Below are 288,358 nucleotides of genomic sequence, written 5' to 3' on the forward strand. Positions count from 1 at the left end.
TATTCTAATTGTGAAGGTTAATTAGTACTATGATAATTATCAATTTTCTTAACAAACATAGTCTAACCATGATTTTTAAATTAAAATTACAGCAACATACAATAAATTTAGAGTGATGTGCAGCTTTTGAATTTAAGAAAAAACAAAATGCGCTTTATCAAATAGATCCAACATTAATAACAATATTTCAAAAAAGAAGACATATTGAAAGCTCTAACTCAGGAAAATTAATTAAATTATTAAAAAAATAAAATAAAAGTTATGTTTTTAATAGCTAACATAAATATATAAATAAACACCATAATGAGTTGTAATCACCAATGATTATTAAAAAAGTTTTGTGTTTATTATTGAAAAGTATTGGTTCCAAACGTTATAGATGAAATTTGAAGAAAAAAAACTCTGCAAACAAGAGAAAACCATCAAGAGATGTACACAAAAGTACAAACTCTACTGGATCCCACACTCAGAGAAAATGCACTTGATTTCACTTTTATCTTTTTTGTACCAATATAGTTCATTTAGCATCCTCAAAATCAGTAGGTCCAACTTCCATAAAATATCCCGAGCCACCAGTCCAAAACTAATGTACTTCCATTGACGGCTCAATAACAAAACAATTTGCTATAATGTTGATGGAATCGATTCAGTTCGTGAATATTTTTATAGACTGCTCTCGTATTTCACACTGAATTGGCTTTCCGACCTGTGCTACTGAGTGAGTGATCCAGCATTGAGCAGTACATACCTGAGGTGCTGCAGAGAAAGGTCTGGCAGCTACATTGTGGCCGGTGCCTATGGCAGGGCTCGCTGGGCCTTTGTAGGCTAGGGAAGTCTTGGTAACAGGGGCAGGAGCTCCTCCCACAGGGGAGGGTGCAGGGACGTTCCCGACTGGCATGACGGAGGGCTTCCATGTTCCTCCAGGCCCTCTGGATTACAGTTTAAGGATAATAATTTATTACATATATTAGAAAAGTGTTCATAATAAAGATTATCTTCACCCTACCAAAAACATTCAATTGCCCTTGACTCTGCTGATGCCACTGAGTGAGTATTGCCAAAAATAGCTTCTCACTGTTATGAGTTCAGGCTTAATTAAATAAAGTGCCTCGGTAAAGTTTAAATGTTTGCAAGACATTTAACGAACCATTTGCTGAGCTTGCCAGGTATGAGACTATCCAAATATTTGACAAAACCAAAGACATACAAAGGAAATGGCAGAGTGCCAGTGGTGGAACTGAATTAGCAGATGATTACGACAATGTACCTCCTGGCAGCCTCATCGGTTGAGTCATCTCTTGATCAGCTGACAGGTTTAATGGAGACTTCTCACAAGGTCACTCGTCTCTCATTTCTAACTAGTGATACATAAAATTGATAATGCATGGACGCATATGTGATTGTGTAAAACAGTAACTGTAAAGTCTTTGAGATAAAAAATGAAAATGAAGTGCTGGTAAACATAATTACATAACGTAGTAAATTATAAAACAAAACTGTAAATACATTTTAAATGGCTGTATATTCTATTACTATTTTAGGATTCTCAAAATTAATATATGACAAAGGACTTTTGTTTTGAATTTTTCATAAATTAAAAAAGGGTGTACATCAAAACTAACCTGGAGACAACGACTTCAAAGGAGTTTCCAGCTTTGACTATTGCGTCCTGAGCATCCTTGTGCCTTAAGTTGTACACATCTTGTCCATTGACCTTGATGACAGCATCAGCCACCTGTAGCCCTGCCTTCTCTGCCAAACTGCCCCCATTCACCTGCAACAGAATGCCACTGTCAGTAAAGACATGTAATTGTTTTTTACCTAAAGTAAATACGGGTAAAAAATAAGTTGATATAAAACTAATTAAGGGCCTATTAGAATGCCATTGTGTTTAATACTGAATAAAGTATTATGGTAGCATACAAATCCTAATAGGATTTCATTATCGAATCTTCCTATTTTATACTTTGTATTAAATACAAAGAATAATATTATATACAAATTTTGTCCCTTCTACAAAGAATTAGATCAAATTTACTATTTATATTATGTAGATGTTAAAAACAGGATAATTTACCGTATAACAATTTTTCTTTCTGTGTAATATTTCAAATTGGCACTGAAAATTACGAAATAAGGCCACTTTTCAAAGCTTATGGAATATTAAAACAATTATATTTCCAAAAAAGGTTTTATTTAAATGTCACAAAACATTCAGATAAATCATAAATCATGATAAGTCAGTAGAGAAATTTGTCTACTGACTTTTACATGTTTAGTCCTTGACACTTCCATGTTCAAATGGAAACTGTTTGGATAGAATATTATGAGTAACATTTTTCTTTTAGTTTTTTCTTTTATCAGTTTTGGAGGTTCAATATTGAATAAATTTTGAAAGAACTAAATACCACCATGTACGTGAAAATGAAAATAACTCTAGATGTTCTAGAATATAAACAAACAACAGGGTAAATGAGCAAACTTAGGACACATTGTAGTAAATCAGTGTTGCAGGAGTTAAATAAAATGGCCTTGATGTGAAGCTAGATGCTCATCAATTGGAACCATATGGTTGAAATGGTAATATTACTACCATAATACTTTTACAGCTGCACTTGTGACAAAGAGGAGTGGTTTATGGCTAACATCAATTCTGCACAATAAGGATATCTTCACAAACATTGTTCTATAATTGGTAAAGTTTACATTTTGTAACTTTATTGAATGGGTGTATGATAGCATTTGTTATTCACTTAGCAAAGAACTGAAGTTTATAACAGTGTTAGGAATTTTTTAAGGGGAAATCCAGATTAAATATACACATACACATACATTTACACATTAAAAACACATTTAGTGATAATCATATAATTCTCTGTTCACTAACCAATGATACACCGAAATAATAGTAACAATAGTTAGTACAATAATAACAGAATAATTTTATAATTGTATTTAATGATATATGTTATCTTGTATAGCAATGCAGACTGAAGAATACTATAAAGTAAAATCAATCTTATTGTAGTCTCTGAAATATGAATTCGGTGGTTGAATTTCATCTGTACTATTTTTAGTATGTCATCTTTGTGATTTTAAATATCTTCTTATAACGTTTTGTTACAATATTCAGGTAGTGACTTTAATAAATAATTAATGAACATTGCAAAAAGAGATATGAAGAAAAACTTGGATGTTCAAAATTTAACAATCTGGACTATAAAATGGAAGCAACAGAATGTCATAGTGTCTTACATTATATGTGGGGTTTTTGAGCTAATCTAATACAAAGAATTCTAAGAGAGCAAAATACTACATAACAAAAAACAATATTACTATTATGTCATAGGCAAGAACATAGTCAAGAAAATATTGGGTGGGAGGTGTCAATACAACTGATATTTCCTCTTAAGTGAACAGAAAGTAAGGAAATTGCAGTCAACCGCTCATTCCCCAATTTGTTCCTTAAAAGAGTCATGGACCTTTTTTGATGTTGAAAACTATCTTTCAGCAGTAGGCCTACATGTGTACATTGAAAATTGGGGGGCCAGAACCCTTGAATCTCTTCACTGGCTACTTCCTTGGTTATAGGGTGCAGATACAAATCCTCAGATAATGTTTTACTAACCAGATTATTATAAATATAATGATCTGATAAGTAGACTTTAACTGTTCTTATCTCACAGAAAAGAGCAAAGAAAATATTATATACGTACAATATTATTATTAAACTGATTACTCTGCTATTTTCTCAATAAAACCTTGCTCTTCCAGTAGCATGCATTGACTTATTTATTTATTAGACACACGATATTGGTGTTAACAAAAAGACTTTTATTAATTTACAACACTGGAGTAAATAAAGGACTAGTAATAGTCACCATAGGGAGATAAAACTATCGAAGGATTAAGTGATAAACCTTTAGTTAGGGTAGTACTAGGGTAGTACTAAAGTACTCCTCTGCCAGACCAGATGATGTTAATGGTCCTGTTAGAAGTCAATGCATCGTAGTGTGCCAATAGCTTGCTTCAGTTCATCACAACAGGTCACAATCAATTGCATGTATTTCGTCCTGTCTGCACCGATGCCAACTTGGCCCCTACGAGACCCATTTAACTGCCTTTTCCCATCTCACATAACTAACTCTCACACAATAAATAGACATTAGTTTCTAGCTGTCTTACAAAACAAAAATTAAGATGAAGCACAAAAACTAATCATGAGGACCAGAAGTGTGTGTTGTATTCTGTCTCTTTAGAGAAGGGATTATGAGGATAGTTGGAGGCTAAGACTGACTAACATATTTTTTTCCTTACTTGTTAATTGGCTGAGCTTTAGCGAAGCCTATCACTCATGGGGCTGCAAAAATTTCATTTCTGTAGACCCATAAGACCAATGTAAAAAATTTGCTAATGCTCAGCCAAATATCATGACGTGACAAGCACCATTATCAAACTCAGCATTGCTCATATAGAAATAAAGCTTCATAGAAACTTTGAAGCCTGCAGGTCGGTTTGTTTTCAAAATATCACAAAGATAGACAAGCAGAAATGAAATTTTTTAGCCCCAAGAGTGCTGAGTACTAATCTTCGTTAAGGCTCAGCTAATAGCATGCAATACAGAATTGAAAAAAAGTAGTAAGAGGTAGCAACAACCACATAAGATTAGATAAGGCAACAAAATTTCACATTACTTTTTGTATTGTAAGAATACATCAGAAATCATAATGTTATATACTAGCCATATATACATGTAATATATTGAATTTCTAAATGCAGAAAAGGTTTTTTTTTTTGCTCAACATCTGCTTTATAGTTTGCTCTTAATTCGGAAAATCATCACTTACTTTTTTGTTAAAAACTTAAAGTACCGTAGTTTTACTTAATATGTGTTAAAATAATGAACATGTTTTCTAACTCAACAAAATTTGCCCTATTTGCAATTTAATAAACATTAGAGGTTTCAAACATTAATATTGTCACACTCACCTGCACTTCACTTAAGTGACCGCCACAACAGTCTAAATACTTGTTGGAGAAAAACCAATTTTTTAGCAAAATTTGTACACAAACACGTTTTTGTAAAATAAAATGCACACAAAGTTGATAATCCAGGAGCTAAGAGCTAACTGGAATTGCATAAAGCATAAAATCTAGTTCTTGATTAAATCAAAAGAGGAATTTATTTTTAAAAGAAAGTTAATATCAGCCATGCTAATTTTGGTGGCAATCTAAATGGAAGAGTTTAAAAAGGCTTCAAAATACCAAATGATAATTATTTCCTCCAGGATATATATGTTTTTTTAGCCTGACATACTTCATAACAATTGTCATTCATGTAAATAAAGGTTAAATCAGGTAAATCATATGAAGATCCTCGGTTTCGCTAATAATTTACCAAACAAAGCACAGATGTGATCAATCTTTTCCTGGAATTTCCTCTATATGAAAACGATATCATTTTTAATGGTTTTGTGCATATACAAAAACAATCGGTCTTATCTTCAAAAGATTATGATGATCAATGCATACTTTAACAAAATGTTGAAACTTAATATCACTGTTTTCCTAAGTTAAAGAATCCAAGAATATTAAGGTTTACGATTATGAAGTTGATGAATAGCTTATAAGTCAATTTTAAAATCACAATATAAAACCATGTGAAATATTTTATATGAAACTGCAACTTCAAATTTATCCATATGTGGAAACATTTTAACCCTGTGAAGAATGTGCAGGAGATGTAAAGATTCTAGACATTGCAACAACATTCACACATTTACAGCCCAGTGTAAGCATTATTGCAGCAATAGCTGTGGCTAGTAGTGTTGTTTGTCTGATGGCAGTGCACATTGGCAAAGGCAACACTTCAGATATAAGAGTCTACAGTAAAGCTGTCCAGAAAGTCGAGCCAATGTCATTGTGTCAAACCTGCGCTACACAGAACCACACTGCTATTGTTTCATAGTGTCATTTGTCACACTACATTGTTACAATAATTAATCATATATACAACACTAGTTGTGTCATAATTGAGTAAAAAAAATAGAATTAAAACTGTACATTGAGTAGCTAGTGAAGCTTAGTTAATTTAAAAAATGAAAGTGGGTTTGGATGGATTTTAAAGCCAGTTTATGTGAGTTTCATTGAACTTTAATTTGTTTGACTAGTGAGAAACCCTATTGGAATGACAATAATGTTTGTGAATGAATGTATTTGCCAAAGAGGAACCAATATTGTTGTTGGCAATCATCATTAGATTAGATAAAGCTAATGTTAACAGCTCTGCAAATGTGCTACACACATTAATATAAATACATTCTGGAGTTTGATCTGTGGTGTTATATTTAAATCAGTATCTGCATTCAGTAATGTGGGTTCCTTTAAAAAAATATTGTATAAAAAAATAAATACAAAAATGTGTGATATACTGTAGTTTAAAGACACGTTCATAAAATAACTATTGATAACATTTGAAATCCCTATTTTAATTATTGTTTATTACCATTTTAAACATTACATTTTACAATTACAACTTAACTCATTACAATTTTGAGAATTCCAGTAGTTGACTTTGTGTGGATGCTTACTTTGGGAAAAGCACCTTCAATAAACCTATTCCTCTTTAACTGCAACACGTAACAGTGATTTTCTAGCAGTCACAAAAGTTGAAGGATCTATTTGCAATCTATTCTAGACTGATGGAATACAGTTTAGTATGCTTTGGAAATAAGGTAAAGAACGGAAATAGGTTGACGAAGACCCACGAGTTTCGCTAGAAAATTAAACATTACACATGTTTAAAGTATTTGATTGGATATGTTCGATAAAATATTTCAGTAAAAATAAAGAGAAAATTACTATTATTTTTCTAACCTTTGATTCCAATGTCAGTGGCGTATCCAGGTTTTTATTTTGGGAGATCCAAATCCATCATTTCATATTTTATAGGAGAGAGTGTATAAACAGATCTCTCTTTTATAATGTAATGTATTAAGTATAAGTTTATTCAGAATGGTTGTGGAAGTACATAGGTTTACAGCTGCTTTACTATTATTTTTCTAACCTTTGATTCCAATGTCAGTGGCGTATCCAGGTTTTTATTTTGGGAGATCCAAATCCATCATTTCATATTTTATAGGAGAGAGTGTATAAACAGATCTCTCTTTTATAATGTAATGTATTAAGTATAAGTTTATTCAGAATGGTTGTGGAAGTACATAGGTTTACAGCTGCTTTACTATTATTTTTCTAACCTTTGATTCCAATGTCAGTGGCGTATCCAGGTTTTTATTTTGGGAGATCCAAATCCATCATTTCATATTTATATTTTATAAACAGATCTCTCTTTTTTATATAATGTATTAAGGATAAGTTTATTCAGAATGGTTGTGGAAGTTCATAGGTTTACAGTATGATAAATGAGTAAATATGTCTTCCTCATTGTCTGCTTAATAGTGTGGATGGCCATGTTTATGTCTACTAAGTTGAATGCATAACAAGTAAAAAGAATATTTATCTGAATTCCATAGATTGGCAGAGATAATCATTTTTGGAAATATTGTTATATTGAGTTATACCTAACCTTTATTGTATGCCTATTAAACAATCAGCCAATAATAACATTAGATTTAAACCAACGTTTAATTTTATGTTCACAGAATTATATGATTTCGTATCAACATGCATATTACAACATGTATAACAGAAATGGGAGTTCTCAGCAAATAAGTAAAGTATTATTCTAAATTGCATTTCAACTAATCTAATAATTATAGTTACCAAGTCCCGATCAAGAATTTTTCAGGGAATTTTTATCCGGTCTTAGAATAGTGGAATGAATAACTAACGTAAATAATAATGATGTACAAGTCTGCTGCCATACGTAATAATTACGGTCTGTACTATTCCAGAGTCCACTAGTAGAGAATTTTAGAGCATGCATATTGTGCATGATATCACGTATGCACGTGCTGCATTTGATGCAACATTTTACCTTGGAAAGTGATGGCTTTGGTTGAGGTTAAGTACGAAGACAGGATGTCATAATACGGTCACGGTAGTGTTCAACAATACATACACGCTTACCTCAACATAACCGCAAACGACAGAATGTGGTCTGTAACAATTCCATTGTTGTAGCTGGAAGAAAACTTGTACAGAGAAATAATCGGCTGAAGCCCGGTAGTTAGTTGGAAAATAAAGGGAGGCTACTTAAGAGTTTTAAGGCATAATAAGGCGGGCATTCTATGGCGATACAAACAGAATTATACTGATAATTGGTGTTACATTATTCGAGTAATTCATGCTTTTCATTGCTATTTTTAACCTCATATACCGATAACATTGTATATAGTGCAAGATATTACAGAGTGCAGAACTCTTCGCTATACTTCATGTTAGTATTATACTATAAGGTACGCAGATAATCATCACGATATGCTTAAAATAGCTTTAAACACGAAATATTTCAGGATGAATATGTGAGTAATGGATATGAAAAAAACTATCTGAGGTTAAAAATCGTACTCTTTGTAGGCCTACGTTCCAATTTTAAGAGACCTTACATATAACGCCTGATTACTCTCCCCAGTATATTTTTAACCTCTATTAATGACTTTATAAATCCGTCTATAACGTAAAATTACTAAGATTTCTTGTCAAACGTGGTTTTTTTAGTTAAGCGTTTTAACTTAAAACACGTTTAGATATTTTGTAGAATAACCAGCAATAGTATGAAAAAACAATAGGAAAGGATACGTATAAGTCGAGCGTACCTTAGTACCTTTGCTTTTTATTGTTTGAATGTAGGAGGTTCCTCAGATGCGGAGACGACGCCATCATTGCCAGTGATCAGTGTAATAGTCATAAAAACACTGAATCAATGGCAATACTGTCTCAGAGAGTATAGTGTGTATCCACAAACACGTATGGTTGTTTTTTTTAACAAAGCTAATAATGGTGCCAGTGGCAAAGTTGCTGAAATTTTTCTGCTTTTAGCCGTCTGTTAAACCCTTGCTGAGCCTTTCTTACCAACCCCCCTCGCAAGTGTCTTTGAGAATATGGCTATCCCTAATGTACCCCACATGAGATTTTAATACATCAAGTTTGTTAATTGGTCGATAATTTGAAGACCTCTCATGCCCATGAGAATATCAATAATGTACTCTACACAGAAGTTTAATACATCAAGTTTGTCAATTGGTCGATAATTTGATGCTTTCTCATGTCTCTTAGAATATACCCATCTATAATGTAGCCTGCATAGGATATGAATGCATCAAGTTTGTTAATTGGTCGACAGTTTGAAGTCTTCTCATGTCTATGAGAATATCAATAATGTACCATACATAGAATTTTAATACATCAAGTTTGTTAATTGCTCGATAATTTGAAGCCCTCTCATGACTCTGAGAATATGGCTATCTATATATAATGTATCCTACACAGGATTCGAATGCATCAAGTTTGTTAATTAGTCGACAGTTTGAAACCCTCTCGTGTCTCTGAGAATATGACTATCCATAATGTACAATACCCAGGATTCGAATGCATCAAACTTGATAACTGATTGATAGTTTGAAGTACTCTCTTATCTTAAGATTATAGCTATCTATAATGCACCACATTAAAGATTCGAATGCATCAAATTTGTTAATTGGTCGATAATTTGAAGCCCTCTCGTGTCTCTGAGAATATGACTATCCATAATGTACACTACCCAGGATTCGAATGCATCAAACTTGATAACTGATTGATAGTTTGAAGTACTCTCTTATCTTAAGATTATAGCTATCTATAATGCACCACATTAAAGATTCGAATGCATCAAATTTGTTAATTGGTCGATAATTTGAAGCCCTCTCGTGTCTCTGAGAATATGAATGTATCATCGAATGCATACCGTACTCTCTTATCTTAAGATAGCTATCTATAATGCACCACGATTCGAATGCATCAAACTTGATAATAACGAATATGATGTACACTATATGCATTTGATAACTGATTGATAGTTTGAAGTACTCTCTTATCTTAAGATTATAGCTATCTATAATGCACCACATTAAAGATTCGAATGCATCAAATTTGTTAATTGGTCGATAATTTGAAGCCCCCTCATGTCTCTGAGAATATGCCTATCCATAATATACCCGATATAGGATTTGAATGCATCAGATTTGTTAATTGGTTGATAATTTGTAGTCGTCCCATGTATCTGAGAATGTGGCTACCATAATAGACCCTACATAGGATTTGAATGCATCAAGTTTGTCAATTGGTTGATAATTTGCAGCCTTCTCAGGCCTATGAGAATATCAATAATGTACTCTACATAGAATTTAAATGCATCAAATTTGTTAATTGTTCGAAAGTTTGAAGCCCCCTTATGTCTCTGAGAATATGGCTATCCATAATGTACCCCACATAGAATTCGAATGCATCAAGTTTGTTAATTGGTCGACAGTTTGAAGTTGTGGTCTCGATGTCGGTGTCGGTTGCTCGCAATGTTTCCGCAATGTCAGTGGCCGTACAGTATTTCAGCATGACGTCACTCGCCATGTAAGGCGCCGGGCAGGCCGCCAGCGTCGTGGCGCGGCGTCGCGGCGGATAAAATGTCTGTGCGCGCATGCGCCACCCGCCACAGCGCCCTCTCCCGTGTCAACATGCGGGTAATTAATTTTACGGTCGTTACGTACGTGAAATCTCCTCACACTCCAGATACTTGGGTATTCATTGTAGAGAAAATGTCCTACAGCATTTTGGAGCTTTTGGCTTGAATTTCATTCAATGGGAAAGCCTAAGTATACATTTGCTGTGCCTAAGTACTCGCACGGAAGCAGTGTGATATTTATTACTTGATTAACCTCTAAGATTTGCAGTTGACACAACGTCAAAAATGAAATTGGTAAGGTTACTGAAGAGAGCTGTTTTACGTCAAGTTGTAAATGGCTGAGCCAGTAATGGACGTCTTTAACAAAAGCATCGTCTTTTGATTAAGATTTTAATAAGCAACTGCTAAGTAGTAAACATTGTTCTAAATTGTTAAAAGAATATCTAATGACTTTCGTAAGCTTTTTGTAGGATATATCGAAATCATTACGCTAAAAGTGACAAAATATTAGTTAGACAAGGGTTCCATAAATATTTGAGGATTAAAATTTGTGAAGGATTTCATTGTATTATGTCAATAGTTATGGATAGACTTTCACATGCACACTAGAAATGTTCAAATTACAAACTAATTGCAGTAGTTCTGAAACTGGATGGACTTAAAGGATTTATAATACACGTATAAACTGTATTAATAGATTGAGCTGGGGACAATAGAGTATTAATTTGCTTTATTGTGTGTGGTTGACAAACTAAGAATTAATAGGTCAGCTGGCGGCTGTTTGTGTGGCGTGAGACACTCGAGAGCGGAACAGACTGTCGCGGCTCAAACATTCTTGTTCTAATCCAATGTATTATTTAGCGATTTAACACTTCCACGGTATGCCGCTGCCAGGAAATCGGCAATATTATAGAACTAATATAAGCTCATATGAATGGAGGTTATAAAACCGCTTATCTACGACCGTAGCATTATAATCAGTGAAACATAACCATAATGTTATGAATGAAGTTCTAAAGTGAACCAAGTCAGAAATGTCATTCCGGCTGACTAGCATCATACATTTTAGGTCAAAGCCTTCATTGTCGCTGATTGTCCGATAAATAATGCAATACACAGTGGAAAAGCGTCAAACTAGAATGGAATGGCTGAGCAATCTTGGAAAAAAGATTCCTAAAGTAAAGGTCGTTAAATTTCATTAGCAAACAGCTAAAGTCGAATTGGAGTCACGTTTAATTAGCGAGGTTCCACGCTAAAATCAGCCTTAATAGACAGATTCATCAAATTCTTTGTGCAATAAAAGAAACGTCCTTTGTTTGAAGTTTGTTTTTGACGATGGTTTTGGGATGGATTATGGGTGTCACAACGCTCCGGTACGATTTATTTATTTTAACCTAGATTGTGGTTATGTGTTAGGTTAGCTATTCACCTGAGGAAGGGGTTAGATTGCAGGTCTCGAAACGTAGTGTTACTGATTTTTTGTACCACTGAAAGAAAAATCCTGTTTTCTCACAAAAGTAATGTATTTACCCTATTACCATCGACAAGTCAGTTGTCTGTGGAAATATATTATCCCAAGTTGTGTTGATCGGATTGCAGTGTAAAAGAATTACCGAATAATTCCTCAGTAGCCATAGTGTAAGTTGTTCAACAGACATAGTGGTGTAAAAAGTCACAGTTGTCAGACGTTGACACCGAAGGACAGTCGAGCTGTTACCGCCACTAATAGCTTGGCAAGGCAGACAACACAACACTAGGCGCAGCTGTCAGCGGGGCGGGCGCGGCAGTAAGGCGGTATATCGAGTGTGGAGTGAGTGCGCTGCAACATTATCAGCTCAGCTCAGTATCGGTGCATGTAGAAGTGCACTTCCTGCACACTTAACGGTGTCGATAATACACTCACTCTGATAGGGGATTCTTGTCAAGAGCGAAGGGAACGAGTCTTATTTGTCCAGCATAACTCCATATGCATTGATAAAACGTGTAGGAAGCCTAGTGGAGGTTTTAGAAATTTCTGAATTAAGGAAGACAACCTTACAGTGCAATTTCCTCCGAATCTTATTTTGTACCCTGATCAGTTGCCGGAACACAAAGTCATTAGTATACAGTCAAATGAAAAAATCTTAAATTATACTCGTAATTAGATAGGAAATTTCAAACTACTTAAAAATAACTAAGAGCACACAACGATGTAAAAGAAGAAGATCAGATAGATTAAATTTTAGGAGTGGTCAGTAACAGGAAGAATAATGATGTGGGGTAAGTTTTTCATGTTTTCATGTTGTACAATAAAACACAAAATAATATTCCTCTCTCCTTTATCAACTACGAGCACAGTACGTTAGAGAATTCAACAATCCATCATGAAACACATCGTCATTATTTGGGTGATACGAGGATTTCATCTGGCTGAAATCAATAGCACACCATATGCAGTACTAAGAAAGATGGTAATACGATTTTGAAATGAGTTAACAAATAAGTGAACAATACAAAAAAATTGTCTACACGCACAATAGCATGAGCATATATTACAGATGTTACCTTCATTCTTTCTGTTTTTAACGACAAGTATGTGCAATAGTATTATCATTCAATTTCTCGTTATAAAATAATTATAAATAGCTAAGAAATTCATCCTCATCATCTTTAAACAAAACAACAACATATTGACCTGCATTCAAGGGCACTAAATAAGCAATTATATAGCTATAAGAATCTTTTCAAATGGGAAAATCCAATTTGGGCATTGTGAAGAGTTCGTGAAGTAAAATTGTCATGGCAATTTTGTGTGAGTTTTTAACATTGTTCATCACATACAGTAGTCATGGCTAAGTGGATATAATCCCGTCTACCACAGGCAGGCAGTAATACTCGGCAGTCAGTACCTCCTATCTGTCATTTCTAAGTGGATGAAATCTCGTCTATCGCAATCAGGCAGTGGCACTCGGCAGTCAGTACCTACTATCTGTCATTTCTAAGTGGATGAAATCTCGTCTATCGCAGGCAGGCAGTGGCACTCAGCAGTCAGTACATACTATCTGTCATTTCTAAGTGGATGCAATCTCGTCTATCGCAATCAGGCAGTGGCACTCGGCAGTCAGTACCTCCTATCTGTCATTTCTAAGTGGATATAATGCGTCTCTGTCGCAGTCAGGCAGTGGCACTCGGCACTCAGTACCTCCCATCTGTCATGTCTAAGTGGATATAGTCGCGTCTGTCGCAGGCAGGCAGCGGCACTCAGCACTCAGTACCTCCCATCTGTCATGTCTAAGTGGATATAATCGCGTCTGTCGCAGGCAGGCAGCGGCACTCGGCACTCAGTACCTCCCATCTGTCATTTCTAAGTGGATATAATCGCGTCTGTCGCAGGCAGGCAGCGGCACTCGGCACTCAGTACCTCCCATCTGTCATTTCTAAGTGGATATAATCGCGTCTGTCGCAGGCAGGCAGCGGCACTCGGCACTCAGTACCTCCCATCTGCCATGTCTAAGTGGATATAATCGCGTCTGTCGCAGGCAGGCAGCGGCACTCGGCACTCAGTACCTCCCATCTGTCATTTCTAAGTGGATATAATCGCGTCTGTCGCAGGCAGGCAGCGGCACTCGGCACTCAGTACCTCCCATCTGTCATTTCTAAGTGGATATAATCGCGTCTGTCGCAGGCAGGCAGCGGCACTCGGCACTCAGTACCACCCATCTGTCACGAGAGTTGCGACACGCTCAGAGAATCGTGTACATTATGGTGAGATTTACTGTCTCCTTTCAATTATCGTGCCAGTTGCGGCCGGGGGAAGGGCATTCACTAATTGTGGCGTTTAAGATATATTAAGCCTGCTTGACCCAGATTTACCACCAGCCTATGGAGTTGCGTGAACGTTCCTCTATTAGTCTTCTCGACTTCTGAGATCAAGCATATTATACAGGATTTCAGTTCGGTTTCTTTTATACTGAACAATATTATTTATATACTGTATACATTTAATATTGACAGCTATATAAGTGCAATATTTATTAATGTTACCTAAAGGCGATTTCCCGCCAGTATAATGTCAGTGATGATTGCTCTGTAGTTTCTGACTAGAAACGCTTACTCAGAGAAGGTTGAAGGGAATTGAACCCCTCCCCCACCCCACTGTACTGCTATTGTTAGACCATTGCATAAGAAGTCACAACATAATGTGTATTACAGCGTTGTTTCTATTCTTTTAAGGGGACTTTTACTCAATTTTCCTTCAAATGATGTTAATTATAGTATCAAACTTGTGAAACTATTATAAAAATGAACTATTTACTCCCTCTGATAAGGTGTGAAGTAAAACAAAACTTCCGTTACAAATAAAAGAACATTTTTAACACAACAAGCATACTTTGGTTACTGAGACTATATGGTGGAAGTCTGCTTATTTACAACAGAAAATATTTCAAGATGTTAGACTCAGTCCGGAGTTTATATATATTAACTAGCGGTTACCCGCGGCTTCGCACGCAATTTTTTAAGTTTGCACCTGTATGCGAACTTATGGTTCAAGTGAATTATATTTCTTGACGTCAATGATGAGTTTGCCTTCTTGTCATGATGAAGGAAATACGTAAAATCTGTGTATCTATGGCCACTGTAATTTACTACGTTCTTAGTATTTTTTTGTTCCATTGTTGATTTTGCCTTGTTTCCTGACCAAGAAAAAATATATATGAAGATCAATCAAGTCTAGTTAAGTCAAAAGACAGCTAAGATAGGGTTTATAACAGTTTTTAAATTGATAGTTAAATTAAGATAGTAACGTTGTCTTTTATATCTAAGAGTCAAATCTTATGCTATAGGACATTTTATAAGGTAGATGCGTACTTACCTGATCGCTGAAACCTAAAAACTGGTGAAAACTAATGGTTATTTCCTAGAGAATTTACACACTATAAATGTAAAAAAAAATTGGAAATGGTGGTTCAATTAATTGAACTCATGGTTGTGCTGTCATAAAATAACTTTTACTCAGAACAGTTGATAACATTTGACAGGCTCTTTCAGTTAATATTACACAACATTAGAGACCAAGATGGAATTTTTCGCTACTTTAAAAACCATACCAGGGACCGTAAGAATGTCCATGTAAAATTTCTGTACACTCGGTTGAATAGTATACGCGTGATAGCAAAATAAACTATCAATGGCATTCCGCATTTATAATATTACTAGCGGGCCCGGCGCGCTTTGCAGCGCATTTCAATAATTTTTTGCAAAAGTTGCCCGCGGCTTCGCACGCAATTTCCCGTTGAAAACAGTACACTATATTCACTTATTCTTTTTCTATCACATTCTAAACATTGCTGAGATAATTGATAGTCGTTCCATCGTGAGCCTCTTGGGCGTATTATGAAGGTATGTACCATATTCCTGCCTCTATCTAGCTGTTACCCACGGCTTCGCACGCAAATCTTAAGAACCGAAGTCCTTATATTACTTAGTAAATTTTTTTTTTTACTATAATAAATTTTAGATTAAATTAGTTATATCTCCGATGCCACGATTGAGCTTGCTTTGTTGTCTCGATCGAGAGAATATGTACACACGGAGTTTTGAGAACCATACTTCTGTCAAAAAAAAAACAACTAAGGTTGATTTTATAACATTCTTTATATTTGTAGCCAACGTAAGATAGTAATTATGATATCTGCATTACTCTTCTGATCAAGCATGAGCATGGTTTATATTAAATAAATATTGCAGTTAAAGGTGAATTTTTACGTCAAATTTGAATTGTATTATCTGGATAGTAAAGTCTATGTTTAACAGTGATTGCAAAAACAGTTTAAACAAAATTTGTCGTTTCTCTTAAGCTTACTCTATGCTTTAAAACTATAAGTGTAATATATGTTTACAAAGAACAGCTGATTAAAAATTTGAAAAGACGTTAACATATGTTTGCTGCAATGCATTTCTTATGGGTATTTCTGTAACCAGTGGGGCGGAATCCTGAATCGGGAAAGGGATGGGCATAGCTTATAAACCTTCTCCGTGGAAAAATACATATACGTACAAATTTTCATCATGATCGGTCCAATAGTTCACGATTCCATAAAGGACAAACATACAAACATTCATTTTTTATATATATAGAAGAAGATAGATGAGGATATCTGCAACTGGAGGGAGCTTCTGCGTTTAAATACTAACCGTAGAGATTCGACCAATCTACCAAACAACCACAAACCGCGATTTATTGAGTGTTTATTGATTCTGCGGGCCTTAAATGCTCATAAATTAAATGGGTCGTGACCATTTAAGAACGCACGTGACCAAATCACACACAAGAGTAATGTTAAACCTCTTCAATGGTGTGCCAGTAGGAATTTGTTTTGTCGTCCACGTCTACTTGTTTACGCTTGGGACCACTTTGGCCATTCACCATTTTTCCTATCAAATTTTTGAGTTACGGAAGTAACTGTTCTAAATAACATTCTACATATCACCATGAAACGTTTTGAACGGTTACGGTTTTTACTTCATGAGCTCAATTATCTAGTATTTAATGCGGCATTTTAAATGCCTCAGCAGTGCGCACGCTCAAACAATCAAACTTGTGACGGCAAATGCCTTCTTTTATTACAATGCCCACTTTATTTATCCGGCACCTTTTGAGGTTAAGTCTGAGCCCGACCGTTCCACTTTGTGCTCCACTGACCGTCCTACATCGTGAGTGACTTTGGCAGCGATCACGAATTTGTTATACGGTAACTCCAGTTAACAACGTCCATGCAAAATACACAACATTGCAAAAATAATGGGATACGTGTTATTCTTACAATAATTCATTGATTAAGTTATAGTTTGTTTAGGTTACAATAGGTATTTCTTGATTAATTCTGGTTCACTTGTATTTTCTTACTCTTCAATAGATTTTGTTCCTTGGAATTACGTACAGCCTTTATTTTTACAAAACTTAGGTTTCTCCGGTTTTTGTAACAAACTATATCCCACTCCTTTCTGATTTTTTTTAAACCTGCGCATTGAGAGTTGTCTAGTTGTGTTCTACAAAACTAAACCAGTGGAGCCAAAGATTTAGTTGCCTAAAGACATTAACACATTATTTCTTTTGTTATTTCGTTGCTGCACTATTAATTTTGACGTGACAACGTCTTAAATTAGGTTGCGGCTCGGAGTCACTCATGAAAAAGTGTAACGCCCGGTAACGTTACGATGCCCGTCCAGTGGGTCCGCCGCACGGGATCCGCACGGGATAAAGCAGATAACTGTGGGTCCGCCGCACGGGATAAAGCAGATAACTATGTTTATTCGTGAAAATGTGGAGTGCTTAGATTCGTCATTTACAACAACTACAACAATAAAGGTAAATAATTGTACACTGATATTTCATTATCGTAAACTATGATTGATTGATTAATTGTTAGATTGACACAAAAGTTGAGAAACTGAGTTTATAGGTTATGTCATACTATTGACAAATGTTGATAGTGTTAAGTAAATTATTAGTTTAAATCACTCTGCAATCAATCGTAATTCAGTCGATTGAGAAGAAACAGCGCGTATTGCTAGTCAAACATTTAAAATAACAAATTATAACCTCTAACCTGTCATAACAGTGCGACCAAACAAACGAACTAAACCGACCAATCACCACGCGCGGAGTTAGAATTAAAACTGTGTTTAGCAAGAATTTCAAATTCCAATTTTAGTAAATGTTTTATTCAGCTTTACCATTTACAATAACAAATTTTAATTAATTTCAAATTATGTACAATGTTTTAGTAAACAAAATATATTTCTATAGTTAAAATTTGTGCAATTCTTATTTTCATTCAATTCTTTGTTCCTATTGTGCAATTTAATAATATTCATATCAATAAATATTCTACCGAGAAAAAGACGTTGTCACGTAAAATCTTCGCCCGTAAAACCGACTTTACAGGCAACCATAATTTTTTGTAACGTCTACCATAATTTCTGGATTTTATACGAAATTTCTGGTTAAAGACTTTACCGATGATACATTATTAGCGATCCAGTAGTAGTAAAGATTTAGTTGCCTATGGATATATAAAACCCACTATTATTTAGTATGGGTTCAAAGTGAGAACTACTAGAAGAAAATTACCTCTAATCCTGAAGAGAATTGCCGCATTGGCTTCTTTCACACTTGAAACAAGGTCATTGGTTTATCTATAAAAGAAAATGTCACTTTGTCTCTCTGAGAGAAGTTTCATTAGTAGAGCGGAAGGTGTCAATGTCCTTGCGAGCAATAGGAAAGTCTGGCACGTTTTAAACACACAACTTACTCCCTAATTTATCAAAAATAATTTAATAAATAAATTACACATTTGTTACAATAAAGTATAGAGGATAATCATTTTATAGGTTCTAAGTTTCATTCCGATATCGGCTGAGAAGATTTAAATTTTCAACACTATACCGATTCAGCATTTAAAAACGGTTCCTTACAATATATTCGCCTACAGTCGAACACGACTGTGAACATGCGTGTTGAACAGCAACAGGTGTGTGAGTTCAAGTCACTTCATACATATTCACGGGATGGGAAGTGTTACAGGTTCAATGTTACTTTCACTGTTACTAGACACTGCGGGCCGCGCCAGACTTCCCAGACTCCGACAGAGAAATCCGATTGTCCTCTCATTTTAAAACGATTAAACTGTCCGGCTGTCTCCACCTCTGTATCTTGTGTTGTAATCAAACTAATCCAAGCGACCTTGAGTTTCACTCGTGTTGGAGTTTTTATTTCGATCTCCTCTAGCGCGAGTCTATCTGAAGTGTTCAAGGCGTTTGTACTTGTGGATTGTTCACAATACTTATTGAATGATCCATATTGACGATTTAGTGTGTAATATTTCATACATTAGTAAGGAAATGAAATGTTTATTGACGAACTGTTAATTAAACACACGTAGATTCTATGACTCCACCATATTGACATTTTGGAATACTCCAGGTATACTCCAATATATTTAATCGAAAAGTTAGCAAATCGACTTAAGTTGTCTTGTATGCCTCATGTCGGGGATAAAACTGTAACTTTAATCCAGAAACTGTTTTGATACGTCTCTTTTGTTACGACTTTACAACATGCACGTAGGTTAAGTAGCACTAACAAATGTGTGTCTCATCATTTTGATTCACAACTTCAAAATTTAAATCGTTCTTTAAAGAGATTTTTTCCTTCATTCCCTTTCATTTTGATTCGTATTCGACATATGTTTGTTTTCAATATAAAAATTTATTTCCACATTTAAATCTTTATAACACACGGCACAAAAATGACCTAATTTCAGACCGTTTCAGACTCAACCTTTCCAAAAAACTCAATCTTTGTATTTTGGTCCTAAACTCTACAATTTACTTCCAAATGTAGTCAAAGCGCACAGCTTTTTAAAGACTTACTTGATCGGGAAGGCTTTCTACAGTCTCTACGAGACTTCGTGTCCCATGCTCTATGATAAACAGTTGACCTGTTTGCTTTTTTATTCATTTTGTAATGATGTGATTGATTAACAAATAAAACTTTTTGATTCTATTATGTGCAATAAATTATTCTTATCGTGCTTTTATAAACGAGGATCACTTGGAACTTTTACTAGAAAAGCACAAAGTGTCCAAGCACGCGGGAGTAGGCCAACGCCACACCGAGCATTTCTCCCAGTCAACACCGAGTTTCATAACAGTTCGGGTAAAAATAGTCCCACCCACGACTTCAGCATCTTCTCTCCCACACAGCGATGGACTCGGACACCCGTCGTGCCTGATCGCTGAAGTCGGATCCCAAGAAAATGCTGTTCACAGTGAGGCAGTTCCGCGAACTGGCATCAGCGACCTCTGGAATTCGCTGATCTGACCTCTACGTCTGACACTGCTGATGGCAGCCTAGGGTATTCTACATATACAGGATATAGAATCCATTTCCTCTTTATTCTACAACTGCTAGTATTTTTATAGGTCACACTGCAGTTTACTTAAGACTAATTTAAATATTGTTTAAAGTTTGTTATTGATGATGGAACGTTTGAAAAGATACAGGATTTCGGTTCGATTTAGATTTGCCATCGTTATAGGTTATAAAAGGTATAACACGGTTTCGAGAATTGGAATCTACCTTCTTCGTCAGGTTTTAGAGGTATTAATTACATTATTTTTTGATTTTTTCATATAACCTATAACGATGGCAAATGTTCCGAAATCCTGTTATCTTTTGCATTATTGTAGTTTACTACTTGTAAATGTATGTTTTTAACGGTCCAAATAAAACATAATGGCGAGAGTGAGCACGTCTTGAAACCAGTGTTACCCTGCATCAGGTTGAACTTATGTTTACAGAACTTATTAATTTTGACTACGTATATTTCTCGTTGATAAGAACAATTAAATCGCATGCTCTGCTTTAGTCCGAAAATAATGTGTACACTATAACAGTTTGTTAATTTTTTATGAGCCTTATTCTTATATTCTCACAGTCTGTTTTACCAATTCCATAACAGTATCCTTTTTTGTTAAAACATTGATAAGTTGACGCTTATATGTTTTTATGCCGTAGCATTATTATTTAGAAAATATGTTTACTATAAATAACTTGCATCTTTATTTTACTTCTTTATAGACCATCAATGATGATGAATGATTTAGAAGGATAACATGATTTAGGACCGCTCCCATGTTGTAGGTAACAAAACTAGGGTTTTACAGATTGTCTTTGCCGAGTTCATTGTCATGTGCTGTTGATTTAGAGTATTCGTACAATTTAACTTTGTCTCAGCTTCTTACACCTAAAGAATATGATATATTCCAGTACTTAGTTTGAAGTTTGTTTTTTACAATGGTAGGATTGTGAAAGAAACAGGATTTTCCGGAAATTTGCCATAGTTCAGTGATAAAAAAAATCAGTAAACGCTACGTTTCGAGTTCTGTAATCTTATCTCTTCCTCAGGTGAATAACTAACCTAACGCATTACTACAATCTAGGTTAAAATATTCAAATCATACCAGGGTTAGAGGAGTTGGCACACAACATGGTGGTTGTAATTCTTGACATAAGCGTGTCGCAACGTTCTGGTATGATTTGTTTTATTTAACCTAGAGTATAATTTGTTTATTTTAACATATATTGAGTTAGGTAAAATTCACTCGAGAAAAAGATCCGATTGCAGATCTTGAAACGTAGTATTACTGATTTTTTTTCTCTGAACGATGCCAAATGTCAGGAAATTCCCTGTTTCCTTCAGATACCAGTAATTCTCACAATGTTGCGTTGAAATTTTCTAACGTACAATGTAGCTCCATACTCTTTTATGGTAGTTTATTGTGGATTGCACTTTTCAATTACTAAAATTGTGTTGTACTAATTTTTTTTTCTTTTTTCATGCTTGTATTTCTGTTAAAGTTTTCAAGCTTCTTGTCCGTATTTCTTGCACTTTTACACCTTGTACAATTGCAATATTGCTATCACTTTTACGTCTTGACATTTTGTATTTTAATTTTTTTTTTGTTAAAGGTTAACGATAGAAGGTTTAAAAACTAACAGGATTCCGGAAATTTGCCAACGTTATAAGTTATAATTTTCTCCGTTATAAATAATCATTTATAAATTCCAGATGTCGCGTCGGGTGTCGTGCGGATTTAATGGGCTATTAGAAGGTGGTGTGACAGTAGCTGTAGTGGCAGTAGCATCGCGACACGTGTCACTGCATGCAGACAGATGTGTGCTATTCGTCACCACGCCACCAACTGAATGAAGGTGATGTGACAGTAGCTGTAGTGGCAGTAGCATCGACACACGTGTAACTGCATGCAGACAGATGTGTGCTATTCGTCACCACGCCACCAACTGAATGAAGGTGATGCGACAGTAGCTGTAGTGGCAGTAGCATCGACACACGTGTAACTGCAAGCAGACAGATGTGTGCTATTCGTCACCACGCCAAGAATTGAATGAAGGTGATGCGACAGTAGATGTATTGGCAATAGCATCGCGACACGTGTCACTGCATGCAGACAGATGTGTGCTATTCGTCACCACGCCAAGAATTGAATGAAGGTGATGCGACAGTAGATGTATTGGCAGTAGCATCGCGACACACGTGTCACTGCATGCAGACAGATGTGTGCTATTCGTCACTACGCCACCAACTGAATGAAGGTGATGCGACAGTAGCTGTAGTGGCAGTAGCATCGCGACACGTGTCACTGCATGCAGACAGATGTGTGCTATTCGTCACCACGCCAAGAATTGAATGAAGGTGATGCGACAGTAGATGTATTGGCAGTAGCATCGCGACACGTGTCACTGCATGCAGACAGATGTGTGCTATTCGTCACCACGCCAAGAATTGAATGAAGGTGATGCGACAGTAGATGTATTGGCAGTAGCATCGCGACACGTGTCACTGCATGCAGACAGATGTGTGCTATTCGTCACCACGCCAAGAATTGAATGAAGGTGATGCGACAGTAGATGTATTGGCAGTAGCATCGCGACACGTGTCACTGCATGCAGACAGATGTGTGCTATTTGTCACTACGCCACCAACTGAATGAAGGTGATGCGACAGTAGCTGTAGTGGCAGTAGCATCGCGACACGTGTCACTGCATGCAGACAGATGTGTGCTATTCGTCACCACGCCAAGAATTGAATGAAGGTGATGCGACAGTAGATGTATTGGCAGTAGCATCGCGACACGTGTCACTGCATGCAGACAGATGTGTGCTATTCGTCACCACGCCAAGAATTGAATGAAGGTGATGCGACAGTAGCTGTATTGGCAGTAGCATCGCGACACGTGTCACTGCATGCAGACAGATGTGTGCTATTCGTCACCACGCCAAGAACTGAATGAAGGTGATGCGACAGTAGCTGTATTGGCAGTAGCATCGCGACACGTGTCACTGCATGCAGACAGATGTGTGCTATTCGTCACCACGCCACGAACTGAATGAAGGTGATGCGACAGTAGCTGTAGTGGCTAGTAGCATCGCGACACGTGTCACTGCATGCAGACAGATGTGTGCTATTCGTCACCACGCCAAGAACTGAATGAAGGTGATGCGACAGTAGCTGTAGTGGCAGTAGCATCGCGACACGTGTCACTGCATGCAGACAGATGTGTGCTATTCGTCACCACGCCACGAACTGAATGAAGGTGATGCGACAGTAGCTGTAGTGGCAGTAGCATCGCGACACGTGTCACTGCATGCAGACAGATGTGTGCTATTCGTCACCACGCCACGAACTGAATGAAGGTGATGCGACAGTAGCTGTAGTGGCAGTAGCATCGCGACACGTGTCACTGCATGCAGACAGATGTGTGCTATTCGTCACCACGCCACGAACTGAATGAAGGTGATGCGACAGTAGCTGTAGTGGCAGTAGCATCGCGACACGTGTCACTGCATGCAGACAGATGTGTGCTATTCGTCACCACGCCACGAACTGAATGAAGGTGATGCGACAGTAGCTGTAGTGGCAGTAGCATCGCGACACGTGTCACTGCATGCAGACAGATGTGTGCTATTCGTCACCACGCCACGAATTGAATGAAGGTGATGGTATTTTATATCTTGAGCCGCTCGTAAAATACACTGATGGATCAAGAGGAGTTAATGTGGGGACGCTTCAATGTGTAGTAGTTTTTATTGCGAAGTTTATCGTTCAGTTTTATTACTATCAAGAATTGTTAGGGTTTCTTTCTATAGTCAAACGCTGAAATTTATGTATGTTGTCGTTTTATTTAATAACAAGAGAAGAAATCGAAGAAAATTTACTTGACTTGCATTCATTAACTGTAAATCTGCGGAATATTGTGTGTCTCTAAAATAGTATATATAGGATCCGGTCACAATATATCCCATTATATATTATCGTACTATACTACTAACTAGCTACCAACTGATCGTCATATTATTCCCACGACTTAACTTATCCAGAAATCTGAAAATTGGTATACAAGTAGTAATTTACCAAATTATGAAGATTCGAAAATTTTAATAGCACGCTTTATTTCGTGGATCAGAGTCATCGATTGGTAAAATATAAAAGGTTATTTATCATACACATTAAAACTAGGTCTGAAATTGAAACAACTTAATGTTAGAATCATATCGGAAATCTATCTTAAAATCTGTGTCATCATTCAATGTAAAATGTGCTGACGTACGTATGTATGATTTTTAACTGTGTATGTGTGATCGGTAAATTACTAGGAACAACATCTCGCACTTGCCTGGGAAGGTGGTACAACTAGATTGATTATTCATTAATAACTACAAAATTATTCTGGTTCATGAGCAAGTGGATATATTTATAGTTATCCAAACTTCATAAGGGGAAAAAAAAATACATCCATGAAGGCAAATTAAATTAGAACAAATATTACGTGGGTAGTTGACTAATTATTGACTTACTTGATAAACCTTACGTGATGACTCACTAATGTAAAACATCAGTACTTCGATACTAACTTCCATAGATGTGCAGTTATTGGTATTCCACAGCTGTAACTACCTGAGGCCCCCATATTTGTTTAACTTTACAGTCAATTTATTGGTCAAAGTAACCGAAATTACTTACTAGAAATGCGTTAGAACATTTCCAAACAGATTTAAATCGATCATAACTCCGATTGAAATAGAGGAACAACATAACATTTGGCATGTTTGTCTATTGAAGCGTGTGCACTCTAGAATATAAAGTCGTATAGAGTTGTTTTCGATTTATTTAAGGTAGAGAGGATGAACACATAAAATGTATGATTTCGGTGGAAAAAAGTATTGTTTGAAAATAATTAATACACGGCAAGGGAGTCGACCGTAGTACAAGGTGGAAAGTTAACACCACATGTGAAATCTAAGTGTAGACTTACCGGTATTATCTTATATTTGAATAGTTATCAAAACGTACTGAAAGTTCCAAACTAAAATTAGATCAAGAGTCTGCTTGCAACGGAGTAACACCTTTTTTGACAATACACTGATTACATTTGCAAAGTTAATAAAGTATTCACGCGATATTACTCGTACATTGTCTAGGAGAGACGAAATACTAACGAGGTAAAATGATCATAAACTAATCGGTTTGGTTAACAGTTTAGAACCAAACAGAAAAATGCTATAAAAGTAAACAATTCTATTAATCATGGAGTTTTTACAGGGGAAAAGTAACTGAAGTATTTAAAATATTGAAATTGAAATGCATTGTGTATGCAACTCAAAAGAATGTTTAGGAGGAAGGTAGTCTTGAAAATGTATTGCATATTTTAATATGATGTGTTGTGTATTGAACACATACGGGGTTTTGTCATGATGATTTAAAAGCAAAACCTGTTAGACATATAGGACTCGCTGAAGTGCGGATTTAGAACTTATTCCTTGTAGAACTTACACCCAAAATAGTGACAATTTTTGTCTTAAATTACTAGTAATAGCTTTATTGAGTTCGTTCCTGAGAAAAAATGAACATTTTTATCGTGTTATACGCCTTGTAGAATTGATGGCACTTTTCTGTTTAAAGTTTCTTTCTGTTCTTTATTTTTGTATCCCCACCTGACGAAGAGGCTGGATTCCAATCATCGAAACGTTGTGTTATACCTTGTGTAACCTATAACGGTGGCAAATGTCCAGAATCTGTTATCCTTTATGGCACTTGATTGAATGCGTGAAGTTTGTGTGGTAAGACACCATTGCTGTATGATACCATAACTTTTCGAATGACCTTGAAACTCACAACATTTTATATGAAGTACTGTATGTGCCAATTACATAAATGTGTTTGACGTGAAAATCGCGTTTTTAATCATTATAATAGCACTTCTAAATAGCATTTAAATTTTATCTCTACGAATGGTAAATATAAAGAAATGTATATTTCGAGTCGCTCAACCTACTACAGTAAAACTTTAAGTGTTTTACAAGGAAAGACTGTAACGACGGCAATATTATTCGATGAGTGATACCAGTTACTAACACGCAACTCAGTAGTACAGAGTCTGACATCACTGCTGTAACCTCTGCTGCAGCCTGCAAGGTATCGTCCCTGTACTCCCTGTATGGATGACTCATCAGTGAGTCACTCTTGGCCACGATCGGGGGTCACTTCTGGCTCTCCTCTCTAATTAACGTACCTATCTCGCCAGTGCGTCAAAATTATGTGGCATCTTTCATTGTTCCTGAGCCAACTTCTTTTGTGTGAGACTCGCCCTCTGGACGGCCTTTCTCTGTCAGACACAAAGTTGCATCTGTGCAAAAACTTGACCTGAATCACTAAGAGCGAATTGAATCCAAAATTTAATGAAAAGTATTTCTTATAGCTCTTTGATTCCAGAAAGAACAGTGCAGATCCAATGATGGCTAAAATGCAGTTTTCCATTTAACAAGAGACCTTCACGTATTTCCTCAATTCTTTTGATTGGGTAGAGAAAGTGATCTACAGTGCTTATGTTTAGTTTGTCTTCCAACGACGCACGAAACATATTTTTGTATAATTTTAATAAAGGAAGATAAAAAAAGGCAATACTGCAGAATATATTATGTTCTACCAGTAGAGCCATCACTGGATGATGGCTTACTTGAGTAAACTTCTAGGAAAATTAACAGCGACATATAACTCCAGATATAACCTCTCTGGGTAGCAGTAACATTCTGCAGCCACTACAGACACGATTGGATGGAGTCTGCGCCCTCTTGAACCACCGATATTAATAGTAACAGAGGCAGGCCCCTGTCCGAGCTGGCGGTATGGTAGACGTGCTGACTGGCTTCTGTTGTTGCACATGTCCAGTCAGTCAACGACCCCGTGTTATCGGAGACATGTGGTCATCGAAACCGACACTGAACAGAACACTTGTCTCGGTGAAATAAATTCACCATTGACACGTTTCAGGCAGGAACAGAGAAGGCTTTAATATCTGAACACCGCCTTCAAACTGGCCCACCCGTATCGCTCAGACCACTCTGGAATCATTGGCCTAAATTGCACGAATCATAATCACAAGATCATAAAAGAACACTTTGAAACATTACAATACTAAATTTAAAATCAAGGATCAATGATTGCCTAAAATAAAAGTTTCAGCGCTGTTTCGGTGTTGCAGACATCCCCTCCCCGCTCCCACCGCCCGTACAGAACCACGCATGGAGTGAAATTGATGAGGAATTAAAAATTAACAGGGCAGAGGTATAAAAACAAATTGCGGAACGTAACCAACAAATTTTACAGGGAAATTAGTGGTTCAGGAGTATCTAAAAAACCAAAACCAGTTCACCTGCCAACAGGTCCTAATCATCTGTCTTTAAATTTTTTAATAAATCACTTCCACTGAACACAGATCTTGCTTTTAGAGAGGGCCTTACCCAGTACCTACGGGGTGGACGTTGTTTAGCTAAAATCACACAGCATGCTGCTGCAAGCACAGCATCCTCCACTTCCGCCATTTTGACTGAGTGTTTCGTGTTCGTGTTGCAAACAAAAGTTTTAAGACATAGAAGGAACCTTGTTTTTTGTCCGCAACATAAAGTAGTCTACAAAATGTCATAAACGAAAAATTGCACACAAATTGTCTGCAACATCTGGTGTAAACGTAGCTTAAAACATACATAAACTCATCCATCGTTCGAACGATGCACAATTGTTTTATACATCCAAGTTGAAATTCTCTCTTCATCACAGAGACGTCTAGATCATTTTCGGTATGAAATATTTGACGGATCACTCTGCTGCTGTACCACAATCTCACAACCCTTATGTAGGTCGAGTGGTCGGGTGGGATCCACGTAAGCTGCTACTGCAGTAGGCGTAACGCTGACTCAGTCCCTAGAATAGATCAGCGCTGCTGTCGCTGCTATCCTATTTGGCAAATGTTGCACTTTGTTTATGTATCGGGTGTCTGTTTAGGCTGGACTATGATCCGGTCGTTCTGACATCCGACCTTACACACCATCGGCTTCAACGCCTTTTCAGCTCTAAACTCTTCTCGGCCTATGGGAATGCTGCAAAACCACATCGAAGCTCTGACCAAGATCACGTTATAAAAACTAATTTTCCTCGTATCCCGTGACCTCTAAGTAGTGAATGGAGAAGATATGATCTTCAGCTACGTATCGTAAAGTGTCCAATGAGTAGAATGGATGAAAACTTGAAACTTTTGTACTTTGGTACATTATATCTAATCTCAAACACTGTCAGACCATGAAAGTATATAGAAAAGTGTATAATGGTTTTTTCAAGGAACGAATCGTTGCTTCATGGAGGATCTGAAAATACCTAGAGAATATGAACTTTGGTACATTATATCTGATCTAAAATACTGTCAGACCATGAAAGTATATAGAAAAGTATATGATTGTTTGTTCAAGGAACGAATCACTTCTTTATGGAGGACATAAAATAGTTCAAAATTTTCAATTTACATACATTTCTAAAATTATTGCATATCTAAATGCACTAATTTTGTCAATCTTGAAATTAATTACATAAATAGCTAATATTACAATTACGTTTTACTTAATTTATAGTTGACAATGCACACATGACCGTACATGTACACATATCTATTTAAACAACTGACGAATTCTGTAACTGTGCTTGTGAAATATACAATTGTCATGGAGATCATCAATTAAGTTTATATATATATATATATATATATATATATATATATATAAAATATATATAAATGAATTTGATTCCTCGTTGACAACATTGACGTGATGTGTTTTTATAAAGTATTGTTTACTATCGAAATATAAAACCAAGACCTTCAATGTTTTATGACCATTGCATTTTAAGACTGTATTGAGGTTGAAGGTTAAAGATAACACTGTTATCAACTCCCAGTATTTAAATTGATTGAATATCGAACCATACGGCATTTAAAAATGAGAAGATTACATGTAAATGGATTTTTGATGTATGGCCTATCAAATCGACCAGTTTAACCACTATAATGAACGAACCGGTCCTGAGACCGTGATATAATGTCCATCAACTATGACTTCAGCTTGCCACTGACCTTGATTTTGCAGATGTAGATTCACTCGCCGAGGGGAATCTCAAGTAAGAGTATACTGCCTAAACGTTGATCCGAAGATGTAGATAACATTAATGTGATGTACATACGCAATTTTGGTAGAAACATGGCCTGAGTTTCGTCATGTATTGTGACCTAAACATAACGCACCCGTGCTAATTTCCAACCGGTTTTCACCACTTTTACAAGCAAATATTTCACCTTCAGCCAACCATTAGGCTTGAAAGACATTCATATGTTCATACCAGGGTATTTGAAACATACATTTTCGTATACAAAATTATAAAATCAATTTATAACCACAATTGTTCAATTTAAATTATCTTGAAAATAAAAATGATCCTATTAGATGATTGAAGTACACAAGTATGAAATTTACACACAAAGTCAGGTCCATTTAGGATATTTATAAACATCCTATCCAAATTCGGAAGAAATGCTGATGTCACGCGGCTATCATCTTGAAGTATCACACTGAAGGTACAGTAAGTATATGAATAGTCTTAAAGTATCACACTGTAGATACGTTAATTATATGAATAGTCTCGTAGGTTTAATTCGTTATTGATATTATTATTGAAATAGATGGAATGTTAATCTGTTAATACATAGTATAAATTATTATCAATGGAAATCTATCATATGGAATCTCTCAACCATGGATACTTACAAATATATATACTTATGTTTAAAAAAATTCTAGGGCTCCAACATATTACATCATAAATGCTTTCACTAAGAAAGCTATGGCCTTAGACTTTGAAAGTTGCGTGTGAAGCCGCGGGTAACCGCTAGTTTTATATATTTTAGATTTTACTATTTATAAACCTCAAACTATTCAACTAATTATAAAAACAGGAATTTTTAATTCTTTCAACACTATATGTTCTTAATACATAACTAATGGGTCACAGCTTGTGGTGTAATGAAAGTGTTGTGTAACTTTTAATGTCTGCCATTATCACAGTCACATAACATAGTATTAAATAGTATATTATGTTTAAATCGAATAGATGCGGGTCAAAACTGTTGAAGAAATTCAAACATCTGACATAATAAACATCACAGAACAACTAATATTTCATGAAATCGAATGGAAACCTTGCCCCAAGAATTAAATATATAATTTTGGCAAGGGCCAAATATGAATGTTGGTAAGAGTAAAAATATAAAATAATTCTTATTTCAATGGTAAAATTCTCTTTACTTGGAACACTTGAACCCTATTGTCAGATAGGTAAATAATAGTATATCAGTGTCAGTCAACAGGAAAACACACCCTACCTCATTGATGATCACTTCAAGTCAAGAGTAAAACTGACTTAAAACCCAAGTTTTGTACGAATCAATTTACGAATTTCAGTAGTTATTATGTATCGGTTCACTCGTATCGACTAAAGATAGAAAAAATCCGTTTATATAAGTAATTATAGTATTTTTATTACTTTTTGTTCACTCAATATTTTTATTTGTTTTGTCTACTTTCTCAACAATATTGCTAATTATCAGAATTCTTAAGTCATATCCATTAGTTATTCTGCTTCAGATAACTTCTTTCAATATTAAAAAATTTATAAAATTAATCTACACATTGCTCAAGATAAAATTCTAATCCTAAAAATTTCAACTCGAGTCTTCGAACAGGCCATTAAGGCCCATGTAGGCTCTTTTCCCACATTATTTTAAATTAGACAGAAATTATGTAGCAAATTAAATGCTTTTTTCAATAGGTATGTGTGTAAATATATTTATATAGATTATGTTACTAACTCCACTTATATGGTTATATATATATATATATATATATATATATATATATATATATATATTTCGGTTTTATATAAGAATATATATATATATATTATATATATATTTTGTATATATATATATAAAACCGAAACATGTGTATGTCAGGAAATACAAAAGATTATATAAATAGGTTTTTAAGTTGCTTTTCATTACATTAATTTATACAGATATATATTTTGTTATTTTAATTTATCTCTTTATTTCAATATATAGATTTATTTCTTTGTGATATAAGAATTTTTTGATATTATTTAGCGTTAAAATGATTTAATGTTAATTGCTTTTAACTGTATTACTTGAATATTTTGGTATATTTTATTACGATTAAATATCCAAATGCTACATTTGTTTTCTTTTGCAATACAAAATATCGTAAAGGTTACTGAAAAGACTGCTCTATAACCCAACAATTCCGAGGGTGCAGAACCCTTTCAGGCAAATAATTAATGGCGAACATACCGGGGGACGACATTTCATTTGTGACGGACAAAAGAAGTTGGGTGCGGGCGAGGCAAGTAAGCAGTTGCATCAGTTCGAGCCAATAGGAATTGTCACAAGAGGACAAAGTCACAAAGGATTCAGTTACATGCCCTGGGGTCAGAACGGTGACCTGGCGCTGCATGGCAACACCTCGCCCAACAATGGCAGAGTGAGGTAGCTGTCTCACTCGTGGCGCTCACTCACTCACTCAGTCTTAATTACGAAACTCATCAACGAAACTATTCCGTCTATCGCTGTAAATTTACGATCTGTAGCTATTCCTAATTAAACAATGCATACACCAGTTTTTAATGAGTACAACACATGCTCTACATAATTGGCATGTTTGGCTACTATTCTTTCGACTCACAAGCACATGTAGACAAAGTCACGTTGGCAAGCCTGTACGACGTGATCTCGTAATATCAAGTCTCCAGATTGGCACGTACCAACAGTTTAAAGAACTCAGATAAGCCGATGGGCGCGATACGACACACGCTGTGTTGCTCAGTATATACAAACCGCGTCTGGTTGAGTTGAGAATGTAAACGACAATATAATTAAAAGGAAACATCACGTACCACAAAATTGACACCGCCCCGTGTTTTCGCGTCTTCGGCGAGGGGCTGCAGTCACTCTTAAGAAGACAAATATTGTTTTCCGATGAGTACGGTACCCGCAAACTTAAGAGTCTGTTTTATTAAAAACGAACAGTGTTAAGCTTTAAAACTCCAATAACATTTCTTGTAAAGTGTATACTTTTCTTAATATTCAAAACTATTAATCACCCCCCCCCCCCCCCACCCCCCCCCCCCCCCACCCCCCCCCCCCCCCACCCCCCCCCCCCCCCACCCCCCCCCCCCCCCACCCCCCCCCCCCCCCACACTTGAAAATTAAATATTATCATTTTGAAGATTAATGTAGAATTTCATACAATTATGGGGCTTTTTAACAAAAGATTCAGAAAGCACACCACCCTTGACAGTCATGTAAGGTCCCGTCATATCTCGCAATCATCCTCCGACAAAGTCCTTCAAATAGACGTGTGGGGCGTCTTATGGCGCGGTAAAATTGTCCGAAAACCAGTCTGAGTACGGGCCTGGCTTCTGCAGAGAAAGATCACAAATTATAAGTTAGGTTAAAGTACGATATTGGACACAAGCTTCTCACGACATTCTCTCTGCGGGTAAAAAGACTTCGAAAGTAAAGTTTGGATAGAGTAAGTCCGTTACTTCATGAAAGCGATATGATTCTCCCCTGGCTGAAACCCAATCAGCCAAACAATGTGCCGGGTACACTCCTGCAAGCTTGCCAATGTTCTGTGAGACTGGAGAGCGTCCGTCCATACCGTTCATCAGCTCTGGTCTAGCCCTGACACTGAAACCTGATCCTTCTTCTACTCCTCTCCCGTGAACGTGCTGCTGTCTATCCTGTCACTAATCCCACCCTTCAACTTCGGACCAGTCATGCTTACTGACTGAGCAGACAATTACTCCAGGTTCACAAAGAAATGGTCATTGCGAATTCAAGATTGGACTATTCGAGTTTAAAAGATTCATTCTAGAGATTCCACCAGTTTAACTCAGGTATCATGGAATTTACATAAATTCCTGTGCTCCAACCCAACCAAGGTCTTTATCTAAAACCTTGATATTTGTCCGTGAACCGACATCTCATAATGCTGACCCTCGAAATTTTTAGATCTGAAAGAATGTTTTCAAGAGTGCTTTAAAACGTATTGTAGCACTTTCGATGGTTGTGCTAAACTCATGGGCTGCTCTAATTTAGTCCTCCGTAAAACAATTATTATACATGGCAGAAAAGAAATTAGACTTACAGACAATTTCAAAGATTGTTTTCGATGTTTGTTGTATGAATAGCCACAGTGTTATTTAATGGTCACATAAACATTGAAAACCAGCTTGAATATATTTTTAACACAAACATGCATCACAAAAGTCACAATATTGTCATCTTAGAACATTTTGAAAATTCTTAACAAAAGTGCCAAAAATTAATCCTAGTGGTATAGTATTATAAGGATGACGTAAGATTTTCCTAACAAACCAAAATCTTTATTCGTATTAGAAGGCCCTTTTGAACGATATAAATTGATCACATAATAAAAATTAAAATCTGCACAATTTTATAGTCACCAAGGTAGTATAAAAATAACGTATAAACAGTTTGGTTTTCAGTATTATTTATTTTACTTCATTTACTGACCTACAAATACCTGATGATGAAATTCGTTTGAGTTTAAAAATATACATTTGTAGCAAATAAATTTCTATTAAACATTTTTTTCTTGTGTATTGTATATTCTATATATCAAGACGACTTTTCGTAGGCTACATGTTCTAATAGGGTTGCTTAAATACTATCTCCACAGTAGGAAACAAAGGTAATAAGGGTGTTATATTCAATACTGAATATTTTGAGTAACTCGAACATTTTGAGATAGATTCCGGGTAAATAATCGAAGTTGTGTTCTCCTTTCCACTGTTCCATGTATAAATCAAACTTCTACATCATAACATGAGACACATAATGTTGATGTCGTGTCCACGGAAGAACACTTTCTAGCGCTTCACAAAATACTCGAGTATCACCATTAACGCACCACGTTCCCGTACTACTGTGGTGGTGCGACATCGATTGGCCATACTCCTGGATAATCCCATTGAGTAAAGCCTTACAAGGGCGCATGCATTCCCTCTCTATGTCTAGCCTTTCATCACTTACCTTTATGCATATTTTTCATAATTAAAAACTCCTGCAGGACGTGATCCTAACATGTTTGGTTAGGTTTAGGGTCTTGGTTTTACTAACAAATTTAAAATTGTCCAGAATAGGTTGTTGATATAAGCAATTAGAATTTATAGGGCACAGTAAATATTAAATTGTTCAACATACAAGGCCAGAAGGCATTACAATTACTAGACTACGATAAAGGGGGTTTTGCATTGAATCTAAGCACAATGAATAAAACTTGTTTTATGATATTTGTTTTTAATTCACCGTTGTTTTCTATTATACAGGGTGTCCCGTAACTCTCTGTACAAAGGTATACCACTTTATTGCTCAGGTCAAGGCAGACATATGAAAACACCATATGAGCATGGGTCTCCGATGCTTAGTTTCCTAACTCTCTGTTTGTATGTGTTCGATTTATTAAAAAATTAATATCTTAAAAACTAATTAATTTATATTAAACCAAATTTGGCTCAAATGTGAATAATAACAACGCCAGTTAATGAAAAAATATATAATAAAGTTATGTTTACTATTTTGAAAATGGCGAACATAAAAAACTTTTAAACTCCAAAGAACTATACGTTGCCCAGAGAGTTACGGTATACTGTATTTCTTCTGTTATTAATTTTTTGTATTAATATATAATATATATATGTATATATAATATATAACCACATATATATATATATATTATATATGATATTATATATAATATATATATATATATATAGTATATATATTATATATCTATATATATATACCTCTGTTTTGTTAAAACGAATCAACAATAAGAGGGTTTGGATGGATTCGTAAACTCACCACACTGTACATATATCGCCTTCAAGTGGAAAAAACCGGAAAGGTTCTAAGTTTTCAAATTATTGAAAAGTTTACAAATCATTGCGTTCACCATTACAAATAAAGATTAATGTAATATTCGACGATTCTGTAAGTTTACTTTGTAGCATTTAAATATCTAAAGTCGTGCATGATGACATTTAATATTTGGCTTCAACAATTAATTCATTCTCTGTGTTGGAACATCTATATACTCTTTCCGATTCTGTCTACACACGTGGTTGGCCTATTTTTTAACCATATTGCTTTGTTGTTGTCTTCAAAATTTGCTTTAGGAGGTTCAAACGCACACAGAGAGTTAGATATAAAATTACACATTCTCAATGAAACTCGTTTACAGCAATGCAATTTACTACAATATTTTTATGCTTATAAAAAAACTTAAATTAATCAATGAGTATCCACCGTAGTCCACGTTCCGACGCTAGACGTAAATACAACACTATGCCGTATTTGGTTTAGGAAGATAATGAACACTTTCTACTCCACCGAAGTGTCCTGTACGACTTTCAGAAAACAACTTTTCGTTGTGAGTAGCACGGGACAGGTTGGCTTTCTACTTGTGTACCACGAGGAGAGGCTCTCAGTCGGCGCTCGCGCTGGAGGAGAATCACAGAAGAATAAATAATGACTTCACCCGGCAAACAGTCGATAACTAAACAAGCCGAGCATATAGACACATGGCTGGACTGTCCGCTTATCAGGTGGGCTGCATTCTTCCCACTCAGTTGTGACATCAGAGTGTCGTCAAGGCCACTTTCTTCGAACCGCGGACCCCTTTCTCCGGAATCGATTCTAGTCTGTGAGTGACGCATTCTTACGCACTTCCTCACCCAGCGATTCCCTGTCAGCGATTAATCCCTCAGTGAATTGTTGATTCTACGCCCGAAAGTAAAGTTCCGTGCCAAGGTCATCTGAAAGGATACTTACCAACTGGAATAGTTCTGTCGGATGACGGGTCCGTGGATGAATAATTAATCCTAACTGGGTCGCGCCAGTTGTAAGCCTCTCAGTAGGCATGCCAATAGGCATAATTCTCAGTCGGCCGTGGGCGTCAGTTTCTGTGAAACGTGACACTTTATTACGGGTTAGGCAATCGCTTCACGAGTGAGCTTAGTGTAGTGTTATAATTCACGGTTATTAATGCATACGTGTTTGTTAGTTATTCAGAGCGATGTTTTAGGGCTGGATTGAATCATTGACTTGTTTTTATGGTTTTAGTGCAGAATTAAATGTAATTAGTATTGTTTTACAACTGTTTTAATAGGAGTGTGTTTAGATAATAGATCGCTAACCAGTTCGCTAAGATTACATAGAGTTTTACTGGCAAAACACAGCCAAAAGAAAGCAATTGGAATGCCGAATGGAATGCTCGTTGTAGGCCTTTGTTTATTAAAGAGAACATTCTCACTGTCATAAATATGTATATACACTTGCTACTGAAATTAAAAGCTAAACTTGTATCTGCTAACCTTGTTATAAGGAGAGATCAATAATGATTATGTGGGAATTACCTAGTAAAACTAAATATAACTTTTTCACTTATCTGTTACTACTCTATATAACACTTGGTAAATATGCTCATACTGTTAATTTTCAATAGATTTAAGATTGTGATCTTTAACTGGCCAGTGAAAAAACCTGTTTTATTTGCTTGATGAGTACATGACTAGTCCTAGTATAAATTGTGAGTTTTAATCGTTTATCCCAGAGTCTTCCGTTATTGAACGTCCTATATTTTGTTATTGTTTTTCGAAGTCTATTCTTAATTTTGTTGATTTGATTAATTGTTGTTACATTGTGTTATTTATTTGCTTATTATTTTATCTAACATATTCTTCTGTGGAATTAAAAATGTTATGATTATCACTCAATTGAATCTTAAATTGTAATTCAAACTTAGTTGACTTCATTTTGGGCAGTGCCTAAGGACATATACTTGTCACTTGCATTATACCTGTATTTCTGACGATGTCAATTGTCAACCGACCTAATGAAAGTACTGATTATACTGATGTAAAAAAATTTGCGATGCCAACTGCCGAGTGATGCAACGGTCGAACTCAAATCACGTTCAAATGCCAAATCGAAAGACACGAAAACATTCCCATAATTCAAATACATTATTGGTACGTTATTTACTACAACGCTATAACTGAGACTGAGCAAAAGGCAGGAATAAGTCAGCCACAAATGTGTCTCCACTCCAATATTTTCAGATAAACCAAAAGAGGAATGTCCTCTGTTAAAATGGATGCAAAGCCTGACGTTCCTTGGGGACCCGTCCATTAAAAGCGCCTGTTATACAATCTACTCTAAAAACATTGGACTTCCATTTATGAAAAAAAGTTGAACAATTTGATTGGGTTCGACGAGGAAATTTTCCATTTTTACAAGCCGGATGAATTAAAAAGGAGGTCGGGCAACGCTCGCGGACGGCGATGGCCGCCTAGGGAACATTATGGGTTTCGCGGCTACACGTATCAAGACCTCGGGATCCGGGTGATGAAGAACAAAAACCTTGCACGCGGTATCGTCTAGAGAAATAAAGCCGTCAGGAATGTGGACCAGCATATCCGCAGCCCAACCAACATTCCAACAGGCCACCGGTTCAACCGCGCCGTGGGGGGGAGTGTCGGCCGTCGGTGCGTTTATATCGGCACAAAGTCCTGTCCGGGCTGGGAGGAAAGTGATTGTCTGATAGTTAGTCCCCACCCCCCCCCCCCCCCACCCCCCCCCCCCCCCACCCCCCCCCCCCCCCACCCCCCCCCCCCCCCACCCCCCCCCCCCCCCACCCCCCCCCCCCCCATTTTAAATTAATTTGATGAAAAATTTTTTATATTTTTTTAGTTTAACTTTTGGGTTTAGTTTAACCCTGTTCTATCTAAGCCGTTGTAAAAATTTTGGTTTATACCGCAGCATTCAAATATGGAAGTAAATTGTATTTACATAGAGGCTGCAACCACCTTATCATCAAATTAAAACAAATGCTGGCCTCTGAGAAAATATGGACACTATCTTGGATTGGCAAATGACTCACTTCACCAGGCTATGTGCCTTCCTGATTCATACTTCATTTTCTATGGTCTCTGGCAAGTTTCATCCTCTCCGGCAATTAGTGATGATTGGGTGTTAACTTTAAGCCGCTGGTTCCTAGAAATTTGTATACATCCCTAGTAATTAACCCATAACTTAAGACTTTTTAATCAATCTTTGCATAGTTTCATGAAGATGGCAGAACAGACAAAACATATGTAAAGAAACTATTACAGTATTAAGACCACAACAGATATTATATTTATAACTTTATAACAGTAATGTTTTAACTGAATGTTAAATATATAAATGTAGTTAAATTATTATAGGTATCTGGCTGTAATAGACATAAATTTGTATTTACATTGGGTAGTCAGAGAGTTCTCAACATCTTATACAAATCATAAGTCACTTTAATTTTAATTGGAAAAGAACTCAAAATAGCTATTTAAATTTATGTACAGAAATATCAAGAAGTTGTAGTGTTCACCTGGGAAGAGATAGTTTTGGATTAGAATTGTCTATAAATGTATACTTGTTGATACTTTTAGTACCATGTACCTGAACATATTGCTTCACCATGGTCAGTTTCATGTGTATTACTTTCATGTCATGTTGATCTCCTGACAATCTTCTGAGGCATTTCTGCAGAGACTCATCATCAGTTTTCCACGTGGACATTTTTTTGTCTAATTCGAAGGAGTCCTCAGTTCTTTGAATCGAAGACAGATCATCATAATTTTCCTGTAAAAAGAATATGTAATATTATAGCAAAAGTTTTTATTCAGATTTATTTAAAGTTAGTCGAAGATGTTTTGGGCCCTTACAAGGAAAATTCTCACAGCAAAGATTATTATAATCCACATATCACATCAGTGACTCAGCCGTGAGTTCTTTGTTGTGGAACACTATAGGATCACACATATTTTGGAATCTATTCATACTCGGTATTCATAATCTATCGGTTCCAAAAGTTCCATAGTTAGATTGGGATATAATTTAGGACTATGTTGTCGTGCAGGTTTTATTAAATTGCATTTTATTTTTTAACATTATTAATTATTTAATGCTTTGATTTTAAGTGAATCTTCTGAAAATTACTTTTTGTTGCAATAATCACTAATATGCTGTGTTTCACTGAAATGAAAACCATATATATCTTTGAGATAACCAGATAAAGTAATGTGCTCGCTAGTTGATTCGTCTAACTTATAAATTACTATATAAAGTTAAAAAAAACTTTAACCTGTCTGTTTTTTTTTTAGTATAGTAGTTGAGTTTACTTTATTTAGCTGATCCATTCATAACAAATAGGTTTCCAACAGTCCATCCAAAAACACTGGAAGCTAAGGTCAACGAGTTGTTTAATAAGTAGGTTAAGACTGTTTTGTTATAAATTTCAGTCCATGATCGTGTTGCTGTAATTATATAGAACAGTTAATTTGGAATATTTTTACAGTTTGAATAAACTCATTAAGTAAAGGCATTTTTATTTATGGTTGCATTGTATCTAAAGATCTTAAGCTTATGCAGCCAGTGTTATAACTAACATTAGAGTCTTGCGGTTCACACCACACTGAAACATTATAATGAAGACAAGAATTGTAATTATGTACTCAATTATCTCCTTTAAATATTTTGGCATCGCATTGGAGAGTCATCTTCCTGAAACTTCAAGGAAGTAATGTTTGACGCAATATGAAACAGAAGACTTTGATGTTGGTTGTATCTACACCATTCTAAAATATTTTAGCTTCATTCGTATCAGAAACATAAACCATGTGGTTTGTAACTGATATTAATCTTTTGAGATAGGCATTAAATTCATTGGGCTCTTGTATCGCCTGGCCATAACGGTAGCCCAATGGTAGTTCTCTCTGCCTCAGGTCGGTCAGGTTGTTGATTTAGGACCATGTCCTATCCCTCAGCTCGGGGGGCCGTACGTAGTGACCCTCACTGTTTTGTCGGTCAGCTCACAGGCCACTACGTATGGCCCACTGTATTGCGCAGTTATAAAATCCCTACCCAGTTGTAGCTGGAGTGTGCTGCAATCAATTGGCCAAATAATTACCAAAATTAATATTACTTTATTTGCAGCACCAGAGTAAACATTGTTATCCTAGTGTTAATGTCACTGTAGCTGCTTTAGGATATCCCATCAATGTATTAAAATACTAGTCCATTTGGTTGACACAAAGCTCACGATATGGAAACGAGTTTCATATTCTGTTCATACTAGACACCTACTTGATACTGATTGTTTTTTTTTTCTGTAAATAAAAATACTTTTAAAACAGGTCAGCCTATAACCTAAATTAGGGTACATTTATCAGCAAATAACAAATAACCAATCTATAAAGTTTCAACCTTGAAGGTAAATGAACTTTGTAAATTATTTGAGAATTTCATTTAAATCTGTCATTTAAAGAGCCGAACATCAAATTCTGCCATTTAAATCTGAGTTAAAGCGATGACATCCATTTTTTTTTCTCTTAGGACAAGAAGCTTATAAATTGCACTTAGTCCTGTAAGAACCTTTGCGCTACTTCCAGAGTGATAGGATATTCAGGATGGGTAAGGTTAGGGAGTAGGGGCCCGCCTCCTATCGAGATCCATGAGGAAGAATTAGGGCACTACATCTCAAAGTTATCCCAGAAGAATGGGAGGCCAGCTCTGAACCAGCCTCTCCAGTCAAAGTAGGCAGGGGTTGGCACACCCTTGTTGAGGTTAACAAGAACCTCTGAGGTAAGGGAACAAACCCCACCAACTCCAACAGTCATCTTCCACAGTAGACCTATCGAATTGCCCATGAACCCCAGAATCTCAACATTTGCAGTTAGTGATGTTGCCGTTACTGGACATCCATAAGGTTGCCCAGATTGAAGTGGCACATCGGTTTTTGCTGTGCCCAGTGGTGGGTACAAAACGGCCGGGTACTATGCGTGGGGGCCCGGCAAAACTGAGAAAGACAACCACCTGAGACTCCATCCGAACTGAGCAAGAGATATGTTTTGGCCACATTAGAAACCTCCCAGTCAAAGAGTGTCAACCCGACAACTATCGATATGGGACAAAATAAAACATTAAATTGTTCTAATGATTTTCATACAAGATTTAAAACACTAAACAAATAAGAATTATTATTGGAACTAATAAAACCTTATATAATTTGTCATATACTCGTAGTAAACAACTTACATATCAGATTTAGTTGAGCATGATGTATATCAAGAATATTTGAGCCAGGAATTGATATAAAAAATAACAATTGTTTTACTAAAGTTCAGTGATATGTGGTTGACTTTAGCCCTCCGTACAGCAGAATGCAAATTGTTTAACTACTGTGCTCAAATGTGTTTAATATTTTTGGTTTGCTCATAACAACAGATTGAGAGACAGAGATAAAGTATTTTTCAAACTTCAAGAACAGAGAATAACAGCTTTTATCCACAGATTTGGTGGATTGTTTGTGATTCAGGTACCCTCCCATTAGCATTATAAGTGCTGTTAAGTTAGTATTTTCTATTCTATTGAAAAAGATTACACTTTAAATTGGATACAGAAACATATGCAAATGTTTGTTATGGCTTACCAAATCCAGTGAGTATAGTTCCTCGGAAGCAGTGGTATGTACATCACAAGAAAATGAATCTAAATTTCGTGCTCCAGTCATTAAGCTCTCTCTATACCTTTTCTCCAAAATTAATGTTGCTGAACTTGGTGAATGATGAAGATCTTTTCTCAACTGTTCATTTTCATACAGTAGAGCAGTTGTGGTTTCTCTGAGGAATGCAATTCTTTTTTGTAATGAATCCATTCTGTCTTCCATCTCTTTATTTTCTACCTCCAGGTGCGTAATCAATTCTTTATAATCCTCCTTATTGTTATCAATGTTATGAAGGACAAAATGTAGTACTTTTTCATCCAGTTCATCTTTTTCGTTTTCCAGTTGTTTAATCTTCTCATCTAACTCTTGAGCTTTCTCCTCGCTATAACCCATCCTTTTGGTTTTTAACATTTCTATTTGGTCCTTTCTTTTTCTTATCTCTCCATGCCAAGTATGAAGATGAAACATTAGATCACGTACAGATTTGGTCTTGTTCAGGATCTGTGGATAAGAATCTTGTCTACTTAGCTCTCGCTGCAATTCTTTTTTCCTAACAAAGTCTTGTTCACCAGAAAATCTCACCCGTTTTTCTACTACGGTTGTTGACTTTGTTGTTTTTGCGCCAGTAAAATTCATCAGATTTTCAATTAACTTTCTACGAGTTTCTCGAATTTTTTGTGATTGCTCACCAAAATCATACAACGCTTTAAGTTTTTCTTCAAGTTGTGCTATTTTGTTCAGAGTTTCTTCAGAATTTGATGATTCAGGTCTTGTGTTTACCTGAATCAAAAATTTGGATTTGTACTGAATGTCTACTTTATATGTAAGAAAGTGTACACACTATATGAAATTTGCATGTTAATTAATAACTGTTGAAAATTAAAATCTACCAAGTGTAAATGATTTAGAGGAACCATAAAATGTTCGCAATACGTTAATGGACTCAGTATACTTCAAAAGTGACATTTCTGTAAAATGTTATTCTTTGTCTTTAATAAAGAAAGGTTAAAATTAAGACCATAGGAATTAAAATTACATTTTGGCCTTAACATTAATGCGAGGATATATTGTTTTACTTGAAACAGGTACGGGATTATAGTTTAGTTAGAGATAAAGGGAGTTAAATACACTGAGTTGTAATTTGCATTCGTTGAAGGTTGATTGAGTGTAACAATAACGTTGAACCAAAATCCAGAAGTATTTGCAATTTGTATTTTTTTAAGAAAGTAGTTCTAATATGAAACTATACTGCACATTCTCCTATTTATATCTCTCTTAAACGATATGTTTTAAGAAACTTATTTTGATAAAGAAGTTTTACTTAGGTATTAAAAATTATTAATTTGAAAAATACTACTCAAATAGTTTACTAATATTTTCAAAAGTTTATACATATTTTCAAACAATTTTTTCCTTTTTTTAACGTACTGCGCCCAATCCTGTAAGATTATAGATGTGAATGGGAAATCTAACTGACATAGATATATAAAACGGATAAAAAGTGTTAATTTTAGGACAGAGTTTTCAACCTATGCTATCTTTAATGCCATTCAAGGTGTGAAGCCTTAGTAGCTAATGGTTCTCCAGCCAAACTTTGTGGAGTCATGGAAATTGTCTGGTACTTAAAAAATTAATTTTTTAATTCATCCAACTTCTCACATTGTTAGCAGCCTACCAGACATTATAGAGCTATGGTGGTTATCTTATTCCATTTGGTGGTTATGTTTTTCTCAGGATAATTGTAATTATGATTCTCTTCAATAGCCACAAGTAGTAAACACACCAAATCCCATGCTATAAGATCTTGAATGACACAGATCATCATAACTTCTTGGGTAACCATTCTGTATCTACTGAGGTCCCTCATCAGTATCAAACAACTGTTGTTCTGTTACAATCCAGTCAGCATCAGATAAAGCTGGTAGAATAATGTTGCGTATACATCGTATTGAATATGACCACAATTACATTGTATTGCATACTACGTTGCACTGTGATCACAATCACGTTGTGTTAGTTATGCTTGAAATGAAGGCGTAGAACTTTTTCAAACACCAACATTGTCAACTTTTTGTAATGGAAATTATCAGAACGACAAATTTCAGTGAAGAGGAAGTCAAAGCCCTCATTTTGACCGGTACAACAGGCGGATCTAACCTTGCTCACCTCACTTACCCCTCATTCATTCATTGCACTATGCATTGTTACATTCGGTTGTACCTGGGTGATAATTAGTTTATCCAACTGATACAGCTTTTCCTATGCTTAAAGAGGTTGTTTTCATTAACAGAAAGTTCACCCACTAAACCTATTAACATTAATTTGTCCTTTTCTTTTAGATTTTTGCTATTTATTAATCATTCTAAATTTTCATTCAATCTGTTTCTAAATTTTAAATCTATTTCAATTGATTTTTTTTTCTAAAATCCGTTCCAATTATTGGCACCATAATGGTTTGGGTTTACGCACAGGCTTACTTGCCCATGTAGACCCTATTTTCCCTAATGAAACTGTATCCAGTAACATATTTATATTTATTTTTATTTTCATACATAACTTCTGCCTTCATTTATGTTTTTTAAATAAAAGTGTAATGTAAGATACAGATGTATTTTAATTTGCATTATTGGGAAATAAATATCCATTCATTCATATACATCATGATGAATATGACTACAATAACATCACATACTACGTAACTCTGTGACCACAATCATGTCGCATACACACCATAATGAATATGACCATCAATTATACCACATACTACGTCATAATTAATACAACCACCATTCTTGTTGTATCAGTTACATAAAATTGTAACACCCATCATAAAAAGCCTGAAGTAGTACATTTTTCCAACAGAGAAATTCATTATATAAGGCAAGGTGGAGAATATGGTTAGTTACATAATTTTATTGACAATGGTTTTGGTCTATTTATATTTAACAATTCAAATAGTTTATAGCAATAATTTAAATGCAGTTTATTCATTGAAAAATATATTTTAATTCAAAATTCATTTATCAGTCAATCTTACTTATACATTTAAAGCGTTTAATTGCTGTTATTTACAATGACATATATTAGATGAATATGCACACTTACTTGTTTTGATGGATCTTTTCCTTCATCCATGCTGCCATGAGTATGTCATGTTGTTAAACAGCTTTTGTTTTTATAGACTTGTTATCTGTATGCAGAAAGGTTATCTTTACTTGATTACAACTGTATAAGTTCACATTATTAAAGACATTAGAGAACACAATTACTGTATTATTGTTTAAAATTATTTTGAGCCAAAGCTGCTATAAATTCTAACTATGCAACTTTAAAAATCAAATTAACTTAATCTAAAGAGAATAAGATTTCATGGACCGTAAAGCTAATAGTTCCTTAATTTCTAAACAACATTCTTTATTAACTCGTTAATGAGCGGAATCATCCACACATTCCAACAATAAAAATAAATGTTGCTGATACACTTGTATTCTAATTCTATCATGTGAATTATACAATGAATATTTTATCAACACTTCACAGATTTTTGTCTCACTTATATCCTTACAAATTCATTTTATTAATGCAATGAAAGGGGCTAAATTTCATATCCAATAAATTACTAACAAAAATCTTGAACATAAATTTTTAGCTGACTATGAGAAACCCATTGCAGTTATAAAAAAACTAAGAAATTAATTGGAATAGGCTTCATTTTGTATAAAACCAAATTACTTGTACTAAGAAAAAACTTGTTAAAATCACCTTATCTTTTGAAAATAAATTTTATTTGGATATGGGAAGTACTCATCTCAATTATGAAAAAGCTGAGCAATTTCTAGTTCGACCATTTTGTTTATTACCATAAAATTCCTCATTTTTTTCTACGAATAGTATTTCCTACTAAATTGAAAACTTTTATAGAATAAAGTTAATGAGCATGGTATGATTCCTGATGTCACCATTTATCAGTCATTGCAAATTTTACCTGCCATTTAAAAATTTGTTGAAGATTTATCTATGGTATCCACAGTAAAAATGTTACTTATGAATTGTCTGTGGTATCCACGGTAAAATATTTGACACTGGGGTACCTGTTAGCAGTGAAAGGGTAGATGAAAGACTGAAATGCCACAAAGGATTAATTGTTGCTTATTGGTGTGTTTTTCCTTTGTCCTGATTATTGGATGTTGACACTTCACACAGATCATGGAACATACTGAAAATCCCTGTTGGCTCGTTAGAGGTAATATATTCAACATACTGAGAAAAAGGACTCTGGCACTAAAAGGTTAAATATAAAAAACCATTACATTGAAAACAGGGAAACCGATATCCTAATTTTTTCTTCAGCTGTAACATATTTTTGTTTTTAGAACTATTTGTTCACATCTTATGTCAATATTATAGATACATACAGGAAATGTCAAATTTAGTTACATGAGATATTTTAGAAAAACTTACAGTTTATAAACACTGTAAAAAACAAAATTTTGTATTAATCAAAATAAAAACATTCAGTACAATCAGCTGATAAAATTGATATTATCAATATTATACTTTTAATGTATTTTAATGATTGTAAGAATGTCTCTGGGATGCTTTTTACATTGTGAAATAAACTGAAATTATACAGATAACTAGATAATTTCCATAACACTGTCATGGCACGGTTAAAACTATTGTTATAACACCGTTAAAAGTAGTATTTAATTTTGATTTTAGAAACATGTATAGAAATTTTTATTTTAAAGGCATTCTTACTATTTCAAGTAGTATCTTAGTTCTTTGTTTCTTTTACATTATTAATACTGTTGAATTTCCATTAGATTAGAGAGTGCAAGATTCAGCTTGATATTATTTACATAGCATATGAAACTCATATTTCAAAACATACAGTAGTTCATAATCATAGTTTATTTGTTGATATAAAATAAAATAATGATGTAATTTTATTGTAATATATCGCCTTGAACTTTGGAAGATTTTCTCACTTTTCAACTTATTAAGAGTTTTTAAAATATGTCAAAACTCCTTACATCTTGTACGTTTTTAGTTAAAGTTTGTACTCTCCACCTAAATTAAGCTCATAATAATAGTTTTGGTGTTGTTATGATAAAGGAAAATAAAGAAAATAATTAATTCCTTTTGTAAAGTTGTTTTCTAAACATTTTTAAACGTTTCCATGTATTGTAAATGCGTTTTAAAAACCCGCCTGATGAAATGTGTTTGGGTTTCCAATAAAGAAGTGCCTTTCGAATAAAACATAGACAATGATTAACTTTTTTTAGATCAGCCAAAGAGCTCTTTCATTGGTTAGTTGTCTTCTGCAGGTATTAGTATTAGTAGTTTAATTTTGGTTTATTATCTAAACATCCTACTATGTTTAGACAAATGACTTTCAACAATCAGTATTAATGTTGGCTCATTGCTTTCAGTATGTGAATGCTATAAATCTGTGTCTGTAATGCACATTAATGATGGATCAGTGGAGAAAGTCACATTACAAGTTTTATATTTCAGAAGCATGATCAAAATTGTTCTTCATAATACTTTCTTCGATGTCATTAGGCTATTCAGAAATGTGGAGAATAATATTGTCTTCATGTTGTAAATGATAATTTAGCATATGATCTTAAAGTGCAGAATTTTTTTTATGAGATTGGACTTTTAGGAGATTTCTGAATTAACCATAAGATTGAATAAGATGACCACTGCAGGCATTGTGATGCAGGTATAGTATCCATCTGTACAATAGAAGGTGGTGGATGAATGAAAAGGAGTCCCCACTGTGGGTATCAGTGCGCATTATATCATTTGTTTCCATTTATGTTTTTGACAATATAAAAAATAGACATGTTTTGAAATTACTATACTGACTAAATGAGTTATTCAGTTAGTTATTACTATTAAGGTGAAGTAATAAATTTTAGGATGTTAGTCAATTATGAGTGACTGTACAAAACTGTAGGGAATACGAGTATATGTTGAAATTTAGACTTCATCCTTAGCTTTCCATGGACTGCATTACTTCTAAGAGCCTGTCGGTCAAAGTTGATAAAGGGTCGGGCAGTCTATATTTGCTATAGTATGAAGTTTATAAATAAATTTCATTTAAGAAAATAATAATATTTACATTTATTTATTTATTTACAAATAATAATTCTAACACTGTTCGAACAATTATAATTATTTTTTTCTATATTTAAAACAATTAGCTTATGACAAAGATAATGCAGGCAAATGCTAGAAGGATGCCACAGGAGATGACGATGATTCCAGAGAGACCAAGATAGACAAACAGGTTGTGGGCTTCCTCTGACAGTTTCTCTACAAAATATAAAATAATTTCACAATGTGCCACGTGCAAAAATTTCTGTTAATTGGCACTCTTTAATAAACTAAAAACAAATAATAAATTATATTTCCACACTATAATTAAAAAATATTAAACAGAAAGGAATTAAACAACTTGCTCCAAACACACTCAATTTTATACCTTCAACACCCTTAGTTTCATGGTTTTCCGATAAAAAAGAGCGGAGACGCTGCGGATTAGGAACACATTCTGATGTATATGCGTTAAGCTCTGTCCAGTCATGAAATCTGAAAAAAATAAAATGATGAGAATGACGATAGTAGTTTGTTTGAATCATAAATTAGACATTCAAGTAATATGACACATATTAATATTATTTTCATTTTTAATAAAAGAAATCTTCGAAAGATATGACTAATGTTACTTATAACAATTTTTAGATCTTATGAGTTGCTTAATTTGTTCTAACAGCAATTTACATGCAGAAAGAACTCAATAGTAATATCTGGTTGGTTAAATAAAGATTTCATTCATTCATCAAAGCAGTAGTTCAATTACGATTATTATATATTTTATTGGTTTATTAATTTCTAGATCCATGACCCTAAGAAATGTATCTACTAATTTTTGTAATTTTAACTATTGAAAATATCCAAAAATCCAATGTAAGATAATTATATATCATCATCAAGAACGTAGCCAGGACAATATTTTAGGAGGATCTAGACGACATATTTTTCCGTAGTGAACAGAAAGTAAGGCAAGTGTAGCCAATCGCTCATTCCTCATTTTGTTCCTGAAAAAGTTCTTGACCCATTTCAATGTTGAGAACGATCTTTCAGCAGTACACATCAGTAATACTGAATTATTCAAATAATAGTAATAATAATTTTCTAAAAAAGTAATTGACAAATATTACAAATTTGGCGGGGGTCCGTACCTCTTGGATATATATATATATAAAATTTGCCCTGATCATCCTAGATTATACATTGTCACTCAAAATGATTATATTGTATCATTTCATTAGCTATAAGACTGCTTGTCTCAAACCATCCTCAAGAGAAAAATTAAAAATACTTCATTCTTTCTACAAAAGCATACTAAATGTGGATTTTTAGTCTTTTGGTTCCATATGATACCAACACTTTTACTATGACAGTGGCGCATAACTGAAGGATATGATTTAGTCTACTCACAAATAATCCATTAAAAATAGAAACTTACATAAATCTTATGACATGTATTTTTTAAGACAGTAAGAATACTCTCTCTAAAATTCTCCATATTTGGTGCTGTTGCTTTTACAGCTAGTTATGAGGATTAAGATAATATACTTACTGATCACATTGACAAACAAACTCTGTTTCAGAGCAAATCATTCGAAAGTCTATGCATTGGTCATGATTAACGCATGGTTCACCATGTTTCCTTGAGTCTGAAAAATTAAAAAATTTAACTGATAAAATGAATATGTTAATTAAAATACTTCAAAACATTAAATTTTCATTGTTGTAATAATTGGCTGAGCATTAGCAAAGGGAATGGACAAATTTTATTTCTGTCTGTCTGTCTGCACAATATCTCAAACATGAACTGACCTGTAGACTTGAAATTGTGCATGAAGCTTCATTTCTACATGAGGAACACTGAGTTTGATAATTGTGGATGTCGCTCCAATGGATTTTTCTGAGTGTTAACGAATATTTTTTACGTTGGTCTCATGGATAACCACAATGGCAACGAGAAAATAGCAGAATAAATTAATTTCTCGACAAACTTGATACACGATTTAAACATAAGTCAAACGTTTCTTTATTCATTTACATCAAGTACAGAGATAGTGTCAAAAGGTAATTGGAATTAATTATAAAATTTATAAAATAGTGTAGAGTCCATGACATTAAAGTGTATGAAGCGTCTGTTGGTTGAGACGTTTTGGTTGAACTTCTCAAGTGTGAAAGTGTGAGCAATCTTTCTAAAAAAATTTAGAAAGTGCAGTTCAGTTGAGTCTCCCTCTTGGCAGGGTTGAAAGGGCCTCTCTGCAGCTTTCCAAAGAATGGAAGTTTGCAAGGATTCTAATTGTCTTTTATTGATGTATTAAAATTCTGTTTGTGTTGGCTTTTGAAGTTCTTCCTCATACAGCCAGACCATATCTTAAATGAATTTCAAATAGTGCAAAGTAGGCAGCCAGTCTTCCAATTCCTTGTTCCGTTTGAGTGCATATAGGCTTGTATTAAGTCTATTAAATCGCTGATCAGTATGAGCAGTTCAAGATAAACTAGAGTCAATTATGACCCCAATAACTTCCCAAATATAATAATTTTCTCTGTTCTTCCAAATCTTAATTGGCTACTTTTAGAGGGGTTTACCACTAAGTTGTTTCTATTGCAAAACTGATATGCCATGTTAACAACAATGAAAGTATTCAGGCATAGATTTTCAGGTGAACAGTCAGCGTGCATCAAAGTGCAGTGTCCAGGGCAATTATTGTTACTTTTAGTTATGAAGCTGTTATAAGCTTCTGAACTTAAAGATGTATACACTTTTTTCCTCCATTCATTTAGTAGCAACCATTTCAGCTCATGTAAGTTTCTACCTCCAGCTACTCTGTGCACTGATTTAGGTGGGTTTATTTCCTCTAAGGCAGTGCCCTAGCTCGACTGCAAGAGCAACAAGACAAACGGACACTGCTGTCAGCGACAAAAAAATGTGTCAATACTGCGGAGCGCTGACGAAGGCTCTGACAGGTGTGGTGAATGTTGCGTTGCTGGTATAGCGCTACCAAATACAAACTTGTTTATATTATGAAGTGCGAATGACACTTGCGATGGTTGATCGTGTCATTGCCTGCTGTCTAGCTAGGACGTTGCCTAGTGTGTCAACATTTGTCTCATGATTAAAAAAATGTTTATTTTCCATTTAGTGTGATCTATTATCCAAGTTAGAGTAGCCATTGAATTGTCTAAGTTACTATCTAGTAATCTGTATGTACCCACAATATAGAGGTAATGTCTTTGTTAAAATTTATCATGGTGCAACCTTGGTGTATGAAAATTCTCAGCAGTATGTCACACGTCAATCTGCTTGGTGTGAGATCATAGTGTATCTTCTACAAAGATAGCTAAATCTCCAAGTCTGTAATTGACATGGCTGTAGTGGGCTAATAAATCAAAGCCAGGAAACCCTTTTATGGACTCGTATCTGGTTTTGTCTGAGTCTGTGCTTTGTTAAAATGATGACAATGGGTCTCTCTCCAACTGAGCTAAGTGTAAAAAGAAATTCAATTTGTGTCACAGTTCTATTATATTTTTATGCAGGATGATGTAAGTCTTCCTTTTGTTGAAATTTGTGTTTGCCTATCTTCGAAGTAAATACTCAATTCTGAAAAAAAGTGATTATCCTTGGTCCCTTTGTTGTATACCTATTTCCATATCAGAGATCGTTGCTTTGATTAGCAGTTCACCTTCTCCTTAGGACAGTGTTTGGAATCTGTGGGAATGCAGTCTAAGAATTGAAAGAAAAACTTCTTGGCCAAAGCCATACAACTCTGCATAGTGGTAGCAGCCATAGTGAACCCTCCCCAAGTGCATGCCCAGATGACTGACTAGAACACTCCCTATTATAAGAAAAAAGAAAAACCGACCAGCTACAAGGGGGAAAAGTCACTTTACCGTGCCACTCCAAATGGCAAAAATTCCAGATGCTGCACTAAAAGGAAGGTGAGCTGGAGCTAAATTCAACTTTTACATTGAATCAACCCTTCCAACCATAGCTGCGTTATATGTAAATTGAATTGTTTTTTGTGTCCATTGGAGCTACTGTTTCTGCCAGTTTTTGCTGAAGATTTTCAATTTTTCTCATATATTTGTCTTCCTCAAGACTGAATTGTTCAATCTATGCTTCAGCACTAGTAAGTGTGGATTGCAAATTTTCCATCTAGTAATTTGTTTTTCTTCTTCTAGTAATGCAGATCCTTTATTGCAGCCATTTCCAATCTATCTTTCTTGTCATCGTTTCCCCCTAAAAGTTCCTTCTCCAGCGAACTGTTTTCCAAGATTTTTTATTGAGCCATTTAAATTATCATATTAATTTTGTGTTGTGTGCGTACACAGAGGGTTATTCTTCCTTGTATGATAGTTACATTCTTTGTGAGGAGGTGTTTCTTTGTGTAGCTATAAAAGGTCCTAATCATACTGTTGTTCTGTGTCTGTTGTGGCTTTATTGTATTTGCAGTTATTCCACTGCCAAGATTCAATGTCGATCTTGCATAGCCATTGAATTTCTTATCAGACCAGTCTAGCTATTTAGAATGGAACCACTAATTGCAAGTTCCTTTACATAAAATCTCTTTGTGCTTAACTCCAAATGTGCATGTGACACAGCGATGTAGAGATATTATTTTAGCTGAAGTAAATTGGATTAATTGTTAAAGTTAAGTATAAAAAATTCCTGTTGTCAAAAGGAATTAGAATTCTTGTTTGTCCCCATAATTGAAAATAGGCAATCACAAAGAGTATGCAATGTTTAGAATTTGATCTAATTATTTGTTCACAATTTAATTAACCATACATATAAATAATAATAATATCAACAAATAATAATGAGTTAATTGGGACTGATAATATTAAAATTATTGTTTATTTATATTTTCTGGGATTAAAAGAATAAGTCAGTGCATAGTTTAATCTTAGTACCCTTTGATTAGAAGTCCATCATTCAACCAAACTGAGCCATGCATAACGCTAATAAGGAAACTAAATTTGTATGAACACTAAGTTTCTTTTGATTGAATGGCAATAAGTGATTATCTGATGAATGATAGTGGATGCAGTATTGAATCACTATCCAAGGGTGGTTACATTTTATAAGAAAGGTAGTCATATCTTATCTTTGTTACCACTAGAATTGTAATGTACTTGATCTTAACAAAGTTTTACAACTGATCTTTTGATGTTTAACACTCTTAAAAAGTTGTGTCAAAACTACTACCTTTAAATAGAAGCACATTAAACAATTACACAATGTCATACATTCTTGTATGTCTTTTAAGTAACAGTTATATATTGTATATTGAGAAGTGTTGTAATCAATAGTATCAGAGCAGTACAAATGAATAGTTTACAACCATAATTTCTAACTGATTGTAGTCAAACCTAGGATTACTGAGGATTAATACTCTGACAGCCATCCATTTAATCAAAAGTTTCAGTATGGTATGGCAATAATAGTAGCATCAGAGCAGTACAAATGAATAGTTTAAAACTATAATTTTTAATTGATTTGTGAACCATTAAATATACCCATTAAGGAGTCATTACACCATCAATGTACAAATTATCTTTCAAAACTAATAATGAATCATCAGATATATTTGATGTGAGCAAATACCTATGGCTTTGCCTGCAATTGCAACCTTCCAAGTACTTGATCGAATATCTGGTGTAATACAATATTAAAAAAATGGAATTAGTCATATATCATGTATCACATAGGTACCCATTTTTCAGTGTTCGTTATTAATAGCACCTAAGTGTTCGTTAGAAGTTAAGTAAAATCACAAGTAATTCTTATTTTAGGTTTTTAATTTCTAGTTCAAATTAGTTTGATTTGAACACATCCAGCCACATCCAGGTGGCTCTGCTCCTGGATGTGACGATTTTCTTTCTAATACCTTAAAAAATAATATTGCACATTTTCTTCCTCCTCTCAAACATTTAATTAATCTTAGTCTAACTTCTGGCATTTTCCCCGAAAGATTTAAACTGGCTAAAGTTATTCCGTTACACAAGGGAAACAGCAAATCGGACACGAACAACTATAGACCTATCTCCTTGCTTAGTGTAATCGGTAAAGTGCTTGAGAAATGTGTAAAAAAAACAATTTCAAAATTATTTAGAATCCAACAACTTAATATCGGAATTACAATTTGGTTTTAGACAGAGAACAAATACTTCAGACGCCTTTTTCAAGATTAATAAACAAATAATGCATTTACGAAATGAACATTTTAAAATTCTCTTAGTTTTCGTGGACTTAGCTAAAGCCTTCGATTCAATTGACAGAAATTTGTTGATTAATAAATTAAAATATGTTGGTGTAAGAGGAATTGCATTACAATGGTTCGAAAGTTATTTAACTGATCGGAAGCAATTTGTAACAATAAATAATCAAAATAGTAGTCCATTGGAAGTAAATTATGGCGTTGTTCAAGGAAGTACACTTGGCCCATTACTCTTTCTCGTTTATATAAACAACATAGTAAAGCTAAATATTACTGGAATGTTACAACTGTTCGCTGATGACACAGTAATTGTTTTCAAAGGAAGAACCTGGCAAGAAGTTTACCAGGTTGCTTCGAACGAGCTAACGCAAATACAACATTGGTTTCTTTCTAACATTCTAACCGTGAACGTCAGTAAAAACAAAATTTTTACCAATCGCATTAAGGAATGTGAGTGAGCCACCCGCGGAGCTGCAATTAGTACTGCACTCATGCGGCGATTCAGTTAACACCGCCTGTCACTGCCAGCCTATCGAGAGGGTGGACCAGTACAAGTACCTAGGTATAATTATTGATAAAAAACTTAGATGGGAACCTCACATTAATTATTTAAAACCTAAACTTAGAAAAATGATATACGTATTTTACCAATTAGGGCAAATTTTAAATTATAATGAATTAAAAACTGTCTATTTTGCATATGTTCAGTCTATTTTACAGTATGGAATAATAGCGTGGGGAGGGGCGTTCAAAACTATCATTGATCCATTAAATGTTATTCAGAAATCTATACTCAAGGCAGCTCTAAATAAACCTAAACGTTTTTCATCAAATCAGTTGTTCATAGAATCAGATATTCTCACGATCCGTCAGTTGTATATTAGGAATGTGATGGTCTACACCTATAGGCACAGGGAGGAGGTACTCGGTCGACCTACTCACAGCTACTCTACCAGGGCCGCTGTGGGGGGTGGTGTGCGGGCTCCTGTCATCGAGATGACTGTGAATCTGACGAACGCATACTACGTGGCGAGTACATTGTACAGGCGCCTGCCTCCAGTGATAAGGGACCTGCGGGCCGAACCAACTGGTCTGTTCAAACGACTGATTACTACCTGGCTGCGGATGATCGGCTCTGATAACGCTGAGTCTCTCCTCACTCCCACTTACCGTTATTAACTACATTTACTATAACTACTTTCAGTTGCTGTGCCGTCGTGTCAGCATGTACAACATGTTCAACCGCTTGCTTAGATATTTTTGTTTTCGTAACTTTTATTTATTTTATTTTGTGGGACTGATTGTGTGAGCTGAATTTTATTTATTGTATGGATTTTAAAAAAGTCTGTTCTACTAAAATTGTTGTAAATAAGAGCTCGCCGTCACGCACAGGCCTCGGCCCATGTGACGGTATTTTCATAATAATAATCATGTGATTGTAATCATTGCATATTTGAAAATAAAGAGTAATTTGATTTGATTTGATTTCCTACGCAAAATTGGAGGTTGCTATTTTGCCCCCGAGAAACAAAATGTAGACCTTTAAATAATTTTGCAATGTGGTTGAATTCGAAACATTACAGTTTTGTAAATTGTATTGATGGATGTATAAACATATATTTTGTTATTAAAAATTAAAAACTGAAATCAACATCAATAATAATTCAATACTTACATTAAGACAGTTGCCAGGGGTAAGAGAAAAGGTCTTAGATATAACTCTGACTAGCAACTATATTGCAACTAAAGTTTTAAACTGGAGTGTGCTAGATGAAGCATCTGCTTCAGATCATAAGTATATCTCCTTTGACATGAGGTCGTATAAAATACAGGAGACCTATAGAAACCCAAAGAAAACAGATTGGGTAGCTTTCAATGCAGAGCTAAAAAACAATCTAGTAAGGGAAAATGGGTATCAGGGGCAAGGGGTCGAGGACATGGCGAACTCTTTGAAAAACGCCATGATAGAATCGTACCACAAAGCCTGCCCCGTGATTGAGAAAAACTCAAGGAAAAAAAGCATGTTGGTGGAACCAGGGGCTGGAAACCTTGAGGAAAAACCTTCGCAGAGCATATAATACATGCAAACGTGCAGGGAACTGGGATAGGTACTCTGCTGCCCTAACAGAGTACAATAAAGAGGTGAGAAGAGCTAAGAGAAACTCGTGGAGAGAATTCTGTCAGAGTATTGATAAGGCTCCTGACTGCGCAAAACTCCAAAAAGTCCTAGCTCGAAGCCCCACAAATGCGGTGGGTACTATACTTAGGGAAGATGGGACTCACACCAAGGATCCTGAGGAGACTCTTCAGTGTTTACTGAATACACACTTCCCAGGATCGTTTCAAACCAGTGAAACAGTTGTTAGTGAATGGCGGCGAGAACCTAGAGATAGCTCGTCTAAGGTGGACTGGAACTGTACAAAGACTGTCATCAACTACTTAGGGATAAAACGGGCCTTGGAGTCTTTTAAGCCGTTCAAATCACCAGGTACCGATGGCATTTTTCCTGCTTTACTGCAGGAGAGTGGGGACTTGGTGATACCCCTGCTCCTACGACTGTTTAGAACTAGTCTAGCGACAGGAGTCATACCCTCATCTTGGAGGACCTCTAGGGTTATATTTATCCCGAAGCCAGGCAAACCCTCCTATGAGGTTGCAAAGGCTTATAGACCAATAAGCCTAACATCCTTCTTTGTCAAGACCATGGAGAAGGTTCTGGATAGGCATTTAAGGGACACAGTCCTCATCAATCGTCCCTTACATCCAAATCAACATGCCTATCAGAAAGGTAAATCTTGTGAAACAGCCCTACACTGTCTGGTTGGCAAGATTGAGCAAGCTATTGAACAAAAGGAAATAGCTTTAGCAGTGTTCCTGGACATAGAAGGAGCTTTTGATAATACGAGTACTCACTCTATAGTGTCTAAGCTTACATCCAGGGGTACGGAGAAAACTGTTGTTAGGTGGATAAGTAACATGCTTAAGAGCAGAAGAGCACAGGCATCTCTGTGCGGAATCACAAGAGAGGTCAAAACGCAGCGAGGATGTCCACAAGGAGGTGTATTATCACCAAGCCTGTGGAACATAGTTGTGGATGACTTACTCTGGACTCTGAATGAACAGGGTATGTATGCTCAAGGCTATGCAGATGATGTTGTTATACTCATAAGAGGTAAGCATATGGTAACGTGTCTGGAAATGATGCAGAGAGCACTGGCCATTGTGGAGCGATGGTGTGACGAAGAAGGACTTGTAGTAAATCCTTCGAAGACCGTCATGATACCATTTACAAGAAGAAGGAAACTGGAAATCACACAGCCAGTCCTATGTGGGGGCCAGATACAGTTAAGCAGGGAGTTCAAATATCTAGGTGTCAAACTGGATGATAAACTCACCTGGAATTGTCATCTGGAATACATAATCAGACGATCTCAGACTACATTGATGATGGTGAGACGTGCAGTAGGATGCACATGGGGGCTTAGACCCGACATGTCACACTGGCTGTACACCAGAGTCATTAGGCCAATGATGGTGTATGGCTCAGTGGTATGGTGGCCAAAAGTCCAACAGGTGACTGCCGCAAAAAACCTGTCAAAGGTACAGCGGTTGGCATGCTTGGGGACAACGGGTGCCATGAGAGGAACACCAACCGCTGCTATGGAAGTAGTGCTAAATCTCCCACCCCTAGACATATTCGTCATAGGAGAGGCTAGGATGGCTGCCTACAGACTGAAGTGCAATGGGAACTGGCATTATCACCATGCTAGTAAGCACTCCAAGATCGTTGACATTCTCAAACTGGATATTCTAGAAATGATGTCTGACAGAATGGCAAAGGTTACGGACTGGGAAAAACCATTTCAAGTCAACATTGTTGAGAGGAAGGAATGGTCAAAAGGTGAGCCTGACTACATGAAGAAGGCTCTAACCTGGTACACACGGACGGGTCAAAGACTCTGAAGGGTACTGGGGCAGGGGTCTGGGGAGCCAGACCGAGGGTTAACTTAAGCTTTAGCCTAGGTAAACTGGCAACTGTCTTTCAGGCTGAAGTTACAGCCCTTGCAGAATGTGCAAGAGTTAATGTGGAAAGGGGCTACAAAGGCAAAAACATCTACATTAACTCGGACAGCAGGGCTGCTCTGCAGGCCTTGGCCAACCATGGCTGTAATTCGAAGGCAGTCTGGGAATGCCATAAGGTCTTGAAATTGCTGGCGAAAACCAATAAAGTTATTCTAACTTGGGTGCCTGGACATAGAGGAATCACAGGAAATGAAGGGGCAGACGGTTGCGCTAACTTGGGAGCCAACCGTCTTCTTACCGGTCCTGAACCAACGTGTGGGGTCTCATATAACTTAGCACGTAGATCAGTTACCAAGTGGATGGCTAACAAACACCTACAACATTGGAGAAACACTGAGGGGAATGTACAGGCAAAGCGGATGCTCAAGGGACCATCAAGGAACATTGCAGCAGATGCCCTTAGAATGAGTAGAACGGAGATCAGAAAGGTGACTGGTTTTATTACAGGTCATTGGATATTCCGAAGTCACCTGAACAGAATAGGTATTCCAGTTCAGGAAACACTGTGCAGGAAATGTGGCGAGGCTGACGAAACAGCCAAGCACGTCATATTTGAATGTCCGGCATTACAGAGCAAACGCTCAAGATCCCTAGGTGTTCTTATGCATACGGAAGAGGGGTTGGAACAGGAAAGCATTGTTCAGAAGATCTCATGGTTTTGTAAAGGCCTGGGATTTGATACAGCTTAAACCTGGGAGAGGGTGCACAATAAGCCGGATGGCTGAGAGGCAACTACCAGGCCTAGGAAACCTGGCCCTCTGTTAAAAAAAAAAAAAAAAAAAAAAAAAAAGACAGTTGCCATCCATATGTAAATGAGATACAAGATGCAGTAAAGTACATGTTTTTGCTTCCCAATCTATGTTCGCAATATCATACTATTTCCACGGTCCAGTCTAGGAATTATATAAATATTTCTATTCCTAATCAGTATTGTATACCTCATCAGTGAGAAATTGACGCAATGTCCCCTCAATGAGTTTCTGTGATTCAAATTGCTTTTAGTATTGCTTTGTGATTCCACTTGTACCCACAAGGTCTAAGGAAACAAAATGCAATACTTTACAAACACACATTTCTAATTTAGTAGGCCGACATCCAGAATAGGTAAAGTCCAATATATATTAATTGGTTTGACTTATTTCCAAGAAGTGTTGTTACTTGTGTTATGCTTTCACTCTATAAAAATGAAAACAAATTGAAAATACTGGTTAAATTACTCAAACATATGGTCGTGCTGTCATAATACAATGCTTACACAGAACGATTACATTTAACGGGCTCTTTTATGTTACACAACTTTAAAGACCAAGATGGGAATTTTTGCTAGAAACCAGTGGGATGTAGCCCAGAGGGATTTTCCAAATAAGAATAGCCTTATATTCATCCCAGGTACCCTAAGAATGTCAATATAAAATTTCACTACAATCGGTTGAATAGATTACACGTCAAAACAAAACAAACAAACAAACAAAGGTACTTTCGCATTTATGATGTTATTAGGATTTTATTTTCTTGTTATAAATATCAGATTCATTATTTGATATTTTGAGATGACAGCAACACATGAAATCTACCTTTCTTCTGATTACGCCAAAAGGGATATTTTCCTTCTGATTAGCAACATTTTAAATCATACAGGTTCAAGCTTTGCTAACACTAAGCCAATAAAAATGTGTTAGTTACACTCCATCACAATAAATATTGAATCACAAAACGTACTTGCTCAAATATATATTTGCAATGATCTTGTTTTGAAAGATATAACTAGTTTTGCTATAATAAATCCCTTTCTAATCTAAACGTAAACTCATTAAAATGGTTTTTAAATGGCCTAACAAAAATAAACATGTGTAGAACTATCCCTTCTAGTAATATAACTACTAATTTCAATTAGTAAAACTGGTTCAAACACTTACGTTCTGTCCATTCAAGATGTGTGTTTTCACTTAAATGAAGACAGTAAATAATTAATAGCGCAATTCCGATTTTTAAATATTTCACTGCCATCTTTATTGCATGAGCAACATTAAAGTTGAAGGGAATGATGTATGAACATGTCACTGCATAGGAGTTTCTGAAGCTCATCCAAAAATAGCACTGTCTTCTTGACTCAGTGCCAAGGTATGTCAACACATTTGTCCAATTATCACTGGAAGATGAAGATTTTTATTGTTGAGTACGTACATTATTACTATTCATTTAAAATAATTTTCACACTTTCTAAGAAAAAAATGCTTAAATTCTAACTTTTATTTATAAGAAAAAGTTCTTTCAAAACAGTAAACCAAACAAATATACAAAAAATTGGTCTTATATAACTTAAGCTGTATTTGTAACCAAAATTAGCAGTTTAATAAGTCAAGATACAAATCCATTAGGTGTACTCCTGGAAATTGCAGTTGAGAGTCCACAGCAATTGGTGATAATTGTGATTCTCTTTTTGTATATTATGAACTTTTTATTCATCCAAACCATACAATTGCATTGTTTTTTTATAATATTAGTATAGTAAAACTTGCAATTACAGGCCCATTGAACAGATTGATAAAACAGGTCAAGGACATGCTACTTACTCTCCCATGATCCACAAGACCAACACAAAACCGTCTTTGTCCAATAGTGCAGTTCCACACTCAAAAAAATACTACAATAAAAAATATTGGGATATAATATGACATGTATTTTTATATATAATATATTTACTATGTATACAACTACACAAATTTTGAAACATGAAATTATTAATTGTGTTTTTTTTTACCACGGATGACTGGTTGACGTCCACTATATGCATTACACATAAACGCTCGACGATGAACATGTACATATACACACAGAATATGAACTTCAAGTTAAATATAATTTACAAAGCACGATATTGTGTTACTGTATAATGTTGGGTTTTCATGTACAAAGTGTGTCAGAAACACATTATAGCGATCGGTTAGTAACTATCATTATAATTAATGAATGTATGTAAATATAAATCAACAAAAGATACATCTATTTTACTTTTTTGGTGATTTTAATGTCATCATAATAGTGATATTAAGGACTCTATTGCTTTATTAGACACTCTTTTGGGTTATAGTTTAAGACAAACTATTACAGGCATCAACCTGAGATCTGAGAGGATAGGCAGGGTAACATACAACATTTTGTTAATTTTTAACATAGCAAATTTGGTTTTTATTTAACAGTTTCTTAGAAGCAAGTAGTTGAACCTAAAAGAATAAAACTGATAATTTTTTGTATGAAAAATATTGAAAAACATTGCCACAAAAATTGGAATAAAGTATTAAATGAGAGAGATGTTGAAAGGCAAATCATTAAACTGGTAAGCAGGCATTCATGGCCATTGCTCGGTGTCTATCTCGCCCGAAGTGTGGGAAGTGAGGTCTGTATTATATTTGTCAAGCCCACGAGTCGCAGACGGACTTGTCATTCTGAAAACTTACCAAGCATGAGTCTTGTGGTTTATTATATGTCAACTGTTAATATATATATATATATAGACTAGCAGTTGCCCGCGGCTTTGCACGCAATTTCCTGTTGGAAAACAGTACACTATATTCACATATTCTTTTTCTATCACATTCTAAACATTCCTGAGATAATTGATAGTCGTTCTTTTGTGAGCCTCTTGGGCGCATTATGACGGTATGTACCATATTTCCTGCCTCTATCTTTTGTGGTTTTGGTAGGTGTTGAAAAGTTATTCAGTACAATTAATTTATAAGGATCAATCTCTATAAACTAATTAGGTTATTGTGACAGGTCAAATTACGACATTTAAATATTCGCGGGGAATTGGCAGACTGTGACGTCAGTGAATCACATGTTGTCGGAATTGAGATTTATTTAATTAATAACGGAGAAATATATTAAACTTTATACGGGAACAAATTTAATTAATTAAAATGAAATATACATAACCAAAATTCGTGTTTTACAAAAGTATTAAATAAAACTACGCAGAAAAGCCAATTGTGGGATAAAATGACTTGCGTATTGATGACGTCAGAAAGCACATGTTGCTAAAAACTTAAATAAAAAAAGCTTTAGAAAAATAATAAAAGAAAATAGAAAGACTTAAATTGATCAATTATAGTGAACGTGATAAATTTCGACAATTATAAGAAAGAATCAAATTATATTTAATCGTGAAGACGCTGATTTGAACGGGAGAGGGGATGAACATTGTGTGAACCGATATGCGTAGTTTTATATACGGAGAATCCTTCTTCTCTGTCTGGACTTGAAGCAGTAAGGACGTCTACTCGTATAGATGAAATTTGAAACTGTACAATAGTGCATTGAAGTTGTAATTAGGGATGGGATGTTGTGTTAGTGAACAAAAATCAAAGCAAAGTGAGTAGAATTAGACAGCATAATATAAAATAAATTGACGTCAAAGTCATTTGCTTTGTCTTTCATTGAGTATCCCATCTACAAAGAAATGTGGTAAGTAAGATAATAAGCTTTAAATTAAAGAATATTACTTTCAAAACTTATTTGATTCAAAGTGATTGATAAGAACAGTGAATATTTTGTGAACTTTATTATGATATAAACAATCATATTGATCAGAACTTTCAATAGAGTAATATTAAGGTTGAACCATTATTCAACCTACTTAAAAAACCTGAGATAATATAGACCCAGTGCTAGTGATATATATAACGTGTAGCCTACTTTCATTACAGTAGAACCCCTCATATCCGGCCACCACGGGACCGAGCCCCTGGCCGGATAACGATTCGGCCGGATAAACCAACCTACAGTACACAGCACTTGACGAAACAAAACAATTGTACTGTACTGTACTAACCGCACTGGAAATAATCAACGAACTGTTTACAGGTTAAACCTATTAGCTCAACTGAGGACAAAACAGGAAAATGTAAACAAATAGATTCACAAAAATAACGCAAGAGTCGTGTGAGACTAGTGCGTGCAACTGCGCGTCTGCAAGCCGTGGTAAATAAATTTCGATATTGGCTTCCGGGAAGTGGCCGGATAAACCGAGGTGCGGTAAAACCGAGGCCGGATATGCGGGGTTCTACTGTAATACAAACTACACTTTCAACAACACCACAGACATTGAAGTTTGATCGTTATTTAAATATCAACTTGGAATAATATGAGTTAGCCAACACGAAGCAAGTCGCATAAAACTAACTAATGAGGGGCAGCACACTTTGAATACCGATTGTGAGAAAATTGGGACAGCAACTTGGGACCTGGAACGTAGCAGGATGGCACACAAACGTGGCGACCAAAGTGGATCGTAGCATTATAAAGAATCAAATTCGGTCTGTTAAAATTAATTTTCTGTCTAAGATATTTCCAGTATTATTGTGGAGTTTGCCTTGTGCTCCGATTAAGAAAATGTATCAACGAAAACCAATTTTGATTATAAAGCATCTTCTTTTAGCTCTTTTCATTGACCTTCGATCTAACCAATTTCGATTACCTTATGTGCAAACATTCACGGTTTTGTACAATGAGGTGGCTTTTATATCAGCGTTTAATAGTATTTTCATAGTATTAGATGGTTTATTGATTATTGTTGGTGCAATCTAAATTTAAAATTAGGTAATAACTTCTTCTATGCATTACATTACTGATCAAGCACTTTACAATAATAATTTTCTAAATTTTAAATGTAAACAAATGTTTCTGCCTCTTTGATGAACTTCAGCTGAAAGTATTAACAGCTGTCAAGTATCAGTTCACTTTGTATTGTGTGTCGTAGCGCAGTCTGCTGGATCAAAGGTAAAACATTCCAAAATCAACAACAGTTTATAAATAAAATATTGATTAAATAAACAATTTAAATTGGACCGAATTGTAAATCTAAACCATTCTCGAATTCCATTGAAAACTTACAAAAAATGTCATCAAAATCGGTCCAGTCGTTTAGGAGGAGTTCAATCACATACACATGAACACAGAAAATATATATATATTATATATATATATATATATATATATATATATATATAAAGATATAAATGAATGTTTTCTGCATGTCCTTTACAGAATCATAAACTATTTGACAGATCATTATGAAAATTTGTATGTATATGTATTTTTCCACGGAGAAGGTTTAATGCTATGCTATGCCCATTGATGTAACTCGCCACCAAGCGGCACTGCAAAAGATTTTCAAAAGTTTTCAAAGCACCTGCACACTATAAACTGCAATTACGAGACAGTTATGTGTATTAAATAGCCAATCACTATTTGCAGGCGGTAAGTTATGATGTATATTTGTCTTTAAGATAAATTTCTAATTGAACGAGTACGAAGCGGCGGGAAACAGCTAGTATCAAATAAATTAAATCAAACCCGAACTATGTTACACTGTTCAAGTATACTTTCAGTTTAACGCAAGTTAAAATATACCATTGAATGATACACGCCTATGATAGAGACAGTACAATAGGTTCGCCTTGACCATATATTGAAAACCGTTTACGTACAGTGATGAGATTCAACACCATTGTAGGTTTATTGAAGGTAATGCACAGCCAGAAGTTAAGATTTTTCATTCCACCCTAACTAAAGTGCCGAAGAGACGCTCTTTGATCTTTTAGGCTTCTTAGTCCAACATAGGTATGTATATGTGTATGTAAATTTTATTCCAACGATTATATTGGCAAAACAATAATTCTTTTAAAAGAAATAATAACCAAACCAAATACATTAGTTTCAAATTGTTCACCAAAATTCTGAGACTATAATTTGCACATGCGATTCAACATAACCAGAACATTATGAAAATTGCTTCAATCTAAAAAAAATACTTTAGAATCAAATTCTGGACCTAATTTAAATATAATAGATTTATGGAATTTTGAAATCATACATTAGTTCATTTTAAACTCTAGTTAATCAAACAATTTTATACAAAAACAATCTCTATGCCCCCTTTTGTATTTCTTAGTTATACTTAACAATATTCTACATAACAGCCGATGGAAAATTTGTTTTGTATCTCAAAATATAAACATGTTCACTGTTTTTTTGTGTGTTATGTATTGAACTTAACCTGACTGAAAAATTATACATGGCCTATTTATAAATATATACGCGTATTATTTATCAGGACAAAAGAGCAAACTCAAATTTGGCATCGGAAATGTAATTAATATAAACCAGAAGTGCTCCTACAAATGCAAAATCTTACTTAAGAGCCATTCACAATTTCCCTAAACCTCTGATCTGTTAAAATTTACTTAACCATAAAACTGAAAATAGTAATACATTAGAAACTCACGATTATTTTGTTACTTTCTGTTATTTTATATTTTGTTGTAGTTTGAAATTAGCAAAAACAATTTATTATTTGTTAAATTATTGAATAGTAAACTATTCTATTAGTTAACTCAGTTCACGAAAGTCTCTCTTGTAAGGATGTGAAACTTGAAACTATTGTTCCGTAACTAACAAAAAAAGTAGTAAGTTTTATGTTTAAGCGTATATATTAGGTTTATTCATGTATCTATACTTCTATAAATAGTATTCCTTGTATTTTAACAATTATTATATTCCTGATGATCAAATATTTTTGTATTATTCAATAATTAATATTTTTACGAAATTGAGAATTGTGGTTTTTACACAACTTCTTTACATCTTTTTATCTTTTCTAGTGAAAAGACTATAGAGAGGGAATATTTTTATGGAGATAACAACATTGCAATATGAAACAATTTGGAGAAAACTTTGGCAGATAAACATTAACACAGCAATAATTGATTTTTGGTAAAGTTATGAAATATTGATAAATTTGAATTTTGTGGTTGATGCTGGAAATTATGACCTTCTGTTTCATGGGACCTAGGATTCTTCAGGTTCAATAATGTGAGGATGAGGAGTGACCAAATTTCAGCATTTACTTTTAATGTGGATTTCTCATTCAGTATTTTCCTTATTTACTATTTGACTTAACAAAATTTTCTTTTCGTTATAATATTTTACATAGGCCACATTAATGGGTAAAGTAGCTATTAATACCAAACTATTTAATTGTGTATATGAATTTATTGATAATACCTGAAAAAAATCATTAATTAATTTTGATTTAGTAATCCAAACAACATATGTTTACAAACAAAAACTGATTGATGAATAAGTACAATATTCTCAACAATCTATTATATTATCCCTCATTATAGCCCCTGAGCTGTAGGAAATAAATGACTAGATTACTCATGGGTACTGTAATTCAGCTCAATTAAAGTACAGTATATTTGTTCAGAATTTCAGTTGAACTGAATAGTCGCCTATCTGTAGTAAAAGTTATCTAGTCTTAAAAATTAGTTTGAAATTTTTTAAGAATATTTAGAGATGCAGTTTCTGTGATTTTGTAAAGCATTTTATAAATTAGAGCATGAAAATATAATTCAAATCACAGAGGATTTAAATGATGTTATGCAGTAAAATGACTGAAAATTTTCAAAAACTAATTTAGATAATTAAAATAAAGGAATGTGCTTATAAAATTCAATCATGGCCGATGCTTCTTCTTCTTCTATGGGACGGCCTACTGCCATGCACTTAAGCCTCAAGGGCCTTTTGCGCACCCCAGAAACACACCATGAGGCCTACTAGTCTATGATTTCAGCAGTTACACAAACCGCCGAAAACAACCTATCAGGTCCTTTTGGGGAAATCCACCTCCTCCTGAAGGATGCCGACTCTATGAAGATGCTTCCTCAGGTGACCATGTCCCGTGATCAGACCTATAACCCGAGAAGACATTGATCTATTTAGTGAGAGAAGGTCAGACGTCACTCTGGAGGAAGGCGACTGTAGTACCATTCTGCTCATTCTCATGCCTGGATGCAACCTCCACCTTCTGTTATGTTCAGTGCGAACCCATTTCGAGACAGCCCCAAAGGATTCACACCTTGGAATACCGCAGAACGGTTGAGGGCCTGTCATAATTGACGCTGAGCCCCGGCATCAGCTCTTTCATTCCCAGGGAACCCCTCATGACCAGGAACCCAACAAACAGTCACATTGTTGATTCTGGCAAGGGAAGAAACGACTTGATAGCGATCCCAGACAAGTTTCGATTTGAACACACAAGAGTCCAGCGCCATCAGTACTACCTGACTATTCATGAAGATATTGATCGTCTTACTCCTATATCGCAGACAAAGATTTTCACGAGCACATTCCATAATGGCTGCGACCTCTGCCTGAAAAACTGTAGGATACAGACCCATAGGGACCACCAGCTCCCTGCATGGTCTCACCCCAATTCCAGCGCCTGTGCCGCTTTTTGTTTTAAAGCGGTTTGTAAACCATTTAAGCTCTGCTGGTGGAAGAGGTTTCCTTCCCTCCGACCAATCGTCCCTAGGAGGTATCACAATCCTAAAGGGTTTGTCAAAGGAAAACTTTTGTGGCATCTGATCAGAGATTATGTGCAGAGCATCCTCCTGAATCAGGATACTAATTGTACAGTGCCCACTGCTGCAGCTCGACCAGAGTGCCACCTGCTGAAGACAGTAGGCACTCCTCGGGCCATAGCCCGAATAAAAATGTCCAGGGGGGCGAGGTTGAGACAACAGTCTAGAGCTGCACCCGGCGCACTAGAAAAAATCCCAGTGATAGCAAGGCAAGCCATCCTTTGGATGCCTGCCAGACAAGCTACTGCCATCTTGGCCTCCGTTTTTGGCCACCAAACTACAGCTCCATACAGTAGTGCAGTTCTGACTACGGAAACGTAAAGCCAGTACAAAAGCCTCAGCATCCCCCAAGACCCACCTATCATGCGTCTGCATTGAATTAAAGACCATTTCCCCCTGGCGATGACCCTTTCTAGTTGAGGTCCCCAGCTTAGAACCTTATCTACGATCACGACCAGGTACTTGACCTCGGACTTCAACTCAATGGAAGAACCTCTGAGTAGAAATGGACCAACTCCCTCCATCTGTCGCCTCCTGGTAAAGACAACCACAGCAGCCTTGGTGGGGTTGACAGTAAGGCCCACCTCATCACACCAGTTTCCCACCATGTTTAGAGCAGCATTGCTCAGTTCTGTGACTGTTGTGTTGAACTTGCCACTCACAAGAATCACAATAGCATCGACATTAGCAGATCGTCCACAACTAGGTTCCACAGCAGAATGGCTAATGCTTACTAAAATCCATGCTCTCAATAACCATGTGTGGTATGAATATTTTTACGAAATTTATACACGTTTAATAAAATATTTTATTGAAACTCAAAATTTTGAACAGTCACAATACTACTTTATCGTGTTTGACAGAAAAATAAAAACAATTTAAGAACATTTTCTTTTAATGGATAATTTCATTATAATCATACAACTGATTATTGTTAGTTCAAAATAAGGTAAACAATTACAAATTATAGGTAAAACACAAAATATAATCAGAAATTTCAGAGTACGAGATTGATCCTTGTATTGGGATGTCATATTTTGGATTTGTTAAAGGCTTGCAACCAAAATTGGATGTAAAAGCAGATGGTCACTTTTGTATTTTTATGATACACAATGTCAACTTATCTGTATGAAAGACTTTTTAAAACTTGTAGTTAATGTACACATTAGTTGTGTATTCTTTATGAATGATGCTGTGAAGTAACTGGCTGTTTGGAAAACATCTGTAACTTTTTTTGCCAATCAAAACAAATGTTACCAGATGACTTAGCTTCCAATAAATATTTAACAGTTTAATTCTAAAATTATTATTTGTTTTGTATGTTGATATTTTTGTAAATACCGAGCTCATTGGATTGGAGTTTGCGGCATTTCTATAGCCTCTCGCAGTGAAACGTACAAGATTACCTATAAAAATAAATGGTTTACAAGGTATAGTGAACTTTCGGACTACTATGTATAGTTGATTTATGAATAAGTTTTACCCTATTACATACCATATTAAATAAAAGTATGAATAACTAAAATTTTAGAAAATGAGATACACAAAATGTTTTAATGAAAAACAAAGTAAATTGTGATAAACAGTCGTACATTTATTTCAAGAACAATATAAAAATAAATATATTGTGCAAGTAAACAGTGTAAAACATAACATATTATACTCTATATCTTGAGTTCTGTAACCAGTACATTTATAATTATCATTATTAAATATCACAGTTTCATGCTGTTTTATAAATACAGTTTGATTTAACACCTCATAATATTTGAACAAAATATTATTATTAAATATAAAAGATTCAAAAGGAAAAAGTGAACAAACCCAATATCTAACTTAAAAAAGGCAACGACTTAAGAGAGTAAAAATACCTTTTTTGTAATTATATAATTGTAAATACTCCTCTCTTTGCCTAAGATAAGCTATAAAACTCATTGGAAATAGTAAAAATCTGTGATGTTAAAGTAAGCTTTTAAATTAATCACTGGTGATATAATGTAAGTATACAAAAGTATATAAGTAAAGGTCTTCCCTCCCATCCTCTCTCTTTAGTATATGAGTTGTGACTAGAAAATAACCAGATTAACCCTTAGCGATCAGGAACCCACAAATTTGGCCTACATTTAACTCTTGCTCAGCTCGGATGGTCTCATATGGGTTGTCCTCTCATGCATAGCGGCCGGTTGTGTTCTGCGTCATTACACAGTACTTGCATAACCATGTCCACCACTTTTACTTGGATTCAAATAGCAGTATTTCACTTGTAGCTCTTTAAATTTAGAGTTTTAAATTAAATTCTCAAATAATCTGAAAAAGTTTATTAGCTTCAAGGTTACAATTTTACAATTGGTTTATTTGGTTTGAAGTAATAAGCAATTAAAGTTATTGGTTGATCTGTTTTTAGAAGTATTTTATTTACAGAATAAAAATACAATCTGTCACAATTAGATCTCTAGTATCAACAAAATATTATCTCTTTCCATATTTTGAGCTTCGCCTGCACCAAATTTTAAATTATAGATAGGATACACCGTAACAGCTACAGTTTGACACAAAAATATTTCTGAACGATGCGTACTACTGTATGTACTACAAATAGAGAAATATTAATTTAGTTACCTATGGCTGAGAGGTTCCAGCACTTTTTAGCCACAATTGGATAAGGATTGAATTTAAAAACTGCACAATATTGTGGGCCACACATAGTTGTATGGCGCGCTGAACAGCAAAACAGTTAGGGCCACTGGGTGAGGGACAGGATGTGGTCATAAATCAACGAAATACCATCCTGAGGCACAGAATATTCCAAAATTCATATGATGACGATTGTAGAAGGTTAGTATTGGCAGAGCCATAGAACAAAGGCTTTAAGGCTTAATATCGTATGGCCGGTCATGTGACTCCCCCTCCCATCCCTCCTTCAATTTTGAATGGCTCCCGCACTTATTCCGCCCATAACAACATTTATAAGTAGTTAACCTTTTATGTCTGCACCGGAAGAAAGAATGCTGTAGAATGATTTGTCCTGACATCCAACAAAATATCAAAAGTGATCCTACCTTCTTGGAAAACTTGATTACCTGTGAAGAGTCATGATTTTTTTACTTACGATACCGAAACACAATATCAATCGATACATTAGAAATCCCCTGATTCTCTACACACAAAAAAACACAAACAACAAAATCAAAACTCAAGGCCATGATGATTGTTCACATTGATTGAGTACCAGAGGGGCAGAGTGAATAAAAATTATACACAGCGTCCTGACTACCAGAGCGTGTACTGAGTAAACTTAATAATTTGTGGAAAAACAAAAGCAAATCGTGGATCTTCCACCAGGACAATGCTCCAGCTCACAAAGCTTTGTTAGTGAAGACGTTTTTGGCTCAACACAACATACCCTACTCACCCGACTTAGCCCCTCTGACTTTTTTGTTCCTTAAAGTCAATTCAACTTTGAAAAGAACAAGATTTTAGAAGAATTTAATTGATGCAGTAAAAGACAAAGCAACAGAAGTCATGAACAGAGTTATGGAAAATAAGCAGCATTGTTACGAAAAGTGGAGAAAATTAAATGGAGTAGTATACAGATTGAGGAGGGAAGTACATTGAAGGGGATGATATCAAATTGTAAATATCTGTAAATTATATTTTTTTAACTTCAGCCTGGTTATTTTCTAGCCACAACTCGTACATAGATAAGTGTGTTCACTGTAAAGTATATTAAAATAGTCAAATATTTGTACAGATATTAAAGATATATAATTTATATATATTTTTTGTTTTTGTTACAGTTTAAACAACTAGGGGGCTTGTCCCTAATTTTATAAAATACAGTACTAAAAGCAGAGTAATTAACCCTTTGCACTCCGACGTCCGAAATATCGGACAACGTTGTTTAGGCCAAAACCTCGGACGTCCGACATTTCGGACGTTTGCTGTTTAGGCCAAAACCTCGGACGTCCGAAAATGTCGGACGTTTGGTAAATCCTTTACACTGGCTTTATAAATTATCCAAATGCGGTAAATTTGCGATATACGCAATCTGGATAGTTGTTGGATGTAAAAACGTAGTAAATTTGTATACTCTATAGCGGTGATTTTGCAGTTTTACATTGAGTTGTAGAGGTTTGTCAACCATTTTCGTCAGCTGATTTGATCCCAACTTCAACAGCTGATCTCTTCATTGTTTTGTTTAGTCTGATAAGTTATTTCAGTCAATAAGGTTATGTTGACGATCTGAGTGATATTTTTGTCAGTAACATATCAGATTCGGAATCATCTGACGATGCCAAAAGTGAAAGTGAGGGAGGTATTACGGTACTTTGGGATTATACCGACCACACCCAGACATGAATCGTTATTTGCCATTTTGCTTCTACTGATTACTAGATTAGCGTAGAACAATATTTCTTCAATATAAAACAGGAATTGTCTTATCGCAAACCCCTCCCCAACCTCAGACATAGGTCAAAGTCGAGCGGTCTAGTAGATAACGTGATTGCAGAGTCCCGCCGCGCGGCCTGCCGTAATCAGGATTCTGGAGAAAGATAAGATAACAGCGACAAAAATACCGATCACAATACCTGGAAATGCTTGTTGATTGATGGAATGTTAGTTCTATTACTCAACTACATCGTTTTATAACGTTCTAAGTTCATTGAAAAAGGTTTAAGCGTTGGGGGCATATAACGGAATCTGACCCCATTGATAATCGTTGTAAGTTTGTAATTAAAGTGTTGTTTTTTCGTTCTATCAGGTTTGTTTCTATAAATTTATATTTTTGTGTTCTTCATATTGATGCGGTCGGTATAATCCCAAAGTACCGGTATTACGGGCATAAAAAGGTATAAAAAAGTAAATATTCAATCATTTGACAAATAACTCACTATTTGGGGAAATTGTCGGAAATTACAAAAACTGCCTACAACATTTTTGTTTATAGAGGTAAGTTTATGAAATTTTATGTGAATGTTTACAATTATGTAAGGAACCTAGAAATAATAGTAGTTTATATAATGTCAATGCAATTTTTTTCAGTTATAACAGCTAAAAGTTAACTGTTGTAAAAAATTTTGCAAAAGAATTTTTTTTTATAAGTGAAAAAAAGTTTTAAAAATAATGTAATTACAAATATATATTTTTTACAATATAGAATTTTATGACAAATAAAAACAAAACCAAAATTATAACTCTAACTGCTAAAATAAAAAAGTTACAACTTTTTAACACAAAACCTTTACAAAATTGATAAAAAGGGCTCCGAGGTTTTCGCCAGTACTTTTTCGATAGAGGCCCGAGTTTTTGTTAGTGACCAAAAATTTTACTCTCGAGTGCAAAGGGTTAAATAAATAATTTACACTGATAAGTTAATTGTTATATAATTATAAATAAATACTAGAAAAGTTCTTAGATCTAGGAATGTTGACTACTTGTTTTAACAACCTTACAATTTTTAATGTAGTTTTGATTTTTTTCTGAGATAAGATAAAACACTGATTTCAAGTACATTAATAAAATATTCTTTGAATTCAAGTATGATTTAAACTATCTTGATAAAACTTTATGAATTCTTTATTAGTAGTATTCTTATTTAATTAAATTGTGTAGTAGACTTATGTAATTATGCCAAAGTTATCACATTTTTAGCTGTTATTTCAAAGTTTAATGAATTTTTTGAGCATATTTAACCCTCTTAGTGCCAGAGGTGGAAAAATCCATGTTGAAAAGTGCAGAGTAATTTTTTGTGTGACTATGTTTAAAGTGCCGAAGGGTTTTAAACAAAAACGCAAGGTTTTGGATAAAAATTCACTTAAAATTTGTTTTTTTATCATAACAAGCTCAAATTCTTTTTAAAGTTAAATGTATTGTGCGTCAAAAAATATGTAAAATTCATATTTTTATATAATTTAAAATATTAAAAATCACTGTAGACAGCGACATTGCTATGGAAACAAAATAAAAAATTCAGTTTGAGGTAAAATAACTACTATGAGAAAAATTTATTTTGAAATTTCAAAGACAAAGAGCATTTAAAAACAACCTAAAATCATGTGTAATAAACTAACATTGAACCATAAACAAAATTATAAAAATAGTCAAGTGCTAGAGGTTGGTTTTGGAAAAAATTCACTTAGTTTATTTTTCACCATAAAAAGCTCTTTTTAAATTATTTTTCAAATTTCAATACTTTCATGATAAAGACGATTTAAAAGAATGAAAAAAATCATGTGTAATAAAACATTGCTAACTAAAACGAAACTCAAAACATACACATTACCTTACTCAGGCAATTTTCAAACAAACTACAACACTATCTTCATGAACACTCGGGCATATCACCGGCACAGACATATTCTAAAAGTTTTCTTATCACTTCATCACTTTTTATATTAATTTTAATAACTTAGAAATACTTTAAAAGAATAAAAACGCACAAAAAAAGTTCCGCTATTTACCACGACACCACCATCCAACTGAGAAAGTATTATATTTTTAGTTATTTACGTCATCTAACAGCAGTACAAAGTAGAAATAACAGTTAAAAAGGTTAATTCAGTTCATGTATTGGCCTTTGGTATGATGCCAGCCAGTATTGGATAAGTTATAGAGGTACTAAAATGAAATAGAAATCATCTCGTTCCAAGACTCGACGCTCTAGCATATTTTTTATATCGCCTAGTAGCGAGATCCCCAGCACTATAAGAGTTAAAGTTCTAAATTATTTTGTAGCATAATTAATTTCAAACTTCTTAACATTTTATACAGTGGAGTGAATAACCATTCCCTATGCTCAACGGATTCTCATATATATTCAGAACGAATAGAACATGTTCTATTCCATAATAAAACATATTGATAAATTTTCAAAATATGTAAATAATAAATTAAATCACTCTCAAATGTTGATTTGTTACGTAGCCAGACTTAAGAAAACATAGTTTAACATAACAGATAATGAATATCTTATTAATATGATACACACACGGTTAACTGATACTAAACTGGGAGTTTAGGGCAAGTTAAGCATGCTACTTCTGATAATATAATTTATACAAAGCATTCATATCTGTGAGTGATAAAAATGTAATACAGTAGTATTTTTTTTTTGTTCACAGAAGTTCCACATGAAGTGAATAAATAGAAAAAAATTGTTATGTTAAACAAATTTAACTTGCTACAAAGTCAAGAAATAAATATGTATTAAAGTAGTGGTTATGTTTGATAACATTGTATCACAAGTTACAATGTCTAGCGATTGTATATATCATTGTATATCACAGATAGATAAAAGATTAGTTCAATGTATAAGAGTACAACAAAAATATTTCCAATTCAACTAATATAGATGACCAAAACCAACAAAAATTTAATACAAAAGTTATAACAACAAATTATTAATTTTACACTTCAGCTCAATCTTGTTGAATTCCACAACATTTGTTAGCGGGAACAGCAATATCTGAAACATTCAAGAAAGAAGTTAATTTTCATAATATAACTTAGCACATTATAGCATTATTGCGTTGTTGCTTCAAATTACAAGCATGCTTGGTCAGGTAAGATGGAGGTGAAAACTTGGCAGAAGTTGTATAATAGCATTGTGATCGCACCAGTACAAATAAGAGTTGAGGTGTGGTATACAAAAGAATCATAGAAGCTATCGTTAACCTTTTTAAACCATTTTGAGCATTGCTTCCTTTAATTTTTAATGGTTTCAATCAACTGGAAAAATCATATCCATGGCTCCAAGCAAAACTGAACTCGGCAACATACAGATTGTGTATATTATATGTATTATAGCTAAATTTATTAACAACTGAAATATGGAGTGGTATTTTTTGGGACAATTCTTCTGTATTTTCTAAAAATTTAAAATTCCTGCATCCGAATTATTAGTAAATTTGGTTTAAATAACTCAATATACAATCTTTTTAATTTTTACATATAGGATATAATATTGTGCAGAAGTAGCCAGAGGAGGTTGGATAAAGTCGGTGCAAGGGTATTCACAAAGAATTTCTGGCTGGCAATAACCTGTGCATCATCTTAGCCTATTTCAGCAAGGACCATTCTACTCTGGATTGAGACTATACAACCGTTTGACAAAACAGATTAAATGAAAACAAAATTATAATAGCTTTAAAAAGCTTTATAAAGGACCTACTTGTAGAGAAGCCAAACTACTCTGTTAGCAATTACCTAAAGTAAAATTCAGTAACAGTACCTTATTATTTTTATGATATAAATTTCAGTGAGTGTGCATTATTTTACTGTCGGATTTTAAGTGAAATAACTGTTAAAATTAAATTATCAAAGTACCTAAAATAAATTGTTAATTTAACTTTTTATTTTGAATAAAAAAGAATGTATAAAGGAATAATTCATAACATCTGTCCAATCTTAACATTTTGGATTCTCATTTGTAGCCATACTTTACTAAAAATTAATTTTAAAATATTATGACATTTTTATAACAGCATAACAGCATACATGCAAAACAAAAAATTTGTTTCTGGTTACATTTTTATATATTACCCCGATAATAATCTTTTGATATTAACATACAAAATGAACAAAATTTAAAAAAAAATCACTTAACCATTCATTACTTATTAGGCTTATCCTTGTATTCTTTCGAAGAGTTTTTCTGAAAATATAAATAACTTATAAGTATATTATTAAGGATTCAAACAAATCTATATATCGAGAGATTTATAATTTTATATGTATAGTAGCTGTAACTTGCTATACAGAAACCTATGGACTCATTCTCCGTTCAATTAATGATAAAGTTGATATCTTTTATTTTATACACGTATAAAAATGTATATACTCAATGGGAGTACATACATTTATATTTAGCTATCCTTATAACCTGTAATGTGTGAATAAAGAGATTTTAAAGTTAAATCTGAAAAGGATAACATTGCAATAAATACTGCATCATTTTTGGACTGATATCATGGCAATGCTCAGAAAAAAAAGTGTTTTCTTCACAACAAAGCATTGTTGAATTAAGCCATCGATCTGTAAAAAATTGGTTGTTCTGTGATTCAAACAGCTGCCACATCCCTACTACTCACCAGATCTAGCTCTATTGGATTATCATCCCAAAACGTTTCTAGGTAAGAGGGAAATTAGTTTAGAGATGTCATGAAGTAAGTAAATGGAAGCCACGAGGAAGAGATCACTAAGCTGAAGAAACGTTGGTACATGTATGAGATGATTACAAAAAAAGTAGAAGTAGATAATAAAACTCAAATTCTTGTCTTTAATGTAAAACCAAATTACTAATCAAACACCCATGGTAATTTAGTAAAAATGAAGGTAAGCAGTGTTTTTTTTATATTTACTGATCAAAATCGTTTTTATAAAATGTTTGCAAAAAAGAATAGTTACTTCTTGCCTGATATACATAATTAAGTATATATTCTAAAAAAATTAATAAAAATGTAAAAAATTATGAATACTTACCAATTTTCTTTGGATAGGGCAAATTGAGATTATTCATCAGTTTTATAAATTCTGCTTTTGGTTTTGTCAGTCGAGGATTGTATGTCTTCTCTTCAAGGACTGTACTGCACGTTTGACCTAGAGATTTTAACAATGAATTAACTATACATATTATGTTAACTCAATTTTTCTTCAATCAACATACTTACTTTCTGAATACTAACAGGTGTGTGTAAATTAAGAATAAATACCCAACAAGTCGACAAGATCTATTTAACACACACGAGATCTTAGGGTTTATAATCCAGAACTTATAATCGCTTACCTGTATCTTTAGTGTGCAAATCAAACTTATATGCAAAATATGTTTGATTTGAAAGAGAAAGTTATCATAATAACTAATAACCAGATTGAATTCAGTAACTACTACAATATCATTAACATGGAGAAAGATTAGTCATATAGTTGAAATTCTTGGATAACACTCCATATTAAGTGAAATGTGCAATAATAATAGAACATCCTACAGATCATTAAACAAAACTAAAAGACACAAACACAATTGTGTTTAACTACTACATTTGTAGAGATAACCACCATCCCAGCATTTTTATAGAACAAAGATACTAAGTTCCTCCTTAAATACATACATCCCCCTAAGAAATAATAAAATAAAAACTATAAAAAAAGGAGAAGTGACTTAGAGCCTTGTATGGTTGAAGGCTTATGGCTATTTATCCAAAATATACTAAATAAAATGATAATCAAAGGAAAATGAGATCTGTACATTGAATTTTTAAACTGTAAAGTTCTTGTTTGTATTTAAATTTTGTTCAAACTTTCATCAACTCCACATCTTTATTTATTTTTGGTAGTAAAATACCACTACTGCAATGTTATTAAGTTATTATTGTCTTTTAAAAATCCACTAAGCCACACTACTATCATTTTGTCAATTTAGTTTTAAATCTCTGTTTCACAAAAATAACTGACTTTTGCACAGAGAACTAAATTATCTTTATTATACTAATTCAATTACACAATTAGTATGACAAACACGTTTCAGCAATAAAAAAGTTTTTCCAAAGAACATATTTCAAAATTCCCATTGTTTTATTTAAAATGAGTTGGTGATTTATGGAGCATTGTTTGATAACATTGTTTTTACGAGCCAATAAGATAAAATCCTTTGTAGTAAACGTATATTAATGGGTTTTACATGAATTCTTTTAGATTCTTACTGATGTGTTTCTAACAAATGGTATAAATAAAAATCATGGATAGTATAAACTTTTCTTCTTGTTTCTTAAGAAAGGATAGTTTATTAGAAATGTGTATGTCTCTTGTATAAAATGAATCAACCACTGAATTCAATAGATTTTTAGGTATAAAAACATCCTAGCTAGACTTCTCAAAAGTAAACAAAATTAAATTAAAATGTATATTATACCACAGTCAACTTGCTAATTCCTATTATAAAAAAATACACAAACATTACAAATAGCTTATGTTCGTGAATAATACTCTTTATGATTATGACTGTGTATGAAGAGTAGTCAACTGAACAGAACAGTGTAATATTTAAATATCAATTATAAAATTAATTTTTTTTTAATATGCACGAGTATTTAAAAACTCCCACTAAGAATTATAGTATATTGTTCCATGGACCAAGAGAAATATGGTTATATGTAGATATATGTATATAACTAACAAAGAATGTGTGTTGCCTTAAGAAAAATCCATTCTTGAGGCCCTAAATGTAACGAAAACCGAAATTATTTCCAACGTCGACGCCAAAATGGGACGTATTGAACAAACTGTTAACAAGCTGTGCGATGAAATAAAAGAACTTAATGTCAAAGTTAACAACTTGGAAGAAGAACAGTGCAAGTTGAAGGCAAGATGCGACGGGTTGGAGCATGAACAGGACCGACTGAGCGGAGAGGTACGAGAACCTGCGGCTTCGAGTTTTGGATGCGGATCAATATTCTCGGAGAACCAATATCGAAATACAGGGTTTACCTTCTTACACCAGCTGAAGACATCTACGAAGTTTTAAATAAAGTTTCCTCAAAACTTGGAGTGCAATTTAAGAGGGAAGACATTTCTCTGCGCATCGATTGAGGCTGTATTAAAAAAAAGCAGGTCCACCTCAAATTATAATACATTTCATTTCTCGAAGTGTAAGAGACGAATGGTTCGCGGCTTCAAGGAAGAACAACGTACAGTTGACAGATATCGCAGCTGCGTTACCGCCAAGCAGAATCTACATTAATGTACACCTAACGCTGAGAAAAAAGCGCCAGGAGACTTTTACGTGAAAGGGAGCTGTATTTCACTGGTTACATCAACGGAAAAGTTCTTGTAAAGTGCCGGGAAGGTGATAACGCTAGAGAGTGTCAACCCTTGATGATCTCGACACCTTCATTAACAGAATCTTGTTAATTTTGAAGATCATTATTTTATTTTCGTAAGTAACATACTTGTATTTGATTTGTTAAAGTAAAGTTAATATAGTTTTATTTTCAAGTTTCAGTACAAATATTTTTGTTATTTCTAATTTATATACATAGGTAAACAATGTTTTAAAATGGTAATAAAACAGCATTTAGTTAAGTTTTTCTTTTTTTGCATGTAATAATGAAGGAAAATCATTCTTTTGAGGATTATTGCCTGAGCCCAATCAAGTTTTATGATGTATGTGTGTATGTATGTATGTAGTTGCATGCTTGTATATGCACACACGCATGCTTGTGTGTGTTTATGTGCGTGCGTACATGCGTGTGCGTGCGTGCGTGTGTGGTTACAAAAGAACGAACTTAAGTATAGTAATGAATATAAACTCAACAAAAATTGTAAGGGGGCTAGTTTTAATTGATAAAGTACATAATTTTAATCATACATTAAAAATAAGAATGTTATAGTTTAGCTTATGACTATGCAAGTAAAATATAGGACTCTTTTATGTTTGTTTCATAAATAAAGTTAGGAATGCATATTTTAATTTGTTTTCTTTCAATTTTTAATATTTAAGAATATTGTTAAATTTTCTTTTTACGATAAAGGGTTTCATTATGATGCTCATTTAATGTACATTGATATATGTAGAATACTCTTAAGCTAAACTTGATTTTAGTTCGTAACCCAGTTGTGTTTATATTAATTGTCATAAACACATATGTTAAATACCAGATTAGAGATAATATTAAGATTAAATAATTTATTTCAAGGTTTATAATTTTTATCGTACACTAAAATAGTGATTGTATAGTGAGCTTAGCAGAAGACTATGCGCACAAAATTTATCGATTCAGTTCTTATTCTCTTGTTATAGTGTTTAATAATTGGATTATACGTTTTTTAGAACTTTTTTGTATTGATACTCTGCCTATATAGTTCTTTTTATTATTATAGTGGTTATAACTTAAAACATAAACATGACTATTAAATTAAATTTAGTACTGTTTCACTGGGCAGGTGGGCTTTGTGGGCTAAACTCATGCATACAAATCTCAGATGTTTTCACTTCTCAATAATTTTGTACAGTAGCAACAATGGTCACGACAAACTAAAAATATATCACTGTAATATTAGGAGTTATTCAAAAATATAGATGAACTGATGATTTATTTAAGCCATTTGAACTTTAATCTGGATATATTAATTTATGACTGAGTGTTGGCTGAGTGATGGGTTGGAGGGGGTGAGCATTGATGGCTTTGACATTTACTTGACAGATAAGCAACGGAACCGGAATGACGGGACAATACTTTATGTAAACAAGCGATTGACTGCCACTGCCACGCAGATTACGTTGGGGGATGTGTTTGGAATTAGTTTAGATTTTATTTATTTAGGAGAAACAGTTCAACATACTTGCACTTTACAGAACTTTTGATAGCAATTTTACACTTATTTATAGATGAGTTAGAAAAATTATTATTCGAGAACGTTTAGAAACAAAATGTGTGTATTGATAGGAGACATAAACATAGACTTGCTTAAGAACGAAGCCCTGACGGATAAATACAAGAATTGTTTACTTGGGACGGGACTTGTGAAATGTGTAGACAAACCTACAAGAGTAACTGAAAACACTCAGTCTTGTCTTGATTCACATTTTTGTACGATATAGAGATATGAGTAGAGTTAGAGCAGCTGTGGTTGAGACAAGCCTCACAGATCATTACAGTACTGTTTTGACTATAACCGGACCTACTGCCACTAACAAGACACAGACTGATACAGCTACGTACGTAGACCGAATGTTACTTGCTGACAACCTGACACGCACCCACTGGGAACCCGTACTTGAGTCCTTGGAGGTCAATACTTGTTCCACACTATTTAACGATATAGTACAGAAATCAATCGAGAATGCCACAAAGTTAAGTAATAAATATCTACTAGATCTAAGAAACTTAAGCCTTGGATATCTGCGGGATTGATTTGTTCAATAAGAGCGAGAGATAAGCTAAGTAAAAGAATTAAAAAACAACCTTTTAATGTGTCATTAAAACATTATTACCACAACTATAGACAAACTCTAAGCACTTCATTAAACATGCTAAGAGAGAATATTATCGTTCTAAAAATTACTGAAAACAGAAAAGACTCTAAAATGTTTTGGGGAATGGTAAATGAATTGGCGGGTAGGGTGCAAACCAGGGACACATTTCCAATATGAAAGTTTCTGCTGACAAATTCAAACATTACTAACGATAAAATTACTCAAGTAGCAAATGAATTTCAATAATTATTTTGCGTCTGTTGGGAAATCGTTAGCCGATACAATTAAACCCGGTGGGGGACCTAGTGGTGAGCGATAGCGACTATAGACTGGATGCGACATTTACATTACGTACGGTGACAGAACTGGAGCATAATACGGCACGTGAAAAATTTACGTGGAGGCTCTGCCCTGGGTCATGATGGCATTTCTGCACGGGTCCTCAAGGACAATTTAAGCACTTTTATGAAACCACTGCTATACTTGATCAATTTAAGTATTACCCAGGGAGTATTCCCTGATAAGTTAGCTAAAAGTGTACCCTTTGCACAAGTCAAACAGCTTTACTGATAAAAACAACTTCCGTCCGATATCCCTCTTGAGTGTCTTTGCTAAGGTACTGAAGAAGGTAGTTAAGGAACAGCTCGTACACTTTTTCCAGCGTAAACAATGTACTTTCTCAGTGTCAGTAGTATGGGTTTAGAGACAACAGGAGTATTTCGGAATGCATTGTTTGATTTAAAATAAAGAATTAAATAATGCAATCTCAGCTAAACAATATTGCCAAGCTAAATTTAAACGGAAAAATAACATTATTTGCCGACGACACACTTATTTTTCTGAAAGGAAATATATGGGCGGATGTGAGAACGAGAAGCATTAAATGACTTAATGTTACTGAAAAAGTGGTTTGATCAGAATGTCCTTTCTTAAATATAACTAAAACAAAATTTATGCCAATCTCTTTGAATCCTCAATCGGATTATGTCTTAGGAAATCTGATCATACATAATTGTGGAAATCATAGTACAGTTTTGGATTGTAATATTGTACATATATTTAGGAAATAAATCAATTAATTCATTCATATAAAATATATCATATACATAAGTGCAAGATACCACAAGTTCAACAAACACTGGTTGTACACTTACCTTTGTAGTCATGAGCAGGATAAATTTTGAAGTTGTCAGGAAGGGTAAATATCTGAGTATGTACAGAGTTGTAAAGAGTTGCTGCATCACCCTCTTGGAAGTCTGTGCGGCCACAGCCTCGTATCAGCAGAGTATCTCCGGTGAACACCAGACCTTGACTCTCACACACATATGTGACACATCCTATTGACATAACACATGTATACTCGTATATATTGTATGCATTGCAAACCATACGCAAAAGAGATTGTTATCCATCTAAAAAATTTAACAATCTCTTTGCAACCAACAAATCAATGTAACAACTCAAATTAAAAAAAATTATTTGTAATTCAATTTAAAAAAATTAGCCGTCATTAAAAAGAAAAATGGATGAGTTGAATGCTGGAGCTGAGTACATAAAAAACTAAAGAGACAGACATTTGAGGTAAGAGTCAACTGTGGGTGGAGGAAGAACCCCCTCACAGCACTGTGCCAGATCGATAAACTAACAGTATTAACCCATTGCGGATTGTATTGTTTTAGCGCGCGCGGGCACCAGCGACCACGAATTAATTTACGGTCAGCGGCCGCACGAACAGCAATGGTGCACCACATCATATCGCTCGCTATTGTATACTAGAAAGTTTAGCTGTAAAGGTATTCGTTCAGATGGAACATGGGCCTACTGGGGTATCCATGGTGTAGGAACGATAACACGCGAGCAAGGTTCCGGAGTGGCAGAGATGATGTCTGAATCATAGTCTAAATAAAGCGGCTCGGGCGAAGTGATTACAACATCCGGGCCATTGTCTAGACTAAACCCACCAACATGTACGTCTGCGTCATTTAGTTCTGTGTCATTAACCTCATAAGTATTATAATTACAACTGAGGTAAACACCCAATCAGCAGCGCTAAAAAGCAGAGAGTAAACTCATATGAATAATTTTTCAACTTCGACATACAATTGCGATCGGTAGGATATTTATAAAACTTTTGAAAACTCTAAATGTAGACCGCTGTTAAACACTCTTAGTTGACAAGTGAAGACGATCGCCCGATCTATCAGACATTAATAGAACTATTTGGAGGGAAACTTAAAAGCAGATTGCTTTTGCGACCAGAGCTCGTCATCGTGCCGTTAGGCCCGGCCGCTGCGTGACGAGCCCAGCTCGTCAGTGATCCACAATGGGTTAATCTAACCTTTGAAATGCAAACGTTTTGTCAACTTGACACATAAAAACTACACTGCAAACTATTACTTCCAAAACTCTTAATGTAAAAATAATTCATTATGGTGCAGTAGGTAGTAACACGGATTACGTGAACAAATTACGCAAAGCCTGACTGAGCGCTGTTGTGACTACCATTTTCACCGGATCTTGCATTATATCCAGCTCCGGTTCTGACAAAACACGATTGCCACCGATTCATCAAAATCCACTACTTTCATCGTGTACTCTGTGCAATAGATCATGAGACTGGATGTCCATGAACATTCCACTACAATAGTGATAAAGACTAAGTATTATATGCCTACCGCTGGTATGGCCAGGAGTACTTCGAACTGATAGGCAATGGCTGCCGAATTGCACATTATCACAGGGGTCCACATACACATCTGCCATGGCACCACTGCAGCGGGAGATGAGACTTTTACAGCCTGGTAGCATCTTCTTGAGTACTCCAGTACCAGTGATATGATCTGCATGCATGTGAGTATTCACTGTAACGTGACGTCAAAGCGCATTAATATCACTAGTTACTAGAATGTTTCGTGAATATTCGGGCAGGAAAATTAAGTTCGTTATAATGTAACAAAATAAGGTACAATTGTTATTTTTTATTTTATCATTTGATTTTTACATTTTAATCATTTAAATTGTTGTTACACCATGGCATTATATATAAACATCTAATAAAAAATCACAGGAAGAAAGAGCATGATATAGTTCTAGATAATACCAGCAGAGCAATCCAGGAAATCATTTCCAAAAACAGTATTCTTAAATGGAGATTGGAAATTCAAGGGTGGATTAAACATCCGGGAGGTTAAAAAGAGCCCTACTCACAAAATTTAGAAATTTGTTTGTTTACAAGTGAATTTCTCAAGCTAATTATAATTTTTTAATTTGATTATTCACTAAAATTTGATTGTGCATGCAATTTTTTATTCATGCATGCAAACATTTAAACTTTTCAAAATATTCAAGACTTGTGTTCTTAGCATAGTAGTTAAATAATGATATTAAGGGACTCTAAAATACAAAACCAACCATTAAATTGAGCTTTTTAATTAAATCTTTTGTATTTTAAAATGTAAACCAATAACATTTGTTTGTAACATTATATTATTTGGTAAGTGAGGTAGTTGTGATTGATTTTTTCATATTTCTATAATTATATTTTTGTTGATCATTTGCTCACAAGTTTCTTTTTTTAATCCACTTGTTCCTAGTTCTTAACACATCTACTGTGATAACTCTTTATTACAGCTTTTGTAGCGTAATTATTAATTAATTTATTACCCTTTAAGGATTCTATGTTATAATATGTTGCTTTTGCCCTATTAATTTTAATAGCTTTCCAATAAAACAAAAAAATTACAGTTGTTTTAAGCCTATATGCAAAATATGATGAAATTATGACACTTTATTCGTTGTGCACCATCTCACGATTTGTCAAGTGTTTGGAGTTATAAAGAAAGTTCAATATTAATATAATTAAATCGATAATAAACATTAATGTAGTATACGTTCTATATAATTTCTATGTTTTGCAGATATGTTCGGATATAAAACAACTCATTAATTCATAATAGATAATAGAAATCAGAACCGTTCCGAACTTAGGTCGCCAACAGCCGCATATTCGGAGTTTGTCGGAACTGCTCCCACTCTTTCTCTCCGCGACTTGTGATCACACCATCCAGGTGATACATGAGGAGCTCGTCCCATTATTGAAGAGAATAAAACACAATACTGATATAGTATGAGGTGAAACTACAGTAAACAGTACAATCTCATTTATCCAGATTTAGCTTATAACAGTCATGACACCATGCTACAGGTGACTTGAAACCTGTACTAACAACATCACTGTTGAATTTTTTATATAGCAGTGTGAATATATATTTCGCTTGGGTGCCCTGAAATCTTTGTAGAGAGGAGCAAGCAGTAACATGGAGGGGGAGAGGAGGGAGTATATAAACCCTGTGAAATGAAACACATGAGGAGCTTAAACTTCTTTTGTATATATGGCAATATTTAATTACATTGTCTATAGGTCAAATTTGCCCACCAATTATCTTTCCTCTGATGAGTTACACACTAACTTCATTAGATTCTGAAAAAGTTAAGATATTTATTATAACTTATAATAACTAAACTAAGTGACCTAACCTGCGTACAGGAGTTGGAGCGGCTGTGATGTGTAAGTCCATTTTTTTGTTGCACTTCCAAGATATATAAGCTAAGAAAATCCATTGGTACGGCTTTCAGTGTTTATATTTCAGAATATCATTGGTTTTTTTTTATAGAATAAGTTCATTTTAGAACATGGTCATTTTCAACGGAAAAAGGTCTATGAGTTGGTAGCACACAACAGAATTCGACCGGAGACTTACAGAAAATAAGAAAGGGTATCTTAAAAGTAGAAATTTAAAGCTAAGTGCCAGTAACAATTTATTGTTTCCCAGATTACATAAACAATAATGATAACCCCTCTATTTTCTGTGGTAAACAGACTTGGAGACAACAAACACCCTTTATTGTTTCTTACAAAATTTCTGTGTACAAACGTCAGACAAAGTTCTCCGATAAAGTCATTTACAATTTTGTTCCGGATCCAGATATTTGCTTTTCTCAAAGTACTGAAAAATAACATTTTAAAATACTGTAACAGGTCAAATTACGACATTTGAATATTCGCGGGGAATTGGCAGACTGTGACGTCAATGAATCGGCAGACTGTGACGTCAGTGAATCACATGTTGTCGGAATTGAAGTTTATTTAACTAATAACGAAGAAATTTATTGAACTTTATACGGGAAAAGATTTGATCAATTAAAATGAAGTAAACATAAACAAAATTCATGTTTTACAAAAACACTAAATAGAATTACGCAGAAAAGCCAATTTTGGGATGAATGACTTGTTTATTGATGACGTCATAAAGCACATGTTGCTAAAAAAATTTAAATAAAAAGCTTTGAAAAAATAATAAAAAGAAAATAGAAAGACTTAAATTGATTAATTATAGTAAAACGTGATAAATTTCGACAATTATAAGAAAAGAATCAAATTATATTTATTCGTGAAGACGCTGATTTGAACGAGAGAGGGGATGAGTATTTTGTTTTGAGTCGGTATCCGTAGTTTTATACGGAGATTCGGTCTTCTCTCACCAGACTTGAAGCAAGGAGGTTGTGTTGATTCTCCTGGGATAGTAGTGATCTGTTGTATAGTGTATTGGAATTTTAATGAAGGATGGGATATTATTTTAGACTTTTAAATTATCAAAGCATTGCAAGGTGAGAGAAATTATAATATGTATTGAGAGTGTGACATGGAATAAATTAATCTCATGGTCACTTGGTTTGACTTTTTCTTTGAATATGCCCCTTTATAAAAAAGTGTGATGGAGTGATATTAAATTTTTTTTAATCACTACTTAACATATTTTTAAAACCTGAGATACACACAGACTTGTTGTTGGTGATAACACCACAGACATTCAAATTTAATAAGTTTTAAGCAGTACCAAGGGAATGCAGCTAGCATTGGGCAAGATGGCGACCAATACCATGATGAGCAACATGGTACAAACAACGTGCCACTGGTGACAAAAAGGCGTACAACTACATGGTGAGTCAACAACACTCACAATAAATTGACACAACCATGTGGAGGGGATCCGCAGCAAATTGACGCAGTCAAGGTAAAGGGCTTTTCAGCAAATTACAGCAGGTCAACGTGGGGATGACACACATCAAATTGGCGCTACAACCTGGGACTCTCATCAAAATTACCGCACCCAACCTGGGGCACACATCAAAATGGCGCTGCCAACGAAGGGCCTACATCAAATTGGCGCACCAACTGGAGGGCTCCAACTTCCACAACTAATTTAAAGTAGGATAGTGGTAGGTATATTTTAGACTAAGTGAAAAATCACTGTTTTTATATAATTGTATTTTCAGGTGTGTGTGTCTAGAAGAAGTATGACAAATTATTGTTAGTCTATAAGTTTGATAACTTTGAACAACCTAGTTATAATATAAATTGGTAAAATGTTCCTGGTAGGCTAGTAAAACAAATATTAGGCCTAAAATTAATAATAGAAATTTTCAAATTAAACATAGGCTACAAAATGGAAGGCGAACAAAATAATGAAGGGCCCGCACCAATATTTAGACCAGTAGAAATAGATCTTCATAGCTCAGGAGATACAGGGTTTTTTAGGTTGGTCATCCCCTAATACAGTAGAACATGAGGTGTCGACAACAGATGACAGAAATTCATTAGAAAATGAGGTTAGCAGAGTCAGTAGACCAGTAGGAGTTGATAGGATGAAGGTCTTATTGCATTCATGAGGACTATGATGAATAGTCTGAATGAAAAAGGTGGATAAAAATAATGAGGAGTTGAAGAAAAATAATGAGGAGTTAAAGAAAAATAATGAGGAATTAAGGAAGGAGACTTGGATGAAAAGATTGGATAAAAATAATGAGAGTTAAGAAAAATAATGAGGAATTAAGGGATCTGAATTATAAAATAGATCAGAAATAATAAGGAACTAAAAAACAGAAATTCAAAGAAGTAATGAGCAGTTAAAACGAACATGGAACAGATGAGAGGTGAGTTAAACAATAAAATAGTAGAGATTACGGAGGCTATGAGAGTAGAGATAAATAAAGACTTAAAGAACTTGGAGGAGGGGGTCAGACTTGAAATAAAGCGAACAAGCTGAGAAAAACAAAGGTGAGAGGAGTAAACTTAAAAGTCAGGTTAGAGGAGAGATTACTACGGAGATAAAGAAATTAAAGGATAAAAGAGAAGAAGATATGAGGGAAATTGAGAAAAGGTTTGTACACATTGAGGATGATAAAAAGAAAGAAAATAGATCAAAGATTAGAAAAGATAAATAAGAGATTTAAAACAAGATTAGATGAATTAAATGGGTAGGGTAGATAGGGACAGAGCTAACTTAGAAATTGACCAGGATACAGAAAATGGTTAAGGCGAGTAGGGATGTAGAAAAACAAGTCAGTAACGGGCAGTAGTTTACAGGAAATAGAGGACATGGGAAATAGGGTAGAAAAAACCCTTAATAAGAGATTGGGATGAAACTTTAGGTAAATTAGAAAACAAACAAACACAACTAGAGAATATGATGAGAAATCAAAACATGGTGGGTATGAGGATAAGCCAACCAGCAAACACAGAAATATTCTTATTGGAATTTGATCCCAATAAAAAATAATGTACATCCTATGGAATTTTTGGAAGCTTGTAAAAAATATATAGAGAGAAAAATGGAGAAGGATGGGACTTCCAGGTATTGATAATTTTAAAATATATGAAAAATGAAGCAGGAAAGTGGGGACGACAGCATATAAATAATTGGAAAAACTTTGAACAATTTTATAGGAGGAGTTTTAAAGGGAAATATTGGTCCATAGGAGAACAGAAAAAAATTTGAAAAAGAACTACTGGGTAAACGGTACATACAGGGTTGGATTTGATAATCTAGTAACCTATGTATTGGAATTTTATAATAAAAGCCAGTATTTAGAAACTAGAAATTGACATGGGAACATTCCTAGCATATATAAGCAAACATGTTCCTAGAACCATAAGTAGTGCAATTTCTGGCAGCCCAAAATGTTGAAAGATCAGAAGATCTACAAAATCTGTTGAATCAAACTTAATATACTGAATAGTGACACATATAGAAGTTATGACAGATCATTTGATATGAGAAATGACACAACACTCAATAAAAATGTAAATCAATACAAGAATTTAGGACATAGAGATACACCATATAGAGGGACACAAGTTAGAGGGAATATTAGAGGAAATAATTTGACTAGAGTAGGCTCATACTACAATAGGGACATATATAATAGGGAGAGAGTAGAGTTTGAGAATGATAGGAGAAGACAAAGTAATAATAGGGGGTAGAGATACAAATGATTATGGAAAGGAGAAAGAAAGGTATGAAAACAACGAAACGAGGCATCAGAAGATCAATATGAATATACAAGGGGAAGAGGAAGTATGAGAGGTAATAGATGACTAGAGGAAAACAGGATGGAAAACAAATTGGGTAGGACAGGCTAGAATGAAGGAAAACGATTGAGAAAAAGGAACCTAATTTTGAGGGGATACCAAATGATAGGAGATTCTCAACTTAGGAGATTTGGGGAGAAAATAATGAATTTAAGAGGTGAATATAGAGAGAAAGGAGGAAAGAGAATTAACTTATGCATAGGAGGTCAGATAATTGAACAGTTAACCAGAGAGCTAAAACATACAAATAATTTAGAAAAACAGCTAATAGTAATGATAGGTACAAATGATTTATTAAGGGATAAAGAAGTAAAAAACATTTGTAATGATTATGACAAACTAGTAGAGGTTTTACTGGAGAAAGCTGATAAAATAATCTTGGTAACAATTCCACCCATACCAAAGTTAGGTGAGAGAATTGACATATCATTTTAAATAAACTTGAGAGAATAAATGAACATATAAAAAGTAAAGAAAATAATGAAAAAGTTACAGTTTTAGAAGTGGCAGAGAAGTATTATGATAACTATGATTAGTACAGACTGTAATGTGAAATCATATGAAAAGGAAATATTTTATAAAGGAAAATGGTGTGAAGATTTAATACATCTGAATAAAGAGGGTCTAACAATTCTAGCAAATGAGCTTAGAAATCTTATAAGATCAGATAAGAAAAAATCCGGACTAAGACTAGGGGTGAATACAGCTTTTATACCAGAAAATGACATCTTTGATGAATTGACCAATGAAGATAATTATAATAAAATTCCCATAAAACCAGTAGCAGAAGCACTACCTGAGATACTTGGAAAAATAAATAAAGAGGAGTATCACATGATAATAGATTCAGGAAGCCAGGCGACAATAATGTCAGAAAAGTATTATAATGAGATAAAAAGAAAAGAAGTATACTTGAAATTTTAGAGCTGCCGGTAACAAATTTAAATATAATAGGAGTAACAGGTATTAGAAGTAAAAAGATTGATAAACAGGTCATGATAGAGGTGGAAATAGAGAATAAATTATTTCAAATAAATTTTCTAGTAGTTAAAAGCAGTGAACTTGGGAATAATACTAGGATGTGACTTCTTAAGAGAACACAATTCAAAAATTTACTTTGAACATGGTAAGATAAAGTTGGAGGTAGATAAAGAAGTATTAAATGTTGAATTTACTGAATCAAACAGTGAATCAGAAGATATAGTCAATGGTATAAAGTTAATTAGGTGCAATTCCATAAATACATTGGTAAGTGAAGATGAGCTGAAAAATTCTTGGAACAACATAGAATTTCTATGTAAAACACATACAGAAAATATGAAAGGACAAAGTTAATGATGAGAAGGATAAACAGGTTTTAGAAATATTAGTACATTGTGAAGTAAAGGAAAATGAAGATTTAAATAAATTAAAAAGTATACTGATGAAAAAATAAAGATATTTTTTTCAAATGAACCAGGTTGTATAAAGAATTATGAGGCCAAATTAATATAACAAATGAAAAGCCATTTGTAGGAAGATCCTATCCAATACCTTATTCAAAGATGGAAGGTGTAAGAAAGGAAATAGAAAATATGTTGAAAGGAGACATAATAGAGGAGTCTGATAGTCCATATTCTAACCCATTGGTGTGTGTAGTTAAAAAGGATCTGTCATTGAGAATATGTCTAGATAGTAGGAATTTGAATCAACACATAATACCAGATAGGGAATCACCTATAAACATAGATGATGTATTAAAAAAAGTTTTATAGGAGTCAAATATATGACATCATTAGATTTATCACAGGGATTTCTACAAACACAATTAAGTAAAGAGTCCAGAAAATATGTAGCGTTTTGTCTTCGAAGGGAGGAATTTACAATATAAAAGACTACCATATGGTTTGAATGTTAGTACTGGCGTTGTTCATTAAAGGGTTAAACAAAGTATTAGGTCATGACTTGGACAGAATTTGTAACTACATTATGTGGAATGATATATTAATCACTTCAAACACATATGAAGAACATTTAAAACATGTAGACCAGGTCTTAAGTAGATTAAAAGAAGGAGGAATAACAGTCAAATTAAAAAAATCCACAATTTTTTAAGAAAAGAGATAAATTATTTAGGATACATTATTTCAGCTGAAGGAATTAAAATAGATAAAAATAAAATTGAACAGATAGTGAATTTTAAACGACCTACAAACATAAAAGAACTACAAATGTTTAATGGATTATGTTTGTATTATGCAAAGTTTCAAAGACATTATGGCTATTTAATAGGACAGTTAAATCATTTATTGAGTAATAAAAATAGAATGGAAGTGGACAGAAAAAGAAGAAAAGGCATTTGGACAAATTAAAACAGAATTTTTAAATGCAGTCATTTTAAAACATCCAGATTTTTAACAAACCATTTTATTTAAATACAGATGCAAGTGACCTTAACATTAGTGGAATATTATATCAGTTAGATGAAATCAATGAGGAACAGGTGATATCATTTATAGCAAGGCTTTAACACAAGCGCAAAAATTTTACACGATCACAGAAAAGGAACTGTTAGCTGTAGTATAAAAACTTGCAAAAAATTTAGATCATATTTAATAGGACATCCCAGAGTGATAGTGAGAACAGATCATAAAGCATTGACATTCTTAAAAAAGTTGTAAATTAACAAATGGTAGATTGTTGAGATGGGCTTTAGCAATACAAGAGTTTAATCTTGAAATAGAATTTGTTGAAAGGAAAGAGAACAATTCCAGCAGACATACTGTCAAGGATTACACAAAAGGATAGTCAGAAATTCAGTTAGAAAAATACAGTATCAAGGTTTTTGTACAACAAAAATTGATTTAGGTTTTAAAGATAGTGAGATAAAGGAAATATTAAAGAATCTAGATAAAAAAACAAGAACAGGATGAGTATTTGAGAAATATAAAAAATATCTTAAATGACAGCCAAAGGAGTTCATTATGGAAAAATAAATAAAAAATATTTATGGAGTATAGAGGAATAATTTTTAAGAGAAAGGATGAAAATAGTGATGTATGGAAAGTATGTATTCCAGAAGGGTATTAAAAAAGGATTTAGTTAATTTTACACATTTAAAATATGGACATTTTAGGAGGTCATAAAATATTTAATATACTTAAAGAGTATTGTATTTTTAAGAATATGGAAAGAAGTGTAAAGGAACAGTTAAAAAAGTGTATATTGTGCCAAAAGAGTAAACATGGGAATGTAAGACAAGAAGGTAGACAAATGAATATAATATCTCAGAATGTGCTAGACTTGGTGTCAATAGATTTGATAGGTCCATTACCAAAGGGAAGAGGAAATGTACAATACATATTAACAATGGTAGTTTTTTCAAAAATTTGTGAAATTATATGCCATAAAGAAACCAAACAGTAGAAGTGTATTAAGTAAAGTAACTAAAGAGTTTATACCTCAAGTAGGAAAAATGAAAGCAATAGTCAGCGACAATGGTCCATGTTTTAATTCAAATTTGTGGAACACAACTCTTAATAACTTAAATATCAAAGTTTATCACAGTACACCTTATCATCCACAAAGTTCAATAGTGGAAAGAACAAATAAAGAAGTAAATAAAATTTGTAGGATATATTGTCATAAAAGACACACTCAAATGGCCTGACATTCTGTTATTTGCTGAACAGGTGTTAAACAATTCAGTACAGGACACCATTGAAGCAATACCATATGAATAAATGTTTGGAAGAAGATCTGATAATTTTCTAAGTAAATAATTTCCAATTGAATGTAAATTTAATCATTTGAATAAAATTAGAATGGTAAGAGAAAACTTAATAAGTAAGGCAGAAAAAAGGAATAAAAGACATGATGAGAAATTAAATCCAATTAAGTATAGAATAGGTGACAAAGTATTAGTAAAAAAACCATATTTTATCAAATGCATTAGATAAGAAGATTAAAAAATATTTCTTACTTTATGAAGGACCATATGTAATCGCAGGCATTAAAAGAGGAAAATGCATATGCATTAACCAGAATAGACAATAATGAATTCTTTGGGATCCGTAATGTAAGGGAACTAAAGAGGTTCATAGAATAAGAGTATGAAAACTCTTCAAGTGTGAATGACCATACTGATGCTGAATGAGACCATTTTATTTAAGAAATTTTTAAAACATGGTCTATAAACTGGCTTGTGTGGATGGATGAGTGTACAGAGAAGCACATAGAAAAACAATACATGCTTATGAAATAAAACTTGTGACCTTCTCTTTAATGAAATGTGCCCAATAAAAGAATAACCCCTCCAATTATATAAATATTTTTTTTTACCTGTCAAAATTTAACCTTGAGGGGAATAAGCCAGTTTTTCTTTTAAAATATTGTAGGCTCCCATGTAGTCAGCCTATGCCCCGTCATAATAATGACAAATAAACCTTTTCTAAAAACGGGCTGACATAAAAATATCTGACCTTAACGGTCAGATAAAACAATAAAAAATATCAAATTCATTTGAAACCAAAAAACTGACAATAATAGTCAGATTAGTATAGGGTTGTATAAATATTTAGAATAAGATGTGACAAGGATAATGTAATATAGTATATAGTGTATGTAATATGTTTCCGGTAGGAGATGACAATATAAAGGATAATTACAATATTGTTTATCAGTAAGAATATATTTAGGATTTTTATAAGGTTTTTTGTGTATTATTATAACTTGTGAGTGTATAATCTAATAGAGTTAACTTGTATTGAACATTATGTTATGTGAAATGGACACGTTAAAACATTATATTCAAAACATATAGAGGTTACATGTATTCAATTTTAAAATATTTAAAACTTTAGTACTGTTCTTATATATATATATATATATATATATATATATATATATATATATATATATATTCATTGATATTTGTATTAATTGTAATTTTGTGTAATTGATTTATATGTACACTGTAATTTGTGTAATCAATTTAATATTAATTGTAATTTGTGTAGCTGATTTATATATTCATTGATATTTGTATAGTTAATTATATTCATTGAAATTTGTGTAATTGATTTTATATGTACACTGTAATTTGTGTAAACATTTAATACATTGTAATTTGTGTAATATGATTGTAAGCATTTGCTTTGATATTTTACTTTCTTTTAAATGAATACTTTTATAGGTGTTAACAAAATTATCTAGAAAATTTAAATAATAGCTTAATTGAACAAAAATTTAAAAGATTTAATTGGAGGAGAAATATAAATTGATAACAAATATGTGATCAATTTATATTTGGGGGTTGTGTAACAGGTCAAATTACGACATTTGAATATTCGCGGGGAATTGGCAGACTGTGACGTCAATGAATCGGCAGACTGTGACGTCAGTGAATCACAATGTTGCCGGAATTGAAGTTTATTTAACTAATAAACGAAGAAATTTATTGAACTTTATACAGGAAAAGATTTGATCAATTAAAATGAAGTAAACATAAACAAAATTCATGTTTACAAAAACACTAAATAGAATTACGCAGAAAAGCCAATTTTGGGATGAATGACTTGTATATTGATGACGTCATAAAGCACATGTTGTTAAAATTTAAATAAAAAGCTTTGAAAAAATAATAAAAAGAAAATAGAAAGACTTTAAATTGATTAATTATAGTTAAACGTGATAAATTTTGACAATTATAAGAAAAGAATCAAATTATATTTATTCGTGAAGACGCTGATTTGAACGAGAGAGGGGGGAGTGAGTATTGTTTTGAGTCGGTATCCGTAGTTTTATACGGAGATTCGGGTCTTCTCTCACCAGACTTGAAGCAAGGAGGTTGTGTTGATTCTCCTGGGATAGTAGTGATCTGTTGTATAGTGTAATTGGAATTTTAATGAAGGATGGGATATTATTTTAGACTTTTAAATTATCAAAGCATTGCAAAGGTGAGTGAAATTATAATATGTATTGAGAGTGTGACATGGAATAAATTTAATCTCATGGTCACTTGGTTTGACTTTTCTTTGAATATCCCCTTTATAAAAAGTGTGATGGAGTGATATTAAATTTTTTAATCACTACTTAACATATTTTAAAACCTGAGATACACACAGACTTGTTGGTGATAACACCACAGACATTCAAATTTAATAAGTTTTAAGCAGTACCAAGGGAATGCAGCTAGCATTGGGGGCAAGATGGCGACCAATACCATGATGAGCAACATGGTACAAACAACGTGCCACTGGTGACAAAAAGGGCGTACAATTACATGGTGAGTCAACAACACTCACAATAAATTGACACAACCACGTGGAGGGGATCCGCAGCAAATTGACGCAGTCAAGGTAAAGGGCTTTCAGCAAATTACAGCAGTCAACGTGGGGGGTGACACACATCAAATTGGCGCTACAACCTGGGACTCTCATCAAAATTACCGCACCCAACCTGGGGCACACATCAAAATGGCGCTGCCAACGAAGGGCCTACATCAATACTGTTATTTTAAACTGTTAATACACATTATTTTAGTGGATAATTAATTTTGTGCATAATGCTGTTACAATCGAAATTGCAACATGATAATTTTTAAATAGAGTACACCTTTTCAAAACAGCAAAAAGGTTTAAGATTTGAAATAAATAACATTATCCATGAGCTTCATTTAAAATATTAAATCACTAGCTAATACGTCTTTAAGAAATAGTTATAGTTTAAAAACTTGATCAACACAAGCTATACCTCAAGCGTTAGTGAACTACACTGCCATCCTTCTGCAATTTTATAAACAAATTGTTGCAGTTCTAATTACATCTGCTAATTGTCAGAAGCATGTTTTTGTGAGTAAAAAGTAGGGCATTAGTGAAAATTATGTTCGGACTGCATATTTTGGCTACTTTTGGTCAATTGTGAGATATGGATTAATACCGTGGGGAAATATTGCTAGAGTTCAGGAAATACTGGTGCTTCAAAAGAAAACTGTTAGAATTGTTGGTAAAGCTGAATATCTCGATCATTGTAAACCTGTTTTCATTAACCAAGGGATTCTTAAAATAGGTTATTTATATTTGTTTGATTTATCTGTTTACATTTTAAATAATAAGGACTTAATAAACCGTACACAAACACATAATTACAACACAAGAAACAGAAATAACATTTTAATTGACTATTGTCGACTGGGCAAATCTTCGAATAGTCATGTTGTAATTGGCTTAAAAGTGCATAACAAATTGAAACATCTGATTGAAAAATACCCTCTTAAAATCTATAAAAATAAACTTTATGAATGGCTGTTACAAAACCCCTTCTATTATATTGATGAGTTTTCTATTAACAAAATAGACTTTGAATGATTGTTCAAAATAAACTCATAGTATAATCAGTGTTATTCTCAACTACACAATTGATGTCTTATATTATTATATACATCATATTTTTATAATTATACTTATTAAATATTATTTAGGGACAATGTTGTTTAGTATGTAGCTGAATTAGAATTTGTCAATGCATGTAACATGTTTTACGACAAATAAACAAATTTATTATTTCAACTTACAGAAATTAATTATAGAGAAAACAAATAAATAAGAAATAAAAATAGTTTACTTTTTTGTTAAATCCTCAGAAAGTCTCTTTAGGTTTAGCTTTTGCACATAGCTTCCGGTAAATACAATTACGTAGACTTTTAACAGAGCTATCATTTCCACTGATGATGACTGTCACTCAAAATCCATCAGGCGGTCTGACTGTGCTGTTGCATTAGAATGAGTAATTACATTTCCAGTTCTTCATTATGAGAATCGTTTTCACTGTCCTCTGTTACCCTTGAAGAATGTACTCCTGATACAATTTCTAAGTCAGCCATCACACTATACTGATGCTCTTGTTGGTCTGAAGCCAATCATTTACATCTTCTAAATTTACAACTATTAACCTCTTGTAAACCAACTACAACATTGTTCATTTATTATAATACTGTATACATTATTTGAAACGCTGAACATATATTAACAAAAAACAAATTACACTAAAAACTCAGCTTTGTTTATTCGTGAAAAATCCAGACTTCCCCAATTCTGCAAAACCGACCTAGATAACCGGTATGTAGATAAATAAGGTTGTACTACATATGTATGGAGACTATCTTGGATAATTGGAGTCTAACTAAAACTCAAGAACTCACTTTTCAGGCACGTAGCCAATGTCTCTTTCTCCCTCTCTTGAGTATACTTGATGGTTCTGAGATTACCAACATACTAGTTTAAAATGGCGTAGTAATCATCAATAAATAAAGCTATTACTTATATTACCACATCACTGATTTCCTTGAATCTTCTGGATTGAATCAGCTGGTCATTATGAATGCTTAAGTAAAACCTTGTTCTGAGAATATTTAATTAATATTTTTTCTGTGTGCCATAAGGATTGTCAAGGCAAATAGATAACTATTACAAAAGTTCACAAAGTTTTCCATAGACTATTTCTTGGTAAGGCCCTATGGTCCAAGAATAATCTAAATTTGTATTTTCAATCTACAACTTTCAATAGTTAAAATTTCCTGCTCAAGTAGCAGAATTCTGGTAAGCACAAAAAATGCTTGAGCTTTTAAGGTGGACTGCATCCGTACTAATTATTTGATTGCTATTAGACAAACATACTTCCCTACTTATTAGTGTTGATTTTTGAAGTATGATGCAACCTCTTGATTGTTTAACCATTTTAAGATAGTTTCACTGCTAAATAAAACTTAGAAACTGAAATTATTGTTGTCTTTAATGGCTCTGTAAACACCTGCCAGCCCAAAATTGTCTGTTTAAAACTAAAATATTTGTTTTAATCACTATACATTTCTTCTGTAGTTGTAAAAAATCCCAAGTAGATAAAAAAAACCTGTCCAGAAATTAAGAGTATGTTGTCAGCATATACAAATGAAATATGCAGTTTAAACTCACAACCAAACTGGACTGACAGGAAAATAAACCTGGATAATTGGAGTCAAAATTATTTAAGTTTTACATATACTTTTCTTTTGAAACCTATAAAATCTAATAAAATATCCTACTATGCCTACTTACTTGCATATTTGAGGCTGAAACCAAGTTCATTTATCAATTTTGCATCTCTCTCTGCATGTTCAATCACTGGGTCAATTAAAACAGCTATTTTTGATGTGACATCAGCCAGCAGATACGTGTAAGTACTACTCTCGGTGTCAAATAGCTGGAACAGATACATTTGAAATAGATAGTGGAAATAAGATTTGTCCCGCAATATTAAGGCTGGATAAATAATTACACTTTTACCTAATACTAAACCAGTCCCATAGGGTGATTTACATATTACCCAATAACTGAAAAAACCATTAACGTATTGTGAACGAATGAACGTCATGAACGTTCTTACATCTTAAGATCCAGCTATGTTGGAAAGACAAATGATATATTCGGGTGTAACAGAATATTAGTAAATAATAAATATTCTCACTGCTACCTGATATAACATACTTTATGAAATTTAAAATGAAATTTTATCAATAAGACATACACATAACATATGTATAATAATGTATTATCTTTAATAAATCAATAAACCTGAAATCTTTGCTGGAATGGAAAGGGTTAGTGAAGAAATTTACACAAAATGTTAATAAAACTTGACTCTTTCAGTTAGTTTTCTTTGATTCTCTGGATTAATCCAAATTTGTGTATTCATAATACAAACTTTTATTAATAAAACTTCCGGCAATTCATATGCGATTGTACCTATATAACAGAATGTTTCAAAATCTATATGGATAAAACTATTCATTAATATTTTCCTCTACTAATCTCATTATTGAAGGAACCACATTTGAAAACAATTAAACAGATGTAAAGAACAGCTAATTGTAATATTATAAATACGAAAGTGCCTTCATTTGTTTGTTTTGCTTTCACGCATAAACTATTCAACCAAATGTACTAAAGTTTTACTGGACAGTTTTAGGGTTCCTGGGATGAATATAGGTCTATTATTATTTAAAAAATCCCTTAGGCTATGCCCCATAGGTCTGTAAAGCAGCAGAAAATAACATGTTAGTCTCTAAAGTTGTATAATATGAGTATGAATTGAAAGAGCCTGAATTCTGAGCAATTACTTGGTAAACCCCACTTTTTCATATTTTACTACGATAATCTAGAGATGTATGTGAAATTAAAAAAACATAATTTAGGTCCTGGAAAGTTAACGTAAATGAAAAATAATACTGAAATGAGCAGAATTTTGATCCAAATGAACAATGTTTTTCTTAAATTTCGAGCTACAAATTAATTAGTTGTTATCGAGTTGAGACGAGTGCCTCCGGCCAAAGGTGCTGCCAAAGCCCGCGCTGATGTCAACAAAAGAAAAACATCCCTCGAGATAGTTAAAAATGTTCCAATTTTTCCAAGAATTTGTATCCAAATAAATAGTTGCAAAGTTTTAAAACTACTAGGAGTTTTACCTATCAGTAAAATATCAAATTCTAGAAGGCAAACTTTGGTGCGTTGCAAAACGCAGTGTTCGTACAAAAAAACGTTTTAACTTTTTCTGATCTTCACTTGAAACCATGAAACTAAGTAATGTGTTCTCACACCCGTCACATAAAAAAGGATTATCGGAGGAACCACTAGCCATAATGATACTGTCACAACTATTGTCACTAACATTGAAACAAATATTATTGAGTTTTTTACATAAGCTATTTTATTTGTTCTGTCCGTGTAAAGTGTTCATCAAAACAAACTCCTAATAGTTTTAAAACTTTGTAACTATTTATTTGGATACAAATTCTTGGAAAAATTGAAACATTTTTAACTTTAAAACTATTTATTTGTTCATTATCTAAGGTAACTTTTAAACAATGAAACTGTAAACATGTTTTTAGTGTTTGTTTTTAAATTAAAGAACAATATTTGTTTTTGTAGTATTCAGAAACTTCCATTAATTCTAAACCAGTCTTCTAATTTAATTATAGTATGTTCTACTAATACTTATGTACGTCTATTGGTAGATCATTTGTGCATACTACAAATAATAATGGTCCTAAAATTGACTCTTGTGCAACTCAAGCCACCACATCTCTATACTGTGAATGACACTTTTTATGGTCAGATTGTAAAGTTGTTTTATATTTTTAATATATGGTTTACACTAATTTTAAAAATATATCTGCCACTCACTCCATATAATTCAAATGTTTTATGAATATTTCAAATTTCACACACAACAAATGCCTTGAACAGATTACAGCACACTTCCACTGCAGACCAGAATCCATCCAAAGCATTTTAAGCTTCTTCTGCAGTCAGTAACTGCAGTGTCAACTGAGTAATTCTTTCTAAATCCATGTTGACATTCCGTAACCAAACTATTTATTCTAGGTACTTGTGGAATTTTTTGAGGTTTTCTTTAGCTTTGTGTAACTTCTTCATTGCTTTAGCTAGAGAGCTTTATCATTCAAATGTTCTACAGTCTTTTAATATAAGATTCATTAACCATTCATAAATAATGTTAACTGTATTCTCTAAGCACTTTCCCATTAACTACTATTTCTCTTATCCCACTGTGATTTCCGGTGTTTACACAGACTTCCTGTGGTAAACAATGATATATAAGGTTGAACAATCATATATAGGTTGAACTTCGTGCTGCAAAGAAACTGTACAAAACAGCTAAAAATGCAATATTAATGAACTTTGCACAAAAGTTAAAAAATTGCTAAAGAATAAAACTTTTCTGAGTAAAAGCGCTATAGCCTATATACTTTAACAAGTATAAACTTGTGATTCTTTTGTATATTTTGAAATTTTGTAGAAACTCTCAAACATACATGATAAGATAGTGCAAACTTAGGGTAGGGTACGATAAGCGGACCCGGTTTTTTATATCGAAATTGGCAAAGGAGATTACTTAACCCTTTAAGTGGCGGTCATTTGTGGTCTCAGTGGCAGGCCGTTTTCGAGTAAATTGCCGTGATTGTTAAACTTATTTTTAGAAAATATTGGCAAAGTGATAACCTAGCAACATTATATATTTTTGTTTTCCTTATGAACTATAGAATAAGAATAAATATGATATTTGGTTCCTTATTTTTATTTTCAGATGAATATCATTGTAGATGTGTAAAGATTTTCTTTTAGAAAAAATCATTTTTAAGTTCTACTGTCCGTCACTTTGAAACTACTGGAGCTACAAAATAATGTCATATTCACCGAATATACACAATTTTATTCTAAACAAATTACTTCCTATGCATTTTTGTCTATTTACAAGAACAAAAAAGTTAAGGGGCAAAAAAACGCTGCAGTTATCATCGCCCTCAAGAAAGAATTGGCACCTACTCGTACTCGTATTTGGTGGTGTCAATTAAGTAAATACAGATTACATTCTATATAACAAAAAGAAATAGTAATCACGACTAAAAGGTGAGTAAATAATTTCCTCACCTACTACTTAAAACTAAATAACAATAAATGGAATAAGGGAAAGACTGTACAGTAGAGTGGTCTTAACCCATATAAAGGCTAAAAAGATAAATAGAACATACATGAAAACAAGGTACATAACATTAATTAAATAAACTGTGCAAACTTAACAAATTTTACTGCCACCAAGAAAGCTGTAAAGGGGCTAATTTGGTAGCTGTCATGATAAAGATAAATACAAATAAATAAATAATAAAATTTATAAATATAAACAACAATCAATAATCGGAATAAATTAGTTTAACATAATACTATATTTTATTCATCAGCGACGTTGCATTCAGAAAACACAACAGTCTTTGAGTTGCCGTCTCGTCATCACAGAGAATACCGTTTAACGAAGCTGGCAGATTCGAGTTGCGCCTATGTACCGAGTAGCGAGGGCAGTCAACAAGCATATGTTCAACTGTGATGACAGTGTCACATGTGTCGCAGACCGGAGGATCATCTCTACTCATGAGGAAGCCATGTGTGAGAAGCGTGTGGCCTAACCGCAGGCGACACAACACAACCTCCTCACGATGACTCGGGCGGTTCGCTGTCTCCCAGAGTCCAACGCAGTCTTTAATACGTCGTAACTTGTTGTCTAAATCTATACTCTCCGAGTCACTAGAAGAGGCTTGTCTTTTCCTCCCAGTTGTGTAGGGCCTATAATAGTTTATTCAATACTATTCTTACTTGTTACAACAATATTTATTCTTACTTGTTATTGTGTACCAATTAGTCTTGATCATATGTTTACCATATCATGCACTTATTAACATTATTTATTGCGTCCAGTTCACATCTAAGTTTGTGATTTGTAGATTAATTGGTCATTGTTGTTGCTTATATAGTTATTATTAAATATTGTCATATGTTATGTTATTGTTTAAATTATTTATATTGTTGTTAACTTATTTATTTTTATCACTGTTAAATTTATCACACACATCAAATTATTGAATTTTTATCTATTTATTATTGTTAAAATATCATTATTATTGTTATTGTTTCTAACTTATTTATTTATACATTGTTAAATTTGATGCTTTTTTTCTGTTAGTGTAACAACATAAGTAGATTGGTTGAGCAGTGTATATTGTTAGTTGCTTTTTGTTATTATTTAATTTACTCGTTATTGTTATGGATTTTAGTTGTTTTTGATATTCTTATCAATGTATCTGTCACTTATTTAGACTATCTTGGTAAATTCTCATTGATATAATATAATTATTAAGTAAGTAGTCAAGTATTCTTGAGTCTATAATTTGTTATTGAATGGAAATGGTGTAACCGTTGATACAATAAATACAAAAAATACAAAAAATACAAAAAATAGTGGGTTAGTTTGTCATAGCACAGTATATTTTGTAAATATAAAACAGGAATTGTCTTATCGCAAACCCCTCCCCATCCTCAGACAGAGGTCAAAGTCGAGCGGTCTAGTAGATAACGTGACTACAGAATCTCGCCGCCCGTTCAGCTGGTGCGTCGCTTTGTTGTACTTCCGTGTTTTACTGTGTGTGTAATAGATTAGTGATGGGTGACATTATGAGAATTTGGGATTTACCCAGGAGCAAAGAGGGGACCATTTGTTTTTTACAAGATCATGACTAGTTGCCTAAATCTAAAATATTCGTGGCGGTCGGCAGTTGCGGCTGAAGGCGGAAATCCACTACACTCACTCATCCTTGATATTGCTGCATTCTGGGCGTCACATGAAACCCATTAACAATTAATAATCGTTGTAAGTTTGTAATTTTGTAATTAAAGAGTTGCTTTTTCGTTCTATAATGTTTTTTTCTATAAAGATTTATATGTTTGTGTTCCTCATACTGGTGTGGTCGGTATAATCCCAAAGTACCCCGACATTTTCCATGACGAACAAATAACCTAAACATTTACCGGTAACACAAACAACGCGATAAACAATAATATAATGACAATATCAGTACGCAAAGTCGCCAAACAAAACAGTGACGAGACGAGTAGACAGCTGTTCTCTCGTCTGCCGCCAGGTCAAACGAAAACTGTTGGATTCATTTAAGCCAGCAAACATTAGTAACATGAATACACACTATACTATATGACATATATAGGAAATTTCATGGAGAATACGATAGTTCAAACTAGGCCTAAAAATAATGGATGGTTGCAGAGCAACAGCCTTAAATGTGAAGCGGCGGCGTGAATCATACGTCTCAGACGGCGCTTGCCACTTATAGGGTTAATCATAACAATAGATACTGATTAATTATTTTGAATAATTAACTTAAATAATCTATATCAACAGCTGTAAACACTTTCAAATAATACATGTAGTTAAGGTAATATTTCAATTTTACATAGTTAACATTTGATTATTAAAAATAGCAGTCAATTTTAGAAAACTACACCACATTGCTTTGAAATAAGATATGTTTTTTGTGGCTTCAACATGTTGTATTCGTACCGAAAAACCCATTATGTGAAATTTGTGGGAAAGAAACAACTGTAACTTTACTGTGAGAGTAGCAAATATGGTCGTTTTCAGTTTTCCTAATTTTGGTTATAATAATTTGTTTGACCACTGTAAATATTAAATTAATATTCATATAGGTCTATAGATACTTTTATATAGATTGATAGTCTAGGATTTGAGATGCAAATATTAGGTATCGATGGTTTCATTCTCCGATTTAAAAAACTGGGTCCGCTTATTGTACCCTACCCCAAACTTATAAAACTTTCAAAAAAATTCTTACTTAGTACTTTCAAACACCAAATGTTTTTGAAAGTAAGAAAATAATAAGGGTAGACTTTAACCCATTGCGGATCACTGACGAGCTGGGCTCGTCACGCGGCGGCCGGGCCTAACGGATGACGAGCTCAGGTCGCAAAAAAGCGGTCTGCTTTTAAATTGCCCTCCAAATAGTTCTTTTAATGTCTGATAGATCGGGCGATCGTCTTCACTTGTCAACTAAGAGTGTTTAACAACGGTCTACGTTTAGAGTTTTCAAAAGTTTTATAAATATCTTACAGATCGCAGTTGTATGTCGAAGTTGAAAAATCATTCATATGAGTTTACTCTCTGCTTTTTAGCGCTTCTGATTGGGTGTTTTCTTAAGTTGTTAATACTTTTGAGGTTAGTGACACAACTAAACGACGCAGACGTACATATTGGCGGGTTTAGTCTAGACAATGACGCGGATGTTGTAATCGCTTCGCCCGAGCCGCTTTATTTATACTATGATTCAGACTAAATCCCTGCCACCCCAGGAACCTTGCTCACGTGTTATCGTTCCTACATCACGGATACCCCAGCAGGTCCTTGTTCCATCTGAACGAATACCTTCACAGCTGAATATTCTAGTATACAATAGCGAGCGATACGATGTGGCGCACCATTGCTGTTCGTTCGGCCGCTGACCGTAAATTAATTCGTGCCCGCGCGCCAAAACAATACGATCCGCAATGGGTTAATAAACAGTGACCTACACTCATTATTCGATTGGGGTAGGGTATGATAAGCGGACCTGGTTTTTTATATTGAAATTGGGAAACGATATTACTTAATCATAACCATTGAAATAATCAATCGTGACTGATTAGTTATTTTGAACAATTAACTTATATAATTTATATTAACAGCTGTAAAGGTAATATATCAATTTTACATAAGTAACATTTGATTATTACAAATGGCAGTCAATTTTAAAAAACTACACAACATTGCTTTGAAAGATGGTAAGACATGTTTTACGTAGCTTCAACATGTTGGACTCATACCGAAAAACCCATTATGTGAAATTTTTATGAAAGAAACAACTGTAACTGTGAGAGGAGCAAATATTTTCATCTTCGGTTTTCCTAATTTTGATTATAATAATTTGTTTCATCACTGTAAATATTAAATTCATATTTTAATTTAAAACACGTGATTGTTATTGAGGACTATAAATACTTTTATATCGATTGATAGTCTATGATTGGAGATCCGAATATTAGGTATCGATGGTTACATTCTTAGATATAAAACACCGGGTCCGCTTATCGTACCCTACCCTTCGATTGCTATTATTGAAATGTTCTTGGATTGTTTTTATCCGAAGGAATAATTCAATATTACAATTTATTTAACTTAGCTTATGATTTCAACTTATTAGTTAAATAGTAACTTCCGCTCTGTGGAAGGTGTAATGAGCAGGAGGAGACTGCTGAGCACCTGCTCTTTGATTGCCCTGCAATAGCAAGAGAGCGGTATGCCATCTTTGGTAGCTTGAACAGGGGTGGCGAGTTTTCCCAGAAGGACTTGATAGGTTGTTAAGTGCATGGCAGTAGGCCGCCCCAAGAAGAAAAAAAAAAAAAAAAAACTTCAATGTAAACAATAAACAACTACAATGGTGATGGATATGAGGAAAATATGTGAGATATTTTTCACAAGTGATGAGATTTGTTTAAATGGCTTCAACATGTGGGTTTGGCTCCTGGTAACACTAGGGGAGATTTCTTTCCTCAATTTCACAAAAGTGGTTACTCATTGATATCAAGCTGGGTAAGTCATAAATGTTGTTTCTTTGATATCTAAGTCCAGACCATAGTTGGTTTTGTTAAGTTATTGTTACATTTTTAGGGTACGGTACAATGTGCAGACCCAGTTTTTTATATTGAAATTGGCAAATGATAGCCTATTACTTAATCATAACCATCGATATGTAATCAATAATTTTACATAAGTAACATTTGATCATTAAAAATGGCTTAGAAATTGTTACAAGTAATTTCAGATTGTTTTTGGTAAAATGGCCAAAGTAAACATTGTCCCTAATTTGTTATGATACAAAATTGAGATAACATTTTTACCACTGAAATTATATTATTTGAGTTCATAAAATAAATATAATATTCTACTATTTCTTCATACAAAATCACAAATTTATCCATGCATTTTTATAATACTCTATAGAACTGTGAACAAATAAACAAAACGCCTTGGGGTAACCAATAGTTTCAAAAACTATATCTGTAAATCACACAATAACTAACCTCATTTTAATTAAAAAAACAAACCTGGCGAAAAAAGAAGTCTGGTGAAAGAGAAGCTTGCTCGCCAGTGTTCATTTTCTTTTGTTTGCAACTAGAATAGTTTTTAACAATATAACTTTGATGAAATTGTTGCACCACCGGAAGCACTCCAATTTGATTCAACAAATTGCATGATACTCCTCTTGCTGGCGAAACAAAGTTGCGTAAAAATATTATACTAGCCATTCCTATTTAGACAAAAACAACGTACACTGAAGAGTCAGTGGGCTTGTTGTACATACTCAAACTGTATTGTTATCACTATAAATATAAAACAGAACACTATCTTCCTTTCTCATTTTGCACCAACTATCCTGATAAACGAACAAAACAATAATAACAATTTTACAGTGATAAAAAAGACAATTTTTCTAAACCTAATGGCCTTCAATTCAATTCGATAAGCCAAGCTGATAATAAAACAGCTGATTCAATTGTAATTCAGCTGATGGCTAGTTGAAATAACATTTGATTTCTTTGTTCGTTAACAACTCCTTTTGTTTTGGAGTAGTCCTTGATATTACTACTTACTGTTGTTCAATTTTCTTCTACGTTTACCCAAAGCACTTCATTTGTGTTCAAACAAGGGTAAAAAATTGTTGGTAATGAACTTCGACTATTTTTCTTATATGCACTGTGCTCGCGACCAGTAATGAAAAGACTACTACAGCTACCCCCATCAGGGCCATGCTGGAGGGTTCTGCTGATCCATCACACCTAAAGACAGAGAAATCTGTTACCTCAAGCTTAGCATCATCGATAGGAAAAGAGAGATACTACATGATCTCTTAAGAGCAAGTTATTATAGATTTATGGAACTTACTTCTTAGTCCATTAATATTTTGGGGATCAAATGACAAACCGTTAACATTTCTTAGTTTTTAGACCTTAGCTACAAGTGTCCCATTCCTATAACGAATGACACTTTCCTTCTCGCCCATTTTTGAACGTTCATCAAGTTCAGTTTGGAAATTATTGAAATATACCTGTTCCTTTGGTGTCCGATATCTTGAGAAGGGAAAAGTCTTTAATAAATAGCTGAGCATCGCATTCTTTTTCAATTATAAGTCTGAGAGGGTTAAATTTATTCATTTCAGGCTTTTCAAATCTGAAAAGTTTAAATTTCCTCAGTCGTTATATCCTGACAGATGAAACTGATAACCGTTTTAATTCCTTCAATGCGACACCAGTCATGTGTCGAGTTTAGGACAGCCGGGATAGTATCTGCGACTGTCAGCCGCAGTCAATCTGTTAAACTATGATACATCTTTAGCTACAGTATACGTTGTTAACTCATTCACTGTGACACCAGTCATGTATCGAGTTTAGGACAGCCGGGATAGCATTGGTTACTGTCTACCGCAGTCAATGTGATCCAATCATCCTTAGCTAAGGTTTTTGAGGCCCTCGTTCTTGAACAACTCCAATTCTACGTAAAACCCTTTATACACGAGAGTCAACATAGTTTTCTTCCTGGTCGCTCCACGATATCAAATCTCCTGCTGTTCCAGGAATTTGTGATGTCCTCCTTCGTCAGTGCATGTCAAGTTGACTGCATATACTTGGATTACTCTAAGGCGTTAGATAGGGTTCATCACGACCTACTGATTGCAAAACTTGAGGGTTATGGCGTTGGTGGTAAACTTCTGGATTGGCTTCGGAGCTACCTTATGGACCGTTCTAGTTGTGAAGTGTAGTGGATCCATCTCGGCACCCTTCCCGGTATTATCTGGGGTCCCTCAGGGATTTCACCTTGGACCCTTGTTGTTCATCTTGTTTATCAACGACACCTTCAGAGTGATCTCAGCTTCCTTTCTTTTGTTTGCCGATGAGATGAAGATTTATGCTAGAATCCTCTCTTCGGATGACCAGGAGAATCTACAGAAACCCCTTTCCAGCAGTGGTGTGAGGCAAATTCTATGGACCTAAATATCTCCAAGTCCCAAGTTATCTTGTTCTCTCGCGCTACGTTAACCTTCAACTTTAACTACCATATTGGTGGTGTGCCCCTTAACAGAGTTGATCGTCTGAGAGACCTTGGGGTTATTTTGACCAGTTCACTAAGTCCTTCTGATCATATTGCGTCCATCGCTTCTAAGGCATATGCTCTCCTTGGCTTTATTGGAAGATCGACAAGGGGCTTCAAATCACACGACTCAATGCTGGTTTTGTATAAATCCATAGTGCAACCAGTGCTTGAATATGGAACTGTGATCTGGTCCCCTTACCAACTGGGCCACGTAGAAGACTTGAAGAGGGTGCAGACATGTTTTTTGAGGATGCTGGGAACTCGTCTGGGTTGCGCCTATATGGAAACGCCTGTTCTCCAACTGGAACAGCGTTTTCATCTGCAGTCACTGTACCATCGGCGCATCATCTTCGATCTTCTCTTCCTGTTCAAGCTGATGAACGGACTGGTGGACTGCCCTGTTCTCCTGGAAATGGTTGATTTTAGCGTCCCTAGGGGAACGAGATCGCGGACTGTCTTCTGCCGCAAATTCCTGCCCACGAACTACGCATGCAACAGTGGCGTTGCAAGAATTCTGAGGCATGGTGGTGTGTGGTCCGGGCAGGTGGATTTCTTCCTGGGGTCTCTTTCGCCTTAAAAAAAATTATGCAAATTGTTAACTAATTATAGGTCCTATTACTCAGTAACTTTGTGGTGATGTAACTTGTTATTGTTATTCTCTTGTCTTGTTAAAATTATTTACTTTGTTACTAGTCTTTTTTATGTTGTTACTGTATTGTTATCTGATTGTTTTGTTGATTTTATGCATTTTGATATTCGATTGTTTCTGTAAATACCATTTTCATTGTTACAATTGCAATGTAGTCTTGTTAAGATGGTCTTAATGAACTGGAAGATTTTGATTGCATGTTGTACGTAAACATAGTTTTAAGATGTTCTTATACCTAGATATATACCTGTAAGTAATTTTTTCTTTAGTCATATGCTAAATGGTTATGTACCGTTGGAAGAAATAAATAAATGTGTGAACTAGTTTTGAATCATTATCTTGTTTGTCTTATGATATCTTAAAAATGATTCATTTAGAATATAACATACGACGACATTTGATCTTCGTCTTGCAGGATTATTCATTTCATAAATTAATTTTTCGGGATTGTGGTTATGCTCAATAAATTTATTTTCTTTGATCGACAAGACCTCCCTTTCCAAAAAAGAAGCGATCACCATGATCCTACAATCGCGGTTCAAATGATGTAATGCAAACATTAATACTTTTTTGTTGAAGACTCTTGGAGCAATTAATACTTTTCCTTCTCAAATACAATTTCAACACAAATTTCCGTCATGTAAGTGTTAACGCACGTCTACCTAAACGCACTTGGATGATAGTTCCTAGTGAGAATCCTCCGGAGCTATATTTTTACACTCGAAATCCAGTAATATGGCAACCATAAATAACCATCAATGGAGCAACAATGCTGTGTTTTGCATTGAATGCGGACACGACAGCAATCATTAGGCTTATAAAAGTTGATATTATTCCTTACTGAAATAGGAATATTTATTATTCCAAATAAATAGGATAATACATCGAAAAGGGATCACAGTGAGAAGGCCTTTACCAGGTTTACAGATATCTACATATACTCAGAAGAGTATACCGTAGATATCTGTCAACAAAGCAAAAGATTGAAGCATAGAAAGACATAATCTATCATCTTGTTGAGATGTAATATTTAGCTATAAAATTTAAGTGACATTATTTAACATAAAAATCTCTTCTAAAACAATATTATGTTTACAGTTTGCAATTGTGAATATAATTCATGATGTTATTTGTTATAGTACCGATGGTTAAAGTCTAATTCAAAAATATTGTTTGTTTTATATAAATGCTCTACACGATTGCAACTGCTATGGTAGGGTAGAGAGAGAGAGAACACGACTAGAGAAAGATAGATACAGTCTACTGTCTACGAGGCTACATACTACATACGAGCTCCTCCCGTTTGTGTTCAATGGGGTGATCGTGACAGGCGGAGAGAAAAAGTGGGGATGGAGGGGCCCCTCCTGCCAACTAGAGATAGCCCGCGTATTAGAATAGTGGAATAAGCAGTCCGCGCGTTCTCGCTCTGTACTACTCTGAATTTAATAGAGCCTGGTGGTGTAATATGTATATGTATGTATATGTATAAATGTAATATATATATTACATTTTCAAAGCTGGATGCTGCAGGATGCAGCGCAATTAAATTTATTTCATTGAACCGTGATTTTACAACGTAATTAATGGCAGGCAATTACTCTTGTCTACATACAAATAAACCAATACAACGGAGTATCGAAATACCAAAAAAGACGTAAGGGAGTCTAATGTAACAAAGTAACTTCGTTACATTCAGTGGCGTAGCTATATAAAACATTCGAGGGTGGATTAAACATCCAGGAGGATTAAAAAGAGCCCTACTTAGCATAGTAGTTAAAGAATTTATCTTCAGGGTCTCCAAACACCAAAATCAACAATTATGTTGAGTTTTTTAATTGCATCTTTCGTATTAAAATGTAAACCAATAAAATTGTTTCGTAACATTATATTTGGTTCATTGCATTTTCCAACTGCCTTAATCAAATAAATATAATTTGTAGGTTACATTACTATTAGTTAGAAATTATTCGATAATTTCCATGTACTATAGATCAGATCAGCATTATAATCGCGTACGCCAGACGACACAAAATGACACTTATCAGGCTTGGTCGAAGTTGCATGCACAATTTCAAGTCTATAGCTTATTTCTCATTCTCTATATATATCCAACAAACAGACAGAGAAATATATTGCTATTGCTATAAGCTATATTGCTATATTGAATGTGTTTTTTTATTCAAATTTGTTTTATTAAAGCTTAGTTTAAATGGGTAGATTTATCGTATTTGAATTTATTTGTTAATTTCATTTGCTTGAGTGTTGTTTTCTTTTGTTTTTCTAAGAAAGTTGGAGCCTCTACACAGGCAGTTCCTTGCCTTTTGAGGTCCTATTTTGTTTTCTTGAATTTTGTTTATTGATGTACCCTAGCTGTATTAAAATAAAAAAAGACATGTTCATATTTCTTTAATAAAAAGTAACATTGTTTTATTTTTATTCTCATGTCAATTGTGTCTACAACTAAGGAGCAATGTTTGTGTTTGTGCTTAAGGTATAAATGATGTTTATATAATTTTACTATTGTACATATTTTCAAGAAAATAAATAATTTTTCTATTCTATTCTAGATTATGACATTTTATTCGTTGTGCACCATCTCACATTTTGTAAAGTATCTTTGGAGTTATAAAGAAAGTTCAATATTAATATAATTAATTCGATATAATTTCTATGTTTTGCAGATATGTTCGGATATAAAACGACTCATTAATTCGGATATAAAACGACTCATTAATTCGTAAGATAATAGAAATCAGAACCGTTCCGAACTGAGGTCGCTATCAGCCGCATGTACAGGGTTTGTCAGGAATGTTCGGGATTTATCGGTACTGCTCGGCTCTGCCCCCACTCTTTCTCTCCGCCTGTCACGATCACCCCATTGAACACAAACGGGAGGAGCTCGTCATACTACATAGAGTATTCAATTCAGCACTCGCTGGCTTAGTCGCTTGTTGTTAGCATTAAAATGGACGCTTTTGTCATCAAGTGTTTATTTTGAAGAGTGGGATGAAATTTTGAAGTTTTAAGAACCTCTATATTATATGATAAATTTTCAGTGTAACAGTGGCAGCAACAAACACTTTCATATGTGGTAAATCCTAACAATACATTTTTTATTAGTTTATATAAAGAACAAATTTTTTAAGAAGAATAGAGTGAGAGACTATGCTTATCCAATTTGCTTAGAATAACAGTTATTTATATCCCCTAAAATGAAGCAAGTTAAAGGGTATTTTGTATCTATGTCAACAATTAACTAAGCTAATAATCCATGTATTTTAATTGGGCCTAAGTTAAGAGTGAGTAATATTTCAAAACATTAGGCTAGCCTGGAACATTTTAGCTTATTGAAGCTACATTTATAATACAAAGCTGCACTGCTATATTGCTAGAATTAGTATCAGAACTTTATGTAGGTGCAACATTTAGTTTTGATGTAGGGTCTGAATTTCTATAGCTATTTTTTCAGTTTTTAGTCGATGTGAAAGGCATCTCCACCCTTATTCGTAATAAGGCTTAGGGCCTATTGTTTCCCAAGTATTTTTATTCGGCTGCAGTATAATAAGTGGCCACCATCACAATCAGATGACCATCCAATCCCAATCAATATTCATGACCATCCAAAGGAATGGAAGTAAAATGTCAGATCAAATAACAAATAGATATTTCAGAGAACTGTATGGTTTGGCTAGCCTAGTTTTAAATCTTATGTATGAATTTTAATGTGATTTACAAATTAAAATATAATGTATAATCACAAGAAAACAATAACATTTACTTACCTTATTTATTTTGCTTGTGAAACAAAGAAGATATGTACGTCACTTGCCGCCGTTGGTCAATAACATAACACATGATTTTAATTTTGAGTTTATTTCCAAACACGATTTTACTTAGAATACATTTTGAACAATGATGTTGAATTAAGTTTCAGGCTTTAAAAATGTTAATATAGAGAAGCTATATTTTTATATGTAAATTAAATTAATTTTTTATTCTGTATAAAATGACTGAATTGTATTTAAAGTAATCTTAAGCCGCGTAGTACTATTACTTCACATGGTAGACATGTTTGATAGCTTTAAAAAAAATGCTAGATCACCACCAATAATTATAATTTCTTCTCACATGTATTCTGCAAGATGTACTTCTGAGATCAGTTTTTAAAAATTTCTTTGTTTGTAAAAACATTTTTAGGCAATATTTGTGTATTCATTTACCTTCTCCTTACATGAACGAAATAACAGCAGGTAATGACGTCACTAGTCTAAACAATAAAAGCTGACAGTGATTAATTACGAATATCTATAGGTCAAATGTTGTATTCAATAATATTGATATTTAAAATTGATAATCATCAACTGATTGTGATGGTGGCTGCTTATTATACTCTAGCCTTTTAGGCTTATTCCTGTTATTGTTTTTATTTTTATAATCAGCATTGATCAGATCCTAAAGTTCCAAATATTTGTGAAAAAATTCAACCAGTTTTGTGATTGCCTCTTTGTTTCACTTTTATATGACTTTTTATATGAACAATTCGATGTACTATCCAACTTCGATATGTAAAAACCATATACAATAAGAGTTATAAATAACCGTAACAAGAAGAATCTCGTACATTACAATTTTAAAAACATAAATTTAACAATAACATCACAAAACCAACTATGGCCTAGACTTAGATATCAAAGAAACCTTACAATATTACAAATTGCCCAGCTTTATATCAATGAGTAACTACTTTTGTGAAATGTAGGAAAGAATTCTCCCCCTCTGGGTTACCAGGAGCCAAATCCACATGTTTGAAGCCACTTAAACAGTCACTTGTGAGAAATATCTCATATATTTTCCTCATATTCATCGCTATTTTAAAAGTTTAGAAATATTAGTTACTTCTTGCTGTTTATTGTTTACATAAAAATTACTATAACTAATAAGTTGAAATCATATGCTAAGTTAAATAAATTAATTGTAATATTGAATTATTCCTTTGGATAAAAACAATCGAACAATTCGATAATAGCAATCGAATAACAAGTGTAGGCCACTTATTAAAGTCTACCCGAATCCCAGTTTTGTAAACAAAGTATTCAGGGAGAACTAATCATCCCCACAGTACAGTCTTATATTAAATATATCTGTGCTACAAGTCAAATTATGTGTAGCGAGGTAGCTACATAGCTGGGTTTACAATAGCTATGTAGCAAGCTAGTATAAACGCGGCTTTGCATTTAATCTTGTACAATCTAGAGAATTTTACTAGATTTGGACTTTTACCCACGTTCATAAACATGAAGACTGCAATAAAGAACTGGCTCTTGCAAAGAACCATCTACACAGTGGAGGAATTTTACTTATGGAGACTGACAACTTAACAGAGACAAACATGAACTTTTATATTTTATAACTATGTAAACTTTTTGTTAATTGACGCTACTTGTAATCTTAAAGATTATCAATAAAGAATTTCTGATTCCCATGTCTGGGAGTCTGGATTGTGGTGTATTTATCATACAACATGTAGGCTACTAAACGTGTTAAGGTAGACACAAGTTTTAAGCATGCGGTTTGTAATAATTTTACCTCATTCGTCTGCAGTATAATAGGCACCATCAATACAATTGAATCATCAATATTTATAATTGCCTAAACTAGGGTAAACCTCCAAGTGTTTGATAGTACTAAGGAAAAATGTGGGACAAAAATTCATACCTCAATGACTTTTTATTGTAGGGACATAAAATTTAGTGCCTTCTAATCCTTAATTAATCTAGTTTCTATTAAATGTGTATACACCAGTAAAAAGTTATATATTTTATGAAAAAAAAACATATAAATTCAAAGGAAAACACTTTATCCAGTGTTTGGTAACCAATACCCAGTGTTTGATAGCCTTCAAAATCACATTTGTAGAGGAACTTTACTTGCCATGACAGGTTGTTAATTATTACTTTTAAAGTTAAAATGACTTTATATAGTGTTATTTAAGATTTATGATTTTTTTTAATGTAAAGCTCTAATAAATGCAATATCTTTTTATGCCAACTACCTTCCTGCCTTTTGGACGCAAGAAAAAAGAAGTCTCGTCCATATTGAAAACCTGTGCAGGGTCTGAAAGCACATCGTATAAATGATTTTCTTTCAGATATTTGCTGATCTGAGAAAACCAACTTCTTATGAACTCTTCTGTTACTGAAGCTCTAACAGAGCTCAATTTCGCTGGTTTTCGTTGAGAGATTTCAGGATGCCTTAGAAGGAACCTGACTAAAAGCATTTATTCCCTGGCGACCCACTGTGGAATTTATCTTATTAGTGAAGATCTTTAGTGATCTGCTGCACAGAAGTGAGAATGTCCAATTTGTTGACAGGAAATCCTCAAGCAGCTAAACCTTTTGCCCAATTAGAAAGCATTTCTTTAGCTTGAGTCCCAAGAATAGGCTGCGATCCCATTTTCCTATGTAGTGGTGTTTTACCAGATACATTGTATGTTAAAGTTGATTTTGGGATACCAAAGCATTTGCTGGCAGAATTGATGCTTTCACCCTTTTTAACAGCATCCAATGCAAGTAGAAGGTCTTCGTGTTTGTAGGCAAACTTTGTTTTTTTTTTGCGGCATCAGGGAAAAATAAATTTGTTCAGATTCTTGTTATTATGCCTAATAACATTGTTAACTACAGTTAATTAAAATTGTAACTTCTACATAAAATATTTAATTTTTAAAAGCTTCACAACCAAGTATCAAACATTAGAAATCATGTAATCTAGTATTTGATAGTTACAATAAAACACTGGGTTTGAACACAATTTTACAATCCAGTGATTGAATCAGTTCCCTATTTTTTGAGGTTAAGATTAGATAATTGTATTTTACACAGAATTAAAGAGAATTTAATGTATATTCTTTCTGTGTACATCCTATAAAATTTAATTAATTATCAATTTAAAAAAATATATTAAAAATACTTAACTCTTAGCCTTCTTGTTAAGCGAAAATCTCGATTTTGATAACAACTTGCTCTAACAATTCCCATAAAAACTGCTTCCCTCCAAATACAGAATTAATCAGCTGGATAGGTTAAAAAGGGAATTGGACTTTTTTATCAACCCTCAAACATATAATTAAATAACATTTGAGCTTAGCAGAAGCCAAAATATGTTTGGCCTATCAAACACTGGTACGCTATTAAACACTGGATAATTTACCCTACCTAAGCTAAAATGTTGAACCGAATTACGTTACAGGTATTTCAAATTATGATACTTTGGTATTATCTGTATTCCACAGTTTTTGGAACAGTCTTTCGTACCAGAGACCTAAAAAACTGCATTAGTAGAAAGAACAGATTTTATTTGACTTAATATGAAAATTACATGTCAGTATGACGATCTGTTCTTGTTTCCTGACTGCCCAAAGGAATCAATGTTGATGATGTCTGTGAGAAGGAGGCCACTCCCCTATCTACTTTTTTTATATTATATAAGTAGGTAAATACATACGTACATATTATATATATATATATATTAGAAGTTAGTGAGCGCTCACGTGATCTGAGCTTTAATTTGGATATTATAATAGGCAATAACAGTGCGGGGTGACGCTGAAGGCAGCACTGATGGTCAGGGACATTTCCAATCAGTGCTCTCCCGAGCTCACATCACGTGCCAGATCGACCAACGTGATATGACGTTAAATTTGGATGATCTAGCCCGTGATCTGAGGTTGGGAAAGCACCAATGGGAAATGTCCAGGCCATCACTGGTTGGAAATTCCGCCTTTGGCGTTACCCTACATCTCTGGCAAATAAAAAACATGGCTCGAGGTAGTGCCCAAATTCAAGCTCAGATTACGTGAGCGCTCTTAAAGGTTAACTTTAATTTTGGTAATACTAGAACATGTTTATGATGACCTAATCTAAATCTACTTATATAGCCTATAAGAAATTATAAATAGTGACAGATCGGTCTCCTTTTAACTGACATCGCTTCCTTTCAGGATGTAGAAAACAAGAACTGATCGTCGTAATGGCATGTTTTTGTCAAATTTGTTGAATATTTTGATATTTATAATATCTAGAGGTGCATTTGAGACTATTGGTACCATTTTAGGTTTGATAAATTGATGTACTGCTAGTATTTCTTGTTACCACCTGTTAAAATAATGTAACAATGCACCCCTTTTGATATTCATGTGTTTTTCAATAATAAGTAGAAAGTTATAAAGAAATAAATAAATTATGTTAAAATAATAATAGCCAACAATTAGATGTAAGTTTAAAACATAAAATTACAACCATTTTGAGGAATTATTCAGTACACTGAATCTGTGGGTAACTAAACTCTTTATTTCTAATAAAACAGCTAGAAGCAATTGATACACTGACCAACGTTACATTTACTACATTCAGATTGTACCCTTTTGGTGCAGTTCTGTCCTTGATACTGTCTTTGTTCCCCTATGGTGAGCATAATGAGATGATCCATACGATCATACTGCGTGGTGTCAGATATTAAGCAGCTGTTGCTGAATTTTTATACACCTAGTATTGGGGCAGGATCATTGGGAAGAACTCGATAATTGGTCAAGTATATCTTTACAGTTTCTCACTTGAATTGTAGTAGTATGGTGTTCGATCCTGTTGCTCTCATTAGAACCCAAACATTGTGGACTTGCAACATCTTAACATCCAAGTAAAAATGAACCACCACAATTTCTTCCCCCGATGTTTTCCCTGTCGTTGGACACTTCCTGGTCTATTCGGTCTTTTCCCCCCCATTGGTTTGTTGTATTTCATTATCAGGTTAGGTTGGGTTATTTATATGTTTTTTATTGGTTTGAGAGTGTCTGTCTACTTCCAACTGGTTCTGTACAGCCTTAGTGACAACAGAGGTGTCCATCCACCTTACGGTAATGAAATTTCTTTCTTACAAGATAAATAGTCATAAGAGCCACAAGGTCGCTTCACCGTTTTCATCCCCTATTCTTTTACCATCAGCTAAAACTGCTTCTCCGATGCCAGCTAACTGAAACTTCTGTAAATTGTCTAAGTTACCCCCATCATCCTTATCTGTAGAATCTTCTGCAGATATATCCTTGTCAATATCAGGCAGTTGGATGAATATTTGTTGTACAGGGGGCAGATCATCATGCTCTTCTAATATAGTAGTTATTTAAGTCAATCTGGAACCAAGCCAAAGCTGTATAATAGGTATGAAAAATACCAAAAAGCTTTTTAGGCACTCCCCTATCCTATCAGTAATATTTGTAGTATATTATCGAGGTCTTAACAACATGTAAGGCCTAAAGATTAGATCAAGTTATTGAAATTAGTTTTTTTTTCTATACACAAATCAACTTAGCAGATTAGGTTACTACTGTGTTGACATGATAGTTTGTCTTCCTAGCAGTACAATAATGTACTGTCTAGGTTATGTCTTTTGTTTATGTCATATAACAACTGATATTTATGTAAATTGGAAAAATATATCTTCTACATATAATAAATTAATAATTACAACAGTTGTATTGCAAATAACTTCACTCACATGTTCATAAAGACAAAAAACAAAGTTACCTCTTGTGAAAATCCAGTGTTTATTTTTCTTCTAATGCTTCACACAGTAACAAGGGAAAACATAACTGAATCAGTGCTACCACTCCACTAATATAAAATCATGTTTGTAGAGAATAATATGCGTAATTAAAACAAAATATTCCATTACAGTGTTATATATAAAGCATTTTTTTGCAACATATGTTACGGTGGTACATTAATGTACTGCTAAGCTTTAATAGGTTAGTGATGAATTGAATGTAACAAACAAAGCAGTGTAACATTTAGTTACTTTTTTAAAGAATAAAAATGTGTCTGACAGCTTGTGACACAAATAATCCACATTTATTGCCATTGTACTTGGCAATTATTCAAATACCTTACAAATGATTGTACTTTGTTTGAATTTATTTTGAACAACATTGTTATTCAATACATAATAAAAGCTGGCAATAATTAAAATTGTAAATCACCACTATAAGAAGTTTTGTATTTAATAGTTGGCTGACAAAGAAAAAGTAGAAAAATATAGAGTACAAATTTTGATTTGGTACTTTGGGATTATACCGACCACACTAGTATGAAGAACACAAAAATAGAAATTTATAGAAACAAACATGATAGAACGAAAAAACAACTCTTCAATTACAAAATTACAAACTTACAAGCATTTCCAGGTATTGTGATCGATATTGTTGTCGCTGTTATCTTATCTTTCTCGAGAATCCTGATTACGGCAGGCCGCGCGGCATCACGTGATTTGCACGGTACATAATTGCCTTTCCATTACAATTCAATTTATATTTCTGATTAGCCCCTCTAGAATTTGATATTTTACTGATAGGTACTATCTCGAGGGATGTTTTTCTTTCGTCGACATCAGCGCGGGGCAGCACCGAAGGTGCTGCCAAGGCCTGCGCTGATGGCCGGAGGCACTCGCATTTTGGGCGGCGGAATGTGATCAAGAATAAAAACAAGTTTTTAGTGTATTTTTAATAAAGATTTTAGTTTGGTAAATGTTTGTTTTTTTTGAATTTTTGTGTTTGGAGAAATGTAGAGGTAAAACACGGAAGTACAACAAAGCGATGCACCAGCTGAACGGGCGGCGAGACTCTGCAATCACGTTATCTACTAGACTCTCGACTTTGACCTCTGTCTGAGGATGGGGAGGGGTTTGCGATAAGACAATTCCTGTTTTACATTGACGAAATATTGTTCTACGCTAATCTAGTACTCAGTAGAAACGAAATGTGAAATAACGATTCATGTCTGGGTGTGGTCGGTATAATCCCAAAGTACCTTTGATTTTTGTATAAAAATTCTTTTTGTAAATTTAATACTTATTTTTTTTAAATAGTGTAGAATTTAAGGTTTGTATTGATAATACATGTTGAAAATGTTTATTCTTACTGGAATACAGGGTAATTCAAAGTACCTAGTTTAATACATATAACAAAACAAAACAAATTCCATGATTTTCTAATAATAATGGTATACGGTAGTATAAAATATAGTCATAATAACTACAACGCTCAAAAATAAAAATTAGCAAGTATTAGTTTGCACAAATACAGTACGTGCAATACACTTCATATCTTGAGTTGGCTGCGTGGGCCATGCTGCAAAAAAGCTTATCTTGTATTGTACATTTATTCAGTTTTTATTTACCAAAGTAGTCTTTTGCAGTGAGCATTATTCTCACTTACATTTGTCATTTAATAAATAGAAAAGTTGTAAATGCTAATTGGCTAAGTGTTAACAAACTTTTTGACATTGGTCTCACAGGTTATAATGATTTCAACAAAAAAAATTGCTGAATAAATCATTTTGTAAACATACTGAGTGCTATTATTTGATATTTCAACATGTCATAGAAACATGTAGTTTAACTATCCGCAAAAAATCTCATATGTACATATGAAATTTGCCATAAAACTTCATTTTTACATCTAGGCAAAAATGAGTTCTATGATGGCGCAGGTCCATAAACCCATTCATTCAGTAAGTTGGCACAATTTTTCTTTTGTCTACCGGGAAGAGTGGAAGATTTTCTGTATAGTTGTCTGTCTGCTGGTAGAATTTCAAGAATGAAATGAATTTATTATAGACTTTATAATACTTTTATAGAAATTTTGCATGCATCTTCAGTAGTGAAATGAGGTGCGATGCCCATGGTCATGCAGTTTCCTCCCACTCCCTCATTGGTGACACCTCACTGACTTGGTTGGTTTCAGTTGCCACTCACCCATGCCTATATATTATTTTTTTCTTTAATCTGTGGCACCTGCCTCATTCTAAGCTTATTACATGATCCTTGTTCTGTTGATGTTTAAAAATTATATTGACAAATTAAATATACTTTTAATTTTATTGCAATACCGGAAGATGTTGTTACTGGAGATATTGCTTTAAGGTCCATTACATAGACCACCAGGGATTTACAGTATAGCAAAGTCTTTCCAATGAATACAAACCTTATAAGAAGCGCAAAGCCAATGTTAAAAAGTCTGCCAATTTTTATTTGAATTTGGCAAGCTTAGCGCGTCCACCGCTAGGCAGCGTGAAGGGCGCTCGTGGCGTGGCGAGCTAGAGTGAGACAGAAGACAGAGCGGGAGCGAATGAGAAGACAGCGCGCGGCCAGTTAGACAGAGAGAGAGAACAAGCTAGAGCGAGAGGGAAAGAGGGGGAAACAAGCGCTCCTAGCGGCGGACGCGCTAAGCTCGTTTTGGCGGGAAACCAACTTGGCAGACTATTCTCCATAAGCTTTGCGCTTCTTATAAGGTTTGTATTCATTGGTCTTTCGTACTTACTGATTATGAGTATTCTGCAAATTGCTCTACTGCTGTGTATCATTGCTGTTCAGTCTAAGTATTGTTCTTTTGTAATAACGGAATAGCGTATAAAAGCTGGCTTGTCATATTACACATGTCTAAAAAGAAGTGAGTAATAACGAAATATTTTTGTTATAGTATTTTTTATTGCAGATGAACAAAATCCGTATGACAATATCCAATTAAAAAAATGTAAGTTTAGGTTCAAATAAAATATTTTGCAGATAAATTAAAATTGAGGGTGTAAGCAATGTTTAAATTTAAGAAAATGGGGCTGTCCATTTGGTGCATGTATGATAAGAAAATAATTCCATACCGCATAGATGTGAAATAATATAATTTAATGTTAGTAGCAGTCAATGAGTTAAAATGACTTATTTATAATTTGTTTTACGTAATTATGAAGTAGAAGAGTAGTAGTAAAAGGCGAGAAATTTATGTTCAAGTAACTTTTATGCAGTGCAAACATTTTCATGAGAGGGCTGTTAATTTCTTTGGTCTTATGTAGTCTACGAAATGAATCTAAGGTCTTTTATTTTTATTATACTCTGTTTTAGACAAGTGAGAAACATAATTGATACGGTTGTTAACCTTTTAAGACTCAATTCATGTTAGACTTTTAGTGTTATTAAAAGTAGGGATGTGCTTCCAGGTATTCGCAGATTGAAATACATAAATAATGCACACAAATTTTCCTGCCCACCAACTCTCATGCTCCATAAAACTGGTTTGTTAAGCGTTGATATCTGTTTTGTGTGTTGAAGGTAGAGAAACCTTTGTGTTAGTTGGGATTTGTTGTTTTTTCTTGTATGTGTTCCTCTTTGTGTTCAGTGTTGCTTGTTGGTTGTTGTTAATATCAACACATATTTTCGCAACTGTTTACTTAAAAAGAAAAATATTGAGGCATTTTGAATATAATGTTTGAAGATGATTAGTCTAACCAAATCTAAGTTTATGTATACTTTTCTTAAAAGATTTTATAATTTTAACCATTGTGAAGAAGCAAATAAAGGACACCACTTCTATAACCAGGTGTATGCAGTCTACATTAATTTTTATTTACCATTGTAGGCATTAATTTTAATGTCAATGAATGCTTCTAAAACGGATCATGAAAGTAATCTCACTTCAATTGTCGGAAGGATATAGATTTATGTGTTACTTTAAGTAGTGCAGATATAGATTGGGATAGTGTAATTAAAAACAAATAAAAAAAATCAAAATCAACTACTTGAAAAAACATAATTTATTATAGTTTTTAAAATTTAACATTAATAATAAATATGGATTTTACAGCTGTTGGTAACACTAGATCCCTTGTCAACAGTCAAAAACAGGCTAAACTTGCTACAAGATATTTTGATCTGTGATTATGCTTTAACCTAATGAACAGTAGGAATGTAAAGCACCCATCTGCCTCTTGACATTAGTGCTGAACAATGGCATCTGAGCCATCAATATGATTGCATCAGAGTTCCATAAATGTGTGTTTAGAAAGTAGATACTTTTCTGAGTGTTAAATATCCTGTCTAATATATAGTCATAGGAGAAATTCCATCTATGTATCCTCTCTTCAAATTCCTCAACCTCTCCTGCTGCATTACGTCTTGCAACCCATGTACACAAATAGAGGCATCATTGGGCATCTCAATGCTAATTGCTAATGCTGGTGTACTCAAAATCCCTACGTTAGAGATGGTCGCTAGAAATCGCTACGTTTAAAACACATTCTGTCTCAGTCTTTGATGTTAATGATGGTCATTAGGAGAAGTCACAGCACTTTCTATGATGTATAGATGCACTATGTCTGAACAATCGTAGCTTCCAAAAGAAATTTCAGCCTTTTTCTGTAAACATTTGTGTCACGAGTCGGTATCAAGAGTATTATATTTAAAATGTAGGATGGTGCAATTCTCTCTATAGTCCATTCACTGAGTGTCGGGAGTAATCCATTGCCCACAGTATGGTAAGCCTCTGCAGTTGTGACCAATTTTTCAAGAAAAGTCCATATGACCATGTGAAATTTTAGAATATCAGTGCGTTGAATTCACACGTGACCTCTCACGCCACTGTTTTTCCAGTGAGTTGGCACTGCTGTAGACCTCATGTGAATGAGCGTGTCATGGTATTATTGAGCTATATTTTTTAAGGTGTCTATGTTACTGTCACTATTAATTCAACTCGCGATATGGTAATGTTTACAAAGTTTGGTGCTATAGTTGTTCCAATTAGGAACTAACAACACAACTTTATGGTTTCATCAGAAAGAGTCAACCCATACATCATGAGGATGAATTACAGTTTTACATGAGCTTTGTTTGTAGTACTTGATCATACGGTTGTTAACCTTTTGTACTTGGTTTATGTAATTGTCATCTAACTTGTGTGACCACGATTATGGGCTGTAGGTATTCTCTGTGTCAGGTCGATGGGTAATGACTATATCTTGTTCCTGAGTGTTTGCTGGGCCACGCGTAATGTTTTCCCGATCAGCTCGTCAGGCCACTACACGTGGTCCACTGTGTTGTGCAGTTATAAAATTCAATCCTTATCCAGATTTAGCTGGAAAGTGCTGCAACCTCTCTGCCAAATAAGGCATTGATTAAATATTTCTCTATTTGCAGCACACCACAGTAAACATAAAGTGGGTAACTGGGTGCAAAGTATTAATGTGTGCAAAATCCTCACATAAAAAAGTAGCTTGTGAAAAATTATTAATGTGGTACCTAACAAATGTAAGGCTGCTTGGGATGTTATTTTCCAAGAACGAAAATCACTCCATGCAGAAGACACTAAACTTTAACCTGATCTAGTAAACAATTATTTTGTAAAGGAGTTCCGAGTGACAAAATTCATATCACTAACAACAATATCTGTGATATCCTAGGCAACAGGCCAGTTGCACCAGATAATATTATTGGGCTGACATTAAACCTATTGAGTCAAAATTAGTATTGTTTTCAAATTTACTAATTCAAAAACTACTGATTATTATTGACTTTCAAAATATGTACTGAAACCCACAATAGATTATATTATAGTCATTAGTCTATAATAGGAACAAATGTCTAGTGTATGGATACTTCTTTGATTTATTGAAAATTTCAAAAATTACCCCATTTTTTAAGAAAGACAAAAAAGAACTGGTCCAAAATTATCAACTCATCTCGATTATGCCTGTTTTAAAAAAATAATTGAAACTATAATTCACAGGCAACTAAATCACCATTTTTAAACCCATAACTTACTATCTGATTCAAAATTTGGCTTTAGAACTGGTTGTTGCAACTAATACAATAATGGATGTATTGGGTAATGCCCTTGAAGCTTTGGATAGTAAAGAATCACTACTGTGTTTTGACAGTAGATCTAAACATTCAATAAGTCATAGAATCATATTTGGTTTACCTTAAACAATACGTAGCTGGTAGGGGACGATGATTAGCATTACATCAAGTGTCATTGCGAGTCCCTCAAGGCTCAGTTCTTGGCTCTTTTCTCTTCATTGTGGCAAAAAACTTTGACCACTTTTATTTCAGTTATGATAGTTTCAGTCTGATGTTTTCTTTGTAAACAAAAGGCCTTACAGAAATAAAATTGAATTATTATTAATTGGAGTGTTTGTTTTTTAATTAAATAATGAAATCTAATAAGAAAAAGGTTGTTACAATGTAAAACATTTAATGTTAAACTGTCTTAAGTTTATTTAAAAATGTATAAAATTGAATATTTTTTGCATGAACCGGTTACTTAATTTAATTTAACTATGTTTTTATGAAACGATAAATAATTAACTTGTTTAACCCTTTGAGTACCGCCATTCGAGTAGCTGCATTCAATATGTTCGGTGTATCAATTAATGCCCATATTTTTTGTCTTCTTTGGTCTTTGGAATGATAAGATATGGTTTGTCACTCAATGAATTCATGAGATGCGGATTACACGTTTGGTTAGTAGCACTGTTTACTTTGTTTCGCAGTTGTGTTTTGATGTAGAAACATATCATAAAGTAGTGTAATAACATAAATAGTTGATATTTGGATGTTTCCATAGCAACAAGCTTAGTTTGTTATATGTTTCCAGTATTCCTGCAAAGTACATAAAAGTTTGACAATTTATTGTTGATGTGATTTTTTGAAAAAATTTTTGGGCCTTTCATGTGGTGTAGCTAAATTTGTATTAAAAATATATTGCATTTTATTTTTACAAGAAAAGATGTTTCACATTCTTTATTTAATTAGAAAAAAAACAAAACAAAAAGTATGAAAATCTGTCTAATGGTTATGGAATAATTTTTTTCAGAAAAGCTTGCAAATATACAAAAATCAGGCAAGCAATTTAAGGGGGTTGGTAACATAGCAAAATTGCTATGGCACTCAAAAGTTAAAGTGCTACAATTTTGAAGTAATATACGCAAGGAAAATGTATCTAAAGTTTGAACTTAATAGACGTAATGTACTGTAGTGAGATAGAGGAATACACGCTCGCTTAAAATTTGCAAGAGAACAATAAAACTAGGCTTATTTAGTTATTTGTTTAACTATACAGTATATATTCCAGAGATGTAAAAGCAAAGCATTTAATACATTTAAGTTCACAAATTTAAAATTAAATATTTTTTATACAACATTTGTTTTCATTTCAAATTTTAATTTATTTATTGGTTTAATTTTATTTGTATATGTTTTTTTTTGTACATGAACAGTACACACTTGACAATAGGCACTGTGTTTATACCAAGTATACCGAAGTATAAAATTAAGTATAACAATACCTGAAAAAAGTACAGGATTTTTATATATAGGCTATACTGTAAATTTAAGTTTCATAATTGTCATCGCCTCATTTGAATCCATAATCGTAAAGCAAAGATTGAGTATACAATCTGTTTGCCAGAGAGATTTTCATGATCTAAGTTAGTCTTAAACAAAACCTTTTCTTCAGTTTTACTGAAAGTAAAAATACTTAGAGAGTTTATTACAATTCAGGAACGTCTTAATAGTTATGAAATGGTTGAACAATTTTAAGCAATAAGTGTTGCGTAGGTTTAGTTGTGTTCTTTTAACAGTACTGGCCTTAATTTTAAATTTGATACAGATGTTGTCAGTTTGTTTTGTTAGCAAAGGTAAAAAATATTTTCCATTTTAGAATTGTTCAAAAATATTTTTCTTTTTTAAAGGATTCAGCATACTTGCCTGTGAATACATACACATATGAGTGTCAGAACTATTTAAAACTAATACTGCTCTAAACTTATACTTACAGTGGTATACATATATTATAAATACATTTAACAATGATAAAAAACTACTTATATGCTCATCAGTTAAGATAGATAAATATGTACAATAAACAACAAATATAACAAGTTAAGAGTACGTCACACCATGTGTTACATAACAGACTTCACTGAGGTTGCATGCAAAATTTCAAGTCTATTGCTTATTTCATTCTCGAGATGTCCTGTGGACAGATAGACAGGCAGGCAATTACATAGAAAAGGAATTTTTACATTCCCCTGGCAGACAAAAGGAAATTGTGTCAGCCTACTGAGTGGACTTTAATTATGTGCAGCCAAATTCTGTATTTCTACCTAGACAAGAATGAGTTCTATGATGGTGCATATCAAACCATTGAATTTGGTTAAACATTTTTTTTTTAGTTCTCTTAGGACAAAAAGTTTATAAATTGCACTTAGTCCTGTAAGAACCTTTGCGCTGCTTCCGGAGTGACAGGATATTCAGGATGGGTAAGGTTAGGGAGTAGGGGCCGCCTCCTATCAAGATCCATGAGGAAGAATTAGGGCACTACATCTCAAAGTTGTCTCCCCGGAAGAAGGGGAGGCCAGCTTTGAACCAGCCTGTCCAGTCAAAGTAGGGAGGGGGTGGCACACCCTTGTTGAGGTTAAAAAGAACCTCTGAGGTTAGGGAACAAACCCCACCAACTCCAACAGTCATCTCCCACAGTAGACTAGACCTATCGAATTGCCCATGGACCCCAGAATCTCAACATTTGCGGTTAGTGATGTGCTGCTACTGGACATCCATAAGGTTGCCCAGATTGAAGTGGCACATCGGTTTTTGCTGTGCTCAGCGGTGGGTTCAACTGGTAGGTATAAACCAGCCAGAAGTAATCCCTGCTGGGTATGGCTAAACAATTGGAAGCCTGACACAATTTCTCTTTTTTTTGCCCGGAGACGTATATTTTTGTATGTAGTCTGTTTGTCTATCTGTCCACAGGACATCTTGAGCTATTAACTAGAAAATTTGCATGCAACCCCAGCGTAGCTCATTACACCACACATATTATAAAAATACACTCTTTTGAATAATGAAGTGGCTACTTGGTCTTGCGATGTAATTAGTAAAGACGTTTAAATATTTTGTGAATAGTTGGGAAGGGAGAAATATTTATTAAATCTACGTTAAAACTGTACTTTTTCATTTTATTTGTATGCTAATGACATTTAATGAAACAAATTCTGTTGGATATGCAGTTTTACGTGCTGTAAACATTTTATGCATATGCTGGTTTTGGTATTGTCAGTTTTGATTTCAAATGTGTTCTACCAAAGCATGAAATGGCCTTTTGGGATATGTAGCCCATATAAGCCAATTTGGGTTTGGGAAGATCCAGTAATAACAGTCCTATGTGAAAGTTATATTTTATTTATTTTTACATATATATTATATATATATATATATATATATATATATATATATATATATATATATATATACTGTTCAATTATTTATATATTTACACGCATATCATACAAAAATTTTTAATAATCCTTATTACAGTATGGTGTTAAAAATTAAAATTTTTCATGATTGTGTTTACTTCTCCACACACAATTTTCAAACACTTTCAAAGTAAGAAAAGCGAGAAGTTTTTAAAAAATGTGAGAAATTTATCTGCGTTCAGAATACAAGTTCAGTTTATTGATTGAACAGTGGTCACTAGTCTTCAAAACAGCTGTATTTAATATCATTGAGATGTGTATCAACAGTGGCTGTTTTATTTCTCCTTCCCCACACTGTTCTATTTAGAAATAAAGAAAGTATTTATCTAATGCTACATTTGTAAAAAACATTCAAACAAATAGTAAGTTTTTTCTTGTTTTATGATCTGATTTTAGGTAAATAATTTGACCTCTTTAATTTCGTCTCTCTGCAGTTGGATTTTGTATGTTCATATTAGTTCCTGGCAACCAAAGAAGCTGCTCTATATTTTCTGAGTCCAAAAGCTGTGATAGTGTAGCAAGCCAATAGATAACAATTACAATAACCAAATTATAAGTACTATGAAATTTAACTTAAATAATGAAAACACACCTGGAAAAACTACTATATTTCTTAGCTATTGTATATAACTAGCAAGGAAAATTGATGTAAATTGTGATTGCCATTTGTCATAGATTTAAACATATGTTGCAGGCTCTATTAAAAGAAGATGGATAACAATTCTGAAAGTCAGAAGAACCTTTCAGAGATAAATTTTTCAACGGCTACTGATGTATCAGATTCTAAGAGTGATCCCCCACCAGGATCTTCTCCAAAAAAACCGATCCAACTAGGAGTAGTTCAGAGCTCTTTAGGAAATCGAACTTCTACAAGCAGTTTCAATAAAAAGAGTCGTTGGGATCAGGCACCAGAATCTGGTGAAGAAACGGAAACAAAAGAGTCTAAAACTGAGTTGCAAGATGTTGAACAGAGCACCAGTGTAAAACATTTGATTCAGAAGTTTGAAAACATAACTGGTGATTCCCAGTTAGTAGAAAAACAATGTGAAGAATTACCCATAAAACCTGTTGCTGCTCATACGAGTACACCTTCACGTGTCAAATTAGTCCGAACTAATTTTATGAAAATAGACAAACCCACACCAAATTTAGGCAAAACTGGTGCTGATGATCTTGCTGCTTCAAGCTCTCAAGGAAAGGATAACATTTTAAAACAATTAACTCCCCAAACTTCTACTACAGAAGCTACTGAAATAAAAGATATTAAGTCTGTTACCCCTAGTACTGCTTTAGAAATAATAAGTTCTTGTTATGATTCCCCTTCTGACGAATCTTCTCAAGATACTGATATTTCTTCTACATCGGGTAATAAAACTAAAGATAGTGTTTCTCTTGAAAAGTTAAATGATCCTCTAAAAGATGATACAAATATAGAAAGCAAAAGTGACATACATACAGAAAAAAATTTAACATCTGAAATTAACGTGGATACTGACATTCAACTTGATGAAGATTCATCCAGTAGAAGTAGAATAAGTTCAAAAGAAGATACTGTTGATTTTGAAGTCGTTACTGTTGGAGATGTTTCATCTTATACCCAATCATTATCAGGGAAAAATACCCCAATTGAAGATAGCACGAAAGAAAAGACTCATCCTTGTAATATCAGAAATACTAAAAATGATATAAACTCTAAGATCAACTTAAGCAGTGTTGGCGAATTGTTACCTCAACCTAGTACTTTTGTTATTCATGAAATAAAAAGTGATCCACTAACAAAATCAGATGGAAATGTCACTGTATCAAGTAAAGTTTTAGATCACACACAAACATCAGAATTGAAAAATCCTGCTATTAATAAGGAAGGTAAATATCGAGAACTAAATGAAGATTCACCAAATAATGTAATAGGAAATGATGACAGTGATTTAAGTGAATTTTCAAAAGATGTCCAAGAGGAAACAGTTAATCCTCCAAATGTTAGTAAGCTTGTGGATACAAAAACTGCACAAAAAAGTATTTGTTCAATAGATTTGTCAGAAAAGTCTGAAACTGATGAAGATAACAGTAAATTACTTACCCAGATAACACCTGCAACTGAAAATATATCTTCTCAAGACCAACTAGAAACTGGGGAAAGTAAAACAGACATTAAAACCTCACTTGTTGAGGAAAATGTTCTTTTACATGAGGAAATTATTGAAAGCAAAACTGAAGGTAATATTGATGGAGGACAAAATAATATATTAAAAACAGATGACTCGTCTTTAAAAACATCTGAAGGAAATAATGCAAGTGTTTCCTCTTTTGGTAGCTTCAGTGAAAGTTCTAGTAAAATCTATGGAACAGATGTTAACTCAAAGGACCAAAAACCAAGTTCATCAAGCATTACATCTAATGAATCAGAGAAAAAAGAATATTTCGAACTTCCAGTTAATGTAGGGAAAACACCAGTGATAGAAGAGGTTTGTGTTAAAAAACATATGTATATTACAGGAGATAATATTAACATTTCTGAAGATATTAATCTTAATGAAAATAAAGACATTTTAACAGACACCATTGAAAGTAACACTACTGAAAACATATCTTTGTACAATGATGGAGTTGATGCAACTATGGAAAAAATGTTTTCAGATAATTTAGAGAGTGGAGATGAAATTTTAGCCCCAGTTGAAGAAAGTAATAAAGAAGACACAATTCTTTCTAAATCTATTAAGTCGCCTAAAGCAAGTGTGCTGTCTGAAGATATACTTTCTACTAATGAAAATAAAGAAACTTCGTGTTTTGAAAGAAATAAGAATAAAATTATTGAAACTAGTGATAGTTTGTTAGAAATGTTAGAATCTGAAAGTTCCCCTAGTTGTAATGATACAAAAAAAGACATTCATCAACATCATACCAAATTACATATTCCTATAACAGGAACAAATACACTAAATGAGCCAGACATTTTGACAAAGACATTAAATTCATACAAAGAGGAATCATGCGTATCAAGTGAAGAAAACATTTCAATTGATAACAAAAATAATTTAGAAGTTGAAACAACTTCAGAACATCAACAAATAACAAGAATTAATGTTGAAGATAGTTTAAAATCAGTTAATATTGAAACCATAGATATAGAAAAGTGTAGCCAAGATAAGTCTAAAATGTCTCCTCCAAATATTCCAAAATTTGATGCTACAGTGGAGAGTTTGGTACATAAAGACACAGTGTTGCTCTCACCAGAAAGGAACAATGACAGCCTAAATGCTGAAGTAACAAAAGAGCCTGCAAATAAGCGACCAGTAAGTTTTGAACAGTCAGAAAATATAGAAGAATCTATTATGTTAAAACATTCTGAAAGTGCAGAAGACCTACAAAAAACAGGGCTACAAGTAGAAACAAAGAAAGACTCCCCTTCTATCAAAAGTAATATTCTTAACATTGGAGAAATGGATACAAATGATTCCTTGATTAACTCGAAAGATAACCAGTTAAATACAGTGGTCATATCTACAGAAATAGATACTCAACTCAATATAACTCCTAGTAAAATTGAAGCTGAGAGTAAAGTTAGAAAGCCTGATTCTATCCTGGAAAAACTTGCTGAAGAAAAACATTCTTTGATAAATATTGAACGAAATGAAGAATTGGAACAAATCATTGAAGATACAGAAATTTATGAAACATCTGCCAGTACACATTTGTCAAGTTTAGTCGAAGAGGATGACACACAAAAAAGTAATTGTGTAAAAGGAGATGGGAAGAGTTTTGAAGTATCCACCAAAGTAAATGAAACAATCAAAGAACACTTTTCTGACAACACTGTTGTTTATTCCAAAGATTATGATTTGCCTTTAAATGAAGACCATTCTGAAAGTATGTCTCACAAAGAAACCCAAAAGGAAAATACTGATGTATTAGCTACTGATCAAAATAAAATTGAAGAAATAGTGTCACAATCATTTGTTGAAAGGCAGACAAAGGAAGCAATGGCTCCAACTGAACAGGATCCTACTGTTGTAGCTGTTCAAAGTGAACTATCACCATTTCAGATAAATTTGAAATCGAATAATGAGGAAAACAAGCACTTTCTAACAGTTGAAACATCTGAACTGATAAATAATGCAATCATTGATAGCAAAACCCTTTCATCTGTAGAAACTTTAGAAGTCAACAATGATATATCTCTTGATGGAAATAGAGAGAATATAACTATAGATATAACTGAAGATAACTTAATTCAAATAGAAGAATGTGAAACCCTAGAATCTGGAAAATTAGAGAAACATACATCCCCTAATGACGGAACATGTAGTTCTCAACAACACTTGCTAAACATTGACAGCAGTATTGAAGATAAATTGCTGTCTCCTGAAAAAAATTGTACTTCTAAAATTAATCCAGTTGTAAATCCTTCAAATAATGAACAAATTAGCATGTTGGATTTAAGAGAAACAGGGAATCTTAGTATTCATGAAGATATTGAGACAGAAAATTTACAAGTAAACACTTTGGAAAGTGAAATAAAGAATATACAAAACACAACGTCTTTGAACACTGAATTAGATGATTCTTGCAATATAATGTTGCAAAATACAACAGTTGATATCGAAGAAAAACAACAGCACATGGAAATAGAAACATCCATGGGGGAGCAACCTATAAACTGTTCAGAAATAATATTAAAAGCTGAAAATAAAGATTGTAAGGGGATAGTACAGGAAGTAAAACTTGTTACACAACCAAAGCCAGATGTACCAGTTGTAGTTTCTTCAAAAGAGGAAAGCAGAAAGATTGCCTTGGAGAGTGAGCATAGTTTAGAAAATAAATCAATGTATGATTTCGATAAACCAACATGTTCAGGTGAGGGAGATTCTGAAGCATTTATAACTGAAGAAGCTGAGGTAAAACAAGAAGATATAGCAATAAACGAGTCTGACAGAATGGAAGAATGTTTACAATTAAAGAGTGCTGATAAAGATAAGATGCCTGATTCCAAAGATGAAGGTAACATGAGTTTGGGTCATAGTAACCAAGAAGAAATTGATGAGATTATGATCACTGAAGTTAAATCTAAAGTTGATGCAGAATCTTTGGCTGTGGTAGGAGTGGAAGATGTACCTTGTGAGCAGTCTGTTACCTCTCCAAAAGAAAATTCATCTTTTGATCACAAAACACTAATTGACACTAAAACAGATGTAATTGATTCAAACAAGGAAAAATATATAGGTGAAAGCAGCCAGTTATCCAGTCATATTCAAATGGAAAATTGCCAAGTCATAGATATTAAACATTCAGATGAATTACATTTAGATAGAAAGTTATCTCAAGTAGCTCAACCTGATACAAAAGTAGATCTATCTGAGCTTGACAATCTTCCTGATAAAAATTCAACTAAGTGTCTTGATGAAGAGGAGAACTTGGATAAATTAATACCTGATGTTTCTAATGACACAACAGAAATTACATGTGATGATTCAGAGGCTGAAACAATTCAGGCAATAGATTTATTTCTACAAGATACAGATAGTGAAAACAAAGAAGAAACAGAACCTAAAACAAATAAAAATGATGATAAAACAGAAATGGAAGTATTTGATTCTCGTGACAATACAACTCAAAAAATTGAAGATGTAGATATAGACCCATCTCTAGAACTGAGAGAAAATCCATTGGTAGACAGAGATAGTGAAATAAATGAGGGTTATATGGAAACATCACAGGAAAAAGAAATATCCAAGGATAGAACAGTTCAAAAGCAATCTGAGAATTTGCGTGATAATTTTTCAGATGAAGAAATATTTGATCAAAGTCCAAACATGAGCTTTGATCAAGAAATAAGTCAAACTGGTAGCAGCCATAAAGAAGAAAATGAATGCAAGGCTGAAGAACATTTGATTTATAATCCTGAAAATGTATCTGACAAAGAGAATTTATTAAAAGAGGTGCCCGAAATTGTGGAAAGTAATACAAAATCTAATTTGCTACCACAATCACCAAATATCCTTGAGCCTGATAGTATTTCTTTAGATATTAAAGACTCTAGTTCTAAAGAAAATGAAGGTGAATTGGATGAACCAGTCAAAAACAGAGAATCAAGTACAAGAGAACCTGAAATTGTAACTAAATCTTGCTCTGGGCAAGATAAATTAGTATCTTCATCTCCACTTGATTTTCAAGTCAAACATTTGTCAGCAGAACTTGAAGTTGAATCTACTGCTAAATCTACAGATATAGAAAGAAATACAAGAGGATAAAAAGCAAAAGAAAGAAATCTGTCATCCTTATATTGATTCTGTAAAAGAATGTGAAGTCGAATTAGTCCAAGAATCCAAATTTGAAAAATCTGAAACTATCCTTGAGGTTGCATTAAAGAATATTGACAGCTCAAATAAACAATTGAACACACCCACTGTAGTTTTCAAAAAAAGCCTTGGGACAAATGATGATAAACTGACTGAAGAGGTCAGTAAAGATAATAGTAATTCTTGTATAGTTGATATCAATGAGACCTTGCCGTTAGTAGAAAATCAAGAACAAAAATTAAAACCAGATGTCGAGCAACACGTATTAGGTATGTCCTTGGAAATGCCTATGCCTTCAATTATTGATACTTCTGATTCACAATTGGACAACAATCTTAAAGAGACCTTAACTATTAATGAAAATAATGAATTTACTGAAAACAGTGACATACCTCCATCAAATAAATCATGTATGCATGATGCAAAAGTAACACCAGGGGAAGAAATTGGGGAAATTTCTTTGATAGAAACTCCTATTGATGAAGAAAAAGTTGCTGATACTGATAACATTTATGAACAAAATAAAGAATTACCAGATAACGTACCAATTTCAGTTTTGAATGAAATTAAAAAGAGTGAACAGACAACGACCAGAAGTGATGAAGCAGCAGCTGTCATCGAGAGTGAAGATAATAACTCATGCACTTCAATTGAGAATAAACCAGAAGTGAAAGAAATAGAAGAAAGTAGGGTAATACTGGAGACCAAGACCTTACTTGAAGAGGAAAAAGCTGCTGATACTACAAATAATGTTACTGATGACATTATTGAACAAAATAATGTGTTACCTGATAAATTTCCAATTGTTGTGGATAAAAGCAGTAAACAGACAACAACCGAAAGTGGTGAAACAGTTAACATCAATGCTGGTAATAATTCGTCATCCATTTTGTCAGTTTTTAACGAACTTGAAGTACAATCACTAGAAGAAATTGAGGAACTGCCAAAAATAAAAACTGATGTCAAAGAAAAAAAAACTGGTGGTACCACACATGTTACTGGTAACATTAGTGAACAAAATAAAATATCAAGTAACAAATTGCCATTAATAACTGTGGATGATAACAATAGTAATAAACAGACAACAACTGAGAGTAATGAAGCCCCTATTAACAATGCTGGGGGTAATATATCCACCAGTTCATCAATTGAGAATAAACCAGAAGTAAAACAATTTGAAAGAATCGAGGAATTGCCAAATGTGGAGACCCCTATTGAAGACGGAAAAAGTACTGACATTATAAATAATGTAATTAGTGACATCAATGAACAAAGTAAAATATTACCCGATAAATTGCAGATTACAGTTGAAGGTGATATTAAAATCAATAAACAAAGAATACCTGGGAGTGATGAAGCATCTCTCATTAACAATAAAGCAAATATATCTACTTCTTCGGTTGTGAATGAACGAGAAGTAAACTCAATGGAAGAAATTGAGGTAAACCTTATGACAGACACCCTAATAGAAGAGAAAAACTCTTCTAATGCTACAAAAAATAATGATACTTGTGATACTATTGGAATAAATAAAATAATACTCCCTGATAAATTGCCAATTACAGTTGAAGATGATGTTAAAAGTAATAAACAGATAAAACCCAAAAATGATCAAGTACCTGTTATCAATAGTGGAGACAATGAATCATCTATTTCAGAAATTGAGACTAAACCAGAATTACAAGCAGTAGAAGAAATTAAAGTATTATCTCATGCAGATATAACAACTAATGAAGAAAAAGTTTCTGATTGTTCAATAAATGTCATTGATAACATTGAAGAACAAAATAAAGAATTACCTGATAAAGTGCCAATTACAGTTGTGGATGATATTAAAAACAATGAACAGACAATACTCAGAAGTGATGAAGCAGCTGTCATCAGTAGTGGGGATAATAACTCATCTAATTCACTAATTGAAAATAAACCAGAAGTGAAACCAGTAGAAGATATGGGGGTAATAATAACAAAGACAGAGACCTTAGTTGAGGAGGAAATAGTTGCTGATAATACAAATAATGTTACTGATGTCATTAATGAACAAAATAAGGTGTTACCTGATAAATTGACAACGTTTGCTGTAGATGGTAATATAAACAATAAACAGACAACATCGGATAGTGGTGATGCACTTGACACTAATTATGGTGATAACTCGTCTGTTTTGAATGAACCTGAAGTAAAATCACCCGAAGAAATTGAAGAAATACCGAAAACAGAAACTTGTATTGAAGAGGAAAAAGTAGATGATTCTACAAATAATGTCACGGGTAACATTAACGAACAAAATCAAATATTAAGTGATAAATTGCCATTAACAGCTATGGATGATAATACAAGCTGTAAACAGACATCTGGAAGTGATGAAATACCTGAAATTAATATAGATGATAATAACTCAACTATTTCCAAGCAGTCACGAAAAAGACAGAAGAAAACAAGTGTTCCAGATGATTATGAAGAGTCACAAGAAGTTTCACCCCCTAAAAAAGAAGCAAAAACAATTGATATGTTAAATAGTTCTAATGAACTTTTATCTCAAGATACTAATAAATTACCCCCTCAGGATTCAGAACCTCCAACAAAAGTAACTAAATCACCTGCAGTTAAAGAAGTTCCAGCACCAGTTCGAGTGTCTGCTAGACAGAAGCAAAGACAAGCAGCAGCTGCTGCAGCATTAGCTGCAGAAGAGAAAGCAAAAACCACCAAATCTTCTCCAGAGAGTTTTTCCAAAAAAGTTGTTATCCAAGAGAAAAGTGGGGATAAACGAGTAAAGAAATCTCTTAGTCCGACTAAAGAATTGCAAATAAAAATTTCTTCTAGTAAACCAGAAGTTTCTAAACAATCACCGATTGTTAGTCAAAAATCTCCTAAAGATATAGACACTAAGCAATCCCCACAATTTTCACCAAAGAAAATGTTGAAACAATTAGGTCAAGATAAACTTGAACCTATAACTTTGAAGTTATCTAAAGAAGAAAATCCAGTTATTGTAAGATCATCATCACTTTCTCCTAAGAAAGTATTATCTCCTTTATCACCTCAAACCAAAACATTAGGCTATACACTCAAGATTAATAAAGACTCAACTAAAATTGTTCCAAAAGATTCAGCAGTTTCCCCAAATACAAGGGACGCTTCACCAAGTTCAAGTAACACTAAAGCAGATCTCTCAGGAAAAGTTGGATACCTTATTAAAGATACAGGCTTGACAATAACTCCTATTGCTCCTGCTGAAACTCAAGACCAAAAACTTAGCAAAATTACTCTGAAACTGTCAAAAGCTGGAGGTCATCCCGAAATCAAACAGGAAAAAAGTGAAACTTGGAAAGCCATTCAAAAATTAGGAGAAATAGATATTGTTCCGGTTGAAGGGAAACCGTCTCCTGAAAATTCAAAAAGAAAAGAAAAGCCTGACCAAGAAAGTCCAGAGAAAAAAATCAAGCTAGGAGAAGTCACAGTTGAGCCAGCAAGTTCTGGAATGAGTAAATTACAGGGTTTGTTAACACAAGCTCCTCTAAATCAGTCTGATGATTCAGAAGACATTCAGTTTGTTGGCTTTAGTCCATCTCCTGAGAAAGTACAACCTACACAACAGTTAACTTATGATTTAGGACTAGTCAAACAGGAAACTGAGCCAGTGTTACAAAAGAAACGTGGAAGACCTCGAAAAATTATAACTCCTCCTGAAATTGGACATTCAGTGGGTCAGTCAATACCTTCTGGATTATCAGCAAAAGATATTCTTGCTGCAAGTCTTCAACATCAAACTTTGCAGCAGCATATACAGCACTTACAATCACCAGTGTCAATCATACCATCTGAAGAACAAGAATGCTCTTCAACTATGTTCCCAGTTCCTTTGTTTGATCTTTCAGAAGACACGTTTATGGATCCCACTCCCCCTACAGTATTCCCAGAACAAGTTCAACCACAAACAATTTTGAGATCTGCTAGAGGGAGGCCAATCGGAAGATCTAGAAGATCCCGGGGATCAGGCCTCTTGAGAACATCAGAACGAGGAGGTGAGTTTGGTATAGATTTGTTCCGATTAGTAATGTTATTATCTTAAAGATTCATGTTTTATCCCCTGGGTTGCAATAATCAGTATTTAAATAGAGTTTTTTTATACCTTTTAAACCGTCAATACAAAAACAATTTTGTGCAATTTTTTTGAGTCTAAAGATACAAGTAAAAACCTATTTAAATGCTGATTATTTTCTTGTTTATACATTGTTGACATTTTTCTTAATAATATAACATTATCTAGTTTTGATTTTGTATGCCTGTCTCACAATTTCAGCCAAATCTGTATACCAATTGCTACAATTTGTTACATCAATTTTTTTAGTAACAATCAATGTTATATTTTGTGTTTGTCTTTTTGTTTGGGTTGAAAATGACAGTATATTTATTTACGTAATCTTAAGATTAGTATTGTTACAGACTTTTAAATAGAGACAGGAAGGAATAATTCAGAGCAAATGTTATGTCCATTAGGTCATGTATAACTAGCATCAAGTGTAGTTAGGGAAGTCTTTCCATTTCAGAAATTCTTTCATGAAGTCAATGGGTCTTTCCAGCAGTCAAGTTGTTAGTCACCTCTCCAGCTGTCAAGGGTTGGAGTTCTTCATGGCATTTGTATTCGGTTGAAGAACCTTGTTCTATCATATATAGGTTTTTTGCTGAAAATTTCAGATGGTATGGTGGAAGAGCATAGGCTGTAGAATTACTCGTGTTATAGTTGTGGACGAGACATGTATAGAGTATAGTTTCTCGTATATAGATTGTTATTACTGTAAGAATATTGAGCTCAATACAGGCTTTTCGGCAAACTGTCTTGGTACTCGAGGGCTGCTAAACGTCTGACTGCTCTTTTTAGAAGTATAGGAGCTTTTTCTAGATTTGTAGAAACAGTTACTCCCATATCTCCATGTCTCACATAGGATTCCACTAATGAAAAGTACAGCAGTTCTTGCTGTTTCTAAGTTGGTCACTTATTTTATTCTGTGGATCACTGTCAATCGTGATGCCAAGATGTTTTGTGTCATTCTTGAATTCCAGGCCAAGTGGCCTTGTAGTGGTTTTCTTGACTGTTTAAGTATTGAAGACTTTTATTATTTTGGATTTGTTCAGGGTAAGATTATTGGAACAACAGTATTACTAGGTCGAAGAAAATGCTTCTTGAGTAGTAGATGACAGCTGATTCATTTTTTTCTCTGCAAGGGTGATGTCAGTGTACACGGAAGATAGGCAAATACTTTTCAAGTGGGTTGGCAGATCATTGGTCAATAAAAGGAAACAGGGGTAATCCTAAAATAGACGCCAGTGCAATTCCGCATTTTATGTTGAGAAAAGTTCAGAACAGAATGCCTTTGTTGTTTTACCAGAATTGTTGTGTAGCTCCACCAATTGTTTTCTATTGCTTAGAGGTAGCTTTTGAACCATTCTGATGATTTTCCTGTGATACCTATAATTTGTAACTTGTCAAATACATGTTTCCACCTAAGGCAATAAAAGGCCTTGCTGAAATCTAGTAAAAGGCTGATAACAATACAACTTTCTTCGAGTTAGTTGGTCTATGATGTGTTTGACCAACTGTATCAAAGCTGTTGCAGTTTGTCTGTTTTTCAAGAATCCATTTTTTTTTAACTGATAAGCAGGTGTACTAGTACAATTTTAAGATTTATTTATTATGTATGTGTGCAAAGCAGAAAGTTCTCTGCAGTTTTTTTGTCATTTGTGCAGATATTTAATCAATACCAGATTATGCTGTAGGTTTTAATAAACTTTAATGGCTTTTAAAACTTTTTTGTGTTACTATGTGAAAATCTAGTTTGTTATTTTTTAAAGACAATTTTAGAGTTTGGTGGTTGCCATCCAACCAAGGTTAATTTAAGATTTGATTTGAACTGAAACCAGGACTATTTTTCCTTATAACTGTTAAAGATGATGACAATGAAGGAGACCCCATTTTCTATTGATAGTTGTTTATTTGGGGAAGAAGCTTCTAGGTCATTGAAGGTTAGAATAAGCTTATATTTTTTACATTAAAAATTATTTCAAGATTGTCATGAGTTTGCAGCAGTTAGATGGATACTCTTTCGTTCCAGAGTACAAGCGCTAGCTGTAGCAGAAAAATCACTGTGACATTTTGTGCCTTGTTTCACTCTCTTGTAATTTGTTATAAATTACAGCTTTGTTTTCTGGTAAAAGCTTTTGTACAAAATTCATAATATACTGAAATTAAACTATAAAGAAGATATAAAAACTTTATACAAAGGAGTATTCATAGTATAAAAACATTAATATTAAAAGTGAAATTCGGGATCATTACTATTATTTTAAGCAAATTGTGAAATGACGTTCTGCAAAGTCAGAACTAACTAATATTTGTACTTGTAGAAAAGTTAATATATGCTTTAATTTGAAACGAGCTTCAATAATTCTAATTGTTTCAGAAACTGGCACGTCAAAAACTTTAATGTGGAAGCTGTTTGATCAAAAAGTTTATGTCAAAGCTCTCAGAATTTTTTTATGATCAAGTCAGTTTATGCTAAAAGTGGTGTAATGTCTATAGAATGTATTTATGGCCTATAAATCTGTAAGATTTCTGTAACTATTATTATTGATTTAATTGTTTCCCATTTATGCTAAGGCCAGAGCTTAGATGCAAGGCTGGATTTCTGTAATTTTTCCAACAAAACTCAATTTTACCACGGAGAAATTGTCCATGAGAAATATTATACAGTAAAAATCTTACCATCAGATAAAAAAAACACTAGGTGCAGTTATGTTAGACACTGTAATATATAAAAAGATAACCACAAAATCTTTAAATTCTGACAAATATACTAAGCTGAACTTGTATCCAACATATGCATTTGTGTATAAAAGAAACAATACTCTTCAAAAAACTAAACAAAATTTTTCAAATAAATTCAGATTTGACTTACCTGTTCACCATTCCAAAGTCCTTTACTTTTATATCCATAAAAAATCCATAAACCTGTGGTTGAAGATTATGTCCCAGAATTTGCATTGTAGGGAATTATCTACAGTTCTATTTAGTCATACTGACCACTTTTTCTTATTTGGAAAAAAAATGGCTAGTTCATCCCAAGCTCCGAGGACTTTCTCAGTAACGAAAAACTGATATTAATAAGATCAACAATGAAATGGAAGAAACAAATATTTTGTTCCTGTAACCATGGATTTATTAGAATTGTGAACTCAATAGAACTCGATTTAGAGAATGAATTTACTTCTAAGTTGAGGGAATAGCATTAAATCCTCCTTTATTTTCCATTTTCCCCAATATTTTTCGAAAAGAATTTGAGCAATAAGGCTGAGAATTTGGTGAGTGATGCCTTGTCTTCTCTATGGAAAAATTAATACCACACATCTTCTGCCATTTCTCCTCGTTTTGGCTAACTAAGGAGGTAAAGTCCAAAACAACAGTTGTCCCTGACCTTTGTCTCCTGCTGATAGACTCTCCTGCCTTGATTCAAAGTACTCTTTTGATCAACTGAAAACAACCATTTCAGAGACAAAGAGACAAGGAAAAGTTAGTAACCCAAACTCCCTGAAGGCTCCTCTCAGCATATCTCACTTTTCTGTTTAATGTTGCAATCGCTGCTTTTGAATCAGAAAGACTCACTTCTGTTTCTTGCAGAACTGTCCTAGAGACATATTCCGAAGTAAAATGTGGCTAAATAATACTGAAATAAGCTATTCTAAATGTTTTGGGGAACAATGTCTTGCTAGATTGTGCAGGTCATAAATGCCTTAAGTCTGGAGCAAGTGCTTTAAACATGGTTGTTCTATTATGACCTTGATCCATGTTACATTCATAGGAATTTGGTGGCTTTGTTTTTCTCCAAATGTCCATCAATCCAACACAATGGCACGTTATACATAGATGTGTAAAGATTATCGGTGAAAACTTGAAGAGTACATAAAAAGTACTGTATGGACATGTTTCATAAAAACTGAACAGATAATTGGTTTTAGAGCTCTAAAAACTCTGTTTATAGTATAAAATCCCCTCTTTGTTGAGAATACATAGGCAAGACATGATTATTTTTGATGGAGCCAACAAAATAAATCGTGAAGAGAATTAATTGGTACACCAAACCAATTAAGTATTTAAGTACGGTAACTTAAGCAAACAATACATTTAAAATCTAATCACGTTAATAAAAATTGAAGAAACCTTGTGCACTAAAATTCATAACATGCAGTGAACTTGAAATTAATGATAAGAAAGAGTAATAAGTCTGGTAACAACTAAACCCTTACCCATGCTAGTCTTAGGCTTATTTTTGTCTAGGTTGGCCACACCGTGCCATGATGTAACTTTCTATCTCATTTTAGCTGCTACATGTGCAATATGTGTTTGTAGTGGGAATTTGTCAGTGTTTCTACTCTTTTTGGCGTTGCATATGTTTTTGACATAAAAGATTATTGTTGTTTTTTAAGTACCTATTTATCGCTAAAGGTTTTTTTATTAGTAAATTTTGAAGATGCGTAACATAACTTTTTTAGGGTTCGACGACTGAAGAAGCAAACAAATAACAGTTCTTGAAACATTTCATTTAATTTTTTGTAACATATAATGATGGTAGATGTCCAGAATTCTGCGATCCTTTAAAAATGTTGTATTTGCTTAAGTATTAAACATAAATATAAACAAGGGTTGATTTTACTAAAATTTGGCATGTATGTGCACCATAACCGTAGATCTTATATAGTTTGAATATGTTTTTGAACCCTTTATTTGAAAATTATACATTATATTAAAGTCAAAAAAAGATGTAATTTGTTCTAACAATTTTTATTGAGTGTTTTACGTCTAAACACATTTGGCAGAAGTCAAACAAAACGTTTAAAAAGCATCTCTCCAAAAATTATAGTTAAGTACAGTAGTTATAGATTGATTCTTTTAGGATTAAAATGTGAATTATTGGATAGTTTTGTTGGAGTGTAAGTGAAATTAACCAATTAACCACTAGATTTTTTTATGTTATTATAGAAAACTAGATTACAATGTATACAAATTGTTAAAATGTGCTGTGTATGTCAAATGTCAGTAATAACATAATTTTTAAAGTTAATGTATATTTTTCAATTGGTTTTTTTACCCTAAAATTGAAGCCATGCTAAATCTCTTAGAAAGACTACTCTGGTTTTTGTGCATGTTGCAAGCCTTTTTTTTAAAACAATCCATAAAAAATAGTACACCTGTTTAATATATACATTTAGCACATAATATTTTTTCTCATGAAATGTAGTTTTAGAAATAGTTACTATAATTTATAATGTTTTGTTGGACTATATGTTGTCATGAGAAGAATGAGAACCAGGAAGAATCTTTCAACCAACATTTTTACTTTCACCACTTTTCTGCAGTAAAAAAAGCTTATAAGAAAATGCCAAGTACCAAAATGTTTGGAATACTAATCAGGAAAAGAATATGTGCTTAGTTTTCAGTTGAAAAAAAATGGAATTTTTGCAATATGTTTTGTAAAATATGCGTAAGTTGTACAAAAATTGTAAACAGTAGGTTTTTGTATACCTTAGAGTTAATGTAAAATAAAAAAATGTGAAAAATACCCTATTAGAAAATAACTATATATGTAACCTTAGCTATAAAGGATATATCCTTAGTACTATATTATCTAAAAAAAAAAAACTTACCGCGCTTCACAAGGGATAAAACTCGTGTAACAATAAACTTCTAAATTCAACTAAGACGGCTAGAACTGCAAACTGACTGGACGCCAATTGTGGGAGAGAGAAATTGCATCCAACTTCATCTTTCCTTTTTGAATTATTTTTTCGTGTGCTTAAAATTATTCTCTTTTGTTGCTTAGCAATGTACAATGAAAAAATATTTTATCATTTGTATAAAGAGTAGTATGCTCTTAATTTATTACGAGTCCCATAAGTACATAATATGTACTACATTTTGGCTAATTTTATTCTTTGATTTTCAGATTTTTCATGCCCTTGAGTGTTAACTAAAAACTTAGAAGAGAATTTTCGAATAAAATTATATACAGTATTAAGTTTTTTAACCAAATATTTTTGCACTTTTTTGGTATGAGACAAAAACCATTGGAATCTGTGTCTTTAGCTGAAAAGAATATATAAACTATTTTTATACCAAATAACTCATATTTTAGTAAATTTTTGAAAAATAACTTGAAATTGCTGAGAAAATCTCTTGACATTTTAGAAAATATTACCAGCAGTTCCAGGGTTAAGTTCAGTGCTGATTTAAATAAATTTTTATATGAGCAATAGTTTACAATAACAATAATTTAACACCATAGAAATTTTATCTTACCACGTCCAGGCTCACAATTAAAGTACCCCAATCATGTATTAGTTTTGAAGAACATTCTGTTCAGTAATACAAAAATTTCTAAAATCATGTAACCAACCCAAGAGTTGCAAAAACATACTATATGAAATAAAGTACATAATTGTCTGAGTTAGGCCTTATGAGTAATGAACAATTTTCTAACAGCCGTAAAAATATATTCAAATTTGTAACATATTGAGTATGAAGCCAGAGGATAAATCAATACGATTAAGGCTTCAGTATAAAATCTCGATTTAGATATTTCATACTGTTCCCTAGGTTATTTGGGTTAGTGATAATTTTATGTGGAAAAGTTGATTTAGTGAGTTTTGTTTATTTGTGTTAGTATTTGTTGTTGAGTTTTTATTAGGAGTTATTTTAGTTTATTGTGTAAATGTGAGTGTATTGTCATTTATATATAAATATGTTGCATACAACAAGCATTTATAACCATTTATTTTGTTTGCATTAATGACTGTTCTTTCATTTTGTGCCAATATTATTGTATTAAACAAAACGATAGAACATTATTAAAAATAAATCTTATACAATGTAACAATATTTAAACTTTTTTTTCATATTTTTTTGTCCTAAAAATATTTCTGATAGAAATTAATTAAAAAACAGACAAATTTCTTAAAAATAAATATAATTTTCTTGAATTTTTTATAATTATAGTGTGTGAGGTTTAAACAATATCATCATGGTTTTAGAAATTTTATAAAATCACTAACAATGTCTGGTATACTGTGTACAATAATATTACAAGTTGAACGACACCAATTAGTTTTTTCACTCTTTAGTGCCTTACCAGAAAATATTTTTTAAAGCAAATACTTAATTTAATTAACACAATATTTATTATATTCTGTTTCAGGTCCTCGTGGCCGACCAAGAGGTAGCAGAGGAATTAAAAGAATGTTGGAAGAAATGGAAGCTTTGTCTTATCAGGATGTTGATGAGCATATAACATTGGACAACATAGATTCAGAAATTGGACCTAGAATACCAGAGCATTCCGGATCACAGATTACAGAAAAAACAATTGCATTATTAAGGAAGAGTATTGAAGGAAAAAGAGAAGGAATTGAAAAAAGAGCTAGAAAATCAGATTCTGGCGATGACAAGAATAGAGATAGTGATATTGATGCCCAAGTTAGAGAGATGAAAGAAAAGATTGAAGCAGCTTACCAAGCAGAACTTAAATTTCCAGGAAAAGAAGGAAAGAAAAAGACTCCTGAAAAGGGGGAAGGGAGGGAAAAGAAAGGTCCTCCTGAACTTATTCCGCTACAAAAAGGTAATACACCCGATAAGAAAGTAAAAGTCAGTAGCGAAGATGTAAGTTTTAGAAAAATATCTACAGATGGAACATCTGATTCTTTCCATGGTGTAGGTAAAGAATCTCTCAAAAGAAAGTTAGATGAGGAAAATACTGAACACACCTTTGAAAATATAAAAAGGAAATCTACAGAAGATTCAATAAACGAAAGTAATCAGCAAGGAAGTTCACAAGATCAAAGTGAAACTGAAAACTTAACTACTGAAGATAATAGTTTAAAAGAATCCTTAAAAGAAAGTGAAGATGGTGATACAATGGATGTTGACCAACCGGTTTCACCTGAAGAACCAGAGCAAGTAGTGGAAGTTAAATCTGAACCTGAACCCCCTCCAAAGCCTGTCAAACCTAGACCTAAAAGCAAAGCAGAAATCAAAAGAATAAAACGTGAAAAAGATAGGATAAGAAGAGAAGCAAAGAAACTTGCAGCTCTAGAAGCTTTGAAGTTGGCACCACCACCCAACCCGTTTGAGGAAGATACAAGGATGAGCGCAACTGACCCTAATGGTAGGTATTTTAATACACCTTTTTAATGTCCGTTCAAGTTAAAATGATATTTTTTCTAATTTAAACTTTTACTAAATTGTCTCATTACTTACATTTTTGTCACATTATTTTAACAGAATAAAAAAAAATTAATGTGGATTTACATTACAGGTGAAGGAATTGATGACCCTCTTGGAAGTGGAATCAAAAAGAATAGAATGGAAGTTGGTGACCCAGAAGGGTAAGAATATGAAAATAAATTTCTTTTGTTTTACTTTAATGAGTCAGATTCATTAACTGAGAAAAGAAGAAAATATTGAGTTTTTTCTGAGAAACTAAAACTGTTTCTAGGAAAGAGTTTACGGTGGACCAAATCGCAGAGTACCAGTGGCCTCTGCAGGGAGGAGAGCTGTACATGATCCAGGAACAGATCTCCACCTATCTAGGTGTCAAGAGTTTTAAACGAAAGTACCCAGACTTGAAGCGGCGGCCTGTTGAAATGGAGGAGCGAACATTCCTCTGTGACAGCGGACTGGTGTCTGAATCTATGTGCGATCTCGGTAAGTTAGTTATTACTCTCTTTCTGATATTGCTAGAGAACAATTGCCTGGAAACACTATAAAACTTTAAGAACAATATTTGTCAGAAAATAAAAAAAATAACATTTTAAATTTCTATTTGTTAAATAATATGCTTACTTTATTCATAAATATGTACCATAATAAATAATCCTAATAGATTAAAATGTTATTGTAATTTTGAGTTGTACAAAAGTTTTGTAGAATCTTTTCACTTCCCTCCTCCATCTGCGATGACGATTCCACTGATTAATTCTTTTAGTTTGTGTTACTGTATTACAGGACCTTCAAGTGTTTTTCATTTTGCTGTATCAAATGTTCTAAGTGGATCTATGCATGGCTGTAGCTACTGTTAATGTTGTCCGTTGTTATTACTGTTAGAGAACCTGACAAACCCGTTTAATGTTTAGTCTAATGACTAACACAGGTGTGTTCATGACATCTCTATGCATGTAAATGATTATTATGACTATGAAACATATTAAGATCTAATCCAATGGGTATTTACACCTACTGATCTAGTAACAAGGTAGGAGTATGCCACACCATGTGTCACATAACGGACTTTGTTAAGGTTAGGTGCAATCTTTTAAGCCTATACAGGTAATTTCATTCTCGATATGTCCTGCAGTCAGATTGGCAGACATACATCGTACACTGGGTGATCTGCCAGACCGGGAAAACCAGGAATAAGCCTGTACAACTGGGAATATCTCAAAAACAATGTTTTTGTCTATAAGAACTTATGAAATCAGGTAATGATTTTACAGCTCCTTGAATAAGGACTTGATTAATCCCAAACATCGTATCCTTGAAACTGTGAATGAAGATCGAGGACGTGTGTGTGTTGATGTTGCCGATTTTTTGAGTGATTGACGATGTGCTCATGAGCCCTAACTGTTGCCGGTTAATCCGAGGTTAATTCTGCTGGTGTAGTGAAGTTTATCTTAGTTAGTTCTATCTTTATGTTGCGTAAGGTCCCATACACGCAACAATAATAATTTGAATAAACATCATAAAAATAACATCATGTATAAAACATTGTCCTCGGAAATGAGCCTGCATGGGCTATGATGCCTGTGCGCAGACTCGAGTTGCTCACGCCTGAAGAAATAATGGACTGGATATAAATAAAAAAATGAATATAAAATATAATACAAAATAATACACTATTATATACCACATACATATAAATTGCTGAAGTCAAGTGATGAGGTCTTCCAGAAATTTTAATACTTTGTGGGTATGGACTAGTATACTTCATCGGGAACACATAGAAATCATTTTTGTCGGGATTAAAGCCCCATTTGATGGTTGAATACATTATAGAAGGGAGGATGACATGACTCAAAATGATTCGCTAGCCACTACGAGAGTTATAACATGTCACTTGGTAAAATCTCAAACAGTTGTACTCAGCTTGTTTACAAATTTATTCATTCTACTATTTTCTTGTTGTCATCTTGGTTACCCATAAGACCAATTTAAAAATGTTTACTTTCGCTCAACCAAATCCCATGGGGTGACATGCACTATCATATTATCATGCAGTGTTGCTAATATACAGGGTGATTCACGGAGATATGCAGAAACGGTGGGATATGCACATTCTACTTGTGAAATAATGAAAAAAGTGTACATAAACATGGGTTTGGAAATGCTTTGTTAGTGATTTACAGCTAGCGAAAGATTGTGACCGGATTTCAGCTCACCATGTAAAACAAGCTCTTCCCGAAATTCTGGTAAGTTATATTAAGGGGCGAATTTAATAGTTTCTTAAGGTTTTTGACCTGATAAATTGAATACAATTTTGGTCCCAGAACTGTAATTTAAGTAGTTTTCTAAAAAAAAACCAGTGTCAGATGCAAAAAACACAGTGAAAAAATTTGTTATCTTTGAGCAACAATAACTTTGTTATTTCACCAAGAAACAGAACAAAATTTTTATTAAAATTGATTGAAAATTGTATTTCGAACAAAACGGTGTATATAAAGTACACATAAAGCAAATAGATGTTTGGTTAAATTAATTTTTATTCACAACAGTACAACATGCCTTTGAGCTGAAATCCAGACGAAATCTTTTGCTAGCCGTAACTCTCATGAAGTATTTCCAGACCTATGTTTGAATAGACCTATATTATTTTTGCATTTAAAATGAGCTCCCACAGTTTCTGCATATCTTCATAGTGATTTATCTTCCTATATAAATGAGGCTTCATGTAAAATTTCAAGTCTATAGGCCAGTTCGTTTTTGAGATATCATGTGGATCAAACAGAAATGAAATTTTTCCAGCCCCTTGCTCAGCCAATAAATAAAGAATATTTATTTGTTCTCCATAGATTACATTATTATTATGGGCTATGGGTACACTTAATGGTTACATTCAACGAAAATTATTTTCAATAAAAGTATTATTATCTAATACATATACATAATATTGGTTTGAGTTCTGTTTGTTTCTTTTATTAATCAGTGTGTTTCTGATGAAGGGTTCTGGGTATCTGAAAATTAAAACATGATCGTTGATTTTTCTGTCTTTTTATAGCTCCGGCATACTTGCAAGAGTACACACACACATAATATATATATATATATATATATATATATATATATATATATATATATATATATATATATATAGATATATTTTACAATATATTTATATATTACAAATATTAACTGCTGATTACAATACACTAGAATATCAGAAGTGTTGATAATGATAAATAGAGTGGGTGATAGAGATAATGTCAGTTCAGTTATCATTATTGCTGTGGGGTTTATTTTGTCATGGTGGAAGTAAAATGTATTAAAGTACGTATTTCAAATACCTTTTTATATTAATAGTTTTAATATAGTATTAATTATTTTCTTTTGATTTGACATGACCATAAAGTGTAATTTAAATTACCTCCATAAATGCCTTTACTTACAAATATAATATTTAAATCCTGAATATCTATTTTAATTTTTTAAATATGTTAATATGATGGTAACAGGATTATTCCAGACATTTGCCACATTTGTCAGTGATACAAAAAATGAGTGACACAGTGTTACTGATATTTTTGTATCACCGAACAATGGCAAATTTCAAGAAAAATCCTGTTTCCTTCATAATCCTTCCATCTTCAAAAACAAAATTTAAACAAACCATGTAAATATCCCTGAAATAGTTTATTGTAATGACTTAAGAGAAGTATTTAGTAATAATCCTCAAGATAGAAACTAAAAGTTTAAATTAACATTTAATTTAATTGACTTATAATACATAAGTATTAATTGGATTCAACATATAACTAATAAAAGTATATTGTTCTATAATTAACTAACATAGCTGGTTCCACAACAGAATATAACAACTGATATGCTGGATATTGCTAGAATAAAATTAAAACATCCAAATTTTCTCAAATAAATTCGTATAATTTTGTAGTATCTTTTTTTCATTTAAAATTTTTATTAGTTCTAGACAAAAGTATTCGATTTTTGATAAATTTAAATGAAGAAAAATATATTCTTGGACTAATAAAATATTATCTAATCATTATTAAGCACCATAATAAAAATAATATAATTGTCACTTCATTGACTATGACATTTAACTGCCAGTTATTTATATAAAAATTTTAATATTCAAAATTGTACTTACAACCAAAAAGATATTGCAAATGTCTGTTGGTGCTCTTTCTTGTCGAGTACATCAATGACTGAGAGCATCTTAATTATGTTTTTCATATTATCTAGTGTTGATTGCTAAGGTGGGGAGTTGAATAATTTGATGAATAAATACCGAATTAAGCTAATTTGGTATGGAATGCCATGTCAGGATAAAGCAATGTGGAGTCTATGTATAGATGAGACAATGACACAGAGATATAGTGGACGGTGCCGGTGCCGGGGAGATGGCACCAAGCCAGCCCAGTGCCAGTCACTTGGCAGTGGTTGACTGGCCGTCACAGCGTTTTATCTCTTGTGTGATTGTATGTACTTACATAAGTGTTTGTATGTTCACATTGATAACAAGTTTGATATGACACCAGTACAGTTATTTAGAGTGTTCCTCTTAATGTTTTGTCTTGGTTGTTAGTTCATATCACAAGTCAGTCAGTGTTGCTTTTGTCAGTTTGTGTTTGTTTATCCTATGACTAATCCTCTATGTAATCCTGCCGTAGATTTTATGGTGGGATATTATTGTGCATTGTACTGGATCTCAATGGTAGATTTTGTTATATCAAATTTATTTAAATTATAAATTAATATTATTAAAGTGTACAGAATAAGTAATTTTTAAATTAAATCATATAATAATAAAACAATTCAATCTATATCCAGTTGTATCATTATAATTGTATATTTATAATTTGGAATGTAATTATAATATTTAAAAAAATGAATCCCCGCAAATTAAATTACAAAAGTTATAATCAGAGCGTACTGAAATGTAAAAAAAGGTGTAAAACTAGTGAACTTTAGGGAAATTAATTAATATTACAAAGTAGTTGTATTCCATGCCATTTGTTGTGTAACAGGCTTTGATGAGGTTGTTGCGAAATTTAAAATACATAACCCACTTCGTTAGGCTTCATGAGTTACTAAATCACATGTTAAAATGTCATATGATTGTACTCAGTTTGCTCCCAATTTTTTCTACAGCTATCTTGTTACTATCATGGTTACCCATGATAAAAATGTTTGCTATTGCTCAACCAAATACCTTTGGAGTGACATCCACCACCATCAAAGGTATTATGGTGTTTCTTATTTAGAAATGAAGTTACATGCATAGTTTCAAGATTATAGGTTCTCAAGATATATGGACAGACAGTCAGAAATGACATTTTTCAAACCCCAAGTAATAGGCTTCACTAATGTTAAGCCAATCAAATAAAAATTCTTTCAACTAATTTATATTTAATAATAAAAAAGTACAAGTTAAATCTATAACTCAAGAAAGCTCTCTAAAAGAGCTTAAATGTGAAACTAGTTATAAAATAAAACACGCATTTAAATACTGGGTGTCCCATGAAGAAACGGAGAAACTGTCAGGACTTGTTCTTACGGTGAAAATAATGAAAAAAGTTCATATACACATAGGTCCAGAAACGCTTAGTTAGCGAGCTATACAGGGTGAAAGATTTCGCCCAGATTTCAGTGCCACCGTTAAAAGGGAGCCCTATTAAATTATTTTGGGCGTTACCCAGGACGTAAAATTTAATGTATATTATGCAAATTGAACTGAAAAATTGAATAAAATTGGTACCAGACCTCTAGCTGCAGTAATTTTTAAGATATCTGAAGAAATACACAAAATTCGGTGTCCAAAAACAAGTTTCATTTAGGTTTCAAGTAGATTAACTTTGTTAAATGTGTAACAAACACGTAACATTCTTTAACAAAACTTGTAAAGAATTAATTTCTTAAGATAATGATGTAAAATAAGCCAATAAAAATTATACGTAAACTTTAAGAAAATCAATTTTTAATTAAATAAATAACGTACGAAGAATAGACAAAATCGGTTACACTTTTTTTCTTGCTGAACGTACATGTTTTTATAAACTTTTATTTTCACTTACTATTGCAAAAAAAAATAAATGCTAACAAAATAACTAACCTTAGTTTAGTAACTGTTCGAAATTCCCTCCTTCACAATGCACACAGCACTCTGCTCGACGTAAAATATTTGTGGTGGCTCTGCGAATTATGTCTGGATTGTTTCTTATACTGTCAAATGCGTTGCAAATTCTAACGAGTAATTCTTCCTTGGTATCAACTTTACGTTTATACACCATAGCTTTGATATGTCCCCATAAGAAGTAGTCAAGAGGCGGTAAGTCAGGCGATCGTGGTGGCCAGTTGATTGGTCCACCACACCCAATCCAGTTCAAGAAATTAGCATTCAAATGATTTCTAGCTACTAAAGAAAAATGAGGATTTGCACCATCGTGTTGGAAAATCATTTTTAATCTTTTTTGCAAAAGGATATCTTCCAAAAGAGCCGGTAAATCATTTTTCAGAAATTGTTCGTACATATTTCCTGTAAGGTTTCCTTCAAAAACGAATGGTCCTAGAATTTTGTCATCAATAACGGTACACCAAACATTAATGTGAAATCTGTGTGGGAAAAAGGTTTCTACGGTACCATGTGGATTTTCTTCGCTCCATAAATGACTATTTCTACAATTGAAGGACCCGTTTCTCGTGAAAGTTACTTCATCAGTAAAGAAAATTGAATTCACTCTATCAGCATTGTCTAGAAGCCAATGAGAAAAGTTTAACCGTAAAGGGTAATCTGTCGGCAGCAAATGTTGTACCTTTTGCAGGTGAAAAGGATGAAGTCTCTCTTTACGCAAGATGCGCCACACTTTGTTTCTCGATAAACCAGTGCGATACGCAATTCGCCTCGTACTAGTACCCGGGCTACGATGAATATGTTGAATCACTTGAAGTTCATCGTTAACGCGATGATGTGCCTGCCGTTCAACCGAAAACGAAATTGTTAGAAATGATCCATTCGTTCTTAAAAACTGAAACACTGAAGAAAAGGTTTTCACATTCGGAATCCGCCTTGCAGGAAATCTTTCCTGATATTCACGTCGAGCAGCTTCCGCATTTCCATTAGCATATCCGTAACAGAACATTATGTCGGCATATTCTTCATTAGAAAATTGAAACGGCATATTAACTTTTATACTGTATCAATATTTACACTTAACTTATCTGTATGACACTTCAATATAAAATATTCAAAAAAAGTTCATAATTGTGATTGTTGAACAGCTGTTCAACCTATGAAAATAATATTTTTGTTACAAAAGTTGTAGAATAACGTAAATTAATTCGCAATTATTGTTAAGTTTCAGATTTTATGACACTAAACTTTTTTTACTAGTATGTAATTCATTAGAAAAAATAGAAGAATGTTTCTATAAATAAAATCTATACATAATTTATTATTTTCAATAACTAACATGTTTTCTCCAAATATTAGGATGTACATTCAGTAAGAAAAAAAGTGTAACCGATTTTGTCTATTCTTCATACGTTATTTATTTAATTAAAAATTGATTTTCTTAAGGTTTACGTACAATTTTTATTGGCTTATTTTACATCATTATCTTAAGAAATTAATTCTTTACAAGTTTTGTTAAAGAATTTTACGTGTTTGTTACACATTTAACAGAGTTAATCTACTTGAAACCTAAATGAAACTTGTTTTTGGGCACCGAATTTTGCGTATTTCTTCAGATATCTTAAAAATTACTGCAGCTAGAGGTCTGGTACCAATTTTATTCAATTTTTCAGTTCAATTTGCATAATATACATTAAATTTTACGTCCTGGGTAACGCCCAAAATAATTTAATAGGGCTCCCTTTTAACGGTGGCACTGAAATCTGGGCGAAATCTTTCACCCTGTATAGCTCGCTAACTAAGCGTTTCTGGACCTATGTGTATATGAACTTTTTTCATTATTTTCACCGTAAGAACAAGTCCTGACAGTTTCTCCGTTTCTTCATGGGAGACCCTGTATAATATACATGACATAATCCATGAGCAGTGAATCAAAAAGCAATAATAAAGCCAACATTTTTTTTGGATTTTATTATTACAGTGTAGCTTTGAGCAACATATATTCTGTAAAGGAACAATTTATTTCACCCTAGAGAGTTGTATCACACTAATTTCTTTAATTAACAAAAACCTAATGGTCCAATGGCTTAATCAGAGTCATGAATTGTATTGTCTTTAAATACAATTTATGCAATGGATGAAGACAATATTATATTGCATTATAATAATAACAACAATATAATAAAACAATCAAGATTTAACGTATAAATATAAATTATTCAACAATACCAAGAAGTCTATAACAATAACAATAAAACCTATAGCTAATTTAACATAAAAAGATCCACGTCATTAAAATAACAAAATATAGAAATGTATTATGAATAAAGTAAGTAAAACAAAATAATTAAAAACTGGTAACACTATTATCACAGGCAAAATATTCATGTACAAAGTAAAATACTTTTTGTTTCAACCGGTTTTCTATTACTACTACTTTAATAGTTTAATTTTCATGAATATGTGTGGCTGCTTTTACATTTTTCTAATTTGACTGAGAGTATGTCAAGCATATGATTTTTCGTGGTGTAATAACTAAGAATACTATTTGGTATGGCTGTAAATAACTATGAATTGTTGTACAACATTAGGTAGTGATGAACATTTGCAAGACAACCGTATATATATACGAGGGGGTACCCAAAAAAAAACCGGAATTATTTTATAAAAATAATATATTATCAAATTTTTTTACAATACGACCTTATCTCCTTCAAAATAATCTCCATTACAACTAATACACTTGTCCCAACGGTACTTCCATTGATCAAAACATTTTTTGTAGTCATCTTTAGAAATGGCTGCAAGCTCGAGCTTCGTTTTTTTCTTAACCTCTTCAACGCTGTCAAATCGTTGACCTTTCAAGCCTCTTTTAATGTGTGGAAATAAAAAAAAGTCGCATGGAGCGAGGTCAGGCGAGTAAGGTGCGTGGGGCAGCGGAACCATGCCGTTTTTTGCTAAAAACTGCCTAACTGAGATGGCTGTGTGTGCCGGTGCGTTGTCGTGGTGGAAGAAACCAGTCTCCAGTCTGCCACAAATCGGGTCTTTTCTGGCGAACATTCGCTGAACCGAGCTCCAAGTTAACCCACTACTCTCTGATAGTTCCTCAATTGTCTGTCGACGGTCGGTGAGCACAAGTTCACGAATTTTCTCAACATTTTTGTCCGTTCGAGAGGTTGATGGACGTCCAGAACGAGGTTTGTCTTCAATAGACATGTCGCCATTTTTAAATCGAGCGAACCACTCGTAGACCTGAGTTTTCCCCATAGCATCATCTTTGTAAGCAGTATTCAACATTAAAATAGTTTCTGCAGCATTTTTACAAAGTAAAAAACAAAATTTCACAGCTGCACGTTGTTCACTTAAACTTGCCATGACAAAAAACGAAACAAGAACAAAACAGGGTTAACGAAAACAGTCACTACGAACGAACAGAATGCACTAGGACAACGGAACTGGGGTCACTGAGCTCGCAATGGGTTGCGCGACACACGCCTAGCGGCAGGAATGTGTACCAGCAATACAATTCCCGTTTTTTTTTTGGGTACCCCCTCGTATACATGCTTGGAACCATAATGATGTACATAATGATATTAAGTTCACTAAAGAGAGGCACACATGTATAGCTTTCATGAACATTCTTAATAGTTCACAATGCCTTTTCCTAACCATAACTTGTGGGTAGGAAGTGACTTGCTTAGACAAGACCACAGCTAATGACTTACAGTGATTTCCGAACCATAACCAGTGGTTAGAAGTGAAATGAAATGAAATGAAAAATGGCTTTATTTGCAGAGGCGAAAGTTAGGACTTAAAAGTCCTCTCTACCACTTAACCTCTAAACAAAACAAACAAATTAAAATATAATCATACCTATTACAACATTGTAACTGTCACTTAAACTAAATCACTTTAATAATTAATTACATATTGGATGTAACATAATAATGTATATATATAAAATTATAATTAAAATTAACCATTTTTAAACTCTAACATAAATCTCTACAACAGGCAACAAATAAAACTATCCTATCCTAATCAGCTTTCATTCCCCATCCACGCCCCTTACATACAGTTACCACAAGTGTGGACCACAAGAACCACCAACCGCCACTCCCGCCGAGTCCCGCAGCAGAAAGGCCCTAACCTCCGCCCCAAAGCGATCGCGCTTGTCAATATTTCTGATGTTGTCTGGGAGAGCGTTCCACAATCGACATGCGGAAACAGTGAAAGATTTATTATATATAAGGTTGTCCTATGAATTGGAGTTGATAATAAAGATGCACCCCTACGAGTTCTACGTGCACTAATATCAGACATAAAAACGAAACTTTGGGCCAAATAACTTGGACAACCATTGTGGATTAGTGCGTGCAACAGACTAAGTACATGAAGATCTCTAAGTTCTTTGGATTTTAATAGGGATAATTGCTCAAAATAAGGAGATACGTGGTCATCACGTCGTAAGTTGAAAATAAACCGAATACAATAATTCTGTGCACGCTGAATTTTACTAGAAAGGTCAACAGTCATGTCATTGATCACCACGTCACAGTAATTGAAGTGAGGTAAAACTAGAGTTTTTTCACCAACATCACTCTAACATCCAACGGCAAGTATTGTGCAAATCGCTTGAGGCTATGTATACAGGCAAAAACCCTATTACAAATTAGTGACACCTGATCAGCCCATCTCAGGTTTTTGTTGATAGTTATTCCCAGGTTTTTTACTTTTTCATTGTAAACTATTTCTTTGTTGTTCAGTATCAGTCTTGGAGCAGTATTAATGTCGATTTTTTAGTAATAAGCCTTTGATAGCCTATTAAAATACAGTTAGTCTTGGTTTCATTAAGTTTCAGTTCCATGTCTGCAAGTCCAGTAAGCTATTGAATCAATATCAGAGTTCATTACTTGTACACAAGTGTCCCATCTCATTAGGTGAAAAGTGGCGGTAAATTTGTAAATCGTCAGCGTACAGATGGAACTTTGAGTGTCGGATGCTAGTAGTTATGTCATTAATGTAGAGTGTAAAAAGAAGTGGTCCAAGTACAGAACCCTGAGGCACCCCTCGGGTGACAGGTTTCCACTCAGAGCACCCATTTGTCAGTCCTGACACGCTGCTGTCGCTCGGAGAGATATGACCCCACCCACCTGACACAACCATCAGAGAAACCATACTTCTTCAATTTTGATCAGTAAAAGAGGGTGATACACGCAAGTCGAAGGCCCTTGGAAAAAAATCGAATAGAGTCAAAATTGTAGCTTGTTTGCTTGTCCATAGCAAGTCTTATATCTTCTGTGATTTTTAAAAGGGCTGTGGCAGTACTGTGGTGAGGGCGAAACCCAGATTGAAATACCGACAAAATATTGCCACTGTCAATAAAACGGGAGAATTGTTGGTGGACTATTCTTTCTAAACACTTGGATAGCGCAGGCAGTATACCTAATAGGTCTTAAATCAGATGGAACTTTAGGGGAAGAAACACTTATTTAAGGGACGGATTTGAGCACGCTTCCATATATCTGGAAAAGTTTGAGGACATTAAAGATTTATTAAATATTGCAGTAATAAATGGGGAGGGTGACTGGCAGAGTGCTCTTAATGAACTTGATTGGAATGTTGTCGGCCCCGACTGCATTGCTAGACATCCTCATGACCGCCCTGAACACCTCAGCCTCAGTCACCGGAGTGAAAGAAAACTGATGAACAGGTCTGTCAAGCGGGGAAGCCTCTAGCTCTATGACATAATCAACGAGCACGGGACAGATCAATGGGGACGTTAGCAAAAAAGTTATTGATTATATTTGGATTTAAATGGGTTTGTTGGTCACCATCAGATTTTCCCCACTCCCAGCTCTTTCAGTTTCGTCCACAGGGTTTTAGTTGATTGTTTCTGAGAAAGAGAATTGTAGTAAAATCTAATTTTAAGAATTTCTAATTTGTTGCTGTGTCTGATTTCTCAGTCTTTTTATATAAGCTCCAATCGTGCTGATTCTTTGTTCGCTTAGCCCTTGCGGAAAGCGGTGTCTCTCTGTCTTTGCAGATGGCGAATAAAGTCAGTAATCCAGGGAGCAGGCTTTTTTTGTTACACGTTTTAAGACTATTGGAGCATGTTTATCAAACAATTGAAGAATTAGGGAATTAAATTGAAAAACCATAATCATTCACGTCATCAGAAAAATAGTATTTCATGCCAAGAAATATTGGAAGTATCGAAAATCAGAAGGTCAAGATCAATGTTTTTGTAGTTTTCTGTATTTAATAAACTTTGGTTTGGGTTTGGGGAGAAGAAGTTTGTAGATGCAAAATATCAAATCATGTTTTGAAAGTCCAGGGGCAGGCAGTTGTCCATGGTGCGCAAATGAGGGTCGGGTCACCGACAGCAATTATGTCCAGCCAGGTGTCGGCAGCGGCAGTATGGTGAGTGGCATGAAGTGGTAGTATAGTCATGTTACAAGAAAAAAACATGTCGGATAAAAAGGTTTGATCGTAGGTAACTGGTCCAAGTAAATCAGTGTTAAAGTCCCCCATCACAATAACATGACTGCAGCGAGCCAAGAGGTTAAGAAGTTCATGCTCGAATTCAGCAAGATAGCCAAGGTTAGGAGCTCTGTAACAGACGGCAACTAAGATGTGTGATTTGTTAACACTGACATCTAGAAACATATATTCTGGGCGTCCAGCTCTGGATGTGTCGGATGATAGAAGGATAGAAGCAGGAAGGTGAGACTTGACATAAACGGCGACACCTCCGCCACCCTTAAGTAGACGGTCCATTCCTGAAACAAGGAGTATCCCGTCAATTCAACAGCCCTGTCACTCAAAGAAGGTTTGAGCCAAGTCTCAGAAACTAGAATTAAATCAAACTGTGAAGAGCAAAATATAGTTCTGAAATCGTCAATATGACAAAAAAGCGATTGAGCATTAACGTGAGCTGCCTTTAGAAAAATTATCGTAGGGAGAAAGTGTTCGGCAGATAATTTGTGAGAGAGGGAGAGCGCTATCGCCCGGGGCGGGACCATCAGCCGGGGACCCCAGCCCTAAGAAGTGACTTGCAGAGACAAGATCACAACCAATGGCTTACAGTGATTTCCGAACCATAACCGGTGGTTAGAAGTGACTTGCTGGGATAAGACCACAGCCAAGGAGCAGGGATGTATGTTGTTAATTGACTTTCGTATCTTACAATAATAGCTATGGCTACTAGACAATGCCATTGGCTTTCGGTGCATTAAAAATATAACAAAATATCAAACTATATAGAATAGGAGGTTGCATTGTCAGGACTAATCAGTTCCATTTCATTTTTATGTGCTTTTTAACTCAAATTTAAATAAAATATAGTTACTATTATTGGATTATACACTGTTATGAATATAACAAAGTCCTTCTTCCCGGCCAAATTTGTAACATGTCTGTGTGGTCAACTGCTTTAAGAAAATAATAATTCTTGTATTAACTGAAAATGGTTTCAATAAATTGCCTTAGCTGCATACTGTTGTTGTAAAAAAATTCATGAGTATGTGAAAATCCGTTGTTACAGAAGTTGTCTGAATTCTGGTTATTTTTGCAGGATTGACCGCAGTGAGCAGCTCTGAGGTGTTAGACATTATGTTCCAAGATTTCCAAGAACAGTACGAGGAGTTGCGTAAACACATGCGGGAAAAAACAAGCTCGGGAACTCATCAACAAACAGAAAGGTATCAGTTTTCAAATTTACCATGGATTTTGTTCAATAATTATTTAAAATTTTCAATTCAAGGCTTAAAGCAAGATAAACTATCTAAAAACCCGCAACTTTACTCATAATTTAAGAGAAATTAAAACTTCTTCATTTATTCAATGTAAAATAGGTTGTATTGAGTTTATGGTAGGTGAGTTCATGCTATGCTTATAAGAATCAAATAGCAACTACATCCTAGAATTTGTATCAGTATTGTTGAATTACAATATTATATTGGATATTAAATCGATTGATAGTACACATATTGTATTGAGTTAAACAATTCCTATTGTAAGAAATTCTTTTTAAACCTAATCATGCTGATGCTGTGTAGAGAGGAAGAAGTTTGAGCTAAGCCTGTCCAAGTCGGACCTAAAGGAGCAAGCTATCCAGTCAGCGGTGAGCTGGAACTCACAACTGAACCGAAGCCGCAGCGAGAGTCGGCGCTGCCATCTTGATCTGCAGACTTGGACCATACAGTACCCTCGTAGCCGGGGGAGCAAAATGACAAGGCCCACACCCAGGCTAGGCAACTATCCAGTGGCTCTCATACCAGGACAATACGCTGACTTCTACAAGAGGTATTCTTGTGTGTGCAATACACAATGCTTGTTAATGGAAATAATTTTCATCTGAAAGATAATAAGTTTCAATTTACGAACTGATTTATAAGTTTCTTTATAGTGTAGTTTATTCCAAATGTCTCATGACTTCATGTCACCGATCAGATAAAACTTATTCTGTTGTTGTGTGTTGAACACTATTTTAGATGAGCCATACGGAAAGTAACCCCTTGTTTGTTAAAAATAAAACTGAGAAGTAGGTAAAAAAATATTTTATCATTTATACATCTTAAAATTAAACTTTTCTTTATTTTTCAACATAGTTCCATGTAACTTTAAACACTTGTCATATCTATGTACTAATTAACAAATCCCTTCAATATAAAAAATTGCCAACTGTACTTTGAGCCAGATGGAAACTGCAATTTTGAGTTTTTGTCATTATGTGTATGACCTTACCCCTTAGATTGTTCTTTGGTTCCCAAATTCACGTATTTAACCCGAGTTTCATTGCCTGTTACAAGTATGTTGAGGAATGATTGTTCTTCTTGCTAGCAGCACTTCAAAAGCAGAGGTCATCCGTTGAGTTTTCTAATTTTCAAACAGAATTTTCAGACCCAGTGTGCGCAGAACTTTTGGTAGACTAACCTTTCTGTCATTTAATAAAAAAAAAACAATCTTACAGGAATTTGTAAGAATTCATAAACTCATGAGCTCTATGGGACCATTGATTTTCTCCAATCCAGTCATTCATTATTGACTAATAGAGAACCTGCCATTTCGCTCTTCATAATGGATGTTTGTTCACCTATTCTTGTGACAACCCTGTCCCAAACAAATCCTTCACTCATTATTTTCGGTCTATACACAGTGCAAAGTTCTCTGTGAATTGCTTCCTCTAAGCAGTAGCTTGGTTGTGAAAGATTGCAAGACACAACCTGACACTTGGTAGGAATTTTGATGGTAAAAGACGTTTGGAAAAGCTACATAAAACTCAATATTCTCTACAGAATACAAGTAGAGAAAGTAAAGGCTTTTTTATAACTGTGCATACAAATACTTTTAGGCATACTAAAGGCTTATTGTAGAGGAGATCATCATCATCATCATCGTCAGACGTTTCCGTTCTCACGGGTCGTCGTACACAGCCTCCTCCACTTTAGTCTATCGTTCCAGGTCTCCTCTTCATCCCACCTGTATTTTCTGTAGTCCCCCTTCTCTCTATGTCTTTCCACACTTGGTCCTCCCATCTTCCTCTCGGTCTTCCTCTTGGTCTTCTTCCTCCTTCCTCCTTCTCCAGTGCTATTCTAGGCATTCTATTATCTCCCATCCTCTTCACATGCCCCATCCACTGTATTCTTCTTCCTTCCATTGTCTCTTGCAGTGAAACTACCTTCAATCTTTCTCTAGTTATTTCGTTCCTTATTCTATCTCTTCTTGTAGTCTTCTCTATCCCTCTTAAAAATCTCATTTCTGCAGCTTGCAATCTGCTTAAATCATTTTTAGTCCACGTCCACGTCTCTGCTCCATATAATAAAATTGGTTGGAAATAAGATTTATACATCAATACTTTTGATTCTTTCCCAATGTTCCAACTCCACACATCTGTGTAGAGGAGATAACTAACCATAATAATTTAATAAAAGCTTAAAAATTTAACTTTACATAATGATATATTGACCTATCTACGAATTACTCAGTCACTTAAATATGCAAAAAAGATTGTTTGCTCACACAAATCAGGTACATATTTGGTTTAGTGAAAAAAGTGATGGATTCAAATAGAAGTCAAGAATAAAAACGATTAAAAAAATAATGACTGAATGGTATTAATTAAAATTTTGTAGACTAACATAAAACCAATAAAAGGAGCCAATCATCTCCTTGCGAGCCTTCCGGTTGACTCCATTAGCTAGCGTTGGTATTCTATTGAGCAGAATAATGATTACAATAACTGATGTGATATGAAGAACAAAATAAAATTATTTTAGTATTTTTCATCAACTATTTTCAGTGATTTTGATTCATCCAAACACAATATTAAGTTGTTAACCAAAGTTGAATGTATTGTTAATGGACGTGTTCTGACAGGTACACGGCCCAGGAGCTGCGGTATTGGCCAGTCAACACAGTGTTGTATGGGCCTCTGCAGCCCAACGAAAGGCATAGCACGGGCGGTTCGGACGGCAGCCAGTCAGAAAGTGAGGACAGCTCATCATCTGATGATTCTAGGTATGATTGACGTAAACACACTCTATGATATTTTTTGAGATTTTTATTTGTGTTTATTTTTTTATGTTTATACAGAGTAATTTAATTATATATATGTTTTATATACATAATTTTTAGTGTGTGTTTATATATATACAGGGGTGTATATATATATATATATATATATATATATATATATATATATATATATATGTATCTTCTGTAATACCAATCGGCTTCAATACTCTTCTAAGTACTTTAAAGTTTACACAAAAACAGAATATTCAGTGCTCATGTTTAATTTTCGAGTTCACAGAACCCTTCATCAGAAACACACTGAATTAAAAACATACAAACCGAACTCAAGCCAAGAACAATTGGCTATATATATACACTCTCTGTGTATATATATATATATATATATATATATATATATAGAGTGTTATATTTATATATTATTATATACATAAAATAATATTTAGAGGTATTATTTTATCTCTACATCGTACTTTGTGTAGTTGTACGTAAATAAATTCTCTATAAATACTCTAAGCCCATATATTTTTACATTAATAGAATATATTATGGAAGCTCATTTTGTAAGCTACCATTTCTATTTTTAAAAGGAGAAGGTAGAGGATGTAATTTTTAGTTTTATAAATATAATTATTTCTCTTAATCTCCGCAAATTCCTTTTGAAGTAACTTTGAATTTTTAGGGTTGTTTCCCCCAAGAGTTGAAAGTTAAAATTACAATTCATATGAAAGTATTTGGTTTATTTGTTGGTTTTACCAAATCGACCGTGGCAAAATCGTGGTCTCGTACCAAAAGTTCGTGCACCGCAGACCTCTGACCGACAATGCTGGTGTTAAAAGATAACATAAAACGTCCAAGCTGATACTTATGATGAAGTCCCTGTTACAGTGACAGCTCGAGTGATGGAGAAGGGGAGGGAACCTGTGAAGAGGAGGAAAAAGGATGCAAAGCCTGTGGGGGAAAGAGGGGTGGTGAGGCGCTCGTACAGTGCTCCCAGTGCGGCCACAACAGTAAGTCCTCTAGGGCCCCTCGTATTGCCCTTTTTCCCATCAACGCTCCACACGGTTTGTCATAATTTCATTTATTGTATGGATCAATACCTGGGCTAATGTAAAATGTGTAGGGTCAAGGTTTTGATACTTCATGTGTCATATTCTTCTTTTATAAATCAAAATAGACACCATAAATTGAAATTAGTAGTCATATTGGTGGTAATTAAAACTGAAATTATGTTTGTGCTAGACTTGATCTTAACTACCAATATTTGTTTATCTGTAGTGTAATCATAAATTGAATGCTGGTTTATTAAATTGGCCTTATTACAGGAATGTTACTTTTATAATTTTAAATTATCTACGGTAACAATATTTATATTTCTTAAAATCTACTTTTTCAAATTTTATCTTGAAAGCACGTTTTTCCAGTTGTATAACTTAAATCCGTAAAAAAGTAAATTTATTAAATTGGAAATAAACTAATTATCTGGAGCTTTAGTAATCTAGGAATCTTTGAATATATCCAATATTTTATTTTTCAATCCGAAAAATTTGTATAATGCTGTACTATTGACAGTCAACTCTCAACTATCTCAAGTGGCCTGATACAAGCAGAATTTGAATTACCGAGTGCAGATTGTTGAATTAACGTCAACACAGTGAAGCTACCCACTGAATCAAAAATATAATTGCAGCTGAATAAACAACACTGAAAAATTTATTAAACATGTAAAATATATAAAATTGGGGTTTGACAGCTACAGTAAAACTACAAAATAAAATATGATTCCATACGTAGGATGATCAGTTACTAGGATTTAACAGGGCTTTATACTGTCATTGATTCAGATATTTGAGAGTGGACTGTACTTTATTGTGTTGGAAATAAAATGTATGACCATGATATTAATAAACAGCTGTTTAACTTCCTGCAGTATATCAACATGAATCTTTTAAGTAGAGTAGTTTCTCAAGCAACAGCATGAAATTTACATTATTGCATGTACTACCTTGTGTTTTGTGAGTGCAGTTTGATTTATTTTACACCTCCGGAAAGCTATACAGTAATTAATTATGAGTACATGTAACATATGTAGCAAGATAAGATGATCCTCATCATACTTGTAAATTCTTGACTCGTATCGTGAGGTCACCAAACTATGACAATTTGTTGTTGAACACTTGCATGGCATAAGCTTTGTTTTGTTTTATTGCATGTTTCTGTCATATTGTTTTGTTCAATTGTTTTGTGTTTGTTCCTCATCTTTGCCTTATTGTAAAACATGTATTTTGTCAGACACGTTTTGTTGCAAAACTTGTAGATTTGCACTTGGTATACTTGATTTTTGTTACAGTTTTATTGAGTGTCTGTCTGATTAGTGGTTGTTTGGGCTTTTTCTTTTAGGTGTACAGTTTTTCATAATGTCCTTACAAAGTAGTGAAGTTTATTATTAATGTTAACCAGCATAAGCGCAACACTCACGTAATCGATCGTTAAATTTTTCTTTAATCATTTGAAATTAGAAAAATATATTTTGACATTACTAACAGTAAATATTTAAATTAGTTTAACCTTTTGAACAGTAACAATGCAACAGTGATCTCGCCACACTACAAGCCTCCTGCACTAACAACATCATTGTTGCAATTATATATTTATTTTAAAGTAGTGTAAACATGTATGTTACTATCTACTTGATTTTTGTCAGTGAATTACGCTGCCATTCCTCGGTGAGTTTGAGAAGCAAGTTGTTGTAGTTCTAATCACAGCCGCTAGACGTCCGAAGCGAGTTGTGTGAGAAATGCGTGGTAATACTTGGGTGGGGCCAGCTAGCTAACGCCAAATGCAAGGATGTGTTCCATCTGTCAGTTCGGCTATTTACGGTGTCTTTTTTCAAAGATGTAGGGTAATAAAACGTGAATGTCCGTATTTTTTATTTCAAAAATAAAACTACTACAATCTTTGTATAGGTGGCTTTTCTTTATTTTACCTAGTAGTTACTACCTACCAGTTTGTTTTATATTTAAAAAATGGTTAAATACTATTTTTTTTTACAAAAAGCCATAATTTCTAAACTATCACCTATACAGTTTTGATAAAAAAAAATTAAAGAACTCACTGTTAGTGCCTTGTTAGATGTTTGGAAAGTCACTCCCCAAAGGGTTAACTTAGTAACATCGTTAATAAATGTCTATTTACATCTAATCTAATTTTTAATCTTCTTAAATCAAAATTTGTTTTCAAAAGGTGTCCATACACCACTTTTAACAAACCTGCTATGAAAAGAATAGCACTGGATAAGAAATTTATTGAAAATGTATTCTATACAAAAGTTAGTCTGAGTCCGGCGGTTCCAATCATCTTGGTAGGATTAGATGTATAACAGGTTATTGTTTGAAGGTTTAGGTACAATTTCCCAATCCAACAATAAATTAGGTCACAATTTTTTTTGTAAATAGTATTGTTAGTATGAAAATAGTCATGATAAAAAATGTATGCATCATGTCAAAACAAAATGTATTAAACAGCAAATATGCAGTTATGTAAATCAAAGTAATTATGTCAGTTATATTACATTTTTTCACATAAATACATTATCCCAACTCATTTTACCATTTCACATAAACTGTTTAGTTTAACACAATACAAGTTGTTCTCAAACATGAGAATTCTTTTAAACCCTCAAACTTGATTAATACCAGCAGTTGAAATTTGTTTCAAGATCATGTTATCAATCAGAATGAAATTTTCAGTCATTATCATCTATTTGGTATGCAAATAAATCTCAACAATGCACAGAGAAATCAATAAAATAAATACTCATGTAGTACTTTTTTATAGGTTGAGTTATTTCAGGAAAAGGATATATTGAATCAAGCTGCAAGTAATTTTCAATAACATCTTTGTATGTTAACGTTGGACACAAAAGTATCAGAGGATTTGATGTTGCTTTGTAGTGATCATTTAGTAAATTATAAATAGTTAAGATTTTGATTACATAGATTCTGTTAATATATTGAAATAATTTGGGAGTGGTTTATAACATCTTCATTTATTTATTTCCTCTCTTTCCTCACCATATTCCTTTTGTGTAGACAGTCGGCTGTGTTTTCTCAGTTGGTATATTTTGGTTTATGTTCACAACTATTAATTTCATTAATTTAATTTACTCAGTTATCATTCATTGACCATCTGGACCCATCCTTTCATTTTTGTGTTTGTTTTTGTTTTTCATTCACTTCACTTGCCTACACCTGATCAGTTCACGTATCGTGTGCTGATCTCAATCCTGCCATGTTGGTTCACGTGCGCAAATACCCCTGGCAGTGTTCGGTGTGCAAAACCTGTCAGCGGTGCAAACAACTCCAAAAATGAATCCAAGATGCTCTTCTGCGATGTGTGCGATAGAGGGTCCGTATCTGACAAAATACATGTTTACTGTAGTGTTCTATTCTCTGTAATAGTTTTATTCATCAAGGCAAATTGTTTTATTTCATTTTCATATTGAACACAATACAACATGTTCCTAGTTTATCATTAAGTTAATTTGTGGTTAAGGTGTGGGTACTGTTAAAAATGCTTTCATCAAAGAAATAGTTAAACAAGTTTGTTTGTTATATCTAAAAATTACACAAACTCTGGTAAGTTATATGCCAAATTTTAAAAAACTCGTTGATCATGCCAATGAATTTATATTCTACACTCCAATGTTTTATATTCTACACTAAAAACAATGTAAACTATTATGAGAAGAGATAGAAGCACATGTAAATCGTTGACAACATTTCTGTACGCTACAACAGTTTTTTAGTTTTCTGAATCGTCTCTTGATGATGAAATCGGTGTCGCTAGGGTTGAAGTTTTTTAATTACAGCCCTTTACAATACTTGTTATGAAGAGAGGAAAAATAAAATGTTTGTCCACTCCATCAAGAATTTAGGCATTTTTACTTCTGTAATATTTGGTAGTATCATGTAAGCAGGGCCACAGAAAATTGAATGAAGATAAAAATACAACATTTAACAGAATGTATATGGAAAATAAATGAGTGACATGTTTTTTACTATCCAACATAATATTTTACAACAGCCATATAATTTTCCTCAGTTATATTTAACTAAAAATTATAATTTCTTTATTAGTCACCATATTGTTAAAAAAACATATAGAGAGAGGGAGGAGAAAAATTATTTTATTAGAAAAGCTTTACTTCCATTTCCTTTTTATATTTAATCACAGTTTGGCATCTCAGTTACCAGAGTTTCTATATTAACAGAAAGGGTGCATGGTTTCCTTATTGTCTAAAAGCCTTAGGCGTAATGGAATCTGTGTCATTAGATACATAATCTACATTTAGAAACTATAAAAAATACAGCTGTCTTTCTGGAATAGTTTTTAACCACACCATCAGACGGCCTGGGCAGTTCTTATTTCTAATACTTCGTTTGATCACATTTAACGTTACACTGGCCATTCTGATGTGTCTAGATCTAATTACTAACATTACTGTGATATACATTTTTTGTATTTAGTTTTTAATAGTATCACAGTAATAGTGATTTGTTAATTGGATAAAGTTTAATTATAATAATTGTGAAATGACAGTTTTAGAGATCTAAAATTTAAAATTATGTATCTTGTGATATAATATTTCAGTATTTTATAGTATTCAGTGGGCTTATTGAATACTTAAGAATATTTATCAGGAAGTCTGCAATACATAAATATTTATTTGATAAGAATATTCATAATTTATATAATTTATAATAGTTTTAAAGATGCATAGTGATATTATTTCAGAATATGTCGTTTTAATGATTAAAACCCTCACCTGGTATTTTCAACTATAACATGTTACTAGAGGCATAAAAGCTATGATCCAGGGAAATATTAGCTATCGCAGTCTTTTGTTCTATTCTACGCCAATTAAAATGAGCAGATCTGTGTTTCAAGGCAAGTTATCCTTTAGTATAGAACTGGCAAATATCTGATATAGGGTATTTAGCTACTCACAGATGGCAGTACCCGATATCAAGGTTTTCAGTATGCCTACGGTTTTTTCAAATACTAGACTGATTTCATTTTGACAGAAAAAAATCCCCCTTTTCTGTCAATTAGTGGCTGCTATCTTGGTACAGTAATGGAAAGCATTCTGGTTTGCACCATAATGTTTCTTTTCTTATACCCTTTCTAACAATGTGTCACTTGAGCAGGAGTCACCATTTGATAAGTTTGAGTTGTGCTCCCCCAGAGGGCTGCCCCCAACATTGTTTGATATGCCAAAAAGTAGGCCTCATTAACGCACAAAGATTCCCAAATTTTTATTTCAATTGGTCAAACCGTCTAGAAATGATAGGTGAGGCCTCTTACTATTATATTAGTCAGTATATATTAATATATATTATCGAAACTTTGTATTGGTGAATTACTACAGAGTAATAAGTGAATTTAAATTGTTACAAGCATGAACAATCAAAGTGGGTACTGAAATTTTCACTTTTATGCCATATTGTGGTTTTTTAAAACCTATCTTTCTTATACTGTTTTTATTTACAATTTGTAAAATAATTTCAAACTAGTGATGGGTCGAAGCCAAACAGTGGGATTCAACATTCGAATCTGCAGGTCATTTATTACCGGCTGATCCACATTAAACAAATTACTGATTGTTAAAGTGTGTTTTTGCTGTACTTTAGTATATAATAATTTGCTTACAGTTAGTAAGCAAATTACGTGTTGTTACATGTTGTACGTTGTGTATGAGTCTTCATATGTTGTGTATGAAGACTCATACACTACGTACAACATATAAATGTACGTATTTTTAACGTGTAGTTGGTTAAAAATTTTATCGTTTTTTAAATAATATTTTGCTTGCATTTTCTATTTTATATGTTTATGTTTTTTCAGTACTACGTATATGTTAAAAGCTAATTTGTGTTCACTTCACAATTTTTGTACTTGTATAAATATTTTTGTATAAAATACAATATTATGTTTATGTTTTAATATTAGTTTATCTTCATTAGGGGTGGTTTGAAAATTTTCAAATGTTTTAAGTTTAAAATATTTTAAATAGTTAGTACAAATTTATGCCCAAATTTTTTTGCAGATTAAATGCATATTCTGGAAGCCCATATTATAATCTATCAAATTAAAGTAGAAGGTAGGGGATATGATTTTGTTCCTAAAATATAGCTGCTTCTCTGGATCTCTGCAAATCCTTTTACAATAGAGGTTTTATGGTATCCTTGAGGTATGATAATAAAGTACAACTTAACTGTAAAATATATAAATAATCACAGTATATCTCCGCTCGGTGACTAACCAAACAAGTAATTCATTTTACAATAATGACATATTAAAGCCGACTTTTAGCTCCTGACTTCACTGGGTAACTGACAAGAAAAAAATGTATATGTAACTGTAACTTCAATACTTTTAAGGTGGTTTGATATGTCAGTGACTTTTTGAATAAAAGAAATTTTTCATCAAATAAACATTTTATTTTTCAATATAATAACCTTTTAGCTCGATACATATAGTCCAGTGTTTTTCTAATTTTTTATTCCCTCCAAATAATAGGTTTTCTCAAGGCTCTCAAAATAGATGTTTGTTTCAGTAATGACTTCTTCATTCGACCCAAATCTCCTACCGCCCAGCAGTTTCTTTAGGTTTGGAAACAGGAAACGTTGCAGGGGGCTAAATCTGGAGAATATAATAATAATAATAAATGCGTTTATTTTTTCTCTTTTTTTTAAATACATGTAAATACAGTATACAACAATATATAGATTACAGAGAAAAAATATACCAACCCAAAAAGAAAATAATCTTGCACTTGGGTGGGAGCCATCATCAGCTTCTTAATTTAATTTAAGTTCTATAATAACAATATGAAAATACAACAAATAATAATAAACAAACTAAAAATTACTCTTAACCATCAAATTAACACACATTAATTAGAGAAATCCAACTCACCTTCAATTTAAAAACATAACATTTACAATTTATAAAATAAGAACAAAATATTTTTACTGAACAACTAAATATAAATTTTCAATATCTTTAACACTTCTACTCAATAACCAAACCTTCAGCCTCTTTTTAAAAATAAATATAGATCTATTAATTTTAATTTCACTTGGAATTAAATTAAAAAACTTATAACTTAAAAACACAAAACATTTTTGAAACAAAGAACAGTTTGGTTTAGGCAATCGCAAATACTGTTGATTACTGAGTCTAGTAGAATAACCAGAGTTGTCAATAACAGGTCCACTGTTACCACTTAGTATGAAAAAAATTACTAAAACTTTATAAACATATAAATATCTTAATGGTAAAATAAAATTTCTAACAAAAAGCGGGAAATGAATGTTCTCTAATATTAGAATTACATATCAATCTTATAAATTTTTTCTGAAGGACTATTAGACTAGATAAATTTGAAACATATGAACTACCCCACAATGACAATCCATACTCCAGCCTAGAATTAATCAATGAAAAAATAAGCCAGTCTCATAACTGAGGAGGGACAAACTGATTTCAAATGAAAAAATGCACTAAGTGATGACCGTAGAGACTTTTTCAGAGAAACCTATATGAGGTTTTCCACGATAAGTTTTCATCTAGAGTCAAAACCCAGATACTTAATCTGACTACATTTATTAATTACGCCACAATCACACAGATCCTTGCTGCAATTTATTGAATGTATTCTTAAGGCTGTGCCAAAGTTGCCGGATTGGGACAAAGAAAAAATCATATATAATGTTTTTGATTACATTCCAAGGATAATTTATTACAAGCAAACCATATAGATATTTTATTTAGGTCATCCTGCATCCTTGAATATAATTCATCAACTGTTGACGCACTATAGGAAAATGCTGTGTCATCAGCAAATGCTGTCACCTGACCATTGAAATTTCCAGAGTAAAAGTCATTAACAAAGATTAAAAACAAAATAGGCCCAAGAACTGATCCCTGGGGGACTCCAAGATGTAGACTTTCCAAGCAGCTGGTGCTACTGTTTATTTTGACGAATTGCTGTCGACCAGTTAGGTATGTCTTAAACCAATTCAAAGGGACACCTCGAATACCAGCAGATTCCAATTTATTTAGCAGCAACCCATGATTAACGGTATCAAAGGCGCTTTACTTACATCTAAAAATAAACCAGCCACTTTGTTACAAGAAATATTATTCAAACCATTATATATATCTTTCAAAAAATGCTGCAAAGCCAGCTCTGTACTGAGTCCCTCTCTAAAACCAAATTGAACTCTAGAAAAAAAAATTTATTTATTTTCTAAAAACTTTATGAGTCTAACTTTAACTAATTTTTCTAATAATTTTGACAAAACTGGAAGTAAAAGAAATTGGACGATAATTTTCTACGAAAAGCCTTGTCTCCTTTTTTAAATATAGGTATTACTGTAGCAATCTTAAGCACATCCGGAAAGCATCCTGAACTAATACTTTTATTAAATAGATTAAGAAGTACAGGAGACAATTCTTCTGACATTTTAAATATTAACCTTGATGATAACAATTCATCACCAGTACTTTTACTCAGCGAGAGAGACTTTAATTTGTATTTTTAGTTCTGTCAGTGTAATGGGAAATAAAAATAAGGAACTTTCGTTTAATAAAAGGTTTAAAATTTGTTAAAACAAAGGTGCTTAATATCATCGGTGATATATTGAAATGAATCAACTAGGTTATTAAAAACATTAACAAAATAATTGTTAAAACAGTTAAGCAATTTCACAACTATCAGTCATTAGATTATTATTGTTCTGTAATGTTATTTTTACTACTACTTGATGAATTTCCTTTTATAATACCATTGACTAGATGCCACAGTTGTTTTGAATTGTTTCTGTATTCTTGGAAACTTATTAATGTAATATCTTTCTTTAGCTTGTCTCACCCATGTTGATAATTTATATTGAAATTTATCAAAATTTTCCTTATTTTTCGTACAGGGATATTTTTTTAAATGATTTATATAACTTATCTCCAATAGCAAAAGCCTTAGATAATCCAACACTCATCCATGGTTTTAAACATTTTAAATTTAACATTAGTTTTTTCTGCAGTATTAGTATATTTATTGTTATCGATCAAAGTAGACAATTTATCATAAAACAAATTAAATGCCAAATTAACATCAGTGATCTCCAAAATATCCGACCAATCACTCTCCAAAATATCAATGCCAAGTCCTTTATAATCAATGAAAACATCCATAATGAACTCTTCTTTCTGCAATTCCAAAGTGAGTGAAATCCACTATGCACGCCACTGATCTGTGGTCAGTTACATTTGTTTCAATCACCGATACTTTGTGAGCTTCATAAACCTTGGAACTAAACCATATGTGATCTATACATGAGGAGGAAATACCCTGCACTCTTGTATCTAAGTCAACAAGTTGTTGAAACCCAAGACTAGCCATTGAATCCAAAAATTCATCACTAAGGCTATTTTCCAACTTAATGTTAATATTAAAGTCACCCAAACATATGATATTATCACAATTAATTTTTGATAACGAGCACGTCAAATCATGAATGACATCCCTTGCCAATGATATATGCCAACGATATATAAACCAAGAACATAAAAAGAAATATTATTTAAACGACATGAGACCAAAACCCACATCACAACCAGGTATATCACATTCACACTGATGTATATAGACAATGACACCACTACTTCTCACAGCAGAGTTGCAAGATGAAAATATTTGATAACTATTAATATTATATAAAACAGCTTCTTTCTCACTTACCAACCAAGCCTCAGACAATACAATTACTTGAGGCTTTACCTGCAAGCAATTTAAATAAGCAATAAATGAATCATTTTTGTTTACACTCCTAATATTTGTGTGCCACAATAATAAACCCTTTTTCTCACTATAAAAATTGATTTACATCATTAATGCTCTCTAAAAGTGGTTGAACTAGACATTATTTACAATTTTTACAACATTTTTTACATTAAAAACAAGAACATAATCAGTTATACAACAGTAGACATAAAACACTAGTAACTTAAACCACAATGATTTTCATACACACATACAAATAAATATACAGAAAAAATTACTTACTTGCAAATTGTATATGTGCATATAGTAACAGCTACATTTACATTTAAGAAACATTGTCTGACACAATACAAATCAAGAATACAAACAAATTTTTCTAATTAAATTATTATTCTGTTACACCAAAATAAACATCAAGTTTTTCTTCTAAGCTTAAAACAGAAATGAATTATTTGAATCAGAAAGACAATGCATAAAAATTAAAATAAAATGATGCTTCTCAAAGCAAGAAATATTTAAATATAAAAATAAAACAACAATCTGAATCCTTATCAAAGGAGACAAAAACAATATGTGAGAAAAGAATATTGATTTTCTACAACATGGCAATAAGAGAATTTTTGCTTGAGGTGATGAAATGGCTTGCTGAAGGACCTTGGTAGTTGGTGAAGATAAGAGTAAAAATATAATAATAGTGATGGCACTGATTACATTGACTGAAGTTACCATTAACCATATATCTACCATAGATCTTACTATATATGCTGAATGGGGTAGAGTTCTTAGCCCAATTCGTGGATTGTTGCCATCGTGGGTAGACAAGTGTGCGTGCATACGTGCATCGTTTTGTTGGAATTACACTTCTTCTCTGAATGCAGCCGTTTTTGCTTCAAATTAACATTGAATCCGTCCCAAAAGCTCTGAATAATATTTGCTGGTGATCGTTTTACCCTTCTCAGGTTAATCGATGTGAATGACAACACGTGCATCTCAAAAACCTGTGGGTATGACTTTGTTGGCTGATAGACTCACCTTTGGCCTTCTTTGATCCACGTTCACCCTGAACAACTCACTGTTTCGATTGTTCCTTGGTCTCCGGAGTGTTGTGATGAATCCATGTTTTGTCCACTGTTACAAAACAGCCCCAAACATGTCCGGATTATGGCTGAACATTGCTATACTCTTTTGAAGTGGTCACACGGTTGTGCTTATGGTCGAGTGTGATCAATCACAGCACCAACCTCGTTGAGAGATTTTTCATGTCCAAATATTCGTGTAAAATGTGATGTACTTGTTCAGTTCAGATACCTACATCATGAACCAACTCACGCACTTTCATTCTCCAATCGTCCAATATCATTCCATGAATTTTATCGATGAGTTCCAGCATGATCACTTCTTTTGGGTGACCTGAATGTTTGACATCACTAGTGCTGGTACAACCACAATGGAACTGTATAAACCACTTCTTAACCACTGAAATTGAAGGTGCTGAGTCCCTGTAGTATTTACAAGTGTCTTTCCTTAGTCTCAGTGATGGATTTTTTGTAAAAAGTAATGCTTAATCATTACACAAAATTTACTTTTTTCCATTTTTGTGAAAATTTACGAGGTTGTCTGCTTTGAACGACTATCAAACACCAACTACACGATGGAACTTACTCAAAATTAGAAGGTTGTCCACTGATAGATTACAGTTGACTGCAGCACTTTTGCATTTAAAGTTACTGAACAGGAAATTAAAAAAGTCACTGACATCAAACCGCTCTCATACCTCAATTATGTCTCTGAAGCATATACGAGGGGGTACCCAAAAAAAAACCGGAATTATTTTATAAAAATTATATATTATCAAATTTTTTACAATACGGCCTTATCTCCTTCAAAATAATCTCCATTACAACTAATACACTTGTCCCAACGGTATTTCCATTACCGTAATCAAAACCTTTTTTGTAGTCATCTTTAGAAATGGCTGCAAGCTTGAGCTTCGTTTTTTTTCTTAACCTCTTCAACGCTGTCAAATCGTTGACCTTTCAAGCCTCTTTTCATGTGTGGAAATAAAAAAAAAGGCGCATGGAGCGAGGTCAGGCGAGTAAGGTGCGTGGGGCAGCGGAACCATGCCGTTTTTGGCTAAAAACTGCCTAACTGAGATGGCTGTGTGTGCCGGTGCGTTGTCGTGGTGGAAGAACCAGTCTCCAGTCTGTCACAAATCGGGTCTTTTCTGGCGAACTTTTCGCTGAACCGAGCTCCAAGTTAACCCACTACTCTCTGATAGTTCCTCAATTGTCTGTCGACGGTCGGCGACCACAAGTTCACGAATTTTCTCAACATTTTCGTCCGTTCGAGAGGTTGATGGACGCCCAGAACGAGGTTTGTCTTCAATCGACATGTCGCCATTTTTAAATCGAGCGAACCACTCGTAGACCTGAGTTTTCCCCATAGTATCATCTTTGTAAGCTGTATTCAACATTAAAATAGTTTCTGCAGCATTTTTTACCAAGTAAAAAACAAAATTTCACAGCTGCACGTTGTTCACTTAAACTTGCCATGACAAAAAACGAAACAAGAACAAAACAGGGTTAGCGAAAACAGTCACTACGAACGAACAGAATGCACTAGGACAACGGAACTGGGGTCACTGAGCTCGCAATGGGTTGCGCGACACACGCCTAGCGGCAGGAATGTGTACTACACGCTGCCGGCTGCCAGCAATACAATTCCGGTTTTTTTTGGATACCCCCTCGTACAAGAGTGATAGAATGTTCACTAGTTGGAAATCTTACCCATTTTGTTAATAACAATCTTATGTTTTAAAATATGTAACCTCTGACATTCTTATGACAGTTGGAAATTGTGCTTTTTGGAAATTCACCTGGCACAGTAATACAGTAATTCTCAATAACGCTTATATGATATACAACAACAAAACAAGTTGACAAAGTGAGTAACTATGAGATTTAAAGAGTCTTGGATCAGATCCATCATAATAGGGGCTTCAGCTGGTATTGTCTGTGCAATGCAATCAAGAAGAGGTTGCAAAGATGGGGGTCTCCTCCCATGAATTGGCTAACAATTCAAAGTTAGTCTTTGGTTAATAGGACAGTTAAAAGCTAGCATAAAATTAAAATGTATGTAGAATTCCATAAACGGGGAAGCAAGTAATAAGATATGTAAACATTATTCGTGTATGTATTAAACATATAGATAATTTGGCGTTTTGAAAGTTAATTTGTTGAAGTGAATGTCTATTGGCAGTTAATATCTTCACTGCGGCTCTTTACAGAATGATCTTGACCAGTTCTTGGAAGTACGCGCATCAAGTTGTCTGTTGTAGTCCAGTGTCTTAATTCATTTTTCCTTAGCCAACAGTTATTTTTGAGTTTTTTATGTGTGCCTTCATTATTATTTGTATGGATTTACAATACAATCTTAAAGTATCAACTTGTATCTTTCTTAGTTATAGTAACAAAACACAATATGATTATCATATTTAATTTGTGTATTGCAGACTTCTTATTGTTTTATCTGTGTTTTATTCAAACTCAGGAGTATTACAGTACAGCCTGTGTTTGATTTCTTTTAATTAAATTTAAACATTAAAAATTAGAAGTGTTTTTGGTGTTTTATTAACATGGTCTTAAGGTTTGCCTAACAATTTTTAATTTCCCTTATCCTAACAGTGTTGTCCAAATAAATTAAGAGTTACTGTATGTTCTTACTTCCTTTTTTGACTCTGTAAAAATATTTATCCCTTGCAAGTATTGCAGATTAATAAAGTTCAAACTTTATCGAGCAGTGTGTAGGGCAAATAGCTGACCAATGAGGGATTCAACAATGAAATCACAACGCTACTATATAAAATAATTCTCACAATTAGAATTAGGTGATGGAAAACTTCCTAACAAGTATGATATCGGTTTTCCAATTTTCAGCCCTAGAACAATTACTTTAATACTGCAATGCACCCTCTCATAGTTGATTCTAACATTTCCTAAATGAAAACGGAACTTTATAGAAGCTATAGAAATAAATGAATTTTCCTCCATATTATTTTACCCTGACTGTAAGTACGAGTAGATTAAGCATTGTCTTCAGAATTTGCAGGTGAGCAGTTCTCTAACAGTTTGGTGTTGTAGGTTCCACAGCTACTGTGTGGGCTTGAGGAGAGTGCCCCAAGGCTCTTGGACCTGCAGTCGGTGCTGATTACTGGGATGTTGAAGGTGACTGAACTCACTTTGATAACCGTTTCAAATTACTTTAACAATAGTTGCGTCCACTCACACCATAGAGCACAGGCCTAATCGAAGATAGTCATGTCTTCCTGGTATACTATTACTGGTAATATTTGTTCAGAATAATGCAGGCTGCGTCAACTGTCGTTGCAACCCATGTGAAGGCGCTTAAATAGATTTTAGTATTTATTATTGCATTTAATACACATGTATGCTGATCCTTACTAAATAAATAAAGGACGTGGACATAAAACACGATGAAACCGCATGTACATTAAGACGGTAATGGGAAACAATAAGTATAAATTAATTTGCTTACCACTTTAATAGTTAAAATACTGAAATAATAAGGTCAATTCTTCAAATTTATAACTTTTACCTAATTAACAAGTAATTATTTAGAGTATTTAATTTTAATTTAGTGTGCAAAGGAGTGTACCCTGGGAAGTTGATGTTTTCAGGATGACTAGTATAATTGAAACTGCCATTTGGATAACATGGCTTATGGCTATTCTGTACTGTTGGGTGAACTTAGAATCAAGTATAGTTTGGAATTTAAAATTTTCTTTGTGTGAGATTGTACTGCACTGTGACTTTATCAGTGGTTTGAAATATTATTTGATATTGGAATCAGCATTTTCTTCCTTTTTTATACCTATTTTTTCCAGCAGTTGAGCCTTATGAACAAAACTTTCAAATTTGAAAAAAAAAACACACTTGCATGGCTGAAGTTAGTGCTCCAGACCGATAAGTTTTGAAAGAAAGAATGACATTTATACCATGTTCTAACGTTTTTATTTTAACACTCTATTGTACATTTTTATGGTAAAAATTGACTTTTTGAGTAAAAGTACATTCTATTTGTAATTTAAATATATTTTTCAATTAAACTCCAGTAATCTGGCTTTTTATTACTAATCCGACACGTTTCTGGTCTGAATTGTGCCGGATTATTGGACTACTGCAATTATAGAACAATTCGTAGCCCCATGATAATATTTTTATGTATACTGAATTGTATTAAAATAATTACATTTTAATCTATGTGTAACTAACATTGTAAAATATATTTTCAGGAACATACACTGTCAGATGTAATCTCTTAAGAAGAGGAATGCTTGTTTTGTAGTGCTACATTTCTTTAACTTATTAATTTTAAAATTAATTATAGTATAGTTTTATATGATAGCTATATCATTTTAAGTATTATTGTGAGAATGTGCAGTTTGTTTATTTTATTTGTAAATTTATATTTTTTGTTGTTGATAATTTTGTACATTTATAGCTGTATGACAAAATATTTTATATGCCTGTTCTGTAAATAATTATTTCTGTCATATTATGAATTTGAACGTGTTAAAATATATCCAGAGTAAATGTCAACTTTTTACACTTCTTTTGTTATTCTTTACCTAAAATTATTTCAGTTAACATATATTCTCTGCAAAATAGGCAAGTGTTGTGTTGAAATGGTATAACCGACATGCCTAATGAATGCTACCATAAAGTATGGATAAATGTACAGTACATTTGTCCATACTTTACTACTGAATATGTGAGATAAAAGTGTCACCTGATAGACCAAACACTTGGGGATGGAGGGATGGTGGCCTCACAGTCTCGGGTGTCGGAATTTAGATCTCAGTTATATATGGCACAGATTCAAATCATGTTGGTGACTGTAGCACTTTTTTTCAGTACCATTGACCTTTTTCTACTTGACCGACTCTCCTCTTTATTCTGATTGATAAGATCCTTGCATAGGCCAATGGCCTATGAGGATTGGCAGAATAAGGGTAAAACGGGATTGGCCTGTCCTTTTTAATAAAGAAGTAAAACACAGTTAACATTCCATTAGCAAATGACTTGAAATATTTAGATTTATGCATTACTGGGGTTTTATGTGGAAAAATTTTTATTTATTGAGGCTTTCGAACCAAAAATAACTCTTCCCACGCTGTAGACGGATATATTAGAATGGTGGACTTTAACCAAAATGCCAAATACAGTTATATCCGATATTATAGATTGTCCCTTAGAGTTTTTACTTCACAAAAGGCCTTCGAAATGCCCGGTGCACGTTCCGTACTTATCGCTGTTGCCAAGGAAGTATTTATAAATGACCTTCACTCTGCGGCAGGGGGAGGGGAGCGCCCTTTGTCTAACTCGGACCAATTGCTCGTCAGTTCTGTGTCTCCTACAGAGCCATAAGCAAACATATCCATGGTGTGTATTACTACTTTCTTGGTTGTCACGAGTGCGTGTCTGTATCTCGTTGCTGTAAGACTTTCCAGTTTAATTACATTTTATAATGAAATTCATATTTATTTGAAATAAACAGTTTTGTAAATAGTTCTTTTTTTATCAATAAATAAGATAATTTTAACCCTCTGAATGATAAGAAATTCCCAGAATGATACACAGGTGTTTGTCCTCACTGTAGTAGCTCTCTAGATTCGAGAAGTAATAATCCATGCAGTGAACACCGAACAAATTAGACACCAAGACCTACATCAACACAGCACCCGTAGTGCATCAAATTTTAATCTACCATCCCACAAACTCAGCTTATACAGAAAAAAACTATCTTACATAGGAGCACTCTACTACAATCATCTACCAGAAGACTTAAAAAGAGAACCACCACACCGCAAGAGAAGTCTGACTGAATGGCTATCTACAAAACCATTCTACAATGAAAAAGAATTTTTAGACTCACTTGTTTAATGTAAACTTTTAAGTAACTTTGACGCCATGTACTGATCTCTATGATTATGTCAATAAAGAATATTGTCTATTGTCTTTGCACAGCATATTTTTCAAATATAAAATAATATGTGCTAAATGCTAAGTTATAAGTGTTGAATGGAACCCTCCTGAACATAAATTGTGCTTTACTATTAAATATATCAACATTCATGCTAAATCTCTCCGCTGAATATCAAACTTTAGACAAACTGTCGACTTGCAGACACGGACAAGAACTTACATGTATAAAATAAACATGGTTTGAAAATAAATGAGTGATTTTTTATGAACATAAACTTAATTTTAATTAATTATTACAAATGGGAAAACAACATTTTATTTTACTTTTATAATTTTACTAAACATGAGACAGTTTCTATTACCTTCTCAAATTACATGTTTTATTTATTAAAATAGCTGTTAATCATGCAGTGTGTAGTTTAAAGTTTAAAATGGTATTGGATTTTGGAACTTATTGTACAAGCTTTAAGATTTGCACAGTCTGACTATGCAGTACTAATTTTTCACCATTAAAGCATACATTTTCAGCTAAAAAGTAGTATGATGGTTTTACTTATAAGCAGTACTAAATTTAAAGCGAAACGCATCAGAATGGTGTTCCGGTACCTCTTTCAGGAATAAAGACTTTTGGTTTGTGTGACAAACTTTCCCCTGTACCTCAAAAATGCTTTGAAATATTTTTTAAGACTATGTATTTTCAAAAGTTTTCCAAGGAGGGCCTCCGGAATCCATTTCTTCTGGAAGGTATTCTATATCTTGCACACTCTCGGTAGGTTGTAGTGCCGCCACCTCTAGTTTTAGAATTCAAGCAGAATAGGTTGATGTGGGATTTATCAGGCTAAAATTACGAATATTTAAAATTTAAAGTACAAATTGGTGCAGAACTAACACTATGTGATGGATACTGTGGACATAGCAAGGTATATAACATCAGTTACAACATTCGTTAGTTTAGATTTAAATAATATGTGTTAAGACTGAAAATACTACTTAGTTGTGTTTTATTGTGATAAATCCACCACATATACAGTATAAACTAACCAATTATTAGCTAATCAGCATTTGTGTTATCTCATTGTCATGCATATGATTGGATCATAGAGACTATCTCATCCCAGGAGAACACACTGGCCACTATGGAGTTGATAAAGTGGGTAACTGTGAAATTTAAAGAGTCTTGGATCAGATCCATCATAATAGGGGCTTCAGCTGGTATTGTCTGTGCAATGAAATCAAGAAGAGGTTGCAGAGATGGGTCTCCTCCCATGAAGTTAGTCATCACTAGCTGAAACCACAGTATAGTTTTTACTAGTTACATGATATTATAATAAGAAATATTTTTAGAACTAAATACTGCAATATAATAATTACTACCTTAGTTATTTCCCATATTCTATTAAACACATAGAAAAGGAAGTGATTTAACCAAATTTGTTATGTAAACAATCTACAGTTCATATAATATTACAATATCAAGTAAGAAAAGCCAGACATGTCTCAATAAACAGACTTTGGTAAGGATAAAATGAGGATTATCCCACAGAGAGTCATGCATCATCATCTTGCCCATGTAGAAATGAAATTGCAAAATTTTAGTAGCTCAATTCGTTGTCACATAGAAAAGAAACTTTGCCAACCCATTAAGTGTTAGCTTCACTAATGTTCACCCAATGAAACATTTATTATCTCAGCAATTTTTGTTTGTTAAAAAAAATAGACCAAAGAATTTGTATAAAATTTTGTGTGAAAAATTAAATAAAATGCAACAAATTGGGGAAAATGTTAACAAAGGTCTATGATGAGTCTACGAGTAAAACAAGTGGTATGAACGTTTCAAAGATGGCCGTGAAGACATTGAAGATGACGAATGCTCCAAGCACCCCAGCACATCAACTATCTATGAAAATGTAAAAAAAGTGGAAGAAATGGTTATAACGATCGCAGTATTACCATCAGAGAAGTCGCTGATGATGTTGGCATATCAATTGGATCATGCCATGAAATCTTCAAAAGTTTTGGGTATGAAACAGATGGAAGTTGCTCAGAAGTCAACAACATTGTTGATGACGGAACATGGATTTATGGATATGACGTTGAAACTAAGGCTCAATCATCCCAGTGGAGGCATTCTGAATCGCTATGACCGAAAAAGGCTCGACAAGTGCAGTATAATGTGAAGATTATCCTCAGTGTGTTTTTTGATTTTAATGGCATAGTGCATCATGAAGACTGTGCAATATTAGGTTAAGCGGGAAATTCAAGAATCTTTCGTTAATAAACTTATATGCTCCTATAGAGGAGGCTGAAGATGAGGAGAAAGATGTATTCTATGGCAGGCTAGAGGAAGAGATAAATAAGCTGCCTCAATATGATGTGAAGTTGGTGATGGGTGATGCTAATGCAAAAGTGGGCAAAGAAAACTATTGGACAGAAGTAGCTGGAAAGGAGAGTTTACATGATTCAGCAAATGAAAACGGGTTGAGACTGCTCACTTTAGCTAGTTCAACAAATATGAAATTATGTAGCACAATGTTCCCAAGGAAAAGAATTTACAAAGCTACATGGGTTTCTCCAGATGGGAAAACAAGCAACCAAATTGATCATGTATTAGTAGACAATAGACATTATAGCAGCATTACAAATGTGTGCACAGTCAGAGGCGCAGAATTTGGTACAGACCACTATTTAGTCTTAATTAGCTTAAGACAAAGAATAAATGTGAATAAAAAGAGAACACCTAGGAAAGAACAATTAGCGTCTGACAAAATAACAATACCAGAAGTGCAGAGGGAATTTAAAATTAAATTGAGTAATAGATTCCAAATATTGGAAGATGAAAGCATAGAGACACAAATGACTGAGTCAGACAAGATTGGAAAACAATGGAAAAATTTACAAACTATAGTCACTGAAACAGTAAAGGAAGTGTGTGGCACAAAGGAAAATATGAAGAAGAATCCTTGGCTTACAGAGGAATGCAGGACAGCCGTAAACAAGAGAAGAGAAATAAAGCACAGGTGGTTAGCAAGCAGGAACAATGTGGATGAAGAAGGCAGAAGAATGACAGAACGACTTAGGACAGAATACTGTGAAGCTAACAGAAATACCAGAGTGGTACTTAGACGAGCGAAAAGAGACTTCCTAAACGGAAAACTTACCAAGGCTGAGAATGACAGAACAGCAAATAACGCAAGAGATTTTTACAGAACAATCCGTTTTTTCAAACAAGGCGTCTCAGCAAAAAGCTATGGCATAAAAGACAAAAATGGACAGTTAGTGATGGACAAAGAATAAGGGGTTAAAGTGTGGAAAAACTACTTTGAAGAACTCCTGAATTGTGACCACTGTACAAACAGAAGCGTTGACGATGAATTAAATTACCAACATGTACAACCGGAGGTGATGCCACCCTCTACGCAAGAAGTAGAAGACGCGGTAGCTAAGCTTAAATGCAATAAGGCTCCTGGTGAAGACGGAATTACAAGTGAGATTATTAAAAGTGGAGGAAAATTCCTGATAAAAGAAATACATAAACTTATTACAAAAGTATGGGAAGAGGAAATTATACCGGAGGTATGGAGAGAAGCAGTGGTAATTCCTCTGCACAACAAGGGGGATAAACAATTATGTTCTAATTATAGAGGAATATCTCTTTTGAACACCATCTACAAGATATTTTCAAAAATATTACTATCAAGATTAAGTCCTTATACTGAAGCAATAATTGATAACAGCAATCAGGATTTATGAAAGGCAGGTCCACAATAGATCAAATTTTCCTACTTAAACAGGCAATCTCAAAATATTATGAGTTCAACAAAGGCTTCTATGGAATTTTTATAGACTTCAAGAAAGCTTATGACAGCATAGATAGGAATGCTCTATTCAAGAAGATGGAAAAACATGGAATCCCGCAAAAACTGATAAGACTGTCAAAAATGTGTATAAGTGACTCAAAGGCCAAAATAAGAATAGAATAGAATAGCTTTATATTTCTCTCAAAACATCACTAATTACATTTTGTGAATATGTAAAATAAATGAACTTAAAATATAACACAAATATTTTCTAAGTTATGTGAAGAGAGAGCCCTCACATGGGCTAAGCCTGTGTGTGTGAGGGCTGAGTTGAAATCAATAAACAATAAATATATAAAATACAAATAAACAAAAGTTACTGAAATTGAAATACAAAATAAATTAAAATTAATAATTCATTACTATAGATTAGAGTGTGTCTCAACCGAATATAGTATTTAATACAATCAAGGAAAGAAATATTGAAATTGATCAATATAGACTAATTGTACATACTCTAAGCAATATTGGATTGACTCACACACTCATTTATTCTCCTAATACCCCTCCCCCTTGCAAAACACTCATTCAAATACACACGCACGTACACACACACGCACGCACACACACACACACACACACACCACTCGTGCCAATACTAACTAAATTCCTTTTTTTTTATTTATCCTTTGTATAAAACCCCACACATGCTAGCACACTCACGCATATCCACACAAACCAACAATTTTCTTTTTTTACGGTGTTTTGTTAGTTAAATCAATCAAACTTAAACATTCAAGGTCTTTTAAAGAAAAGGAAAACGACTCAGCTATTGTTAAAAAATTGTATACAGACGTAGTTATGGCACTAGTATTTTCCCCTTCCTGTTTCTACTAACCATTTGCATACTTTGTTTTTATACAGTTGAAAACTAATATTTTCAATATTTCTTAGCCCATCAGGAATATTTTGGAAGAGTACTACGTGAGCTATATAATATGAGTTTGTTTGTGTTGATTGTTTTGTAGATTTTTGGTGTGTATATACCTATACTACATTGAAAACGTGTAGAATACTTATGGTTTGCTGATTCTAAAAACTGAAATTTGTTTTTTAAAAGCGTATAACATTAGTTGTTTTACATAAAGTTGTCTGACATCAAGCACTTTAAACTCAGAGTACAACAAATCTGAAGGATATCGGATTGGTTTCTTTAACGCGGCTTTAATTATAGATTTTTGAGTTATTTGAATTGGTTGAATTTTTGAAAGAAAGGCCCCTCCCCAAGAAATTATTCCGTAATTGTATAATTGATTGAACGTAAGCATAATTAAAAACAGTTTTAATTTGGGAAAAATTTAGAATACGAGATAAGTTAGAAAACATAAAAATACACTTGCGCAACCTGCTATTAATATATTGAACATGTCTCCTCCAACTTAGCCTATTGTCAAAAATAACCCCTAAATATTTATATATTCCCTCACCTCTTCTAAGGGCTTGCATCTACATGGAACTCCAGTGCCCTGAACACATGTATGTAATGTTAAAACCATATCCACTGGGTCCACTGATAGCCCGAAGTGAAACAGCCATGTGTTTAGTTTTTGATACATTAACCGTCAGACGGTTTTGGTCAAACCACTGTTTAACAACAACACGGAGTCCTCTCTCTGCATTTAGGTAAGTTTCATCCCAAATTATTCCCTTCAAAAACTAGCGCAGTATCATCACATATAAGTAAATACTACAGTTATCTAGTTCAACTTTGCTTAAATTATTTATATAAATTAAAAAACAAAAGAGGTCCTAAGGTACTTCCTTGAATAACTCCGAAATCAATATTCTTTTAGATCACTTTCTGCCCCGTTTATAGATACCACCTGCTGTCTGTTAGAAAGATAGCTTTTAAACCAACTTAGGCTCTTACCTTTAATACCAACAAACTCTAGTTTTTTTAATTAAAATGTCCCCTGTCTAAAAGAATCAAAAGCCTTAGCTAAATCAATAAAAAAAACCAATAGAGAGCGCTTATTTATGTTAAGATTATCATGCAGCTTATGGGTCAGAGTCTGAGAAATACGTCATTGACGGTCAGATCACCTCTGAAGCCAAATTGGTTTTCAGATATAATTTTATTTTTGAACAAATAATTTAGAAAGTTGTTTCCTTACACATTTTTCGATGACCTTTGACACAACACTTAGCAATGATAATAGGCCTATATTGACAGCAATTCCCCTTCAAAACCTCCTTTAAAAAGAGGGATTACTTTAGCAAATTTAAAACAGTCAGGAAAAACACCTTCTAGTAAACTAGAGTTGACTACTTCCAACAAAGCTTTTTTAATACATTCAAAGTTAGTTTTTAATCATGTCTGCAGCTATTTCATCTATACCAGGTGCTGAACCTCCCCGCAACTCCCTTACACAATTTGCCAACTGTTCCTCAGTGACAGGCTCTAGCTGGAACTCTGTTTGTACCTGATACCTCTCATCATCAACTACACAGTCTACCGTCGGGATCTTATTGGCTAACTCTTCTCCTACTTTAACAAAATAATTATTTAATTTGTTTTGCAACTTCCACTGCTAAACCCTCCCCACTACTATTAGCATGACTAGAAAAATGTTTCAATTGGAAAATTCCCCATTTTTACTTTTTTTACCTACAAATTCCCCTATATGTTCCCAAAGTTTTTTTGGATTGCCTACTGATTCATTTATTTTATTTTTATAGTAATTATCTTTTGAAATTTTTAACAAATTACTCAATAGATTTCTATAATTTTTGTAATAGTTGATCAGATTTCCGTTGAAAGGTTGCTTCTTAATTGTTTTACTAAATTTTATCTCTGTGCCTAATTGACTTAAATCAAGCCCAGAGTTATCCACGGCTTAATTTTTTAAACAAGCTTATTACTGTACTTTCTAACTTGAGTGGCAGAGTCTAGATGGAGAATAGAGAATAGATGGAGAAATGTCGGAAAACTTCCTTATCAACACTGGAGTAAGACAGGGAGATGGGATTTCTCCCACTCTCTTCAACCTGGCTGTGGAAGAGGCATTACAAAAAGTTAAAAGACTACAAAGAGGGGTTAAATTAGGAGTGGACCTGAACGTAATGGCATTTGCGGATGATGTAGTGATCTTGTCAGAAAGTTTGGATGACCTCTCCACACTAACAAAAAGTTTTATTAAAGAATGTCAAACAGTAGGCTTAGAGCTAAATGAAGATAAAACTAAAATTATTCATTTTGGAAGACATGCTGGAAATGTGAGAACAAACTTAAGCATTGATAACTACTCGATTGGCTGGGTAGAAAGTTTTAAATATTTGGGTGTAACAATAAACAGCAAAAACGTGGAGGATATAGAGATACAAAGCAAATTAGCTAATGCAAATAGGTGTCTTGGGGCGTGTACAAAACTCTTTACGTCAAGATTGTTGTCACAATGCTCCAAAATAAGAATTTATAAAACAATCATTCAACCAGTCCTAATGTATGGAAGTGAAACATGGACATTAACGAAGAAAAATGAGGGGCGGTTGATTTTTTTGAGAATAAAGTTCTCCGAAAAATATTTGGACCAATATGTGATGAAGGGGTGTGGCGAATAAGAAAAAATAGAGAATTACGCAATGTATACCAAGATCCTGATATTGTGGCGTTGGTGAAGGCAAAGAGAATTAGCTGGCTAGGACATGTACATCGGAGACAGGAGGGCACAAGGTTAAAAGAGGTCTACCAGGCGGTACCGGCAGGAAGGCGCCCTTTGGGAAGGCCAAAGATAAGATGGTGCGATCAAGTGGTCGAAGATGTGACCCGGTGTGGAGGGTCTGTGGATCTGGCGGAAGACAGGGTGGCGTGGAAGAGGCTCATAGACGAGGCAAAGAATCGACTGAGATTTGTTACGCCCCGGCAGTAAGTAAGTAAGTGCATCATGAATTCCACAAAGTTAAACGGTCAATAAGGAGTACCCCCTGCAAGTTCAATGCTGTTTGCATGACACTATCCGAAAAAACATCCAGATTTCAGTTAAAACAATTCATGGCTTTTGCACTATGATAATACACCTGGTCATACTTCAATGTGAATTGTTTGCGAATTTTAGGTAACAAACAGTACTGTGACAATGCTCCAGCCTCCATATTCTTCAGACATAGCTCCTTTAAGGAAATGGAAATGGCCCTTTAAGGTTCTCTTTATTTTTGGAAATAAAAAAGAGAACCTTAAAGGGCTGTTGTTTTACAAAGATAGATGATGTTAAAAATGCATTTCTGAAACAGCTAAAGGCTATCCCAAGGATCAAGTTTGAAAAATGTTTCGAGTTCGAGGATTGGAAGAAGCGCTGGCACAAGTACATAGTATTGAATGGGGACTATTTTGAAGGTGAAAGCATTTTTTTTCAAGTTACTTTTGAACATACCTCATAAATGCCATGCCTGTTCAAACGATCCTTTCTGTTGGTCAGATTATTGTGAGAAAACAGACCGTTTACTTCATAAATGTTTGTATCCAGAATTAGACTTAACAATCTCCCTGAAGTGGCTATCTCTAAATTGTGTCTTTAGGCCGTAGCCATAACTGAATTGTGGATTGTACAGGTTGTAAAGCGACACCTAGTGGTTTTATGAATATTCCGCTTCATCTCAACTATCTTCAAGTGGATCTCTGTTTGTCTCTACTCATAACTTTGGTGTAATTATTTTAATAACTTTAATAAAGAAGATAGCATCAAATTGTCAAAAAGTTGGCAGGTTGTGTCACTATTGGTCATGTTGGTTAACCCATTTTGGTTGGTTTTCACCTTAAATGTGATTGTTCTCTCAGCTCAGGGCGCCAGTAAGGATGGTCATGTACTTTTCTTTTTCCAGAGGATTCTGATAAATGTATGGTCTCCGAGCTCAGCAGGCCACATGGACTGGCCCATCTTATTAAACCATTATAAAATTCAACCATTATCCAGGCGTGGCTGGAAAGTGCTGTAATCTCTGTGCCAAGTGTAATAAATTAAAATTAATATTTGACTATTTTCAGCACATATGAGAGTAAAGATAGTTTAGAGTTTAAAAAAAATCTAAATGGTGGTGCTACAGTATCTGCTATAGTGTATCCTATAAATAAAGGTGCGTTTAGTCAAGCCAAACATCATTATAGGGATAAATTTATTGATATTACAGACTTATTAATTGTACTTTTATTTTGCAAATAAATAATAGGTTAAATCACATACTACTTGGTGGGTTGGTACTTATACATAAAAAGACAAAACGACTAGTTAAAAAAATTAAACTTAAAACTAGTACATATTGTAAGTGTTTGAGAATTGCATTAAAATCATAGTCATTAAGAGATTCAAACCTCAAATATTGCCCTTTAAACCCACTTAAGAGTGACATACTACATGGTTACGCAATAGCCGAGTGGAGATTCCGAACACAGCCAGCCACTGTGGCCAGAGGCTTAAGTTTCAGACAATTATGATACAGCTCTATTACTTTCAAGTCACCTGTATAGGCACTCCAAATCAAAGACGGAATATTTCAAGAATTTAATTGTGTTAACAATGTTCCAATGTGATGTGAATCATAAAACTTAGATGTTAGTTATAACTTTGGTCGTGTAAGCCTAAGAACTAAATAAATTTTAATAGTATCTCCATACATACCTGAGCACTGTCAATACTCATATTCAACGAGAATTTAGACATGAGAAACGAATTGTTTGGAAATATTTCAATGCTAGTTTTTATAAAGACATCGGTGCCATTGGAGGTGATGCTGCAACAAAATCAAAGTGAACAACTATTAAAAATGTAAACAAAAATATTTCCTTAATTTGTCGGTTGGAAGGGAAATACAATAGATAAATTTTGTTCATTCAGTAAGTGAGATAGTGCAGAAAAGTGTTGAAAGCTTAAAAGGATTTGAAAATGACAACCTCACCTGTAGTCACCATTACCGAAAATGTGCATATCGTAGTTAGACACATCCAGCTCATAGTAGCCCTCCAGACTGCTGGTGTTGATATGTAACTCCACAGCTATGTCAGTGCCAAAGTTGGTGTTGTTGACCATTGCCTCAGCATCAAATTGGGTTATGTTTACAAAGGAACTGTTCAGGATCCCAAAATATACCCTAGGAATAAAAATAATGCTCTTTATATCAATGAAATGTTCAAAATACAAACTCTTATACATGTTATCATACTTCAAAAAAATTCTAAAGATAGGTATTTCTTATATACAAGATACAGGTATGGAATATAATAATATTCTCTGCTTATAGATGTTGTAGGACTTTTAAAAAGCAGCATTTCAAAGGCTTTACCTTACCTGTATACAGGATAAAACGGAGTTTCAAACCTATTACTCATTTCATTACGTTACATGTGTTACTATGTCAAATGTTAAAATGTCATACTCCAGTAGTTTCAAATCTACAAATCTATTTATTCTGCTTATTTTCTTGTCGCCATCAAGGTTACCCCTAAGGCTAGTGTAAAAATGGTTGCTAATGCTCAGCAAAATTTCGTGGAACAACTTGCACCGTCACCGAACTTGATGATGTTTATATAAAAATGAGCTTCATAGAAAATTTCAAGACATAGATCAGTTTGTTTTAGAGATATCATGTAGACAGACATATATCACTTTGTTGTTATATGGAGCAGAGACGTGGAGGTGGACTAAAAATGATTTAAGCAGATTGCAAGCTGCAGAAATGAGATTTTTAAGAGGGATAGAGATAGAATAAGGAACGAAATAACCAGAGAAAGATTGAGGGTAGTTTCACTGCAAGAGACAATGGAAAGAAGAAGAATACAGTGGATGGGAGATAATAGAACGCCTAGAATAGCACTGGAGAAGGAGGAAAGAGGAAGAAGACCAAGAGGAAGACCGAGAGGAAGATGGGAGGACCAAGTGTGGAAAGACATAGAGAGAAGGGGACTACAGAAAATACAGGTGGAGGAAGAGGAGACCTGGAATGACAGACAAAAGTGGAGGAGGCTGTGTACGACGACTCGTGATGACGGAAACGTTGGATGATGATGATGATGATGTAGACAGACAAAGATAGATAGAAATGGAATTTTTCCAGCACTTCAGGTGGTTTTCTTAATGCTCAACCAAAAACCTCTCAAAAGCACCTTTTTCAATTCTGTATGATAACTGCAAGCTGAGAGAATAATTATTCTCTATATTTTCTTTATATCATATGATTGAAAAAGTTTCATTATATTTAAAGAATATCAAGCAATGTAATTGGTTTTTATCAATATTAATCAATAGTTTCTTTATTTACACATCAATATGAAGGATACAGAGTTAACAAATACAATACAAAAGAATAAGAATAATTTATTTACACAATAGAGCACAAAGGTTTTCTGGACAAGTCAATATATCAGTATAAAAAGTAGTTAAATAAAAGCATTTGAAAATAACTGTTTACTACAGAGTAAAACCGACTACACTCTTGTAAAAATCTTTAAATTATTCTCACTAGGAAACTCTATCGCTCTCACCAAGACATGGATATCATAAGAGTTTTGTGGAGACTGTAGAAAGCCTACTTTTTTAAAACTCTTTAAATTTGTTAGCATTTGGATAACATTTGAAAATGAATTGTACAGTTTAGAATTAAAATAAGAAAATTGAGTTTTTGAAAACGATGAGTCTGGATCCGTCTGAAATTAGATCATTTCTGTGCTGTGTGTTATGATCATGATTTTAATGTGAAAATATATTTTTTCAAACAAACATTTTATATAAAGCATGAAATGATTCTTTCCCTCATCTTGAATATAATCATATTTACTTCAGTCAATCGGAAAAAAAACAGGATTGGAGACCAAGAATTTTCTTAATTTTGTTTTATTGTAATGGTTAACAAGAGCAAATGAAATCAATGTACACAAAGAAGTATAAGTTTACGAATTTGGAATATTACTATACAATGGAGTGTTGAAGAACCTTACAGGATGTAACGAGTCTTACTAACCAAAGATGTGTTACTAAGTTACACGGTAAAAAGTCATAAAATGATCCTACTTAGTTTGTTTACAAATCTGTTTATTTTGTGTTTTTCTCATTGACTGATTTCGGTTACCTATTTTTTTGTTCTCTTGGGACAAGACGCTTAGAAATTACACCTAGTTCTATAAGGATCTTTGCACTGCTTCCGGAATGACAGGATATTCGCGATGGGTAAGGATGGAGGTAGGAGCCGTGTCCCATCAAGATCCACGAGGAAGAATTTAATCTCAAATCATGTCCCCTCGAAATAGATGTGGCCAGTTCCGAACCAGTCTCCAGATAAAGCAGGCAGGGGGTGGCACACCCTTATGTTGAGGCTAGCAAGAACCTTGCACGAATACCACCAACTCCTCTCTAACTCATCTCCTGCAGAAGACTATGCCTATCGAATTACCCTTGCACATCAGAATCTTGAATTTTGGGGTTAGTGATGTGCCAGTCCTGGACATCGATAAAGTTTCCCAGATTTAAGTGACACAGCCAGAATTGATCCCAGCTGGGTGACCTATGAGACCAATGTAAACATACTAAAATCTTATTACACATTTACACGTTCACTGTGGATGATCCTTAGTAGCATCATATTTAACCGACTGTGTATGCGGCTGGCACACTGATATGTTTTGGTGTTCTCACATTTTCCGTTATTTGTCTACATAACCTGACAGTCAAACGTAATTAATGTTACTGTTCATTCCTCTTTGAAGGTTAATTTCTTGCTAATCTTATTTGTTTGTGATTTCTATATTGAAGATTTTTATTGAAATAATTGTGATTATTATTGGTGTACTTGCATATGGGATCCTAACAATCTTACAATTAGTGAAATAGATTGGGACGTTGACTATGATTCAATCGGAAGACGGCTTTTTAGTACTGGTGATAGTTGGAGCTACCTAGTGACTCTGAGAGTGATATATGATATATAGAGAGTGATGACTGTGACACTGATTTGGGCAGTATTCAACCATCAACCAGCGCTAGTACACCATACCAGTGTGCCACCACAACAAACAGCTCCCTTCTGTTCACTTCAACTAAATCACAACTCCAAGTAACACCACACCCACCATGTTCAGTTAAGCAACAATTACCACAATCCAATCCGCCACTAAATAATCAACTTCGCGGACGCAAACAGTCCTCAACCAATATTACTCTGGGCTGATATTCTTGACTTAAAAACTTTTATTTTCTCAGTCTACTAGTTTACTCGCACCTGGCAATGAACCTCTAGATTATTTTAAAATGGTTGTTCATGACATTTTTCTCTAATCGATTGTTCGAGAAACAAATGCTAATGCAGACAATATTTTATTATCAGCATCTACTTACTACTGAAAAATTATGAATCTGTCAAAGAATTTGACACTCACTAAATTAAAAACATTCTTAGGCTTATTGTTTCATATGGGAGTAGTGAAAATGCCACAGCTAAAAATGTATTGGAGGACTGATAAATTACTTCAAACTTTTGCAAATGGCTCCACTGTATACTCAGAAAAAGAATCTTTAGGATAAACAATATTTATGTAATTTAGGATAATAAAATCGATTCTCTACTATTGTGTATAGTTTTTCGTCTTTTATAGCGAAATATACTTCAAACACCTACCGTTGTCACCCTCACACACTAAAAAATATTGTGCCATGTGTTGACAATGCCCATAATAAATTTGCAATGCCAGCATCATAAATTTGTTTATTTTTACAATGATAAAAATTCTAATCAGAAACCATTTGCAATAATATAATGCAGTGTATGAGCAAGATTTTATTAAATTGAAATTTTTTATTTTTTAGCATATATTATAGGTTAAAAATTTAGGTCAGCAGTGAATGTGTTAATTATTTCAACTTTTTCACCCCACAATCAGTAAAGTTCTACCTTGTATCTAGTGGAGACAAGTTTCAAACTTTAGGGTCTGTCTATCAAGAGTTATCTTGTTCTGTCTAGACTTTGAGTTGTTGTAGGGTATGATTATTATTCTTTTAGTGGCAGTCCATGGCCACATGTATGTTTGAAGCAAATGTTTATACATTAAAACTTTTGCACCTGAGGAAGAGGGTAGATTTCAATTCTCGAAATGTAGTGATATACATTTTGTATCATAACAATGGGAAAGGTTTGAGATCTTATTATGATCTCCACAGCATTAGCTCAAGAATATTGCTCCATCTCCTCAAGTCTGCATTCGAGATCAGCTACTTCCTTATTTAACTGCTTGTTTAAAGATTTATATAGAAGTAGTTGAATTTTAACCAGTGCAAAAGCAAGATATAACATTAACTGTCAGGAATATTAAAATTGCTCTTGAATATTAATCTTCAAGAGCACCTTTGAAGACAGTTATGCACTCATTTCTTATTTTTTAAATAGGATATTATTATTTCCTAACATACAGATTATATTATTTTATTGTAAAAAATTTATATTTGTACATAAATAAAAAGCTGCTTACAGAAAAATGTACTTTTAATATACTTCAAGTGAAACTACAAAAGTCTCAAAGTATACTCAGTCTACACAGTGATTTTTTTTAAATCACATGACATTCTATCTCTAACAATAATTATTATTGGCTTTTTGCAAGATCTACTTTTTTGAACAAAGAACACAACTTGTAATGAATCCCAAGAGAAAGTTATTTACTACTCCCAAATTACTTTTTGCTGAGCTATGAGAGAAAATAAACTAATCAGTGGCGTACATTGGATTTATTTCCAAAAAGATATATTCTGTTATCCACCCTTATCGACTCACTGAAATATCCAACATTTTCATAGTATAATAGAAACAAGAATACTCTGCTACACACTCAGATTATTATTATTACATTATTGTAGTTTGTAATCTACTTGTTACTATACTACAAGTGTTTAAAACTTACAAAACGTTTTTTGCTGTTGGTTCAGCTACAGCAAATGGTATCATTGGTATTTGTTGTGGAAGATGATTTTTTAGATTTTCAAGCACTTCAACTAGTATAGTTGAATTTAAGGAGGCACCTTCATTTCTCACATTTCTGATTGATTCTTGTTCTTTTAGTTCACTTATTTTTGATAGAGGTTTCCTTAAGAAGCTATAAAAGGTACGTTGTATTGCAGATGCTGAAAAAAGACAGATCGTTGACCATGCTGCAAAACATTTACTAAATATATTGAAGTATGACACTATCACTTCATTGACTTGGCAGGATTTATAGCTCTTATGTGAAATAAAGTCATATTTTATAACAACTGATGTGTCAGTATTAGGCTTGGTAAGAGTGAATTTCAATGATACAGTTTGATAGTCAACCATTTTACTAATAGTATGGTGGCAAAAATTTTGATTTTGATCAAGCTCATCTCTGTGGAATGAGCCTACATGCTAAATATTGTTTTTACTAAAGAGTGTTCTGGAGTCAATAATTGTCCAAAAGTTTAATTTTGCAAATATTGTTTCATGTAAAATAAATTATTTACTAAAACTGTGTTAAAAAAAAAAAAAAAAAAACACTTAAAGATGAAAAACACTTTTTTTTACACATTTATTATAATAAAGAATTGAAATCGCTGTTGTTCCATCCTAATCTAGGATTTCAAATATATTAATTCTTACCTAAAGATTGTTAGAGTCTCAAGACTATAACTTTATCCTGTATCTGTTGTCAGAGAGTGCAATGGCTCCTTTATTAGTGTTATATGGATGGAGGAGAGTAGGGGATAGTTATGAGTGAGAAAATAAAACAATATTAGGCCAAGTATAGATCGCAGAGCAATACCATATTTACCAGTGTTCTATCTACTGTATGTGGTATTTCACATATCATATTGTAGCCTTAGACAACAGAGATAAAATATTTTTTAACGTATAAACTTAAAAAAAATATTATATTTTTTTACGTGAGTTACTTACATAATTTAGAAAGTTGTTATGGTGCAAATTAAAAAAATAGTTGATTATTATCAATGAAATATTGGATATTAAAAAATAATTGCAATATTATAAAAACAAATGTTGAACTTAGAAAGAATCATAAACATGATATGTATACTTACCAATTGCAGTCTGTACTGCAAGACGAACATCCTGTATCTTATTTTCAGTAGTGAAACAGGTAGATCCAAGGATTAGCAGAGTAAAAATGACAATTTCCTTAATCATTCTTATTCTGTGCCTAAGCAAACTCTTCATTATTAATTAAAATTAATATTTGACACTCAGACGTATGTTTAATAGGGCAGTATTTATTTGAACAAAATAATACATTTATACTAAATTTTAAAGAACATTTTGAATGTTGTTTAATTCATTTCATATGTCAGTTTGGTATTTTTTTAATTTTAAGGTTAAATAGTACCTTATATATCAGAAATACAAAAGTATTACTCAAATATAGGGATTGTATTAAAGTATGTTGTCAATTTCATGCAAACAAGTGCCTGTATTAATATATACCATATTTATAGCTTTGCTATTAATACAAATTTAATTTGCTTTTCAGGAGAACAACACAGACCATTAATTTTTGGACTGACACTTTTAATGGTAAAGGTTTACTCAAGCTTTTGAAAAAGCTAATGAAAAAATAAATCTAATACAAAATCTTCTATATACTTACAAAATTTACTAAGAAAACAAGAACACACTGTGATGATGTTATCACACTAGGTTTGATACGTGCAGCAGGCCTACTTGACCCAATGTTGAGGCTCTTGAAGAGATTAGGAAATACACAGATTTATTCAAGTTATAATGTTATATTATCTTTGTCATACATATAACTGATTGAATGAAATGAAACAGTATTCCTTATGAATAAAATATTTATAGACATAACACTGCCTATATTCAATTTAAAATTTTATAATACTTGATTGACCTAGTTTTTCATATTGACTAATACCAACTTGTCTGTTATATCAATTACAGACTGTGTTATAATTATTAAACTCACATAAAATTTAAATTTAAACCGGTAGTAGCCAAATTTTAATTGTAAACCTGTCAGTGAGACTATTTTACTCACAATAAAGTAATATAATGTAAATGGAGGAAAAAAGTCCACTTTTTAGGATGATGTTTCTACTACAGTCATAAAGCATGCCAGGAAACATTTAACCAATCCACTTTCTCATTTAATAAATTCTTATTTCTCACATTTTTCCAGACAATTACAAATATAAAAAATATGAGCCTTGCATATAAAGTGAAGCTGCCAGTTAATAACCATCCACCAGCCTTGTTACCAGTGATATGTAAAATTCACAAAGATGCTAAAAAAATATAACCATCTAGTTATTTACATTGATAAATAATAATCTATCCCAGTGAATAGGATAAGTGAATACGTCTGATCAATTCTAGCTGTCATTTCTGCTGCTACAAACAAATTACTTAGATACAAACATTTACAAAAAAAGAGATAAAAACCAAAACCTTAATAAAAAGGTGATATAGCTGGGAGTAAAGTGGAAATGAGATAATTCAAAGACCAAGTGACCAATGCAAATTTTGATTATCTAAGAATTTGAATTATTCAGACTTTATTATTTGTGTAGGAATGTCAAGAAACTTGAAGAAAGTTCAAATTACTAACATTATGAATTAAAAAAATGTTTGAATTAATCAAGTTAGGCTGTATTTACTATGCATTTGACTGAAGTGCATTGAGTGAAGTGCAAATCCAACATACGAGTGAAAATGCCGGAGAACGATCTGTTAACCGTTTAAACTCAGTTACCAGACCTCTCAAAGGGAAAACATAAATTTTGATCCAAAAATTTCAATCAACCAATCCAAGAAAAAGTCTAGCTACCAATGTTCAAAATTTAAAAAAATTAAAATTTTTCATTAAAACATTCAACATTTAGAATCCAGAATTGAATCACTAGAAATACTTTTAGAAGAATTAAATCCGGATATAGTAGTTCTTAGTGAACATAATATTAAACTGGATGAAATTTGTCGATTAAATGTAAGTAAATATACAGTTACTTCTCATTATTGTAGGAAAACAACCATTAGAGGGGGAGTTATAGTACTATGTAAAGATGGGATTGAATGGAAACAGGTATGTTTTCCGGCATGCAATGAATTGCAAGAAGATAGACAGTTTGAATTTTGTGCAACAATGTTTAGCTATAATAGATTTAAGTTTATTGTAGTAGATATTTATAGATCTCCCAGCTCTAATACACATATATTTCTTGAAAAATTGGATAAATTAATAAATTTAATTACAAAAAAAGTGAATATATTTTTTTAGTGGGTGATATAAACATAAATACACTTATAAATTCTAAAGAATGTAGAAATTTAAAAAACATTTTGAAAGGTCATGGGATGAATTGTTTGGTAGATTTTCCTATTAGAGTCTGTACTACAGCTCAGACCTGTATTGATCATGTTTTAAGCAATTTTCTTAAACAGGGTGTAAAAGTTGAGGGTATTATTACAAATATTTCTGACCATGACGCCCAACTTGTTGCAATAGATGGAAATTTAGATTATAAACACAGTAATAATGATTTAACGAAGTTTCAAAGAAAATTCAACAAGGAAAATAATTAATTATTTCTTAAATGTGTATCTCAAGAAAGCTGGAACAGTGTATATAACGCACCTGTCCAGGAAAAGTATGATGAATTTTTTTCAATATTTTTTTATTATTTTGATACATGTTATCCTAAAATGAAAACTAAACAAATTAATAGAAAAGGGTCATGGATAACTGAAGATTTACTTAAAATGAAAAATGAAATTTTAAAAATTTCTTCCCTCAGTAGAGAAAGTAACAGTCAACATTTAAAACAAGTTTTAAAAGTAAAAATCAAGGAATACAACAGTCAATGTAAAGTAGAAAAACAAATGTATTTAGATTCATTGATTTCTGGCTCCTCAAATGTATGCAGGGAGACTTGGAAGATCATAAACAGTGAAATTGGTAAGAGGACTAAAAGTCATGAAAATATAGCTTTAAATATTGATGGTTTAGTTGTTAATAATCCTAATACAGTTTCAGAAATGTTTAACAACTTCTACATAAATATGGTTGATTCACAAATCTTACCAAAACTAAAACTTAACTCAACTAAGTCATTTGGTAAAGATCAACCAATTAAATTACAAACAAAAAACTTTTTTATACCTAAAAATATTTCAGAAATAGATCTTGAAAAATTATCATGTCTTTTCCAAATAAATACTCAACAGGCTATGATGAGGTACCGATGCCAGTCATTAAACTTGCTAGACAGTGTCTAATTCAACCTCTTGTTCATTTAATTAACTCCTCATTCATCAGTGGGATTTTTCCAAAAAAATTAAAAATATCCAAGGTTAAACCTTTATTTAAAGAGGGCCTACGGGAATGTGCATCAGACTACAGACCAGTTTCTATGATATCTTCATTTGCTAAGATTTATGAGCGAGCCATGTCAATCCAACTAACAAAATACTTAGAAATTAATAATCTTTTTGATAAAGAACAACACGGTTTTCGTCCCGGGAAATCAGTGATTAGTGCTGCTACACAAATGATAGAGTCAATTATTGATTCGGTAGATAAGGGTAAAAAAACAATAGGGGTATTCTTAGATTTGAGTAAAGCATTTGATAGTGTAGGGCATAGTGATTTGCTTGATGCACTACATAAATTAGGAATTAGAGGAAGGGCACTTAATTGGTTTAATACATATCTAGTGGATAGGTTACAATTTGTAGAAATAAATTTTGTTTCAAATTCTAAACAGTTATCCTGTGTTAAATCTGACCATAAGCCTGTGAAATATGGAGTCCCACAGGGATCTATATTGGGTCCATTACTTTTTCTGTGCTACATCAGAGGGTTACCCCATACAAGTCACTTTGAGAACATTTGTTTGTACGCAGATGACATAAATTTGAAAATATCAGGAAAGTCAGTTGAAGACATAGAGACCTCAGCTTATGTTAGTCTGTCATCTTTGAACCAATATCTAATTTCAAAAAAATTACTGTTAAACTCACTAAAAACAAAATATGTTACATTTTCAAGTAAAAAACAACTGGATAGGATTAATATATTTTTAAATGAAGAAATGATAGAAAATGTAGATGAAACAAAATTTTTGGGATTAAAATTAGACAAAAACTTAAACTGGAACTCACACATAGACCAAACTTGTAGCAAAATATCTTCCGGTTTGTTTGCGTTGAAACGTATGTCAAAATTTTCTAATTTGAATACACTCAAAACAATTTACTACGGATTAATTCAGTCACATAATTATTGCCTATGGTATTATAGTATATGGTGGTACAAGTAAAGCTAATCTGAATAGAATTATAATTTTGCAAAAGAAAGCACTTCGTATCATGTTAAAATTAAAATTGAATGATTCAGTAAAGATTCATTTTTCAGAGCTGGGTATTCTCACTGTTTATAGCCAGTATGTTTTTGAGCTGTGTCTGTTCATCAAAAGAAATTTGAATGATTTTGTGAGAAACAGAGACAATCATAAATATAACACAAGGTGTAAAAATGACCTGGCTTTTGACAAACATAAATTAAGGATGTATGAAAAAAAAACCATTGTATTCAGGTATAAAATATTTCAATAGACTGCCTAAAGAAATTAAAACAATAGAGGACTTATATAAATTCAAAACTAAGCTGAAAACAATGATGCTGGGCAGGCCCCTGTATGCATTGGAGGAGTTTTTTATTTTAATAATATACCAATAGTTTAAATATTATTTGTAATATTGTTATGTGTAGTTTGTAATATCATTTGTGTAAAATACCAATTAAAGTATAATCAAGCTGTTTTAGTATGCTAAATAGATCACAATTAAATAAATTATTATTTTTATAAATAAAATTATTATAAAAAAGATTATAAAAAGCCTTAGCCAACTCTTTTTAATATACAGAAGAATTTTGTACATGAATTTCTTAAAATGTATCTTAGAGTTTGTAGAAAGTAATGTAATGACACTATTCTGTACATGTTGTGCAATTGTGAATAAAGGAATTTGAATATGAATAATATGAATATGAATATGAAGTCAGCTACCAGCTACGCAGCTGAGGCTTCACTAACTGTGTTACTAATAGAAACTCGTCTCAAATCCACAAATGTCTCACTTCAGAAACTTAGATTTTAGTTTCTTATAGTAAGAATTCATAATAGTGCAGTCATTGAAGCATTATTGCTCCGAATTTTTTTACTGTGAACCGAATTGCATACAATTTTAGAATTAGGTTCACCTTACCCTTAACTTCAAAAGTGAAAATGATTTGAACTCCGCAATCACCCTGGGGGTGGTTGCCACCCCTTCTTGGGGGTGAATTGTTTTTTGTTCAAAATAACCTCGGATCTCGATAGAAGACCTAATTTTAAGCAAAAAATCATCTATAAAGATTTTCGAAAAATCCAATAATTTTCAAGATATTGGCAACTGAAAATTCGCAATTTTTTCACGTTTTTCATCGGTTTTTTGCAAATACCTCCAAAAATATACGTTTTATCAAAAATTGTATAGAGAACAAAATTGTAGCAGGTAGAAAAATAAACAATAAGGTTTTTTATAAAGTGTTCTAAGTGCAATATTAAGCTAGATATTAAAGATCAAATCCGTTTTTTATTTTGTTTGAAATTTAATCGATGTGGTCAATGCCATCTAACGGCGAGCAGATGCATTTTAGGCATTCTAATAAAAAAGGGTTTTGTAGTGCTTGAAATAAGCTTTAAAATGAGTACTATTAAAAGTCTTTTGCACGTAAAATAAGTAAGCTGTATTGCAAATAAGAGGAGCATCTAATGTTTTTTCTTTTAAATCAATGGGTTTCATAAGTCCCATTTCAACCAAAATTAAAATTAATCGTATTCCGACTAGAATTAACTTTATTATGAAGATTGTGATATATTGCATCAGTTTGGCTGCTTCAGGACACATATTTTTAAAAAAAGTCACGATTAAAAAACAATTTCAAATTTTTAAAAACCACCTTTTTTCATAATATCTCAAAAATGACGACAGATACGTATAAAAGTGTATGAATAAAAAATTTAGGTATCTTTCTGAAAAACAATTTGGTATTTTTGTTTTTTCTGTCAAACAAACATTGACGGAGATATGATTGTTTAAAGAGCACGTGGCAGCGCAATCACAGCCTCTTTTAAGCCCTTTAACCCATCACCGTTTGAAAAAAAGGTTTTTTACTATATATTGCAATAAAGGATGTTGTAGCTCTCTTAATTACCTTTACAATGGTTTTTTATAAATTGTGATAGCATGAAAATTGAAGGAGTTATGGTCCAAAAACTTATCATATTTTTTCTACTTAGTAACAGAAAATTTCGGAGTGTGACTATTTGGAGCAATGTGAAAGTACGTATTATAATAGAGACCCAAAACTATTGTAATGTGTATATATATATATATATATATATATATATGTATATATATATACATATACATAATATGGCTCATATATTTTGAACGTTGAATACATACCAACGTTCTTATATGTATATTCACACATTTGAGTGAATTTTATATAATTTGGAAATATTTTATTCAATAAATGGCAATATTTTACTCTAAATTAAATTATTTTTAAATATGTAATCATATATATAAGTAGATATGAATATGCCGGTTCTAGGACACTTTTGGGACAGACAGAAAATCAATGTAAAATACTGTCCATTGAACAATAAACAAATCTGAGAAATCACGAATGTTAAATAACCGAATCTATAGCTGTTTTACTGTTCAATGTTTGCTTCTACATTTATAAGCTGTTTTAATGAAAAAATCCAGAAATCTTAATGAAAAATCTATAAACGGAAAAAATGAAATTTGCTAACAATCACTCGAGAAGTCGGGGAGATAGAACAATCTGAAAACATTTGACCAGAAATTGTGCTAATTTGTGTCAAGTTGTCACAAAAAATCACCACTTCTCAAAATTTTAGTTTACAAATTTTTGCTCTTTAAATAGAACAATCTGAAAACATTTGACCAGAAATTGTGCTGATTTGTGTCAAGTTGTCACAAAAAATCACCACTTCTCAAAATTTTAGTTTACAAATTTTTGCTCTTTAAATAGAACAATCTGAAAACATTTGACCAGAAATTGTGCTGATTTGTGTCAAGTTGTCACAAAAATCACCACTTCTCAAAATTTTAGTTTACAAATTTTTTGCTCTTTAAATAGAACAATCTGAAAACATTTGACCAGAAATTGTGCTGATTTGTGTCAAGTTGTCACAAAAATCACCACTTCTCAAAATTTTAGTTTACAAATTTTTGCTCTTTAAATAGAACAATCTGAAAACATTTGACCAGAAATTGTGCTGATTTGTGTCAAGTTGTCACAAAAATCACCACTTCTCAAAATTTTAGTTTACAAATTTTTGCTCTTTAAATATGGAGCGGAAAAAGAGTGCCCATACTGCAAAAAAGACATTTTTGAACATTACTATACTCGACATTACAATTCGAAAAATCATCTAAAAAACAAAGACATTTATGAAAAAGAACTAAATTATTTGAGGACTTGGGCTAAAGAAAATCAAATTGCTGATCACCAAAACATGTATAATATAGAAAAATTGCGTGAACTAAAGAAAAATTTTAAGGAAAGTAAAAAAGATCTCAATCTATTTAATGATGAAAAAATTCATTCAATAGCTGAAAAATTGGCTATCGAAACTAACGACAAAACTAAGTCTGAAATGATCGAAGAAATTGATAAATACAAATCTGAAAATATCATTGATGTAGAAGTTTTATCCTCAATACACGGTCTATTTAAGCAATACATTTTAACAAATTTGAACGACAATTTCATGTCAATTTACAAATATCTTTCTATTTTGCGCCCAGAAATTAAAAGTTTAATCAAAAAATTTCAAGAAACTGTGAAAAATAGTAAAGGATATCTCTCTTTAGAATGCGAATACGAACGAACTTTAGTGAACGGTGAAACACAAACTTGTCCAATGTACTTTACTATAAAAGCAGACGAGATCTTTGATGTAAACGACTTTATTTCTAAACAATTTAATAAATTAACACATCGAGAACAGACAAATCATCCAAATCGAGGTTCTGGATGGACATTAAAACGCTGTAAACAACTGATTTTGAGCCTTAATAAACACGAAATGCTGAACGCAGGATCATATATCGATTTACCACAAGAAATAAAGGTAAAGAAAGCTTGTGTAAATATCAAAAATGAAGATGACTATTGCTTTATTTACTCTATCCGATGTGCAATTGAAAAATCAAAATTTCATCCTGAACGTGTAAAACAATATGAAAAATTTGTAAATGACGAGATATTTTCTGGATTTGACTATCCAATGTCCTTAAAAGATATACAATTATTCGAGAAACGAAGCTACAATTCCAAGTACAAATATCCAAAAATGTCAATCAATGTCTACAGTTTTGATGAAAATATTAAGGTTGTTCCGTTACAAATTTCTGAAAAATATGATGCCGAGTTAAACATTGACTTATTGTATTTTAAACAAGATGATAAATCCCATTATGTTTTGATAACAGATTTAAGTAGATTAGCGAGTTCTCAATTATCAAAAAATGCTCACAAGACGTTCTTGTGTCGAAGATGTTTAAGCCATTTCTACAAATCTGGAGATTTAACAGATCATTTAGAAATTTGCAAGCAACACGAAGTTTGTAAGCCAATTATGCCCTTTCCAGGCCAAACAACTAAATTTATTAATTATCAAAAGAAGTTTAGCCATCCGTACGTTATTTATATGGATTTTGAAAGCATATTAGAAAAAATTCCGACATGCAAGAACAATCCACAAAGATCGATTACAACCAAGATTCAGAAGCATATTCCTTATGGTTTTACTCTATATTTAGTGTCAAATGTGACGAATCGCATGTATAAACCGATATGTTATCGAGCCGAAAATGAAGACGATTTGCCTAATGTTCCTGCAAAATTGTTTGAAGAGCTCAATAAAATATCAAAATACATAGCTAAAAAGTATAATTCTAAGAACAAAAAACCAATGAAATTGACCGAAGAAGAAGAATTAGCGTACCAAAATTCCAGTCTTTGTCATATTTGTGAATGTGAGGGTTTTGATAATCAAACAAGAAAAAAAGTACGAGATCATTGTCATTTAACCGGCAAATTTCGAGGTGCTGCTCATTTATCTTGTAATCTGAATCTCAAATTTCCTCAAAATATTCCAGTTTTCTGTCACAATATGTCAAATTATGATACTCATTTGTACATAAAAGAATTGGCAAAACAGTATGGTAATGTTGATTTGATCGCAAACACAGATGAGAAATATATAAATTATTCTGTAAATTCTGGATATGGATATGAGTTTGAAGATGATAAACCAAGAAAGTTCATCAAGTTTTCATTCGTAGATACGTTCAGATTCATGGCCTCGTCTATAGAAAAGTTAGCTAAAAACCTCAAAAAAGATGATTTCAAGCATACAAATCATTTTATACAAGATGGTCTGAACGCAATTCTAGATAGACAACCAAATGACGAAGAAGAAATCTTTAAAATTCTATCTGGAAAAGGCATATTTCCTTACGAATTTATCGATAGTATTGAAAAACTTGATTACACAGAAGAATTGAGAATTCAAGATTTCTATTCACTTTTGACAGACGAGAGCATATCTGAGAAAGATTATCAACACTATTTGAGCGTTTGGAACAAATTAAAACAGAAAAATCTTGGAAATTACTCTGATTTGTACAATATCCAAGATGTATTATTGCTTGCTGATATATTTGAAAATTTCAGAAATATTTGCTTAAATTGCTATAAACTTGATCCAGCACATTATCTAACAGCTCCAAGTCTCGCATGGGACGCTATGTTAAAATTAACGAAGATAGAATTACAGTTAATTAGTGATTATAATATGTATTTGATGATCGAAAAAGGTATTCGCGGAGGCATTTCTCAATGTATTAAACGATATGTTAAAGCAAATAACAAATATTTGAAAGATTTTGATAAGACAAAATCTGAAAACTATCTGTTGTACGTCGATGCAAACAACCTTTATGGGTATGGTCTTATACAAAATTTACCATATAACGAAATCAAGTGGATGGATCCTAAAACGTATACAACAGCAGAATGGAAAGAAACAATTTTGGAACTCACTGGCGACGAAGATTATGGCTATATTCTTGAAGTCGATCTAGAATATCCAACAAATTTACACGAACATCACAAGGATTTACCTCTTGCTCCAGAACATTTTAAAAACAAACTTTGCACAACTCTACTGGATAAAACTGAATACGTTGTTCATTCGAGAAATTTGAAGTTCTATTTGGAACAAGGTATGATTTTGAAACATGTGAATAGAGTTATCGCATTCGATCAGAAGCCTTTTATGAAAGATTACATTGATTTTAACACAAACATGAGAACCAAAGCTACAAGCGACTTTGAAAAGGACTTTTATAAGCTGATGAACAACTCAGTTTTTGGAAAATCTATGGAAAATGTGAGAAACAGATGTGATATTAAGCTTGGAAATGAAGAATTTTCAATGAAACAAGCTAAGAAAACAAATTTCAAATGCTTTAACATCTTTGACGACAACTGTATAGCGAGTCACATGTACAAACAAAAGGTTAAATTTAACAAACCGATTTACATAGGATTTTCAGTTCTCGACCTCTCAAAATTGCTAATGTACGAGTTTTATTACAACAAATTAAAGAAGTTTGATCCAGATTTGAATCTGTGTTACATGGATACAGACAGTTATTTCCTAGAATTGAAACGAGATCCTTTTAAAATTATTAAAGAAAATTTGAATGACTTTGATACGAGCGATTATCCAAAAGATCACGAATGTTTCACTACTAAAAATAAGAAAGTCATAGGAAAATTCAAAGACGAACTAAATAGCGAAGTTTTAGAAGAATTTTGTGGTTTAAGATCAAAGATGTACTCGTACAAATATCTAGACAAAAATCCAGTTAGGTGTAAAGGAATTAAGAGAAGCGTTGTAAATAAAACAATAAATATCGAAAACTTGAAGAGATGTTTGTTCGAAGATAAAGAAGAATTTAGGGAGATGACTGTAATAAAAAGCTATAAACATGAATTGTATACCATCACCATAAACAAACTGGCACTAAACGCTAAAGATGATAAGAGAATTGTCCTAGAAAATAAGATCGATTCAGTACCTTATGGCTATAAAAATGAAGCAAAATCTGATATATTAGATGAGTTAAATAAACTTGGAAACTTTGACATGTAAATGGAAGATGATTTAATTCACTGTCACAAGTGTAAAAAGAAAACGAAAAATATAGATTCAAAAATCGTTCAAACTCAAAACGGATTGTATAGAATTGCAGCAAAATGTTCAAAATGTAAGACAAATAAGAGTAAATTTATAAAGAATCCAAATGAAAAACAAGTAAAGAAAGAATCTAAGAATAAGGAAGAAATCGAGATTGAAGCTAGAGAAATTCATGCACCAGTACGAAAAAAGTTTAAAAAGAGAAAAATTATAACTTTAGGAATTGACGATTTATGGGCAGCAGATTTAGTTATAATGTCTAACTATTCGGATCAAAATGATGGATTCAAGTATATGTTAAATGTTATTGATACTTTCTCAAAATATGCTTGGTCAAGAGCTATCAAAAGAAAAAACGGCAAGGATGTTTCAAAAGCTGTCGAAGATATAGTAAAAGATGCCATAAGGATCAATCACAAACCTCCTAACCTACTTCATACAGATAAGGGTTTAGAGTTTAAAAATAAAGAATTTAACGATGTTTTGAGGAAATACAACATTAAGATTTATCATACTGAAAACGAAGAGAAATCAAGTATTGTAGAGAGATATAACAGAACTCAAAATGAGAGAATGAAAGTAATTTTTGAGATTAATAAAAACTTTAAATGGATCGATATTCTTCAAAAAATCGTAAACAATTATAACGATACAGTTCACAGCACAATCAAAATGAAACCGAAAGACGTAGATAAGGATGCAGAAAAAGAGTTATTAGAGTCGGTTTTTAAGTATGTTCCACCAGAAATTCACACGAAAACTAAATTTAAAGTCAATGATCATGTAAGAATTGTTAGTAAAAAACAAACATTTTCGAACAAATATAAGAACAATTGGTCAAGAGAAATCTTTGTGATTTATCAAATTAATAACACAGATCCTGTAACTTATAGTATAAAAGATTTAAATAATGAAGAAATAACCGGAAAGTTTTATGAATATGAATTGAGAAAGTCAAAGATTTTTTCTATATAAATGGAGGCCCAAAAGAAATGTTCAGTGTGCAAAGAAATAAAAGGTTTTGAAGCTTTTTATAAAAATAAGACTAAAAAAGACGGATTTGAATATTATTGTAAGGATTGTCGTAAAAAATATGAAAGAGATTTATACGATACAATGGAAAAATTAACTTTAGAAGAGAAAGAGTGTCACATTTGTAAAGAAATTAAGAATATTTCTGAATTTAATAATCGACATTATAGTAAAGATAGAAAGGACGCTTTTTGTAAGGAATGTGCTAGAAGAATGTACCGAGAAAGTCAAAAGAAAGAGACTCATTGTGAATGTGGAAGAACTCTTCAGTGGTTACCTTATCTTCAAAAACATTTACAAACAAAATATCATAATTCGAGAGTTTAATAAAATTTATTAACATTTTCATCGTGTAATTTAGATATTCTATAAATCAGTCGAGATTCTGCCATATTTGTAGTAAAATGATTTCCGTTGTATAAAATATTCAAAGATTCTTTCATTTGGTTATACAGATTGATAGAATTTGGTTCGTCATCAATGAACAAAATCTCTAATTCAGGATAATTTATTTTTAGATGTTTTAATCTTTTCGGTATTTCTCTCTTTTGAGCTCTGATAACGTAATAAGGATATTCCCACATGTGATTCTTCTTAATTAACACAAAAACATGGTGTTTTTTCTTATCAAAATCTTTACAAACAAGGTCTGGTTTCATCAAGTCAATTTTTACACTTTGTTTTGCGATTATTTCCGTTTTGATTTCATCTTTAATTTGCAAGTGTTTTACTTCATCCTCTAAATATTTAATCTTGTTTTCAAGTTTGTACTCACCAAGTTTTCTAATAGAGGGCAAAACTTCTTTTGTAACCCAAGTTTTGAAGATTTTTGCCTCTTTTTTATGTGATCTCAAAATTAAAGAATAAAGTCCTGATTCATTGATGAAAATAGTATTTTTTTGAAAGTTAGAAGGTAGGGCAATCGAATGACCCACCTTATTTATTTCAGAATATGATAATTTATCATCATTATCAACATGCTCTCTAACTGCTTGTTTCGTATTTTCATATTCTAGAATTTCTGCAACATCTTTAGCTTTAAACCAAAATTCGTTATTTTTATCCACAATCGTAAAAATATGTTTGTTTTCAAATCTAAGTTGATTATTGAGCAGATCCACAACAGACTCCATTTAGATAGAAAAAATTTAACAAGCAATTTTTATTTTGAGTATAAAGTCCTGATTCATTAATGAAAATAGTGTCAGGATGAAGATTTTGAAAGGGTCTATGGCATAGACTCTTGTAATTTATATATTTAAAGGCTATTTTCTCGTCATTATCAATATTATTTATGATAGCTTGTCTAGTATTTTCATATTCTAACACCTCTGCAACATCTTTCGCCTTAAACCAAAATTCATTATTTTCGTCAACAATTGTAAAGATATGTTTGCTTTTAAATCTAAGTTGATTATTGAGCAGGTCTACAACTGATTCCATTTAGATAGAAAAGAAATTTAACTAGTAATTTTTATTTCAGTATAAAGTCCAGATTCATTGATAAAAACAGGGTCAGGATGAAGATTGTTAAGGGGCCATTCGAATAGCCCCTTGTTTTTAAGTAAAAATATTGAATATTTTCATCATCATCAACTCATTTTTATTCCTTTTTCAATCTTAAATATATTGTTGTTTTACTCTCATTATTTAATAAATTTCCCTCAGAGTCTTGAACAGTTAAGACGATTTTTTGAATTCTTTTAATATTTTTTCTAATTGGAATATAATCGATTTCATTCGGTTTTTCACTGATTTTTGATCCATAAGCAACATTTGGGAAAAAAGTGTACAAAATTTCTGATTCTTTGTGTAAATGTTCGGTATGGTTTTCAAAACTAGGTTCAACGAGATTGCAGTGCACTTCAATTACATAAAACGGTCTAAATTTTGGCGTTTTATTTCCTAAATATACCTGATTTGGCTCAATAGTTTCTTGAACAAACCCTAATAAATCTACTATAATTGCTGAAAACATTATTCTTACTGGTGATTTTATTTGAATTTTATTAGAGAGATAATTTTTTTGCATTTCAAACTTGTTTTCGTCAAAGTTTAAAGATTTATCTGATTGTTTGAATGTTTTTAGATAATTTTTAAGGGAATTTTTTATTTGATCGAAGGTATAATATCCTTTGTTTAAACCATAGTATTTTGTTATGTTCTTCTCACTAAATCCTATGCAATAAGGAGAACTTTCACTAATATTTATTACAAAATTGTCAGAATAAAAACCGCTTAAACCGATAAAATAATTTGATTCTTCCTCTAAGTGTATAGGATGTTCCAAGTTTAAAAATAATTGAGAGCTTTCTGAAGTCAACTTGAACAGCTTCATTTTCGCAAGCGTTGCTTCAAGATGAAAATCTTCTATTTAAATGGAGAAATTTTTAAAGCAAAAAGATCAGATAAAACTTCAAACGTTTGAAGAAAATAAGAAAGATCAACCAATCAGATTGTTAATTGTTGGTTCAAGTGGATGTGGAAAAACAACTTTACTATTGAATTTTATCTACAATAGGTTGATTCCTTATTCCAATTTGTATGTTTTTAGTAAATCTTTAGAACAAGACGCCTATAAAAAATTACAAGAAAGATTTGAAAATATTGAGAAAAACTTAAACAAAAAAATATCAAATTTTTATAATGCTTCTGAGGACATAGTTCCGTTAAGCGAATGTAAACCCAATTCGTTAATCGTTTTTGATGATTGTATTTTAGAAAATCAAGACGTTATTAAGGAATATTTCGTAATGTCCCGTCACAAAAACATATCTTGTATCTATCTTTCCCAATGCTTTTCAAAGGTTGATAAACAAGTTATAAGAAATAACCTGAATATGTTGTGTATTTTTAAGCAAGATGATCACTATTCGAGAAAGATTTATAACAATTATGTGGGATCTGATATGAGTTTTAACCACTTTATTGAGTTATGTGATAAAATTTGGAAGGAAGACTACGGATTTTTAACTATTAATCTAACTTTGAAGCCTAAAAATGGTAAATATCTGAATAAATTTTCTAATATAAATGCTGCTCAGTGGTCTGACAAATCTACTTGATAAAATATTTGTTACAATTATTTTTATATTATCTTTAATTTTTATTTACATTATGAAAATAACAGAAAAACGGTAAATCTGTTCACGTTCCACGTTCACGTTCATGTTTCACGTTCATGTTTCACGTTCATGTTTTCACGTTTCGTGTTCACGTTCCACGTTTCGTGTTCACGTTCTCGTTCACGTTCTCGTTCATGTTTTACGTTCCACGTTCACGTTTTACGTTCCACGTTCACGTTTTTACGTTCCACGTTCACGTTTTTACGTTCCACGTTTCAAAATTTTCCTAAATAAATGGCGAACGTAACTTCTGAAGAAGCGAAAAAACTTGATCAAATCGAAAAGAAATTAATCAAAGAATTTAAAGAACAGATTCGAATGGATGAAGAAGAACAAGAACTTATTCATAAAATTAATCAACCTGTAACATCTGCAATAAAAAATGTTGAGGGCAAAATTGAAAATGTTTTAAGCGATAATCAAAATTTGATGAATTTGGTTCCAGTTGTACGACAATTTGCTGATATTTCGATACCAGAATCTGAGTTTGAATTGCCAAAATTACCATCTTCAACACCATTTAGACCTCGAATCATTGAAGACTCTACCATAGTTGAACCAATAAGTCCTGGAACAACGGATATAATAATTGGTGAAATTGGTAAAAAATTTCTTCCTAGAGCGAAGGATGATAAATTTGGTTTGTATTGGGACAGAAAAAAGAAAAGTTTTATGATTGGAAATTTACCCGTTAATTTTGAGCATAATGATATCATTATTAATGAAAAAACATATGAAGGTACTCAGGGTTTATGGAGATTATTAACAGGCACTGATGTTCCAAAAGACGGTTTATATTCTGAAGAAGACTTGAAAAAGTATACTGAAATTTTATGGAAATCTGATTCAATTTACAAAAATAATGATCCATCAACTAAGAAACCAAAGTCAAGTAAAGGTAAAAAATATCTCAATTTGATTAAACCAATTTGGGAAAAACGAATCGAAGGATCTGGTATAAGAAAATACAGTGATAATAAGATTGAGTACAGATATATCGACGATTTGACAAAACTCGATGGAATTATAAATTATATTTATGCTCAAGAAAAGGCTGGAAACAACAACTTTTTGAACGAAAAGAAAGCGATTAAAGATTTTATTTCGAACAAACTTGATGAAATGATTGAAAAACCTGATGGAATTAAATATTTAAAACGAGTTTTGCCGGCAATAAGTTCATCTATGATTGAGGGTAGTGGACTTTTGAATGATTTTATCAACAATTTACCTTTTGAATTACACGTACCAACTTATCAGTATCTGGGGCCCGGCACAAAACTCGAAAAAAGACTAAAAAGAGGAGATACTGGTATAAATAAATTAGATCAAGCTGCTATGGAACACGATATTTTTTATGCAAAACATAGAGACACAAATTCCAGACATATCGCAGATAAAGTTTTGCAAGATAAGGCAATGGATAGATTTTTATCAAAAGATGCTAGTTTAGGTGAAAGATTTGTTGCGCTTCCAACAGCTGGAGCAATGTTTTTGAAGAGAAAACTAGGAATGGGAATCGAAGAGAACTTGAAATTTTAACTATATAAATGGAGGTGAACGTAAACTTCAGCAAAAATCAGAAAGAAAAAATAAAATCCGCTTTTAAGAAGAAAATACCCGTTAGTATTCAATTTAAAATAGATCAACTAAAAAATGGCGAAGATAAGATATTTTTAACAAATAGACAATACAATAAACTCGAAAAACATAAGAAAAACAATAAAGGAACCAGAATAGAATTTTCTTATAATCAGTTGAAAGAACTTAAAAATGGTGGACTTTTGAAAGATTTATTAGATTTTGGAGAAAATATTCCAGTTGTTAAAAATGTTGTTCCTTATGTTCGTAAAGCTGCTCCAATCGTTAAAAAAGATGTGATTCCTATTGTTCGAAACATTTTAAATTGGTTAGATAAAGAGTTGGAAGATGTTACAGGATCTGGATTAGATGAAAAAACTTTGAATTACGTGAAATCAAACATTGAAAAAAAAATTTAAACCTTTAACATTCGGAGAATTGGAAGAAATCTGCAAAAATATTAAACATTTTAGAGGAATCTTCATGAGAGATACATTACCTGAAAAAGTTAAGAAATTTGAATGTGGAATTGTGAATTTAGACTCGATTATGGGAAGTGGAACGCATTGGATTTGTTATTATAAAAATGATAAGAATGCATGTTATTTTGATTCGTATGGAAGAATTGAGGACAAACCACCTATAGAATTGATTAAATATTTGAAAAAATCAAGCGTCTACTACAATGATTCTCAGATTCAAGACTATAAAGATCCCCCAATTTGTGGTCATTTATGTGTTTTTGTGTTGAATGAACTGAGTACTGGTAAAGATTTTAAAGAAGTTGTTAACAAATTATTACTTAATAAATATGGATTCACAAAATATTTTTGACGTATTTGGAACACAAATTATTCAAAATGTAGATAATAGTTTGAATTTTGATAGTTTGAGAAATGAGTTTGATAACAAGTTAGAAAATTTATTACAAAACCTTCCAGATTCAGATATGTTTGCTGTCGAGATTGAAGATTTTAAAGCAGAATATGATAACAAACTTGCAAATTTCATGAGTTCAAATGAAGTTGCTGATAAAATAAAAACATTGGAAAAAGAAGTTGATGATGGTGTAAAAAAATTATTTACCAATTTAATGTCTCATATCGAAAAAGCTGATAAAATTACTGAAGCGATCAAAGTTGAAAAGAATTATGTTAGTTTGGCTAATAAAAAAAGAATTGTCGGTGTTCGACCTGGTATTGACAAACATGATGTTGTTGTTAAAGAACAAATTTTAAAACCTCTAAAATTATCAGAAAACATCGATATTGTTGATTTACATGATCCGAATGTTAAAAATGCCTTAGATTTTAAAGGAAAAAGAATTAGCAGTGTTAGTAAAGGAATTAATCCATTTGATGTTGTTGTAATGATTCAATTAGAAGATCCTATTAAAATGTTTAATGAACTAAAACAAAATTATGAGAATCATAAACAGCATGTTAAAGATTTTACAACAGAAGTCTATGACAAGTTAGAAGCCAGAAATAGAAGATCAGTAGACGATGTTGGTGAATTACTTGATAAAGTAAATAAACTAGAAGAAAACTTTAATACATATAAAAATAATGTTAATGAATTAGTTGGTGTAACAATTAACAAAATTCTGGAAAATTTTGATACACATTTCAATGAGAAAATAAACTTTTTTGAAAATTTTGGTACACGTTTCAATGAGAATGTAACACATAATAATGAATTACTGATTTAAGATTAAATTCACAAATAAAAGAATAGATGATCGATACTCTTTATATCTCGATAAAGTAAATAAACTAGAAGAAAACTTTAATAAATTTAAAGAAGATGTTAATAAATCTTTTGAAAACATTGATAACAGATTTAATGGATTAGGCGGCTATGATGACTAATTTTCCTTATATAAATGGTGCTCATATATTGTGTGAGATGTAAAGAAAAAACTGCAACAAATGATATAAAATACTATGCAAACATCAATGGAGTTAAGAGAATTTCTGGAAAATGTGCTGAATGTAACGCTAAAAAGAGCCAATTTATAAAAACTTGAAATTTTTCCCTAATAAATAGAGATGGCGGGACATTACAGTGCTTTCGATCTTTTTATAATGCAACACGAAAGAGATTTGAAAAAAGAACATTGGGATGACATTTCTCAAAAATATGAATTATCCGAAGATATGATGAGATTATACGTAAACAAATTGAATTGGTATAACATTGCTAAATATCAAACTTTATCATCAGAGTTCATTCAAGAAAATATACATTATCAATTAAAAGATCATATGTCTGTTCTTTGTCTCTATCAACACTTGAGTATAAAGTTTTTGGATGAAAATAAAGATACAGTTGATTGGAACAATATTATAGATAGCGGTTACTATCCTGTGCAAATTTTATTGAAATATGTGACCGAGATCGCAAAATTTAAGGAAGAGAATCCCGAATATGACGAAGTAGATCATTAAAAATGACTCTAATCTTTTTAATTATTTTACTAAAATTTATATCTTTTCTTATAAAAACGTACATTAGATCGATGAAAAAATGATATCTTTCTTATACATGATGTTTAAAATTTCTAAATTTTCTCTTATTAAATGGCGGACTATAGAAAATATGCTAGTGATATTGAAAGGGCGGAGTTTAAAAATTTCTATCCAATTAGTAAACAACATTTGAATGAACCGAATAAAAGAACTGAGTTTAATATTGATTTTGGAGATAACTTTTGCTCGTCTAACTTCCAGTTTTATATTTCTGGAACTTTAACAAAACAAGATGGTCAAGCATATCTTGGAACTGATAATGTTAGATTAATCGATAATTTTATACCGTTTTTATTTTCTAAGATTGAAGTAAGAAAACACAATAAATTGATAGAAGAAGTCGAAAACTGTGGTCAGTTAAGCACTATTAAAGGAACTATTTCGTATTCAAAAAGTGATGTATTTTCAAACAGTTTTGAATCAACTTTTAAATTTGGACAATTTGAAGCAGTCGGTGATTTAGCACATTTCGGCTTAGGATTCTTTGAAAATGTAAATTTTCCAATCTATAAAGGTGGATTTTACATTAGTTTCATAAGAGCTGAAGACGATGATGTGATTCTGAAGACTGCAACTGGAAATGTTATGCCTGTTGATGGCAAAATTACAATTAACGAGTTTTTCATTAGAGTTCCGATGATTGATTACAAAACCACGAGTAAAATTCAGTTGATTGATGAAATTATAAAATCTCAAAACATCACGTTTAATTTTCTAGATTGGCAATGTATTGAGCAAAAAGGTATTTCCGGAACAACTTATTCGTTCGATATCACAAATATTTATAGAAATATCTTCAATCCCAAGTTCGTTATCATTGGTTTTCAAACAGATAGACAGAATAATCAAGAAAAAAATCCTTCAAAGTTTGATAGTTTGAATGTAAAAAATATCAGAGTAAAATTGAATGGTTCTTATTATCCAGATGAATTACAAAATTTAAACATTTCCGGTGGTCTTTTCAGAATCATGTATCAGATGTATCAAGATTTTAAGAAAGTTTACTACAAAAATATGGAAATGTATTACAACCCCAAAGAATTTATAGCAAATAGACCCATTTATGTCATTGATACAACAAAGAGTTTGACAAATATTTCTAGTTCAAAGAACGATATAATTATCAATATGGATTTTCAAAATGCTGTTACAAACGCGATTTGTTATGTGGTTGTGGTTTCTGAGAAATTTTTAGCCTATGATGTGATTAAGAACGATATTAAAGAAATTCAGTAAAAATCGTCTTATTTTCTGTTGAGCGAATGTTAGCAAATTTCATTATTTCCGTTTATAGATTTTTCATTAAGATTTCTGGATTTTTTCATTAAAACAGCTTATAAATGTAGAAGCAAACATTGAACAGTAAAACAGCTATAGATTCGGTTATTTAACATTCGTGCTTTCCTGTTAGATTTCTTAGATTTGTTTATTGTTCAATGGACAGTATTTTACATTGATTTTCTGACTGTCCCAAAAGTGTCCTAGAACCGGCATATTCATATCTACTTATATATATATATATATATATATATATATATATATATATATATATTTACTGTTTTAATTTAGGGGTAGTTTTTAAGAGTAGAAAATTTAAGAATATTATAATCATTTTTGAGAGTGTGGAATAATATGTAAATCCTTTTCATTATGTTAGTTGATATCAAATTTTAAAGATATCCTTTTCATCATGTTAGTTGATATCAAATTTTAAAGATATTTTCTCTTTGCATTTATAATAGTTTTAAACTAGTTTACCTACTTCTTGATGACATCAATTTTTACTGCATGTGTTGACTCTGTAACCATTCTTGATGAATGTGTGAATAAAGATATTATTGAATTGAATATAAAAAAAATTTTTTAAAATTTTTTATCAAGGGGCAGTTTTCAAGGGCGAAAGGGGGTTAAAAATTTGATAATTATTATAGAGAATATAAAATATTACTTACTCTATACTTACATCTTTTTATGCCATACCAAAGTATTTTTTGTGATTTTTTCCATTTAGGGGTTGTTTGCAAGGGTTGTAAGATTTTCAAGGGGTTGAAAATGAATTTAATATGAGGTAATTGTGTTAGAAAACACTTTACAATGTCACCACTTACTATTAGACATGTTTTCTAGCGATAAAATGGCTCAATGTCAATTTTTCCATTAAGGGGTTGTTTACACCCCTTAAAAATAATAGGCGGAGTTCAGATCATTTTCACTTTTGAAGTTAAGGGTAAGATGAGCCTAATTCCAAAATTTCATGCAAATCGGTTCACAGTAAAAAAATTCGGAGGTAAGGCCGTATTTTTCGCTTCAATGACTGCACTATAATGAATAAAGATGATAAAATATTAGTATAAACATATAATCATATTTTTAGCAATGTATTAGCATTGAGACACTAAAATTTAATTCTTTGTTTGAAGGTTATTGTTGATGATGGAAGGATGTGAATTTTAACCTAGTTTGTAATTATGTATTAGGTTAATTCTTTACCTGAAGAAGAGATCAGATTGCATATCTCAAAAACTTAGTGTTACTGATTTTTTGTTTCATGAACGATGGCAAATGTCCGGAAAAATCCTGTTTCCTTCACTAAAATTTAAGTTCCGGAAGTGAAACATTTATGGATTTGAGATGAGTTTCTATTTATAATGCAATTCTAAACTTTACCCGTGTTCAAATCAGAGCCTCAGATGTGCGGCTGACAGTTAACTAGCTCTTAAACTAATAAACAAATGCTCAAAATTGGGAGTAAGTGGACAGAGCTGGCAGGGTGAACGTATATACTGAGGAAGTGCAAAGAGTGGCAGCTAGAGTGCAAATAAGGAGGGGTTGAAAAAGTGAAAAGAGCTACTAAGCAAAGTACTGATGGAAATACTGTACGTTTTTCTAAAACCTAATGTGGAATATAAAATATTTTACATGCTTAGAATGAATTATTGAGTCCATAAAGTCTAATGCCATAGTAATTTAGTAATATCATAGTAACATCAGACTACATACACTATATTTACCAGTGACTGTCAATTTAGGGTTACTCTCTTTCCAAGCACAGAAGCAGTTACCTACCCACCAGAGTACCATTATTTAGACCAACTTCTGAGAGGCAGGCAGCAAAAAATATGACCATCCTGCACCAGAATCCTGTCTGTTTAATAAAATTAACATTATGAAGTATTAGCTAACAAAGCATTGGAGATAGCTGTTCAGTGATGCCACAACCTAGTGGTAAATGCAAATAGCTAGTCATGGGATGCAGAAAAGAGGAAATGCTGCCAAACATTTGAGCATCAGATGTAGCCAAATATTTGAGTATTACATTCGAAAACAGTTGCAAATGGATTGCATATGTTGATAACCTTTGCAAAAAGCTTGCCATAGAACTTTTTGTTGTAAAAGATCCAGTCTATGATCTTACTAGTCTGCTTACTATGCAGTTTTTTAATCTCACCTCCACTACTCTTGTTCAGAATGGGATAACTCTAATAAAGCAAACCTACAAGGAACCCTTATTCTTTAAAAACATGGCATCCACATTTTAACATGCCTACAACCAAGAGAAACACCCTTATCGAGCTCCACATAATCACTGATTATCTATACATACTTCAAGTAACAATGTATGCAAACAATAAAAATTGTTAAGAGTTTTCAATTAACCAGCACACAGAAAGGTAATGTATTCAGAGAAGCCATCATACATGGGATCCAAGCGTTTTAATATCCTGCCTGAAAGCACAAAATCTCAGAACAATTGTGATGCCATTAAAGGAGATGCCATCTTCCTGATGCTAAGAAGAGGTTGCTGCAACATCCTTTTGTTACAATTGACGGATTCTTAAATTGGAAGTAGCAATGGAATCTTAACACTTATACCTAAATTATACCACTGTTTTGAAGCAATGGTAATTCTCAAGGAATGTATACATAGTGTATTGTCCATTGACACTTTATACTTAGAATAGAATAGAATATATTTATTTCCTCAAAATAAAATTTGAGGAACATACTTATCAAGACAATCTGGGACACAAGGTACATACTTCAATGTATGTACCTTGTGTCCCAGATTGTCTTGATCTACATGACTCCAGAACTTATTTGGATTAATCATTACACAATTATACTAATGTAAATAAAAAAAAAAATTTGTGATTGATAGTAATAGGCTACCTTTGTACACTTCATGTTCCAAATTTTAAATATTTATGGATTCTTAGGTATTTTAGGACAAATAAACAAAATTATTTAGTTATATTTAGCCAAATAAAATATCCCTTCCAGGCAACACATTTTTCCTAATAAAGCAAACTAGGTGGCCTAGTTTGGCAAATTTTCAGGAACGCCAGTTGGTTTCAACGGTGACCAGCCATTGAACGTAACAAAACTATCATTAGCCCCAAACATATATTTTGTAACGTTACGATTGCAGCAAAATGTAGTGTGGATGTAGTTTATGATACAATTTAGGTTCATATGTAAAGTTTTCCTTGATCGATTACAAAACGGTTCTTACTTAAAATATGAACCTTGAAAATGCCAAATTTCATCTAAATCTGTCCACGATTTTGTGTGACCAAGTATCAGGACATTATTCTTCACGATATTTTGCATTTGTAATATTATTAGGATTTTAAAATTAATTAAAATTCCTTAACGATAATAAATTTAGAAGAGTATTGCACTTATTTTTTGTTAATATTAGAACAAATATTTTGCTCAGATTCTGTTTAATTTCAAATAACTATAACCACCATGATTTTTCACTGTGATATGTGGTTGGTTTGTTCAGTTACCATTACATACTAATAATAATGAAAAATATTTACAGCATTTCTCAGTTTTTCAAATCATGTATTATTATTATTGGCTGAGGGTTAGTGAAGTCCATCACTTGAGGGGGTGGAAAAATATTATTTCTGTCTGTCTGTCTCTCTGCACTATATCTCAAAAACAAACTGACAGTTGCCTGTGCTGGTGTAACAAGTGATAGTGCTCTTGAAGTTTCGTGCTCGTGACTCGTATCCTGTGCAGTGACAACCTCCTGGGTTCATTTTCTCCTGTCTGGTTTCCAAGCAGTTTTTGATATGTTGTATCCCTTTTCTTTCTCTTCTTTTTCCAGGAACTAATTATATCACCATCTGATGAAGAGGATAGATTTCAATCCTCGAAACGTTGTGTTTACATTTTTTAACATATAACGATGGCAAAGTCCGAAATCCTACTATCCTTTAAAACCTTCCATTATTATTAACAAACTTTAAACAAAGAGATTTAATTTCAGAGCAATCTTGCATTGTAGTAATCTTCCTAGCTCACAAGAACTTCAATTATTTCAACACCGCTATGAAACCTAACTCAATAAACAAAAATATAAATGTATTATGTGGCAAGATATATCGACAAAGATTTAATCTGCAGAAACTTCATAGACAAGAATGAGTGCTATGACAGTGCACTCAGTAGGCTAACACAATTTCTCTTTTGTCTGCTGGAGGATGTAAAGACGTGTCTTTTCCGCATGACCGTCTGTTTATCTATCCACAGAACATCTTCAGAGTGAAATGAGTTATAGATTTGACATTTAGTATGTGACCTCAGCGAAGCCTGTTATGTAACACGTGGTGTGTTTTACTCCTACCCTGTTGTTATATATTATTAGACATCCTTTAACTTTTCTTAATAACCAAGACGAATTCAATTAACTTTTACCCTATAATGGATAAAAATTATACAAATAATATACTGATTTTGGGATTTTACAAATAAATAAGCAAATATACAAACATGAAATTATTATTCAAAATATTAATATAATACATACTTAGTTTTCATGAAAACACATACAGTAAAAGTGATTTTTAAACTATCATCTCCAGCTCTCGAGCGTACTCAATGACTTGTTCAATCAGCTCAGTAGACGGCAGTGCCTCTTCTGACTTCTTCTCTTCTACTCCAAACGTGTAATAATTATCTCTACCCAGGGTCCAGTTTTTCTACAAAAGTTAGATGCATATTTATTGGTATATCACACAAAATATATGTACGTTTTAAATTTAACTTAATTTCAAAAGACTTTTGAAGTTATAAAATTTAGTTTTGACACTCCCTGAAATATTACTGGAATTACTTGAAGGTAATGACAGCCTGAAATAAGCAGTTTGGTAATTATTTCTACATACAAAATTTAAAACAATTTTTTATAATAACTCCTAAGAATATCCTACCACAATACGACTTGTCGATATGCTACGGTCCTTCGGCTTGGAGTTGATGGTCAAATCTCCGACACAAACTGCTATCGACAACGTCGTTTCCAACATTCCAAAAGTCACAGTGTCTGTGGTTAATACAGCCATCTCGGACCACTATGGCCAAGAGGCTATAATTATGGGAAAACAAATCGAGAGGGAGCTCAAAATTACAAAAATCATAAGAGACACAAGGCCAAATAACATTGCTCTCCTTAATGCTTCCCTTTCAAAGGAACAATGGAATTTTCTAAATTTTACACAACCCGTAGAACAGCAGTTTCAATCATTTAATAATTGCCTTAATTATCATCTCGATCTATGCTGTCCTACAAAAATAATCAAAGTTTGCCCTAAAAAGACAAACAGTAACTGGATCACGAAAGGAATACTGGTTTCAAGAGAAAAATTGAAATTTTTCTCTGAAATTTACCAGACTAATGTAAATGAAAATTTCAAAAAAGATTTATAAAAAAGTGATTCAGGCGGCGAAAGCATATGATGTCTCGAATAAAATTCTTTCTTCCAAAAACGTTTCCAAAACTGTGTGGGATATCATTAACAATAAATCCAAAACTTCCAAACAAATCAAAGTGAAAATTGGAGATAGATTGGTGCAGGACGAAGCCGAGGTTGCCCATGAGTTTAACAGGTTTTTTGCATCTGTTACTTGTGGGCTGGATCCTCGGCCGTCTGAGCCCCAAGTTACCCAAACACAAAGACAGTGCCCTGTAGCATCTATGATGCTGGCGCCAGTTCTTGAGAAAGAGCTAACCGAAATTATCCAACAGCTCCCAGGTAAAAAATCTACTGATCTTAATTTAATTTCCATGTGGCTCATAAAAAAGTGTTCCCAACACATTCTGAGCCCCCTAACTCAACTAGTGAATTTGTCTTTCCAAACAGGAGATTTTCTCTCACTCCTGAAAATGGCTAAAGTAACTCCTATTTTCAAAAAGGATGACCCATATTCCATCAATAACTATCGGCCTGTCTCCATTTTGCTAGTTCTGAGCAAAATGTTTGAAAAACTCTTTTTGGTAAGAATGCTTGGATTTCTTAATAGTCACAACCAGCTCTCTGATGACCAATGGGGCTTCAGAAAGGGCAAATCGACGGTAGACGCAGTAGTGAGTCTAGTCGAAAGAGTTGTAGAGGGATTAGAAAGTCGAAACCCCACCTTAAGTGTGTTTCTCGACTTATCCAAAGCATTTGACTGTGTTGACCATAATATACTGCTTGAAAAGCTGGAATCGCATGGCATTCGAGGAGTGCCTCTTTCGTGGCTCAGTTCATTCATAAGCCACAGAACCCAAGTAGTTCAAATATCAAACCAACTTTCAACACCAATAGAAATGAAGTATGGAGTTCCTCAGGGCTCCATACTCAGTTCAATTCTTTTCCTCGTCTATGTCAATGATATAGAGTCATCACTACTGCACAGGAGACTCGTGCAGTATGCTGATGACACGACTCTCTGTTTCAATGGAAAATCAAAGGAAGTGTTGGAACAACAGGCTTTTGTTGACCTGAATAATTATTGTGTCCAACACTTCCAAAGTCTAAATCTCACAACAAACGCCTCAAAATCCAATTTTTTGAATTTCTCTTTGCGAAGTGGAGATTCTGGGTGTGGGCCTGCCATAATGTTGGCAAACTCCGTTCTAGAAGAAACAGAATCCACTAAATTCCTTGGAATACACCTTGACCAAGGGTTGACATGGAATGCTCACATCAACTCAATTTGTACCAAATTAGCCTCAGGCATTTATGTTATGAGGTCTTTAGCCAAATACTGCCCGAGTCAAGTACTGATGACGGCATATTATGGTCTGATTTACCCACATCTTACCTACGGATTGGTGTTGTGGGGCTCTAGTGCAAACAATAAATTTTTGAGAGCCTTCAAACTTCAAAAGAAAGCGATTCGAATAATTGCAAAATTGAGTTTTAGAGAGTTGTGCCGACCAGCCTTCAAACACTTCCAACTGTTGACTCTGCCCTGTCTGTACATCCTGGAAACAGTTTCATTCTGTATGTCCAAATGTACCCTGATGAGGGGCCGTGACGTGCACGGATATGAGACAAGAGGCAGAGACAACTACCATGGAAAACATAGAAAGGTGGTTTTATGCCTTTGCAAGCAGGTGTCCATTTTATCAACAGATTGCCAGCTTCCATTAAATGCACCAACACCTAAGGCATTATAAACCCGTCTTAAACACTTTTTAGCGTCAATGGCATTTTATAATGTCAGCGAGTTTTTGGCATGTAACTGGGAGACCACCCATTTTGAAAATAGACCCTGGCGTTGAAAATGGTGAAAATTGGCGAGTGACTGGAATTAATTAATGCAAAATATGTATGTATGAATGTGACACTGTGATATGTTTGCAAAATTTTAGACTAAATGGCTGACTTTTACCATATAATGTATATTGTTTACGGTAATAAAAGGTTTGAATTTGAATAAAGCCAAGAGACTACTCACTGAATGTCAATGTCGACAAAATAACTTTTTCTTACACGAGATGCTGTACATATTCTACTCATGTTTAGGCCTACATGACAAATGCTTGACAATGACTTGTATATCATTAATTAAGATTAACTTCTTGCAATTTTTTTAAGGAGAAGCCTATAATCTTTTTAGCCTTATTTTGCCCATTCTCACAGGCTACTGGCCTGTGCAAGGATCTTATCAAACACAGTTAGGGTGAGTCGATACAGTACAAAGATGGTGTTAGTGATAAAAAGTGCAATGGTCACAGACAGGATTTGAACCTGCACTATCTCTACCCTATCCAAATTCTGACATCTTAGACCACTCGGCCATTGTTTCTCCCAATTCAAAGTACTTACTTTTACATGAGCTAAAAATATTTTTTTTAAAGGATTAAAAATGATAAAACATACAATAGGTATCAAAATTTACAGAAATCAATTGTAATTTGTAAAATTAGTCATGCATTAATGTCTAATTTCTTTCAGTCTTGTTAACACAAAACATCTTAGCAAAGGTTGCAAATCACAGATTTTTTTAATGGATACGGATTTTAATCCCTACTGTAATGCTACCTGGCATTCATGAAGTATGTTTTGTAGTTAAAGGAAGTCAACACAGTTACGATCATTACATACCTTACTTCCATAATCCTTGATTGCGGTTTGGTTAGGGAGATTCAACATTCTGGTGGCTTCATGAGCCGATATTTTCCTGTAGGCTTTCTCCAGACAGGTAGCAATCTCATCCCTTACAGTCTCCAGCAGTATATCAATAAAAAAGTTGTAGCTTTCTGCAGGCACATTGCCTTTGGCAAGGAATATCTGTAACAGTTCATTGATTATTACTTTAACTAGTACTGAATTCAAATTCAACATTATATATCAAATGAAGTGACAAGCAGTTATGTTTGAGTAAAAGGATAAAAAGAAATCCTTTATTTAAAACATTAATACAATTGTTTATTCTTAATTAGAAATTATGTACAATGTTTTTACTCCCTGTTGAGTTTACAAAGAAAAAATTTTAAATTAACTTTTCTAAGCCTTCCTTTAACTTTACACAAATTTGGGTAAGATTTAACTGCATTTCTTCATATTTGACTATCCAAATTCTGAGGAAATATCACAATTTGAAATATTTTACAAAGAAACAAATAGAGAAATAAAGAAGTGCAAAAAATTGTATAAAATAAAAGCTTGCATTAGACCCTAGCATGACACGCTCAAATCTTTGCATTATTTTTGTATTAGTGTAATAGATACAAAAATTAATGACACTTTTTTTTATTAAGCAGTAACTTATTGGGTTTGATCAAATAGAAAAAAAAACAAAAACAAAACAGCAATGCTTTAACTGATTTTTTGTAGTTTTGGTATGTACACATACCAATGACATGTTTATAGAATACGAAGAATAATCAATAATTGCCTTTTTCATAACATACTGAAGAATACCAATCAGTCAACTGCGGGAGAATCTTTACATCGCAGAATGAGATAGAGAGTACCTACGGTTACTCAGTATAGAGCCACACTTAATAAAGCAAGTGCACACATGCTCTTTTATAAAGTTAATAGTAGTGCAAAAGAGTCATATCAGTGAGGATCACGGTGTGATGTTACAGTCATGGCACAATCTGAAAAGAAAATGAGAAAAAACAAGCATATGTGGATTATAGGAACAATGGAATTCACTTGTTTCTAAAAATCTCTGCTAGACTGTATATGAGTTTAGGCAAACATATGTATACATTACGGAACTAGAGAATATTGTTTAGAGCCTTAGCGGTTCCTGAAAAATGACAGAGATTACAGTTTGTGGCATGCAGCACTTAACTCTAAGAATTATTAGCAAAATATTAATGTAGCAGTGGAGAACCTAAAAAAGCAAAAGAAAATAAGATTAGATGTTGGTAGTTACTCAGTGATGTCAGAAAATGATCGTAATTAAAAAACTGAGAAATGCAGTGTTGCCTAATAGAATACAAACAGCATAGCAAGAACAAAAAATAATAATAAAAGCGATGAATGGTGATACGGACTGGTTCAATACCTTGTTATAGTTGCCTTCCATGAGATATTGCTCCAGAGACAACGGGTGGCGGATGTAGACATTGCTCTGTATCTGATCGGCTGGCAGCAGCTCCAACTCTGTGTGGAACTCTGCCACCCTGTTCTGTGACAGCAACAGCAGCAGGTTCAGCCCCAACAGCTGGTACTTGAAAGAAGATTCTGGCAGCTGAAACACACAACAATGTTTTTATACAATTTTTATTATTGGTGTACTTAGCATGAAAATAAAATTTACTGCTTAAGTGTTAACTGATTTAACTGGCAAGAGCAGTGCAAAAAAATCTAATTTCTATTTCTAAACAGTAACTTTCAGAAAGTAAATTAACGCCCAAACTTAGATTTCACCTGATCCCTGTAGTCTAAATAGTAGCACTTCAGTTGGGCCATGTACCGCTCGAACGAAGGGATGTCTCTCACAGCGATACTGTACTGCGCTCCTATCTCCAGAATATCTCCTATAGGAAACAAAACATATAACAAATCATAAAACAGCCATAGCAAGAAAACGTAACATTAGGATTGTTGTCCCTGTTGTAACACATATGCAAATTCGAGTACTTTTACAAAATACGAAAAATGTACTAAATAAATTAAAAAATTGCTGGTATTATTTCTAATATCATAAGTTTAAATGTGGCTTCTATATAGTACGGGTATGTACTTTTCACAACTTTAACTGGCCACGGATTTTATTAAATGCTTGAGATTCACAACACATGATATGTATACGAAAATGTATTACATGAAAATATGTATAGTTCTTATTGAGGTGGCAGTAGTTAAATTACCACTTGAGTTTTCCCCCCATACAAACAATATTAAAACTCATGCACTTTTATTCCTCCTTATTTTTAATCATAGAGTTCTGGGAGATGTCTCGTTGTAAAGATATGATTTACATGCATCCAAATGCTTTTGAGCTTTTCTTCAATATTTATATGGGTAATTCGGAAAAAATCTCAAACTGTTGTATGTCATTATTGAAATATTCAAAAAGTACACACTTTCAAAACAAAAAGTACTGTGTGGCAACCAGCTTTATTTTGTTATATATATATATTTATGTAAATTACAATATTAAATAGTAAAACAAAAATAATTATATTGATCAATTCAAAAATAACTAAATTGTGAAATTTTGAGTTTAGTACTTAACTATTATATTTAGTAAAACCAAGCTTAGGATATTTTGCTAATCCCTTAAAAAAATGGCAGCGGTTCAAAGGGTTAATTTAAGTATCAAAATATAATCTGAATCTTGAACTTTAGTTGTAGAACACACTAAAAATATCAGTCAATATTTAAAAATAATTTTCTGATATTTTAGCAAATCTCAAATTTTTAACTTCCAAATAGAAAGTTTCTTCCAAAAACTTTTACATTTAAAACAAATTTTTTCATACACCTTAAAATTAAAAACATTTTTCTACAGAGAAGCCAACTTTTAAGTATAGATCTTTAATTTGTATAAAAAGTACAGGAAGAGTATTTTATTTAGCTTTATAAAGCAACACAATTTGCTTGTTTCTTAAACACAAGGGATACTATTCATATCTGTACCCCTAATAAAAAAAAAAAAAAAAAAAAAAAAAAAAAAAAAAAAAAAAAAAAAAAAAAAAAAAGGAAGTCGGAATGTACACCATCTCCAACCCAGCTTCACGTGACATTTTCATGTGGGCTCTGTTACTTCTAAGGTGACCACCACTGATTCAAATATTGTCACCAAGTTATGGTTCCAAGGCTTAAACCTGTTGTCTAGAAAATGATTGGGCTATGTAAGATTACTCATCGTAACGATCCTTATTTGTGGTGCTTAATACCGATTTTGATTTGTATTAAATATTCAATCACAGAATCTAGTATGAATTATATTACGTTCTAATCATCCAGTTTTGGACTTTGGTTTTCATTTCTATTCTAATTTATAGTGTCATTCTTGGTTTTTCCAAGTTAAAAATTAAATGCACTATCAAAAAAATATTATATTATTACTATAATATTATATTATTATATTATTTATTTCGTGTTACATATTATATTATTTACTCTGAATAGCTTGTTTAGTTGTAATATTGTGTACTAAACATTTAAAAATTTATTCATCAGAGAAGAGGGAGTTGTTTTAACACTTAAAAGTTCCTCTTTGTTAAGCATCTTGTTGCTTGGTATCATGAATGTTGCCAACTAGAAACTTCTTACTGAAATTATCACATTTTTGTCACCTACAACACATTTACGATGATTTCAGTAAAACCATAGACCTAGGGTGACCAAACGTACCGGAAAACCAGGATTGTCCTGGTTTTTTTTATCATGTCATACGTTGTCCTGAAAAACTGTCTTGGGATATCTAAAAGTCCCAGAATTAGTTTTTTTAAGGATTTTATGACACTACTTAGAACTTCATATAGCCTAGTTGAGTCTTATAATGAAGTGATTTGATTTATTTGACTCATTTGTGCTTTATCTATTGACAATCATGTTGACTTCCGCTTGTCGTGCTATTATCAATACTCACATTACTATCAGCTGTCAAAATGTGTATTGTTGAGGTTATGTCAGTGTAGTTACTCTAATTACTTACCGTTATATCTGTATTGATTAGTACTTTGAATCGAGCTCAAAAATGCAGTAGCATACTTGTAAATTCAGTGACACTTATTGCAGTGAGAGGAACTTTATCAAGAAAGGACATTTTGATAATGAAGCTGAGTGCTCTGTTTGTAATGGTTTCATTAGTATCAGTCATGGTGGGTGTTCTGAGATAGTTGATCTGATGTGATATCAAGTCTAAGAAATATGTCAACAGATTCAGTACGGTACACCTAGTGGTATTAACCCTTTGAGTGCCAACGCCCGATTTTACCGGACGACAAAAGTTGGCCGAAAAGTGCCGATGTCCGATTTTACCAGACGTTCGGGAAAAAAGTCACTAAAAATTGTAACCTTTAATATTTTTAAATAATATCATATTGAAATGTTTGTGAAGAATCATTCTTTTCAAAATAAATTGTTATAGTACACTTCCGATCAAACTTTAAATTATGAAACTCACATATAAACATTTTTGGTTGCCATAGGTACCAGAAAACAATGTGACAATAGTTTCTTAAAAGTTGTATAACTTACTCATTATTGAAGATAATAATATAAATTTTTCCAGATTTGCAGACAATTGCATACACTTTCCAGTGATATGGACTAAGAAAAGGATATAAATTTTTTTGGTCATAATAATTTGGTTGAAAAATGAAATTAAAAAATATTTCTGAATTTTTTTTTTAGGTAAGTCCATTTTTGGTATTCCTAAATGTAGTGTTATGGTAACTTTGTTATTTTATGCTAATTAAACAGAGTTTTCAGAGAAAAATAAAAAAAAAGAATCATGTTGATAGCTTATTAAATAATCGAACTGTGAATTTTTTACTAAAACCTTGCAAAATGCCTGAAAAAGGGCTGGCACTTTTAGGTACACCCACTAGAAAAATACCTGGCACTTTTCAGTATACCCACTCAAAAAATACTTGGCACTCAAAGGGTTAAGACTAGAACTATTTCGTTTTATCACAATGAAGTGAAGACACAAAAGTTTGAGCAGCCAAGCTTACTTTAGCCTACCACACAGTAAAATATCACCGAAGTTTTAGATCTAGTGATTGTACAAATAAACTTAATAGCGTTATATCTGATAGCTCATACATTACAAAAAAATGTAATTTGGCTAGAACCAAAGTATCAGCCTTACTTGAAAGAGTCATTGCTCCCCAAAGTTTAAAGGAAAGTCTTGATAGTATAAAGAAGTCTAATTTTTATGGAATATCTACTGATGAGTAAAAAAGTTATTAAAATATTTTCATTTGCTGTTCAGTTTTTTTATATCAATGAAGGAATTTAGTCCAAACTTTTGAGGGCGAGTTTCCTACAGTACTAAATGAAACATCTAACTAAATTTCAAAATTTTGATCTTGAATAAAGCAAATGTATGGCCTGTTGTGGAGATAATATGAATACCAATTTCGGTGGCGTGGAAAGAAGAGGGAAATATAATGTGTTTACAAAATTAAAGTCAGCATTGAATGAAAACATTGAAAGAATAGGCTGCCCTGCGCATATTCTGAACAAATGTGTGCAGATAGCTGCTGATATGAGCTGTGATTTTGAAATCATCATTGTCAAGATATTTTCGTTTCTCTATGTACACAGTAAGAAAAGAGAGGTTTAAGGAGTTTTGTGATTATGTGGGAACAGAATACATGAATATATTGAGTCACTCAAAAACTAGTTTATCTTTATTTCCAGCAGTTGAACGTTTCATTAGGCTATTTCAAGTCTTAAAGGACTTATTCCTAAATAAAGAAAAAGCCCCAAAGTTATCGGTTCAGTTTTTCAGCAACCCTTTAAATGAAGCATACTTAGTTGGTTCATTACTTGGTTCATTCACAACCAACTCAGCATGGAATTTAAAAAAACTGAAGGGATCCAGAAAAGTGTAATTGAGATAGTGGATGTCCTGAACAATATTTTAGAAATTGTTACTAAGAAAAGAACAGAAGTCAATTTTGTTTAGTGTTAAACCGCAACTTAAACAAGCAGAAGTAACACCATCAGTTGAAAATAATTTTAAAAATGAAGTAAGTTTTATGACATTTATATAGGGTATCTCATAAAGTAAATGCTTCATTTCCCTCATTTATGATACTCAATTGGATATTATTAACGAGAATACCAACATGAGAGTGTTGAAGAGAGAGTGTCTTATTTGATGGGGAAAGAAATTGAAATTAACGACTATCGTTTTTGATCAATTCAGGATACTGAAAAATGTATTAAAGAAAATCTTCCTAAGTGGAATAATAAAAAAGAGGTACCACTGAGTGTCATGAAAAATAGGTGAAGTTTTTTAAACACTGTGAAAATATTAAACAATATTTTGAGTTGGTAAAAATTACAAAATATTTGTTTGCAATACCAGTCCATAATGCAAATACCGAAATAATATTTTCTTTCATGGATATCCAATGGACTGATGAAAGAAACAAAATGGAAGTGGACTCTCGAAGCAATCCTTCAGATCCTTTACAACTACAAAATGGACTGAACAGAATTTTATAACTACATTTTAAAAAGAAATGACCAGGATAGCTGAAAAATATAGTTTTCTTTAAGAGTGGTCAACCCTGTCTACAGTGTTGAAGAATATATGTAATATTTAAACTGTACATAATAATGACAGGTTATATTTTTAACAACACTAGATTTTACTTAATATAAAGTATTTCTGGTTTAGAACATACATGAAAATGTTGTTTTTGTGTTACACGTACGTACTTAAATAAATGGATACTATACAGATAAATCAGCATTCTTATTTCAACTCTTATCCAAGGACTATGAGATCAGTTGGTGTATCCAGGCTGAGAGGAGGGAGGGGGGTGTACATTTTTGGAGTTGTGTTTACTTTCAGCAATGATTAATTTGGTCATCCTACATAGACCTCACTTCAACTATAGCTTTGTATACAATTTTAAAGTAGACAACTTGAAATAAAACTTACTTATACAATGTTAAGTATATGAATTCAAATTAATCTTAATATTTACTTACTAGCTAGTATGAGTTCTTGCTGTGAAGCCTTTGAATTTGATGTTGGTAGGAACATCAGGCTGGTCAAACCAACCTAAACAGAAACAAATAAATACCTTCAAACTTAATTGATAAACTGATACTTTATTCATTAATTTTCAAGTTGAAATATCACACAGAAGGCTAGCATAGTTACAGTATATATTTTTTTGTATGCATGCTAATGAGATTGGATATCATCAGTCTCCATGTTATGATTACAAAAACCAAGAACAGTATAAAGAATGATACAACCAACAATACAATACAAACACACACACAACACACGGTATTTTATTTTGCTTACAGATATATTTGAAGCTCTGCATACATAGTCTAATTGTGTTGATATTCCTAATTTAATTCTAAAACTAACTTATCCATTTAACCCATTGCGGATCGTATTGTTTTGGCGTGCGGGCACGAATTAATTTACGGTCAGCGGCCGAACGAACAGCAATGTATTGCTAGTTGTAGGTTAGGCCTTGGCCGCTGTGTGACGAGCCCAGCTCGTCAGTGATCCGCAATGGGTTAAGTTATGCATTATCTTTGAAAAATACAACCTGAGCAAAAGCAAGTTTGCATTAATTTAATATTCATTCTTTCACTTTATGTTCGATTACAAAGTCAACATTTCGTTCCATGGCTCTACACTCACATGAGATATCAACAAAAATATTGCCCCTATATTCGCAAAGAAATACTTGTTAACAGAATTAATGTAGGGAGTTTCATAAATATGTACTAAATGTTAAATGGTTTGAAATAAACTAAATAAGCTCCTCCGATCGATTAGTTAATTTTGTTCAACATCCAATTGTGATTTTAGCCTATTTAAAAAATGTATAATACAGTGTCGCTAGAAAGTTTAGGGACACCTGTCTGAAAGAGAAATGTTACAGTTGGCCCTAAACTAACTAATTTCTCAATGCTATTGATTGTTGGCTGTTTTAAGGACATCAATTCAAGTTTTTATTCAAAATTTCAATATTTTATTTCCAAAAATGTGGAAGAAGCATGCATTAATGTATTTTAAGGAACTGCCAAAAAAAAACCTTGTTTTTTTAGATATTTTATTTTTATAACTTCTTAACGGCTTTGCCATATTGTAATGAAACTTGCACAGTACTTTTATTATAATATGATGATCATTTAAAAAAATATGTCATGTTACAAATAAATTTTGTACTCAACTGGTCAGGGTACAAATAAAATTTTATTTTCGAACATTTTATAACAAAAAATGTGAGTTTTAATTTCGCTTCTACAAGTAGACGCCTTCATTTACAGACATGCGGTCTGCACGTCATTGTTCCTCTGGCGGTTGTTTTGTGAAACAAGCCTGCGCGCGCATTCCACACTGCCATTGTGACAGTTGTACTGCAATCTCTTCTTTGTGATTTGTTTATTTCGCTGTTTTGTGAAAGTTAAAGCTGTGATTATGGGCCGCTCATCTGTGTTCCGAGGACATTAAATGGCAAAGTTATCGGTATGTATAAAACCGGTAGTTCATACCGAACAATTGCATCCAAGTTACATGTGTCTAAAACATGTGTTGAAAATACAGTGCGACGTTTTAACCTAGCCGGTACCGTGATTGATGCCCCGCGGAGTGGTAGGCCACGTAAAACCACGCCTCGGCAGGATCGTAAGCTACTCGTGATGAGCAAAAAGGACCGAAATGCAAGTGCACTGATTTACTAAGCAGCATGAAACAAGATGATGATCGTTACAATGTGAGTGTAGCAACTGTGAGTTCCAGACTTAGAGATGCAGGTATGAAATCATTTTACGCTATCCGCAAACCTTTGTTAAATGACAAGGCCAAAAAGACACGCCAAGTTTGGTGCAAGGCTCGATTAGGGGTGGACAAAAGAAGCTTGGCGGCGTGTTTTGTTTTCTGATGAAAGCCGTTTTGAACTATTTCCAAGGCGCAGAGTTAGGGTACGACGTACCAATACTGAAAAATTTCTACCAGCATGTGTAGCACCTGTAGTTCAGACAGGCCGGTGGCGAAAGCAGTAATGATATGGGGTTGCATTTCAAGTGAGGGTCCTGGGGAGCTTCAGTTCGTTGAAGGCACAATGAACAGTATTAAATATTGTCAAACTCTAGAAGAATTCATGTTACCATCTGCCAATAAATTGCTTGGTGAAAATTACATCTTTCAACAAGACAATGCACCGTGCCACAAATCAAGACACACACAAGAATGGTTCAGTAATCATGATGTTGAGGTCTGAAGTGGCCACCACGAAGCCCGGATCTTAATCCGATAGAAAATTTATGGAATACCATGGCCAGTCGTCTAGCGAAGAACAAACCCAAGAACAAAGCTGAACTGAAGTTCATGTTGGCACAGATATGGCGGAGTATCAAGAAGGAAGACTGTCCTGACACTCATTGATTCGATGCCAAAACGGATCAAAGAATGTTATAAAAGCTAATGGAGGACCTATTGATTACTGATTTGTATGTATTCATGTCCATTTTACTATTTTGTATAATTTAAATATTTGTTTCCATTAAAAACAAACTTTTGTCAGAAATTTGTGTTTTTTTTTAAGCCTGTCCCTAAACTTTTTAGCGACACTGTATATCTCGTGGGTACAGTCCAATAAGCGGACCCAGTTTTTTTATATCGAAATTGGCAAACGATATTACTTAATCATAACCATCGATATAATCAATCGATACTGATGAATTATTTTTAACAACTTAAATAATCTATATGAAACAGCTGTAAACACTTTCAATAATACAAGGTAATATTTTAAATTTCACGTAACATTGTGTATTAAAATGGCCGTCAATCTTAGGAAGCTTCACGAAATTGCTTTAAAAGACGATAAAATATGTTTTTTATGGCTTCAGGATGTTGGGTTAGTACCTAAGAATCCATTATGTGATATTTGTGGAAAGGTAACAAATGTAACTGTCAGAGGAGCTAACATGGTCGTCTTCAGATGCAAAAGAAGAAGGTAATGGTGGACACAACTTTAGTAAAAACGTTTTCGTTCTGTTTCATTTAGTTATAAAGTTATGAGTTTTCCCTGATTTTGGTTATGTTCATTTATTATTTGTTATCATTAAAATTCACATTTTAATTTAAACATATGATTGGTTATTACTTTTATATCGATTGATAGTCTATGATTCGATATGCGAATAATTAGGTATCGATGATTATATTCTTCGATATAAAAAACCGGGTTCCGCTTATTGGACCCTACCCATATCTCGTTAAAAAGTCAGAGCATATAAAACTACAAGAAATATATCATGAACAAACACAACACATTTTGAAAAAGCATTTAGAACTTATAGGCCTATACAACATTTGCTATCTTGTTTTCCTGATGAAAAATAAATTTACAAAATGTATTTTCGATAATTGTTGTGATGAACACTTATTGTGCTGCTGCTTATGTTTCTATTTAACAAAACAACAAAATGTTTCTATTTACAATAGTATAATAAATAATAAATTTATTTGTGATCATCAGCCCCTAGAACCATTAGTTTTAACATTTAGACCACAATCTCAAAACAATGGCTTTGCAACCATTGTATTTAATTTCACTGATACATTAGATAGGCTAGCCAACATTTTTAATTGATGGTATTGGTGATAAACTCCAACTGAAGTATAAAATATACCAAGGCAATATAGGATGACTTGCATTACCTTAGCAATTACATATAGGTCCTTGTGGACTATTTGTAAATATAAAAATATTAAGAGTGGTTATTATGGAAAGATATCTGGTGAAGGAAGCCTTCACGATTTCGTAGTAAACACCTATGACTATAATTTAGAAATAAAACTGACTTAAACAAACATAACCTAAAATTACTAAGTAACTCAACTTACCTTTAATTTTGACAGCAACTGTCCGCATGCCTCTAAATTCTGAGGCTTTTTTGTCCATTCCGATTTCAATTTTTGATAAGCAGAAACAACTTCTTTCACGGCTGCCATTTAAAATTACTAAATTGTTTTAATATGTAACTAGAAATTCCCTTTGGCTGTACTTAAGTTCGACAGTTCAAGTTCAATTCTGAATTCAACACAAACAGCACAGGCACAGGAGTAGGAACTGATGAAAATCAGTGTTGCCTACAGAACTGAGTAAATTACTCAGAACTAAACTTAAAATTACCTGCAAGCTACAAACATTGAACGAGTTGTCCCACTATGTATACAATAAATACTACAAACTTACAGTAGCCTATTTTTTTATTGCCAACGGCATAGCCAGTATTATACATAAGATATAATTATAGATTATCAATAATAATAAAAAAGTATAGAATAATAACTAACATATTATGATAGTATGATAATAGATTATAGGATTACATAAAGTGAACGCAAATAGAGAATTTAACTACTCGATAACAGTAAAAATAACAAGAAAAATAAATATTTATAACTTAATACAACGATTGAATAAGATTGAATAAATCTAAAATATAACTACTAATAGTGCAACAACATAATAGAATATAAATAACCACGTAACAAAGAATACATAATTTACTAGGATTTAGATAGGTAACATGTCGGAATTCCACTCAAAGTATGTTTCTAGACTTATCGAAAGTGTTCGACTGTGTTGATTATAACATCCTGCTTGAGAAACTAAAAACATACGTATGGCATTCGAGGAGTATTTTGGCTAAGCTCTTTTCTCAGCTACAGGACGCAAAAAGTCCAAATTTCAAACCAATTTTCCAATTCAATAAATCTCAGTTATGGAGTCCCTGAGGGGTTCATTCTCAGTCAAGTCCTCTTTTTGGTCTATGTCAACGACATAGGATAATCAATACTGCACGGGCGACTCGCACAGTATGCTAATGATAACGACTCTCTGTTTCAGTTTAAAAACACAATCAAATATGGAAATCCAACCTCAACCTTTTTTCGATTTTAACAATTGCGTCCAAAATTCCAACTCCACCATTCTCACAAAAGATTTCGCAAAATCAACGGTTTTAATGTTTTCCTTGTGCCCTACAGACTCACAGTGTGGCCTTGCCACAATATTGGTAGATTCCATGCTGGAAGAGGTCCATTCAACAAAATTCCTTGGAATACATCTGGAACAAGGGTTGATATGGAATGATCACATCAATGCTGTCTGTACCAAGCTATCCTCAGGCATTTATGTTTTGAGAACATTAGCTAAATAATGCCCGTCCTGAAGTGCTGATGACGGCGTATTACGGCCTCAACTCACACCTCTCTTACGGAGTAGTACTTTGAAGAGTGTGTGCAAACACATAATTCATAAGGGCATTCCGGGTTGAGAAAAAAGCTGTTCGAATTATTGCAAAATTAAAATCCAGAGAATCGTGTAAAGAGGCTTTCAACACCCTACAACTGCTGACACTCCCTAGTCTATACATCTTGGAAACCTCATTGTTTAGTATGTCGAGATGCGCCTTGACAAGAGGCTGACATTCTTAGTATGAGACTAGGGACAGAGAAAACTACAGAATTGGAAGACACAGCACGGTAGTTTCTGAACACTTGCTCTCACAAGCGGGCGTTCACTTTATTAACAGGTTGCCAAATTCTATTTAAAATGCTCTGACGCTTAAAGCGATAAAAAACACTCGCCTAAAACGCTGTTTAGTAACTCAGGCATTTTGTAATGTCAGCGAGTTTCTGGAAGACCATCGATTTGGCTGACTGACACCGGAACTGGGACTGGGATTGGAAATTTGGCGAGTGATTGAGTTGAATGAATGTAAAAACATTGTAAGTTTGAGAGAGGAATATTATGATGTGCGTGTCAACATTTTTCAGTTCACTTTTGCAATGCAATACTTGTTATTGTCTCCTACAATAAAATAATTCTAGTCTATTCTAACAGCAACGGAGAATACGAATAGGTTATGACTATTATATGCGCTTGCACACGCGCAAGTGAAGATGCTCCATTTGGTCGTTGAAGATGGATATATTCTAATACAACAAACGCTTTAATATCTCATCAGAACATGTTGTTGTTATTATATGGCATAGATTGATGGTAAGATAAAAGATCCATTAGCGGTTTAGGAGTAGCTCCAAAATAAGTTTTGATTTGAGGTCAGGGAGCATTGTATATGATTTATAAACATATCAGAACAAGTTCTTGAAAACTCCTTGCACTCGGCACGGAGTTCCGAAGATTTAGTATACAGTGCGGAATCGAATGTTTCTTCGTAGCGGCGATGAACGATCTTAGTTTTGATGAACGATTTTCTCCCTTAAAATGAACTCCTTCAATTGATAGGTGACAAAGGAAGGATAACTGGATTTGACGTATCGCTTCGTTCGTGAATTCCTCTCTATGATTGCACTTAATGTAATGTTAAAGATGTCAAAGGAATTGTTTACATCATTACCAGACACCGGAGCTACAAAATCGGTAGTTATCCACTCGTCACTGAGGTTCTTAAGGTTGCTCTTGCGCACGTTTTCACCATTATTAGGTGGTACGTTGATCTCTACTTCTCAGTGCCGGATTGACAGATTTTGAGGCCATATCCTAGTTTTTTTTTGAACAGGACCCAGTTTTTATTGTGTTATTTTTTTAAAAATTATGTATACAGGGTGTTCCGTTTTTAGGCAGACAAACTTCAGGAGGTCTAAACAAACAAACAAATTTCATGTGAACATATAAACTATCTCATTCCGTTTTCTGCCAATCTGTGTATATGTTATTTTTACAAAATGCTTAATATCTCAGAAGTTACTTAAGATAAAATTATGAAACTTGATATGAACATTGGTCTTGATAGTTTAAAAACTCCTTAAAAGTTTCATTTTTGTACAACATTCTTTATTAAAATGGCGGGTATTTTAAATGTTTAAAACTAAAAAGTCTATCTAAAGCCCTTAAATTTTATTAAAACCTGGCAAGAAACAAAAATGTTTAAACAATTTAGTCCTACAAATTATAGTATACATATTTTTAATATCGGAATACTGTTAACTGAAAAAGTGAAATTTTTATCAAATAAAAACTTGCTTGTTATTAACAAGAAATGTATTATTTGAGATAACTATATTTATCTATTAAAAGTAGGTACAGTGGGAATAACTTATATTTGGAATGGATAGCCCATTGCTCTATTTTATAACTAAAAGATGCAACAAGCTTAAAATTTAGTTAGTTTATCAAAAAAGTACCAGCGTAACGTGTGAAGTATTAAGATTTTTGTAAAAATCACCCACACAGAAATTCACATGAAATTTTTTGTTTGTTCTGACTTTTTGAATAACTTTCTGAAGTTTGGCTACCTTCTTACAGTTCGCCGTGTATAATTGAATTTTCATAACATATTATTAAGGTAACTTAAAGGAAGCGTACGGAATTAAAAGTATGATTTTGAGCTCATTAAAATATAACTTTAACATATATTTATTTACTACTATTTATATTGATAGAGGTTGTATTGCTAGATGCGAGTAATTATGTTGTATGTAATGAGATATATTCTAATTTCAACGTTTTAAATATGATATTTTTAGTTCTGTATATTGCTCTAGGTAAACAGGTCTATAGTAAAAGTATCAGTTACCCGTGGCTTCGTACACAATTTCGTGTTGGAAAACCCTGGACATATTTATTATGGGTGTTGTAACTTACTCCGGTCTTAGTATGTTTTGTGACATAGTTGATTTTATCTTGTTTACCCGATCAAGTTTATATTACACATCTGAACAAGTTAGAGAACTTACAGTTTTATAACTCAAAAACAGATTTAATTTGGCACATGGGACTAACAAATTACGTTTTCAACTTTTGATTGGATGATGATTTATACCAAGGCCAAGGACTAATAGGACTAATGGTAAATCTGGCAATTATCCTGGTAGATCAACCATAAAACGTAGGAAAGGTGGTGTACAACTTCGGGCAGTAAGGGTTCGTCACATCTTGATTCAGAGACATGGAGCGTAGACGACAATTGGAAGGTCAAATCCAATAATACACCTCTTCGATTGGGAACGTTGTTTACGTGATGAAGACCAAACATCTGAGACATGCTAGAAATGATCCTGACTGAAGCACTGGTTGCAAGCAAATGGCAATGGAAACGACCAATCGATTTCAAGTAGGTTGAAATCACCAAATAAGAAGACTCGATGCAAGATACAGGAAAAAAGAATGTTCTCAAGGTTGGTAACAAAGTTTGAGTATATCATAATAGGTTGACCAGAGGGATGAAGATTCCTGTGATAAACGTTATGGACTTATGTTAAGAAAATAGTACTTAAAATGGTTTGATTTGATTTAATTTTAGATATTTATTATATAATTAAGCAAGGTATAGTAATAACATCTTTATAAGCATAAAAAATTGCCTCAGGAGAGAAAAAAATTAAAATGTTTATGATTTTGAAAAAGCCTTTTTAGGACATGTACTCGAGAACCAGCGATAAAACAGATATACGGTCGCTATATCATTGTAGTATTGCCGATAAAAGTCCCACATAACAGCAGATATCCTAAATTAAAATAAAATAGGTCTTGAAATACCACTGTATTAGGGCACTGTAGGTAGAGCAATAGCGCCTTGTAATTAGGTCCTGAAAGTTCTTTTGGAATAGACAAGTCGCCGATATCAAAGGGAATGTCGGGATAATAAAGGTCAAGTAACAGTGTAGGGAATTTTAGTAGCATAAGGGCTTTATACTAGACACATTTTTGAACATACAGCGTGTCTAAGAAATCCTGTCCGATATCTTGTCCTGCTGGAGATATTTTGAGGATAGATTAGTAGTTGGTCTGGACAATAGTGTAATAAAATGTTTACAATGCATAGACCTAATATATTTTGTATAAGTTCTTTTTTACTCTAAGTTAAACATAGTACATTTATGGAACAATCAACCCTTTAATATTATAAGAAATATTTTAGGGCTTATAGTAAAAACTACTCCTTCCGTTTCCATAATAGATGTGACAGCGAAACCATAAAACATCTGGAAATGAAATATGAAGTGCTTATTGTTATTTGTAGGAATTGGACGAACAATATTTGTGAAAAAGCATGGTTTTTATTATTTGCTCTTGACCAATAAAATTTCAAGAGAGATTAATTCTGTTCTACTTTTAATTATATAACAAATTTCATAACATAACATACAACATGAATTTCTCAAACACAATTTCTTTAATTGTATGTGTTTGTCATCATTAATTTAGCATTAATAAGACAAGGAGCTACACATAAATACAAAGCATTAAAGGTTTACATGAATCAGAAAAATGAAACTTGCACATACTAAACTTTGGGGTTAACTTGACAAACACATACGTACGGGAGATAAGATTTCTGAAATATTCTAACCTGCTTATGTTATGTGACGTGTGTAACGTTGAAATTGTCATTAGTTTTGGACACATTTATATGGGGTGTTCCGTAACTCTCTGGACAAAGGTAGATCACATTATTGCTCACTGCTCAGGTCTAGACAAACATATTTCACAACGTCAACATGGGTTTCCGATGTTTAGTTTTCCATCTGTCTCTCTGTATGTGTTGTTTTATAAAAAAAATTAATAGGTACCTTAAAAACTAAGAAATTAAATTATATACCAAATTCGGCTCAAATGCTGTGATAACGCCAGTTACTGAAAAAAAATTATCATGAAATTATATTTAGTATTTTTAAAATGGCGGCGATTAAAACTTTTAAGCTTTGTATATCTTAAACACCTGCAATTTTTCTCAAGAGTTACAAAAATAAAATTTTCTAGAGGTTTTGATCACAACTCTAATGACAACAAATTATTTAAATCGAATAATCAATAGCTGACTTAGAGCGGATTTACTGTGACAAATTATTAAAAGTCGTTAAAAAAATCGGAGGAGGGCGTTTGTGGGTGTGAACCGACTCAATTGTACCTACCGACTTTATTGGCACAAATAAATTGAAAAGTGTACATTGTATAGCAAACGGTAGAAACAAAATAATTTACTGTAAACATGAATTTCAAACTTTAATAAGCCATTGGTGTTTGTAAAAAATAATTAGTTACATTTTAAAAGACGGCAAAAAAAAGCCAGGGACAAGGCTCGTACAGCTAATCACGTGACTGGTGATCCATGAACTTGTCCACGGAGTAAAAGTAATCCCGGATCATGAAGTTCCTAAGGGGAACCTTAAAATGTTTTTCATTGTTTTCATTTTTAATACTTGTAGGGAGTTATAACTCCCTGAAAGCATTTTTAGAACAATCTCTAAATTTCAGTCTGCCCACGATCCTTTTATGGGTTTCCAAACAGACTCATGAAATCAGTTTTCGTTCAGGAGCCTCACAGGAAGATTCCATAAATCAAATGAGGTTACATAGCCAAATTATGCCATTCTAATTATATTCTCCGGGCTATATTTTGATATTATTTCAATGCGTGTTACAGGTAGATACCTTACTGCAAATTCGATCAATATGGTTGCTCCATGTAAAGTTTAGTCGAGGTAGATACCCAAATACTTGTATTCTACCTCTTCCAAGATTGATCGTCAACAATCACAATATGCATATTTTCTGAACAATTGATTCTTCTTGAAAAATTGATGAAAGAGGACTTTTGTGGAATACTTCTGAAGTTGTTTCACTCAAAGTACTGAATACTTGAATTAAGCTCAATGAAAGTGTTGATATCTAGAACATCAGGTAATTTAGCTCTGCGGCAGAGAGTGGTATCGTCCGTATACTGTACCACTTTGCCAAAATTACTACATATAGCAAGTTGTTGACATAGAGAAGGAACAAGGCTCAATATCGATCCCTGTGGGGATCTTCAGTTATTTTCTGGCAAGTTCCACGGCTGCAGAGAGGGGTATCGCCCGCATACTGTACTACTTAGCCAGAAGTTACTGCAGATGTTAAGTTGTTGATATAGAGAAGGAACAAGTCAGGGCCCAATATTGATCCCTGTGGGAATCTTTAGTTAGTTGCTGGCAAATTTCACGGCTAAGGTGTCGAGCAGGGAGTGAGTTGGGTCACCGGTAGCCCCCCCCCACTCTACCACAGCGGTTCCAGTAATAGCCTCACAAACACTGTGTTCAGGCTTGGCTGATACTTCGAACCTCAAACGATTGGGAGTTCAAATTAGCCAAAATATGGAGATTAGCAGGTCGTAAAACACAAGAACCGTTGAAAGGTGTAATATCACATCGATATAAAGACAGGCAACGAGGGCCCTCACACGTTAGCGATGGTGGCGGTGCGGAACGGCGACACACAGCGATGGCGATTCTCATTATCTCCGTAGCGGCAGAGTCAATAATAATCGGCGACTGTGGGCTATCCCACCTGATGGCTTCTGATAAACACCTGATACTGTTTGTGTTCACTGTTAATAACACGTTGAATCAGGTAATTAAGTTCATTTCGCCGAGGACAACGTGTGGTTTGTGTAGGCTAAGTAGTATAACTGGCTCAAAATAAAATTACAAAATTATTGTAATGTAATATCTCTGGTAGTTTGTAAAATTCTCATTAAATTTCAATCTAATAGATACTTATTTAATAGTTAAAACAGGTAAAATTGTTTTATTCAAGATTGTTGTTGATACAATAATTATGTTATTTATGAACATAGTTAAATATGCGAATGTTGAGTTTAGCTCCGGTTCAATTTCCTCTTACGTGCAGCATCTGAAATTTTATGCTGTTGTAGATTTGACTTCTGAAATTTGTTGTGATGTCATCTGAAGAGAATTAACAAATAATCGGACACGAAGAACGAAGGAGCTCAAAACAAATCCCCTCTCCTGCATCGTTTCGACATCAGAGACAGACCCAGACTACAAAATATAGTGCAATGTAGGCGAAGAGGCTTTTTCATTGTCTCATCAGGTGAAACATTGAGTGAACTACGATGACGATCCCAAAGCACGGTGGAGCAACTGAGTCTTCTGCACATAACGTAATTATGGTGGAAAGGGCTGATTCAATGCGATTGTTGAGTTTAGCTCCAGTTCAGTTGTGCAGTTGAGAATAGTCTTAAACAAACAAAGAACAAACAATTGAATACCTATGAATGCTTCCAAAATATTGACTGTCAGTATACGGGGTTACTTTATACCTGGAGCTCACTGAATGGGGGGGGGGGGGGGTTATACAGGACACGTCCCTCCAAAAAGCATTTTATTTCAAAATAATTGATCGCCTAATTGTATATTTTCGACTAAAGATAACATTTATATTGGAGCTTTGAAATCAATCATAATCAACAAATAAATAAAAAATGTATAACTATTCTAGTTTACAAAATATAGGGTATTGCACCTATTATAATTGTAGTTTTCAAAACGCTAATTAATTAAAAACATTGTTACCATAAGTGGTATCTGCTTTCTTCTTCAGGTATTAAATTACTGGTTGAGGTAGAGTATGCAAACGTGTCACTTCCACAACTTTATTAAATAGGACAATCAACAAAATTTGTCACTGTTACGCTTGGTTTCACCAGTACCTGTAGTACTAGGTCCGGGCGTTGGATCGCGCTGTGAACATTTATCGACTGTGTATATATATAGTATATTTAAGTTTTTGAATTTTTCCTTCAAGCAGCAATTACGAAAGTGAGGTTGGTTCTTACTATTTACTGTAGCTTTTGCCTGTACTCGGTACTTTCATTAACCGAGTACAATGTACTCGTACTGATTTAGAATTATACGTTACAGAGAACTCCTAAAACGGCACAGATACATGTCGAAGTTACTGTTTCTGCTTAACGAGTCCGAGTACATTGTATGAAAAACGACGGTAAACGTGTAAAGTATCTGTATCTTATAAGTACCTGTAACAGTAATCTTTACCGGGTACTTTCGGTTTGCTGTAACATGTACTCAGGGGACAGACGAGTACCTACTGTACCGGTACAAAGTGTCTTTTACAATGGTCCCGACATGATCAGTTCTCACATTAGTGAGCGAGTTGCCGAATTCTGAGCAGTTATGTACTGTGTTAGTTTGTTGTCATTCGTTTACACTACGAGGGACACTATGAGCAGTCTGTTGATTTTGGCATTAAAACAATTAGTTACCGGTAAATTAACAAAACCTGCTCAATTTAATATTTGTATAAATTAAACTAATTACTAAATTGCACTCTCACAATAATGACTGAGCTCCATAACGTGGCCAGTGCCGAATTTTGTGGACTACTCGGTCAAGAATGAAAGCTAAGGTGATAATTTAATAAAAACTTTAATTTCATACTATTCCAATTCTAACTCTAAAATTCAATACAGCTATAGTACACTTGTATCTATCTTTTATAAACATTTGGTCTTAATCGGATCATAAGTTTCCGGATTATGAATTTCCAATTTACAGTTTGGTTGAAAAGTTCAAAAACTGATATTTTGTTGTTATTATATAGATACTCGCTATCACCATTGACTTAATACATATTATTTACTTTTTATTGATGGTATGGCATTAATTGGTATGAATATGAGAGTTTTATAGATAAAACTGGAAGTTATCGTCAGTAAGCAGTTTTATAGGTAGAGACGCAGAAATAAACAAGCTAAATAATTTTGAATACTGTATAACTTCCGTTGTTGTAGCTCTAGTTACTTAGTGTTCAACTTTCAAACTCGGATATCTACTCTGTTTGATCAGAGAGTAGACATCAAGATTCAGTCTTGATTTGTGATTTAAACTAAACTATTTTGTTAATGTTATGATTAAATTTAGATTTTGTTAAATACTCTCCAAATAAACCGTATTTACTGTAGGAGATTTTAATTATCCCTGTATAACCTTCCTGATGGTTTTTGGTAGAGTGGTTTTACTGTAAACTTTATACACTGACCCGATCTTTGGCCTACTTTTATTTTATTTTTTATTACGGGGGACTCCCCGGTGTTACAGACATCCCCAGAGAAGATTTATGGGTTCGCCAATGCTTTAAGCACATAAATATACTATATATATATACACAGTCGATAAATGTTCACAGCGCGATCCAACGCCCGGACCTAGTACTACAAGTATTGGTGAAACCAAGCTTAACAGTGACAAATTTTGTTGATTGTCCTATTTAATAAAGTTGTGGAAGTGACACGTTTGCATACTCTGCCTCAACCAGTAATTTAATACCCGAAGAAGAAAGCACATACCACTTATGAAAACAATGTTTTTAATTCCTTGTAACACTTAATGATGGAACATGTTCAAATCCTGTTATCATTTAAAATTACCCGTGGCTTAAAATGAACTTTAAAGCGAGCTTGATATATCGGTTCTTGCATCAAAGTTACATGTACACAATGTCTAATAAAGATTGATTTTTTATTCCTAGCCATCTCGTATGTATGCATTCACAGCGTAGAAAGTACGTCACAAGTTTAGAGCTCGTTTAATTCTGATAGACTACAGGTGTTGCAATGTTACATATGAAAATGTTATAAGATTGCATTCAGTTTGTTTACCAATTGATGTATTCTGAGAATTTTCTGTTTACCTATAAAACCAACCTAAAAACGTTCGCTAACGCTCAACTAAATCCCGTGGAGTGGTATGCACCATCATCGATCTCGATATTGCCTTTATGAATCTTTGTGCAAAATTTCAAGTCTATAGATAACTTCTTTCTCAAGATATCGTGCGGACAGCAGACCTTATTGAAATCTTTCCAGCCTCTCGAGTAATAGGCTTCGCTTACGCTCAGCCAAAAAGGGTCATTATAGTTTTTTTATGTCCAAAAAGACGGTATGTAATTTTATTCTTCGGAGCATTCTCCACATGACGTATTTAATATGGCATACACGGCCCACGCCTCCCCGGGGGACCTTACCTACTTGTTAGCACTGTTCTGCTTGTTGACAGACCCCAGCGTTTATCATACTTAATCATTTCTTCTAAATCCTGGTGGCACTTCTGCGTTGAATTTAGATTACAAGATGAAATATGCAACCAGAACTTGTTTTAAGCCTACCATGATTGGCCGTGGTAGAGTTGACCAGACGAACTTCCAGTTCAGATTAGGGGCAGATCTGACACGCCAGTTCTCTGGCGTAACGCTGAATCCACCGACTCGGAGGTCACATATTTGGAGAAGCAAGGATGAGGAGTGGAGTCAGCTTTTTCAATTTGTTAACGTCAAAGGAATACTCGGCAAGGATAAATTTCCAGGAAGAAAGGTAAGACCGATTTCCCAATCTTCACTAACAAAATTGGCACCATATTATTGGATAAGGGGAAGACCAAACTGATATGCTCCCTCATCTGCATCTTTGGTGGTCGTATTATTTCACCTACTTGGATCATATAGTACCTGAGAGTCGTGGTTCTCCTAAACAGACAATGTGAGAGACGGAATTCATTAAGAATTCCACGCTCTGAGATAAGAATTCGAATATACTAATTGAATAAGAATAAGGTATGAATTGTACTACTGTATTTTTCAACGCAATTGGTATACAAATACCAAAGCAGACATGGCTTCTTTCTGAATTTAATAACAAGCTACTAGTAAATTTAGCGTGTTCGCGTCGTCATATGCTTTAAAGTTAATTATCTAAACACGAGTTTAGGTGAATATATGTATCAGAATATACCTCTGAATTTCAGAATTAGCCTATAACCCACAGAGTGTCACAGACCGGGAATATAGGTGCAAAAGCTTGTCCTCCGAGATAATCGGCCATGGCCCTCAGTAGGTAGGTGCTTAAAAACAAAATTTCCCCGATTTTGTCTTTGACTGTCCACACTTGCTTTCCATATAATAGAAAGAAATTATACTAAAGAGTAAAATGTTAGGAACGCCTAAATATCCTATATGAGATTTTGACTCTTCTTGGCAGTATATAGAGAGTGTAACAGCACAGCGAGTAGTAAGGGTGATGTATCTCAATGGACACATGCTAAGTAAAGGGTTGACCAGTTATTGCACTAGCTCGTTTAAAGCAGTAATACAAACGGTAACGGTGATTAAGCCTCAACTATATGAATTCTCAACGATGGAATCATCCAACTAATCATCCAACGCAGACTGTAGCACGGGCGGTGACGATGAAGGATTGTGTACCGGACGGCGGGCAGCGAGTCGACCTCCTACTACTACCTGCTACCGCAAAAATGACCTATAACTCAGAAGCCACGCCTGCCGGTACATAGCAGATTCCCCATACTAATTAAAATCAGATTATTAATTTTACGGTTTAATCTGCGGCTAAAGTCGTAAAATCAAATGGGGTTTGCCCACTCGATAATCCATCTCGGAAAATGTTGATGGATAGGAGTTAACTATCGGTAAACAAACTGGGTCTCCTGCCCCTCCCCTGTTATAAATTAGCTGGCCCAGCCACTATTACCGGCAGGCGGAGTGTCTGTTAATGGAAAGAAAGTGATTTAAGGAGTGCACTTCACCTGATATTAAGTACGCGGATTTCAATATTTCTCGAAGAAGCGGAATATGTGAAATTTGGAATTCAGTTTAATTTTTATTGCAGGTCTCATTAATAGCTTTGAATTAAATGTATCGGTACATACACGGTGGAAAATATGCAGGTTGAGGGATTTAGAAGGATTAGGGATGGGTAAACCCTACTTGAAAAGTCTGCAAATTTATAAACTAGCCTAAATGAGAAAAAAATTAAAATTCATAGCTAAATCCTACTTAGAGGTCCAAAATATTAAAATAGTGAATAATAAAATGAGGAAAACTAATAAAAAAATATTTGAAATTCACCATCGTTTAGTGATACAAAAAAATCAGTACCACTACGTTTCGAGATCTGCAATCTGATCTCTTCTTCAGGTAAGTTACTAACCTAACACATAATTACAAACTAGGGCAAAATAAACATATCGTACCAGAGCGTTGTGACACGCGTAAGTCACGATTTACCTGAAGAAGAGATCAGATTGCAGATATCGAAAGGTAGTGTTACCGATTTTTTGTATCACTGAACGATGGAAATCCTGTTTCCTTCACAATCCTTCTATCGTCAAAAGTAAACTTCAAAGAAAGTATTTGACATTCGTATGGTCATATTTATTACGTGTGCTTTAACATAACTGTTACAATTCAGCACCTCTTTTTATTGTTACTTTTCCTATCATAGCTTTTAGGGAGTAACTGTACCAAGAAATTCTCACATTTCACTTGTTCCCTGTGTTTTTCACATATGTATTTTTTATCTGAAAACGTCTTATTGTATTATGTATTAAGTATTGTATTAATATTTTAGCACATATTTAGTTATTTAGATATAAAAGACAAAGTTAACTATCTAACTTTTACTATACATTTAAAGACTGTTATAAAACCAATCTTAGTTGTATTTTGACAGAAGAAGGTTTCTCTGAACTGTGTATGTATATTTTTTTCTTGATCGTCAAAAGAAGGCAAATTCAACATTGTCGTCGGAAATATAATTCGCTCGAACCAGAAGTGTTCTTACACGTGCAAAGCCTACGAAATTGCGAGTGAAGCCGCGGGTAACTGCTAGTAAATAAATAAACTATGTATAACTATAAACTCATAACTATGTAAATGGTTGCCCATTTATGCATTCAACTTAAAAGCCTAATTACAGTAGAAATAATAGTTTTTTACGAGCTTGATTTTCAAAATGGCGGTTTTATTGATAATAGTTGAGATTTTGTAAGTTTACATATGATATGTTGATTCGTGTTTTGTTCAGGAATAATATCTGATAAGGTTGGTAGAAAATTCTGACACACTCTGTATAGTTATTAAAATTATATACACGGCAATAGCCTGATTTAATTTCAATAAAGACTAAATCACAAAAAGTACTTGCTCCGTCGGGACACACATACATATACACACAAATAAATTGTTATGTTCGTTCATTCAGGAAGTAATTTGTATTATTTTCTTGAGCGTATCACAGATTATTTGTGTCGTCACTATTCCATCTGGTGCGAAGATGTTCTCTAAGTGAGGACGGTCAGGCGGAAAGATTTATTGAGGATTAGAGAAAGGCTAAGACTGCCGTAGATACGCTAAAGTGAAAGATTAATGAATCGATCACCATAAATCTTTCAACATCGCTTGACTGATCTTCAGTGGCCAATCCTAGGTCCGCTGCAGATTTATCCTCCGCAACATCGATTTCGCAGGACATAACGAAAAGGATTAAGAATAATCCGGTACTCGGTTCTGTTTCATTAATTAAAGTCGGGTTTTCATAAATACTAGGGTACCAACAGCCCATCCCACTTGTAGAGCCAATTTCGATTCGCTCTTCTCGAACGAATCCTTGACTTTGCTATTGTGACATTCTTACGTATCGTACCTATTGTAAAAGTCTATTTGGTATATTTAAACTTGTAGATTTAGTCCTTCGATTAGTAACTAAACAGCAAGTATATAAGTTGCTCAGTTAACAATTGTTTAAATAAATATGGATTCAAAATTAAAATATAAATATAAAATAAAAGTATAAAGCACTTCACACACTTTAGAGAAGGAAACGGAAAATTAGTTAAATTTTGGTAACATTTTTTAAGGTTAAAAAAACGCAACAATAAGCGTCAAGACAAGTCTCAAAATTTGTGAATTCAGAATTGTTTTCATAGATATCCCATTTTAAGTTACTAGTAGTAGCATTTTTAGATTTATAAATACTTAATTATGTATGGAATCCAAATATATATATATATATATATATTACGGTTTTCATCGATTATAATACAATTAGTAATCGAAGACAGTGTAGTAGAAATTAATCAGTAAGCACTATTTTTAGTCATTTATTTATTTTGATTTCGGCTACGAAATCATAAAGTTTACGTACTGTCTTGTTTTTTTATATAGTTTAAATTTTTTACATTACATTCATAAGTCGTAAACATAAGTAACATGTTTTAAATAATTATATTACAGCTTTACTTTATTAATAATGTATAACAATATTGTTTATAGATTTCCATTCTTGATTATTCTTTTCTACAATGCTTATATTGTAATTTTGTTTAGACACTTCACATATTTGAGAATGCGTCAATGAGAGAAACATAAAAAAGCAGTCTGTTACGTTTGATGTGTTTAAAACGGGATTTAACGGATACATGTGTCTGCAAATATAGGTTGGATTAGGTCTTCTAGGTTTGCGATTAATGATAGGATTATTAATTAGTGCTGAACAGATGCTACCGTAAGATGGTATAAGGCGAGCAATCCATAGAGGAGCAAAAATGTGGTGAAAACATATCATAAACTGTGTATAAAAAACTAAAACGTCAGTGGCGTCGTCTTGTTCGGTTTGTATAACTCACATTCCGGTCCCAGTTTACAGCGCAGTGAGGTTAGAATGGTAGTGTGGGTGCTTGCCAGAGCATATTTTATTTTGAATATTCAAGGCGTTAAGTGATTGCCACAGTTAAGACTAATAATCAATTAATATGTTAATGGCATAGCGTCACTAACCAACTGAGACAAATAGAGCTGGTGTGATGGAAAGTGTGCGCCGGTTCCCACACCGGGTTACGTGTACGGAGCCTACCCAGTGTGTACTTAGTTGTGGTTACGTACTTACAGGTCTGGTTCACGTGATGGCCCCAGACCCAACCAGGGGTGAGGGGGGCGAAGGCGACTGATCTCTCCTTACATTCCTACGTTCCTTGCAATACTGCACTTTTCTAGATTTAATTAAACTAGCGGTCCTTTTTTTAGTAAGAAGACAAATTTGATGTGGGATACATGATTGTGTAGGAGACAGGATGTTTCCGGACATTTGCCATCGTTGAGTGATACAAAAATTCAGTAACACTGCGTTTCAAGTCTGCAATCTGATCTCTTCTTCAGGTAAATAACTAACCGTGTAAGGTTAAAACTATAAAACATGCACTTAATAAAAAACTAAATACATTACTCATTATTAAAACTGAACTACATAACACTGGTCACAATACAGGTAGGTCTGCATTCGTCGACCAACCACTTACGGCTGACCACAAATATCTAATCTGTTTGATACAAGTAGTATAAGTAGTGTTATAGGTTATAAGTGATATAAGTAGCCTATTCCAGTATGCTATTAGTTTCTTCTATATGTATTAATTTAATTAGCCTAGATATTTATAAAATGAAATTTGTCCCAATTTTCAACTTTTTTGAGCTTTACAACGACAGTTGTCGTTTTCACAAGCCACATTACATAGCATATATAAAACATTTGAAACGAGGGGTTTGTTTTGGACTCTGTGGGTCATATTTTATGAAGTGAAGCACATTTGCACAAGTGCTACGAGGACAATTTTAATCCTCCGATTCTTTTATAAAAAATGTACCTATACTCAATAAAATAAATTGTTATTTCTTCTTAAATCTATAAAATAGGGTGATTAATCCCTCATATTACCGAAATTCGTATCTGTTCATTCGTTCTGATGTAATATTACAAAAAACTTCTAAATGTGATTTGTTCATGTTAGTGGATTATTTTTTTTCCGAGTAAGAGTAATTATAGACAAATCCTTAAACGCATAACATAATCGAAATTTATTAAAATACACAATAAGTGTATTTTTTAAGTCTTAAACTAAATTAAACTAGTTTGAACAACAGATAAAAACACCATCCACTAAGTATTCTCAAGAATATGTATTCATCATCAATCAAAACAACTCATTCTATTATTTGAATCCTAGTAATACTATAAATGCGAAATTGCTTTTGTTTGTTTGATTTTCTTAAACTATTTAACCGCTTGTACTGAAGTTTTTCATGGACATTCTTACGGTCCCTGGGGGTGAATATAGGCCTATTCTTATTTCGTAAATTCCTCCGGGCTACACCCCACTGGTTTTTAACTAGCGAAAAATCCCATCTTTGCCTCTAAAGTTGTGAAATATTAATTAAAAGAGCACGTCTAATGTAAATCCACTATTCTGGGTAAACATTGTTTATTACTTTCAATTCGTTTACATTTATAGTGAGTACATTCCCAAATGAATAATCATAATTTTTCACGCTGTTTAGATTTCAGCGATTAGGTAAGTACTCATCTACCTTAGATAGTGTCCTCAAATATAAGAGTGTCAGAATTTGCCTCCGAAGTCTCCCTTTGAAGCAGTCGGTAAGAACTACGTTAGATGAAAGTTCGTAGGACGGTGATTTTGAAGTAACGTACCGATTCCAGCTCTAAATGTTTTAGATTATTACAATCTTTTTCATTTGATAAAGAAACAAACACTAAATAATGGCACTGTTAGTCTATTTAAAAAAAAAAATATTTTAGCACATATTAAGTATTATATATAAAAGACAAAGTTAACTATCTAACTTTTACTGTACATTTAAAGACTGTTATAAAACCAATCTTAGTTGTCTTTTGACAGAAGAAGGTTTCTCTGAACTGTGTGTGTGTATTTTTTCTTGATCGTAAAAAGAAGGCAAATTCATCATTGTCGTCGGAAATATAATTCGCTCGAACCAGAAGTGTTCTTACACGTGCAAAGCCTACAAAATTGAGAGTGGGGCCGCGGGTAACTGCTAGTAAATAAATAAATTATGCATATCTATAAACTTACAACTATATAAATGGTCGCCCATTTATACATTCAATCACAATTTCTCTTAGACATTCCTATTATCAATACCTCTCTCATTCTCATCACACTACACCCAGACCTAAAGGGTTGATCCAATTAAAATTTTAATTTAATTCCAGCGGCTCGTCATAAACTCGTCAACCTTTGATCGTGACAATAAGGCAAACTCAAGATTGGCGTTGGAAATATAATTCGCTCGAACCAGAAGTGTTCTTACACGTGCAAAGCCTACAAAATTGAGAGTGGGGCCGCGGGTAACTGCTAGTAAATAAATAAGTTATGCATATCTATAAACTTACAACTATATAAATGGTCGCCCATTTATACATTCAATCACAATTTCTCTTAGACATTCCTATTATCAATACCTCTCTCATTCTCATCACACTACACCCAGACCTAAAGGGTTGATCCAATTAAAATTTTAATTTAATTCCAGCGGCTCGTCATAAACTCGTCAACCTTTGATCGTGATAATAAGGCAAACTCAAGATTGGCGTTGGAAATATAATTCACGAGAACCATAAACGTGCAAAGCTTACTAAATTGCGTTCAAAAGGAGCGGGTAACCGCTAGCAGTGCAGATATGAGATAATGTAGTCTAACTTTTACTTTACTTTTAAAGACTATTATGTAACATAAATTAGATGTTTTGACAAAAGTAGGCTTTTCAGAGCTGTGTATGTATATATATAAATTTTATTGATCGGAATAGAGGCAAAAATAAGCTAAGGAACATAAAAATACTAAGATCTGGAGTAAATTACAATGACCATAAATATACTCTTTTTAACATATTTTCTTTATCGTGGGAGGAAGGCAATCTCAACAGTGGCGTCGGAAATATAACTCACTCGAACCAGAAGTATGCTCATACAGGTGCAAAACCTTCAAAATTGCGTGCGAAGCTGCGGGTAACTGATAGTTTAAATAATATTTTTCAACAGGTATTTACAAAATCAATAAAAATTAAAAAATACTGCAAAATTTGAAACATAGATTACCGATCATAATGAAATAATCTAATATCATTTTTATTTTGTTACGTCTATATATTTTGGATTACTGTTGTGTGAATACTTCAGTTTCCAAACGAAATCACTAGTGAAACATTATGATCGGTCGAAAACGTTACCCGAAGAAAATTTGTGACGACTTTGGATGTTTAATGTATAAGACACACGTGTAAACTCATACGATAAGATAAAAACATCACACGACACGGTCTTGTATCAGACGGCGGGGAATCCGTTACTCAGAGCAGCGCCAGGGCCAGTCTAAGTCCAGCTCAATTATGTGGCAACAAACTGGTCTCTTTAATATATTTCCTCTTCGCTACTTTTTATCCTCAATCCCAGCAACTCTTATAGTAATTGGCCGGATCGAAAAAATCAACCATTCGAATTAATTGTAATTCAGACTCTAAGATGAACACCGAGCGAACTTGACTTGTTAAGCAAAAACTGTGCTAAACAGGTTTAATGGAATTTGGATTAATGACGAATGCTTCCTCGAAACTAGTTTCACGGATTTTATAAGAATATCCTGGAAAAAGTAGCACTGATTTAGATGTTGTCCACCCATATGGTAAATACGCTTACCATTGGGTTTCAACATCTCCTTTACTTAATTCATGTGTTTGGTCATAAACATCATAACTTGGTTATAATATCATGAGAATTTGAAATAAACGAGACCCTAAGGACTTTTATATATTATTAGTTCATCATGTAGTATGTAAAAATCATCAAACGAACTGTAAAACACATAGTTAACCCCTTCACTGTTGGCCTCTACTGAGTGAGACTAGTTACTTACTCTTAATCCCGCCTACGCGCCGTGAAGCGTCTGTTTCAGTCAACGTGTTAACGGATATTTTTTAAATAACCAATGAAGAAATATGCTAGTTTCTAGTTAGGTTCCTTGTGGTATAACCTCTAGTTATGGACTGTCAGGAGAGTCAGCACGAGTAAACCTTGGGAGTAAACGTGTTATACATTAAAATTTACTGTATAAAGATTTTATTTTTGAAATGAAAAATCTTCTACACTACTTTACTATATTAATCAATTTGGAAATTCCGCATTGGATTTTTGCAAGAAAACTAATTTACATAACGTAGCTATTGTAGGAAGGGTTCATTAAATTTGAATGTTGAGTTTAACTCCAGTTCACCTGCCTTTTTATTGCAGCGTCTGATATCACAATTGCCAATGAGACTGACACTTCACCTATTCGGAGGTGTCTCTGACGTCGAAACGATGTACAGGTTCGTTTTGAACTTCGTCACCGACTTTCTTTGATCTCTTCAGACGAGCATGACTCCAAATTCCAGGAGTCGGGTCTAAGACAGTTAAAATTATTGCGTTCAAATTAATTATATATCAAACAAAGATCATTGTGCGGTGAGTTCTGACTGTGATGCAACTTCTACAGAAAATAAACCGATATAAGGATGTACCGAAGAACCTAACAGTACCTAACGTGGAGCATTGACGGATGGAATGCCCTTTTACTGTTTAACCCAAGAATCAATAGCTTCTTTCTTGGACCAAGAAGAATCAATGTACTAAGTGCCACGTCTCTAGGACCTTTCTATCAAGAGTTATAGCGCAGAAAGACGGTCATCGACAGGACTTCACTATAGTGGCCCATACACTAGACGTGCAATGCACGCCGTGCAAGCACGACGTGGCAAAATTGGAAGAAACGTGCCAGTGTGTGGAGGTCTCTGTGCTAAGCACGCCATGCATTGCATGGCACGATGGCAATCAAGATAGGTTTGATTTTCGGCGTGTCGTGCCACCCTGCCGCCGTGCCATCCTGCAAGTGTGTGGACCAGTCCCGCGCCACGTGCTGAGAGTGAAGTGTTTTTTGAGGTTATTTTTCGTTCTCTCGCGGCAAATACTCTCCTATATTTACCATGTTGGTCATGAATCATATATTCTTACCATTATTTATAGATTCGTACAGAAATCACCAATGTTTGTATCGAGTGAAGTGTACAGAGTAATAAAAGTCTAAAACAAAATACGTATTTAGACCTTGTGGAACTGTGCAAACCTGTGGTGCCTGATTGTACAATTGATTATGTGAAGAAGAAAATTGATTTGACTTCAAAAATAGCTTGACATGTTTCCGGTATGTTGTGGCCAAGAGCTTGAGGTGAAATTATTGTTGAATACTTCATGTCCTCCAGTGACCTTCCAGTGGCTAAATATCTAAGCGTGGCAACTAACCGTTGTTCCGCTGTTATAGCTTTTCTCAGATTAGTGTCTTGTCTTTCGATGCGTGGCCTAACCTTTTCCAACACATAACTAAATGTTTCGTCATCCATTCGCAAGTAGTTCCTGTAATCATTGTCATGATTTTCACGTAAGTCTTTCAGTAGTCTCATATCAGAATACATTTCTCTCTCTTTTAACCAATTTTTCGTCCATAATTGTCTTCTTCTCTTCTTCACTTTGCTATCGTCATGAATCGCACCAATCAACAATACTGTTAACGCTTTATGTTTAGTTACAAGAGTAAAATATCACAATACTTAAGGCTTGTTGGGTCATTAATAAATTAAGGGTCAGAGGAAAAACTCCATGGGTCCATGGTGAAACTCATTAACTCAAGGGTAATGGTATTAGTTTTACCTACTTATGGTTTTACGCCGGGATAGGCTTATAAACAAATTGGTCTAGAAAATTCTAAACTGGATTTCCCCATGTTTTGATTAAGATGTTTGACATTACATCTTCACAACCTAACATGAATACTGTTAAAAATAACTTTATTACCGAAGAGCTTGGAGGGCATTTTCTGTTCGCTTGCAGATGTTCAGTGATAAAAGAGGTTCGCCGTCAACTTAAAAAAGAAACTGCCGTCAATAATTTGACTCGCCCTACATAGCAGATGATTATGACCTCATTCACAGTGTTGATAATGGATCAACCATCATTCGACACTCGGCAACATGAAAAGATAAAAATTACACAACTTAATTTTAATTATCATCTCTCAAGTGCGGACAATTTGAGCTCCAATTAAGTCGGTTCACACTCAACTAAATCGCTCGCCATATCCGAGAAATCTACCAGTCTGTAAATCTGTCTAGTTTAGGCAGTCCTGGAGCCGTGTTCTAGATTTTATCGCCCCGCCTCTTATCAGATCGACAGCAATCGGGCTTAACTCATACACAAATTGGCCTAACAAATTACAAAACGTTATCATTACAAGACCGTTAACACCTGAGGTTGGCCAGCTCGAATCGCGCTAAAACATTATTAAGACGCGGCTTAACGCAGAGTTTTGTAATAAGAGAACTTTTGTATCAACAACGTATTATGGATGTGATGGTTATTAAATTTAAATTGGTGGAGTTTGGTGAATAACAGTCCAATCATGTGAAAATTTATTGATATATGCCGAAGACAACTATTGGTTTGGACCTAGAGTTAGTTAAAACACGTTTTCAATTTCTTTCAAATTATAGTTTCTGTTTTGTTACTCCCTATATGGTACCACTTACGTCAGTGTTTATAACAGTTGCAAATCACATGTTTATTTCTCAAAATCAGAAAGTAATTTACTAATCAATAAGATGAATGAATGTAACGATAGTATTGTACAATTACCGTTAATATTATTTGTTTTAAATTGAATAAAATGACAGGTCTGAAATAGTATTATTGCAGTTACAATAACGGTTTAGGATTGTCAAGACGAGATGTTGTAATATTGTAACGACCACTTATATGTTTTGTTATGGGTATACAAATATATATGTATATATATATATATATATATATATATATATATATATATATATATATCTGATCCGAATGAGTTATATTTCCGACGCCAAGATAGGATTTGTCTTGTTGCCCCGATCAAAAAGATAACATGTAACAAATGTATAGTTATGGTCATTGTAATTTACTCCGAACTTAGTTTCTTTCTGTATGTTGAGTTTGGATTGTTTTCTTGATCAAGAAAATATATAGATACATATACAAGTATGAAAACCCTAATTTGGTTATAAAGTATCTACTTTCGGCCATTGTAATTTACTTTCAGTCGAAGATATGTCTAGCGTTACAGTTGTTTGCTTTGTTGCCTTGATCAAAAAGATATACACTAGCAGATCTGAGCAGCTAACTAAGGTGGGTTTTGTAAAAGTTTTTAAATCTATATAAAAAGTTAAATAGTACCTTTATCTTTGATATGTACATTGCATTACTAATCAAGCACTCGTACTTATTTACTCAAATGTACTGTATGGCTTTACTACAACTTCTAATTCTCTTTACTGGATAAACTCTGAGCACAACAACGATTCCGAGAAAAAGTTAAAGTAAGAAGTTTTGTTACTTTCAAGCTCATTGTGTTTTCAAGACTATACAAGTAAAGACATTTAAAATGGTAGTTGAATTAATTGCACATACGTTCGGGGTGTCGTAGTAAAATGTTTACACAGAACAGTTGATTACGTTTAGCAAGCTTTTGAATAAATAACATATCTATACAGCAATGCATAGATTCCCATTGTTATGGTAATTTAAGCAATTTAAGAGTCTATATATATAGTTATTTCACAAGTACTTATACAAACGGTTTCATTTGTTTCATTGAGTCCCACAACACTGTTCTTTAAATTTAAAACTAATCTTGAGATTAGAATATTTTCAGTGACTCTCACTATCTTAGAATGTCATCATTAGAATGTACCTGTTTCAACAGAAAATTAGGTGCGAAACCTTGAGTAACTGCTGGTGTTATAACAATCATTCATATATTTTATTTTGGGGTAGTCAAGATGGATAGGTCTGTAGTATTATTTAACAATCACTCATACTCCTCGATTTAGGAACGTCAAGATGAGACGCCTATAAATGAATGAAACAATCACTCATAGTCTTTATTTCAAGATTGTTAGGATGAGATGACTGCAACATTATTATTAAAACAATCACTTATGCTTCTCGTCTGTCAAGATGAGTGTCCTGTAATATTATTGTAACAATCACTCATGTTATTTGATTTAAGAAAGTTAGGATGAAATACTTGTAATAGTATCGAGTAATAACTCATATTCTTTGTTTTAGGATTGTCATGATGTGAAGCTTCAATTACAAATACTAGTTTAACGTTGAATGTGTCATTAAAATATAAAACGCCTTCGTGCAGGTAGCAATTTATTGCCTTCACAATATATTTCACTTATGGTTGTCCTTTGTTCCCGTTCAGAGTTTTGCGCCTCCTCCTGACCTCTCCCGGTTGTCAGATTGTGACTCCCAGTCCAGGTTTACTTTATGTCCCAATTACACGCGTGTTGCTATATTGGGAGCCGCTGTAGACAGTTCTATAACTGACCTCCAGTCCACACTGATAACTGACTGCCAGGACTCTACACTACACACTGTACACGCCACTATCTACATCTGCGATGCGCCGTGTCTTATTGTCCTGTTCTCTTCATATCCGATGGCAGAAATCTGATACTGACTCTAGCACGTTTTGCTGATTCCACAAACTGTTAAATAATATTTATTATTCTGTATTCAAGGAAGAAGTGAGTTCTTGTTATGGAAAATATGTTGAATAAAGGTACTTAATTCGTTTACATTTTGTTTTTACCTGCCAGTAATACACCATTGAAGTTTTAATCTGTAATTTCACGTCCATACCTCACATTTTTGAAAGAAGTCCAAGACAGATCTAAGAACCAAATATATAAAATTTGGAGTAATGAGTGTTTAAGTGACAGGGGAGTAAAAAGCCACACATTCACTACTAATGTAATTGCCATGTGCCTTAAAAAGTTGTTGAAAAAATTCCGAATTACTAGTAAAGTTTGTGATTGCAATTTATCTGATTAATAAGAAGCAAATTAACTGATCTCTTGTAAAAAGGTATACTCTGAGACTCTTAATTCTATATTATCTACTGATGAGTCGTGAGCACTTAGAATCTACAAATAAACAAATCTACCGCAGGACGATCTAAAGGAAGATGAATCTCTTTGAGCCACCTTTTCCAATTAGCTCTTTAAATTACAAGAACATCCAAGAAGGATTTCCTCCTGCACAGCCTCAGTTGACACATACTTATAACCCCAGGTCCTATTCCAGTCAACGGTGATACAGAAGTGGCTTTGATCACTGGAACATCAAGTAAGAAAGATGTCTTGAAAAGTAGTAGATCCACATAATGAATCCCAAGGTTATATTATCTTATAAACAAAAGTATGTACAACAATAATATTCGGAGAGGATTAACCCGGATTCAATGATACTACCGTGATTTGGTAGATGCACCTTCTCTTGAAGATTAGTTTTACGAGTAGTAATGTAACTACAGTTTTGTTCAGGGGCTTATAGTTATATTATAGTGTAAAATTAAAGACTAACTGTTGTTGATATGAATGATCTGCTGTGCTGGCTATCGATAGAATATCTTTGTCATCTAAATAAGGCTGAAAATAAGAATAGACACAGTTGTGTCATTGATAAAAAATAAGAAACACGGAGGTCTCTAATTAATTAGTATCATGTGTCAAAGGAATTTTGCTCTTCTTTTATATATATCCTTTGGAAGTCAAGATAGATATGATACTATAGTATTTTCTTATTCAATGTTAGTAATAAGTCCGACACAATCACTAGCCAGAGGATCCTCTTGTAGTAAAACTGTTAGTCTTTGGAATACCCTGGGTATTCAATTCCATAAGGTCTCAAAAATATCATGATTAAAATAATGGGATGAAAGGTGAGAATAAAACGAAATAATATGAACGAAATGGTTTAGTTTAAATAAGGTTAAAATATTAAAATAAATTTAATTTAAAAGGAAATGTGGAGTTTAATGAATTATATATTATTTTAAATATTCAAAGTGAAATTTAAAATAAAACTAAACTTGTCTGAAAACTTCAATTTTATTTTATGACAAATCTATTTTGAGAGCCCAAGGAAATTAAATAGTACTAACCAATAGATCTCTAGTTCTTAATATGAATTATAAATATTACTGAACATTACTGTTTTCATTTTAATCATTTGAATTTAGATTATTTTTGTCAACGATATTATAAAAACAGTAAAATAAAATATAAAAAATGTGTATATATTGCTTTTAAATTATTTTGGAAGTGTGGACATTTTCCAGTATTAGTTGCTTATTCATGAATTATTTTGGGATGTGCTTCTAAAAAGAGTAGACTTTGGTGTTTTTGTATACTGCGCGGTACCATAGGTGGCACAAAAGATACTACTTGTATGGGGAATAAAGCTGTAAACAACTTTAAAGGAAAGCTTTCACAGATTTATAGGAATATTACGAATGAGAGAAAGAGCAGCTTAAAGGTCTGGAAGTAAGTCAGCAACTGAAAAGAACACAAGAAAGAAGAGAACTCAGAGTGCTAGAAAAAGGAGGCTGAGGAAATATTAGAAAAGTTGCTTTTAATGAAATCCACACATAAAGGTCACATATAAGTTCAGTTTGAAATAAAATTATAGTTTTGCAATGAATTAGTTTAAATTGCGTACTTAAGCAAATAAATTGCGTAATCAGTTGTGGCTGAACAGGTTGAAAGTCTGCGTAGATCATGGCTTTACTAAACCATTGAAAAAATGCATGCTTCAGAAAGTGAGAAAATTGTTAGAATGATTCTGGACTTAATATTTACTCAATATGTTTTCCTGGTTAGTATTTCGAAAATAAAATATCAGTCTAAAATGAGGTATAGAAATTAAAAATTGTAAATCCGATTTAAGTTTGAAACATTTGAGGTATAGTGCAATTTTGAAAGTTATCAACCTTTATATTGGTGAAATACTTTATCATAATCGTTTATTGAACATTCTTAATTTTTAAGCTTCAATCTCTTGAACTTTTAGTGGAAACTGTATTACTTTTTACCACAATTTTCACAATATGTAACAAACAATAAAGCGAGTTTCTACTAAAAAAAATATTCACTCATTTTCTTACGCTAAAAGTTGCAAGCACCGAGTTTGGAGAATTCGTTTAAATATTCATGACAGTGGGAGAAGGCAATTAGGGTACAATATGATGACAGGCAAAGATAAAACTTGCTGTATTTTGCATGTCGTTGTCAGTGACAAATCAAGAATCAAATGGACGTCGTCATTGGTCGGTACGAGCGAACTGACAGTGATTGTTCACGAGGTTATATGACAGCGCAGTACTGACTGGAGCGGCGGCGCGCGCAGCGTGAGCGGGGACCTGTGATTTATAGCTGTCTGGCAAGTCCTGACTGGTCGTGGGTGAAACTGTACACATGCTCGAACGATGTCCTAAAATGGTAAAATTAAAGAAGGAACGAAAATTCCAAACTTTTTAAACCAGATAAATACAATAGCAACAATGCTGAGGTATGAAATCGATAGAGTGATATGCTTCGCTAACGCTCAATTAACAACCAATTAACAAAAAACCGTTTAACACAACATATAAAAAAGTAGGAGTACGGCGCACCTTGTATCGCGTAACAGGTTTCGCTGAGGTTGCATACAGAATTTCAAGTCTGTATCTCATTTCCTTCTTAAGATGTCCTTCGGACAGATAGACAACGAGGAGAAATGTTTACATCTCCGTGGTAGATAAAAGATCCATTTTGCCAGTCTAGTGTGTGGTGGGGCTCAATGACACTCAGCCATGTTCCATGGATGTATTATCATATAGCTCATTCGGGTCTATGTAGACATGAAGTTTCATGCAAAATTTAAAGTGTGCCGATAATGTCTTTCTAGAGATATCTTGCCGCATTATACATTCAAGTTTTTGTTCAATGAGTTAGGTTTCATAACATTATTTATCTGATACAGTTAAGATGAGTTAGGGAGGGTACTACATCGCAAGAGTGTGCTGAAGTCAAGTCTTGTCACCGATTGTTAATATGTAAAATCTTCACTAACCCTCAGCTAAATTCCATATGCACAATCATCGAACTCAGTGTTGCTAACTGATAAATGAAGCTTCTTGAAAAGTTTCACGTCTTTAGATCAGTTTGTTTTTTCGTTTCGTGCTGAAAAATAATCAGACAGGCAGATCCTTGAGTGATAAGGCTTCGCTCACGCTCAGCCATTGAGTAATGCCACTCAGGACATTAACAGTAAATGGCGGAAATTAGTGTGTCAGGTAGTTACTGTGTGCCACCTCGATGGATGGCATATAACGCGATTCTTCCCTTGTTAATATCACATTTAAGGGAATAGTTATATTTTACTTCTGTTGTTGAAGATGTGTATTAAATTATATAACAGAAAAGGTAAAGTTTGTACTTTAGTAGTTTAGAAACGAAAATGTACAGGTCGGTACAGGAAAATGTGCGGAAATGTAGTTTAAAGACGAAAATTCTTCAGTTATATGTTTAAAATGTTACTAAGCAGCACCTAGTAATATCATTAAAAAAAAATAGAAGGGTCAAAGGAAACCCTGTGCTTCTAATTCGTATGTGCCTGTCTATATGCTAACAATAAACCTCAGATGCTTCGAAATCCTCTGGTCCTATCTGTATGTTACTTCAAAATTTCAAGTTTTGTACAACCCTTTACCTAACTATTTCAAAACTTGCCCTGTCGGATCGTGGTGACAGGAGAATTTCTGTCCCAGTCAACCCTAAAAGTGTCATAAGGCCCGTCTTTTGAAAATAGAAATGTTTATATAAATGATAAACTTAGTACTGAAAGTTACTAAGACATATAAACATAAACTAAAAAGACTGACTGTTTGACAGTTTCTTAAAAAATTAAAAAAGTAACTCTTTTACTGCATATTAATGTTTTTGATCTAAATCACTTCTTTCCATACTCTTCATCTGCACGGTTATTCTTCTTTTTCATGACGCTGAGCAGTATGTTTCGTAATAGTCACATGTAATGAAATCAATATGATTGATTTAAACAAGCAAAATGTAAGTTGCAAAACAGTTTATATTTGGCCAATCATTAGAAATGTATTTTTTAAACTGAGAACTCTGTATTCAGTGTGATGGGTTTATATATATATACAAGATTTTTATAGAGTTTTCATTTACAAGTGAACGATTATAGAGAATTACAATGAAATCATACTTAATTTTAAATCTGCAGGGAACACTCCACACTAGAAGTATATTAGGTTTATTAGAATGTGTTAATATTACAATTTATGTATTAAATATTTCCTTAGTTTTTCTTTGTGAAGTTTCAGCTGTTCATGTTTAAAGATTTGGGTAATATGTTGTTTTTAAAATATTACACGATTTTAATTTTAATTTAGACCACTGTTTAGCTCACTGCAAACAGAATCTCTGAAATACCAATCAATTCAATAGTGCATTCAATAAAATTTGGTATCTATTAATAATACCAAATACAAACTCACTATTAATACACAACCAATCTAAGAACGAGTAAGTATAATACAAATAATTTTGTACTGAAACTTGCACCACTTGTGGTTTAAATTTTATGTTTTTCCAAAAGGTAATATTTTGGGTTTTAATTTTAGTACACACACAGGTGAAGTAGTTTGCCATACATTTACTTAATTTGTAAGTAACCATGCTATATTTATACGTTTGTTACTGTCAGTGTATTGGAAACAAATAAATTGTAGCTCTGATATTACGTAACGCAACTTTTAATTACTTTTGAAAAAACTTCATATAAAATTTGAAAAGATCAGTGTTTAATGCAAATATGTTTTCAATGCTGTGTTTATAAGTGAAGGCCAAAAATGAATAAATGAAGATCTTAAAAGACTCCTCGAAACATTTGCAATACTTTACACAGAAACTGCAAAGTATGACGATGATTTGAACTGATGTAGAAATACCTTTTAGGAAGCTTCCTCACGCTACCATTACTAGGTATAAAATAAAATATATACAGAGGTTTAAAAAAATAATTATTCTTCTATTATGGTAACAATAGTCTCGAAATGAATAACAGCATCGTTTGGGAGTATAGAATAACAATGTTATTATAATAACCGACACGTTTTTGTAAAATAAAGCCTACAGAACATTCAAGCGAAACGAACCGGGTTGATTTCTAGTTACTCCTTCGTATAAACTATCAAACTCTGATATTATTTATTTTACCTTAAATGACGTTTAATGCCTAATTAACGACAAACTAACATTCCAAAAATAATTTTGCGGCGGTACTAGTGTTCTCTTTAAGGACGATGACGCAACTGTCATGGGAATTCAGTTTCACGAATATTCTTCGTATTTAACTCTCTGGTTCTCACCTAATAAACTCTTCGTAAACACGTCCAAAATTGAATCGCTAATTTTCTTAAATAACAGTTTTTTTAATATTCCTCTAAACCTCCATCTGAATAATTAAATCCATCCATATTCAAAGTAATTTGAAATGCATGTCCACATAAATTATCTATGTAAAGAAATAAACTCACCTATTTACGCCTCGACAAGCCTAGCGTCATTTATTTCACAGTATGCACTTTTGCTCATTTACCACGGAATCCTCGAGCCTCTTCTGACCTACGGGTTAATACTCTGTGGTTTTATTACTCAAAACCATTTCCAATCATTTTCGCTCTCCAAAAAAGGTTGTAGAGAATTGTTTACGGGATGCGGTCGCGTGACAGCTGAAGAGAGTGTTTTTGGACGAATGGTGTGTTAACGCTACCTTCAACACTAATACACCATTCATTAATTTGTACTAATAAGTAGCGTAAATATTTTAGAACACTGATTCTTAAATTTAACACGAGATACAAACATAGTTTTATTCCTGACCATTTAAAACTTTCTATTAACTCACTTTCTTTACCGAGGGCCTAAGTTTTACAATATTGTTCAACCTGAAATAAAATATGCCCCTTATATATATCAGTTTTTAAGAAAGAATTTCAGTGGTGTCTGTCTGAGAGGGCTTCCTTCAGATTAAGAGAGGCCCTGTAAACTAATATGTTATCAATGATGATCTTGACAGTTATTGCACTGAGCAGTTTTGTCAATAGACATAATATATATGTTTAAATTCCAAACGATTGTTTATTTAAACTAGTAATTTTAATTTTGATTAACGACAAAAACGATGTTCAATTTTTAATGGTTTAATAAATATTTTGAATTTGACTTTGAAGCTAAGCAATACATATTCCGTATTTATGAGTATTTTTAACGTTCGGTCCTATAAGAATGTTCCTCTTATTAGCAATAATTTGTGCAATATTTTGAAACGTATTTTACTCTCTACTTTCAAAGAGAAGTAAAAAATAAAAGCCATACAAAATACATATGTCACTCCAAAGTGTCGTGCTTAAATGGCATGTACAAGGCGTTAAGTAGTTGACTCGTGGAACGTATTGGAATAAAAACCTGTAGATTTAGAGATTTGTCCAAGTGACCGCCACAGCAGCAGCACTGGTGCCCCGGACTATGCTAGGTGCCCGGGCAGTGGGCAGTGAGACAGTCGCGCCGCGTCCCTCATCCTAGCCGCGGCCACCTCTGGTCACTCGGTACATGTCAGTAGTAGTGACGGTCGCACCACGAGTACCTCGCGGTCTTCTAGGAATTTAATTATACCAATAATCGGTAGTCTGGTGGTTGGGACGATTATTATAATGGCCAATTACATGGACTTTAATTTTAAAATCAAATTCGAAATGTAAAATTTTTTATAAAATCGTAATTGAATTTTCAACTTTGTTAGAATTTACATAAATTACGGTGTGTAAAAGTGAAAATATTAGGTGTGTTCCTTCATGACATAGTTTTTGAAGATTGTGAAAGTTCTTTATTGTATTCAATGGAGCAAATGGTGGACTCTAACAACAACCCCACCGTGGGGAAGTACTCTCTAAGGCCGAGGGTTTCATTGAAGAGTTGCTCTCACGACTCCGATCCCGAGAGGGTCGCAAGACCACGCACCGCCAAAAGAAGAACCTCGCAGCGGAGCCTGCACTTGAGCAAGTACCGAAGGAAGAGCGCCAACGCCAGGGAGCGGTCCAGGATGAGAGAGATCAACGAAGCGTTCGATGCTCTCCGCAAGGTTGTCAGCTGGGGCAGCGACGCACAAGGGGAGAAGGCGACCAAGATATCGACTCTACGCTTGGCCATGAGGTACATCACCACACTCAGCGAAGCCCTTCGAGATTCCGAAAGTCCTGCAGCCGAAGTCGACACCGAGACCAAGTCGGATTTTAGACTGAATACTTCTGATGTACATAGACGGTTAGGAAATTCGGATGATTTGTTGGACATTCGTGAAAAGTTTTTAACAAACTCGTCAACTCTTCTCTCTTCAAAAGGTATACCTCCTTTCTTACCTAGAAATTATAATTCTAAAAGAGTACACTGTAAAAGTTTGTCAGACCTAACGGGAAGTGACTATCCTATTGGTTTTTTCGGAGGATCTTCATATATCGAGAAATTATCTTCAACAGGGTCAATACAACAACACGAAAATTTACTGAAATTATCTCCATCAGTAGCCTTCTTTTCCTCAGATTCAACTTATTCGTTTTTGGAAGCTGATGAATCAAGAAAACCCCCTATCTCGAAGTCCATCTCGTGTCTAAAAGTGCAGTCCGAATCCTCCTCTTCAGAGGACAACTTGCAAACCGTTAAGGACTTCAAACCCTCCACAAATATTTACATGAGTCCACAAGATGGCGTATTGCTCAGACGTTCCAACACTAGCAGTAACTACCAACGGCCAGAGGTATTCTCTGACCATCGAAGAGGTTCACATACTGATAGATTTATGGATACTGGAATCCTTCATCATGAAGTTGATAATAGTTTACTTCTACCTGTCGACATCGAATCTCCTTCGTTTCAAACTATTTCATTTGACGAACTTTTAATTACATGATTAACATTTAGAAATATTTGAAATTTTACCACTTTTCTGTGATTTTGTTTTTGACTGTGATTATGATTATTTTAACGAAAAATTGGTGCTAATATGTTTGCAATATTTATTTTTACTAACAAGTAAGTAGTTAATCATATTATTTATTAATTTATTTTTAGTTTAAGATCGTTGATGTAAAAATACAAGTTTTAAATAACTGTGCTTTTTATATTTTCCTTCAGCTAAAGAAACTGCCTTGCAAAGTACAACTTTTTAATTCTCACGATATATCACACAAAATGCAATTTTAACGCGTAAATAATGCTCTAAAAAGTTGTTTTTATAAATTTGTACAATTGTTTTGCGTAACTAGTTAATCTGTAACTTAAATTAATTAAAATTGCTTCTATTGAAATTTTAAGCTTTTGTGCAATATCAATAACGATTTAAAAATCTGTTTATAGCTAGGTTTTGGGGGCTCCGGATCTTCATACAAAATTGGTCAAAATTATGAGTTTTAGCCACTATAAGAAACCAATTATTTTCAATAAAAACGGCTTTTTGGGCAAATATATTTGTATTCACGTGTAAGATGTGATATACGAGACATCATGTTTTTTAAAAATGTTTGTGAATATTTCAATAAATGTTCGTTTTACTCGATTCAGAAGAGGCTAAAAGGGTTTTGGAGTCCGTTTGAAAAATTATGTAGTAATTGTATGCATTCTCAACAAAATTCACTTAAAAAATGTTAAAATAAAATAATATTTGTACTTCTTACTAAAGCAAATTAGTAAAAAAACCTAAGCATGTAAAGGATTTACTTTAGAATTTTCCAAGGTAGTATTACAATTTATATATCTCGTACACAAAAGTAGCTACCAACTAGAGAAACAAGTTTTGATGTATCTTCAACTGTAAAATACTTTTAGGGAATACTGGTGTTTGTATTTTATTTTAAACAAATCAGATTAGAGGTATTTAAAACTGTATATTGAAACAATTTGAAACTCATTTTTATATTTTCCCGGGAGATTTCAACTTCTCTGCTAGGAGATATTGCTTAACCCCAGACACTCCAGTAGGTTTATCATCTCCATTATAAAATCCAGGATAATCTTATGTTAAGTAAACTGAGCAATATTGATAACCTAACTGAATAATATTATACAAAAATTAAAACTTAAGTGCTTCTAAACAAGCAAACAAACAAAATATAATATACAGGACAGTAAAAAGATACAACCACGCAGAATCACATGACAAATGCTTATGATAAGTCCACAGTTACTGTTATATAACATTATTAGATGATGAATGAAAATTAATATCTTGGTTTGTAAATGTAAAAATTTATCTAATGGAAACAGGATTTTTTCCGAACATGTGCCATTGTTCAGTGATACAATACAATCAGTAATACTACACTTCATCTGCAATCTGACCTCTTCTTCAGGTAAATGCCTAAACTAATGCATGACTAAAATCTAGGCTAAAGTAAACAAAACATAAGTTGTGACACGCATAACTCTAAATAATGCTCTTAATAATACATACATCAGTTTAGGCATTTACCTGAAGAAGAAATCAGATTACAGATCTCGAAACGTAGTGTCAAAAACATAGTTTAATGATGCATCTACTGGAACAGTTTTTTTCAATTATTTTACAAAATTTCCCTTAAATTCCAATATTATCATAAAATAACGGTAGATGCGTCGCTGGATAAAATATTTAAAGCTGTTTCAATAGCACGTCAACACTAAGAAATATCAAAGATAAAAAAGAAAAACTGAGAAGTATTATTTTCTGACCAGTAAGACACATAAAACTAAAATAAATAATTTAAAACACCAAAATAGTACAAGCTTAGGCGTATAACAGAGATTACATGTTGGTTAGTTCAGCTGTGAATGTGTGGAAAAGATGAGCCTTAAGGACACAGGTAGCAATGAAATTATCCTCATTTTAATTTACGTGATACAATTAAAATATAAGAGCAACAGTAAAGTAAAAAAAGTAAATATTCAAATAATTAACAGAATTAAGAGTACATATAAAGTAAGATATGTACACAATAATGTTGCTGATTGTAATTGTTGAATTATTTTCATTCTGCCTACTTTTGTTAAAATGTTCGTAAGCTCTGATTGTAAGCTTGCATTACGTTACTCGTTTAGAATTTATTTCAAATAAATTTTTATTTTTTATTTTCTCTGCTCCAAAACCTCCTGATAACTCCAGTGATTAGAGTACATATCATATTTATGTACGACAAAATAAATGTGTATAGTGATAAAGACCGTAATAGAAGTAACAAGGTAACCTGACTCCATGCAACTACTACATGTATTGTAGTAGCTGCTATAATACATGAGACGCACCCTTTAGGAAATAAGATCTATATATACCATTATATAGGTCTACCATATAGATATATACCATTAAAACCATCATGTTTTACGCTACTATAAAGTTAATTAAAGTGATGGACTAAAAGGTTCACAATTAATATAATGTACGAGGATGTTCAATAATTAACTTTTTTGTAACAATATTGTCAGCTTGTTAGACAAATTTCAGAATTGGTATATATTGTCTTGCAGGTTTCCAGTAATTTATTAACTAGGTAAACGAATAATCTTTTCTTGTTATTAATAATATTTATTAGTATTACTTACCAAGTTTCTAAAAGCTCTCTTACCGAGAAACATTCTTTTAGGTATAAATTGTATTTTTAAACATTTTTTTCAATTTTGATTGATTTTGGTATTCTATTTTACAATTGTAGACCAGTTTACTAAGGACCTCGCTCGAAAGAGTGTTTGTATATGGGTAATTATATAAAACTGTTTCTCAGGTTCTGCCTGTGCACACGACGATCCTCGTAGCACTCTCCTCCCGTTACCACAAATATAAATGCTAGTAAGTGTTAAGATTCTAATATATTTGTAAGTGGCTTGCTATATGGTCTATAATCTAATCGGGCACATCATTATCGTTATGCATGTTTTTTGTATTTTGAAATTTTTTGTAGAAACTAGAGAACTATTTCAAAATGGCACCTTACATCTCACGAGCGAGTATATGCTAGGGTAATATGCCGGCATTACAAACTTGCACGAGCCATTGTAAAGAGTTCAGACCCAGACGTCTCATAACTAGGACCAGCCAACGGAATACACTAGTAATGTGCTATGAGACGTCTTACAGAGGACAATAACAAGGAACGGCCAACAGAATCCATTAGTAATGTGCTATGAGACGTCTCACAGAGGAGAATAACGAGAACCAACCAACAGAATCCATTAGTAATGTGCTATGAGACGTCTTACAGAGGACAATAACAAGGAACGGCCAACAGAATCCATTAGTGATGTGCTATGAGACGTGTCACAGAGGAGAATAACGAGAACCAACCAACAGAACCCACTAGTAGTGTGCTATGAGACGTCTTACAGAGGACAATAACAAGGAACGGCCAACAGAATCCATTAGTAATGTGCTATGAGACGTCTTACAGAGGACAATAACAAGGAACGGCCAACAGAATTCATTAGTAATGTGCTATGAGACGTTTCGCAGAGGACAATAACGAGGGCTAGCCGACAGGATTACTAGTAATATGTTACTTTATGTCTCGTAAATGGTAGTTTCTAGGTCTGACCTCCGGATTACGCTGTGAACTGTATTCCAGTAAGATCTCGGTCCGGCGCTCTCTAAATGGTAACGTACATATATCCCGTGTGTGTAAATAAAACTGTGGTATACATATGCGTAGTTTGTGTAGGCTCTACAATACTGATGGTATTTATTTAGACTGAAACCTGTTTATTTAAAAGACATAAAACAACAGGTGTGTTACTTCATCTTCAAGAGATTAGTCGTACTGCACAAAAGTTTGACTTGAGCCAGAAGGTTTAGCTGTTGGAGCAGCCATTGGGGTTATTTCCTAGAAGCTGCCCAGAGAGGGAATCAACATCTCCGTCAACCTGCCCAAAGAGGGAATCAACATCTCCATCAACCTGCCCAGAGAGGAAATCAACATCTCCGTCAACCTGCCCAGAGAGGGAATCAACATCTCCCTCAACCTGTCCAGAGAGGGAATCAACATCTCCGTCAACCTGCCCAGAGAGGGAATCAACATCTCCGTCAACCTGCCCAGAGAGGGAATCAACATCTCCGTCAACCTGTCCAGAGAGGGAATCAACATCTCCGTCAACCTGTCCAGAGAGGGAATCAACATCTCCGTCAACCTGCCCAGAGAGGGAATCAACATCTCCGTCAACCTGCCCAGAGAGGGAATCAACATCTCCGTCAACCTGCCCAGAGAGGGAATCAACATCTCCGTCAACCTGTCCAGAGAGGGAATCAACATCTCCGTCAACCTGCCCAGAGAGGGAATCAACATCTCCGTCAACCTGCCCAGAGAGGGAATCAACATATATGTGTAATCTTGTATTCAAATTACTCTTTGCATCTGAAGGAAAAACATAATAATAATATACAAAAAGTGGTAATAATGATAACATTTCTTCAAACTTGATGCTCGACAGGGTTTCCGCTTTAAGTTTAAGAATTATGTGATTCTTTATTATCTGTTAAAGAAATAAAATTAATCTTCACCATCTGTATAAAATTTGGCAAATTAACCTGAAAATTACGTAAGACATTAATTTGAATTTATATCTACCTGTTTTACAAAGATGGAAGAACAATTATTTGTTTTTATTTTATTTTATGAAAGCTACAACAAATAGCAGTTTCGAGCAAAACACTTATCGGTTTTATTCGATTATTAACATTTTAAAATTGTTAAACAATATAAGTTGTATTTATTTTTATGTTTCTAGCTTTTTCAGTTCACGAGAAATATAATACAATTTAAAAAAACTATACAAGACGTACATTGACGGATTTAGTTCGTCCAGGATTAATTTTATAATCTAAATATATTTAAGATAATATTTTTATTTATTCAAATTTGTTTGGTGTGTTGAATGCGTTAAAGGTGAAAATAAAGGCGTTAATGAGCTGGAAGGACTATTTCATGGCATATTTCATGACTAATTCTATTACAAGACATAATGAATAAATGACAACTAATTTTTCATTTGTTGCTCATGCTATCCGTGATAAGAAATACTTATGTTATTACAGTTTAAGATACTATACTATCCAAAATGAACCAATGTACAAGTATATAGATTCTACAAATCAACACTAAAACTAATCTATGAATTAAAAAATTTTGCTATTTTTATTGAACCTTAGAACAATGTAGGGAATGATATTTATAGAAAATAGTGTTACTGTCTTAAAAACTGTGTGTGATTAGGAAAGCAAACTGTTTAAAAGCTAAAAAAGGTTTAGTAAATTTCGAGCACTAGCATTAACTTTTTTAGAACTTTAAGGTGTAATTTTAATGTACACGGAAAAAAACTTAGGTAACGCAATATTTGTCATTTATATATAAGTGCATAGTCCAATAAAAGTGCAATAAAATCACAGATGTCAAAAAAGATAGAACCCCCTTTTGTGGATTACTTCACGAGGAATTACGAGCGTTTAAAGTAGGATATTTATGTAATTTTTAAATAAGGCCATTGTGTTATGACAATTAGATTACAAGTATAAAACATATTATAAAACACACACACATTTTATAACTATTAATTATTGAAGTAAATGTAAAGTATAAATTAAGACGACTGTGATATCGCGACGTGTCACGATTACACGCATACGAGTATGCTCCCTGCGTCCGCTGCGTAACTAAACTGGTTGGCGGTCCATTCCTCTCCAAATTGTCATATCAGTCATTATATAAATAATGCATTCCACCATTCTCAGAATTGCAGCATACTTCTTTTTAACGTAATAATTAGGTCTGAATATATCAATTATAAAGTGATTTATTATTAACGGTGTTCCCAATCTGTTTACTCAGTATTTATCCTAATAATATTATAAAAACAAAAGTGCCTTTATTCGTTTGTTTAGTTTTTACGCGTAAACTATTCAAAAGATTATACTGAAATTTTACAGTTACATTATTATCGTCCCTGGTATGAATATAGAACTATTATTATTTCGATAATCTCTCCAGGCTACGCCCTACTGGTCTCCAAATACCAAAAAACCTAATTTGGTCTCTATAGTTTTGAAATATTAAAATAATCTGTTAAATGTAATCAGCTGTTCTGAGTATAAATCTTTTATGACTACCATACGTAATTAATTTAACCACTATTTTTAATATGTTTATATTTATAGTGTAAAAGCATAAAGTAAGCTTGAGAGTAATAACATTTCTTATTTCAACCTTTTCTCCATCCGCTGTAGAGCACAGAGTAACAAAGTATCCAGATAATAAAATTTAAAGTTTTAGTAAAAATATACTTTTAACTGTTCACTTTTAGCAAATATTTAAGTATAAAAAAACATAGTTACCATCTAAATTTTACAATACATTTAAACACTGTTATAAAACTCATTTTAGAGTTGTCTTTGAACTGAAGTAGGATTTTTAGATTTCAGTATGTGTATACATTTTATTGATCGGGAAACAAATCAAAATGAACTATGGAACAAAAAAATAAGACAAAAGAAAAAAAGCCATACATATACAATTTATACATTCTGAAAGCCAACATGAAAAGCTCTACATCGGCGTTGGAAATCGGCTATAATTAACTAGAACCAGCACTGTTCATATAAGTGTAAAGCGTACGAAATGGTGTGCGAAGACGCAGATAATTGCTAGTAGTGTAATATTTATCACTCCATACCTCCTATGTTACAAATGGTTTGGATGGGGGATGGATACTCTCTTCTCATCCCTTCCTGGAGAATACACCACTGCAATAATGGGTTTCTTATGTTTTCAATGAAACTGTATTTTTAGCACTCTATTGTGTACATCACAAATTACAGGGAAACTAAAGACAATCTACCTCTTCTGTCAACATAAAAATGTATGGGGTCTACAAGTTAAGGTATTTGGCCATATTTGATATCTTTTAAATTGATTTCATTTACATATAGAGTAAATTTTCTAGACAATGCAATATCAAGTATCAAATAAGACATTAACCAAACAGAACTATTTATTATCGATTCGGGGTCTCCCTCATAAATGAATCTCGTCTTATCTCAGGGACAGATACCAGTGTGTGCAGATCTCAGGTGTCATGTCGAAGAGAAATAAACTGGTTCATGGAGTCCCACAGGGATCTATTCTTGGGCCGGTTCTTTTTCTTCTATATGTAAACCGAATAAATTCATCGATCCAAAATGGAAAGATAATTCAATATTCCGATACGACTGTATGCATAAAATCAACTTCGAAAGAAAATCTTGAAATTGAATCCTTCATTGCTGTGAATTGCTGCAATCAAAATTTTTCTGAGATGAACTTAAGAACAAACAGTACAAAATCTAATGTCATCAACTTTCGTCTCCAACAAAATGAAGATGTATGCCACCCGGAATTTTTTGTAGAAAATGAGCTCTTAGAGAATACTGATTCTATTAAGTTCCTAGGGGTGTACCTCGACAAAGGTCTAACCTGGAACAATCATGTGGACTATATCTGTGCTCGTGTTACCTCAGGCATCTACGCCCTGCGTAACCTTGCCAACTATTGTTCACAAAAAGTCTTAAGAATGGCTTATTTTGGCATGATTTATCCATACCTGACATATGGTTTAAGACTTTGGGGCAGCTGTGCCAAATACAATCTAGTAAGAGTATTCAGACTACAAAAGAAAGCTGTCAGAATAATTTCCAAATTAAACATCAGAGAGTCGTGCAGGCCAGCAAATATTTTTAGTTAGAGTAAAATAAGTTTCATTAAAAATTTAATTAGGTAGTTCGGTTATTCTTGTATGATGATTTTTATTTTTTATTAGATTATAAAATTTGATACAATTTGAAACTAACATGCTATTGTGCAAATCAGTCAAAACAATATACAAAACAGGTTTATAAATTAATATTCGAAAACTTTTTGGAATAATTTAAGTATCTACTTTCTTTTGATTAAGTAAAAAGTGAGTCGTTTAATTAAAAAATGGCTTGAACCCTAAAAATCATTCTTGATGTTCATAAAATGTTTTTTATTATAATATTAAAAACTAGAAACAGTTACATCCAGATTTCATGTAAAAAAAAATTCTCCATTATAGGTACTAATAAGAGAGCTGTAACAGTTAGAAATTTTTGACAAAAGTTTTGAGAGTGCAGCGAGTGAACGACGCATTCAATAATTAACCACAACGATTTCTTGATCTTGGTCTAACGTATAAATCTTTACATTCCACCTTTGCTGTATCTCTTAAAGTTAAAAAAGATCTCTTCAGTGAGCATACAATTAGGAACACACTGTATAACGTAATTAAAGCCAAACAGTTTCAAGGCAGAGTTGGTTGTAAAACTAACATGCCTTGCCTAACACAACCTTGGCTGAATTCTAATATACTAAAAATATGTTAATAAATAATTCGTTTCACATAAGCCCTCAAGTGATTTAAACGAATTCTCAAACATTCAAGCTGCTAGTTACCCGTCCCTTCTCGCAAGGCGTAACGAGGACGCTCGTTAATAATATATAAACCCTTTTTAAATGACACCGACCTAAGAATTGCGATGGCCACTGGAAGATATCCTTGCCTCTGTAACCAATTCTGAATATTTGAGTATCTTCATAAATCTGGCAAAACGTGAGATGACATTACACTTTAAAGCTGCTTTCAATTTATAACAGTGTGCTTTTAATGAAAAATCGAAATATCGCTTTCATATATCAAAATGAATATAGATCATGTCACAGATGTAAGTAAAACAACTTAAAATATGACAAAACGTTTGATAACAAATACATTTAGATGCATGTCTGTGTGGAACAGGTTCTCACAATAAGGCAACGTGACTGATTTGGTTACGTTCTCTACTGAGGTACTCCTGAAATGTTACAATACAAAAACTGAAATGTCGGGATTTAAAAACTTGAAATTTGACAAAATATTTTGTGTAAAATATAACTTAGTTGGTTTGTCTGTGTGGGACAGGATCTCACAATAAGGCAACGTTATAGTTATGTCCTCTACTGAGGTACTCCTGAAATGTCAGGATACAAAAATTTAAAATTTGACTTAATCTTTGGTGTACAATATAAGTTAGTTGGCTTATCTGTGTACGGCAGGATGTCACAATAAGACAACGCGACTGCTTTAGTTAAGTCCTCTACTAAGAGACTCCAGAAATGTCAGGATAAAATAACTTGAATTTGACCAAATCTTTTGTGTCAAATCTAAGTTAGTTGGCTTGTCTGTGTGGGACAGGATGTCACAATAAGACAACGTGACTGCTTATTTGAGTTCTCTACTGAGGTACTCCTGAAATGTCAGGGTACAAAAACTTGAAATTTGACAAAATCTTTTGTGTAAAATCTAAGTTAGTTGGTTTGTCTGTGTGGGACAGGATGTCACAATAAGACAACGTGACTGCTTATTTGAGTTCTCTACTGAGGTACTCCTGAAATGTCAGGGTACAAAAACTTGAAATTTGACCAAATCTTTTGTGTAAAATCTAAGTTAGTTGGCATGTCTGTGTGGGACAGGATGTCACAATAAGACAACGTGACTGCTTAGTTGAGTTCTCTACTGAGGTACTCCTGAAATGTCAGAGTACACAACAGATCTAACGCCGAAGAGGGATCAGCTCTAACGAGTCACGGAGAGCTAATTGGCTGAGGAACTAATCGGAGAGTGACACGCTGTGCTCGTCCTGGACGCCGAGGTCGTGGGCAGGCTGGGCGCCTCTCGGACTGCGGTAATGAACAAGTCCTCACTTTAGAGACGTGTTCGTTACGGGTAGTTCGTGGTCATGGTGTGACTACACGTCCACTAATTACACGGGCTCACTGATTTTGGTGATTTTAAAAGTTAAGTAGTACTACTTATTTCTACTGTACTTTGGGAGGAAATTAAATAGATTTCTCCCTTAACTTGTTTCGTCCTTCAAACAACCAATATAGTTACACTAACTGGTTAAATAATTGTGCAAGTTACATTAGAAGATGGACTTTAGAGTCAAGACCGAATATTGTCTTTATATACGGCTCAGGTAACAAAGATTGGAAATATGTTTTTGGGGCATTATGACAGGAAAATATTTATGACTTTGGATATTAAAAAGCTATTAACTAAATGCAAGATTGATTAGGTTCTAAGTGGAGTTATCAGTAGTAAATGTTTTAATTTTAGCTCCCTGTACATATCTTTGTGATCTGCATGTATATTTTATGTTTAAAATTCGATTAAACTTACATTTTTAATAAAAGTGAAACTGATTCAAATTGGAGAAATACTTCAATTAGTTACATACTAGATTTTGACAATCTGAATTCGTATCTGAAAAATACTGGAGTGAAATATTCTAAACTAGTTGTACCTGATTAAATTTTATAGAAAGTGCTATTAGTGTCAAAACCAAAATAAAATCAAATTTAAATGAAAATAATGCTACAAAATATAGTAATGCCTTATTTTACCAGGTGAAGATGCCAACAAAAATACAACAACGTTAATGAGAGTTGATTATAAGCTATATGTAGAGGGTTTGAACATAGGCACTGTCCATTGGAAAGGCGAACGTTCATTGAGCTCAACAGTGCAATTCAACATTTCAATGAGCTCAAACTCAAAACAAATCCTTTGAAATCGAAATTCATTCAATTTAGTTTGCGACAAACAGATTCAGATTGTAGTCCTACAGTGTTAGACGAAACTGAAATCACTGAAGTGTACTCAATGAAATTCCTTGGAATACACCTAGATCGAGGTTTGAGTTGGGATTGTCATGTAGACTATGTTTGTTCAAAGTTATCCTCAGGCATTTATGTCTTGAGGAAACTATCCGAATACTACCCAACGCAGGTACTGATAACGGCATATTATGGACTGATCTACCCATACTTTTCTTACGGATTGGCATTGTGGGGAGGTTTCACAACCGCAAACTTTTCCAGAATTTTCATCCTTCAAAAAAAAGCAGTTCGAACAATTTCAAAACTGCAATGGAGAGAGTCGTGCAGGCCAGCTTTCAAAAATCTAAAATTGTTGACATTACCTTGCCTCTACGTCTTGGAAACGTGTCTTTTTATCAAGTCCAAACTGGGAAACACAGGACGGCAGCTCACGAGCGTTTGCCTTCTCAGGCAGGAGTTCGAATTGTCAACAACTTTCCGAACTTGATTAAATGTGTCCCCATGCTGAAGGCATTCAAAGCTCGTCTAAAAACATTGATTACACATGCGTTCTACAGTATAGACGAGTTTATGGCACACAATGGGAGACCTATCAATTGGTTGACTGACCTGGGAAGTGGTGGACCAATTCGAATGAGTGAGAGAGAGTGAACGCAAAAATTGTATGTATGGAAGGGACTTTGATGGTAGAACGAATGGAAAATTCTACCATCAAAATACTTGACGATTGCTATAACATTGTTTTTATGTTCTACGCAATAAATAATTTATTGTTATTATTTATTATTATATATAGGATCTCCATCCCAGAATATTAGATACCGTGATGTTATGAATACCTCTCACTTGCAACATTTTTATAAACTATATTTAATCAATGCACTCTTACAATATTTGTTTTAACCAAGATAGAAGTTGTCACTGAGTCTCTCTGTACTTACACATCCCCTTGTGGGACTTCCAGATGTGCTACAAACTTGAAATTTGGTAATTGGTAACTGGACATTTCTTAGTTTGTGATCGATTCAGGGTCAAATTATTAAATATATTTAGTAGGAAAGAAGAGAAATTTCTGAAATTTGCTATAAAATTCTGCAAAAACAACGGAATGACTCATTGCCATAGCCGTCTTTTCATGACATGCCCCTGTATAGATAACATGCGCGTGTGGCCTTCACATACTGTTTCACATACTCGCACCAATGTGCCACAGATTCGAAATTTACAGAACAGAAATACTAAAATATTCAATGTTAGAAGACTTTTACCTGAAAGTTTTTTCAAATTATTAAGAGCTATCCAAATCAATTCAGTTTTATCGTTTGAAATAAGATGAATAGTTTTACTCTGACAAATATGAAGTGAGAATTTGTCAGAACCGTCTGCCCCTAATTGAATTTGTTTTGATGATTTTAATTAAATAACTGTAAACCTTTTTTAACCTTTTTAAACCTTTTAACCTTTTTTTAAACAGTAAGCGCTTGTTGGACTGTAATCCTAATTATTATTCATATCCTTCCATATTATTCGGCCTTAAATACGAAATTGTAAATAAGGCCGAGTTTGTTAAAACCTAATATTATTACGGAATAGAGAACGTTTAACTCGGTTACTCTCTATTCAGTGGACCGTGACACTATTTCTACGCATAGAGAGATTTAATTGCTGGTACTAAATTTTGAAAAGGGAGAAACAACTCTAATCTGTACAAAACAATATAATGAACTGGAATTTCTAAATCATAGCAAAAAGAGTTAAATTAGGAACGATTTTCCACAGAAGCCCGCGAACCGACCGGTCCAATAACCCAATTCAGCAATTAGTAAAACCAGAAGTGTCGGTGAAACCGGCAATTAAAAGATAAGCGTTTATCGCAGACCCCCCAGAGCGTCTTTCCACCGCCACGCCGCCTCGCCGTTCGATTGGCGGCAATTAATGGACGTCAATAAATTAAGTTTAAATGGATTGCTTGTTTCAGAGAGCCAAAACGGTTTACACAAAATCTACTGGAGCTGTATTTACAAGTGATGCAAAAAGTATACTGTATGCAAAAAATAAATGCTCAGAGGCTTCTTACAACAATAAAAGAAAGACTTCATATAAACCTTTATTATTTCGACGAATGTCGTTCTCCAAAAGGATCAAAATACGTATACAAGCAAAGAATAAAAGTGAACGTACAATGAATTTCTAGTGTCTGCTGAAATGTTCTAATCTAAATTTATAGTGTAGTTTTTAAACTCCTTGGTATATTATAAGAAATGTAGGGAAGTGGCTTTATTAAAAAAATATAACAAAGGCTTTCTAATACTTTAAAACATAAATAAAATAAAAATAAATAAAAATATTAACAATTTTGTTGTTTTTGAGTTGCAAATTCTTAACAAAAGAATCGAAAATGCATTTTGTTTTCGTTTCTTAGACTAATTTAGACTTTTTTAACACCTTTTCTTATTCAAACCAAAAGGTAATTTAGACTTAGTGATACGCTAAGTTCTCAGAAAGAAAAAAAGAAACGTTATTCAATAACACAGCTTTACACTCAATCCACTTAATAACAAAAAATAAACTGTTTTAAAAAAACTAAATAATGCTAACATGCTAATGTTACAACAATAGGATCAAAGTACTATGTGCCAGGATAGGTACCTCCTCAGCATTGCTGTGTGGAGGTTTCCCTCAGGTTTTTTGACACACGGCAGTGGCGCTAAAATATATTTTCTAATTGAATTATGAAATTATCTTCTGGTACTTTAAAAATCCCTTTCAATGTGTATCAATTATTAAATATTTCGTTATGAGCCAATGCATATTATGAAACCAATTTGTCATCTTTTCTGTTGGATGAGGACCGATGGTTATTCATCCTAATATGTGCTCAATTGTAGCAATTATTAGACTTCTTGGTAAACAATTTTCTTTAATATTTCGGCTTTTCTAGTTTTATATATATATATATATATATATATATATATATATATATATATATATATATATATATATATATATATGGTGCAAACATAAAACTATTACTTTTTTGATATTTCTATTTTAACAGTGTTGGGTAAAACGATGTGTAAAATTTAAAACCTACTAAAAAAATGCTTCGCTTTATTGTAAATGCTAAAGTATAGATTGTGAAACTTGAAAATATTTAAAATGCTGCTGCCCTCTTGAGGTGTGCAAGGAATGTAGCCCGAGGAGGTGAGAGGAATCGGTTACGAGGATATTTCACTATCGACTGCGGGTCCATCCAGTTTCCTTGTAGGGTAAAATGTACTTGAGCACATGTGCCTTGGGTGTGCCTACTAGTATAAAATGACATCACGCCCTTGTTGTGAATAATGTCATTTACAAATTACAAAATTGCTTTACAAAAACGAGGTTTAATTTTTTGTTAAACGGGTGATTTCAGAAACGTATTTAAAGTGGACGTTGGTTAATGCCTTTACGCAATCAATAATTTCTACCTTAATATGAATACTCGTTTTGCGCAGTTCAGGTAGATTAAGAAATACCTATATTGTAATATCGAAAATTGTATTACTCCAAAATAATTTCTGCTTTTGATTACTCCGTACCTTTAATTGACAGATTTAATTACATTTAGTGGAGGCATGGATGTACAATTTTATATAACCTAAAACAACAATAAAAGTGCTAGAGTATTTTATAACGAATTTTACATTTTTAAGGAGAGAGGAAGTTTTATCCTTAGATTAATCTACTTTCATGTCCCCTCCGAAACAACTAATTTGTTAAGCCCCTTTCCCCTACAAATTCGTCCTTTTTAAAAATATGAGTTGTTAATTTTAAGCCCAAATATTCGAAACTGTAAATTGCTGCCGTCTTCATTGCTTGAAGTTTGCTTTTGCTGCTGTCTATTGTATTACCATCTTAAATTATAGAATTTTGTCTCCACAGTTTTGCCCTATGATTCGTGGTAAACTAAGACCTTTAACTCTATCGTTGTAACTATTTCTTCCATTTAAAATCTTTTAATTTAATCTTTTCTCGGCCCATGTGTCCTTTCTCAGAACTTCTGGAAAGTAGAAATAATCTCAGGTTAGAAAAATTTGCCATATTTCTGTCTCAAATATGTACAATTCTAAAACAAATTGGTTAGGTGGACTGAAAAAATTAAATAACAATTTTTAACAAAAGCAAATAACAATTTTTTACCGTTGCTTGTTAGTAGTTTGCTTGTTAGGTACTTTAAGTACATAAGAGTGTTAATTATATATATATATATATATATATATATATATATATATATATATATATATAAAATTCATTAATTTTATCATACGTGCCAACTCATCAAGTAGTTGAACGTATCTTTTCTCTTACAGATGCACGAAAAGAAAATTCTTTTTACTAACGGTAATACCTAGTTTAACCATTTAGGTCCCAACGCATATACATACGAGTAAAATCCGCACATAGAGACGCAAAAAAATGTCAACATAACCGTTAGATTAAACGAAAGTTCAGAAATTATGTATTTTCCAACATAAAAAGTAACAAAAGTATAGCGTGCAGCTAAGAAAAATGGTAACAAAGACTTGATCATACAAGAGGCTTTAACTTGGATGATGCAACTCGTATTTTTTATCTCGTATCTCGTGCAATTCGTATCAGACGAAGTTGACGCAGATTATTGATGAGTGAGTATTGCATTGCTGGTTGAATATTACTTTCACCTGTTAGTAAATACGTTTTACTCTTTTGTTTTTATTTCACATTATTTAACGTTAGGCCAATTTAGTTTGATCTTTACTAACTTGATCTGGGTAAAATTAGTAACAAAATCTGAAAAGCGTGTAATTCTTAGAAACATTATATTTAATTTATGTGGTGGTGTATAATTTAATGAAATTTGATATGTTCGCTCACCTTTAGCTAATGATTTATGTGCAATAAATGAAAGAATGGATGTGTTTCAAAGCTTTCTACAGATCCCTCATGAAGATGAAATAAAAGCAGTGTTTTAAGTAAGATATTGCTATTGTTAATAATGTATGGCACGATTAAATGTTTAAAAAGGTATTTAAGGTTCATATATTCCACGTTGGCTAAACAAATTAAACATTAATATTGAAAATTAACTTATAAATATAAAAATAGTGTTAGCATTCTTAAGACATCACTTATAGTAAGTAGGGCTGCATTGAAAGAGTTGTGGTTGGTGCGAAAACATAGCTCACGTCAGAAGCTACTGTATGCTCTTGGAAAAAAGGAACCAATAGATTGTATAGAATAGAATAGTGACAAATTATTTTCACTATTTCCCATTCACGTTGGAAATTATTTCCGAAAGTTATGATCTATTTATCCTAAGTTACTTTATAGTAAAAGTGTTTTATAAATTTCCAATTTTCTTAATAAGCAACACTTCTTGAAAGTAATTCGTAAATATCTAACTTGAGGTCTTTATTTAAGATGTTACAGCTCGGAAGATTACGTATGAAAGCCTCACTATAATTTGCGGCAGCTGTACACAAGGCCTGGTGCAGAGATGATGCTAGAACAGATTTTATATTATAGAATAGTGAACAATTATTTCCACTATTTCCCGATCACGTGGGGATTTATTTATGACATAAATTATCTATTTATCTTAAGTTAACTTGTAGTAAAACTGTTTTACAAGTTTAAAATTTTCTCAATAAGCAACACTTCCAGAAAGTAATTAGTAAATATCCACTTTATGATTTGAGATGTTACAGCTCGGACGATTAAGTATGAAAGCCTCACTATAATTTGCGGCAGCTGTACACAAGGCCTGGTGCGGAGGTGATACTGGAATAGATTTTATAGTATAGAATAGTGAGAAATTAATTCCACTATTTCCCATTCACATGGGAAATTATTTCCGACAGTTACGATGTATTTAGCCTAAGTTACTTTATAGCAGAAATGTTTTATAAATTTTCAATTTTCCCAATAAGCAACACTTTCTTAAAGTAATTTGTAAATATCCCACTTGAGGTCATTATTTTAAGATGTTACAGCTCGGACGATTAAGTATGAAAGCCTCTCTATAATTTGCGGCAGCTGTACACAAAGCCTGGTGCGGAGGTGTTGCCGGGACAGAATCGCGCCCTATAGAGACCGGTTTGTCCTAACTAGCACCTCTTTGTCGCTATTGGCAGAAGATCTAAACGATTATCTTGTCATGCGTCAATGATACTCGACATTAAGAAAAACTGATGATTTAAAATTCATTTTAACACCATTTTCCTTGTTTACTATTTTGTAACATGTTGTGTTACATAAAGTACACACAGCAACATTTTCTTTAATAAATGTTCGTGACGTAAAATATTACTTTAGTCAACTGTCCGGAAACATTGCGTATGTAAAGTTTCCTATAATAGTCAACTTAAATCATTACGAGGCCGCCATATAAGGGACAGCTCAAAGGTCACTGC

General features: G+C 33.3%; 9 protein-coding genes across 17 annotated transcripts in view; 4 read left to right on the top strand and 5 right to left on the bottom strand.

Annotated features, from left to right (window-relative positions):
• LOC124356781 (PDZ and LIM domain protein Zasp-like) overlaps nucleotides 1–1,873 on the bottom strand; it is a gene marked incomplete at its 5' end in the record, with an annotated part of 6,199 nt that extends 4,326 nt beyond the window's left edge. Inside the window, 2 exons of the mRNA XM_046807981.1 lie at nucleotides 749–929; nucleotides 1,623–1,873. Of these exons, the coding sequence (XP_046663937.1) occupies nucleotides 749–929; nucleotides 1,623–1,873 (432 nt within the window). The remainder of the gene's footprint in view (nucleotides 1–748; nucleotides 930–1,622) is intronic.
• Nucleotides 1,874–38,988: 37,115 nt separating this feature from the next.
• On the bottom strand, nucleotides 38,989–60,705 carry LOC124356782 (myosin-7-like). Of its 6 annotated transcripts, XM_046807982.1 has the most exons (6): nucleotides 60,523–60,705; nucleotides 49,861–49,957; nucleotides 48,700–48,806; nucleotides 45,309–45,393; nucleotides 42,189–42,983; nucleotides 38,989–39,340 (listed from the first exon to the last, which is right to left on the bottom strand). In XM_046807982.1, exons 4-6 carry the CDS (start codon nucleotides 45,336–45,338, stop codon nucleotides 39,083–39,085), a joined length of 1,083 nt encoding a protein of 360 aa, XP_046663938.1. In that variant the 5' UTR covers nucleotides 45,339–45,393; nucleotides 48,700–48,806; nucleotides 49,861–49,957; nucleotides 60,523–60,705; the 3' UTR covers nucleotides 38,989–39,082. The 6 variants fall into 6 exon arrangements, 5 of the variants coding, with proteins under 5 accessions (XP_046663938.1, XP_046663943.1, XP_046663940.1 ...); XR_006921892.1 differs by lacking the exon at nucleotides 42,189–42,983 and having other exon boundaries at nucleotides 60,523–60,703; XM_046807987.1 differs by lacking the exons at nucleotides 48,700–48,806; nucleotides 49,861–49,957; nucleotides 60,523–60,705 and adding an exon at nucleotides 46,514–46,565.
• A 14,507-nt stretch (nucleotides 60,706–75,212) lies between these two features.
• LOC124356783 (persulfide dioxygenase ETHE1, mitochondrial-like) lies at nucleotides 75,213–108,392 on the bottom strand. The gene is made up of 6 exons (XM_046807988.1): nucleotides 107,966–108,392; nucleotides 99,506–99,650; nucleotides 84,679–84,864; nucleotides 83,158–83,340; nucleotides 77,512–77,628; nucleotides 75,213–75,496 (listed from the first exon to the last, which is right to left on the bottom strand). Exons 1-6 carry the CDS (start codon nucleotides 108,164–108,166, stop codon nucleotides 75,450–75,452), a joined length of 879 nt encoding a protein of 292 aa, XP_046663944.1. The 5' UTR covers nucleotides 108,167–108,392; the 3' UTR covers nucleotides 75,213–75,449.
• Nucleotides 108,393–109,899: 1,507 nt separating this feature from the next.
• On the top strand, nucleotides 109,900–110,586 carry LOC124358136. The gene has a single exon (XM_046810429.1). The coding sequence runs from the start codon at nucleotides 109,900–109,902 to the stop codon at nucleotides 110,584–110,586; it is 687 nt and encodes a 228-aa protein (XP_046666385.1).
• A 2,981-nt stretch (nucleotides 110,587–113,567) lies between these two features.
• LOC124356784 (repetitive organellar protein-like) lies at nucleotides 113,568–136,044 on the top strand. 2 transcript variants are annotated; one of them, XM_046807990.1, is made up of 3 exons: nucleotides 113,568–113,749; nucleotides 123,696–123,770; nucleotides 130,483–136,044. In XM_046807990.1, exon 3 carries the CDS (start codon nucleotides 130,499–130,501, stop codon nucleotides 136,034–136,036), a length of 5,538 nt encoding a protein of 1,845 aa, XP_046663946.1. In that variant the 5' UTR covers nucleotides 113,568–113,749; nucleotides 123,696–123,770; nucleotides 130,483–130,498; the 3' UTR covers nucleotides 136,037–136,044. The 2 variants fall into 2 exon arrangements, with proteins under 2 accessions (XP_046663946.1, XP_046663945.1); XM_046807989.1 differs by lacking the exon at nucleotides 123,696–123,770.
• A 30-nt stretch (nucleotides 136,045–136,074) lies between these two features.
• LOC124358137 (titin) lies at nucleotides 136,075–180,180 on the top strand. Its single transcript, XM_046810430.1, is given in 10 exon segments — nucleotides 136,075–140,109; nucleotides 147,331–148,296; nucleotides 148,447–148,516; nucleotides 148,627–148,835; nucleotides 162,068–162,159; nucleotides 162,161–162,200; nucleotides 162,552–162,798; nucleotides 164,872–164,981; nucleotides 165,916–166,037; nucleotides 180,016–180,180. Coding segments are annotated over 10 exon segments (5,775 nt in total). The 5' UTR covers nucleotides 136,075–136,355.
• A 3,682-nt stretch (nucleotides 180,181–183,862) lies between these two features.
• LOC124356785 lies at nucleotides 183,863–199,398 on the bottom strand. Of its 3 annotated transcripts, none has more exons than XM_046807993.1 (6): nucleotides 199,327–199,398; nucleotides 198,764–198,891; nucleotides 197,611–197,830; nucleotides 192,627–192,818; nucleotides 192,350–192,461; nucleotides 183,863–184,165 (listed from the first exon to the last, which is right to left on the bottom strand). In XM_046807993.1, exons 2-6 carry the CDS (start codon nucleotides 198,867–198,869, stop codon nucleotides 183,959–183,961), a joined length of 837 nt encoding a protein of 278 aa, XP_046663949.1. In that variant the 5' UTR covers nucleotides 198,870–198,891; nucleotides 199,327–199,398; the 3' UTR covers nucleotides 183,863–183,958. The 3 variants fall into 3 exon arrangements, with proteins under 3 accessions (XP_046663949.1, XP_046663948.1, XP_046663947.1); XM_046807992.1 differs by having other exon boundaries at nucleotides 198,764–198,882; nucleotides 199,327–199,390; XM_046807991.1 differs by lacking the exon at nucleotides 199,327–199,398 and having other exon boundaries at nucleotides 198,764–199,286.
• Nucleotides 199,399–224,095: 24,697 nt separating this feature from the next.
• Nucleotides 224,096–238,855, bottom strand: LOC124356787 (26S proteasome non-ATPase regulatory subunit 8). Its single transcript, XM_046807994.1, has 6 exons — nucleotides 238,641–238,855; nucleotides 234,749–234,821; nucleotides 229,490–229,599; nucleotides 229,125–229,310; nucleotides 227,708–227,893; nucleotides 224,096–224,311 (listed from the first exon to the last, which is right to left on the bottom strand). Exons 1-6 carry the CDS (start codon nucleotides 238,746–238,748, stop codon nucleotides 224,177–224,179), a joined length of 798 nt encoding a protein of 265 aa, XP_046663950.1. The 5' UTR covers nucleotides 238,749–238,855; the 3' UTR covers nucleotides 224,096–224,176.
• Nucleotides 238,856–269,781: 30,926 nt separating this feature from the next.
• On the top strand, nucleotides 269,782–271,288 carry LOC124358629. The gene has a single exon (XM_046810929.1). It carries the CDS (start codon nucleotides 270,104–270,106, stop codon nucleotides 271,169–271,171), a length of 1,068 nt encoding a protein of 355 aa, XP_046666885.1. The 5' UTR covers nucleotides 269,782–270,103; the 3' UTR covers nucleotides 271,172–271,288.
• The last annotated feature ends 17,070 nt before the right edge of the window (nucleotides 271,289–288,358 follow it).

This window comes from Homalodisca vitripennis, chromosome 3 (assembly GCF_021130785.1).
Source record: "Homalodisca vitripennis isolate AUS2020 chromosome 3, UT_GWSS_2.1, whole genome shotgun sequence".
In the NCBI taxonomy this organism is placed as follows: Eukaryota; Metazoa; Arthropoda; class Insecta; order Hemiptera; family Cicadellidae; genus Homalodisca; species Homalodisca vitripennis.

What these genes read in the sequence shown, in the direction of transcription:
- LOC124356782 (XM_046807982.1), bottom strand. Translation starts at nt 45,338, where the DNA reads ATGGATGAAGGAAAAGATCCATCAAAACAA. An exon ending in GAAAAGATCCATCAAAACAA is followed by an intron (nt 42,984 to 45,308) that starts GTAAGTGTGCAT and finishes TTTTTGATTCAG; the next exon opens with GTAAACACAAGACCTGAATC. An exon ending in AACTATACTCACTGGATTTG is followed by an intron (nt 39,341 to 42,188) that starts GTAAGCCATAAC and finishes TTCTTTTTACAG; the next exon opens with GAAAATTATGATGATCTGTC.
- LOC124356783 (XM_046807988.1), bottom strand. Translation starts at nt 108,166, where the DNA reads ATGGCTAGTATAATATTTTTACGCAACTTTGTTTCGCCAGCAAGAGGA. An exon ending in TTTCAGCCTCAAATATGCAA is followed by an intron (nt 84,865 to 99,505) that starts GTAAGTAGGCAT and finishes GTCACGTTACAG; the next exon opens with TGAATACTCACATGCATGCA. An exon ending in TACTCCTGGCCATACCAGCG is followed by an intron (nt 83,341 to 84,678) that starts GTAGGCATATAA and finishes TTATGTCAATAG; the next exon opens with GATGTGTCACATATGTGTGT.
- LOC124358136 (XM_046810429.1), top strand. Translation starts at nt 109,900, where the DNA reads ATGGACCTAAATATCTCCAAGTCCCAAGTTATCTTGTTCTCTCGCGCT.
- LOC124356784 (XM_046807990.1), top strand. Translation starts at nt 130,499, where the DNA reads ATGGATAACAATTCTGAAAGTCAGAAGAACCTTTCAGAGATAAATTTT.
- LOC124356785 (XM_046807991.1), bottom strand. Translation starts at nt 198,899, where the DNA reads ATGAAGAGTTTGCTTAGGCACAGAATAAGAATGATTAAGGAAATTGTC. An exon ending in TGCAGTACAGACTGCAATTG is followed by an intron (nt 197,831 to 198,763) that starts GTAAGTATACAT and finishes GTCTTTTTTCAG; the next exon opens with CATCTGCAATACAACGTACC. An exon ending in CCAACAGCAAAAAACGTTTT is followed by an intron (nt 192,819 to 197,610) that starts GTAAGTTTTAAA and finishes TTTTATTCCTAG; the next exon opens with GGTATATTTTGGGATCCTGA.
- LOC124356787 (XM_046807994.1), bottom strand. Translation starts at nt 238,748, where the DNA reads ATGGCAGCCGTGAAAGAAGTTGTTTCTGCTTATCAAAAATTGAAATCG. An exon ending in AGTTGCTGTCAAAATTAAAG is followed by an intron (nt 234,822 to 238,640) that starts GTAAGTTGAGTT and finishes GTTTCTGTTTAG; the next exon opens with GTTGGTTTGACCAGCCTGAT. An exon ending in TGGAAGGCAACTATAACAAG is followed by an intron (nt 227,894 to 229,124) that starts GTATTGAACCAG and finishes GAACTGTTACAG; the next exon opens with ATATTCCTTGCCAAAGGCAA.
- LOC124358629 (XM_046810929.1), top strand. Translation starts at nt 270,104, where the DNA reads ATGGAGCAAATGGTGGACTCTAACAACAACCCCACCGTGGGGAAGTAC.